The sequence below is a fragment of the Diabrotica virgifera genome, chromosome 2 (genome assembly GCF_917563875.1).
Source record: "Diabrotica virgifera virgifera chromosome 2, PGI_DIABVI_V3a".
Classification (NCBI taxonomy): Eukaryota; Metazoa; Arthropoda; class Insecta; order Coleoptera; family Chrysomelidae; genus Diabrotica; species Diabrotica virgifera.
In genome coordinates, this window is record NC_065444.1 from 194,628,403 (window position 1) to 194,916,760 (window position 288,358).

At 32.7% G+C, this 288,358-nt stretch overlaps 4 protein-coding genes, 1 long non-coding RNA gene and 1 other non-coding gene across 7 annotated transcripts; 3 read left to right on the forward strand and 3 right to left on the reverse strand.

The window, feature by feature from the left end:
- Positions 1-34,029: 34,029 nt before the first annotated feature.
- LOC114340217 (methionine--tRNA ligase, mitochondrial) lies at positions 34,030-179,032 on the reverse strand. The gene is made up of 7 exons (XM_028290937.2): positions 178,707-179,032; positions 171,333-171,613; positions 158,739-158,973; positions 153,784-154,048; positions 101,389-101,600; positions 100,394-100,588; positions 34,030-34,537 (listed from the first exon to the last, which is right to left on the reverse strand). The coding sequence occupies exons 1-7, from the start codon at positions 178,798-178,800 to the stop codon at positions 34,137-34,139; spliced, it is 1,683 nt and encodes a 560-aa protein (XP_028146738.1). The 5' UTR covers positions 178,801-179,032; the 3' UTR covers positions 34,030-34,136.
- On the forward strand, positions 173,735-173,825 carry LOC114340221 (U6atac minor spliceosomal RNA). Its single transcript, XR_003654045.1, has one exon. It is a non-coding gene; the product is annotated as a U6atac minor spliceosomal RNA (small nuclear RNA).
- LOC114340218 (glyoxylate reductase/hydroxypyruvate reductase) lies at positions 173,985-178,570 on the forward strand. Its single transcript, XM_028290938.2, has 2 exons — positions 173,985-174,316; positions 177,621-178,570. The coding sequence occupies exons 1-2, from the start codon at positions 174,147-174,149 to the stop codon at positions 178,519-178,521; spliced, it is 1,071 nt and encodes a 356-aa protein (XP_028146739.1). The 5' UTR covers positions 173,985-174,146; the 3' UTR covers positions 178,522-178,570.
- A 9,600-nt stretch (positions 179,033-188,632) lies between the features above and the next one.
- LOC114340216 (DDB1- and CUL4-associated factor 7) lies at positions 188,633-227,963 on the forward strand. 2 transcript variants are annotated; one of them, XM_028290935.1, is made up of 6 exons: positions 188,633-188,865; positions 188,921-189,209; positions 193,268-193,457; positions 199,925-200,200; positions 210,351-210,640; positions 227,761-227,963. In XM_028290935.1, the coding sequence occupies exons 2-6, from the start codon at positions 188,923-188,925 to the stop codon at positions 227,765-227,767; spliced, it is 1,050 nt and encodes a 349-aa protein (XP_028146736.1). In that variant the 5' UTR covers positions 188,633-188,865; positions 188,921-188,922; the 3' UTR covers positions 227,768-227,963. The 2 variants fall into 2 exon arrangements, with proteins under 2 accessions (XP_028146736.1, XP_028146737.1); XM_028290936.2 differs by lacking the exon at positions 227,761-227,963 and having other exon boundaries at positions 188,811-188,865; positions 210,351-211,013.
- Positions 227,964-249,302: 21,339 nt separating this feature from the next.
- LOC126879752 (uncharacterized) lies at positions 249,303-252,846 on the reverse strand. The gene is made up of 3 exons (XR_007696248.1): positions 251,880-252,846; positions 251,627-251,821; positions 249,303-249,864 (listed from the first exon to the last, which is right to left on the reverse strand). It is a non-coding gene; the product is annotated as an uncharacterized LOC126879752 (long non-coding RNA).
- A 27,961-nt stretch (positions 252,847-280,807) lies between these two features.
- Positions 280,808-287,623, reverse strand: LOC126880889 (zinc finger protein 681-like). The gene is made up of 3 exons (XM_050644962.1): positions 287,227-287,623; positions 281,622-282,209; positions 280,808-280,830 (listed from the first exon to the last, which is right to left on the reverse strand). Exons 1-3 carry the CDS (start codon positions 287,621-287,623, stop codon positions 280,808-280,810), a joined length of 1,008 nt encoding a protein of 335 aa, XP_050500919.1.
- Between the last annotated feature and the right edge of the window lie 735 nt (positions 287,624-288,358).

The window sequence follows — 288,358 nt, forward strand, 5'->3', positions numbered from 1 at the left end:
GCTGGTAATAATTTCTAATTGTTTCGCCCAAAACAAATGTCATATCCACCAATTGTTCGGTTGAAAAATTAAAATTTAAAATATAAAAAATTGTTACAAAAATTTCAACTACAAAAGTATTACCCGCTAGTGTGGCACCATTTAATACTATTTAATTAATAAATAATTTGGCTGATAAATTTAACATTCATTTGTTTCAAAGCATACTTTATAATTATTATATTCTCAAGATGTAAGTAAATTTAAAAGGTAAATTAAAAGTTTAACTGATCTTTTTCAACAAATTTTAAGTTATTAAATTCAATTGAATTGTACTAGTATACGATTTATTTTAATCTTTAATTACGTTTTTATTTTCATATTTGATATTTTAATGTATGTTTCTATAACCATATTATAATTATCTTTTTTGCAAAAAAATGTTTTAATAAAAAATCCGCAAAAACGTAAAATCTATAGTTTTTTTTTAATATCTACAAAACGAAACATGCTAGGTACATACAACCTTATATCAAAAGAAAGGTTGTAATACTTACTATAAAAGGCAATACTAATATACAGGGTGTCCCATTTAAAAAAATGAGAAAATTTTGTATTGGCAAATAGTGATCACACTCTATATTTTATGGCTATATGTCAAATATATTAATTTATTTAAAAATAAAAGTATACTAAAAAAACTTTGACATGTCATTTAAATGTTTATTACCTTGAAAGCCTAATTCACAGCCCTTTGAATATTACCATTTTTCTCAATAAAAGTGTACATATTTCGAAAATTTTTAACTTTAGGCCTATAATACCTTATATAAATTCTCAATATTTTCAAAAAATATATTTAAAAATGATTTAATATATAGGGTGTTCGATTTAAAAAAACAAAACTTTGGTTCGTACCGTCGTTCTGACTCACCCTGTATAATCGAAATTAATTTTAAATTATAGACGAATTGATATACATTAATTATGTTAAAAACATTTTTTTGTATATCCCATAATTTAGCCGTAATCAAAGAAAACCAGAGGTTTGGCGCACCCTGTATGTCAAAAAATCATAATTTAAAAATCGAGTAACTTTTGTATTTTACATTTTTTTCTAATTCTGTAAATAAAGCAGTTTACAAGGGGGTCAAAATATAGTGAATAACCCTGTACATTCACTGGGACAGACCGACCGGCTCTGTCCCGTCATACAGCTGACCGACTATAATAACTTTTATTTATATTTAATTTAGAATGTGTGTACTGATTTTCAGCCTTAGTAAATGGATTAAATTACCTTCATAGGAAAGCAACTTTGATACCCTCTCAGTAACCCCTGTTCTACGTTTCGCTTGACCGACCGCAGTATGTTTCTCTACACAATCACAGTAATTAACTGTGAAAAATATAACTTTAGTAAATTCAAAGAGATTTTTCAGCGCTCCCTCTTAGACTATTAGAGTAGCTAATCTCAACCTTATAATTAACCTCAATGTTTAAATCAAATGTAGAGAAGTAGATTAAAATGTTTAAAAATGACCTGCAAAACCATTTGAAGATCACAAAACAACAGTACTTAGCGCATTTTACAGCAACAACAAGCAGTCAACTCTAGCTGCATAACATAATGGGAATATTATTCGGTAATTCATAGTATTTTCACACGATGGCAGCCCCTAACAGAGCTGTAAACTCATATTCCATATTTCCCGACTATTCCACAATGCTCTCCTCTCCTCTACCTTTTAATTTATTTGTACGGTTCATAAGTGGAAAGTTTGATTTTTCACCGTCAACCCATGTTCCACTGAAAATTGAGGGCATAATGCTCATACGTTTTCTTTTGGGTTCTACTATTTATTTTATGGATAGTCTAGGCGCCAAATAGAGGTCACGGTGTCCTTTTCAATTCTGATGGACAAACTCAACGGTTTCTTATGGATTTTTGGCTGCTGATTACGAATTTCGAGGGTGGATTTCGATACAAGTGGTCAAAAAATTGTTATAAACAATTTAATTGTTTATAAAGTTCTGGTTCATAAACTAAAAGAGATAACAAAATGTTTCAAATAAAATTAGTTCCTTAATAAAAAACGAAGAAAAAACCGTTTACTAAACTTAAATCCAACAAGTAAAACTCATGATATTGTAAAATTAGTCACAATGCAAATTGCAAATTGCAAAATAAGTATTTTTCGAAGTTTTATCGACCGTAACTCGGCTTAAATGCATGCAAATTTGGTCTTAAGTCTCATTTTAAAGCTTAATTAATAGGCTTCCAAACAAAGTTTAATAAAATACTTTGTCTTCATTTGTTTTAAAGTTATACCCGTTTGAATTTATAATTTTCTTTAAAAAATTGTATATTAATTTGTTTATAAGGGTTTCAAGCAAATTTGAGCTATAAACATTTATACTTTAATTAACAATACTGATAGAAGAACTAAAAAGGAACATTTTTAGCTTCGAAAATGTTCCTAAGTTTATTTTTGGTCAAGATATCGATATTTTTATAGCGCGCTCTGAGGCGCAACATCGGCTCAGCGCGTAAAGGTTCACGGGCTAACTTCTCGTTGCAAATTATAATTTCTATGTATATATACGTTATCTTCATTTTTCATGTTTGAAGTTGCTAATGAAATTTTATCATATAATTCTTATAATTTATTATCATACTCTACTTCTTATCACCTTTTATTCTATTTACTTTGTCTTCTATTTTTTGTACTAAATGAGAAAAGAAACATTAAAAACTAATATTTCAGAAATATAACTAAAAAGTAAGCTAATATTATTTTTTTCATGCATCTGCATCGAGATATACAGGGAATCTCAGCTTTTTTATATCTGCATAAGTTCTTACAGCAATTTTTACAGTTACATGGTGGTAATAAGTCTGTTCTTGTAGGCAGTGAAACTAAAACTTTTTGGGGCTTCAGAGTCAAATTATCTACTTATATGATATCCATATAAAGTGGATCTAGTTATTTTGCAGCATCATCAAGGCACGTCAATTGTGTGTATGTCGCCACATCATAAATGCTCGTTTTAAATGCAATGATGATGCTGCAGAACTCGATCCATGTTTATATGGGCATCACATATTGGCTCATTTGCATGCGTAGAAGCCGAGTTACAATCGATAAAACGTCGAAAAATACTTGACTGTAAGCCGATCTTGCGCCTCACAGCGCGCCATTAAAATATCGATATCTTGGCCAAAAATAAACTTACGAACATTTTCATGAACCTAAATTGTTTCTTTTGATTTTTTCTATCATTATTGCTAATTAAAGTGTAAATGTTTATAGCTCAAATTTGCTTGAAACCGTTATAAACAAATTAATGTACAATTTTTTTAAGAAAATTATAACTTCAAACGGGTATAACTTTAAAACAAATGAAGATAAAGTAATTTAACACCAGCCTATTAATTAATCTTTAAAATGATACCATCTAAGGCTCATTTTCATACGTAGAAGCCGAGTTACGATCTATAAAGCTTCGAAAAATACTTATTTTGCAATTTGCAATTTACATTATGCACTAATTTTACAATATCTTGAGTTCTACTTGTTGAATTTAAGTTTAGCAAACGGTTTTTCTTCGTTTTTTATTAAGGAACAAATTTTATTTGAAATTTTTTTTAATTTTTTTTTTTTAGTTTATGAGCCAGAGCCTTATAAACAATTAAGTATTTTCTATGGGAAATAAGCCACAATTCTACTAAAAAATGAATTTATTAACGTTTCGAAGCCCAAATAGGGCTTCGTTGTCAAAATACAAAATATTATTAAAATAAACAAAAATTTTGTTGCTAAGTAAAAAAATTCTTCTAATAATTTATTTAATCTGACTCATTTATATTGGCAATTCAGACGTATATTATACATTTTAAAGTAGAAGACTTTAAAATGATATCGCCAATATTTATGAGTTGCGTTCCTGGGACGACTTTACTAAAAGATAGTTCATTCGATTACATCTCAATAATATCCATCACAAAAAAATCATAGCATGTGATCTGTGTTTAAAAAGACAACCAAATGCAACGATGACAGTAAAATTCTCGCGTTAGAGATTCCATAGTAAATCACGAGGGAAAACCAGAAAAAAACCTCGTGATACTATCCCGACATCGTAAGTATTTGGTCTCACATTTAATTTACCTTAAAAAAAAACTAATACCAAATTCTGACTTTAATATGTTTAAATTATAAATAATATTAATAATACACAGATATACAATAAGTAATACTAAAATATAAAATTTGTACTAACTCGATATGTTATTGACTTACTAATATTTTCTTTCTATTGACTTCCTCTTTCAGTATGGGTAACCACATCCTACTGCATTCTACCGAGGAATTTGCGGCACAATTGGTTTCATTTAGCATAATTAGAGCCGCTTCTTTGATTTTCCTCTTTTTACCATCTGATTCTTTCAGGACTATACTTGAATCTCTCCACTGAACTCTATTTTCATTATCCCATGCGTGTTGATATATTTCAGATCTATCAAATTCTCTATTTTTAATATAAGACTGATGTTCACTTATTCTAACGTTTAATGGTCTTGATGTTTCACCTAAATAAAATTGTTCGCATTCACAAGGTATTTTATAAATGCAATTCTTTGTTCTTTCTTGTTCATTGTTAGGTTTAGTTTTAGATAGAATAGATCTCAATGTGTTTGTTGTTTTGAATGTTGTTGAAATGTTGAATTTATTTCCTATTGTTTTAAGTTTCCCGGATAGTCCTTTTATATATGGTATTGTTATTTTCTTCGTATTATTTCTTGTGAATGTTGTAGGATCCCGTTCTAAGTTGTTCTGTTCCATTCGATCCAATCTTGTCAATTCCTTATTTATAAACGATAAAGGATAATCATTTTTTAATAAAACAGATGTTAACAATTGTTTTTCTTCTAAAAATGAATTTTCCTTAGAACAAGTAATTTTGGCTCTATCATATAAGGATTTAATGATTCCCTTTTTAACGTTGATATTGTGATTTGATTTGTAATTGAGATATCTGTTGGTGTGTGTTGGTTTTCTATACACTTGAGTCTCATATCCATATAGTCTCATATTATTTATAATTTAAACATATTAAAGTCAGAATTTGGTATTAGTTTTTTTTTAAGGTAAATTAAATGTAAGACCAAATACTTACGATGTCGGGATAGTATCACGAGGTTTTTTCCTGGTTTTCCCTCGTGATTTACTATGAAATCTCTAACGCGAGAATTTTACTGTCATCGTTGCATTTGGTTGTCTTTTTAAAGACAGATCACATGCTATGATTTTTTTGTGACGGATATTCTTGAGTTGGGATTGATTTCATGTAATCGAATGAACTGTCTTTTAGTAAAGTCGTCCCAGGAATGCAACTCATAAATATTGGCGATATCATTTTAAAGTCTTCTACTTTAAAATGTATAATATACGTCTGAATCGCCAATATAAATGAGTCAGATTAAATAAATTATTAGAAGAATTTTATTACTTAGCAACAACATTTTTGTTTATTTTAATAATATTTTGTATTTTGACAACGAAACCCGATTTGGGCTTCGAAACGTTAATAAATTAATTTTTTAGTAAAATTGTGGCTTATTTCCCATAGAAAATACTTAATTATAAAAATGCCACAAGGAAATAGCTTCAGAACAACATTAAGAAATCTAATAAACAATTTATAAACAATGAAATTGTTTATAACAATTTTTTGACCACTCGGATCCAAATCCACCCTTGAAATTCGTAATCGGCAGCCAAAAATCCATAAGAAACCTTTCAAGTTTGTCCACATCAGAACTGAAATGACACGGTGATCCCTCTGGCGCCTAGACTAGGACTCTTGCGGTATCTTAAATGATTAGCAAATTTTTCCTATCCGGCTCTTAGTCTATAAGTCAAATTTCGACATCGTCCAAGCCCACAAATACGAGAAATAATTGGGAATACATAATGATTTTTAGAGACATCTGAATTATTCAGGTAAAGTAGTATGTTTAGAGCATGGACGCAAGTTGCATAATACTACAAGATATTCGATGACCGTAATTTAGAGAAGATAGGACCTCTAGATAAATTCATCGGGAAAGAGGATCAGTTAATTTAGGAAAGGAAAAGAGAAATATTAATTCGGAACCGAAAAATCTGGAATGATATAATCCAAGATAATCTTATTAACAGTAAGGTAAGTTAAAAATATTATATTATTAGTTAATTTTATCTCTTTCTCTTTAAAAAAAATGTATGAGAAATAATCTCCACCAACAAATTAATATTTACGCCCAAAATCTTATATAATCTAATATACAGGTTATTTGATAGCGAATGAGTCATAGCTTAACCTTAGATTCCTGAGCTTAAAATAGGTCGATTTAAGCTAACTTACCTTAGTACGAAAGTTGATAATCACCGAAATAGAATACAGGGTGTCAAAGTTAAACTTTTATTTTATTTATCTTTGAATAGTTCCTGACTGGCATGGGATAACACGAAATTTGGTAAGTGGGGGTTTTTGGGAAGAGAAACCTAAATTTCTCACCAATAATTATATATTACCCAGAGGGCGCCACATACGTCTTTCAGCTCTCATTTAATACGTTCAATTTTTTATTGCCCCCCTCAATTTTTTTTTTATTTTCACTTAAAACATGTATACTAGATTCATCTCGCTAAACTCAACCGCTTTCGTGATAACAGCATTTTAAATCTACGATGTAAAATTCAATTTTTTGCATTTCATTGTAGTTACTAAAACCTATTTGACATACTCTTGTCATACTTGGCAGCAAGTGTAGGTACTATACACCATACTAAATTACGTTAAACAAACGTTTCTGGCTACTACCAAAGGAGTACAACGCACAGTGGTTCCAAATGCTAAAAACGTGGTCATAACGCGAAAAAAGTCCCTAGAATAGAAATATGCTTTATTGTCACTGAAAATACAAATTTTATGGACAAAGCTTAATTAAAGTCAGAAAAAATAAATAAATAATATCTAACAATAACAATAACAAATACAGTTTTCTGAAATTTGATAAATCGTCAATATAAAAAATATACATAAATACAAAATATAAGTTAATAAAGTAAAAAAAAAAAAACAAAATCGATATATTGCAACAATTTATAGAAATTGCAAAGTGAATATACAACAAAGTAAACTATTTATAGACATAGGAACTAATAAATTTAAGCTGCTGCGTGTGACACCCAAATATAGATAAGTTTGGTTACTTGTACATTACTGTAATTTCTTAGTCATTAAGAAACTCTTCTACTGAATAATATGGTCTTTTAGATAGATGAGCTTTTGTCATTTTACGGAACTTGGGGAAAGATGTTGCAGATTTGAGTTGTAAAGGAAGATGGTTGTATAGTTTTTTTGCGGAATATAATATAGATTTCTTTACTAACTCAGAGGACGGGATCGGTAAATAGACATCAAAATTTGAATTTCTGGTGGAGTAATCATGACGAGGCCTTGCTGGAAAGACATGCATGTGTTTACGAATTAAGCAAACAGTTTCTAAAATATATAAGATGTAAGGGTTAAAATGCCGTGATCTTTGAAGTAACTTGTGCAATATGTTGTTCTTCTGAGGCCAAACAGATACCTTATTGCTCTTTTTTGTAATTTAAAAATAACATCTAATTGAGCAGCTGTACTAGAACCCCAAAAAGGAAGACCATATCGAAGATGAGACTCGAACAAAGAAAAATATGTTAGTTTAGAAGATGCTAAATTGAGTTCTTTCGAAACAGATCTTATAGCATAGCAGGCTGAGGCGAGTTTCTTACGTAACAAATCGATATGAAGGGACCATTTGAGGTTGCTGTCTAAAAAAATACCAAGAAATTTTACGGAATCAACGGTAGAGATCTGGCTGTTATTAACAAGCAGGGGTTGAAGAGCACTTTTATAGGATAATGCTACTGTCTTATCCACGTTAAAAGAGAGTAAATTAGAGTCAGACCAGATTTTTATCGTAAGCAAATCAGAAGTTATAGTTGAATGAAGAGATGTAATAGTTGAGTTGCTCCAAGTGATACTGGTATCATTAGCAAAAAGAAAAATTTTTCCATCGATTTTTAAGTTAGTGATGTCATTTATAAAGATAAGGAACAGTAGAGGACCCAATACTGAACCTTGTGGTACTCCACATACAATGTTTTTGAGACTAGAGTCAGTATCATTTGCTCTAACTAGTTGTTTCCTATTATTCAAGTAAGATTGGAACCAATTCAAAGAAATACCTCGAATCCCATAGAAATTTAGTTTTTTAATCAAAATGTCGTGATTTACACAATCAAAAGCTTTGGCATAGTCACAGAAAACAGTGGCAGTATAAAAATTATTGTTTAGTGCTTGGTAAACCTCATGAATCACAGAAAACAAGGCATCAGTGGTACATTTATTAGTTAAAAAGCCGAACTGAATTTGAGGATAAGATGTTGTTATCAATGAGAAAGGACATAAGACGGGTTTTTATGAGTCTCTCAATAATTTTTGAAAGTACCGGTAGTAAGGCAATAGGTCTATAGTTGCAAGCATTAGATTTTTCACCACCCTTATGAAGGGGAATAATAATGGCTATCTTTAGGCACTCTGGGAATTTGCCTCTTTCAAAGGAATCATTAATTAGTGAGACGAGGATTTCCAACACATTTTCTGTGAGATTTGAGAAGATTTTTATGGATAGTCCATCAGTACTACAGGATAATTTGCTTTTGATACTATTGATAGTTTGGATCAGTTCAGATATATCGATTGGTCTTAAAAAGAATGAATTCGAGAACACTCCTGAATTGGGGAGATAGGAAATGGGATCTTTTTGTGGCAAAATAGTAGAAGTTATATTTTTACTCACATTAACGAAATATTCTTTTAGATTTTCCGGGTCTGGAAGGGCAAATGTTTGAGCTGCGTGAGTTCTATTTCGAAAATCGTTTATTATGGACCAAGTTTCTTTTGCAACACTTTTAGAGCTTTCCATACGATTTTGATAGCAGGCTTTTTTAGCTGATTTGATGAGTTTTAGATAGGTTACCCTGTACTTGGTGATATATTGAGTGACAGAGACGTTGGTAGCAAATTTCCTGATATACAATAGTGAGCGCATATTTTTGGCTGATATGCGGATACCTTTGGTAGCCCAGGGTTTGTGATGATTTGGCTTAATTGAAATTAAAGGAAATGCCCTATTGAAGATAGAGGCAAGCTTTTCTATAAAATCGTTGAAATTATAGTCCACGTCCGCAGAAGGAAAATGCCACTCAGAAGTTAAGCATAAATTTTGAAATTTATGAAAATTCCGAGCAGAAAAAATCCTACCTAAACATCGGGTTTTCGAGGAGGGTTTGCTGAAGATGTTAAACTTCGTAAATACTGCTTCATGATCTGATAATCCCGCATTAATAATTGTAGAGCCTACATCAAGGGGTGAGAAATCTGAGACAATATAGTCAATTATGGTAGATGAAGTTTTTGTAATCCTTGTAGGAGAATTAACGTGCATTGAGAGACCATATGATTCAAATATGTTGACCAAGGACATTTGGGTAGCACAAGCAGCATCATAATTAATGTTGAAGTCCCCGCATAGAATTTTTCTGCTTCTATGAGGCAAGTCATCTAACAAATTTAGCAGGTTCTGAAAAAATAGTTCCACAGGAGAGTCAGGTGATCTATAGATGCAAATAATGTAAAGATTAAGATTTTTATTATAAACTAGGGAAAACTCAAGGGATTCAACCTATTTAGGGATTTTCATGTTTACAGTTGTTTTCTCATACTATTGTAGAGTACTAATACGTATGTATGAGGATAAGACTGGATGTATTCTGGTTCACAGCTCAGTAACAAGTGAGCCATGTCCGAGGTTATTTTGGCCGGCAGGGAAAGTGAAAAAGAACGCGTATATTGAAAACGATGTAAAACGTTTTGTAGTTCATTAATTTTATCGCTGTAAAGCAGATTCTTCTTTTTTAAGTATGTAGTAATGTAAGATGTAAGTTAAATCAACATTTATTAACAATAAATTCCTTAAATTTGTTAATGCATAAATAGTAAAAAAACTTGAAATAAATAAAATTTTGTAAAGATGCATTTAAAAAGTACAAAATTCTGCATAATTCAGCGACTAATGTTTATTAATCTTAAAACATAAATGAGATACAGAATCACTTTGGTTTAGCTGCCTATAACTGTCTATGCATTGCTGGCAGTTGTTTGAATACAATAGTGGGAAATGACGCATATTACATGATTCTGGCGATTGCTGAGTATGTATGGGCAGTTCTACATAAGTAATTGGTTCTGAATATTGTACTTCATAAAGAAAATCTATTGGTAATCCGCAGTTTCAAAAGTCCCTTATAATAAAATTTTTTAAACAAAAATGCGGTTAAAATAAAATTTTCGAAATTCTTTCGTCAATATTGGATCCGCCATTTTGTTTAAAAAAAAATTAATGTTAGATTTGTAATTAGCGACCTTAACCTACCAAAATTGACAAAAAATTTTTCTTTTTAATTGCTATTTTCAATTTCTTTCCACCATGTTGGATCCGCCATTTTGTTTTTCAAAAAAAAACATGTCAGATTCGTAATCAGCGATGCCAAAAACCCTTAAGAAGGAAAGTAATTCCGAAATGTATAAACAGTATACGCTTTTAAAGGTTCATAGCCACGTTTTCGGCATTTGGAACCACTGTGCGACGGGGGAAAGTGAATGGTTAACCCTTTCCAAATTCTACGCCACTGAGCGAATTGCTATTTTAGTACAATTTTTGTATTCTCCAATACTTTCTAAGTAAATAATATATTCTTCATTCGTAACGATAAAGTCATTAGTTTTCGAGATATTTGAAGTTAAGGACGAAGGGGCATAATACAATAATCAAAATAAATGTGCCGTTTCATTTTTAACTTCAAATATCTCGAAATCTAATGAATTTATAGTTATGAATGAAGAGTATATTATTTACATAGAAAGTATTGGAGAATCTAAAAATTATGCTAAAAGAACATAAGTTTTAAACACATTGTTTTTAAAACTTTTTTGCCTCCTAGTATGATTTCGATAAGCCAGTTTTTATCGAGATGCGGCTTATTTTTTAATATGTTTACATAAAAATGTTATGGGGGTTTTGTTCCTTTAAACCCCTCAAATGTTTGTGTACGTTCCAATTAAACTATTATTGTGGTACCATTAATTAAAGTGTTTTTAAAACTTAGTATTTCTTATTAGTATTCTCTTAGTATTTTTTCGATAAGCCACCTTTTATCGAGATGTGGCTTCTTTTTTAATGTGTTTCAAAATATACCTAAAAATGTAAATTGTAAATAAATTTTCAGATTATTAACTGGTTTCTATAATGGCACTTAACCATATACAAATATGTGGTGGATTCGCCAAATATTCAAAATATCTCGATAAGCACTGGCTTATCAAAAAAGTACTGATAGGCAAAGACGTTTTAAGAACATTGTCTTTAACTAATGGTACCACAAAAATAATTTAATTTTAACGTACACAAAAGTTTGAGGGGTTTAAGGGAACAAAACCCCCATAAAATGTTTATGGGATGCACAAAGTTCACTATATTTTTTTAAGATGTTTATGCCATAAAAATGTCACATTTCCATTTTCAATAAAAGATCTATAATAGTTTTCGATATGTTGAAAAAAATCGATTTTCATTATTTTGTAACTTCAAAGGGCTGTAACTTTTTTTATGTGCACATTTGTACTAAGTTAGATTCAATCGAACTATTTTTGGTCCAAGAATATGTGATTTAATTTTTGACCTGCATTTTTGTTACACCCTGTATACAGGGTAAGTTTTTAGTATGACATTGGTTGATAATTCTATTCAGATTATCCAAAAATGTAGGCAATGATGTTCTCCAGGCTTGAAAAATATACCGAATAAACATACATTTTTTTAAATAGGATAGGTACACTGTATATTTTCCCATATTTACATTCCTCCCATAATCCCTGTTACGCCAGTCAATGGGAGCAAGAATAGGATATTACCTCCAAAGTCTATCCTACTTCATGGATTTTAATGAAATTTTTGACCTAGCCTCTACTTATCTCCTAATTCAAAGTCTACCCTATACCGATGTGTGCTTTTATCTTGGGGTGGTTCCCACCCCTTATTAGGGGTTGAAAATTTTTTGGTTAAAATTACCACGGAATTCGCTAGAGAACCTAATTCTAAGCAAAAACTGTTTTATATTTTTTTGGAAACTCAATACTTTTTGAGATATTCGTTGTTGAAATTTGGCCATTTTCATTGAAACATAATAACTTTTCGAACGGTTTTTTGCGAATACCTTAAAAACTATGCATCTAACTAAAAAAACTATGTTAAACATTTTTGTAGGTTATAAAAAAAACAAAGAGATACTTGCCTCATAAATCTTCTAGTTTTGCTACAACACAAGCTATGGTAGGTGAAAATAGTTTGTTTTTTGATACATTCTCAAATTGGTGTATTCAACTTGAAATAACAGAGAAACAGTCGATTTTAGGTGTATAATGCTACTAATACCTTTTGTAGTGCTTGAAAATACCTTTAAAATGAGCTATATTAAAGGTCCATTACATTAAAACTAAGCGAGATATGCTGCAACCAAAATTGATAACTAATGTATTTAAAAAAAAATAAGAAGTAATTTTAACCGCCATCCACCAAAATGTAAATGCATGGTTTTCCTTCTACAATACCTTTTATTATAGTGTTATTTCTATGGTCAAAAAGTTGGACGGGTTTAAAATGAATGGTTTTTGAAAAAAAAAGATCAAATTATAGAGCGCATTTTTAAATTTTCCTAAAATCTTCCTTTTTCTCCATGTAACTTGAAAATAATAAGAGATACAGTAATGAAAAATAAAAGGAAAATTTTATCTGAAAAAGCCCTACATTTTGTGTGGTATCTTTTTTCGTATCTCTTATCTTTTTCGAGTTACAAGGAGGAAAAAGAAGATTTTTAAGAAAATTTAAAAATGCGCTCTATAATTTGATCTTATTTTTTTTTAAACCATTCAATTTAATCCAACCCAACTTTTTGAACATAGAAATAACACTATAATAAAACGATGTATTTAAATTCTGATGGATGAGGAGTTAAATATACTTCTCGTTTCTTCTTAAAAAACATTAGTCGTTAACTTTTCTGCAGAATATCTCGCTTAATTTGCATGTAATCGACCATTAGTATTGCTTATTTTAAAAGCGCTTCAAAAGTTATTATTATCATTATACACTTAAAATCGACAGTTTCCCTGTTATTTCAGTTGAATACACCAATTTGAGCATGCAGCAAAAAAACAAACTCGTCTTACCTACCATATCCCTCGTTGTATTTTAACTAGAAGATTTATGAACGAACGAATCTCTTTGTTTTTTTATAGTCTACAGAAATATTTTATATAGTTTTTAAAGTATTCTCAAAAATCCGTCCGAAAAGGTGTCATTTTTCAATGAAAATGGCCAATTTTCAACCACGAATAACTCAAAAAGTATTGATAGGTCTGGATCCCGCGTATGAAAAAAAAGTTGATTATTAGCAAGCTGAAAATTTGTTAATAGCTTAAGGGTGTCTAGTCGGACAAACTTTGATATATGGGAAAACTGGAACAGGGGAAGTTTTAATTGTGGAACAGGTTAAAAATTTGGAATGGTGAGACCACGAAAACGTCACATGTATTTTGTCCGACAGAACTTCCAATTGATTTGTTACCCTTTCATTAAACTTTCATGCAAAAATCAGACTGCTATTTATCACCTGTCATAATTCCTGTCATTTGACATATTCTACGTGTTCCACTCATTATAATTCCCATTTGGTGATAAATAGCAGCCTGATTTTTACATGAAAGTTTAATGAAAGGGACAAATCAATTGGAAGTTCTGTCGGACAAAATAAATGTGACGTTTTCGTGGTCTGACCGTTCCAAATTTTTAACCTGTTCCACAATTAAAACTTCCCTTGTTCCAGTGTTCCTATATACCAATGTTTGTCCGACTAGACACCCTTAAGCTATTAACAAATTTTCAGCTTGCTATTAATCAACTTTTTTTTCATACGCGGGATCCAGACCTACGAGTTTTCAAAAAATAATCATAGAACAGTTTTTGCTTAAAATTAGGTTTTCTAGCCTTTTCCGTGGCTATTTTAACCAAAACATTTTTAACCCACGAGAAGGGATGGAAACCACCCCCAAGATAAAAGCGCACATCGGCATAGGGTAGACTTTGTTTCTTGAGCTATTCGCTATTTACTGTGAAAATATCAAGTAAATCGATGTAGTAGAATGGAATTCGGAGCCAAATACCCTCATTGACTGCCCTATGTTCTCACAGTAAAGTTTCACGCCATCATACAGGATATTTAACCAGTTATAAGTTATAACCATTTTTATTTCGATATCGCTATGAACTTAAACATTTGTATTTAAAGAAGGAATACATAAATAATTATTCATTTTACATACCATACCTTCTATCCAGTTTTTAAAATTAAGTTTTACAGAAATCATTGACGAATATTCGTATACAAGGTGAACTGCAAAAAAAATTATGTATTTTGTTCATATTTTTTAAATGTGCAACGCTACATTTTATTTTTTCAAAATATTTCATTTAGGATACTTTCCGTTTTTAATAAAACATTCTCTATAACCAAACTCATACCGAGAAATGTTTGGATTTCTTCAAAGTTGGGGAATACCTTAAATTTTTTTAAGTACTAATAATTTAATTTTTTTAAGTAGTTTTATATCTTAGATAGTCTTAGGGCCGGTTGTTCGAACGCTAATCAACAATGATCACTATCAAATATTTAATTACTGTCATCAACTGTCAATGTCAACTTTTATTGGGTTGCTGAAAACATAATTATTGATTACAATTATGAAATTAGTTAATCAATTATGTTAATAATTGTTATTTTAATTGATTAACTAATCTTATAATTATAATCAATTATGTTTTCAGCAACCCAACCAAAGTTGACATTGACAGTTGTGACAGTAATTAAATATTTGATAGTGATCATTGCTGATTAGCGTTCGAACAACCGGCCCCTAGTATAGTATAGATGATATATAACACCGGTTTATAGCATCCTGCGCCTTCCGGTTCCTATTCTCCAGCCGCGTCGATCTCTCCAATCTCCTGGTCGTAGATCTCTCTCAGACGGGCGGAGGTAAATTCCTCACCAACCAGTAAAAACATATAATCCGACAGGTATTTTCCTCACCAAATTTAAGGGTTCCTATTAATCCGGTAGGTATTTTCCTCACCAACTCCCTCAGGTAGTAAAATAATAATATAGATGTCATTTAAGATTGATTATTATTAAAGCATCCGTAATCTGAATAAAAGACATTAATTTCCTTACATTATAATAATAGTTTATAATATAGATAATAAACAAAATGTATAAATTATTATTTAATATTTACTATTATACTAAAAGAAACACAATTTATAAAATCCATTTCATTTGATTAGACTAATATAATATGTTGTTCCATTTTAACTTTGCCCATGCATCATGATTCATTTTCAAACAAATTGCATCAAAACATAAAGTGAAATGTACGTCGATATGTATAGTATTATATAGTATTCGCGGTGTGCAAGTACTTGGAAGGGGAAACGAGAAACGACCCTGCGCGAGTCGCGGAGAAATATTGCAACTATCTTAAATAATTCATATTGTCAATTGAAATTGTCAAATTGACGTATATTTCATACCTTCTGTCAATGAAGCAGAAAAATTATATATTGCTCCACAATATTGATATGATATGCAATTATTATATAAAGGTAAATTTAATTAATTTTATTTTGCTTGCAGTACTGCATTTTAATAACTAATTTTATTTACTACATACAATTGTTGACCTTTTCATAACATAACCTGAATCTTATTTCTTCCTCTTATTATTTTTTTGGACTATGGCCTTGACAATTATCCAGTAACCAGGACTAATATAATTGGCCAATATAATTAAAAATGCGAATTTTAGTATAGAGCGTAGAAATAGGGGTCGCTTTGCCGAACTTGCACGGTCCCAATACAGTAATACAGTATACACAATGTATAATATACACATCGACATACGTTCCACTTTATGTTTGGACTTAATTTGTTTGAAAACGAATCGTGACGGATAGGAAAAGATAAAATGGAACAACATATTATATTAATAAATTTTCTACATTTATTTTTCAATTTCAGTTTAACTTCTTTATCTTTGATAGGTTTTGCAAACTTTAAATTTTAACATACGTATAGGTATATCTGAAATTCTACATACGAGAGAGGCAAAATTATGGAATAAATTCATTTTCGCTAAAATGGACGATTCTGGAAAAAAATGCCGAAACAGGTCGATTTTTATTTTTAAATTACAAATTTTTGGCGTATATTTCATACTAGTGACGTCATCCATCAGAACGTGATCACGTAGTCGATGATTTTTTTTAAATAGGAATACGGGTCGTGTGGTAGCTCATTTGAAAGGGTGTTTAATTCTAGATTAAGTGATATAAACATTAACATAATTATTTGTACAGGGCGCCCAAAAAAATAATTCTTGGATTAAATTAATTGACGCAAAAAGAAGAATGTATTTAATTTATTTGACTCAAAACACATTTTATTGCTGCCAGAGAAAAGAAAAAATATATATATTTGGCAAATAAACATTGCTTTTCGCTTAAAATAAATGTTTGAACTGCCAAGAGGCAGGTGAGAGGGTGTTTGAGATTTAATTTAAGTGAAAAGAAATGTTTATTTGTAAAATAAACATTTTGTTCTACTTTCTACTCTGACAGCAGTACAATGCATTTTGAGTTAAATAAATTGCATACATTCTTCTTTTTTGTAAAAACATTTAGACATGTGTCTAAAAAAACATTTTTCAGACACCCTGTATATTAATATTTACATTACTAAATAGTATCTTAATGTTTACATTACTAAATAGATAATTAAACAACATTTCAAATGAGCTGCCAAACGTGATTATGAAAATGAAACGTGATTATCATTAGTAGGAAATATACGCCACAAAATTGTAATTTTAATAAAAATCGACCTGTTTCGGAATTTTTTTCCAACGTTCATTTTAGAGAAAATGAATTTATTCCATAATTATTTCCCTCTCTGTATAAAATTGTGGCTAAAAGTCTTATATTTGTTTCACAACTAAATACAATTATCTTACTCTTGACACAGTTTATAAAGAGAAAATTTTCCCCCTTGGTTGTTTTTTGAGAACAGCACTTCACAAATTCTTGAACCTCATCAATATTGGAAGGAAGTCGACCAGGCATCATTTTTCGTCGATAATTATTATATACAGGGTGTCCCGAAAAGATTGGTCATAAATTATACCACAGATTCTGGGGTCAAAAATAGGTTGATTAAACCTCTCTTACCTATATACAATAATGCACACAAAAAAGTTACAGCCCTTTGAACTTACAAAATGAAAATCGATTTTTTTTCATATATCGAAAACTCTTAGAAATTTTTTATTAAAAATGGACATGTAGCATTATTATGGCAGCAACATCTTAAAAAAAAATTAAAATGAAATTTGTGCACCCCATACAAATTTTATGGGGGTTTTGTTCCCTTAAACGCCCCCAAACTTTTGTGTACGTTCCAATTAAATTATTATTGTGGTACCATTAGTTAAACACAATGTTTTTAAAACTTTTTTGCCTTTTAGTACTTTTTCAATAAGCCAGTGTTTATCGAGATATTTTGAATATTTTTCGAATCCGCCACATATTTGTATATGGTTAAGTACGATTATAGAGACCTGTTAATAATTTGAAAATTTATTTATAATTTACATTTTTTGTATACTTTGAAAAAGAAGCCACATCTCGATAAAAGGTGACTTATCAAAAAAAGACTAAGGAGCAAAAAAGTTTAAAAACACGGTGTTTAACTAATGGTACCACAATAATCGTTTAATAGAAACGTACACAAACATTTGGGGGGTTTAAAGGAACAAAACCCCCATAAAATTTTTATGTAAATATATTAAAAAAAACGGATCTCGATAAAAACTGGCTTATCGAAAAAATACTAAGAGTCAAAAAAGTTTTAAAAACTTTTTGTTTAACTAATGGTACCACAATAATGAATTAATTGGAACGTACACAAAAGTTTGGGGGGGTTTAAAAGAACAAACCCCTATAAAATTTTTATGGCATGGACAAATTTCACTATAATTTTGTGTTAAGATGTTCCTGTCATAAGAATGATACATGTCCATTTTCAATAAAAAATCTCTAATAGTTTTCGGTATATTGAAAAAAATCGATTTTCATTTTGTAACTTCAAAGGGCTGTAACTTTTTTTATGAGCACATTTGTACTAAGGTAAGTTAGGTTCAATAGCACTATTTTTGACCCAAGCATGTATGGTATAATTTATGACCAATCTTTTCGGGACACCCTGTATATTTTCTTATATAACTGACATCAATCGTAGATAGTAATTGTTTCAGGCAAATTAGCTGCAAGCTCTTGGCGTATAATTTTTGCTGGTTTTTCAGTTAGATTCTCTTCGGATTTACGTTTACAAGAGTTAGAAACAATTTTTCGATTATCTTTTGACGATCTGGTTCATGATTATGTTGCAGGCTACTTCCAGATATTGTAAAATTTGCACCAATAGTAAACAATTTCGCACTACAAGTTGTTTTATTACACCTCCAGAACACTTCTTCACTTTTTAAGACTTTTACTTTATAAAAAATAAAATATTCAAATACCAGTAAAGATTTACCGCGATTACTTTCTACTAAACATGCCATTTTTGTCAAAATTCCAATTTTGACTAAAAATAAAATACTATCATTAATTATTAATGATTACTATAGGTACCTACTGTAATTTTATAGTAGATAAATAATTTCCTTGAATGCCTTTTAGTAAAATCTACCTGGAAGAACCATTTCGGTTTTGGTGAGGAAAATACCTGTGGGATTATGACATACCCTTCCAAAGGCAGGCAAAAAATTATTTTGGTGAGGAAAATACACCCGCCGTCTCAGACATTGCTTTCTGGATTTCACTTATCCAGGTAGTTTTCGATCTGCCCCTTTTCCTTCTTTCCCGGGGGTTGCTATTCCATTATTAACTTTGGGAGTCGATGTTCCTCCATTCTTTGAACATGGCCATACCAACAAAGTTGTTTTTGTTGGACTTCTTCTATTTTTGTTTTTCGATTCATAATACAGTCGAACACGCTTATTAGAATAGCCTTCGTGCTAATCAAAAGTATTCGTATAAGCGGGATATTCCAATAACTGATCATTGGTCACTATTAGTGACCAGAGAGTCGTTTCTGCTCCTCAAATTTCTATTCTTTAAACCGGGATATTCCTTTAACCGGTATTCTAATAAGCGGGTTCAACTATATCTCGTACCCGTTCTTTCGTGGTATGTGAGACCCTGGAGATGCAGTCCGATCTTCGAAAGAAGTCCATTTTTAGTGCGAGCAACTTCTGTTCTGTTCGCTTATTCAGTTGTCAGGTTTCACATCCATACAGTAACACGCTTTTAAAGATGCTATTTTATAGCTGTGTTTTCTTTTCTTTTGATATGGTTTTTGACCAAAGTAGCGAGTTCAAAGCTCCTATTACCTTCTTTCCTTTCATAATTCTTTCCTTTATTTCGAATTATGTCCTTCCACTTTGTTGGATACTCGTTCCAAGGTATACATAATCAGATCTTGGCTGGATAACCATATCATCCCCTAGTAGTATCTCATTTTTCTGTCCTCATATACAAATATATTTGGTTTTATCTATATTAACGTATTGCCCCATTTTTTGTATTCTCGAAACAGCCGGTTTGCCATAAATATTAGATCATCTTTATCCTGGGCAATCACCGACTGATCGTCAGCAAAATGCAGTGTGTATAGCGTTGAGTCGTCGTTTAGTTGTATCCCCATTCCAGAATATGATTTCCGCCACTTATTCAAGACCTCATTTATATAGATTTTAAATAGTTTTGGCGATAAGCTGCATCCCTGTCATAGTCCCTTATTCACCATGAAGCTATCGGATAATCTGTTGTTGATTTTTACGTTTGCTTGGATGTTGTTATAGAATTTTTGAGCTGCTTTTATTAAAGTTATATTTTCCAGGACTTGCCATAATTTACAAAGTGGTACGGTATCATATGCCTTAGGTAGGTCGACGAATAATAGATGCATTTCTCTGTCGCTGGCTACTTCTTTTTCGTTGAGTTGGTTGAGCGTGAAGATGTGGTCGATGCAGGATCTTGTGTAGATGATAATATAAGAAATATTATGGATTTTCTGTGGCTTAAATTATGAATTAAAACACCTTCGATAGCACTTTTTATAGCTTTGGAATAAAAATACCGATTAGTTTTTTATGTGTTCAATTGCCGTGATAGGTCACATGACTCCTATCCGCTCATATATTGGCCAGGCAGATTTCAGACACCTTGTAAGAAAGACAAAGCGGGAGATGAGACGTTTTGAAAATAAATACAATTTTCAAATGCACTTTCAAATGCTAAATAAGCCCTTTTGGAGAATAAAACTTGATTCTAGACCTAAAAAACTTTATAACGTTTTTCAAAAAATAAAAACGTCAAAAAATCGAAATTTTGAATTTACGACACTTTGGAAATACATTTTTCTTATATTTGTTTGTATTGATTTGACATTTGATTCAGCCAATTTGTACTCTAGGAGCTCCCTAGTGGGAAAGTTTTGGGATAGTTCTGATTTCTTTCATTATATATGGATTTTGGGCTGCTGAATCCGAATATGAGGTTTGTGGACAAAATGTCTTGCCGGAACATTGAAAAAATCGCGAGAAAACCGAAAAATTTCAGCTTTTTTCCGCTTTTTTGCTCAAATCTCGAAAACTATTAACTTTTAGTAAATGGTCTGTTAACAGAAATTAAAGTAGGTACTTAAAATTATCTACAAATATCGCTATTTACTTTTTTTTCAGACGAACCGTTCGGTCTAAATGCAAGTTGAAAATTGCCAATTTTTAACGGTCTCGGCAAAACCCACTTTTTACATTTCAAAACTTTAGTTTTTATTAGATTGCTGTCATTTGATAAATTTCTCCTAGTTTTCTGTACAAATAATAAATGTTAGTTCATAATATGAATATGGTATGTCTCATCTCACAGCTTCCATGAATCCATTCCATCCTAAAATACCGAGAATGTCTCTGCTTTTCCCTTAGAGCCACAGAAGATCAGGCACAGATGGAGTCACTTACATAGTGTTTTATATATAACTGTGGAGTCACAGTTTCAGTTGGTGTGAACGTTCCCTTCGGATCTTGATTTCTGATAAACCTTGAGGTTTTGTCCTGTCAAAATGTATTAGTTGACTCTCTGACTTCCATAAACCTCAGGTGCGGGTTTAGTTTTTAGCCGAGGAATGGATTGGTTAGGAGCTATTGAATGTTTTGGTGCAATACAAGAAATGCGACCCATGACGTAAAAAGTGTGGTATCCGTCGATTGTGTGTACGTTAACCCTTTCTGTCCCAACGTTGCATATACAGTGGAACCTCGATTATCCCTCTCTCCATTAACCGTCACTTCTGTTAACCGTCAGGGTCCGAACATAAGTTGTATTGAGTACGAAATTCGCTAAAATGTGCAGTATGGTAACAAATGAAATTATGGCTGAATCAACTGTTTTGTTTTCGTTGCCTAAAGATGCCGAATGGCTAATTTGTGATGAGGACGCAAATGACTATGCTATCGAATGCTGACAGATGATGAAATGTTGAAATGGCAAAACAGAGGCTGACGAAACAGATTTAGAAGTTGACACAAACTTGGAATTTGACGGTGGCGATGTCGATGATGCTTTTGCAACTGACAAAGATTTGCCTAAGAAGCTAGAGAAGCTGCATCTCACATGCAACCATTCATCGAGTGGTATTCTCGACAAAAAGAATCCAATAAACTAGATTGCATGATCTTACGCCGAATAAGAAAATCAGCCCTTGCAAAATGTGAAGCATCAGTAAAACAAACAAATATTTCAGAATATTTTAAACCAAATTCGACAATATTAACACGAACACAAATTTCTCTTTATCATCAAACAAAAATAAAATTTGAGAGTTTTATAATCAATTTTTATTTTTTTAATGTTCTGTTAACCGTCTTTTCGATTATCCGTCATACCCTTGGTCCGGTGCCCTGACGGATAATCGAGGTTTTACTGTATATGTTTTTGAAAAAGTGGGTCTGTATTCCCAGTCGTCGTATATATAGGCATATATACGTTCAAGGTGTTATGGTCTCAATTTACCAAAGCCGAAAATATGCGTTGCTTATAAAATTTTAGACCGATTGGTGTCCCAATGCCGTAGAAATTGTCAGAAAATGTTAGATTATTGTTCTCAAAGTCTCAAAATGTTGGCACTTAAGACAGGTCATGCGGACCCATTGCCGTATATATTTGTTCACAAATTTTTAGATATATGCTATATTGTAGCACTGGTGGCAACGCTTATAGGTAGCTGCTAGAAAGTGAAGCGTTTGTAGCCACAGAAAAGACCAGAAAAAAAAAGAAGCGAATCGAGATACATGTGTGCAAGATGCGGAGTCGGCCTTTGCGTAGTGTCATGTTGTGAGGAGTACCACACAAAAGAAAACTTTTAATGTTAATTTGCATTACATTATTTTTTTTATTAGTTACATCTTTTCAAGTTGGTTTTGCTCTCTGATGAGTACTTTTGAAAAGAAAACGTTTAAGTTATTTAAAAAAAAAACTCATTAAAAACATGTTTTGGTCATTTATTTGTTTATTTATATGCGACGTATATATAAGGCAGTGGGACTCTAAGCATGAAAAAACCTTTGGGATTGAGAGACCAACATGCAAATTAAGGCCTGGCATAGAAAGGGTTAAAATCATCGTTTTCGTACACCTGTTGTGTAAAGTACGGCTGGTCAATTTTCTGCGGATCGCCTGCGATTCACTTCCAGATAAGCAACGCGCTTGCTCAAAGTCTTGTAGCGGCAGTAAATAGTTGGTCTCACCATTCCTTGCAGGGTTGGCCGTTTTCTCTACAAAAAGTAAGGCTCAAGAAAATAGGTTGATGTAGTTTCCTCTTTGGGGTTTTGTTCATCCTATACAGAATCTGTTCGCCTGGAAGTGTAAGCATTCGCAGGCGATCCGCAGAAAATTGACCGGCCGTGCTTTACACAGCAGGTGTACGATAACGCTGATTTTAACGTACATACAATCGATGAATACCACACTTTTCACGTCATATGTGGCATTTCTTGTATTGCACCAAAACATGCAGTAGCTCCTAAGCAATCCATTCCTCGGATAAGAAAGAAACCCGCGCCTGAGGTTTATGGAAGTCAGGGAACTGTTCAACTAATTCATTTTAAAGGACAAAACCTCAAGGTTTATCAGAAATCAAGATAACAGATCCGAAGGAAATGTTCACACCAACTGAAACTGTGACTCAATCTGTGCCTGATCTTCTGTGGCTCTAAGGGAAAAGCAGAGACATTCCCGGCCTTTTAGGACGGAACGGACTCATGGAAGCTGTCACAAGAGACATACCATTCCTATAAACTAACATTTATTATTTGTACAGAAAACTAGGAGAAATTTATCAAATGGCAGTATTCTAATACAAAATAAAATTTTGGAATGTAAAAAGTGGGTTTTGCCGAGACCGTTAAAAATTGGCAATTTTCAACTTGTAATTTAGACCGAACGGTTCGTCTGAAAAAAAAGTAAATAGTGATATTTGTAGATAATTTTAAGTACTTTAATTTCTGTTAACAGATCATTTTTCTGTTAACAGATCATTTTTCTGTTAACAGAATTTTTCAATGTTCCGGCAAGACATTTTGTCCGCAAACCTCATATTCGGATTCAGCAGCCCAAAATCCATATTATTATATAATGAAAGAAATCAGAACTACCCCAAAACTTTCCTAGTCAAAACACAATTTTATTGAATCAATTAATCAATAGTCAAGTGGAGCATTTTGTTGTTTAAATTCTTTGTTCATTTTTGTATGAAAAATAAAAATAGAGCTAAAATACAATATTGTCATTATTTGTTACTAATCAAAAGTCTCTAGATATGTATTTTGGAAATTCACAAATTATGATTTGGTGCATTATGAAATAATTTTGCAGAAGACTTATTTGCATTAACACATTCTACTAATTATATTTTGTAATAGCGTAAATGTTTGGAATTACCTATTTATAATACTGAATGTTTGGAATAATTAGTAATGTAATAATTTGAAATAATTAAGTGCAAATAATTATTTGAAACTATTAAGTACCAATAATAAAAACAGTTTACGGCGTTAAATTCTGAAAGCGATTGTTGTAATTTAATACAAATAAAAACTTTTCGATTCAAAAATAACACATTAAAATTTAAAATAATTTTTTTTAATGAGCAATTACTTTGTATACAAATCACTGTTTTAAAATTGTATTATTAAACAAATGTGTCTTTAAGCATGTATCTTAGTTGAACTGAGTTAACTGTAGCAGCTTGAATGTTTACTATTAGATCTTCTTCAGTTTCAACGATAGTTCGTGTCCCCTCACCCTCAGTAGCCTATCAACTAGAGTAGCTCCAGTAGCCCAGTATAGTCTACAGTCAATACTCTTTATGTACTGTATTCGTGAAGGCTTTTCTCTAAAACCTTTATATAAAAAATATATAGCTCCTACTGCACAATTAACAGTTGCCTCTTCGGGCCTAAACAATATCTTGTGTTGTCCAATATTTTATAGGACAAGATTCAGCGATGCAGCAATTTGTTTTGCTTCTTCATATTTATGCTCTATATTAGGCCTTAACCGATCATAATGCTATTGTTACATTTAGCCTTTTTAAATACCCCAAAAATAGTTGTTAAAAATATACCCCTAATCAACCTTTACTTTGAAAATGTCAAATAATTTTTATGTCATTATATATAAACTGAAGAAGAAGAAGAATTTTTATGTCATTCAGCAAGTTGACTAGGCCACTACCGAGCCGTATCTGTATGTGATTCCATGACTTACTTTAATTACGTTTTCTTATTGCTCTATTTTGGGATGTAACGCTAGTTCGCCTCCACGTGGTGAACCCTGGGTAACGCTAAATGAACTAGTAAAATTTGGCGGCAGACGAACGAAAAAAATCCTGCCAATATCACATATCACAAACATAAATCTTATCTATTCGTAAACATAAGATGGGAACAAATAAAGGTTCTTCTCAGAACCAACTGACTAGAGATCTCGGGCCGTGTATCCGAGTCTGTCACCTTAACATCGAGGGCATAAGCAAGGCAAAATGCTAAGTGTTGCAAAAAATCCTGCACGATAACGACATTGACCTGGTTGCCCGTCTGAAGGCAAGAGACCCATACTGAAGGCAAAGTCTAGCTTGATTTAAGGGGAAAGATACCTGGCTACGATTTACTGGGAGCTACTTATGATAAACATTACGGCGTCGCAACCTATATTCGCTGCAATATAGAAAATGGTTTCTTGCTTTCTGTTTCCAATGAAAATAATATACATGAAGTGGTTACAAAAATTGGAGAGATTACCGTAGTTAACATATACAAACCTCTAGCCACTACATGGAACCCGGAAGTGCTAAAGACTCATCCACATCCTACTATATATATCGGCGACTTCAACAGCCATCACGAAATGTGGAAGTACACCACGAATGATGAAAATGGGGAGGCACTAGTAGAATGGTCCGAAGAGCAAAACACATATCTAGTTTTTGATGCCAAAGACAGAGGAACATTTAAATCAGCTGCATTGAGAAAAGAATATAACCCAGGCCTATGTTTTGTCTCAAAATATACCAATGACAGACCACTAACAACTGCGAGAAGTGTCCTTGCAGACTTCCCACATACTCAACATCGTCCTGTGCTTATCACCATCGGAATATCAATTCTAATAATTAGATCATATCCTCGACCCAGGTGAAATCTTAGAAAAGCAAACTGGAAGAAGTTCTCTGAACAACTGGAGCGGACCTTGAGCTGGGTCCCTCCAACCAGCAAACAATACGAGAGGTTTGTGGGTGCAGTAATAAGCACTGCCAAGGAAACCATCCCTAGGGGGTATCGCAAAGAATATGTGCCCGGGTGGACTGAAACATGCGAAGATTTACATGCGAAATTTCTCGAAAGTGGTGACCGAGAAATAGCCGACGAGCTTTTACACAACATTTTTTTTTACACAACTTTTACACGACAAGACTGTCGAAAACCTTGACTTCAAAAAAATCAAGCCGGCAGGCATGGTCCCTGCTGCGGAAAATTGGAGGAGCTAACCAGCTGGAATCCAGAGAGTCTAAAATGTCTCCTAACAAGGTTGCCTCCCATATAGTATCTCTATCCAGAGCTTCACGAGATCGAACACATACTACCAACGTGAAAAGAGACTTAAAGGCATTAAAACAAACGAACAGAACGAACTCAGAATATTCAGCAAGAATATTTCTGAAATCACACATGCGCTGAAAGAAATTAAATCAGGTAAAGCACCTGGGTTTGATGGTATTATCCATCCTGAGTTCTTGATACATAGTGGTGCATACACGAAACAGTGGCTTGCAATGTTCTTTGATGATATACTTTAGTCAGGTAACATTCCTTTCTCACTTAAGCGAACAAAGATAATTGCAATTCCGAAACCGGGAAAATCAAACGATAAGCCAGAAAACTACCGCCCCATAGCTCTACTCAGCATGGTATATAAACTATTAGAAAAGCTTCTCCTCAACAGAATTAGTCACAGGATACTAGAAAGCGTCCCCATTGAACAAGCTGGCTTCCGCCCTTATCGAAGCTGTACTGACCAAGTGCTGTCATTAACAACTTTTATAGAAGCTAGTTTTCAAAAGAAACAAAAGACAGCAACAGTATTCATGGATCTAACAGCAGCATATGATACTGTTTGGAGACAGGGATTAAGATATAAACTGGCCCGTATTATCCCCTGCAGAAAGATAATTAACCTCATTGACAACATGCTGACAAACAGAGCCTTCCAGGTTATAATGGAAAAGGAGACGAGTAGACAGATGAAACTTAACAATGGCCTTCCACATGGTTCTGTCCTGGCCTCCTTACTTTTCAGCCTCTATATTGCTGACATGTCTGAAACCGAATCTCGGAAGTTTGTATATGCTGACGACTGGACCCTTGCAACAAGCCACCTATCTTTAGAAACTACAGAAATCACTATTACGAATGACCTATCCATCCTCAGCGAATACCTTAAGAAATGGAGACTACAACCAAGTACTACAAAAACTGAAGTATCAGCTTTTCATCTCAACAACAAGCTGACAAACAGAGAATTGCGAGTGTATTTTAATAACAAGCTGTTGAAACACAATAAATACCCGAAATACCTTGGGGTTACTCTAGATAGAACGCTCACATTCAGAGAACACTTGACGGAAACAGTGCCAAAATTGAAAACACGCAACAATATAATACAGAAACTCTGCGGCACTACATATGGGGGTCCACAGCATCAACTTTAAGATCCACTGCTCTTGGCCTGATATATCCGGTGGCAGAATACTGTTCACCAGTGTGGCTAAATAGCAGGCATACCCACCTGGTCGATACTCTACTAAACCGTGCTATGCGTATGATAACAGCCACAATAGTCTACCGGACATCATAAAAAAACCTGGCGAATTTGAACGTCCGTGTAAGATTTGGGCAGCCCTTAATCGAATTCGAACAAATTGTGGAAGATGCGCCGACTCCCTCTACAGATGGGGCAAACTTCCCTCGCCTTCTTGTGACTGCGGCGCTGCAAGACAGACGATCAGACACATTGTTCAGGACTGCCCACGCAGAGCATACACAGACGACCCTATAGACTTTGTAATGGCAACCGAAGGGTCAATCGAATATATAAAAAAACTGGACATCTGTTTGTGATGCATTGTATAATGCATAAACCTGAATATATTCTGTGATGTACTTAAGTCATACACTACATAAATAAATTGCTCTATTTTATAATTAAAAGACAAATCACCTACAAAATATCAGTATTCCAGAGTGTTTTGAAATCCTCCTCATAACTTGAGCCCTTGCCAGGGCGTGGTGACATTCTAAATATTGTTAGTTTGCTGTCTCCATTGGCTGCAATTATGTGCCAGATGGACGTCTTCATGTAAGGATTTTCCTACCAGAGTCTTCATTTAGGTCTGCCCATTATGTTGCAGATCTTCTTATTTGCCTTCGGCCTTCTACCTTTTCTTCTACTACCACACAGTTACATGGTCCCCATTCTTCTGGCTATGTGGCCGAAGTAATTTACGGATGCTCAATTTACTTTTTTAATGACCTGCCTTTTATATGAAGCTCTTCCAGAATGACAAGTTGGTTCTCTTCTCTACCCGGGATGTGCGGAGATTTTTTCTGTAGATCTTACTTGTATCGATTTTTTTGAGAGTCCATGTTTCAGCTGCATACATATAGCAATGGAAAAAGTAAGATCATTGACCCACCGACCATAGTATCCCTTGTTATTATTCGGTCTTTCCATATTTGAATTAATTTAGTTGCTGCGGCTTAAGCGATTCCTGGTCTACGCTTGATTTATGAGGAGCAATGGCCATTGTTGGTTATCAGGGAACATAAGTAAACAAATCTGTCTAGTACCTCGAAATTCGCAACTTGGTGTATGTGTGGTAGATTATTATTTGCCCTGTCTACGATCATTTTCTTTTTATTTCTCAGGGGTTGTTCTAAAGTCCAAATTCTTTGCTTATCCGACTTAGCGGTTCGGTGATGGTAATCGTTTTGATTTCATTCGCTGCTAGTATAAGTGTGTTTTCTGCGTATCCCAGGTTACTGATTTGTTTGCCGCCTATAGTGACTTCTCCATCCCATTCGTCTAGTACCTATTTTCATAATATAGAGAGTGTTTCATTGGGAAAGTAACATACGTTAACTGTAGAAAGAGGACACTTGGGCGGTGTCAAAAATAATATACTTAATGGGTCTTACTCCATTAATAACAAAGATACTAGGTGTTTTATCTATTTTGCCATTTTCTTAATTGGTTCATAACTTTTTAACCACACTGTATATTTATTTTATATTTGGCACGCAAATATCATTTAAGGCGTACAATAAATTAATTTATTTACAATTGTAAAAAATCCAGGGCCGGATTAAAACATATTGGAAAAATGTTCCGACCCCAAAACAACACCCTGTACATTAAATTTTTTTAAAATTGATTTTTCAGTTGAAAAGAGGATAAAAAACTAAATTCAGTGGTATACTTTGAATTTTCGGCAAAATGATTTTTCTGGTGAAATTTTGAATTTGAATTCTGTCAATTGTAGAAAAAAAATTGAAATACAGCTTACAACTTGTCAACCACACTGTATATTGATTTTATTTTTAACACGCGAATATTCTTTTAGATGACCAGTCAATTAATTTATTTACAATTATAAAAAATCCAGGTCCGGATTAAAAAATATTGTGTAAATGTTCCGACCCAAAAAAAAACACCTTGTATATTAAATTTTTTTAAAATGGATTTTGCATTTAAAAAGAGGATGAAAAACAAAATTAGTGGCATACTTTGAATTTTCGGCAAAATGATTTTTCTGATAAAATTTTGAATTTGAATTCTGAAATTATGTGAATTGCGAAGCTCAAAGTAAAATTAAAATATGACTTAATTTTAATTAATACCATTATTTAATCTAAATTGGTAAAATATTAACATTTGCACACATAACAATAATTTTTGATGACCCCCTCTGTGTCCGAGGTGTGATGTCCCCTGTGATGAAAGGTCCGAATGGTCGTGAGTTCGAATCTCACCAGGGTCAGAAATTTTTCGTTTATTATAAATTAATAAATGAACATAGTTTCTGTCCTTGTGAGATCGGTACTCACCGGCAGGGCCGCGCCGTCCACGTGTGCAATGTGTGCGGCGCACACAGGCGCCAGCAATTAAGGGGCGCCACTAGAGTTGGTACAAAACTTTTACGCAGGTCAAAACAACACTTACCCATTTACCGACCTTGCCACCCCGTATATCTCAACTTCAAAGGTAGGTAGGCCTTTGAAATTTGCCTACATTACGTATTGATTTATACAATCTGCATACACAAGAAAAATCCTGTAAAGACATGCAACCACCGGTCCAGCAGAATTTATGCTTCAAAGCCATTGTACAAAAATTTGATAGAAATTATGATGCTTTATAAGATATAACACATTCGGATAAATTTGATCTTGATTCAAAATATCAAGCTAGATGTTTAGGAGATAAAATATCAACATTTACATTTATATGCCCAGTCCACGTGTATAGTATGGCATGAAGTTCTGATGAATGTTAATTTCGTCAGCAAACGTTTACAATCAAAAACAATGAATATGCTAAATGCTTTACAAGAGTTAAGGGCGTAGGCAAAATTTCGCGCCAATGTGTTTTAATTAAATTCATTAATTTTTTTCAAATCCTGAGAAAACTAATATGTAGGTATTTTTGAAAAATTTAAACCCAGAATGAAAGATTGCATTATTACCGAGGGCCGAAAGCCCCTAAAAATATTCCTTCTATAATGTTTATTTTAATAAGTTACAGAGGTGAAAAAAAAAAGAAGAGAACATTTAGTGTGATTTTTAGTTTTAAATATCTCATTCAAATGAAACTTTTCGGTTATTCTGAGGTGCTTTCGGCTCTCGGTAATAATGTAATCTTTCATTCTGCGTTTAAATTTTTCAAAAATAGTTATTAGTTTTCTCAGGATTCGAAAAAAATTAATTCATTTAAAACACATTGAAGGAAATTTTACGTCTACGCCCCTAAAACAATTCTTGCTCTAGTTTCGGATAGATAGCAAATTTAATAATGTTATTACTACAGCAAATAAAACTGCAGAGAAACTGGATGTGGAGCCCAGTTTTCAACCAGCCACACCGTTACGGCGTCGGAATAAAAGCAGGCAGTTCGATTACGAACATAAAGACGAACAGATTTTGAATCCTAAAATGTCATACAAAGTTCATTTCTTTTATTGTGTTCTCGACCAAGCATTAATTTCAGTAAATGAAAGATTTTCCATATTGGAGAATCATGTTGATTCTTTCAAATTTTTATATAATTTGAACGACAGTACAGAAAACTCACAATTAAAACTTTTGTGTAGAAATTTGTAAAAAAAAATGAGATTTATTGATCATCTAGATATAGAGGGAGACGATTTGTTTGAAGAAATTATGCAGCTTCAGCCTTTGTTAAAAGAATTAAATAATGATGGTTGTAGAATTTTAAAATTTATATTTTTAAACGAATTTACTACAGTTTACCCAAATTTAACAATAGCTCTTCGCATTTTGCCCACTCTGCCCATATCTGATGCCACTACTGAACCATATTTTTCTAAACTGAAACTTGTAAAAAATTATTTAAGATTTACCATCAGTCAAGAACGGTTGACAAATTAATCTACCATCCCTATAGAGTCGTCAGTATTAAATCAAATTGATATTCATCATATTACAAAAAGAACGTGAAACATAATTTTTTATAAAATAGCTATATTTTTACATATATTTTTTATAAAGTATTTCATGTTTACCTACTATACCTATAATATTTAGTTTTTTATGCTGTTACGCCAAATATTTATTTTTATTTAATTATTTTAACTTACTTTATTTTTCTGTTGGATGTGTAAGAATTCTTAGTTATTTTTTTTTAGTTACAATAAATAATTGTTCTTTTTAGGCGCCATTAAATGTTTTGCACACAGGCGCTACCACGTGCTGGCGCGGCACTGCTCACCGGAGGGACCGCAGACGTTCGGATACAATTAGCGTCTCTTTGCAAAGACAATGACGTTGCCTTTGCAAAGTAACAAGACACTTACTCAACACACACTAGGTATCTAACTACAAAAATTTACCGTACCTACGTATAAAAAAAATTTTTTTGATGATGGTAATTTTGAATAAGTAGTTTAGTTTTGAATAGTTGTTATGCTGCAAGTTTTCGCTGTTTTGTTATAATTTTTAGCTGTTTTGTTGGTTAAAGTGAAGTATTCTTTATTGACCCTTTATTATTTATTCATTATTTAAAGATGCATATTCGCCAAAAACTATTTTTCACACATAATAAAAAACACTAAAATATTAATATTTTACCAATTTAGATTAAATAATGGTATTAATTAAAATTAAGTCGCATTTTAATTTTTTCTACTTAGAGCTCTCGCAATTGACATAATTTCAGAATTCATATTCAAAATTTTACCAGAAAAATCATTTTGCCGAAAATTCAAAGTATACCACTAATTTTTTTTCATCCTCTTTTCAAATGCAAAATCCATTTTAAAAAAATTTAATATACAAGGTGTTTTTTGGGTCGGAACATTTACACAATATTTTTTAATCCGGACCTGGATTTTTTATAATTGTAAATAAATTAATTGATTGGACACCTAAAAGAATATTCGGGTGTTAAATATAAAATCAATATACAGTGTGTTTGACAAGTTGTAAGTTGTATTTCAATTTTTTCTACTTAGAGCTCTCGCAATTCACTTAATTTCAGAATTCAAATTCAAAATTTCACCAGAAAAATCATTTTGCCGTAAATTAAAAGTACACCACTGAATTTAGTTTTTTATCCTCTTTTCAACTGAAAAATCCATTTTAAAAAAATTTAATGTACAGGGTGTTGTTTTGGGGTCGGAACATTTCTCCAATATTTTTTAATCCGGACCTGGATTTTTTACAATTGTAAATAAATTAATTTATTGTACACCTTAAATGATATTTGCGTGCCAAATATAAAATACATGTACAGTGTGGTTAAAAAGTTATGAACCAATTAAGAAAATGGCAAAATAGATAAAACACCCAGTATCTTTGTTATTAATGGAGTAGGACCCATTAAGTATGGTATTTTTGAGACCGCCTAAGTGTCCTCTTTCTACAGTTAATGTATGTTACTTTCCCAATGAAACACCCTGTATATTCGGAATATATTTATGTTGTATAATAATGGTGATAGTAGACAGCCCTGTCTGTCTATGTATTTCCTCTCTTTTTTTTGAGCGCATTTGAATTAATTCCGTGTACTTTAATTTTTTCTTCTTCTTCTTCGCGCGACTAGGATTACTCCTGTTTGTCTGCCTCTTATTCCGTTTCAGTTGTTGTTGACTGTACATTGTCTTTCCACCTTTTCGGCGGCCTTCCAACGGGTCTTCTGCTATACGGCTTGTTGTTTTTACAGATGTTCGCTAATCTATCTGGTTCCATTCGATTTACATGTTCGTTCCAGTTTTTCTTTCTTGTTTTTATCCACCTGTTAATATTTTGAATTTTGCAACGTTCTCGTATACTTCTGTTGCTTTGTCTGTCTCTTACTTTAATTTTGGATGAGTTTTTATGACACAGATTCTTATTGGGTTAACTAGTTGGTTAGATACTCCACTATTTTTTATTATACTCCAGAGGGATCCCATTTTACTGAATCGGAAGCCTTTGTGTAATCTACGAAACCGAGCAACATTGGTATATTGTTCCCACGCTTTTTCTACTATGTGTCTTGTGTTCAATATCTGCTCACATGTTCCTTTTCCTAGTACGAATGCATAAAACTTATTTAGCCTTTAATATTGATTATACATAGCAGGATTTTGTTTGCTGCATGCGGTTAGTGATCTTTTTTTATGGATAGCGATAAATGAGGTTTTTCATCTTTTCCGCACGAGATATAGTCGATTTGATTTTTTGTTCTTTATTTGGACTAGTCTACGTTGATAGCCTTTTTGACTGGTGTTTATAAAACGTATTTTGAAATACTCTTGGTTAATTTCATAGATTGTCAAAATTAAAATAAAAAATAACAAATAATATAGGTAAATAAAATGAGAGATCTTGTATATAAAACATGTATTTAATTTTATAAACAAACCTAAAAAATACAAAAGAATATTATAAACATCTACAAACGCGCTTTATATTAAGAACATATCAAAATTTCATTAACTTTGTCTCCTCCCTTTAACTTTTTTATCCTCCTCAGTAATTATCCTTTTGAACAAAACTACTTTCTCTGGATGTAACACTTTATCTTCAAATTCTTTGTTGTCCCATGAAAAACATTGAAGATTTTCAAAATATCTTTCATTCTCCTTCGCGCAGATCTTGTCTAACAAGACTTTAGATAAATTAGGAACTATAGGTTGTAGAAGAATACCAGAAACCCTTAGAGTTTCCAAAGCCAGGTGAATAACTACATTTAGAGTATCTTGAGTTTCCTGGTTTTTCTTGAGCTCCCACGGTTTAAGCGTTTCAAAGAAAAGATTTGCAGTATGAAGTGTAGCAATGATAGAATCTATGGCTTTATAGTAATTAAAGTTTTCATAATGAATTTGACAAATATCTGAAACAAAAAAAAAGAAGATTAATAATATATTGTAGAAAAAGTGAGAAAAAAGAAAAAACCATAAAATCCTTTATAAAAGGTATATTTGTTAAAATCCCTATACAGGGCTACATCACAGAACAGAACTAGTTTTCAATCGGTTGATCGATCATCATCAGTGTTTACATTAATCGTAACATGCTAACCACCAAAGTAAAAAATATTTTGGTAAAAACCCTTTACAATTGATCCGTCATAGGAACATAGAAATAAAATGTGAACTTAAACATTGATGTTTAAAATATCCAATGTTTCATGCTCTAAGTACCATTGAGCTCGAATCTGACTTGTTTACATCATGACTGTATGATATCAAATCATGACTAATTTAAGTTTAAATACTTATATTTGAGTACTCACCGAAAAACAATACGCATTCAGTTACCTATAACTCACGTTGATTTAACATTAAAAGGTTTTTCAAATAGTAAGTTTATTTTTTATTAGCTTTATTTTTGGCAATAATAACTCTTTTGAAAAAACTTACCATCTTTGATTTATTGATGAAAAACCGCTTGAAAACATGCATTATTTTCACGAAAAATCAAAATCTTTGATCTTGAATAACTCAAAAACTATTAATTTATTTGAATAACCTTATATAACAAATTTTACTTAGAATTACTTCTTTTATCGATTTATGGAGATATTTTCATTAAAATAATTTCCACCCTCGAGAAGGGGTGGTATCCACCCCCAGGGAAAAAGCGCAAGTTGGCACTATGTCACCTTTGTTTCTTGATATATCTTCTAAATACTGATTTTTCATGAAAATCGATGGGGTTCAACGAAATCGGAGGTGAAAACCGTCAGTGACTGCACTAATCGTATTACTTAATTTTACGACATACACATTTTTTTTTATTTAGCTAATGCCTTGATAGCCCAGTCGGGATAGCATTTGACCTTGCATTAGGAGCTGCCCCAAATTTTATTTTTCTAATCTTTAGGGAGGGTCAATATTAGTATAAATTAAAAATCTCGACTGAATTCCACCGTTGCGTTAGCCGCCATCTTGATTTTAAACGAGAACCGTTTTTGCTCAATATCTCCGCCATTTTCAATTTTTTGACAAAAAGTGTAGAAACTGAAATTGTTGGAAATGCGATTTTCTATAATTTCATTTATTATAATTTTTTCGTGCGGTCGATATTTTCCGAGTTATGGGGGGAAAATAGTGACAGTTGTAGCATAATTATTGAATTATTGAATTATCTCGTTTATTATTAGTTTTACAACAAATATTTACCTATACAAAAATGAAGAGAATTAAATTTTGTACAATTTTGATGCCGTTCATTTTTTTGATAAAATCAATATTTAAGGTAGTACGTATGTGGTAAAAGTGCGAGCGTAAGACCTGATTGATTTTGTAGCAATTGTTTTTGTTCAATATCTCCGCCATTTTCAACTTTTCGACAAAAAGTGTAAGAACTGAAATTGTTGCAATTACGATTTACTACAATTTTTCGAGAGAACCAGTGGCGGGTCTACAAGGGGGAAATGGGAAAATTCCCCCAACAGGGTCCAAAATTAAAAAAAAAAAAACATTGTTGGAACATCACGATATATTAGCTGACATAAAACTTAAAATATCGACAGACAAATTCAACCAATAAAACCAGCTAGTTAATAAAATTAAGTGAACTTAATGTATATAATGTCTTTTTATGTCTTTTATATACTTAGTTTGGTTGATGTTTCATTGGAAGTTTCAAAAATTGTATAAAATATAATTCTCTTTATTTTTGTTTATGTACAATTATGTCGTAAAGTTAATAATAAATGAGACAATTCAAAAATTATGCTTCCCCTCCGCTTCCATTATTTTCCCCCTTAACTCGGAGAATATTGATCGTATAAAAAAATTGTGCCAAAGAAATTGTAGGAAATTGCATTTGCAACAATTTTCTTTCCCACCATTTATGTCGAAAAGTTGAAAATGGCGGAGATATTAAGCAACAACAGTTCTCATTTAAAATCAATATGGCGGCTAATGCAACCGCGGAATTCAGTCGAGATTTTAAATTTACACTACTATTGATCTCTCCTAAAGGATACAATTATAAAATTTGGGGCAGCTCGGATACAAAATTCAATTCAATAATTATGCTCCCCCCACCACTTTTTACTATTTTCCCATGTAACTCGGAAAATATCAACCGCATGAAAAAAATTGTTAAAAAGAAATTGTAGGAAATTATATTTTGAACAATTTTAGTTAAAAATGGCGTAGATATTGAACAAAAACAATTGCTATAAAATCAATCCGGTCTTACGCTCGCGCCATTACCGCATACGTACTACCTTAAATATTAATTTTAGCAAAAAAATGAAAGAGATAAAAATTGTATAGAATTTAATTCTCTTCATTTTTGTGCAGGTACATATTTGTTGTAAAGCTAATAATAAACGAGATAATTCAATAATTCCATAATTATGCTCCAACTGTCACTATTTTCCCCTCATAACTCGGAAAATGTCGACCGCACGAAAAAAATTATAATAAATGAAATTATAGAAAATCGTATTTTCAACAATTTCAGTTTGTACACTTTTTGTCAAAAAATTGAAAATGGCGGAGATATTGAGCAAAAACGGTTCTCGTTTAAAATCAAGATGGCGGCTAACGCAACGGTGAAATTCAGTCGAGATTTTAAATTTATACTAATATTGACCCTCCCTAAAGATTAGAAAAATAAAATTTGGGGCAGCTCCTAATGCAAGGTTAGGCCTGTTATTCGTCTAACCCGACTGGACTATAACAACTAATGGCCATTGGCATGGTAGGTACGGTAAATTTTTACAGTTAGGTACCTAGTGTCATGTGTAGTGTGTGTGTTGAGTAAGTGTCTTGTTACTTTGCAAAGTCGACGTCATTGTCTTTGCAAAGAGACGCTAATTGTATCCGAACGTCTGCGGTCCCTCCGGTGAGTACCAATCCCACAAGGACAGAAACTATTTTCATTTAGAAATGTTAGGGTATAGAAAGTCTAATGCTCACAATCTTATTGAAGGTTTTTATTAAAACAGTTTTCAGGTGACCGGTTTCGGCGTTTACAGTTTATATGCCATCATCAGGCCTTTTAAGAAACTGAATTGTACACTGTAATTTTCTTGTACTGATATCTTATTCGGTTTCTTAAAAGGCCTGATGATGGCGTATAAACTTTAAACGCCGATACCGGTCGCCTGAAAACTGTTTTAATAAAAACCTTCAATAAGATTGTGAGCATTAGACTTTCTATACCCTAACATTTCTACAATGTGCTCATATCAGCAGCGTGTTCATCATTATTTTCATTTATTAATTTATAATAAATGAAAAATTTCTGACCCTGGTGAGATTTGAAGATTTTCTGGTTTTATAAGCTTTTACAGAAATCAATTGCATTTTAATTCAGTTGTCAACTTCCAAATTCTAGAAAAATTTTATGTCGTGTTCGATATTGGAAAATCCAATTTGGGAAGTTCTTCGCTCATGATATTAGTGAAAAAAGAATGCTGTTATTCAATTACACGGACCAATTAAATTTGACACTCCAAATGACCCAGAGGAAATTCCAAGTGAAAATAAGGAGGGCGCAAAAGAAAGAGGACCGTAGACATACCTGAGGGACGGAACTAAACTTTTTTAATTAGTAAAGTCCTTCTGAAATTATCAGGGTTAATTTTCCAGAAACAGAATTATCAAACGGGGTTCTGTTTGATTATTGAATTAAGAGGATTGGGTTGTTCATTAACCTTAGTAATAGATTTTAAAAAAGGTTTAAAAAAATATAAAAAAAATTCAGGATGAAATTATGATTACGATGATATTACATGAAAGATCGTCAGTAAATTATTGAACGATTTAAAAATTAGTTATACGGTGGTATAAACTTAACTAAAAGAAAACGAAAAGACAATGATCAAAAAATTCCCAATAATTCACCACTTGTAATAGAGAATATACGTATTGACAAAACCATTGTAGTGCGGCCGATATATGAAACAATTGCACATTTAATGATACAAGCATATAATTTGGACACATATACTACACATATAAAGGTTCAAATTTAGATATGAGGCCATCTCAGATTTTGCCTTTTACAAAAATGGCGGACATTCAAAATGGCGGTTTACATAATGTGTTTAATAGTACCATAACTTTTGAACGAAAAGTCAGAGTTCAACCAAATTTGGTATATAGGTTCTTTTTTCGATGTACAATATGGATGTGGTGAACCAGAAGAATCGATTTTCCAGAAGTTTTGCTTTTACTGGTTCTTTATGTAAAAATATGTTTTTTTTAATTTTTTTTTCCTCTGTATACATTATCTTTTCAAAAAGGTAATACCGCAATTGAACAGAGCGCAAAAATATTTTATAGATTATTTTTTAATGATTTTAACTTCCAATCGTATAGTAAGATATTTGATCACGTGTTTAATTCTGTCCAATCAGATTAAAATTATACTGAGAATTAGCTACTGTAGAAAATTACCAATAGAATTTTGTTAAGTAGATTGTTTCTGTTTAATGGCAACCAGTTTCCTAGTTTTGACAACTGTCACATTTAAGAAAATATCCACAATATACGTATTAAAAAATAATCTTACGAATATCACACGACAGTAAGAATAAATAAGAAAATAATGCTTCATCTTTACTCAAATTTGTTGTCATTGAGCAATAGCCACTCGAGCCCTGCGGGCTCTCGTGTCTATTGCCAGACAACAAATTTTCGAAAAACTGTCGCATTATTTTCAATCTATTCTCACTCTCTTGTGATATATTACCCGAAAATATTTTGAACTTTTTAGTTATGTTAATTACCATTTAATAAATGCATAAGGTATCTTCACATGTACCTATTTGTGGCAGACTCGTGCAAATATTATAAGAATTATTGTGCATTTAATGGTAGAAGTATATAATTTGGACCACATATACTACACACATCAAGGTTCAAATTTAAATATAAGGCCATCTCATATTTTACCTTTTACAAAAATGGCGGGCATTCAAAATGGCGACTATACATATGTGACTAATAGCACGATAACTTTTGAACGAAAAGTCCGATTTTAACCAAATTTGGCATATAAGTTCTCTTTGTGATATTTGAGACCGATATTTAAGACCGTTCTTTGTGATATTTAAGGTATTGAACCGGAAGAATCGATTTACCAGAAACTGTGTTTTTCCTGATTTTTATGTAAAAACATGTTGTTTTTTACCAATTCTTTCACCCTGTATACATTAATTTTTCAAAAAGTTAATACCGGCGTTGAAAAGGAAGAAAAAATATTTTTTAGGAAATATTTTGAGGTCTTTTGTTATGTTAATTACCAATTAATAAATGCATAGCGTATCTTCACATGTACCTATGAACCTATGTGCGGCAGATTCGTGCAAATAATATAAGAATTATTGTGCAATTTAATGGTAAAAGAGGGCAAAAAGACTTCTGTTGCCGGCCTGTATCCTGTTGTTTATTTCTTGTGATCCGTTATTGTCTTCAGTTATTGCTGTTCCAAGATACTTGAATTCTCTAACGCGCTCAAAGTTAAAGTCATCGATGGTGATGTTCTGACCGGTTCTGTCTTTAATTTTTCAAAAAGTTAATACCGGCGTTGAAAAGGAAGAAAAAATATTTTTTAGGAAATATTTTGAGGTCTTTTGTTATGTTAATTACCAATTAATAAATGCATAACGTATCTTCACATGTACCTATGAACCTATGTGCGGCAGATTCGTGCAAATAATATAAGAATTATTGTGCAATTTAATGGTAAAAGAGGGCAAAAAGACTTGTGTTGCCGGCCTGTATCCTGTTGTTTATTTCTTGTGATCCGTTATTGTCTTCAGTTATTGTTGTTCCAAGATACTTGAATTCTCTAACGCGCTCAAAGTTAAAGTCATCGATGGTGATGTTCTGACCGGTTCTGTCTCTGCTTTGGTGATTGCGGCTCATATACATATATTTCGTCTTGTCTTCGTTGATTTGGAGCTCCATCTTCTCTGCTTCGTTCTCGAACCTCACGAAAGTCTCCTTCATCCTTAATCGTGTGTTACCTATTAGATTGATATCGTCTGCAAATGCCAGTAGTAAGTTTGGTCCTTCTCGATGAAATACTGTATTGGGTTTTTCGATTCTTGCACTTCGGTTTATGTGCTCCAGCTCCTAACATCTCTTCTCTTGAAACCGATGGAAAGGCTATGCGAGAGGTACATACGGGATGAAGGTCTGGCTCATAACCCAAATTAGCATGTATATACTTCTGAAAAATCTACCGATTCTGCACTGCATCAAGTAGTGATAAAAATTAAAAGATCGCTGTTAATACAGAATCTACCCTAGGTATATTCATAAACATTAAGGGAGCGTTTGACACAACCACATTCCCTACCATCACCTAACGGCTCAATGTCAGGAATGTCTCTCTTATTGTTGGCGAATGGATAATCGGAATGCTCTCCAATAGATCAATACGCATAAATGTAGAAGACCTTTCGGTTAAAGGCATGATTATGAAGGGATATTCACATGTAGTGCTATCACCACTCCTCTGGAACATAGTTCTATCTATGTGTGTAAATCTATATTTCTAGAAAACGGTGCATCCTACCGTCTTAAAGCAAGATTACCTTTTAGTACTAGAATACCTCACAATTTAATAATCCAGTCTCAAAAATGCTTGAAAGTTAAAGACAAAAAATTTGGCAATAGGTAGTTGAAATTGTCTATTATTATATAAGAAAAAGTTTACAATTCTACATCCCCTCCATTTTACAAAAATTGGAAAATACGGGGTGAAAAATTTTTTCTCGGGGGTGAAAAAATATACGTTCAAAATAAGTCCGGAATTGGATAAAATGACTAACTAATTCTAAGTAACTTTTGTTCTATAGAGTTTTTTTACTAAGTCAATACTTTTTGAGTTATTTGCGAGTGAATGTGTTCATTTTTAATCAAAAAAAAATGTTTTTACACGGTTTTTCGGAGATAACTCAAAAAGTAAGTATTTTAGCGAAAAAAATATTCTTAGTAAAAATATAGCTTATAAAAATTGAAAAAAAGATTCTTCTTCGTTAAATTCCAAATCGAATATTTCAATGTGAAATAACCAAAAAACGGAGCACTTTTCGGGGAAAATTCGTTACAACTTTTTTAAAGTGTTTAAAAAAGGTTTTTTTTGGTTTTTTAAAAAAACTTCTAACATTAAAAGTAAGTGAGTTACGCTCAAAATATTGTTGGTCCCTTTTATTTTTGGGTAAAAAATGGCGAAAATCACCCCTTAATTAGCTTCTCAAATAAAATTAATCGTTACCGCTATACAAGTTACTTTACTTATGTATTATTTATATTATCTATAAGTTTCATTGGTTCAAAGTGCCCAGTTTTGAAAAAAATTGGGTTTAAAATAAAACATTTTTTTTTATTTTGAAAAAAATCGTAATTGTTTATGGAATTTACTTAAAAACAATTAGGAATACCAAAAAACTCAAAGTTTAATAAAATGTACGTTTTGCTTTTTTGAATATTTTTGATTTTTTGTTTTTTTGTTAGACAAAAATTGGTTATGCTATGGCTGTTCAAAATTTGCCTAAACTCGTAATTAGTTACTCGTTCAAGCCATTTTAACTACAGCTTTTTCAAAACGAAGCACTTTGAACCGATGAAACTTACAGATCATATAAATAATACATAGACAAAGTAACTTGTGAAATGGTAATGTTAAAACGTATATGTGATGCAAATTAGAGGGTGATTTTCGCGATTTTCTTACCAAAAAATAAAAGGGACCAACAATATTTGGAGCGTAATTCACTTACTTTTAATACAACAAGTTTTCTTTAAAAACAAAAATAAACCTTTTTTTAAACACTTTAAAAAAGTTAAAATGAATTTTCCCCTAAAAGTGCTCCGTTTTTGGGTTATTTCACATTGAATTATTCGATTTTAAATTTGACGAATAAGAACCTACTTTTCATTAGCTGCAACTCTGCTTCTACGGGTCTACAGACCTCATGTATACACCTTTTTTTTTTCAATTTTTGATGGGCTATATTTTTGCTAAGAAAATTTTTTTCGCTAAATTACTTACTTTTTTAGTTATCTCCGAAAAACCGTCCAAAAACATGTTTTATTTTGTTAAACATGAACATATTCACTCGAAAATAACTCGAAAAGTATTGACTTAATGAGAAAACTCTATAGAAGAAAAGTTGTTTAGAATTAGTCATTTTATCCAATTCCGGTCTTATTTTGAATGTATTTTTTTCATCTTCGAGAGGGGGGTATTTATTCCCCTCCATTTTTGTAAAATGGAGGGTATATAGAATTGTAAACTGTTTCTTATACAGGGTGAGCCACGCTCAACGGGACGGAGCCTACCGGGGAAACAGCTAAAGATATTAATAATTCCTTCCGTAGGAATACGTAGGTCAGTACCGGCTACAAATTAAAATTTGTGAAATATATACAGGGTGTCCCAATTTAGCGTAATGATATAAAGTTATATATTTTTAAATGGAACAACCTATATTTCACTTGAATTTTGAATTCTACTGAACAAAATAATGTTACTTTATCCAACATTACCTATATCTATTTTTGACAGGTTTCGATTTATCTGGGTTTTTCTGAAAATGTACTATTCGCGAAATTAATTAATTACACATTATCGCATGAATTTTAATTAACGTCTTTTTGTCAGTTAATTGTCAACTGTTCATGCTTTACATCAGAATAATTACCATTTGAAACTAATCTACAGAGTGTTCGAAATCTGAAGTGTCAGTGCTGTACAATATTTTGTATAATTACTTTCTTATCTTAAATGGGACACCCTGTATTTTACATTAATTTTGAATTCTAATCAAAAAAATAATATTACTTTATTAAACAATCCCTATACCTATCTTTGATAATTTTCGATTTATTTGCGTTCTTTTGAAAATGCACTATTCTTGAAATTAATTAAATACACTTTATTTTACACTTTATTACATAAAGTTCTACTCTAATTTAAACAAAACACCCTGTATTTAAATGCTGTAACAATTATTATAATCAAGCTATTATAAAATATTATATTAATATCTAGTATCTTCAGATATATTTGCATTATGTTACCTGGAACATTAAATGTCGTTAATTACATAGCTCATTATACATTATAAAAAATACCATGAAAAAACAAAAGGTACCTAGCTGTCAAACTAATAGTCAAACTATTAACTGTATTGCTTTCAATTGAAGACCGAGTAAATATGATTTTAATACTGGGTGAATGTGATCAAAACAGTTTGTTAGCATCAAGTCCATCAAGAGTATATGCTGAGAGATTTCCCCTTAAAACGTCATCCTCGTAAAGAAGTATTTGAAAGAGTCTTAACAAGGTTTCGTGAAACTGGCAGTGTTGTTTATACGAGTACTAAACGAAAATTGATAAATCCCATAACTGAAGATGAAAATACCGAATTATAAGTTATTCAATCAGTTATTGAAAATCCAAATACAAGTACAAGGACGATGGCCAGGGAGATTGAAGTAAGCCAAACTAGTATAAGCAGAATTCTTAAAAAATATAAATATCACCCATACCATACTCAAATGCATCAGCATTTCTATGGAACTGATTTTGAACGTAGGTAGGTTAGAGTTTTGTTTATGGTTTCTAGACAAAACGGGAGCAGATCAACATTTTTTTGATAAAATTTTTGTTCACTGATGAGTCTACTTTTCATAATAACGGACTCGTGAATCGACATAACTTTCACTATTATAATACGGAAAATCAACATAAATATTGATCGACAAAACCGATGGTCCCTTAATGTATATGGTGGAATAATAGGAGAACATGTGATAGGACCGTATTTTTTAATGGCCATTTAAATGGACAGAAGTTTTTAAGATTTCTACGAAGAGACTTTTTGATACTTTTGCAAAATATCCCTTTAAATATTAGAAGGACAATGTTTCTGCAGCTAGACGGTGATCCAGCACGTTACACGCGTAATGTTAGAGAATATTCAGACAGAAAATTTCCCGGAAAGTGGATAGGTAGGGGTGGTGCTGTCAATTGACCCCCTAGATCACCTGGCTTAACATCGATGGACTTTTTTTTTGGGATATATTATTTTTTTTTTTTTTTTTGAAAAATGGCTTTGGCAGAGCCAATTAGCCAGACTTGTTTGTGATTGATTGCAGATTCATAGTCATAAATTTCTTATAAACATAAGTACATTCTACAATATTATTTTTATAGATACATTGGTACATTGTGTAGCTTTTTTTATTTTGTTTTTTTTTTTAATTATTTTACTGTTTTTTAAATATAAAATATATTTTAATTTGTGCGAAACACTTCTTTTTTTTTATGTTTGTTTCTATTTTTTCTTTTCTTTTTTTATTTATGTTTGTTTCTATTTTTTTTATGTTTGTTTCTATTTTTTTTTCTTTTTTTTTATTTATTATTTTTTTTGTTATTATTTTATTATGTGTTTTTTTTATATATATATATTTTTTTAATTTTTTCAAACCACATTAACAAATTATGCCTATTATATTAAGTTTACAACTTGTATTTACATAATTTAACATGTTTATAAATGAGATGAAGAATTTCCATATCATTTGTAAATATTAAAGTATTAAGGTTTATTGGGAAAAAACATTTTAAATCTTTTAATTCTTTATAAAGGTCGTTTATGTTATTTATGTTTAAATGACATTCTAATATGACATGTGTTAGATCTCCGATTTTGCCACAAGTACAATTGGGAGTATCTGACAAGCCGATTCTATGCATGTAATATGGCGTAAGAGCATGATTGGCTCTCAGCCGATTAATGGTCTTTATAAAATGTCTGTTATATTCTGTATAAAACCATCTTTTTGAGAATATCCTAGGGTTACAATGAGCAAAATTTGAGCCAGTATTACATTCTCTGTAATGCAATTGCCAATTATTTTTAAGTTTTTGTCTGCTAAAAGTATCAATATCTGAAGCTGGAATTAAATTTTTGTTTATTTTTTCTCCGATTACATAAGCTGATTTAGCAAAATTGTCAACTATTTCATTGCCTTTTATTCCCGAATGACCCTTAATCCAAGCAATTGTTACATTTACTCCTAATTGTGTAATTTCAAACAGAGTTTTAAGTATATTCAATTCAATGTGGTTTATGTGTTTGACTGTTTGAATGTTACTTAATCTGTCCACCACGCTTTTACTGTCAGTAAATATAACATAATTGCTAGTTGGATTCAGTAGTACATACTGAACAGCAAACATTACTGCTATCATTTCTGCTGTGTATATTGAGCATTCAATAGGTAGGCTATATTGATGATGGTAATTTGTATTTTCGTGGAATACTGCACAGCCCGTTCCATTTGCGTCTTTTGACCCATCGGTAAATATGTACTGAAAATTTGACCATTTTTCTCTAATAAGTATATCAAACATATTTGGCGGTAAATGTGAGCTTAAATAACATGTTTTAACCTTGTTAGAAAATAATGTTTTTGTCATTGCACTGTAGTAAGGCGGAATTTGGCTTTTATAGATAACTTCACTGTACTTTACCGTACTTAGATAACTTTCTACCAAAGGTATAGATTTTTTAGTTCTCCAGTACCTATGAGTGAGGTCTAAAACTGATAGCTCATGTAGATCTTGAAGGTATTTACATTTTTTGGACAGAATTCGAGTTGTAAATTTATCACTGAGAAATTGGCGGCGTAAATGCAATGGAGGTTCCACTGCTTCATTTTCCATTATTTGGACTGGAGTGGATTTTAAATAACCTAGGCATAATCTTAAGCATTTATTTTTTTGAATTTCAAGTTTATTTAGAAGTGTATTGGTCGCTGATCCAAATAAATGACAGCTATAGTCGAGAATGGGTCTGATCATGTTACGGTAAAACATCAAAGCAATATTTGGGTCTGCTCCCCAATTTGTTTTACAGAAAGCTCTTAAAATATTTATTGAGTTTTCTGATTTTTTAACAATATGATGAATGTGATCTTTCCAAGACAATTTCCTGTCTAGATAGGTACCAAGATACTTAACACAGCTTTTAATTGGAAAATTAAATTTTCCAACGTTAAGATTGCCTTGTGGAACTCTACGCTTTTTTGTAAAGTAACACACCTCAGTTTTCGTGTCAGAAATTGATAATCCTACTTCTTCGTAGCACTGATTTACGATTTCTAATGAGACTTTTAAATTATCCTCACATCTACTTAACAATTTTCCTTCTGTATATAAAACAACATCATCAGCATATTGAAGAATTTTTGTATTGTTGGGTATACTAACTTCAAGATCTATGTTGTACAGGATGTATAAAATCGGGCTTAAAATACTCCCCTGTGGCAATCCAATATTAGTTAGTCGAGGATATGAAAATTCATCATTATTAATTTTTAAATAAGTTAATCTGTTGGAATATAAAGATTTTAAAAAGAGAGCAAATGAATTAGGGATTCCAATATACAACATTTTTTTGTAAAGAATGTCTAAATTAACATTATCAAAAGCAGCGGAAATGTCAAGGAACGCAGCTGCTGTAGACTTATTTCTTGTAAAGTTAAGTTGAATTGACGTAACTAGAGCTGCAGTTGCATCTTGAGTAGACCTAGACTTGCGAAAACCATATTGGGATCTTGGAAGTATACCATCGTGTTCTAACCAATGTTCAAATCTATTTTTAATTATTCTTTCGAATGTTTTTAAAAGACATGAAGACAAGGAGATAGGTCGGTAAGAATTTGGATCACGGTCTGGTTTGCCAGGTTTTTTAATAGGAATTATCAGGTATTCTTTCCAACTATTTGGTACTGGTATCTTATTTGTCCAAATATTGTTGAAAATGTTTAGTAGTGAAATTTTATGTTCGATCGGTAAGTTGTACAACAGCGAATATGACACATTGTCTATACCTGGAGAAGTATTATTTCTTTGTTCAAGGGCTCGATGCAATTCCCATAGATGAAAATTTTCGTCAAAATTGTGGTTTTGTCTGGATACTGTTTGAATATCTTCTTGTACGGTGTCGTCATTTGGAACCCATGCCGGAGCAATTTTTCTGTGGAAATCTTGCAACCATGTATCTTCTGGATCAATAGGTACTCTGTTGGCTTGTTTGCGGTTTTTAAAACAATTAACTTTTCGCCAGACATCTTTTAATGGTGTTCTTGAGTTTAGTCTTTCGCAAACATCAATCCAATTCGTCTTTTTTTTCTGTTTGAAGATTTTCTTTGCAACAGCGTCAAGTCGTTTATACTCTATTAAATTTTGCAGCGTTGGATTCTGTTTATAATTAATGAACGCATGTTTTCTACTTTCAGCTGCTAGTTGACACTGATTATTCCACCATGGTTTCGGAATATGGCTTCTGTTTTTTTCGTTAATGGAGGAATATTTTGGAATAGCGATGTTGGCTGCCTGGTTTATATGTGTTAACAATTCTTCGTAGATTAATGGAACTTCCATTGCTTCCAAAGTACTGGCATAAGTCATCCAATTGGCTCTGCTAAGGTTCAATATTCTATGTTTTCTACTGGATGTGGCTTCTGTTGCGGAGAAACTTTGTGATGAAATAATGATTGGCACATGGTCAGATCCATGAGGTTCTAGTAGAGTATTCCAATGGAAATAAGAAGCAATATCTCGGGAACAAATGGTTAAGTCTACAGCAGAAGGTTTTTTGGAAATAGCGAGAGTGGGAGACCCATCGTTTAAATATTCTAAATTACAATATTCTATAGCATCTAGAAGATCTTTACCTAATCTATCATCAACTTCGCAACCCCACGCCAAATTGTGTGCGTTAAAATCGCCTCCTATTATAAATGGTTTTGATATATTTTCTAAAAAATTTATCCATTGTTGAATTGAAACTTTATTATTGGGTTCATTATATAAAGAAATTATATGTAAAGGTTTTCTGAAAGGTGAAATTTTAATGGAAATACACTTATATGTAAACGAATACGTATTTGGAAAAATTATTTCTTCACATTTTATGTTAGATTTCAAAAGGATGGCACATCCGCCATATCCATCAAGGCGGTCAGCTCGAAAACAATTAAATTCTTTAAAATTATAATATTTTCCCGGTTTGAACCAGGTTTCAGATAATAGAGCTATACTGATGTCGTTCTGATGGAGTAAATATTCTAAATTATGTTTATTAGCAACTGCCGAACGACAGTTCCATTGTAATATGTTTATTTTAGTTAGGCCTGCGATTTGATGTTAGATTTTGGTTAAAATGGTTACTAATTAACTGAATTACATCAGATTTTGAAATATTAAAATTATTATTTGGTTTAATTGAATTAACAATTGTAAGAACTGATTCTAAAATGACATTTATTACAGAAGAATCTAACTCTTCTGACTGTGAATCTGCAACGTTTAAGTTTTGTTGATAGAATTGACTTTTAACTATTCCCTCAGAATGTTTTGGAGGGGAAACTACAGATATTATTTCTTTTCTGGCTATATCAGTTGGGTCTGGACTATTTGGCTTTTGCCTTTTATTTGGCCTACTGGTGTTGGTGTGAGGATTAAATATAAATTTAGCAAAGTTATTTCCTTGGGTAGAAGTAGAAGGTTGTGAATTTTGTGAAAAATTTGTATCATTGTTTGTGATATTTGACCTAAGAATACTAGCATATGAATTCTTTGGTATATTTTTATTTGCATCGTAAAAATTAACGTTTGTTAAACCCATCGTCTCTTTTATTAACTTTTGTCGTGTGAATTCTGGACACGCGCTTAAATTCGTAGTCAAGTGATTCCCCTTACAGCTGAAACATACTTGTGTGAACTCAACTTTTGTACAATTTTTAGAATTATGAGATTCTTGGCATCTATTGCATCTTGGCTGACTCCTACACTGACTGCCTAGGTGGCCGTACCTAAGACAGTTGAAACATAACAGAACTTTCTGTTTATACACTTCAATTTCTTTAATAACCTTATTTATGACTACATATTTAGGTAAAGTTTGCGATTTAAAGGTCACAATACAAGATTTAGTAGGGACATATTCGACAATTTTTTCCTCATTAACAATTTTCTCTAATTTACGCGTAATTCTTTTAACGTTTGCAATTTCAAATATACAATGACTATCATACTGTTTTATTTTACTTTTTATATACTCTTCAGAGAAATCTATGTCTATGTCTCTAATAACTCCCTGTCTGTGTAAAATAAATTTTGGAATATATAGATCCAAATTATTTGATCTAAAAATTTCCAGAGATTTGTTTTTAATAAGATTATTTGCAGTTTTATAGTCTTTGCATTTGACTCTAATCCTATTTCGGCCGATGGCATCTATACTGGAAATCATATTGTCTGCTTCAGGAAAGTTAGACAAAATAATTTCACCAATTTTCAAAGAATTTAATTTACCTTTAAAATCATTAGCACTGTTTTCGATGTAAATGTGATATGGTCCCAGGTCATTACTATTAAATAAAAATGCTTGCCTTACCTCTTTTAAGTTCTGTTTTGTTTCATTATTAACATTCATATTCGTTGTATTTGGATCATTTGGATACTGGTTGTTGTTGTTGTTTTTGGTTGTCAAATTTATTGGAATGGGAGTACTTACAGAAAGTTCCATTTGTTCGGCATCATTTTGACTATCGAATATAATAGTTTTTCTGGGCGGTGGATCAGGAGGCCTACCTCCGCTATTGACACTCATATTGCAGTTGTAGGCGCTTCAGCAAACGATATTGCAGTCGTAAAAAATTCAAATGAAATTAAGACAATGGGGGTTATCTGTAGTCTCAATGATCGTTGTACCGAAGGTACGTCCGATTTATATGATTACTACTATAAAAATGTAGAAAAAAACGTCGAAAACTAATATTTTTTAAAGAGCAATTTAAAAGATCGGTTTTCACTTTGACGTTTTTCTGACGCATGTGAGGGATATATTAAAAGTTTGGTTTATTAAACTCCACCTACAACCGCTGAAGACATGAAAACGCGTATTCGTAATGCGTTTGCAACAGTTACTCCAGAAATGTTAAGAAAAGGAAAACAAAATTTTGAACACAGAGTGAGGTTATGTATTGAAGAAAATGGACACCAGTGTGTCCAGTCTGTTTTGTTTAACTTTATGTAATAAAGTGTGCTTAATTAATTTCAAGAATAGTGCATTTTCAAAAAAAAAACGCAAATAAATCGAAAATTATCAAAGATAGGTATAGGGATTGTTTAATAAAGTAATATTATTTTTTTGATTAGAATTCAAAATTAAAGTAAAATACAGGGTGTCCCATTTAAGTTAAGAAAGTAATTATACAAAATATTGTAGAGCATTGACACTTCAGATTGCGAACACTCTGTAGATTAGTTTCAAATGGTAATTATTCTGATGTAAAGCATGGACAGTTGACAATTAACTGACAAAAAGACGTCAATTAAAATTCATGCGATAATGTGTAATTAATTAATTTCGCGAATAGTACATTTTCAGAAAAACCCAAATAAATCGAAACCTGTCAAAAATAGGTATAGGGAATGTTAAATAAAGTAACATTATTTTGTTCAGTAGAATTCAAAATTAAAGTGAAATATAGGTTGTTCCATTTAAAAATATATAACTTTATATCATTACGCCAAATTGGGACACCCTGTATATATTTCACAAATTTTAATTTGTAACCGGTACTGACCTACGTATTCCTACGGAAGGAATTTTTAATATCTTTAGCCGTTTCCCCGGTAGGCTCCGTCCCGTTGAGCGTGACTCACCCTGTATAATAATAGACAATTTCAACCAAATTTACCTATTACCAAATTTTCATCCTTCCTTTATTTTTTTGGGGTCAGATTGTTCTTTGATCGGGCTATTAGGAAGCGGTTTTGGATTAGGTGAATTGTGTTAAATTGTCTTAAAATTATTTCGTTTATCAGGAGAGTTTCTGGACACCCTGTATATTTCCAGTTTTTATATCACTTGCGGTTAAAAGTTGTAGAAGGAACTGACACATTATAGTCGCAGAAATACTACATATTATATATCAATCGACGCGTATTAAAAAGTCGAGGTCGAATATGTAGTTCCCGTTTTGACGTCATTGACGGTTAAAAAGTTATAACCGGAAGTTTGGAAAAAATTACTCAAAATTAGGGAAATCGTGTATCAATCGAGGAGTTAAAACATCGACTTCCGTTTCTACTTGAAAAATCCAAATTTAAATATGTTGGTTTTATCGAAAAAACTAAGAAAAGACCAAGAAAACCAGAAAGATCGTTATTAAATTGATAAGGTTCCGGCAAGGCAGAAGTTTTTCTTTTGTAATTAGTGACGAGCGCAGAATTAGATACGTGATAGCAGTCTAACCGCTGTGTGTTTTCAAAGTTTTTTTATCTTTCAACCAACAAAAACTTTTTAATTGGAAAATTTTAGCTTAATGGTGCTCATTGCGAAAGAGTTTGCAAAACGTAAGCAAGTATAAAGGTACAGTGTATTTTTATACTTGTCTAAACACGCACAGTCGTCAAGGGACAGGGTTACAAGGGCTTTAATTATTACTGAGGGTTAAATGGGCCAGGCACTGATTAAAGCGGATTTGCTTAGATTGTTTTTACAGTCCGGTGACTTTATTATATTCTTTATATCATTTCGTTGTGGTTTATTGGAGTGTAAACAAGTCAAGCCGTTAATTGGTTGTAAGAATTAAAGTAACTTGTTTATATCGCCCGATGCTTGTTAATTTTTAAGGTAAAAATATTTTTATCTTACTTATCTTCTTCTCTCGGTGCTATATTAGGTTTCCCTAACGTTGGCAATTACATTGGAGGGTTGTTCATGGTCTTCAACTAGTCGGAATAGTGTGGAACAGCACTGCGTATTCTTGTCCAATCGCGAATGTTCTTGAGGCTTGACATCTGCTTCCTTCCAATTTCTCTGCGTCATTAGATTTTACCTTTCATGATTCTTCTTGTTGAATGTTGGCGATCATCATGGCAATCTCCACTTTATCTGCAGCAACGCGGAAAAGCTGCACAGATGTTGTGTTGAACCAGGTTCTGAGGTTCTTTAACCAGGATGTTCTTCTTCTTCCTGGACCTCGTTTTACAAATATTTTTCCTTGTAGGATGGCTTGTAGGAGGGCATATCTGGATTCATTTCGCATCATGTGTCCAAAGTATTCCAACTTTCCAGATTTGATGGTGGTTAGTACTTCTCGGTTCTTCCCCATTCTTCTAAGAACCTCCTCATTTGTGACCCGATCAGTCCATGGGATTTTAAGAATTCTCCGATATAGCCACATCTCAAATGCTTCCCATTTTCGGCATATATCCTCGTTCAAGGTCCATGATTCAACACCATAACAAAGGGCAGAGAAGACATAACATCTCAGCATTTTTACTGTTATACCAAGAAAAAGGTTGTGGCTCTTGAAAAACGCCCCCATACGGTTGAAGATTGATCTAGCTTTTCTGATGCGCGCTCTAATTTCTTGGTTGTTGGTCCATTCTTTATTTATTATGGTGCCGAGGTAGTTGTAGTGCCTCACTCTTTCTACAGGGGTTTGGTTGATATAGAGTTGACGTTCTGTTATCTTTTTCTTGCTGACGATCATAAGCTTTGTTTTCTTTACGTTTAATTTGAGTCCATATTGTTGACTGTAATACGTGATTTTGTCCATGAGGACTTGTAGGTCTTCTAGGTTGTCCGCAAATACTATGGCGTCATCTGCATACCTGATATTATTTAGCCGGTACCCGTTTAGTAGAATACCTTTTTCAGTTTCGTGCAAAGCTTCGATAAATATTCTTTCAGAGTAAAGATTGAAAATTTAAAAATACCATTAAAAACACCTGCAGATATTGAATGGGCGATAACTAACCTCATAAAAAATATACAGAAAGCTTCATGGGCAGCAACTCCAAACTACAAACAGTCAACAAGAAAAGAATCCTGCCCTCCAACTATAAAAGAAAAAATTTCAGAGAAAAGAAGGCTAAGAAGAAATTGGCAACAAAACAGAACAGTGAGCAATAAAAATAAATTTAATAAAGCAGCAAGGGAACTAAAAAAAATATTACTTGAAGTAAAAAATGATTCTATACAAAGATACTTAGAAGAGCTTACACCAACAGAAGCCACCGACTACTCACTATGGAAAGCCACAAGGAAACTAAAAAGTCCTCAGACACCAATACCACCAGTAAGAAAAAGCAATGGCAAATGGGCAAGAAATAACATAGAGAAGGCAGATGCCTTTGGTGGCTATCTCTCACAAGTCTTTCAACCAAACAGCTTGAAATCAACACCTGAAGAATTGGAGGAAATAAATAGAGTACTAAATGAACCTTACCAAATGGAGCTGCCCATAACGAAATTTAAGTACAATGAAGTTAAGGATGTAATAATGAAAGAAATTAATCCTAAAAAAGCTCCTGGTTATGATCTGATAACGGGTAGGATACTACAAAAATTAACAAAGAAAGGAGTAACGGCAATATTACAAATTTTTAATGCAATAATAAGATTAAATTATTTTCCGCAACAACTGAAAATGGCAGTTATAATTATGATCCCAAAACCAGGAAAAAAACTAGAGGAATTAACATCATATAGGCCAATAAGTTTACTGCCTGTGCTTTCCAAAGTGCTGGAAAAATTAATAATGAAAAGCATCAAGCCAATACTAGATAGCAAAAATCTCATACCAGAACATCAGTTTGGGTTTAGACAAGAACATGGAACCATAGAGCAAGTCCATAGACTAGTAAAACATATCAGCAACGACTTTGAAAATAAACGATATTGCTCAGCAGCGTTTCTTAACATAAGCCAAGCGTTCGATAAGGTCTGACACAAAGGTCTACTCTATAAACTAAAAAACCTATTGCCTCATCCGTATTATGAACTTCTAAATTCTGACTTATCTGACAGATTCTTTTCAGTTAAATACCATTCAGAATATTCAGAATTACACCAAATAAAATCAGGAGTACCGCAAGGTAGCGTGTTAGGACCAATGCTGTACCAGCTTTTTACTGTAGATCTACCAACTTCAAGAACTGCAATAACAGCAACCTTCGCAGATGACACTGCAATACTCGCCTCACATCATGATCCAGTAACTGCCTCAAGAAACTTACAAGCCAGCCTCAATAATATCCAGGCATGGTTAAAAAAATGGAAAATTCGAGTTAATGAGACCAAATCAACCCATGTTACCTTTACACTAAGAAGAGGTATATGTCCAGCAGTGTTATTAAATAATCAAATGATTACTCAGAGAAATGAAGTCAAATATTTAGGTTTACATCTTGACAGAAGATTAACATGGAGAACACATATATTTACAAAACGAAAACAATTGGGTCTCAAACTAAGACAACTTTACTGGCTTATTGGCAGAAAATCACAATTAAATCTCACAAATAAGCTCTTAATATATAAAGCCGTACTGAAGCCAATATGGACGTATGGAATTCAATTATGGGGTTCTGCTAGTAATTCAAACCTAGAAATCCTACAAAGATTCCAGAACAAAGTTCTTCGAATTATAGTCAGTGCTCCGTGGTATGTTTCGAACAACATAATAGAAAAAGACCGTTCAATCCGTAAAAACTGAAGTCACAAAGTACAGTGAAAAATACAAAAACAAAACTAGTGCTCACTCTAATCACTTAGTGCGCGAACTGTTTAATGACAACGATGAAGTGCGTCGACTAAAGCGTTTTAAGCCTACAGACTTATTAAACAGATTTAAATAAAATTAATTAACATTTACCACTACATTATTAACTTTGTTTGTTAATTATATGTTAAAGGAAGCCTCTCACTGGAGAGAATTCCTACATGTCATTTGTTCTTCTAATAATTGTCATAAAATTTACTTATTGTTACGAGTGATAACAGATTGTAAATTAAATGGAGCTTAAAAAAAATCTGCATACCTGATATTATTTAGCCGGTACCCGTTTAGTAGAATACCTTTTTCAGTTTCGTGCAAAGCTTCGATAAATATTCTTTCAGAGTAAAGATTGAAAATTAGGGGGGACAAAATGCAGCCTTGCCTCACTCCACGCATGATTTTGACATATTCGGTGTGTTCACCGTCAACTCTGAGGTTTGCAGTCGGATTCCAGTAAAGGTTTCTAATTATTTTCAGAACTTGGTTGTTAATTCCTGCTTCTTTTAGTATTTGCATCATCTTGGCGTGTTGTACTCGATCAAACGCCTTCTCGTAATCAACCAGACATGCGTATACGTCGCAATTTACGTCTCTGCATCTCTGGATAAGACTTGTATTGACAACAAGGCCTTTCTCATAATAACAGCATTTATGAACCCAAACTGGTTGGGCGAAATTTGACTTTCACATAGCTTGTAAATTCTCGTATGGATTACCTTTAGGAACAATTTTAGGAGATGACTCATCAGGCTTATCGTACGGTATTCTTCGCACATTTTGGCTCCTGGATTTTTTGGAAGTGCAAAAAACTCAGACTTCAGCCATTCTGTTGGTATTTGTCCAGAGTTGTATATGTTGTTGAATATCTTTGTGATTATTGCTATTGATTCGTTGTCCATCAGTTCTTCTAGCTCAAAGGTGTTATCTCTTTGGTCTTCAAATAGTTTTTCTAGATATTCTTTCCACGTTCTAATTTTACTCTGTTTATTTAAGGTGATGTTTCCGTCAGAATCAGTTAGATTTCCTCTGTGTCTCCGTCTTAGTCCACCTGTGAGTTCTGTAACTTTCCTATGTACATTGTGACTATCGTACTTTGATTGTAGAATCTCAATTTCTTGGCATCTCTCCATTGCTTCTTTTTCTTTCGCTTCTCTAATTTTTCTTCTTATTGAGATATGGATTGTTCTGTATGTGTCGGGGTCATTTTTGGCATTTCTTCTTTCGTCTATTAGTTTCAGGATCTCATCTGTCATCCATGATTTCTTCTTGAATTTATCTGCCTTTAAGTGTCTATCCTTTACATTTTAAACTATTTCGGTCATCTGTTTGATCATTTGTTCTTCGTTCGATGCGTCTCTAATTGCAGTCACTTGCTCGTTTAACGTGGCTTGGACCCTCATTTTCGTGTCAGGGTCTTTTAGCATACGTAGGTCGTATGATTGTGATTTCTTTTTCTGCACTATTTTGAGTTTGACGCGAAATACTCCTACCAGTGGAACGTGGTCCGTCTCTAGTCTGCTCCAGGATAAGTCTTGACAGATGTAAAGCTGTTTCGGAATCTTTTGTTTACTAAAATGTAATCTATTTGATTTCTAATAATTCTCCCGGGTTTGTCTTGAGGGGATTTCCATGTGTACAGCTTTCGAGGTGGTAATTGCAAAAATGTGTTAGTGACAACGAGATCTGAGTCTTCTGCAAATTTTTCTAGGAGGTCTCCTCTGTCGTTTCTGACTCCAAGTCCATGTGCGCCGATGTACTGCGTCTTATCTCCAGCTCCAATCTCGGCATTAAAGTCTCTCATGATGATAAGAACTTCCTGTCGTGGAATTTTCTGTATAATTCCGTTGATACTCTCATAAAACTCAATAGCTTCTTCCTCTTCTTTGTCTGAAGTGGAAGCATAAACTTGGATAATATTTATATTGACGGGGTTGGCTTATACTTGTAGTAACACTCTCTCTGATATTGGCGTAAAGTTAGTAACGCATTTGGCAACTTTGGGTGATACGATAAATCCGACTCCATATTCATGTGATCCATCACTTTTCCCGAGTAGTATACCTTGTGATTTTCCACTTGTATTTCCCCAGAATCTGGCCATCTCATTTCTGCTATTCCCATGATTTCAATATGCATTCTCTTCATCTCCTGTATTGCATTGTGGATTTTTCCTGCTTTATATAAGGTTTTCACATTCCATGTACAGATCTTGATATTCTTTCTGCACTTGAATTTATTATCTTGTGGTGAACTCAAAACTGTCCTCCCCGGAGAACCGATCGGAGGACTTACTCCGGTATTTATTTTAGTGTTGAGCATTACCATGATTGATTGACTAGGGCGTATCGCTCTGGATCATTAATGGGGTGTTTGCCCTACTTGTGCTTCCCCATCCTTATACCGTTGACCAAATATTTGGTTCATCCGCCTTCGGGACCGATTTCACAACCTCAGGACAAAAGGGTGCCCTACCACTTACCAACTCATCCGCCCGAAGCCGTTGGTCAGTAAGTGGGGATTGCTTATACCGGCAATCTTTCGGTGAAGGATATGTAGTAGAAATAAATAGCAGTCGCTAATATAGCAGTCGCTATATGCTGCATTCGGAAACCTAATCGCTATTCGTGGTCGAAAGAAACAAGAGTTAGCCAAGAGAGGCTGATAGGAAAGATATAAAGACATTTCACTCAAGACCAGTTGAAAAAGAGCAAAATGTGAAGGACCTTATGATCCGCCAGGTGCGTTTCATAAGCGTATGAGTATTGATACACCTTGTATTCCCGCTCATACTTCGGGGTGTTGACTACAGACTGTATGGCTCGTCCAGCATGCCATAGCATGGAGTATAGGGTGTACGCCATTTTAACAATGTGAACACCCCCTGACAATGTGAACTACATGGCCTGACAAAAACCTTTCATGGTAAGTCATGATTATGTACCGGTATCCTTTAAGGACATGGCTTAGGTGTGCAATTTTTCTTAATTTAATACTTTTAAATAAGTCACGAACGACATTTGCTCTATTGATTCTTTGGTCTGCATCGCTGTCAAGGGAATTCTGCTATGCAACTATATCTCAAACGCCTCTAGGCAATTGATCGCATCAGCATTCAGAGTCCAGGTTTCCGTGTCATTTAAAAACACTGTTCAAATATAGCAATTGATCATTCATTCTTTGACGTAATTTTAGGTTTTAGCTGTGATTTCACTTTTAGAAACGGTGTGCGAACTGCTTCAATTCTGCACTCGATCTCATTACTTGGATCTAGTTGATCTGTAATGTTGCATCTCAGATATCTAAAGTAAGTAACTCTCTTAATTTTTTGTTAGTCTATTTACAGGGAAGCATTTTCGTGGGGTTGGCGATAAAATATCATAAATTTTGTCTTCATTTTTAGACCCATTTCTCTTCCTGTCGTCTTTACGCAATCCACTAACTCTTAAAGGCTATGGAGACTGCCAAAGAAAATAGCACGTTATTGATAAGTTTATCAGGTAGAAGACCGAAGATTACGAGGAAGAACCCAACAATATGGATCGACCGTATTACAGGAATATGCAAAATACCTATGCATGAGTTAAAATAAATAACCAGAGAATCTTTTGAGACAATTCTATGGCAAAAAGACTCTTTGTCTAATGCCATCTCTTTCTCTCCACACTCACAATCTTTTGAGATGGACAATACACAACATCACTGTGACCTCTATATTCCTTCCAGGATTAAAGAGAGAGAAGAGAGAACGAGATCAGTTCACCATTGATTTTCATTTCAAAGTCTTTATCTTGCAAAGCTTGTTTTAAAATTATATCCGGTAGTAGACATATCTCCATAAAGTATACAACGGGGATAGAACCCATCCCTATCTAACGCCTCTTTAAATTGTATGACTACTTTCTTCGTCCAGTAAAAGTTTTCTATGATACGTAGGCATCTACCATCAATGTCTTTGGTTCTTAATATGTTTAAAAGCGTGCCATGCTGTACCCTATCAAAAGCCTTTTCGTAATCGATGAAAGCCACATAAATATATTTTTCTACGACCGTTTAATAATATACTCATTATTCGCTATTTTTGAATAGATAATGACACCCATTACTTTACCCGTGAGTAATAATTCATTACTCACGGGTAGAAGTTACTCGCGGGTCATTACTCACGGGTTGAAGTTAGATTCAAGTGGTGCATGCCACTTTTAATATACCTATTAGCAAATAAAATTACTTAAACTTGTTTATTCAATAACATAATCATTGTAATTTATATAAACAATTAAATTTAAAAAATTTTTAAAGGATTTTTCACTTTAACAATGGGTTAGTATATTTTTTACGTTTAAATTTCAACATTTGACATGTTAAGATTGACGTTATTAAAAGGTAAACAATGAATAATCGGTATTAATTTCGTAAAAGGACTTACGGATATGAAATTCATATCAATGAATTATGTTTGACTTACTGTTCATTGTACAATAGATTGTAATTGAGAGCACACGTTCTTTTTCATGTAATTGCCTTAAAATATGTCTTATTTTTAAAAGCCACCGCCATTCCATGACATAATGACAACTGTTTGATTGTTTTATAAGCTCAACGAGTGTAATTCTAACAGTGTTGCCATAGTTATATAAAATATATTTTCTTATGAAAAATAAAATATTTCGTTTTAAATAATGTTAATAGTTGATAATTATATTTTTCTACTAATCCAAATAAAAAAGGTCGTAGAAAAAGTATAGTATTCTACTTACATGTAATGGCTAACGGCTCGTGTCGCAAACTTCATCATCGTGAGTAATAGCCATCATTACATGCTCGTTAAATAATATACTATTACGTTGTTCACTGCATTTTTGGAGAAGTACATTTAAGCCAAAAAGTACCTCAAGTATACTCAGGGCGTTCCTAAATTCAAACTGGTTTTCATCCAGGACTCTTTCACAATAATTACTTCTTATTCTTCCATGAAAACATCCATGATTATCAAAACATTGAGGTCAGATACAACAGAAAATGTAAGGCTTGACAACATAACAACAAATACATGGGAACAGCATTATAAATCTTTGCTGGCTGAAGACCGCCCACAATACATACAAGAAGAATCAAACCCAGTAACAGTAGAAGGTGAAGAAATAACAGTAACAATAGAAATGGTACAGAAAGCTATCTCACAATTAAAAAATGGTCGGGCACCTGGCCCTGACAATGTTCCCGCAGAACTAATAAAATCAGGTTCAAAGAAATTAATCCGAATGATCACAGAATTCCTTCACAAAATTATTAACGGAGAACAAGTTCCGAAAAGCTGAAAAGAGGGCTGGATCTGTTCAATACACAAAAAGGGAAGTAAAAGTGATGTCAACTATTATAGGGGAATAACTGTAACAAGCACAATGAGCCGTTTATATGGCAGAATACTGAAAACCATTATTTGCGAAGAATATCAACCCTATGAATCCGAAGAACAGTGTGGTTTCAGGGCCGGTCGATCTACTATTGATAATATATTCTGTCTAACACAGGTTATGGAAAAAAGACTAGAACGTGGACAAGACACACATATACTTTTTGTCGACCTAACGCAAGCATATGACACAGTGCCCGTGAAAAAATTGTGGGAGGTTTTGGACAATACACACATATCTGCAACTGTCATCAAAGCCATACAATGCCTCTATAAAGATTATATGTCAAGGGTAAAGAGAGGTAACCATCTGTCATCTAGCTTCCAAGTAACAAAAGGCCTTAAACAAGGGTGCTGCTTATCTCCCATTCTTTTCAATACATATACCGACGGTGCTCTCAGACTTTGGAAGCAGAAATGCAGTGGTATGGGTATACCAATCGGAGACATAACATTATACACTTTGAACTACGCAGACGACCAGGTGGTAGTTGCCCAAGATAAGAAAGACGTAGAATATATGACGAGAAAATTGATGGAAGAATACAGGAAATGAGGTTTAGAGGTAAACATAAGGAAAACACAATATCTACACATCGGTAACCAAATACAACAGGAGGACCTAGATCTTGACGGAAGTGACCGAAGTGATTACATCATGGGTTGTACAGAGTATATATATCTAGGGATTAAATTAACAAATAGTGGAAGAACGGAACCCAGTATAGATGATAGAGTGACGAAGGCTAGAAAGGTTACTAGAGCCCTAAACCCTGTCTTATGGCAACATAACATAAATTTAAATACAAAAATGAGGATGTACGACGCTATTCTGAAACCAATTTTAACGTATGGCTCCGAAGTGTGGCAAATGACAAAAAAATCCGAAAATAAGCTGCTTACTACTGAAATGGATTTTTTTAGAAGATCTGCCAGAATATCGAGATGGGACCATGTTCGAAATGAACAGATCAGAGAAAAAGAAGGTAAGCAGAAAACAATAGTGGACGAGGTACAACGAAAACAACTTACTTGGTATGGACACGTCCAACGAATGGGAGATGAAAGGTTACCAAAAATTACAATGAGATGGATACCGCCAGAAAAACGGAAAAGAGGAAGGCCACCGACCTCCTGGAAACAAGGAATTACAAAAGCCATGTCAGAAAGAAATCTTCAAGAAAGAGACTGGCTAGATCGACAGGCTTGGCGATTGGGTACCGGAAGGCGTAGAACGCTATAGAACCGGTTATACATATATATTCTTCCATGAATAATGCGAAATTTTTTTTTAATTTGTGGCTCATCAGACTATGTTCGTCGCATATTTTGCGCAGGCATTTCACTAGTAATATGTACTTAATTAAAAAATTTAACTAGAACACTGATGTGATCTTCTTGTATAATTTAATAGGTTTGGAATGTTGCCTTGTCCAGTTGCTTTCTTGGTTTTGGCTGATTATATTGCCAAAACAACTCCAATTACTACTAAACAAAACAAGCAGTTTCTGTGAAGAATATGGACTAAAATTGAATATAACAAAGACTAAATAGATGATAATAACTAAGAAGAAAACAAACATACAAACAAGTCTACGTTTGGATGAACTATGTACCGATAGAAAGGGTTGATGAATACAAATACCTAGGAACCAGGATTTCAGAGAAAAATGATCGAACAGCAGAAATAAGGACCAGGATACAAATAGCAAGAAATGCGTTTGTAAAAATGAAAACAATTCTCTGCAACAAAGACCTTAGATTAGAACTGATATTTAGAGCTTTGAGATGTTACATCTCGACACTGCAATATATGGACTTAAAAGCTGGTCATTTACATTTACTGGAAAACGAACACGGAAATATTGCGAGAAATGGACAAAAAATGCGAAATAATAAACACAATAAAAATAAAAAAAAGTTACAATATCTGGGATACGTAATGAGGGGACAGCGATATAAGATGCTAAGATTGATAATACAGGGAAAGATAAGAGACGCAAGGAGAATAGGAAGAAGGAGAGTATCATCAGGGCCGCGCCGTCCACGTGTGCAATGTGTGCGGCGCACTCAGGCGCGAGCAATTAAGGGGCGCCACTAGAGTTTTCACAAAAATTTTAGGCGGATCAAAATAACACCCATTTTTTTTCAGCTTCTACCAAACGTTGGAATATCATAAAACAACACTTTGCAAGTCTGGCTTTAAGACATTTATCGAATACACGCTGCTCCAGCAGAATTGATGCTTTAAAGACATTTAATGACATGCTAAAATTTGCCAAAAATTTATTATGTTTTAGGTAATATAACGCATTAGGATAAATATCGTGATTGAAATTATCAAGCTGTTTATCAAGTATCAAGATGTTTAGGAGATAAAATATCAACATTTACATTCATATGCTCAGTTGTTCAGTCTACATACCTATGGCATGAAGTTCTGATGAAATTAACTTCGTTAGCAACATTTTTCAATCAAAAACAATGAATATGCAGCTGGCCTTAAATGCTTTACAAGAGATAAAATAATTGTTGCGAGAGTTTCGGACAGATATCAAATTTAATGATGTTATTACTACAGCAAATGAAACTGCAGAGGAACTAGATGTGGAGGCCAGTTATCAACCAGCCACGCAGTTACGGAAAAAAAGCTGACAGTTCGATTACGAACATAAAGACTAACCGATTTTGGATCCTAAAATGTCATTATAGGGGGAGACGATTTGTTTAAAGAATTATATGAATTATACAGCTTCAGCCTTTGTTAAAAGAATTAAATAATGCTGTTTATAAAATTTAAAAATATGTATTTTTAAAGGAATTAACTGTTTCTTTTTCATGATGTGCCTATCCGTGACGAATGTTGGCGATCATCCTGGCAATCTTTATCTTAGCTATATCCACGCTATGTAGAGCGGAAAAGCTGCACAAATGTTGTGTTGAACCAGGTTCTGAGGTATTTTAACCATTATGTTTTTTGGGTGGCGTGTAGTGGGGCATATCTGGATTTATTTCGCATAATGTGAACAAAGTATTTTAACTTCGACGGTGGTCAGTACCTCTCGGTTTTTCTTCATTTTTCAGAACGTTCTCATTTGGAAAGAAATCCTTTGTAAAAGGTATAAAAATTTTTTATTAAAAATCCCTTAAAAGGGCTACATCACAACAAAACGTTTTCGATTTTTATAAAAAATCATCATCAGTGTTCGATAAACTGGATGCTAGCTGAGCCACAAAAGAAAAATATCTGGGTAAAAACCCTTTACATAAAATATAGATGCCTTAAAAGTGCATACTTCAAGAAAAAGGCCTGTGATGGTCACATGGCAAACAGGATAATGCCCTAAGGTAAGGTATACAGGTTTCCCAACACGTGGGTTCCAAATTGAGTTGATCACATTTCAATGACTTAATGGCAACTCAAGTCATTGAAATGTGATCAACTCAATTTGGATCCCACGTGTTGGGAAACCTGTATACCTTACCTTAGGGCATTATCCTGTTTGCCATGTGACCATCACAGGCCTTTTTCTTGAAGTATGCACTTTTAAGGCATCTATATTTTATGTAAAGGGTTTTTACCCAGATATTTTTCTTTTGTGGCTCAGCTAGCATCCAGTTTATCGAACACTGATGATGATTTTTTATAAAAATCGAAAACGTTTTGTTGTGATGTAGCCCTTTTAAGGGATTTTTAATAAAAAAAATTTTATACCTTTTACAAAGAATTTCTTTCCAATTTTGTGATTGATGGTATACAGCCAACTACAGGAAAACTTTTTCTTTTCCTTGTGGATTTTGTTCTCATTTGTGACCCGGTCGGCGGTCAGTGCACGGGATTTTAAGAATTCTACGATATAGCCACATCTCAGATCTTCAAATTTTCTGCACAAATCTTCGTTCAAGGTCCACAATTCAACAACATAAAAAAGTACAGAGAAGACGTAGCATCGTAGCATTCTTACTTTTATACCAAGAGAGAGGTTGTGACTCTTGAAGAAGGCTCCAATACGGTTGAAGGTGGATTTAGCTTTTCCAATGCGCGCTCTTATTTCTTGGTTGTTAGTCCATTCTTCATTTATTATGGTGCCGAGAGAGTTGTCTGCGTCACTCTTTCTACAAGAGTTTGGTTGATTTACAGTTGCCCTTCTGTATTCTTTTTTTTTGCTAATAATTATAAGCTTTGTCTTCATTACGTTTATATTGAGTCCATATTATCGACTGTAATATGTGATTTTGTTCGTAAGGACTTGTAGGTCTTCTAGGTTGTCCGCAAATATTATGGTGTCATCTGCATGCCTGATGTTATTTAGCAGGTACCCGTTTAGTAGAATTCCTTTTTCAGTTCGTTCAAAGCTTCGATAAATATTCTTTCAGATTTCAGAGTAGAAATTGAAAATTAGAGTGTATAAAATACAGCCTTGCCTCACTCCACGCATGATGTTCACGTATTAGGTGTGTTCACCTTCAACTCTGAGATTTGCAGTCTGATTTTAGTAAGTGCTGAAAGGCGCAAAAAGTGATTTTTTTCTGAAATAGATATTTATTTTCAAGATTACCTGTATCTTTAGTTATTTATGTTGTTACGCCAAAGATTTATTTTTACTTAATTATTTTAACTTGATTTATTTTCCTGTTGCATATATGAGAATTTTTAGGTATTTTTGTTTGGTTACAATACATAATTGTTCATTTTCACATTATTTAATTTAATGAGACGATTTAAAAAAAATTGGTATTTTTGAGCGCCATTAAATGTTTTGTACACAGGCGCTAACACTTGCTGGCGCGGCACTGAGTATCATAGTTGAAGAATTTAAAGGGCTGGTTTAATAGGCTATTGATTATGTTCAAAATAAGAGACCTAAAAGGAACTACAACGTTAACGGGATTTTATTGTCTCATATAGTCAATGGACCTCTAAATTTGAAAAACCGCGGAGGGCTACCATTTAGATGGGTGCGTTTTTGAGAAATGGGTGAATTAGTCCCTAGGCACAGGGTGACTTAGGGTGAGTGCTATGCACTTTTGGTACAAAGACGTCTACAGGAAAATTGTTCCAGGTTAAATTTACTATCGAAATTTTACATTTTAAAGTCAAAAATATTTTTATTTACAAAAATATATTCAAAAAAAAAGCAAAAAAACAAAACGAAAGAAAGCAATTTTGTTTTTTGCCACATAACTTTTTCCCACGAGGATATAGGTATAGACATTGCTTTAGCAAAAAATAACTTACATTCTTTCGCTTTAAAATGATGCTTAGTAGAAGTCTCTAGGATTTATATTTTCCGAAATATTATTTTTCAAAATTCGCCGCTCACAGCATTTTTGGGCCATTTTTCCCATTATTTCGCAAACATTGTTCTGTAACTTTTTTTACGCATTTCTAGGTATATGCAATGGTACATTTTTATTAGAAAGATGAGTCAATTACCTTTAAAATGGTCTATTGTATAAGGTCGTTTGACTATTTTGAAGCAATTTCTGCTTTTTCAAGGTATTATACTTTTAATGCATTTTGATATTTTTTATGATTATTTTTTAAATTTCTCATTATGACTTTTTTTCTTGTACATTTATAGATATACATTATATAATAGAAAACAGCATATTTTCTTTACTTTAAAATGGTGTATTCCAAAAAATCTAGGACTATTTTTAAACAAGATATCCGTAGGATATCCAAAAGTATCCGTGATTTGAATTTTTTTTTAATTATTTTTTTTTTTAATTAGAAGAATATAATTGCATGTTATAATATAATTTTTAATTCCAAATAATTTTTCTTAATAACACTTTTCGATATTGTGAAATATAAAGGTACGTTACTTCTGAGCAAATTCATATTTTTTAACATACCTCATACACTATTAATAAAATTTTATATCTGATGATTGCATTTTAGGTTTCACGAGCATTTTATAAAGAATAACTTTTTTTTCATAAAATTAATACTAAAAAAGTTTTCCATATGGTTCCAACTATTGCATGTGTATATGTCACCCTTTGAAAAAGCATATCTTGTTTAAAAATAGTCCTAGAATTTTTTACAGTACACAATTTTAAAGTAAAGAAAATGGTCTTTCCTTTTTATTACACAATGTATATACCTAAATATACAATAAAAAAAGTTATAATGAGAAATTTAAAAATAATCGTAAAATATATCAAAAATCATTAAAAGTATAAAATTTTGAAAAAGCATATCTTGCTTAAATTAGCCATACGGCCTTCTACGATAGAACATTTTAAAGGTAATTGTCTTCTCTTTCTACTAAATGTACCATTGCGTATACCTAGAAATGCGTAGAAAAAAGTTACAGAACAATGTTTGCGAAGTAACAAGGAAATATCCCAAAATGTCTGTGAGTGGCGAAATTTGAAAAATCATATTCTGGAAATTGTAAATCACAGGGACTTCTACCAAACGCCATTTTAAAGACGAAGGATGGAAGTTCTTTTTCTGTGAAGCAATGCCTATACCTATATCCCCGTGGAAAAAAGTTATGGGGCAAAAAACAAAATTGCTATCTTTCTTGTTCTATAATTTTTTCTTGCTTTTCTTTTGGATATATTTTCGTAAAAAAACATGTTTTTGACTTGAAAATGTGAAATTTCGATAGTAAATTTAACCTGGAACAATTTTCCTATAGAAGTGTTTGCACTAAATGTGCATAGAACTCACCCTAATTCGCCCTGTGCCTAGGGACTAATTCACCCCTTTCTCAAAAACGCACCAATTTAAATGGTAGCACTCCGCGGTTTTTTCAAATATAGAGGTACATTGACTATATGAAACAATAAAACCCTGTTAACGTTGTAGTTCCTTTCTACAATACATAATCAATAGCCTATAAATGCAGTTCTGTTGAACTCTTTAGAGCAGCGGTAGATAGAGTAAAGATAGTGATGATGATTCCCAACCTCTGATTAGGAGACGGTACTTAAAGAAGAAAGTAAAAAATTAGTAACTCAGCATTTATAAATCGCCATTTTAAAACTTTAAACATGTTTTATCAAAGAATTGCCTTTAACTCCGTTTAAAATGCTTTACTTTTTGCTGGTAGACGAAAGTTCTGACAATGATGTATTGTAATAAGTTTGAATTATCGAGTTTCACAAAAACTCAATAAAATGCTCATAAACCTGGCTGGGTCAAAGTCACAGGGATACCTTCTGGACTATAATGTACTGTAATAATGTAATTTTTTTACAGCACCATATTCAAAAATATTATTTTCATAGAATCCCATGAAACTATTTTCTTCTTATTAAAACTTCCTGAATACTACCGTCGACATTGTCCGTATTTTAATAGGTGACATTACTGTTCGATTCTTCCAGAAAAATAAAACGCAGACGTAATACGAGTATAAGTAGTAAAAGTTCGCTGTATGTTGTCTTTTTTAATATTACGTGTGATAAGTCCTTCCTATAACTTTCTGGAAGTCCTTTTCTTACTCTATCCCGTCCTCATTTCCCAGTACGTATTTTATGGATTTTTATTTCGAAGTTAAGGAATTGATATACTACCTTCCGTACTCCGAAACAGGATAGGTCCTTAGAATTAATAAATTTATTACCAATAATTTATTACTACCCGGTAAGTTTTTATTAGCAGCAAGTGAACTTAATCAGTAATAGCATTTTCTGTGAAATAATAAAATGTAATTAACCTGTTGAATAAGGCACAATAAATCAATAATTTGAAATACCTACTTGAAATTGTGCAACTTTGTATCAATTGCTCAATTTTAACCAACCGTTAAAGATTTAAGAAAATGTATATGTTACAGTTCAAGTTGATTATCCAGTTGGAGTTGACTTTTCCTAGTTCGAGTCGACTCACACGGCTGGTTTTAGTAAAAGTTGATTAAATATAAAATGAAGATTCAACATTTACTAGTAAAAGTAGACTCCAACTAGTTAAAGTATACTCTTCCCAATGCCATTTAGCAAAAGTTGATTCACACAAACAACCGATTCTAGAAATTAAATGTTACAGTATATTATGTTCAAATCGTGATATTTATAGTCCAGGCTGTATCGTCGCCCCCGTTAGGTAAATCATTCCAGTTCGATTTTTTTGCACAAACTTGCTCAAAAAGAGGTCCTTGTAACGAATCCACAGGGTGTCAGGTGGTACCGTAATCAAAAAATTTTTTAAACATTTTTTTTTTAAACAAATTCACACAAAAAATTCACTTCGCACATTTTTTTACATCATTAATTTGGGTCATTCGAAGCAAAAGAGGTCTTTTATGATTTTTCTGTAAAATTTATTGTTCTCGAGTTACACGCGATTTAAAATTTGAAAAATGCGAAAATGACCATTTTCAAGGCTTAATAACTCAGTTAAAAAGTATTATTATTAAAGTCAGAAAGTCACCAAATTAAATTTTAACGACCCCCTACAAGGTACTGAAGAAATATTTGTCATTATTGTATTACTAAGCTGTTATTTTTAATTACATATTAACAATGAGCGCTAGGAGCGTATTCAGGTGGCTGTCAATGTGAGTGCGACTGAGATGCACCATTGGACGGTCGGAATGGAGGATCTTACTCGCACTCACATTGACAGCCGCCTCAATACGCTTTTAGCGCTCATTGTTGATAATTAAAAATAACAGCTTAGTAATAATGACAAAAATTTCCTTAGGATCTTGTAGGGGGGCTTTAAACTTTGATTAGGTGACTTTTGACTTTCATAATAATAGTTTTTAATCGAGTTATTAAAAAATAGTCATTTCGCATTTATCAAATTTTAAATCGCGTATAACTCGAAAACTATAAATTTTAAAGAAAAATTACAGGAGACTTTTTTTGAGTGAAATACTTAGTTATTTATAAAATTGCGCACGCACGCGATGTTTAGAGCACGAGCGGTCCGAGTGCTATACATCGCCTAAGTGCGCAAAAAGTACTTCACGCACAGTTTTATACAATATTTTATCTACCAAAAAACAAATAAAAAAACTGCAACTCTTCGTCAATGGAATACATTCCTATTTTACAATTTTTTAGAACTTTGACATTTAAAAATTCAAACTTCTGTCAAACCACAAAACTGTCAAAACTTTTTTTGTAATTTATTGCTCACATGTCATCACCATGACAAGGCGAAAGTTAAGGATATTTGATTATATGAAAGTGTGCTAAAAAATAGTGCGAAAAAGTAAATCCCATTTAAAATACACTATTACTTCAGGCACACTTTAAACCCTTCATGTACTGCTATCTATATTTACAATTTTCACACAATAAAAACTTATACATAATATGAGGTAGAGTAGATAAGAATTATTTTTGTGAATTTGGTCAACAAAAATTTAGTTAAACAATTTTTCTACCGCGGTACCGCCTGACACTGTGTATTTGTTATAAGGATGTATTTGTTTGAATAAGTTTGTGCAAAAAAAATCGAATCAGAATAATTTACCTAACGGGGGCAACCTTACAGCCTGGACTAATAAGTAGTTGAAACGGTCAAAACAAAGAGACGCACACTCATCAAAAATGCACGTGAGATTATACTCGTATAAATTGTATAATCTACTTTTATTAGCAAGAGTTACGAAAAGTCAACTTCAACGAATAAAAGTTGATTTCAATTTTTCAAATCAATTTTTACTGCTCGTTTCAGTTGGAGTTAACTCGAACTAGGAAAAGTCAACTCTAACTGAGAATCAACTTGAACTGTAACATATATATATATATATATATATATATATATATATATATATATATATATATATATATATTCATTAGTAAAAGATGGTTTTTGCTTGTTTTCGATTCAGAGGGATGCACAATCCCTGGACAGCTATTTCTGCTTTACAGGCTTCCTCAGCAGAGCTAGCTTGCACACCTCTGGAGCGAAAACCAGCCAACCCATATATTTAAGGGAAATTTCAAAGATAATTTGAAATTTACATTGGGGCGCAATTCAGCGATATCTCTTAAACAAACTGAAAAGTCTCAGATGCAGAATCCACCACTTTAATAAAATTAAAATGGTAAATAGTTGAATTAAATAATGGTAAATAGTAAATTCGTTGAAGTTCTCTCTGGTACATCCTTAATCTGCGACTTTTACAATTTATAATCATCTTTCTGTCCTCTTCCTAGACGAATGAAAACGGAATGTGACTGCATATAGTAGAGTCCTTTTTGTTTTCTATATTCGTCATCTGCTGTCTTATAAATTGTAAAAGTCGCAGATTAAGGATGTGTCAGAAATAACTTCCAACAAGAAAAGTTTCAGATTTAAATAGCTATGTACCATTTTGGAGATAAGTGTTGGAGAACGCAAAAGAGGGAATACTCATTAATGGTATGCTTATGAACAATATCAGATACGCAGATGACACCTTGTTGCTGACTGGATCAATTGAACATCCTCAAGCGTTATTGAACCGAATGGTGGCATTCTGCCACCAGATATATGGACTCAAACTCAACGCAAGAAAAACAAAGTTTATGGTTATTAGTAAACAGGCAGCCGTAAATAATAATAACTATAACGTAACAATCGGTAATGACTCAATTGAACGAGTAAGTAATCGTGTATATCTGGGTACTCATATTAATGAAAGCTGGAACCCTAGTACAGAAATAAAAAGTAGAATTGCCAAAGCAAGAACAAGTTTTATGAAATTTAAGAAAATCCTGTGCAGTCATGATCTAAATTTGGAACTTCGAATAAGAATGGTTCGATGTTATATATTCCCAGTACTACTTTACGGGGTTGAAGCATGGACCCTGACAGAATCGCTTTTTAAAAACCTAGAAGCATTTGAGATGTGGGTCTACCGCCGTATTCTGAAGATCAGTTGGGTAGAAAGAGTCACAAACGAAAGGGTTTTGCAACGTTTGAATAAAAGTTGCGAAGTAGTGAACACGGTTAAAAGGCGCAAATTGGAATACTTTGGTCATATAATGCGTCACCCAGAAAAATATGACATACTTTACCTTGTCATGCAAGGTAAAATAATGGGAAAAAGAAGTGTGGGCCGCCGTACAACTTCTTGGCTTAAAAACCTACGCCAATGGTTTGGGAAAACTAGCACTGAACTATTTCGTGCGGCTGTAAATAGGACAATGATTGTTAATATGCTGGGCAACATGATAGCCAACGATCGACAAGCGGTCTCGGCACCTTAAGAAGAAGAAGTACCATTTTAATTTTTATTATACATTATAACATGTATATTGTAGGATATTATCAATCAGGATTTAGACCGGGCCGCTCTACTATTGACCAGATATTCACAATAAAACAGGTATCTAATGGAAAAATGTTGGGAATTTGATCGTGATGTTCATCAGATGTTAATGTAGTTTAAACAGGCATTTGATAGATTATGTAAGGTTATACTGTGGATAGCAATTCAGGAACTTGGCTTTCCAAAAAACTAGACAATTTAGTCAAACAATACTCGAAAATATTTGTAATAAACAATAGACTGAAATAGGAAGATACACTTTCACTCCAATTCTTCAACTTCATCCCATTGAAAAGAACTAAACTTACTGTTAGCATTTGCAGACGATATTGATCTAATAAGAAACAACAGATTAAGGATGAAGGAGACTTTCGTTAGGTTCGAGAAGGAAGAAGCGAATATAGGGCTCCGAATAGATGAAAACCAAACTAAATATATGTAGGTATAAGAACCGCAATAAATAAACCCAACAGAACATCACCATCGATGATCACCGTCGATCACCAAAACCATAATACTCTGGGCTAATTAGCAAAATTCATGGAAAAGTTATTTACCAGCAATTTTATTGCTAGAATGGAATTATAAGATCCTATATATTAATAATATAGGTATGCAAAGTCCGCAGATAGTGTGCTACTTTTTTTATAAACAAAATGGCTCCGACAAATCGTATTTTTTTCAATTATTGCTCTATAACTTCGAAGATTTTAACTTTACAACCAAAACAGCTTAATAAAAATTCACCGCAATTAAATTCTGCATAGAGATATGTTTTTCACGATTTGCTCCGACGAAAATTTTCCTCGGAAAATGCGGGTTTTCCTAAGAAAAACTCTAATTTTCAAATAAAGTTTTAGGTAAGTAATTATTAATAAATAATTAAATAACTTAGTGACATCAAAGCTTTTTTGGTATAGATTGTAATTCCAGAAGCCGGTGAAAATTAAACGAATATTTTAGCAACAATTCAATTGTTAATTAACAAATTACGATCGCAATAATAAACAAAATAATGATGATACATTGATCAAATTTATAAAGATTATAAAGATGAGATGCTTATTTAATATTTTATCACTAGTAATACCACTAGAGGTCAAATTATTTCCGGAAATTTTCTAAAAATATTCATGATCAAAAAAAATTTCCGGATATTAATTTGACTTCGCGTGGTATTCGGTAAGAAAATTCCACACCAAATTTGCATTTGAAAATCCAAAGCTGCATGAACAGATTAATAGCGCGCCATAGCTTTGTCAGCAATTATTTAGGCTTTCAAATTCGTAATTTCTACTCATTGTAGTTGCATGGGAATACCATTTCAAGATAGAAAATAGTATATTCTTCAATTTTACATAAGTTTTGAGTAACTACAAGTGATAGAAAATGAATCAAAACTAAATTATGTAAACAAATAAAAACCAGTCTGTCAAAAATGTTCTGTTATTGTAAACGTCAAAAAATTTCCACTATAATTCGCTGTTGGGTACCCCACGAGCAAAAAATTTCCGATAAAATACCTCCGTTGCCATGGTGATCTGTCAAAATAACGTATTTTGATTGGTTCAAAATTACAGGTGTGGAATTTTCGACAAAATATAAATTTTTCTTTTTTTTGCATAATCTTTAAATTTTGAAAAAAAAAATAGTTATAATACGCTGGTCTAATTAGTAAAGTACAAAGAAAGGTTATTTACCAGCAATTTTATTGCTGGAATCGAATTATAAGATCCTATATATTATTAATATAGGTATGCAAAGTCCGCATATAGTGTGCTACTTTTTTTATAAACAAAATGGCGCCGACAAATCTTATTTTTTTCAATTATTGCTCTATAACTCCGAAGATTTTAATTTTACACCAAAAACACTCAAATAAAAATTCACCCCAATGTAATTCTGCATAGAGACATGTTTTTCCCGATTTGCTCCGACGAAAATTTTCCTCGGAAAATGTGGGTTTTCCCAACAAAATCTCGAATTTTCAAATAAATTTTTTGGGCCAGTAATTATTTATCAATAATTATATAGCTTGGTGAAATAAAAGCTTTCTTGTTATAGATTATAAATTCAGAAGCCGGTGAAAATGAAACGAATATTTTAGCAACAATTCAATTGTTAATTAACAATTTACAGTCGCAATAACAACCAAAATAATCATGAGACATTGATCAAACTTAGAAAGATTATAAAGGTGTGATGCCTATTTAATATTTTGTCGACAAAATATAAATTTTTCATTTTTTTGCATAATCTTTAAATGTTTAAAAAAAATTGTTATAAACAAATTAACATTTCTCAGAAATTGTTCATTATATTCTAATTTAAAAAATACTTAAAATGCGTATTTCATAGGTCTTGAAAATGAATGCTTTAAAAAAATTTTCCAACCATTTGCAAAAAAGTTATGAAACAGCAAAGTAAATATACGAAATCTCCGTTGTTTATAACTAGTTTTAATTGTTTCAAAGCTTAAAAGTGAGTCTATGGTACAACCTAATTACTCACAAAGAATGTCAAAAATTACTGCAATGGTTATATTTTAATCAAAGATTAAAAACACTTTTTTTGTAATTTTTAGCGCAAACGTAGGCCTGATACAGAGTCGGAACTAAAATGTTCACTCGAAGCGACTGACACGCAGCATGCATTATTTATTAAAAGTGTACATCACGCGGCCGGTCGTCGCTCCGAGTGAAAATGTTAGCTACAGTACTGTGTTACTCTACTTTCGCGCGTGTAAATTACAAAAAAATATATTTATAATCTTTAATTAAAATATAACTATTAAACTGATAATCGATATTTTTTTGTAAATAATTAGCTTGTACTTTAAACTCACTTCTACGCTTTGAAAGAATTAAAAAAAAGTATAAACACAGTAGTAATCGTATGATTACTTTGCTGTTTCATAACTTTTTTACAAATGGTTGCAAAAAAGTTTTAAAGCATTCATTTTAAAGATATTTAAAATGCCCATTTTAGCTATTTTTTTAAAATTATAATATAATAAAAATTTTCTGAGAAACGTTAATTTGTTTATAACTATTTTTTTTAAACATTTAAAGATTATGCAAAAAAATAAAAAATTCATATTTTGTCGACAAAATATTAAATAGGCATCTCATCTTTATAAGATTTCAAAGCTTGATCAGTGTATCATAATTATTTTGGTTATTATTGCGACCGTAAATTATTAATTTACAATTGAATTGTTGCTAAAATATTCGTTTAATTTTCATCAGCTTCTGGAACTATAATCTAAACCAAAAAGGCTTTTAAGTCACCAAATTATTTAATTATTGGTAGATAATTACTTATCTAAAACTTTATTTGAAAATTAAAGATTTTGTTGGGAAAACCCGCATTTTCCGAGGAAAATTTTCGTCGAAGCAGATCGGAAAAAACGCTTCTCTATGCAGAATTTAATCACGGTGAATTTTTATTTGGGTGTTCTTGTTGTAAAGTTAAAATCTTCGGAGTTATAGAGCAATAATTGAAAAAAACACGATTTTCGTGCGCCATTTTGTTTATAAAAAAAGTAGCACACTATCTGAGGACTTTGCATACCTATATTATTAATATATACTATCATAAGATTCGATTCCAGCAATAAAATTGCTGGTAAATAACTTTTCCCAAAAATGGCCTATTCTCCGATAATCAGCCCAGACTATAATATAAAATAGAAAATCCACAAGGAAAGAATTTTCCTGTAGCTGGATGTATGCCATCAATTAACACTTATAAGTGTTAAATTTGTAAAAATTATTGTAAAAATAGATAAAACACATTAAAAAAGTAACGATAATGCTCATAAAAAACGAAGTCCCACCAGAGAAGTCCCAAAGAAAAAGTTTTGCAATCATTTCTTGAATTTCTTGAATTTTATGAGAAATTTTCGTAGGTCCGAAAAACAACATGTAATAGTAACTGAATTAATGAGAAGAGGAGCCCAAATTTCGAGACAGATGAACGAAAAAAACTTTATTTGATTCCTTTTTGTAAATTTTAAAATTAATTAGTGTTGTTTAAGACAATCAAAATTGAACCCTCACGCACAAGTTGTACTTACAACTTCAGTGAGGAACTGAGTTTATTATATGTATAATTTATTTTCTACGAATAAACTCCATTATTATTATTATTATTATTATTATTATTATAATCACAAAAAAATGTTATTGAAAAATCCTTTATAAAAGGTATAAAATTTTATTAAAATCCCTTCAAGGGCTACATCAATCACAGAACATTTTCGATATACAGGGTGAGTCACCACTAACGGGACGGAAGATTACAGCCAAATGGTAAAAGATTTGAAAAAAATTTTAAATTAGTAGTTTGTAAGTTGATAAAATCTACATTTTAAAATTGTTTTGAAATATACAGGGTGTGTCCCAATAAATGGCGGCGTATCAAAGTTATATTTATTCTTATGGAACACCCTATATTTTATTGCATTTTTTAATTGTCCGCAAAAAATACGGTATAGTTTCATAAAATAGGTATAGTTTCTTTTACATCTAAATATTTGGATATTGGTTGAATGTATTTCATGATTAATTATTACACGTTTATTTACAGGGTCTTCAAAATTTACAGCTTCATTATTGGATTATTCAATGTGTCATATGATTCTTATTTTAAATGGAACACCATGTATATTAATAAATAATTATACTAAACAAATGTATCTCTTTCGAATGGTGTATGGATGTCCTATACCTAGGTTTCATAGTTTTTGCGTAATTTACAATTATTAAAATTTTTAATCTGTAAATCGATTTTAAAACAAAAGATGTAGTTAGTTAGTGGCATTGTATGACATTATCATTTTATGACAGTACGGTCTGGTAATTATTTTATAATTAATGTATTCCATGATTGATTATTACACATTTATTTACAGGGTGTTCCAAATTTTACAGTTTCATTATTGGATTATTTAGTGTGTCATATGATGCTTATTTTAAATAAAACACCATGTAAATTGATAAATTATTATACTAGACACAGGTTCTTCTTTCGAATGGTATAGGGATGTTCTATAACTAGGAGACATAGTTTTTGCGTAATTTACAATTTTCTTAAACGGTAAATTGATTTTAAAAATAATATTTATAGTCACTCTCGATTTTTAAACTATACGAAATAAATGTTTGTTTACTTCATCATAATTCATAATGAAATGAAAATTATGTCTATTTACTAGACCATTATTATGAAAAGTAGATAGATTGGTCTGTATACAATACATTTAAAAAAAATCAGGATCTTCTCCAAAGTCCAAAGTCCATAAATGATAAGTTAAATATTTATCATAATCCTGTTCGGTCTAATACTGGTGTAGTTGAGTTTTATACGCATAATACTAGTTTCTCTTAAGTATTCTAACAGTCGTTTGACTGATTTACAATTCACCCGAAATTTTTTCTTTACTAGTATTTGGGTTTTCCGTAACAGAAAGCAGGACATCAAGTTCCTTGACGTCATCACAAATAACTGGTTTATTTTTATTTAACTTTCCGTATGCAGCATTATCAGTAGCACGGAATCTCTCAAAAACGTCCTTTTTTGGGTGTCTTCAATCAATATACTTTTGAGCGTAAACTTTAGAAGGTAAGATACAATTTTGCAAACACTCCCCAATGCAAAGCACCATGTCTACTCTTTCGTAGATAACGTGATTATTCATTTTTAGAAACAATTAAATTTGAATATCATACACGGATATTTATATTTTTGATAATTACCAGACCGTACTGTCATAAAATGATGATGTCACACAATGAGATACATCTTTTGTTTTAAAATCGATTTACAGATTAATAATTTAAATAATTGTAAATTGCGCAAAAACTATTAGATCCAGGTATGAGACATCCATATACTATTCGAAAGAGGTGACTTCGTTTAGTATAATGGTTTATTAATATACATGGTGTTCCATTTAAAATAAGCATCATATGACACATTGAATAATCCAATAATGAAACTGTAAATTTGGAACGCCCTGTAAATAAATGTGTAATAATAAATCATTCAATTCATTCAACCAATATCCAACTATTTAGATGTAAAAGTAATTTTTTTATAATTTCTTAAATAACTTGAGAATAAGCCTTCTTTTAAAACTTTACATTTTAAGAAAAGTCAACATAACTCAGAACACTCTGTACATAGGTATAGGGAAGCCTTATGAAACTATACCTTATTTTTTGCGGACAATTAAAAAATGCAATAAAATAGAGGGTGTTCCATAAGAAAAAATATAACTTTGATAAGCCGCCATTTATTGGGACACCCTGTATATTTCAAAGTAATTTTAAAACGTAGCTTTTATCAACTTACAAACTACTAATTTAAAAAAAAAATTTAAATCTTTTACCATTTCGCTGTAATCTTCCGTCCCGTTAGAGGTGACTCACCCTGTATACCTAAAATATCATCATCGGTGCTAGAACTGGTTGAGCACATGCTAACATTCTAACATTCCTAATGTAAAGACAAATCCACAAGAATCCACAAATCCAAAAGAGTCATTCGGTGCCTAAGAGCCATATCTTTATTAATTTTATCCATCGTTTGGAATTTTAAGTGACAATGTAAACTTAACATATTTTTATATTATTTAAAGGGTTTATACCCAGGTTTTTTTTCGTGGCTCAGCATGTGATCAAGCAGTTCTAGCACTGATGATGATATTTTATATATCGAAAACGTTCTGTGACTGATGTAGCCCTTGAAGGGATTTTAATAAAATTGTACACATTTTATAAAGGATTTTTCAGTAAAAAAAGTTCATAAAATAGAAACAAATAACACATACAAAGATGCAACTATATAAAACAACCGTACGACCCGTAGTGATATAATATAATAAGGAAACGTAGACGATACCTAACAAAGGCAAACGGAGAGCGACTACCTGTTTGGGAAAGAAAAATCCTAAGAAAGATCTGTTGACTTGTGCTAAAACCCACGAAGTGTTGTAACGTCTCGGGTCTCGGAGTAAGCAACAATATATATGTAATTATATACATGCAGTCGGTCTTGACGGTCCAGTTAGCTGAGGCGCAGTCGATCGACAAGTTTAGTGGATTTGCGATTTGCGATCGCTGGTTCGAGCCTCAGCTAGGTCACGAAATTAATAAAAGGCCAACGCCGTAGTATAAAACTCAATAGAGTCTACGACTTGGTCTGGAATAAACTGGCGTCTGATCGACCTATGGAGGACCGGTACGGCAAGGGATACGGGCTTGCGGCTTGGTGATACTCCTCCATAGATCCCTACCGAAGGGCGTTGACGCCTAAGAACGTAACGGTGTATATACTATATTATATACATACATAGAATATATTATTAGATATCCATGTGGAATTGTTTATATCCCATCGAACGCATCCCCAGGAGGTGGATAAGGGAATGCCCTAACTGGTCCTATGATAGACAGGTAGGAGGAAAATAAAATGCCTCCCGCGAACCAAAATAGACTATGGTATGGAAACCTTGATAGAGGAGCCCTGGCCCTCCAGGTCGAGGGTTGGACAGTAGGGGGGACCCACCCCGTCTTCTTATTGTTATTGCGCCGTATCCTTTCGAAGATTGGCAATTCAAATGGCAATTGTTTTTGGAAACTGCTGCACGAAAAATGTCTGCGGATGAGCGATCAAAGCATCTCCTCAGATCTTTCAGTCACGGGTTCTGGCGTCTTCCTATATATTGATCTTTTGCCCTTTACTTTACCTTCCAATATGATTTGAAGTCATTCATATCTTTGACCTCGCGACATATGACCCAAGTACTGTATTTTCATTTGTTTGATTGTTCTTAGTAATTCTTTTTGTTTATTCATTCGCCGAAGTACCCTCACTACCGTAATACTCTATTATTACGAAATCTTCAAAACAATCAATATGGTGGATGGATTTTTTATCAATGACCAGACAAATGAAAAGAGATTATTGACATTGGTTGATTCACATGGAAGGTTCGTAAGCTCTATAGTGCAGCGTAATTAGAAAGCTTATCAAAAACAATGCATGAATACGCAGCGGACATTATAGCTCTTCAGGAAGTCACGTGGACAGGTAATAGCGATCTGAAGAAAAATGATTACACTATCTATTAGAGCCGTCATAACACACTGCGACCCATTTTTGACAGGCGATTCTTACTCAATGAACGATTGAACGCTACAGCCATATATTTCGTTCCGATAAGTCCAAAAATAGCAAAAGTTAGATTAAAGGAAGTTCTTTAATTACAGCTTCATAAACATCCATGCATGCATCTACTCAAGACAGAGATAATGAAAGAGATGATGAGAAGGATCGATTCTATAAAAAATTGGAGAGCTCTTTCCGAAAATATCAGAAGAATAGCATTATTGATTTCAATGTTACAGTAGGCCAAAAACAATCTACCGCCCAACTACTGACGAGCATAGTCTCCATAGGGTCACCAACCGAAATGGCCTACGCCTGATTGATCTCGCAGCATCTTTAGGAAATGTGGCATCTGGGCTTTAATTTCTCTAGCTTCCGTAAGCTGCTTCGTCTTTCCCAACGTTTGACCTTAATCAAAATGGTTTAAATCGGAAGATAGTCTTTCGCAAACATTAATCCATACAAATCCTGCTTTAATCTGCATGTTTATCCTTAGAGAGGCACATTTAACTATAAAGGACAGAATGTTTTATGCGTTTCTAATTCTTGTATATTTTTCGCAAATCTTAACACCTTGACTGCCGTAATGTTAAAAAAAAGTGGGTCCCTACGGCCACGAGTCTCCCGTTTCTATGATTTTGAGCCAACTACGTTGTGTAACGCGGCTGTTATCAACAACAACATGAGACACACCATTTGTGTCTCACGGCAGCCAACGTGTTAATCGTGTTTTGTGATTTATATCTACATCTTTAGCGAGACACGGTTATCTTGAAAAGATAGAATGGGTAGTTTATAATATTTCTTTACATCAAAATACTCGTGACTTTCCATTGTCAATTTATGTTTATCAACGTGTAGAGGTTCATGTTCAACTCTTTCCAGTTGAACTCAGGTTAGTGATATTGAGTACTAATGGCTATTCCACGAATATACGACTGTCTTGGATTATCGCGACAACTCATATTTTAGTGTGCAACATAAGGAGTGCGAAAGTAAATGGCTCTAATAATTGTTCCAATAAACAACAATGTTGTTCTGAAGCTATTTCCTTGTGGCATTTTTATAATCAACTATTTTCAATGGGAAATAGTTGATTAAAACAACAATGTATATATTTTTCAATTCACTTTCGTTCTTCATAATTTGCACAGTAAAATATTCGTTGTCGAGATAATCCACAACAGACGTATGTTCGTGGAATAGGGTATATGTTTACTATATTATAATTCATTTATTTATATTATATTGTAATAAAAAGATTATATAAAAAACTGAACATCACAAGAATAATTTATTAAAAAAGAGGGTCAAATTAAAGGTCATTATCCATTTATTGTACGAAAAAGAGGAAAATGTACTAGGAATAATAATTAAAACGTTCGAAAATATCTACCAGAACTACACAATGAAAATACTATAAAAAAATAGTAGAAAAAGAACTAACTGATCCAATTGAAGCTCAATGGGATAATACAGGGGGATTCCCTGAGTCCATTGTTATTCAACTTGATCATGGATGAAATAATTAAAAAAAATAAGAACTAAAAAAGTATATCCAATGGAAGAAAAACAAAACGTATGCCGACGATGCAATACTAATCTCTCAACGTGAATATGATATACAACGTGTGCTGCGCCTATTTAAGATAACCGCCAGAAAATTTAACATGTTAATTTCCCTCACAAAAAACAAAATGCATGGTTATAACATCAAATCTACTAAGATGTGAATTAGTGCTGGAGGGTCAGATAATATAACAAGTGATGAAGTTTAAATATCTAGGCATCACATTATCTAGCCACGTAAAGCTGCAGTTTGCCTGAATGAAACAATATGGAGAAATAAAGATATCGGAAAAGAAATTAAAGGCAGAATTTATAAAACACTCACCAGCCAAACAATATATGCGGCATAAACACGACCTGAAACAGAGAGGACAAAAAGGATGCTAGAAACAACAGAGAGGAAAACCCTTCGAAAAATCGATGGAAAGACACTATGGGACAAAGCTAGATGTAATGTACAGATATACGACGATGATGCAAGATGGAAAAAATTAATACGTGGGTAAGAAACAGAAGAGTAGAATGGAACGACCACGTTAGCCGCCGAATGACAACAAATAGAGTAGTAAGGACGGTGACAGTGACCCCCCCCCCGCTCCAGGATATAGGATATATAAAAAATATATAAAGAATCGTAGTAAAATTAATCTTGTCTTTCACAAACAATACAAAAAAACTTCGGTGACCAAGCCAAAAACCGTCGGTGACCAAGTAAAATTCTAGGTGTGGACAGTGAGAGATAGTCCAGTCGGGTTAGACGAATAACAGGCCTCACCTTGCATTAGGAGCTGCCCCAAATTTTATTTTTCTAATCTTTAGGGGGCTTATTGATTTTAAAGGAGAACCGTTGTTGCTTAATTTCTCCGCCATTTTCAACTTTTCGACAAAAACGGTAGGGACTAAAATTGTTGGAAACGCAATTTCCTACAATTTCTTTCTCTACAACACCCTACAAATTTTGGACCCTATTGGGGGGAATTTTTCCATACCCCCCTCGTAGACTTGTCACTGGTTCTCTCGAAAAATTGTAGTAAATCGTAATTGCAACAATTTCAGTCCTTACACTTTTTGTCGAAAAGTTAAAATGGCGGAGATATTGAACAAAAACAATTGCTATAAAATCAATCAGGTCTTACGCTTGCGCCTTTACCGCATACGTACTACCTTAAATATTGATTTTATCAAAAAAATGAAAGAGACCAAAATTGTACAAAATTTAATTCTCTTCATTTTTGTATAGAGTCAAATTTGTTGTAAAACTAATAATAAACGAGATAATGCAATAAATCAATAATTATGCTCTAACTATCACTATGTATTCCCCATAACTCGGAAAATAACGACCGCACGAAAAAAATTATAATAAACTAAATTATACAAAATCGCATTTTCAACAATTTCACTTTTTACACTTTTTGTCGAAAAGTTGAAAATGGCGGAGATATTGAGGAAAAACGGTTCTCGGTTAAAATCGAGATGGCGGCTAATGCAACGGTCAAATTCATTCGAGATTTTAAATTTATGCTACTATTGACCCCCCCCTAAAGATTAGAAAAATAAAATTTGGGGCAACTCGTAATGCAAGGTCAAATGCTATCCCGACTGGGCTAAGACTGTCCCCGATGGGAAGACGATCAGTGGGAAGACCAAGAAAATGATGGAACAACTTTCTGGAGGCACATTTAAAAAACAGACACAAGGTAGGAAGCACATTATGTGTACATAAAAAGAAGAAGAAGAAGCAGATAGTATGTTGTAATTGTAGAATTTTGAGTAAGGGAATTCTCTTTTTCTTTCTCTTTGTTTTTTATATACAAAAGACAATTCGCAAGCATTCAGCCGAAAAATATACAGACCGAACCTGTAACATACGGAACAAACTTTTTAAAGGTAAATCCCTTGCGCAAAATGAAAGGTTTATTTATTATTCGGTGGAAGTTTCGAGTCAATGGCCTTTTGTATTTTAAGGTGCACAGGAAATGAATATAAGAAACTAAACTCTTGGAAAATGTGTTCAATATGCATCACGCGATTCAAATCAATTTGGAATGAAATGTTTAAAAACCGAAAACGGTTTAATTATTGAATATTTAGATTTTTAAATACGGCACGACTTTATTCCTTTTCCAGTTCTTTGTAGCTTCCCAGTAAATACTGAAAATGTTAACTGAAATCTAAAAAGGTTGAGGCGGCTCAAAATATAGAGAAGTTAACCATCAGAAACTACAAAATAATTCTCTGATGTTTGGGATAAAAGGCCAAGTCAGAATTTCACAACAATAATGTTTTGATGCCTTCTGGACCAAAAAAATCGGCTCTTTTTATTACAGTCGTTGTATAATTAACCCGTAAAATATCAAAACATTATTGTTGTGAAATTCTGACTTAACCTCTTTATCCCAAACATCAGAGAATTATAAAGCTCAGAAAATTATTTGCTCACAGACAAAAGAAGATATTGCATATTTTATTTTCAATCATTATTTATTTTTGGTTAATGTTTTATTTTTGAAATGTTATGTATTTTTTTATTCCTGAATATGTTATGTTGGAATGTTGTATGTATATTACAATTTATTAGAGATAAAATAATGTTTAGGTATAGTCTTTATAGCCGAAGAAGCAATCATGACACAAACTAACAAACTTGATTCTTGTTTTGTTTCATGGTATGGAAATATTCATTGGAATATGTTAGTTGGACACTCTTATTGAAGTGAAAACTTCTTTAGGGACGTTGTGCGGTGTTTGGATAGGCGAAAAAGCATTGAATTCGCGACCGTCATCGCTTATGCTATATATTATTTGTATGTATATATAAATTGTATAGAAGTATTTAAATTTAAAATAAATGTAAAACCTATTTTAGGATGGGGAAAAAGGATTTATTTCGCGACCGTCATCGCGACCGTCATCTCTTCGGCGAAATAAATTTTGTACGTATCTATATTATGTGTATCTGTACATAAATTGTATAGAAGTATTTAAATTTAAAATAAATGCAAAACCTATTTTTGGATGGGGAAAAAGGATTTATTTCGCGACCGTCATCGCGACCGTCATCTCTTCGGCGAAATAAATTTTGTACGTATAAGTATTGAAGTGAAAACTTCTTTAGGGACGTTGTGCACTTTTTGGACGGAAAAAAGTGTTAAATTGGCGACCGTCATTGCGACCGCTATCGCTTCGAAGAAATAAATTTTTTAAGTGAAAATTTCTAGAGGGTCGTTGTGTAGTTCTTGGACGGAGAAAAAGTATTAAATTAGCGACCGTCATCGCGACTGTCATTGCTTCGACGAAATAAATTTTTGAAGTGAAAATTTCTTTAGGGACCTTGTGCAGTTTTTAGATGGGGAAAAAGTATTGAATTAGCGACCGTCATCGCTTCGGCAAAATAAATTTTTAAAGTGAAAACTTCTTTTGGGGACGTTGTGCACTTTTTGGCTGGGAAAAAGTAATAAATTAGCGACCGTCATCGCTTCGACGAAACAAATATTTGAAGTGAAACTTCTTTAGGGACGTCGTGCACTTTTTCGATGAAAAAAAGTAATAAATTGGCGACCGCCATAGCTTTGACGAAATAAAAATTTGAAGTGAAAACTTCTTTAGGGACGTTGTGCTCTTTTTGGATGGAAAAAAGTATTAAATTAGCGACCGTCTTCGCGACCGTCATCGCTTCGATGAAATAAATTTTTGAATTAAAAACTTCTTGAGTGACGTTGTGCACTTTTTGGATGGGGAAAAATATTAAATTAGCGACCGTCATCGCTTCGACGAAATCAATTTTTGAAGTGAAAACTTCTTGTAATTAATTAGCGACCGTCATCGCTTCGACGAAATAAATATTAGAAGTGAAACTTCTTTAGGGACGTTGTGCACTTTTTCGATGGAAAAAACTATTAAATTAGCGAACGTCATCGCTTCAATTTTTTTTAACTCTGTAGTTTTCTTGTTGATATGCCACTTTTAGGTGAGTTAGTGTGTGATAAAGTTGTTACTTTAGTCAATGAGGGTTACAAACAAAAAGATATTGCGCAAAGACTGTCTATCCTTCAATCGACTGTTTCTCATATAGTAAAGCGATATAATGAGACTGGTGAATACAAACAGCGACGTGGTCAAGGAAGAAAAAGATGTACAACGCCAAGAGATGACCAATATTTGAGATTTCAATTCTTTCAAAGTCTCACACTTACAGCTCCCAATCTTAAAAATGAAACTGATCACAAGACAAATTAATGTAAGTGTCAAAGGAGTGACGAGAAAAAGTAGAAGTGACTTTGGTTTAAATCCACAACAGTCGGCAAGAGTTTCACGGTACAAAACCCAACGGTTGCAATTTGCAATAGTCCATGTTAACTTAAACGAACATCATTGTGGAAGAGTTCTTTTCATAGATGAAGCAAGGATACAATTATGGAAGCCAGATTGATATTGTCGAGTATACAGAATCTCTGGAGTACGTTTCGCAGAATATAATCTTGAACACAATGTTAACTTTGGTGACGGTTCCAATGTGCTATGGGATGACATTAGTTGAAAGAGTCGTGGGGAGCTTATAGAGGTGAATATTCGAATGAATTTTTTCGGCTGTCTTCGGCGGTTTTCTTTATACCGGCTTAATTGGCTACGATAGGGGCATCCATAAACTACGTCGTTGAAAAGGGGGAGGGGGACTTTGCTTATTACGACGGTATACGACAGGGGGAGGGGGCCATAAGTGCACATCCGACGTCGTTTGAAGTTCACGAATATAAAAAATATCGTGCCCAGACATCTCGTAACGCGACAGTTCGTAACCGGACAATTGGTAACGGACAACTCGTAACAGCGACAGTTCGTAACGGCGACAGTTCGTAACTATACAAATTCGTAACGGACAATTCGTAACGTCCAAATTGAATTATTCTGTTTATTTTTGTTAACGTTGAAACTAACTGTTATTACAGTTACAATTGAAATTATGTTTATCAATTTAACGAAATAGTAGGTACCTGGATAAACATGTTTACCACATTTTATATTTCGTGTTTCAAAATATAATAAAAGTCTATGAACACATACAAATTTTAAATATTTAAATACATACAAACTTTTAACAATATTTTTAAAAGTTTATCCCTCTTATTGTTCCTTAAATTTGCATATACCTACAACCTTTAAATCTTTAAGCCGACAACCGTCTTTAGACATTCCTAATTTTCTAAGTAAACATTTTTCTAAGTAAAGTGTTTTATTTAAGAGTAAACAGTAGCGCGTCATCAATATTTTCGTTTTTTGAAAGTTCTGCGAATTTTCAACAGTGAGGCAACAGTGCGTCGGTAATTCGACACTGACAGTGACATTTATACTATCAAAAACAATAATTTTTATACTCATAGGCGCGAAATGTTGCCGAGTCAGTCACGTTCGATTTCTTGTTATAGAAAATCGATTTTTAGTAGATCCAATGTGATACAAAATCTAGGCAGGGGATTAAAAATTTTATTTGAAGAAAGTGCATTTTTTTGTTTTTCTTAATGGCGGTACAGGCTCCTTTTTGCAATATTTTATTTAGTTATAGAGTAATTTACACATACTAACATATTCATTCATTACACATACTAACATAACATTCTTTATTATATTACGAATATGTGTGCTAAATATCTCTTGAACCGCGTTTGTTGCTACCTGTTGATCGCTACTGTATGCTCTTAAATAATTTTTTTTACGTGTTTAAATACCATGTTACACTTCCTGTAAATATCTTTATTAAACTCGAACAGAAATTACAATACTTTAACAAACTGCAAACTTCAAAACGTGAATTACAACTGAAACACAAAATATGAAATACCTTAAAATGTTTATCCTGATACTGATTCGTTAAATTGATAAACATAATTTCATTTATAACTGTAATAACAGTAGTTTCCATGTTAACAAAAATAAACAGCATAATTCAATTTGGACGTTACGAATTGTCCATTACGAACTTGTATAGTTACCAACTGTCGCCGTTACGAAGTGTCGCCGTTACGAACTGTCGCTGTTACTAATTGTCCGTTACCAATTGTCCGGTTACGAACTGTCGCGTTACGAGATGTTATGGAACCAAAAAATATACCCTCTTTTATAATGAAAAAGAATATGTATATTACTTTTATCGTATACTTTTCATTTCGTTTTTATCACTTATAGCCTTAATAATATTGCTAGCAGTTTTATACAGAATAACAAACAATAAAACATTGTCCTATGTCTTTAAACAAACGCTTAAGGAGGAAATACTGAGTAGGTACTAAATTTTTACAATGTTACCGTAAAAAAGTGTTCTATTGTCGTTATTGTATCTCTTTCTAATTAAATATTAACAGCGAAATATTCTAGTTACATGACAACGAATATCCGTAGAAAGTCCAGCACAACGTATTTAGCAATAAAAAGTAGAAAACTTTTCAAAAGGAAACAAAAAATATACATCAAAAACAGACTCAAAATAAAATATGTACCTAATATCTTTGCCTGTTACTGTGTGTACAACAATGAACATTATGTCTTATTAAAGAAGAAGCAGCAATATAAATATTATTTAAAAGAAAAGAAGGGTATGCATAAAGTTGGGCCAGTTTTGATAATCGTTTGATGATAAAATAATTAAATATCTAAGAATCAATTTATGAAGATCTCGTGCTATGCTGATTATGTGGTTTTTGTTTAAAAAATTAAAGCAAGTAGATTTCGCAGCAGAAAATTTAAATATGCTAATATCTTTATTAATAACCCAATTAATGGTAATGTCAAATTTCCATCAGCAAGAAACTTGGCTAGCGAATACATAAAAATAGGTAACGAACTTCTCTTACACTGGTCTGCAACAAAATACCCCTTCTACAAATTTTATCATAAATATGAAGATATCAATATTCTCAATCTATCTGCGTTTCTATCACGGCTACATTTTCTGATTTTTTTTTTTTTCAAAATAACGAAAACAACGAAATATAATAACAGATCTGGTCAAAGAAGCCTATAAAATATAATCGAACATAATAGAAGCCAATAAAAAAATTGGTTACCAAAATTTTGCTAATATATCAGTTACTCAAGAACGTTAAGAAGTTGGCTTGAAGGAAGTAACAAATATATGCCAATTGCAATCCCAATACTTTGGAGTGAACCTAAAAAATGATTGCAATTTTTGCATGGCGTCAACAAGATGATTGTCGAGAAAAAATAAAGATAAAATCATTACTCGTGGCAAATGCAGTTCACTTCCAGTACCTCCAAAAAATAACGAGAAGATGGATGATAACAATATTTTGTCAAGACTCAATCGAGTTTTCTTTCTGAATGTACTCAGGGCCGGATTTACCAAATTTTTCACTATAGGCCCGTCTCCAATGGCGCCCCTCCCTAGATGCCCCCCGCCGGTGCAAGTTAAAAGCTGCATATGTACCAATTGAATGATCAAATGAATAGTGAAAGGAAGGGTATTAAAAGGCTTACTTGGACGAATAGGATGAGAGGATTAACCTTTAATAAAAAAAAACATAGAAAGGGTGAATTAAAAGTTTTATTTTTACGATTAAAACATACAAGCACAGAGAAAATCGAACTTTAATTAATAATAATAAAAGTATGTTCCTAGAACACTTTCTTCCTTGCCTTCTTTTCGGCAAACACATTTATTATATTTTCACAATCCAAGTTTTTTGTAATATTTTTTTCAATCGCGAGGAGCACTAGAGGACTTAACCTTTCATCGCGAGTAGTGGAACGTAAACAATTTTTAACGCGTTTCAGCACTGAAAACGATCTTTCTCCTGAACGGTTAGTCACTGGAATACTAAGTAATATTCGCACAGCAATGTTCACATTTGGGTAAACATCCCCTAAATCTTTCTTATGAAGAAAAGCGTTGAGTTCGGAGGCTGATGTACCTTTGTAATTTGAAATCTTTAAATGCTCCTTTAAGTGTATGCACTCGTCTGCCAAAACAGACTCTAAATCTTCCGCATAAAGTTCCACAAGTCTGTCAGCAAATTTTGTAATTGTAAGTCCATCGAGGTCTAACAAGTTTTCTAGAAAATAAAAATTTTCCAAAAGGACAGTGTAAGCCTCGCTTCGCCGTTTTAGCTCTGCATTTAAAACATCCAGAATCACATTAAATACTTTAACTCGAAAGTTTTCTGAGCCGTCAGATGGCACATATCCTCCCTGCTTTGTCTCGTCACTCCTTGTTTTTCTTAATGGTTTACTTTTAAGATCGTACGAATATTGGGAAATACTGGTTAACTCTTTGTCTTCTTTTTCATAAATAGCAAAGTTGTCTCTCAGCGAAAGTACGAATTCCGCTAAGCAAGCGTAACATTCAACTACAGTGCTTAAATTCGTACTTACTTTTTGGAGCTTTTCGCTGACAACTTTAAACCTTTTTAAAATTGCGTTCCAAAATACAACTAGAATAGCAGTTTCCAATTGGAGTAAATTCGTAAGAATACCTTTTGCCTCACTTCGAGTAGCGGCCTTTTGACTTTGGTCCGCCTGTATGCTTTGAAGAGCTACTACGATACCAGGCCAGCCTTCCCTCAGAGCTTGACAAGCATCGGATCGCGCTGACCAGCGAGTTACTGAAAGGTTTTGTAAAACGCGTGTAATATAGCTTGTTAAGATTTCCCAACGATGCGTTGAAGCAGTAAAAAAGTTATAGAGTTCCTGGAGGGTCAAAAAAAATCTCGACGATTCTTGGCAAGATTCAGAGGCATGAGATCCTACTAAATTTAATGAATGGGGTGAACAGGGTACATAAACAGCCAAACGATTCAAGGCAGCAATCCGCGCTTGCAGTCCAGAGTATTTATTGTCGTAAGACTGGCCTCGCATATCTTTTATATTTAAACCGAGCTCTTCTAACTTCTCCTGTACGGCATCGCAAAGCTGTTCCGACTTGTGGCCAATGTTTGCCATAAAACCTACAAATCTTTCTACTGGCTCACCACTGGACGCAACATATCTTATTATGAAAGTCAATTGGTCGATGTGGGATATATCAGGGTGTCGAGTCCACGCTTATTCCAAAATATTTAGCCTCTTTTATTTCCTTGGCAATAATACTTTGGACTTCGGCCCCCATAACTGAAATCAGTTCTTCGTACACTGTTTTTGACAAATAGGACGTATTTCCACTTCCCTTTTCACTGAATTTTTCAATGTGAGCGGCTAAGAATGGGTCAAACTTTGCAATGAACTCTAACGTAGCTAAAAAATTGCCTTTGGTGTCGCTATCAAAATGTTCGTTATCTCCTCGAAACGCAAGCCCTCTCATTGCTAACGACCTAATGACCTCACACACACGTCGTAAGACCTCCCTCCAATAATTAACTTCACACTCGAACTGTTTACATATTGCTTCATCCACACGACCAGACGCACTAGTCCTGTGCTTAAATTTTGCCACACAGTCCTTATGTGATACTGAGTTTTCATGAGAATCTAAGCGATCGCGAGCGTTTTTCCAATCATTAAACCCATGAATAAATGAAGACTCGTTTTCAACTGACATGTACAGTAAGCAAGCCACGCAAAAAACACACCCTGTACTGTTAAAATATACAAGCCGCCATCGGTTTTGGATCTCTCCGTTTTTCATAACACGAGAAAATATTGTTTTTGACAGGTACCTTGTTTTGTCTCTGTAAACTCTTTGAGAAGCAACAAAATCAATGTTATTGTTCTGGTGGAATCCGTGGGTCGCCACATGCTCTCGTATCTCTTCATTGATGGTCCATTTTGCAGGGTCGATGTCGGTGTGCACCGTGTGCATCGACTTAATTCTTGAATCAGGATCAAGGCGCACACTAAACATCTCGTCAATTTTACGGCATTTTGACAGGGTAACTAGGCTTTCTTATCCTCCTCTGCTTTGCGAACACGGTTTTGGTAACCTGATAATTTCTTGCTACCCATTATTATAAATTGGTAGCTTAATTGTAGGAGTTAGTTCTCACAGAAAACTATATTAAAAGCAAACAAAGCACAAGCATAACCAATACGGAGCGGTACTACAACTAATGCAATCTCAGCCGCAGCGAGACGTTTACTGGCGGACGGGCGCGAGGTGGAGGAGGGCGTGGGCGAGGCGGTTACGCATGTTCGGTGTATTCAACATGGTATGGCCGTTGGCGCCCCACGATAGAGTGTGTACCGTGTCTGCGTCCGAGGAACAATTTAAAGTGTTTTTTTTTAATTGCACTTCCCTATTTCCTTCATGGTTTTTTCCTTCCCTAAATTATGGAGGCTACAAATAAGCATTCATTTTGAAACTTTTGTCAATTCATGAACGGTTGTTGTCGGTTGCCTAACAAAAGAGGGGCGCCGCGGGCGCCCCTAGGCCCGGGCCTAGTTGGCCTTACGGTAAATCCGGCCCTGAATGTACTTCCTCGTCTTCGTACACTCTATATGGATCTTTAAAGTCCATCAAAAAAACCCTACTTTCTCAATAAATCCTATTTGAATGACTTTTTTGAGATTTAAAGCAATCAAAATTTAAGACTCAATTATTTGGATCAAGATTAAAACAGTGGAATTTGCTAAATAAGAGTACGGTATGCGGCAAAATAAACAGTACTGAGTGGTTTCCGAACGTCGTTATAACGTATGTGAATGTCATATTAGTGTTAGTGCTTCAGGATGGTTCTTAGTTTTTCAGAAGAAAATTTGATCGTGGAGTGCTATTTTCGGTCATACGGAAAAAGTCGTGAAAACGATTCAAGCTTAAAATCAGCAATGGTTTCAGCAGGACTAGGCAACCTATCACACGCCAGTGGAGTCCTTTCGATTACTGCGTGATCATTTTGGGAGATCGCGACTTACCAGACCTAACGCCACCTGATGCGTACATTGCGGACTAGAATTAAAAAAAATTTCGTGCCAGAGGGCATCTTTAACATCTGTTTTATCGGGAACGTCGTCGTGGATAATATTTCCAAGACTATATCATGCATATTAAATATATAAATAATCATAAACATTTCAATATTCATTTCAGTACTGTTTATTTTGCCGCATACTGTATAAAAATCTTATATATTCGCACAAGGCAAGAAAATTTTATGAGTTACGTTTCCACAGAGGATGATTTAGTGTATAGATGCTGCAGGGCTACTTGAAGAACTGAATTTCCCAGAAGCATTTGAAGAATGATGGAGTCTTTTTATTAATGCATCTAAGATTAGTTTAAAAGCTGTCTTACTCAACACTAATAATAAATATCCTTCATAATATAGTCGAGGAAATGAAGCATTTCGGCTCGCAATTTTTTCGTCAAGTAGGGATTTACTTCTTCCAGTTCGTATACTGGCAGATGACTAAAAAACTGTTTGTATTTGTATTTGTATATATTTGTAAATTCGTATTTTTGTGTAAATAAATGTTTTTGTAATACTTTAATTCTACTTTTTTTCTGTAAAGATCTATTAAATTATCTACTTATAAACATTGTAATGTTATTAACGGTGGTTTTTAAGGGTTGAAATATTATGATATTTTAGCCTAAAGCATAAAACAATCATTATTTAACCAATCACAACCAAATTTTACCCATATTAAAGTTTACAGTGTTTTTATATAATTCTTGACAATAAGGGTTCATTTACGCCCCTAAAAATAATCAACCCCCTTAAGCATGATATAGAATATGAAGTACAGGGTGAGATTATCCTAATCGTAAAATTTTTATGTAAATCGATGCAAGCCGAAATTATTCTTTTAGGATAAGTAAATTTTTTATATATAGCTCCAACAAGGGTGGTTTTAAGGGTTGAAATATTATGATAGTATATCTTAAAGCATAAGACAATCATTATGTAACTAATAAGAACCAAATATTGACAATATTAAAGTTTAAAATGTTATTTAATAATTTTTTACAATTAGGGGTAGTTTTCACCCTTAAAAAACCAAAAACGTACAACGGCTCAATATATAAAATAAACTAGAGGGTGTAATGAGCCTAATACCAAATTTTTGTACAAATCGATGCTGGACGAAAAAATTGCGAGGTTTTGCCAGTTTTTCAGTTTCATTTCCTCGACTAATAGTCCAGTAGGGTTAGATGAATAACAGGCCTTACCTTGCATTAGGAGCTGCCCCAAATTTTATTTCTCTAATCTTTAGGGGGGTCAATAGTAGTGTAAATTTAAAATCTCGACTGAATTCCGCCGTTGCGTTAGCCGCCATCTTGATTCTAAATAAGAACCGTTTTTGCTCAATATCTCCGCCATTTTCAACTTTTCGACAAAAAGTATAAGAACCAAAATTGTTGAACATGTGATTTTCTATAATTTCTATTCCAAAAATTTTTTCGTGCGGTCGATATTTTTCGAGTTATGGCGGAAAATAGTGACAGTTAGAGCAGAATTATTGAATTATTGAATTATCTCGTTTATTATTAGTTCCACGACAAAAATGTCCCTATCCAAAAATAGAGAGAATTAAATTCTACACAATTTGAATATCTTTCATTTTTTTGCTAAAGTTAATATTTAGGGTAGTACGTATGCGGTAATGGCGCGATCTTAAGACCTGATTGATTTTATAGTAATTGTTTTTGTTCAATATTTACCCCGTTTTCAACTGAACTGGTTCCAAATATGATTTCCTACAATTTCTTAACAATTTTTTTCGTGCGTTTGATATTTTCCGAGTTAAGTGGGAAAATAGTAGGTAAAAAGTGGTGGGGGGAAATAATTATTGAATTTAATCTTGTTTCCGAGCTGCCCCAAATTTTATAACTCTATCCTTTAGTGGAGATCAATAGTAGTGTAAATTTAAAATCTCGACTGAATTCCGCGGTTGAATTAGCCGCCATATTGATTTTAAAGCCATATTGATTTTAAAGGAGAACCGTTGTTGCTTAATATTTCCGCCATTTTCAACTTTTCGTCAAAAACGGTAGGAACTAAAATTGTTTGAAATGCAGTTTTCTTTCATTTCTTTTGCACAATTTTTTTATGCTATCAATATTCCCCAAGTTAGGGGGGAAAATAGTGAAAGCGGAGGGGAAGCATAGTTATTGAATTGCCTCATTTATTATTAACTTTACGACATAATTGTACATAAACAAAAATAAAGAGAATTATATTTTATACAATTTTTGTAACTTTCAATGAAACGCTATCCAAACTAAGTACATAAAAGACATAAATAATATCTTATATGCTTTAAGTTCCCTTTATTTTATTAACTAGCGTGTTTTATTGGTTGAATTTGTCTGTCGATAATTTAAGTTTCATGTCAGCTATTATATTTTAATATTTCAACAATTTTTTTTTGAAGTCTGGATCCTGTTGGGGGGAATTTCCCCTCCCCCCTCCTCTGCAGACCCACCACTGGCTCTCTCGAAAGTAAATCGTAATTGCAACAATTTCGGTTCTTTCACTTTTTGTCGAAAAGTTGAAAATGGCCAAGATATTGAACAAAAACAATTGCTATAAAATCAATAATTTCTTACGCTCGTACCTTTACCTGATACGTACTACCTTAAATATTTATTTTATCAAAAAAATTAAACAGATCAAAACTGTACAAAATTAATTCTCTTCATTTTTGTATAGATCAGGGGTGGGCAAAGTGCGGCCCACGGGCCGCATGCGGCCCTTTATAAATTTTTTTGCGGCCCGCGGAAAAAAGTAAATTATTTTCAAAAAATGAATAACCATTTTCAATTCCCTTATCTTCCTTAGTCTCAGCATCCGTATTGCTTGCAAATTGTAAAAGGTGTAACCAGCAAAAAAACGAGAGCTGACAAACAAACAAAAAGGACATCGCACACATCTTATGGAAAATATAATGTCACTCAAATTCAATAAAATTTATACCAATAGATTCGTTTTAAATTAACGATCAAATCTTATCATTGCGCCAACTCTCTATTTTCAAAAATAAGAGCAGAAATTGATATAAATAATTTTGAAATCAAATGGGTAGGTACATAAGTTAGAGAGAGAGAAAATATTTTAAAATACCCAGATTTTCGGTACTCCATAAATCAGCGGATTAGTTTCATTAATCCGCTTAGGCCCAGCGGGATTTAAGCTGTTATGAATAGCACTCAGAGCAATAATGATTGTAAACTAACATTTTATGGACTCCAAAAATGTGATTTCGATAAACTTTAATTGCAATTTGCGCCGTAATTAATCATAATTAAGAGTTGGCGCAATGATAAGAATTGATCGTTATATTAAAACGAATCTAATCGTATAAATTTTATTGAATTTGAGTGACATTATATTTTCTATAAGATGTGTGCGATGTCCTTTAGGCCCATCCAAAAAATAATTTAAAACCCACTTATCCTAGGGGTGGTAAGACTAAGTGACCTTGCATCAGAGAAAAGTAATTCAATCATCTTCAAGATCCATGACCGCCTCCCCCCCAAAGGATCCGCCACTGTATTGCGACCCTTGGTAATAGACAAAAACATTTTGTGGCCCTTTCTAAAAAAAGTTTGCCCACTCCTGGTATAGATACATATTTGTTGTAAAACTAATAATAAACGAGATAATTCAATAATTCAATAATTCTGCTCTAACTGTCACTATTTTCCCCCATAACTAGGAAAATATCGACCGCACGAAAAAAATTATAATAAACGAAATTATAGAAATTCAATTTCTACACTTTTTGTCAGAAAGTTGAAAATGGCGGAGATATTGAGCAAAAACGGTTCTCGTTTAAAATCAAGATAGCGACTAACGCAACGACGGAATTCAGTCGAGATTTTAAATTTATACTACTGTTGATCCCCTTAAAGATTATAAAAATAAAATTTGGAGCAGCTCGTAATGCAAGGTCAAATGCTATCCCGACTGGGCTATCAGTACTGCGCATGCAACAAACATAAAAGAAAATTATGCAAATTTGGAGATATTACTTGAGAAAATAAAATATTCTCAATACCTACAGAGCTTTATTGCTGAGATGACGGTCATCTTACTGGATTACGTACAGGGAATATACACTAAGTTTTGCTGATTTTTATGTGAGTGGGACAGTGCTCCAAAACATAAACATTAGGTAGTGAAAAATTGACCCGAAAGAAAAATTTTCACTCCTGGAGTTAAAAATGTATCTCGAAAACCTCTAGGGCCATACTATGAGTTTCGCTGCTTTCACTTCACGTACCTCTGGGACCCACGAAAAATTTCATAAAATAAATGAACAAAAATTGTAAATAATTTCGGTATTTGAAAACTTAATTTTCCCGAATTAGTAACGCGAAGTTGAAAGCAGAAATTTTTCCTTAAATACGAAAGCTTAAGACAGATGTAGCTTTTAATATGATGTTAATAGAGCCCAAAAAAAGAGCTTGGGCGTCTCTTATAGAAGTATTATAGTAGGGGAGGAGAGTATGCTAAATGTGGAGCCATTCGAAAGCTTTGGGGACCTATTGGGTAGTGAAGAGTAGGTTCTAAAACCAAAAAAAGTTAAGTAAAGTTTTCCATTTTAGTGGGGACTTTCCATTTTTAATTTAATTTTTCATTTCCAACAATCTTTTTTCCGGTTATAGCGCCATTTATGCATAATTCGAAAAAATGTTTCAAATAAAAATGACTTATTTTTACGTAAGGAATCCGAATCTGTAATAAAAAATAGGTTAAAATTTTAAAGTAACCCCCCACCCCACCTCCGTGGGAGGTCGTGTTTGGTGCCATTCGATAGATTTCTCAAACATATTGAATAAGTGTATTTTTCAGTTTTTTGATCTGATGTTCATTTCGCGGAATATCGCGGGATTCGTATTTAACATTTAAAATTTACCCTAAACCCCTCTCCGTGGGGAGTCATGTTTGGTATCATTCGATAGATTTTTGACAAATATTGAGCACGTGTTTTTTATTTTTTAGATCTATCGTTCATTTCGCGAAATACTCGCTTTTTTCTTGTGAAACTTTGTGACTCACCCATTTCCTTACGCCCCGCCCAAATCGTCAGATTTTTGAAATGTACACTGTTTTGCATGTACTTAACTTACCTTATCTTAATCTGACGATTTCGAGTTTTTCTAAGGATACATTTTCTTTTTCGGCCCCCCCTTAACGAACTCCCCTGTGTTTAGAGCCAATATATGGTAGAGGTACATCTACAGGGTACCAGGTTTCTCCCTATATGATAATCTGACGCGCTCGAGTTACTGCAGAAATCCCCACTTGGGCTCCCCTACCATTAATAATTTGTAGGTAATCTAGTGTCCTAATATCATTGACAATACGAAAGCTGACAACTACCGACAAATCAATTAAGAACTTCTTTCTGTTTATGAAACTCTAAGATGCTACATTCATTTATTAGTTTCGCACAAAATTGATTTTTGGATAAGCATGGTGAAATAGGTACTAATGTTTGTTTTTAAACCAAGAGGAGTGATTCAAATTTACCGCGCTGTAATACTTGTTTGTAATTTGGCGCAGACAAGTTTACTCCACTGTTATAAAATTTTGACACTAATGACATTTATCTAATTTTGACACTTTTGGCATTTCATAGGTTAAATTAGTTATATCGGCGATGTTTTGTGTTTTCTGTGTTATTCCTTTAATTTTTAGATTTTTAGTATGCTTTTATATAAAAAGCAATTGGTTTTAGAACTTTTTAGCGACGCCGACGTATTAATATAGTATAATATTGATGGATTACCGTTGAGAGCCGACATGATCAACCAAAAAAGAAGATGTATTTTGGTGACTTTTCTAGTGACTTTCTTGGGTGTGAATATGTCTTTTTGGTTTACTCCTCTTGATTAAAAAATAAACCATAGTACACTTTAGAAGACCAAAAATAAGCATTTTGTCAAGATTTTTTTTCTCAGAACCCTTATTAAAAATGAACATAACACTTTTTACATATTAATATCTAACTCTTAGACAATACAAAAAATATATCTTTTTTCATTTGTGCACGTATACTAATATTGTAGAGGGCGCTAAAGTCGATGCCTCGAAAAAAAGTAGTTCCGATGGCGGACAGTTAATCTCAGGATGGGGATCACTGAAACAAAAAAATCGTACGGCCTTTGAAAAAGAAAGATTTCTTACGTGTCAATTTACCACCGTTAGTGAAAAATTCCGCAAAAAAAAAGATTTTACGGAAATTTTAAAAAAATTTGTGAAAAATCGTCCGTTCTTCTTAAGTTTTTCATGGTTAAAAAATATTAATTTTCTATTTGTTGGTCGAATTGTGGTAAATTGCAGTGGCGACTGGTCTGTAAGTGAAGGGGGAGGTCATATCCGGTGGTTCAAGATTTTTTTGGAAAAACAAGACCTACAAATCCCATTTTAAATAATTTCTTATTCCATCATCTGTATTGGTTTCTTATAACTTATTTTGCAATATGTTGTTTAAATTTAAGCGGATCTTTATTTGACAAGTAAATATGAAATAAGTAAAAGGAACAAGTCTTCATTACTAATTGTCAAATAAATCAGATAAATAGTATGATATAATATGTAATTATAACAGCCAGAATATCAACAAACTACTTAAACTCAAAACCTAAAATAAATAAAAACTTACATTTTTATGCGGATTTAAAAAGTAAATCGATTCTTCTGGCCTTAGATTTTGCGAAATGATCGATCACTTGCTCGTTGAAATTTGTGATCGTTCGAATACCTACCGCTCAACAACGAAAACGATACCTACGGTCTACGGTAAATGACCACGAGTTGGTACCAACTTGCATATAAGTGCGTATTTGCGTGAACGTTCGGATTTCCAGTGCTGTATTCTCACAGTGAGGTCAAATAAATTTCTTGACCATCGTGAATATTCGTATTTAGCTGTTTAAAAGTAATATTGCGGTAGTTTCAGTCAAAGATAAATTTGGCTTTTCGGTAACGTCAAACAGCTCGTATTTCATGTTTATTTATCGGTAATCTTTTGGCGCATCTTTGTCGCTATATTTTACAACAACAAAATGACTGAAAAGTCAATACAATAAAAGCAAAATTTAACTTTGAACGATACTATTGTATTCCGAACATGTTTAACACAGAAAATTTTCTTTTTTTAAGGAAATAATTACATTATAATCGTTTGATTGTACAATTATTACAGGGAGGTCATTGACCAATTGACCTAAAGGGATAACCGCCACTGGTAAATTGTCACGTAAGAAACCTTCCTTTTTCAATTTCAGTACATTTTTTTGTTTCAGATATCCCAATCCTGAGATTAACTGTCCGCCATTATTTTTCGAGGCCTCGACTTTTGCCCCCTCTACAATATTAGTGTACATGCATAAATGAAAAACGATATATTTTTTGTACTCTCTAAGAGTTAAATATTGATATGTAAAAAGTTTTGTGTTCATTTTTAATAAAGGTTCTGAGAAAACAATTCTTGAAAAAAATGATTATTTTTGGTCTTCTAATTTAAAGTGTAGTAGTACCTTTACCCGAATATATTGCACATTGAAAGAGGCTATAATGGGAAATAGTCAACAGTAATGCTGTTGAGCGACTTTGTTGTTGTCAACAGTAATGCTGTTGTCTATAGGTCGATTTACTGAAAAAAATTTTAATTGAGGCAATGAAAAGGAAGAACGCTACAAAATAACTTGGGTTTTTTTATTATAATGAGTGAGATTTAGTGAAACCTTCGTGACCTATATACCTGAAAAATGGTATTTTTTGATTGATGATTTTTGAAACAACTACTAATTTTTAATAACTTTTTACCTGGAAGATTTTTTACACTATCAATCAACTTTTTAGTGACATCTAACTGTTTTACTTTTTCTAAAGCAGCTTGTTCCATTTTTGGAAACCTTTGATGAGGATTCAATGCTGTTCCTGTACACCTGCTTAACAAATTTCCAAGAGTGTCAGCTAATTCTGAATTAAGGATCCTTAAAACCTTTGTATCGCTGTAATCTAAAACAGAAAATAATAATTTGAAATAATCCTTCACAATTAGGACATATTTATTTTCGAACAGAATGATTATAGTGAAACTTTTGGCAAATTTCATTTTGTATTTAATCTTCGGATGCGCGAAAACACTTTCAGTACGTTTACTAGACATTACGTTTTTAGTATTCCCTCTACGATATTGAAACGTGGACGTTAAGTGATGTTATATACATGGTGTCCCAGACTAATTTATCCACGCTATATCTCTTAATCAAATAGAGATTTTAGTGAGGGTAAATCGATATAGAATGCTACAGCTAAACCTTAAAGTCAAAATAGAGGACCGTAGAAGTGTAGGAAGAAAACAAGTTTCTTGGTTAAAATCCATTAAATGTTAAGTTAATTGTATGACACAATATTGTAGCTACTCAAATTAAACCAAAGTAAATGAATCAAAAGAAACTGCCTTAGATAATACTGACCTACTGTATTTTTGTGACGTGTACACTATCTTGCACGAGTATGTACTATTACGTGGTCCGTTGCATATGTTTACCTACAGAAATAAAATAAACGAAGCCTCATATTACGTATAAATATTATAATTTGACTACAATAATCTAGTTTCTTTATTGTCTTCGAAGATTTTGTAAACAAAAAGAAGAATATTAACAGTCTATATACAAAACACGCACTCTTTCGCAATTGTCGCAATCTGTCGCGAATTCAATGCTTTTTCCCCATCCAAGAAATGCACAACGTTGCTAAGAAAGTTTTCACTTTAAAAATTATATCAATACATAAATTGTAAACAAGCTTACTTCCATCACTATGTGCTACACCTTCTCGAAGTAAAAAGTAACGCATACCGTCACTTGAATAAGTTTTTGCACTTTGGAATGGACACACTACATTTCCTTTAGATTTTGACATCTTTTCTCCATCCACAGTCCAATGAGAATGGCAAAGTATTGTTTTAGGTAGATCTAACTTTGCTGCTAGAAGAAATGCAGGCCAGTAAATACCATGGAATCTGAAAACAAAATAACCTTAAGATACTTAAACTCTATTTATTCTACCAGAAATTATTCTGTTTTTAAAATATTTGTGAAGTAAGTACAGTTCATTGAGAATATATTTACATCGAACTCATAGCAAAATCATCAGGATCCATGGAAAGCGACGAAACCAATTACGAACCAACGAAGTTTGATGTAAATGATTCATCTAATTTGTAATTTTATCTCAAAGTCACGTTCGGAATGTAAATAAAGACAGCAATTTTTTTGTTTATCAAATATCAAATAAACCTCGATCCGACAAGACAATATCGCTGCGTGCGTCGTCCAAATTGAAATGAGAAAATCCTAATAATGTTCATAATAAACTCGATAATCCAGCGATTTAAATTTGACGCCTGGCTTCATTGAGATGTTTATTTACCAAAGTGAGAACAGTTACTGAACTTAATGCCTGTTTTTTCCACACCCCCTCAGAACACATGTGATTTGCATCCGCTGGGTGGTCGATTTGTGGAAATGCGATTTTAAACTTTTACAGGGGTCGTTGAATAGTTAGTCGGACGGAAGATCTATATGGCGGAAATATTTGATTTCTTTAAATGGGAATACTCATGTTCCATGTTCCAACCCATATTCCCATTTATGTAAACCCTAAACAATGATTTGCAAAGTTTATACATTGTAAATCATGATTCGGAAGTGCTTCTCGTAACATTCAACGTGTCTTGGTTTGTTTATTTCTAGTGCATATTTATTGTGATTGTACTATAATGTAGCATTCTCTGTATATATTTTTCATTACGTCTTAGAACTGCGTCATGTGCATAACACATCCTCTTTATTTACCATTTAATATCATTTTTTTCGTTACTTTTTTTATAACTTCGTCTAATATGAGATTTAATGTTGGCAAACAATGAGTTTCGCTGTGTAAACCTAGTTATTATTTTAGTAAGTTCCGTTGTTTCTCTACGTTCGGTTACTCCAGTTTTATTTCTTACATACAGTGTGAACGTTTGGGTTTTTAAAAATTTCTCCATTTCGTACCATTTAGGGAGATAAGTCCGTCGGTTTTAAATTTAGTGTTTTTTTATTTTGGATAACCGCCAATATATCAAAGAACAATCTGACCCCAAAAAAAATAAAGGAAGGATGAAAATTTGGGAATAGGTAGTTGAAATTGTCTATTATTATATAAGAAAAAGTCTACAGTTCTACATCCCCTCCATTTTACAAAACTGGAGGGGAAACCTCAAAGGTAAAAAATAGACATTCAAAATAAGTCCGGAATTGGATGAAATGACTAATTCTAAGCAACTTTTGTTCTATAGAGTTTTTTCCTTAAGTCAATACTTTTCGAGTTATTTGCAAGTGAATATGTTCATTTTTAACATAAAAAAACATGTTTTTGGACGGTTTTTCGGAGATAACTCAAGAAGTAAGGATTTCAGCGAAAAAAATATTCTTAGCAAAAATATAGCTTATAAAACTGAAAAAAATGGTGTATAGTTGAGGTATGTAGACCCAGTAGAACCAGAGTTGTAGCTAATGAAAAGTAGGTTCTTCTTCATCAAATTCCAAATCGAATATTTCACTGTGAAATAACCCAAAAACGAAGCACTTTTCGGGGAAAATTCATTTCAACTTTTTTAAAGTGTTTAAAAAGAGGTTTATTTTTGTTTTTTAAAAAAACTTGTTACATTAAAAGTAAGTGAGTTTCGCTCAAAATATTGTTGGTCCCTTTTATTTTTTGGTAAAACAATCGCGAAAATCACTTCCAAAGCATCACAAATAAATTTTATCATTACCACGTCACAAGTTACTTTACTTATGTATTATTTATATGATCTGTAACTTTCATCGGTTCAAAGTGCTTATTTTTGGAAAAGCTGTAGTTAAAATGGCTTGAACGAGTAACTAATCACGAGCTTAGGCAAATTTTGAACAGACATAGCATAACCAATTTTTGTCTGACAAGAAAACAAAACAGCAAAAATATTCAGAAAAGCAAAACGTACATTTTATTACTCCTTAAGATTTTTGGTATTACTAATACTTTTTAAGTTAACTCCATGAACAATTCCATTTTTTTTTTCAAATTTTTTATTTTATAAATGTTTTATTTTAAACCCAATTTTTTTTAAAGTTAGCAATTTGAACCAGTGAAACTTATAGATAATATAAACAATAAATAAGTGAAGTAACTTGTGAAGCGGTAACGATTAATTTTATTTGGGAAGCTAATTAGGGGGTGATTTTCGCAATTTTTGTACCAAAAATAAAACAGGCCAACAATATTTTGAACGTAACTCACCTATTTTTATTATTAGAAGTTTTTTTAAAAAACAAAAATAAACCTTTTTTTAAACACTTTAAAAAAAATTGTAATGAATTTTCCCTGAAAAATGCTCTGTTTTTTTATTATTTCACATTGAAAAATTCGATTTGGAATTTGACGAAGAAGAACCTACTTTTCATTAGCTACAACTCTGCTTCTACTGGGTCTGCAGACCTCACGCGTACACCATTTTTTTCAATTTTACTTTATATATTTTTTCGCTAGAATACTTACTTTTTGAGTTATCTGCGAAAAACCGTCCAAAAACATGTTTTTTGTTAAAAATGAACATATTCACTCGCAAATAACTCGACAAGTATTGACTTAGTGAAAAAACTCTATAGAACAAAATTTGCTTAGAATTAGTCATATTATCCAATTCCGGGCCTATTTTGAACGTATATTTTTTCACTCCTGAGAAAATATTTTCCACCCCGTATTTCCCAATTTTTGTAAAATGGAGGGGATGTAGAATTGTAAACTTTTTCTTATATAATAATAGACAATTTCAACTACCTATTCCCAAATTTTCATCCTTCCTTTATTTTTTTGGAGGTTTTCGTAAAATTTTGTATTCCGTGATCGGGCTAATATGATGATGTTACCATGACGTCGCGATGCATCTCATTCTATGTATTTTTAACTGAGAACTATAAATGGAACTAATACTATGGGAACCTGCATTATTTCTATCAAAATTAAATGGACCTGCAATGACCATAATTACCGGAAATATGTATCATTATTACTCTTAAGTTGGTAGTTTTTGAGATACAAGGCGTTAAATTTCAAAAAATTCGTTGGGCAGTTTCAAGAAACGATGTTAAACAGCAGATACAACAGTATTAGTTAATTAATTAAAAAAACAGGTTAAATAATATGCTCAAATTTAAATCCCCTCACTTCTTAGCAATAAGCCAAGCTTTGTTTAAATTCACGCACTACGTTTTTAAGAGTTTCAGGTCAAATACCGTCATTGGCATTGCTGACTCTTTTCAGTTAATGTCACACAACACCGTATTATAATGAGCCCTAATTACAGGGTAATTGATTAGTGGTGTAAAGCTCAATAGATCCGCTGTAGTAATAGATAGCAATAAAAGTTAATAACAAAAATTGTAGCCAACTTTGAGCTTCACATTTTAAAATTAATTAGAATGTAACAAGGTGTTCGATAACATCGTGGCAGACCAAACTAATGTTTTTTTTTTAATGGAACACCCTATATTTTATCTTATATTCGAAATCTTCTTAACTTCCCCATTACAAAAATATAAAGGTCTGTTATGTTATACAGGGTATTTACAAAGTTATAGCCAATTTTCTATGAAAATCGTTCAGCTCCCTGTATAAATAAAAATAAGCAAAAAGGCAATGGTTTATTGATGCCATATTTTTTTACCTAATGTCAAAATTTTTAAAAATGATTGACATTGCTAATTTTCTTTATATCGAATACAGGGTCAGTCCAAACGCAAGTACATTATTTTCTCAGTAATTTTAAATGGAACACCCTGTATTTTATATCACTATTGAAAAGTACCACTATAGTGCTTTAATTTGTATACAACATTTATGTTATCGAGATATTTTCATTTTTCAATGGACCAGTAGCTTGGCCACCCAGATCACTAAAATTTAATAAACTGGACTGAATTTTTTGGGGTTACGTTAAGAACGAAGGTTATAAAATGCCTCCAACAACAAGGTCTGATATGAAAAATAGAAAACAAAGTGTATTTCGAAGTGTTAATTTACAAATGCTTCGTAATGTAAGTAACTCATTCACTCAACTCATTTTGAACACCTTCTGTAATTAAATATATAAAATATTTTACTAAAAGTACCTTTAAATTTTTTCAAAAATGTTGTATTTTGTGTTCATGTTTTTTTTTGTAAAATTTTTTACTGATAAACTATTTTTCGTTCTTTATTTGTTACATTGTTACATTTACACACAAAAGTAGTTTTTAATGGTGTTCACAAAATGTTGTATTTCGTGTTTGTGTTTTTTTTTGTAAAATTTATAACTAATAAATTATTTTCAACGAAAACATTTCGTTTATAAATTCGAAAAAGTGTGTGTGTTATTGCGTTGCCGCTCCTGCAATATTAAGATCAGATTTATCGATGGATTCTTATGTAGTTTTTTCTTCTGAATCCAAATCTGAAAACGGCATTTCGATATTTCTAACCGTCTTCGAGATAATCGACCTCAAAATCTAAAATGTGACGTCACAATCGGTTTATTTTCTACCGACACACTACACGTCCAGCTGAAATCGTTGCTATTAGGTAGGCTAGTTTTTAAATCTCGATTTGTTAAGCAAAGCATAGGTTATTTACATTTGAGTTTGACACTTCGTGAATGTGTTATATGAAATAAATAAGATATTCAAAAATACAATTTGGGTATAATATTTTAAAAGCAATATTTTTTTTATTTAAATTTATGTGTCTCGGCAGCAATGGCCATTGACACAAACAATATTGGTTATACAATAATTAATTACAATAAGGACTTAAAAGTAATTATTATAACAGTTAATTTCTAAACCTTAAATAACATTAGGTAAAAATTATGAAGAAAAAAAATTGGATATACAATCATTGGATACTATAGAAACGTACAACTAATTATAAAATTGCTGCGGTCTTCTTGGGATACTTTGGACGTTGTTTAGTCATAGTAGCAGTTGCATATGAACTAGAAAGATTACTGGAAGAATTCGGTCCAGACATGGTGATGCTAACAGTGGGGGAACATTGATTTAAATTGTTACTCATGTAGTCAAAAGTAACTTGAATTTGTTTATATTACGCTTTGGATGTCTGGAAATAAGTGATAACCTTGGATACATCACTGCAATACTGGTTGCCTAACCGTTGGCGTCCGTTGGGACGGGATAGCAACAGTGAAAAACTATTAACAGTTTGACACTGTATGTGTTTAAGTTGGAAGATTATTAAGTAAAACATCTCTTACTGACTGAAGTTACAGCTTGTTCTTGATGATTAGCACGTAACACAATTGTTATTAGTCACTATTTGAGCGAAAACTAATTTTAATAACTAGTATTTACAGTAATAATTACAAATTTCGGCATCAACTTACAGATCGATACATACACGTTCTGACGTTAGTTTGACAGTCAGCAATAATTTATTAACAGCTTCAAGAAGGTTTATACCAGTAATCGGACTCCCCTTTATGATAAATGGACTGTTCCATTTGCTATGAAATTAAAATATATAGTCGATTCGCTAAACTTAGACACCACTGGCTAGTGATTTTAGTAGGTAATTTTTTTGTTTTAGTCCAATTTTGCCAAAATTGGCAAAATTACTAACTATTTAGTAATTATATTTTTGCCAATTTTACCAAACTGGAAAAATTACTTGCTAAAATCACTAGACAGTTGTGTCTGAGTTTAGCGAACCGACTATACCTAGTCGGTTCGCTAAACTCGACACAGCTGGCTAGTGATTTTAGTAGGTAATTTTTTTGTTTTTTGAGAATTTTGCCGAAATTGGCAAAATTACTAATTGTTTAGTAATTATTAACTATTTAGAAATTATTTTTTTGTCGAATTTGCAAAATTATTGACTAAAATCCCTAGCCAGTTGTGTCTGAGTTTGGCGAACCGACAGTATATGAAATAATATTGTTTGGTATAAAAAATTATGGTCTGATATGTGCAATTACATCCTTCTAATGGAAAAAAATATTTGAAGATTTTTCTCAAATTATGGATACCAACAACATTTTCATTTATAACTCTTTTATTTTTAATTTGACGAAGAAAAGTTATTCTTCATAAAAAGCTCTTCATGTTCTAAGATTTATGCTGCAACCATCATAATATATAAAATTTTATTAATTTTATACGAGGTATATAAAAAATATGAATTATTTCGATCAAGAGTAAACTATCTTTATAGTTCATAACATTTAAATTAGAATGATATAATTGCACATTAAAACATAATTATTAATTCTAAACTACTTTTCATAATAGCAATTTCTCATATTATGAATTAAAATACGTAAATATACAAAGTTTTCGTTATGATAATGCTCGCATTTTCAGCTTGTTTTGTCTTTATTTGTTACATTTACATACAAAAATAGCTTTTAATTGTTTCAAAAATGTTGTATGTTGTGGTTGTGTTTTATTTTGTAAAATTTATTACTAATAATAGTTATTTATGAAACAGTTCGTGAAGTATGCTTTTTGCGAACGCACGCGATTTTTAGAGCACGAGCGACAACGGAGCGAGTGCTATACATCGCGTAAGTTCGCAAAAAGTACTTCACGCACAGTTTCATACAATATTTTATCTACGATAAACAAATACAAAAACTGTAACTCGTCACTGGAATTGATTTCTATTCTACAATTTTTAGAACATTGACATTTAAAAATCCTAACTACTTTCAAACCACAAAACTGTCAAAAATTTTGTTTTAAGTCATTGGTCATATTGTCATCACCATGACAACGCGAAAATTGAGGATATTTGATTATATGAAAGTGTGCCAAAAAAACTCAATGAAAGTGTGCGAAAAAGTAAATCCCATTTAAAATACATTGTTACCTCACGCACACTTTAAACCCTTCACGCACTGCTATCTATAATGACAGTTTTCACAAACTAAAAACTTATACATAATATGACATAGAGTAGATAAATTATTTTTCTTTCTTTATTTGCTACATTGTTACATTGATTACCGGATTGATAATCAATAATTTTAAATTATCAGTTTTAAAAAAATTCAGTCATGGCTTACTTAGCATTTGGAAAGATTTAGACCCCTAATTAATAATTTGCTCTAAAAAATGAAAATATCTCGAAAACTAATAAATTTAGACATAGGGAATATTATGCAAAAATTAAAGTACGGTAACGGTACTTTTTTATGGTGGCATAAAATACAGGGTGTTCCATTTAAAATTACTGAGAAAATAATGTACTTGCGTTTTGACTCGCCCTGTATTCGTTATAAAGAAAATTAGCAATATCAACCATTCTTAGAAATTTTCACAATCAACAAAAACATATGGCACTAATAAACCATTTCTGTTGTGCTTATTTTTATTTATACAGGGAGCTGAACTTGTTACGATTTTCATAGAAAATTGGTTATAACTTTGTAAATACCCTGTATATCATAACATACTTTTATATTTTTGTAATGCGAAAGTTAAGAAGATTTCGAATATAAGATAAAATATAGGGTGTTCCATTTAAAAAAACATAAGTTTGTTCTGCCACGATGTTATCGAACAACCTGTAACATTCTAATTAATTTTAGAACGGGAAGCTCAAAGTTGGCTACAATTTTTGTTATTAACTTTTATTGCTATCTATTATTATAGTGGATCTATTGAGCTTTACTCCACTAATCAGTCACCCTTAAATTGAGTCAAATGTGGAACTAAAATTCGAATTATTTATCCTCTGAGCTTTTTAAGATGGAAAATAAAGCACAACAGAGTGGTGAAATACTCGACAAGGGAATCTCTAATTGCATTCACGACCTGTCGTTCACCGTGATAATAATCTTTAGATAACTAGTTTCTTTTATACCCAGAAAAGTGAAAAAAAATATAAACTAAAATAAAGGTGATTCAGATTTGATTACAGTACAAAGCCACTGTGTGCTTATACATATTTTGGATTTATCTTATCCTCTTAAGATCACCTGTGTAGAGGAACTGAACTAAAATAAAATATTTTAATCTTTTCGGTGTAATTATTAAAATAATTACTAAAGATACAGCTAGCACCATCTATGAATCGTAAGTCAAATGAATCAGGAACTAAAATTCGAATTATTTGTATTTACAAACTTACTTACTTAATCCAGAACTCGTCTACCTTTCGGTGTGAGTTTTGTATTTACAAATTATTGTTAAAAAATCCATTGGTTGGATCCCTCTGTAGATAAAAATAGAAAAAGAAAAGGCAAGAGCCCAAATCGCCAACATACCGTTCACAGCAATATTAACGAAAATAAACAATGGATTCCGATAATAGAGAGGTGAAGGCTTTTATTTCGCAAGATAAAGTGGGTTCCAGGAAGCGTCTAAGCGTGTAATAGATGAACGGTAGTTGTGCTGAGCCTAAAATAAATATCTAAAGGTCGACATTCCTGTGTAACAGGAAATAAAGGGCTTGTTTTGAATACCTCCACTTGTTGATTGGTTCATACTAAAGTTTAATTGAGTGCAAACTATGAGCTATTGTTTAATATACAAATAGCTTGAAAACAATCTGGATCAAATACACACAAAATCCAGGGAATGACTATTATGTACATATTTAACCTACCAATGTTGTACTTCCTGCATGGAAAATTATGGGATGAAAAGGGAGACTGTTGATGTAATAATAGTTATTATGAAAATCTATCAGAAGTAAAATATACATTTAAACCGATTTTTCAGGTAAATGATGAATCTTATATGTATATAAAAAATATCAATTGCTGTTCGTGTCTCGCTAAAACTCGAGAATGGCTGGACCGATTTGGCTAATTTTGATGTTGAATTATTTGTAGAAGTTCAGGGAAGGTTTATACGGTTTTATATAGTCATTTTAGTAGCCACCAAATTTTTTACATCTACATTTATAAAATGCTCTTTTCACAGTATTTGTTGCCATACTCCTCCGAAACGGTTTGACCGATTTTTATGAAATTGTACACGTGTATTCGGCAGGTCTAAGAATAGGTTGTTATCTGACTTTCATACCCGTATGTCACAAGGGGGTTGCTGATGACGCCATAACTCTCATAATAATGACGTGAAAATACGAAATTAAGTAGGTAGACTCCTTGCTGAATTCCGAGCAGAAGCGTACTAAAATTTTTTCTCTAGCGTAATCGGTGTCCGAAATACAATATCTCAAGCCGTAGAAAATATTCTGAGGACAGAAGAAGAACGAGCGACAAATTTCATAGAAGAAAAGTGGAACTTTGGGATACAAATTGGGCAAAATATAAATTTTTTAATTTTGCGAAATTTTCAAAAAATATCTCTAAACGGAACTTTTCTGACGAACCGTAAGCAGGAGAAAAATTCTGAGCACACGAAAAGAACAAGCAGCAAATTTAGTTGCTGCAAATAAACAAAAATTTTTAATTTTAAATAGTTTTGTTTAAATTTATTTAATTTTAAATAATTTTGTTTAAATTTATTTAATTGTATTTAATTTTATTTAATTTAAGTATTTTATTTATTTTTATTAGATTCTATTTACTTTTATTTAATTTTGTTATTTTTTTAAATTTATTAATTATTTTTATTTAATTCTTTTAGCTTTATTTAATTGTATTTAAATTAATATTATTGTATTTGTTTTTATTTAATTTCATTAATTTTATACAGTTTTATTTATTTTTTACTTTTATTCAATTTCATTTAATTTTAATTTACTTCATTTACTTTTTTATTTAATTTTAATTTAATTTTATTTTATTTTATTTAATCAACACCTATAGAGTTGGAACCACCCCGAACCCAACCATAAATACAGGGGTGTTTTGAATGTAAATAAAATAAAGCTGTTATATTCATTATAAGATAAACAAATTTAAGATTGTAACTGTTGAACTACAACCATTATTTTGTTACTTCTAATTAAACTTTATTATTTCAAATATAATGTGTAATTAATTAAAAATAATAATAAAATCTCATTCACATCGAGCATTTTTTGTTTATTAATTACGCATTGCTTTTGTTTATTTTAAGTTTATTGTATACAAAAGTTTGTTTTTATTTATTGAGGCAGTACGAAGTCTGCCGGGTTAGCTAGTCTCTTATAAAAATTGCTCCAGCTTTCGTATTTTTTTATCCCACTCTATCGAATAGAAATACGGTATGCGGCAAAATAAACAGTACTGAAATGCGTATGCATTAAATTTACGTATCTGTCATGCGTCGAAACGTACTGAGTGGTTTTCAAACGTAGATATAACAGATATGTGAATGTCGTGGTAATGTTAGGTAGTTCAGGATGGTTCTCAGATTTCCAGAAAAAATTTTATTGTGGAGTGCTATTTTCGGCAATACGAAAAAGGTCGCGAAAATAGGCCAATCTTAAAATCAACAATGGCTTCAGCAAGACGGGGAAACATGGCACACGGGCAGGGAGTTTCTTCAAATACTGCGTGATCATTTTGGGAGATCGCCACTCACCACATCTAACACCACGTAATGCATACATATGGGGAATGCTGAAGGAGGCAGACAGATCCACCGTCAGACATTGAATTGTGGACTAGTATCAAAGATTTTTTTCGTGCCAGACGGTGTCTTTAACAGCTGTTTTATCACGAACGTCAGAGTGAATAATGTTTGCAAGGATACATGTACAGTGTGTCAATTTTAAAATTTACAATGGCTATATCTCACGAACAAAAGCTGATATCGAAAAATGCTTGAAACCGTTTCTAGGATAGTAAGGGGGAACTAAAATGACATAAAAGAGAACTCACCCCCATCAACCCCCTAGGCCCCACCCATCACAACCAAAAAAGTTTAAATTGCAAACCCCTACTTGTGATGCATCATTGAAAAGGCTATAAAAATGCTATTCAGTGGTATAAATAATAATTATATAGGGTGAAGCAATAATTGTGAAACTTTCGCTTAAATGAAAAATTTAATAAGGATTTGTTGAATTACAAATTTATTAAAAATGTCAATTAAGTAAATATTTAATGTGAATTCTGTTGTTTGGTAAACAATAATACAGCCTATTTTCAAATTCTGCACGAAATTTAGCAAATGTTCTAGTAATAGGGCGACATGCTTGAGTAATGCTTTCTCGCAATTCCCCAAGTGAAGCAAGTTGAGTTTTATAAACAACTGATTTAGGGTAACCCCATAGAAAAAAGTAGTATACTATCCTACTATAAAAAGTACTATCCAATGGTATAAATAATAATTATACAGGGTCTTAATATCAGCTGGCTTACTATGACTTTTGTATTTGTAATGCTCCCGGTCTATTATTTTAAATGGTAAGTGTCCGCTCGTACTTTTTTTGTTAATTAAAACTTAATTTGCCATTTTTGCCTTAAATTAGTTGTTTATAAAACTTAACTTGCGTCACTTGGGAAATTGCGAGAAATAATTACTCAAGCATGTCGCCCTATTACTAGAAAAATATTTGTCAAATTTCGTGCAGAATTTGAAAACAGACTGTATTATTGTTTACAAAACAACGGAACCCACTTTGAACATTTACTTAATTGACATTTTTATCAAATTTGTAGTTAAACAAAACCTCATTAAATTTTTCATTTAAGTCTAATTATTGCTTCACCCTGTATAATTATTATTTATACCATTGGATAGCATTTTTATAGCCTTTTCAATTATGTATCACAAGTAGGGGTTTGCAATTTAAACTTTTTTGGTTGTGGTGGGTGGGGCCTAGGGGGTTGATGGGGGTGAGTTCTCTTTCATGTCATTTTAGTTCCCCCTTACTATCCTAGAAACGGTTTCAAGCATTTTTCGTTTTCAGCTTTTGTTCGTGAGATATAGCCATTGTAAGTTTTAAAATTGACACACTGTATACGAAATACATGGTGGCGCATTAGTGTGACAAATTCCAATTACTAGTTTGTCGTAAGAGATACGAAAAAAAGATATTTAGGTAAAAGTTGGGGCACAGACAGGACCGTAATTTAAAAATATTTTTAAATTTACAGGGGCGTCCGTATTGACAGGGTGACACAAACTTATGTTTTTTTTTAATGGAACAACCTGTATATTTTTACATTTTTGGATTTTACTCAATGTTTCCTTTCGTAAAATATAGGGTTTTGTAATATTATACGAGGTAGTTTAAAAGATAATTACGTTTTTGTGTTAATTTCGTAGCAATATTTACACCCTGTAGAATTGTAGTGATTTGACATTCAATTTTCTATTTATGTTCAAACGATTTTTATTATAGTCTACTATTGTTAAACATTAACAGTATAGCGAAATGTTTAATTTTAGTATACAGGGTTGGTCAAAACTCGGAATTAGTATTTTCTGAGTTTTCTTAAATGGAACACCCTGTATTTTAGTATTGTAATGAAATGATATTTTATGGTACTTTTTTATTTCTTAAGCATTCCCTATACTTAAGTGTTTTAATTTGTACGTTATCTGCGATTCTTTAAGTCAAACATTAATTGCAACAGAAATTACGTGAAATTTTATTACGTGGCCGTGAAAATATTCAATCAAAAATAATTTTTCAAAAAGAAATACATCATAATCTATTCTAATCTTTAATTTATTGTATGTATTATATCCAAATAAATTCGTAGTTAAGATTTTTCGTGCGCAAAATATTAATAAAAACATACAATATTCTACCTAGTCGGCTATGACACTAAATTTGCTTAAAAATTTGACATTATACTATTTTAATAGTTCCAGTTGCTTTGTTACCATTACTAATAAGGTTTTTGATTGATAAGGTTTATGTGCTAGTATAGTGTAACAAAAATGTGCTACTAGCAATAAGAATTGTTTCATCAGAAATTCCCTGACAGACGACAACCAAGAAGAGAAACGTTTGAAAATATACTAGAACTGTTTCAACGGACTTAACACTTAGATTATGATAAATCTGATGGAACAAAAACTATTGTAAATGAAGCAAACAAGAATTAAATGTAATCCTTAGTGTCACTGAGGATATGAATATTAGTACAACCGTTCTAACAATCTAAGTATCTAGTCTGTTGAAATCGTTTTAGTATACTTTCAAAAGTTTCTCTTCCTGGTTGTCGGCTATCGAGAATTGCTGATGATTAATTTTTATTGCAAGTAGCTCTCCTAGCACAAAGCCATTTTAGTCAGTTCCTCATTAGAAAAATTCATATTAGTAATGGTAACAAATCAACTGGAAATATATAAACAGTATAATGTCAAATGTTTAAGCAAATTTTGTGTCATAGCCAACTAGGTAGAATTTTGTATGTTTGATAAATATTTTAAGCACCAACAACATTAACTACGAATGTATTTGGATATCTCAAATAATATTAATAAATTAAGGATCAGGCTAGATTATTATGTATTTTATTTCGAAAAATTATTTTTGATTGGCTATTTTCACGGCCGCCTAATAAAATGTCACGTAATTTTTGTTGCAGTTAATGTTTGGCTTAAAGAATCACGAATAACTTACAAATTAAAGCACTTAGGTATAGGATATGCTTAAGAAATAAAAAAGTACCATAAAATATCATTCACTACAATACTAAAATACAGGGTGTTTAATTTAAAAAAACTCAGAAAATACTCATTTTGAGTTTCGGCCCACCCTGTATACTAAAATATACTGTTATACTGTTAATGTTTAACAATAAAATCGTTTGAACATAAATAGAAAATTTGATGTCAAATCACTAAATAATTGTCTACAGGGTGTAAATATTGCTACGAAATTAACAAAAAACCGTAATTATCTTTTAAACTGCCTCATATAATTTTACAAAACCCTATATTTTAAGAAAGGAAACATTGAAGAGAATCCAAAAATGTAAAAATATATAGGATGTTCGGTTTAAAAAAACATAAGTTTGTGTCACCCTGTCAATAAGAATACCCCTGTATATTTGAAAATATTTTTAGATTATGGTACTATGTGTGCCCCAACTTTTACCTAAATAACTTTTTTTCGTATCTCTTACGACAAACGAGTAATTGGACTTGGTCACACTAATGCCCCACCCTGTATATAAATAATAATCATAAACATGCAAAATTCATTTCAGTACTGTTTATTTTGTCGCATACTGTATATGAATTTAAAAATGTTTGATCGTTTAGTTGTGTGTAGAGCGTCTTGTGTGTCTATGTTTGCCGCATTCCAGGAAAATCAGATAAAAAAAGGTATCCTGTTGAGAACTGGCAGGTAGGTACCTGACATATTTTTTGTGTCTTAAGTGGGTATTACATTATCCTAAATTCAGGACCGGCATTCAGGATACGATTTAGGACACTAAATTCAGTCACCGAAGCTCACGATTACTACTAAATTTAGGATCGTAAATTATAAACAAGTGTTGAAACGACAGGGCTTGGGTTTAAGTAGGTAAAACTTTAAAAAGCAGGTAAAAATAGAGCGAGCTGTATCGTCGCCCACGTTAGCGAAATTATTCCGATTTGATTTTTTTGCACAAACTTACTCAAAAAGGTTCTTATAAAAAATCCACAGGGTGCCAGGCGGGGCCGTGGTCGAAAAATTGTTTAAACAATTTTTTTTAAACAAATTCACAAAAATAATTTTTTCATTTCGAACAATTTTTTTAGATAATTTAAGTCATTCTAAAAAAAAGATGTCTTGTCATTTTTCTCTAAAATTGATTGTTGTCGAGATATACGCGATTTAAAATTTGAAAAATGCGAAAATAGCCATTATTTTAAGGCTTAATAACTAAGCGTATCGCGTATAACTCGACAACAATGAATTTTAGAGAAAAATCAAGAGACCTTTTTTGTTCAGAATGACCCAAATTACCTGAAAAAAATTTGTTCGAAGTGAAAAAAATTATTGTTGTGAATTTGTTTAAAAAAAATTGTTTAAACAATTTTTCGACTAGGGCACCGCCTGGCACCCTGTGAATTTGTTATAAGGGCCTCTTTTTGAGTAACTTTGAGCAAAAAAATCTAATCGAAATAATTTCGCTAAGGGTGGCGACGATACAGTCTGGACTACAGCGCTAATTGTTAATAATTAAAAATAACAGCTTTGTATTAAAATAATGACAAACATTTCTTCAGGATCTTAAAGGAGGGATTTTAAACTTTGAATTGATTGCTTTCTGACTTTCATAATATAGTTTTTAATCGAGTTATTAAGCCTTGAAAATGGTCATTTTCGCATTTTTCAAATTTTAAATCGCGTAACTCGACAAAGACCAATTTTAGAGAAAAATCACAAGAGACCTTATTTTGCTCAAAATGACTCAAAGTATCTAACAAAAATTGTTAGAAATGAAAACAATTATTTTTGTGAATTTGTTTAAAAATATTGTTTAAACAATTTTTCGACCAAGGCACCTCCCGGCACCCTGTGAATTTGTTATAAGGACCTCTTTTTGAGTAAGTTTTTGCAAAAAATCGAATCGGAATAATTTCGCTAACGGGGGCGACGATACAGGCCGGTCTAAACCTTAAAAACAGTAGCGCTTTTTGCCACTGAGCGTTCTTGCGTCCTTGGCACATGTGTGCCATTAATTATGAATTTCGCTATTATTATCAGCATCCAGTGACATTTTTATTGTTTTGGGTACATAGAAAATGGTACCCTTGTACATCCGATTTTTAGGATGTCGGAAACCGTCCTAATTAGGATGCTAACCATCCTAAATGCGATTACACTATCCTGAATTCAGGACATCCTAAATATCGGACACTAAATTTAGGAAGATGTAATACCTTCTTTACGAACCTCGATACCTCGGACCAAACCTCTATGTTCCCTGCAGTGGGTTCGGTGAACTTTTTAAATCATTAAGCATTTAAGGCCAAAAAGGCATAATTTTAAGAATTTTCGTCTACCAGTAGAAAGCAAAACATTTTGAACGTATTTGGAGGTAATTATTTGGTAAATCAGGTTTAAAGATTTAAAATGACGATTTATAAATGTTGACTAAATAATTTGTTGCTTAGAAAACTGTAAAACAACTAAGAATTGTTGAGTACGGCCCTGAATGACCTAACGAAAGGTGTGTTTATTTCTGGTCTCAACAAAATGGCAAATTTTGTGCAGAAAAAGTAATAGTTTATTTATAAATAGTTCAGTGACAAGTTTATTAGATACCAGTAAGTGCATCCATCGTATTATTTTTGTTTAACATAACGTGGTAAACCAGTTTTGGCTAATTCTTATTTAATAACATCGATAAGGTACGATATAAGCTACAATTTATTCCAGTTTTGTTACTGGTTTAATTACATGCTTAATTATTGGTCAGGTCCGTATTAGTTTTGAACACATGTCTCGTATTAAATTTAAAAATGGAACCTAACATTAAGAGTCTCTCTGACTCGCAACATGTACAACAACCGCAGACAAATACCAATAAAACCTATTCATTAGTAACTTCTTCTTCTTTTCCGTCGAAACTGCCAGCGATTGTCTTCAGCGCCTTAGAAAATACGAAGCTGCAAGATTACTTAATTCCGTTGGGCAATCTAATTCAACCAAAAAACATTATCTTTTCGTCTCGATTGTCGAACAATCGGATATGTATGTACCTTTCAAGCAAACAACTGGTGAACGAATTTATGCAAAAGCACGGACAAATAAAAATCGAGAATAATATTGTACAAGCTAGAAGACTGATTTCTCCAGCCGAACGTATTGTTTTGTCAAACGTATGTCCCAGTATACCACACAGTTTGTTAACTGATTATTTACAAAAAATAGGACTTAATCTTCTCTCCCCAGTCACCTTCCTAAAAATCAATTCTAATCTTCCTGAATACAATCATATTTTGAGCTTCAGAAGACAAATTTACGTTAGTCCTCACAATATCTCCTTACCCGACTCATTCCTTTTAGACTTCGATAATACAACATATCGAATTTTCTTAGAAACTATGGCCTGTTATACCTGCAAAAAGGCTGGACACATCGCCACAAACTGTCCCGATAAAATGGAATCACTAGCAAATTCAAATAACAGTCAACCGATCTCTTCTACCTTACCCGAAACTATGCCTCAACCTACAGCTACAATTCTATCTCACGAACAAATTCCTATCGAAGAAAGCTCAGCAAATAATCTAAACAATCCTAATATAGAAGAAAGTCAAGAAGATAGCACCATGGACACCTCCATACCCATTAATGTCGACCTTCAGTCAAAACGTAGTATCAGCGAGGTTCTCTCTTCTCCAGAAACAAGTCATACAGAAAAACCCTTTACTGTACCTACATCTAAACCTAAAGCCAAGAAGATTAAAAGCGACGAGGAGCATGTAACATCGAAATCATCAAAATCATATAACCTTGAACCTGTCAAAAATTTTATCCAAAATCGTTCGACCCCTTTTGTCCTCAATTATGACCAACTGAACCTTCTTATTAGCAATATTACTGGCGCGAAAAATCCTATTGATATCATTATTCAAGATTTTACTCCCGACCTAATGCAATTACACCATATGTTAACTGAAGTTTCTACACAATTGAAAAACAGATCATTCAAACGCTTTATCAACACTCTCAACAAGAAAATCCTACGACACTTGGGTAACGAGCTCTCTGAATCCGAGGGCGAGTCATCTCAGGTTAGCCAGTAAACTTACATTTTCATATAATAAAATTCACTAAGCTACTGGAGTAGAATATAGATAAATTTTTCCATCGACTACCAACCTTTCAAACACTTATTTCTGAAATTTCTATTGCGGTTTTATCTGCTAAGCTCTATGCAGTGCTCAAAGCTATCATGCATATGAATTCTAATGGCATTTCTGATTCAGTTAACTTAGTGATTCATTAAGCGCTCTTCAAACCCTTAAACAGATCTATCCGCAATATCCTATTGAGAAACACATAAATTCGAACTGATGCAGGCTCAAGAAAACGCTAGACGAACTAGATTTTTATAGATACCATTCCACATTGGCATTACAGGCAACGAAAAATCCAACCAGTGCGCGAGTGAAATTGCCGTATGTGCTAATATAGAAAAGATGAGTGCCGAAATACCGCGAGTGATATAAAAGCTTACATTAAGAATCGTGTTTTGTGCAAGTGGACATACCTAATGTATAAGTAATTTATTGGGCACTAATTACTCAATGGACAATATTGTAACATTTCTGAAATCCATACGAATATTTTATAGAATTTACCTTTGTATTCTGTAGCCGCCGCTAATCACCATTAAGGTGGATGCGGCTATACTTTCTAAATAAAAAAAAAACTAAGAATTGTTCATTTTCACCAAATTTTAATAACCATTTTAAAAAGAAACCTACAACCTTGATATTTCGTGAAAAATTGGGTCTTTTAATGCTAAAAATATAATTAAAATTTCAGAGTGATTCATTAATTAGTTTAAAAGTTATTCAATTTGTTTATCCTAAACAACTTTTTTTGGAAGAACATAAGTTAGAAAAGTACTTAACCCCCCCCCCCTATAACATTGGAATTTACAAAAAAAATATATAAATTTTATTACTATAATGATTTATTCGTAATAATTAGGATGATAAACTTTATAATATATACTAATGGAACAATATAACTACAGTGCATGTCAATGTCACATTAACATAGTAATGGGTCCGTCGTGGTTTCCTCACAGCACAATCATCCACCACTTGGTCTAGCGGTATTTTTTTTCATTTCTTCTCTTTCAACCGCCATCAACATAAGTGAGGACAATCTTTCATCGCCAATAAAACTTCGGAGGTACTCTATTACTCTTTTTAGCACAGAGATAAATCTTTCATTTCCTGCTGTGGTGATAGGCAGTCTAGAAAAAATATGCAGCAGTTTTATCACTTCTGAGTATGCCACCGAATGGTTCCTGGCTATAGGCAGTTAGAGATGTAGAAGTTCTACGTTTAGGAAATGTTTGTAGTTTTCTATTAATGGCTTTAATTTCTCTTCCGCCATGAATGGTTGATTTTCTTTCTTAAAAGTGCCCGTTACTAAGAACAGATCTTCATTTTCTGAAAAGCGACGATTGTATTCCACGAGAATGCTGTCGGTAACTTCGACGTATATGACCTTTGTTTCGGTATATTTATTGCCCATTGTCGACATTATAATGCTTGCAGTGAGTCTATAAGGAAAAATCTTTGTTGTTTTTTGTTCGTCACATACAACACCACTACTGTCTGAGAAAGATTTAGCCTTCTCTAAAAAACCTCTCGGTATGTGTCGTCAGTTGTGGATTTTTCAAGTTCTACTTTGGTACTTTTGATTACACTAGTGGCCAAAATTCTGGAAACTTTACAAAAATTTTAGTTTTGTTAGCAGCATTCATATCGATAGGCTGTGGAATATTTGAAAGGCTATAACCAGTGGCGGCTCGTCAGAGGAGGCAAGGGAGGCTTAGCCTCCCCATAAATTTTTTACACACGCTACACTGTTTTGTTTATCATGAATCGCGAAAACAACAAGCACTGTCTCTATTACACAACGTGTAAATTCCATATTATCACTAAATATCCATACGCACGGAGCATTAGCATTAGAACGCATGATTGCGTCTCAGTTTTTTTATTACTATTGTAGGCATGACCCTGGGTTATCCCGAGATGCATGAACGGAGCCGAGAAGTGGAGCAGCCTCCGTAGCTGATGCACCGCGCAGCGCAGCAGACGTTTAAGGAGACGCGGTCTCCTAACAGTGGCATCTACGGTGCCATCACACGCTGCCCGGAGATATACCAAGGGAGGCTAAGTAGCTTCTCGGCTCCGTTGCGTGGTTGCGTGCATCTCGGGACAACGAGTTTTAGGGTCCTGACTAAAAATAATGAAAAAGCTAAAAGTGCGAATTTTGTTATGAAATTTGGTGTGTGGGGTTAGACTAATATTTCGAACAACTTGTTCAAATAACTTTTTCCGATATCTGTAACGCAAAGCAAAATATCGGTAATTTATCGTGTTTTTGAATTCGCAGTAGGCCGCGTTTAGAATTAAAAAAATTCAGTTGAATATCTTAAAAAATGTGAAGCTTCATCGTGTATGGACTGCAAAACTTAAAATCTGTATTTCTTTTGATATGCATATCTACTTACAAAGATGGAATTGTTAACAAATAAACTTTGGTATTAAACTTTTACAATTAGACTAACTATTTTTAAAATATGATATCATGAAATTATGAATTATGATGATATTATGAAATGTAAATAAAAAATAGGGCCCTAAATTACATTTTTTGGCGCATTTTTTGCTAGTGCAAATTTGTCTAGATATTTTACAGTTAGGTATAACCTCCCCTATTGTAAAAATCACGAGCCGCCACTGGCTATAACATGTATATGAGATATATAAATAATTATAAACATGCCAATATTAATTTCAGTACTGTTTATTTTGTCGCATACTGTATATGAATTTAAAAATGTTTGATCGTTTACTTTTGTGTAGAGCGTCTTGTGCGTCTATGTTTTGCGTAGTCCAGGAAAATCAGATAAAAAAGAATCCTGTTGAGAACTGCCAGGTACCTGATATATTTTTTGTGTTTTATGAATCTCGATACCTCGGACCAAACCTCTATGTTCCCTGCAGTGGGTTCGGTGAACTTTTTAAATTATTACCCATTTAAGGCCAAAAAAGCATAATTTTAAAAAATTTCGTCTACCAGTAAAGAGCAAAACATTTGGAACGCATTTGGAGGTAATTATTTGATAAATCACGTTTAAAGATTTAAAATGACGATTTATAAATATTGACTAAATAATTTTTTGCTTAGAAAACTGTAAAAAAAAACTACGAATTGTTCATATTCACTAAATTTTAATAAATATTTAGTCCATTCTTTCACGGTTTTTGCTCTAAATTTTAAGAACCGCTTGGATTGAAATAAAATTTGACATACGTATAGCTTACATGTCAAAGAAAAAAAGTGATATTGTGCCGATGTGTGCTTTTGCCCTGGGGTGTGCTTTTTCACCCTCTTGAGGGTGAAAAAATATATGTCCAAAATAAGTCCGGAAATGGGTAAACTGACTAATTTTAAGTAACTTTTGTTCTATAGAGCTTTTTCGCCAAGTCAACACTTTTCGAGTTATTTGCGAGTGAATATGTTCATTTTTCAACAAAATAACCACATTTTTAGACGGTTTTTCGCAAGTAACTCAAAAAGTAAGTATTTTTTCGAAAAAACATTCTTATCAAAAATATAGCTTATAAAAAAGTAAAAAAAATGGTGTACGCGTTAGGTCTCTGGATCTCGTAGAACCAGAGTTATAGCCAATGAAATATAGATTCATATCCACCAAATTTCAAATAGAATATTTCGACGTGAAATATCCAAAAAATTAAGCACTTTTTGGGGAAAACCTATTATAACTTTTTTAAAGTGTTTAAAAAAATATTTATTTCTGTTTTCACAAAAAGTTTCTAGCATTAAATTTAAGCAAGTTACGCGCAAAATAAAGTTGGTCCCTTTTGTTTTTGCAAAAAAAAAAATCGGGAAGACCACCCCCTAATTAGCAACTTAAATGAAATTAATCGTTACCGCTCCACAAATTATTTTACTTATGTTGTGTTTATATGATCTGTAAGTTTCATCGATTCAAAGTGCTTATTTTTAAAAAAATTTGGTTTCAAAGTAAAATTTTTAAAAATTTAAATTTTGAAAAATATGCTTTTTTTCAAAATAACTTAAAAATTGTTAGAGATACCAAAAATCTCGAAAAACAAAAAAAAATCAGACTTGCTTTTCTGAATATCATGTATGTTTTTGTTTTTCTGTTAGACAAAAATTGATTAAGATTTGGTGTTTCTAAATGTGCATAAATTCGTGATCAGTGACTCGTTCAACCTCTTTTAACTACAGCCCTTTCAATAATAAGGACTTTGAACCGATGAAACTTACAGATCATATAAACAATACATACACGAGTCAAGAAACTTGTGAAGTCGTAACGATTAAGTTCATTTAGGATACTAATTAGGGGGTGATTTTCTCGATTTTTTTACCAAAACCAAAAGGAACTAACTTTATTTTGAGCGTAACTTGTTTAATTTTGATGCCAGAAATTTTTTTTATAAAACAAAAATGAAGCTTTTTTTAAACACTTTAAATAAGTTGAAATAAGTTTTCCCCGAAATGTGCTTCATTTTTGTTTATTTCACGGTAAAGTATTCCATTCGGAATTTGACGAATATGAACCTATTTTTTATTAGCTATAACTCTGCTTCTACTAGGTGTAGAGAGGTGGTATATACACCATTTTTTAAAAAATTTTACAGGCTATATTTTTGCTAAAAATGTTTTTTCGACAAAATACTTACTATTTGAGTTATTTGCGAAAAACTGTCTAAAAGCGTGCTTATTTTGTTGAAAAAATGAACATATTCACTGCCAAATAACCCGAAAAGTATTGACTTGGTGAAAAAACTCTATAGAACAAAAGTTACTTAAAATTAGCCAGTTTATCCATTTCCTGACTTTCTTTGGACGAATATATTTTTTCACCCCCAAGATGGGGTGAAAACCACCCCCAGGGCAAAAGCACATATCGGCACAATATCACTTTTTTTCTTTGACTTGTTAGCTATGTGTACGCCAAATTTCATGTCAATCCAAGCGGTTCTTTAAAATTTAGAGATTTTGCAATATTTTACCGTTAAAGAACGGACTAATTGTAAAAATAAACCTCCATCCTTAATATTTCGTGAAAAACTGGGTCTTATAATCCCAAAAATATAGTTAAAATTCAGAGTGATTCATTAAATAGTTTAAAAATTATTCAATTTGTTTATCCTAAACAACTTTTTTTGCAAGAACATAAGTCAGAAAAGCACTTGCCCCCCCCCCTCTATAACACTGGAATTTCCAAAAAAAATCATCAATTTTATTCCTATAATGATTTATTTGTAATAATTAGGATTTCGATAATTAGGATCGAAGCATTTGAGATGTGGTGCTATAGACGCATGTTGAGGATTTCCTGGATAGACTGAGTTACCAACGAAGAAGTTCTACATAGAATGGGTAGAGCGCGGACTAGTCGTAACCATAAAACGTCGCAAACTGGAATACCTGGGCCATATAATGCGCAATGAACAACGATACGACCTACTTCGGACCATACTTCAAGTTAAAGTGCATGGGAAAAGAAGTCCAGGACGAAGAAGAATATCCTGGCTGCATAACCTGCGAAAATGGTTTAACTTAACCACTACCGCACTTTTCAGGGCAGCAGTCAACAAAGTCAGAATAGCCATGTTAGTGTCCAACATCCGTAACGGATAGGCACCATAAGAAGAAGAAAGATGATGAACTTTATAATATATATGTACTAATGATTCATTACTAATGAAACTTAATAACTACAGTGCATTTCAATGTCACATTAGTGTAGTAATGGGTACCGTGTAGTGGTTTCCTTGCAGCAAAATCATCCACCACTTGGTCTAGTGGTATTTTTTTTTCATTTCTTTTCCTTCAACCGCCATTAACATAAGTGAGGACAATTTTTCATCGCCAGTAAAACTTCGGAGGCAGCAAAACTTCGCCAGTAAAACTATTACTCTTTTTAGCACAGAGAAAAATTTTTCATTTCCAGCTGTGGTGATAGGCAGTCTAGAAAAAATATGCAGCAGTTTTATCACTTCTGCGTATGCCACCGGAAGCACTCTGAGAGATTCGAGTAGTGACAAACCGGAGTCTCCATCGCATGTTTGTAAATGGTTCCTGGTTCTGGCTATATGCAGTTAGAGATGTAAAAGTTATACGTTTAGGAAATGTTTGTAGTTTTCTATTAATGGCTTTAATTTCTCTTCCGCCATGAATGCTTGATTTTAGTTCTTAAAAATGCCCGTTACTAAGGACAGATCTTCATGTTCTGAAAAGCGACGATTGTATTCCACGAGAATGCTGTCGATAACTTATATGGCCTTCGTTTCGGTATATGTTTTGCCCACTGTCGACATTACAACGCTTGCAGTGAGTCTATAAGGAAAAATCGTTGTTGTTTTTTGTTCGTCACATACAACACCACTACTCTCTGCCAAAGATTTAGCCTTCTCTAAAACCTCTCGGTATGTGTCGTCAGTAGTGGATTTTTTAAGTTCTACTTTGGTACTTTTGATTAGATGCACGACGACTGCTGTATAAGCGTGTGCTCACTACGGAGACCAAAGGATGGTATCCTAGCCTAGAGCATAGTATCCTACTCTTCATATTCGTGAATTCTCGCATTCAAAATAATGCATTCATTTTATATAGCGATCGATAATATAGTTTCGATCGCCAGATTTTAAATGCGAGAATTCACGAATATGAAGAGAACGATACCATGCTCTAGGCTAGGATACCATCCTTTGGTCTCCGTAGTGAGAAAACCCTAACTCAAGTTAATCCGATAATATGGATTGTATGGTGTTGGCTATACTTTCGGCACTGCATACAGTTTTTAAGATGGTGCAGCCCGATAGCACGTTCATTAATTTTTGTGTCTTCAGCATCAACATAATGGATTAAAATTGCAAGTTGTTCCGATTTTGATGTATCTTCGGTTTCATCAGCCATTATAGCGAAGTATTTGGCTTGATTAGCTTTTGTGCTAATATTTTTCAGCAGCCAGGAAGAATGCACATCAATTACATCAATTTGATGTTCCGGTGAGCAGTAATGGCCATATCGACGGATTAAATTTTCTTTGATATCAGGATTATCATCAGTTATGGTACTAACAGCTCGAGAAAGATACTTCTGGATTTAGAATTCTCTGATTTTCGACATGCTCTCTAAAAGCTAAGCCTTGTCTGGTGAGAAAATTAATCGCTTTCAGTAGAACTTTAATGTAATTTCGATTTTCCTCTATATTTCCGGTTTGCTACTAGTCAGTAGATATGAACCGACTTCTGCTGGGAACTACGATGTTTAAATTCAGCCCATGATATCATTGCGATTTATGTCTTTCTCCAATTCCATGTTGCTTTAAAAGAGCAGAAGCATCTTTTCACTTTTTGAAGCCCTTGTCTATTATCTAAAAAAAAGAAAGAAGAAAAATTCGGCAACAGCGAATTTTGCTTCTTGTGCTTGAACCCCTCTCCTACCTCGCACCCCCAATCAAAATTTGAAATGACGCCCCTGTTTCTTCATAAATAAAATCAAAACAGCTGACTACAGTGACGTACTGAGCAAGGGGTCCGGACCAGGGCCCCGCTCTAACGCTCGTTTTGTTTCTTTTGTTTCTAATTTGATGGGGACATTTTGAACTACACAAGTACACACTAAAAAATATAACTGCTCAATAAATTTTAATTTTTGTGTAGATAGGTACTTATAAATAAAATTCATCAAAAAATTTGAAAACAAAATTTATTAAGAAACACAGGGAACGCTTTTGTAAGGTTTCTTACTCGTTTTACCTGCTTACCGAAGCCCTTGTTTCAGTACTTGTTTTGAAGACTAACCGCCGGTGCCTGCTTAGAGTTGCAAACACTTATTTTATATTAGCACGATCCATGAATAAGTTGTAGGTAAACTACAAAGTTGTAGAAATTCGTAAACTGAGATATTCAATGCAAGTTTTATACGGTGGGTCATAAAAATAATCCCCATTACCTCGATACTCGTGTTTATAGCACCCTCATTCTTCATCATGTCTTTTATATAACCAATTTTTGTCTTCCTGAAAACAAAAAGTACAAAATATTCACAATAGCAAAACCTTTATTTTTTTACTAGTTGAGATTTTTGGTATTACCAAAAATATTTGGTTGATTTCGAAAAAAAAAAATTTTTAATTAAAAAAAGTTTTTTTAATTTAAAACCAATTTTTTTCAAAAATGGGCACTTTGAACCGATAAAACGTACTGATCGTATAAAAAATACGTAAGTCAAGTAATTTGTGAAGCGGTAACGATTAATTTCATTTGGGATGCTAATTTAGGGGGTGATTTTTACGATTTTTTTACTAAAAAAGGGACTAACTTTATTTTGAGCGTTACATACTTAATATTGATGCTAGAAACTAAAAAAACAAAAATAAAGTTTTTTATAACTTTAAAAATGTTGTGATGAGTTTTTCCCGAAAAGTGCTTAAGGGGGAAGTCTACTGTGACAATAGAAAAACAGGCCGATTTTCCGGATTTTTTTTTCTAACAAAATATGACTCGTACATTAAATTAAATTAAACCGCCATCTTTATTATATATTCAGTATTTGTAAAAAAAATTTCAAGTCGAAATATTCAAAATTGCCGTCGTGGCACTCCTTCAAGTGCAGGTCCGTTTTTTTAGGTGTCCAAACGGTGTACATGAAATCTCACATCTGTGTGATCTGAAACAAAAAACAAAATATGGTTATCATCTACATAGTATTAACTCTCGTCTGACGGAGAATTTTTTTGATATCGTTTTTTGTTTAATTGTTATAAACAATAATAACATCAAATTTGGGCAAAAAAATAGAAAATAATTTCAAGAATTTTTTTTTGGTGCCAAAATTTTTTATCGACAAAATCCTCCGTCAGACGAGAGTCAATACTATGTAGATGATAACTATATTTTGTTTTTTGTTTCAGATCACCCAGACGTGAGATTTCATGTACACCGTTTGGGCACCTAAAAAAACGGACCTGCGCTTGAAGGAGTGCCACGACGGCAATTTTGAATATTTCTACTTGAAATTTTTTTTACAAATACTGAATAATATATAATAAAGATGAAGGTTTAATTTAATTTAATGTACAAGTCATATTTTGTTAGAAAAAAAATCCGGAAAATTGGCTTGTTTTTTCCCTCGTCACAGTAGACTTACCCCTTAATTTTTTGGTTATTTCACGTTGAAATATTCGATTTGGAATTTGACGAATAAGAAGCTACTTTCCATTACCTACAACTTTGCTGCTACTGGGGCTACAGACTTCGCCTACACAATTTTTTTTACTTTTTTATAAGCTTTATTTTCAGCTAAGAATATTTTTTTCGATAAAATACTCACTTTTTGAGTTATTTGCGAAAAACCGTTTCAAAACGTGTTCTTTCTTTGTTGAAAAATGAAGATGATCCGGGCCCGCTGATCTATCGGTACGCCACTGGCTGACTAACTATAATTTAACCAAAAGAGTGATTACAACTTTTATGAAATAATAATAAGAACAGAAACTATTCACCTCGAGAGCAAATACATCAGTAAACTTTGTAATTAAATAAGATCGAATTTCAATTCAGTTAATTGTAACCGAATTAATTAATTGATCAAAGCGAAGGCAAATGATGTAAGATATTTCAAAGTAAGTATAAGTGATTTGGAAGATAGGTTCAGTTCAGCCAAAATATCATATAGAGTGTCCCAAAATTATTAACTTAATAAAATTTCTAAATAAAATACTTTTTACATACAAAGCAGAAACCAGTCCCGAAACTGGACTTCAGTCCAGTCCTTTAAAAAGCAGTCCAGACCCTGAAAAAGATACTGTAGAAAACTCACAAAATACCTACTTTAAAATACATCCTACCCTACCATCCCCACCTCTATATATTTTCAACTACCCTACTTCAAAATTCTTTTCGGCAAGTGTTTTTCGACTTAAAACAAATCATGGGCGATTTCCATCGCACCTTGCTAAGCTGGGCATTATACAGTCCTCGGCCTGTAGTTGTGATCAGAACTCTTACGGAGATCTAAATCATATATTTTTCGGCTGCAAAAAACATTTAAAAAAATCCAATGATTTAATTCGTACACTTATTGAAATGAAATATTTTCTTCCATTAAATCTCACACACATTTTGTTAGCTGCCAATAAAAACACCTTGGAACTTTTAGTAAATTTTATTAAAGAAAATAAAATACAAATTTAAAACGGCATAACCCACATCTCTGTAGTTATACTATAAGAAAATTCCTTTTACAACTTTCTGTGGCAAATGGACTTGATTCCATGCCATTATCTTTCCACACACACACACACACACACCCTGAAAAAGCATTCCAGAAACTGAACTTCGATCTTCTACCTTTCCTTCCACTATTAACAGTTCCATGGTAGGGATGGGAATAACCTACCGGTTTTAACCTAAAACCAGTTTTTTACTTCGCAATAACCGGTTTTACCGATTGTTTTTTTGTCCCAGTTATAACCGGTTTTTTCTTTTTAAAGTAAAAACCGGTTATTAGGTTTTTACGGTGATTAGGATTAGGTTAGGTATTATTTTGGATCCCACAAACAATTATTCCAAACAAAACCATGATTCAAATTTTATTTTATAAATTAATACAGAAGCAAACTGAAAGTGCAAATTCACATCAGCCAGAAACAATTAAGTTTTATTATAATATTTCGTTGAAAAGGTATTTGTAATCATACTATTTACATAAGAAGTGATCTGGTTGAAGTAGACGCAAACATCATCTATTTTTCACACTTGACTCTTGACATTGAAAGTGAGTGAATGACTTTTCTGATTACCAAAAATAATGTTCTGACTATGAATATCGAATTACCGATTACGAATACGAATCTCCAAGAATTTCCCTACGTTTTCAAAACGATACACCCATACAGGAAGTATTAAATGAGTTAAAATGTACCTATTATACAAATATACAAACGTGGTAAAAGTAATACATGATAATTTTTTTTGATGGTAGTAAAAATAAAGGATAAATTGCATTATCCAATTTATTTTTAAGTAAAATATTTATTTTGTAAATGTAATATTGTAACCTATTGGATTAAAAAAAACGAAAACCGGTTTTTAAAAAAACCGGTTTTTTGGCCGGTTATAACCGCCAGGTTAAACCGTAAGGAAAAAAAACCGGTATAACCGAAAACCGGTGTTTTGTCAAAAACCGGCATCTCTATTCCATGGTCCCCGCTCTTCTGGCTATGTTGCCGAAGTAATTTAGGTATGCTCGGTTTACGTTTTTTAATAGCCTATCTTTATATGAAACTCTTTTAGAATTGATAGGTTGATTTTGTGTTCTGTCCAGGATACGCATAGAATCCATCTTACTTCCGTCTTACATATATCGATTATTTTGGGAGTCTATGTTTCAGCTGCGTATGTAACAATGTAAAAAATAAAATTATTGACCAAGCTGAGCTTAGTATTCCTTCGTATTGTTCGGTCTTTTCATATTTTAATAAATTTAACTGTTGCGGTCCGATCACCTGTTAACCACAAAAATATTAATAGAAAAATGTAACGAATACAAGTTTCCAGTTTTTATAGCATTTGTAGACTACGAAAAAGCTTTCGACACCATAGAACACACGGCCGTAATAAACGCAATGCAAAATTGTAGAATACACAGCAGATATTAACTTAAGAAAAGAAACTATGAACCAAGCTAAAGCTACATACTACCTAAGTGAAAATGAATACATGAACCCTGTACCATTAAACAAAGGAGTCAAACACGGAGACACTCTATCACCCAAACTGTTCATCTTAGTTTTGGAGGACGTTTTTAAAAAGCTAAATTGGAAATATAATGGAATAAACATCAATGGCCGCTATCTCAGTAATCTACGATTTGCGGTTGACATAATCCTGATAGCTACTGACCTACAAGAAACTGCAAACCATGCTTTTAGAACTACATACCGAATGTTCTAAAATAGGACTGAAAATGAATTTAAACAAAACAAAAGTCATGCACTCCGAAGAAACCGTGACAATAATAAACGACAAAGTTTTAGAAACAGTTTAAGAATACATACATATTTATATACTTAGGAAAAAAATAATACTAAATGGGGAAATTCAAACAGAAGAAATAACAAGAAGAAGAAAGTTAGCATGGGCTACATTCGGCAAACTGAACTATATACTCAGAAATCAACAAATTCAGCTACATCTTAGATCTAAAGTTTTTGATGCATGCATTATTCCGATAATAACATATGGGGCACAAACATGGACAATCACAAAAAAGAATATGAATATACTCAGAGTCACTCAGCATGCGATGGAAAGAGCAATGCTAGGCGTATCACTTAAGGACAGGAAAACAAACACATAGTTAAGACAGAAAACCAAAGTCACCGATGTAGTACAAAAATCATTAAAATTGAAATGGGAATACGCTGGACATGTCGCTAGAAGCGATCTAAACAAATGGCACAGAACAATTATAACCTGGAGACCATACCAACACAAAAGACCCAGAGGCAGACGGACTGCCGGGAAAAATTGGCTACAAGTAGCGTACAATGAAAAACAATGGAAAGGAAGACTTGAAGAGGCTTATGTTTAGATGTGGACGTGAATGGCTAGACGAAGAAGATGAAGAAGAAACTGTTGCGGTTCAGGCCATTGCTAGTCTATGCTTGACCTCTGAGGAGCAATCGCCATTTTTGGTTATGAGGGAGCCCAAATGTACAAATCTATATATTACTTCGAAATGCGCCAATTGGTCTATGTGCAGTATATTATTATTTGCCCTGTTTATTATTGTGTGTGTGTGGAAAGATAATGGCATGGAATCAAGTCCATTTGCCACAGAAAGTTGTAAAAGGAATTTTCTTATAGTATAACTACAGAGATGTGGGTTATGCCGTTTTAAATTTGTATTTTATTTTCTTTAATAAAATTTACTAAAAGTTCCAAGGTGTTTTTATTGGCAGCTAACAAAATGTGTGTGAGATTTAATGGAAGACAATATTTCATTTCAATAAGTGTACGAATTAAATCATTGGATTTTTTTAAATGTTTTTTGCAGCCGAAAAATATATGATTTAGATCTCCGTAAGAGTTCTGATCACAACTACAGGCCGAGGACTGTATAATGCCCAGCTTAGCAAGGTGCGATGGAAATCGCCCATGATTTGTTTTAAGTCGAAAAACACTTGCCGAAAAGAATTTTGAAGTAGGGTAGTTGAAAATATATAGAGGTGGGGATGGTAGGGTAGGATGTATTTTAAAGTAGGTATTTTGTGAGTTTTCTACAGTATTTTCCCACTGTCGTTCCCATTTTAATCTTATTTTATTTTTTATCAAATGAAAGACGTCTGGTAATGTATAAATATTACAAAGAACTCCGTTAAGTACTGCTTCCTTAGCCAAACTATCAGCTTTTTCATTACCTAGTATACCTGTATGACCTTTGACCCATACAAATGTTATATTTAAATCTGCTATCAAATTTTTTAAATTGCATAATATAGGACATTTCATTCTTTCAAATTTTATGCTTTTTATTGACTCCAATGCAGACTTAGAATCAGTTAGTATTACTCCATCTCGTAAATTATTTGATGTTAACCAAGTAATGCCCTTCCAAATTGCTATAAGTTCAGCAGTATGTATGCTACATATTGATGGTAATTTAAACATAAATGATTGTTTTGTATTTTGGATAAAAACTCCACAACCAACTCCGTGTTTTGTTTTTGATCCATCTGTATATATAAATGGCTTATTGACTAATCCATCTAATATGGATTTTAGAAGGGTGTGATTTATATGATGGTATTCTGTATAATTGGGTATTATGACTCTGTGTGGTTTTATTAGTGATCTATAGGGTATGGTATACATAAACAATGTTTTATTTTTACCAAAAGAAATGTGATCAGCATTGGTCTCAACGAAAGCTTCTGCCAGTGGAGGAGAATTCTTTAATTTCCAAAAGCGGTTTGTTAAATCTTCTTTTGCAATATCACTTAATTTGTTGATCATGTTTGACTCTAAGGATTTTAGTTTTAAAAGATATTTTTGTGATAATAGCTGCCGACGCAAATCCAAAGGCAATTCATTACATTCTGCCAGTATTGCTTTCACCGGTGATGATATCATTCCACCTATGCAAGTTCTAAGACATTTATATTGAACTCTGTTTATTTTGTTTAGATTGGTGTTACAAGCAGATCCGTATAAACAACATCCATAGTCAATGATAGACCGCACATAGGCTCTATAAAACAATAAAGCTATACCAGTAGCTGCGCCCCAACTTCGATTTGTTACACACCTAAGCAAATTATAGCCTTTCTCACATTTGTTTATTAAGTGACGTATGTGACTCGACCATAGTAACTTGGTGTCAACAATGATACCTAAATACTTAAACTCTTTAACTACCGACAAGGTACGCCCACACAGAGTTAATCTCTCTGGTGCACGTAGTCTATGCCTGGTAAAAAACATAATAGAGCATTTTTCTGTTGAAAGGGTCATACCAGTTTCTTCTGTCCATGTACTTACCTTATGCATAATATTATCAAGAGCCTCAGTGCATGCTTCATAACTATTTTGGATGGTGTATATACAGATATCATCTGCATATTGTATGCAATTTACGGAATTATGAAATAGTGAATGAATATTGGCAGAATATATATTAAAGAGTATAGGACTAAGTACGGATCCCTGTGGCAACCCATGATAAACAACCCTTGGACCATGTAACACATTTCTGTGGTCTCTAATATAGACATGTCTAGAAAAATATAGTTGCAATATATTTAGAGCAGTCGTTTCGCTAAGACCAATCTTAACCATTTTCTGTTTAAGTATATTTATATTTACAGAGTCGTAAGCCCCTTTTATATCTAGGAATAAACAAGCTAGATACTTGTTGCCAGAAAAGGCAATCTGGATGTCATTTACTAAATGAGTTACTGCATCCAAAGTACCATATCCCCTTCTAAAACCGTATTGAGTATTAGGTAAGATATTGTTATACTCGATGTACCACTCCAGTCTTGTTTTTATCATTCTTTCGAACGTTTTAGTTATACATGACATTAAAGATATAGGGCGATAAGAGGAAGGCATATTTCTATCTTTAGTAGGTTTTAAAATTAAACAAATGGTAATTTGTTTGAGATGCTCAACATAGTTTGAATTCACCCACCAATCATTGTATATATTTAGTATAAAATTTTTAGCAACTTGGGGAAGATTTTTAATAATGTCATATGTAACATAATCATTACCCGGAGCAGTACATCTAGAGGTCTTAATTGAAGCTTCAAGTTCTGTTATATCAAAAGGTGCATCCATGTAGTGGCTGCCAATTTTCTCGTTCGGACCTTCAAGCATATTTGGCACAAAACTAGGTGCTACAATATCAAAAATTTGGTTTATTAGTTCTTCAGATAGAGGATGTTTTTTAAAAGTTGAGTTTTTGTTCGATATTTTTTTTTATAAAACTCCAAATTTTTTATATTGGGGTATTTTTATTTAATTTGTTAATAAAATTTTTCCAGCATAGTTGTTGCTTTTGTTTAAAAAGTAATTTAGCTTTGGCCTGAATATGCTTAAACTTGAGGTAATTTTCATAATTCGTGGTAATTTTATATTCATGGTATGCGTCTTTTCTATCATTAACAATTAAAGTGCATTCATTATCCCACCAAATAGGATTTGGAGGTTTTTTACTGTTACCTGAACGAGATTTCATTGACTTAGAAGCTGCATCATTTATTACTTTCATAAAAAAATCAAAGGAGTTATTATTACTGTTATTGTTATAGATTTGTGTTTCGATTAGGTTTTGAAAAAGCGTCCAGTCAGCTGAAGACTCAATCCATTTTCTAGAAGGTGTTTTGTTAGTGGGGGTATATTCCCGAGATATAGTAATATGGATAGGGAGATGATCTGAGCCAAGTGTATCATTCAGAGGCTTCCATTCAGATAAACTTAAAAGGTTAGGTGAGACAAAGGTAAGATCTATGGCAGAAAATCTTTCGTTAGGTCTGACTATCTTAGTAGGTCGTCCGTCGTTTAAAATAATTAGGTTAGTTTCTTCTATAGCTTCTACAAGTCGATTTCCTTGTGAGTTATCTATTGTAGAGCCCCAAAGACTGTGATGACAGTTAAAATCACCGCATATAATGACATCACCCTGTAGTTGTGAAAAAAGATTATTCCAGTCAGTCTTAGTTGCTTTTATGTTGGGAGCTTTATAAATGGAGGCTAAGGATATCTTAAGGTCATCGATATATGCTGCACATACTTCTATTTTGGAATTAAAGTTTTTACGAATTGAAATTTCATGATAGCATAGGGAATCTTTAATAAGTATGGCAGTGCCTCCGAATCCATCAGTTCGATCTACATGTAATATATTGTAAGTTGGTAAATGAAATATTTTCTTTTTAGATAACCAAGTTTCGTTAAGCATAATTAAATCAAATTTAACAGCGTGATCGTTTAGAAAATTAATAAGATTAGCTTTGTTTTTTGTAATGGAGTTACAGTTCCATTGCAATATATTTATCATCTACTTAATAATAATTTTCGTCACTATCACTATCATTGTATTGTATCGTATCTAAGATTGTTCTGAGTTCTGTTTGTGTTTCCTGGATAACTAGTGGATCTGGGTTTACCAAATTAAATTTTTTAAGCATATTTTCAAAAATAGAAGGAAGTTTCTGCAGTATCTGTGATTCTAATTTTTCTTTGTATGAATGGAAAGCTTCTCTATGTGGATTAGGAATGATAGGGTTTGAAGCGGTATTTTTAAGTTTAAATGAAGGGGGTTTATTAACTGAAAGGGGCGAACTTACTTTGCGCTTTTTCGGCTGTTGGTAATGAGGACGTGGTACCCAATTTTTATTACTCGTGGGGGGGAATTGTTCGTGTCAATATTACCATTCAGCTCAGGGAAATTGTTTAAATTATTTAAAATATCGAAATTATTATGTGTTACTATTTTAGCGTAAGACGGATTTCTTACAATAACTTCAGCTTCTTTAAATGATACATTTTTTTCAGACATGATCTTTTTAATTTTTAATTGTTCCTGGTATTTCGGGCAAATTTTTGATACGGACTGATGGTCATGCTTTTCACAGTATATGCAGTAAGTGTCAGAAGTGCAATCGGTATCATCATTTTCATCGTGGGTTTGACCACATTTTTTACATTTAGTTGTAGTGCTTTTACAGTATTTGGCTGTGTGGCCATATCGAAGGCACTTGAAACACTGAACTACAGGATATATGTAGGGCTCTACAGCAAATCTCACCAAATCAATTTTAACAAATTTTGGCAAACTATTTCCTAAAAACGTCAAGACGATCATTTGCCTAGGGACAAACTGTGTCTCATTATCAGAATCAACTATCCTAAGTTTCATTCTTTTTACATCTACAACTTTATGTTCACTTTCGATATTCTCCATTATATACTTTTCGGACAAAAATGTGTCAATTTGTCTGATAATTGCCTTTTTATGGTTGAAAAAAATAGGTATATACGCGATCAAATTGTTATCTTTTATTAATTTATGTCCTATAATGGCATTAGCAATATTATAAGATTTAAAAATAATTTTTACTTTATTTCTCCCGACTAATTTTATGTCAATAACATGTGTGTTAAAAGTAGTATTTTTAAATAAATAGTGCCCAACTTTAACAGCCGATAAATGACTTTTTTGATCAACCGGTTCAACGATAACATAGTACGGTCCGATGTCTGTCGAAATATATTTGTTGTCTAAATTATATATTTTATTATCAATTTCCATTTCGCCTTGTATATCTTTCTCATCTGGTGGGTCTTTTCCAGACGGGGGAGTACCCCCGTCGGAAGAGTTACTCATTATAATATTAAAAAACTTGTACTTACCTTAACTATGGGTTTATGAAATAAAAAACCAAAATAAAATATCTACCTGCCTAAATTCGAGCAAAAAGTAATTAAGCGCGTGTAACAAAACCAACCTTACTGTTCGGAAGACACACTAATACTGTTGTTTATTATTATTATATTTATTTTTATTTTTCCGATGTTGATCTGAAGTCCGAGTTTTCTGCTTATTCGGCTTAGCCATTCGGTGATAGTAATCATTTCGATTTCATTCATTGCTAGTATGTAAGGGTGTCGTCTACATACTGCAGGTTACTTACTGTGTTTTCTGCCTCTTATAGTGGTTCCTCCAACCCATTCGTCTAGTACTTTCCTCATGATAATATTCAGAATATAGATGTTGTGTACTAATTCTGATAGTATTCAGCCCCGTCTAGTTCCTTTCTTGGTTTTGAACGCGTTTGAATATAATCCGCGTGCTTTACAGTCCGTCCAATATAATTACCGTTGCACGTCATTATCTACATCAGAGATCTAATTTGACATTGTTGCCCAATTACAAAAAATTCTTGAATTCATTTTAAATCAAATATATCACATAATTTTTGCGAAAGTGGATTATACAACAAAACAATTTAATATTCAATGTAAATAAATAAAAAAAAAAAACTTTAGAAATAGAAAACAAGAATTAAGTTATAATCTTACGGTAAAGTAAATAATAAAAACAGTTAAATATAATAAAGCAAATACTTATAGTAAAGCATAAAAACAAAGATGAAGTGTCATCACCACAACTGTCAAATAAATGTTACCAATTTATGCCAAAATGTCACCTGTGTTCGACCACAGTTAGTGTGTAATCCGAACAAGTGTGCTTTATAAAAAGGCTTTATATTCCACTTATACAAATTAAATGAAACAAGTTAGGGTATGTTTCTTTAAATGTACATTAATAGAAATCTTCCAATAACATTTCTATGCGTGTATAATAAAATATGTCTAGTGGCTGTAATTCCCGTGTACTCGGCTAAATGATTCTAAAAAGGAACAGACCTACCGCCTAAATATTTCGTGTTGGTATCATGTGATGTCACGGGCTATGACGCGGATGACGTGCAACGGTAAGTATTTTGGACGGATTGTAACTTTGGCTGAGTTTTTATCATACAGATTTCTTACTAGGTTAACAAGTTGGTTAAGTACTCACATAATTTCCATTATAATCCAGAAAGAATCCTATTTTACTGAATTAAAACCTGTATGTGATCTATGAAAGCAGCCTTAGTATATTGTGTTCACTCGCTTTTTCTATTATCTGCCTGGTGTTCAATAACTGCTCACGCATTCCTTTCCCTGGTACAAATCCGCATTGTTCTTCGGCTGTCTGTGGAAGTAGAAAGCTCTTTAGCCGTTCATTTATTATATGTAGCAAGATTTTGCTTGAATGGGGAATCAAGGCAATGGTTCTTTAATTTCTGCATATGGTTAGTGATCCTTTAAGTCTAGTTTGGAGAGAAATACTGAACCTTTGCTACATAATATGTTGTATTCAGTATAACATCTACGCCATTCTCGCCCATTGCTTTTAGAGGCTCCGCTGGTATGCCATGGGTTACTTGTTTCATAGGTTGTTGAAAACTTTCTCTCTAGACTATTCCAAACGATAAGCAGGTAATTGCATGACGTCATAAGAGAGTTCCGCTATGAATTTACTAGAATATTGGAGAGCAGAGTCGGAGCATATTTAAATCAATTGCTTATATTTTACAATCATTCTGATTGTACATAGTGCTTATATATATATATATATATATATATATATATATATATATATATATATATATATATATATATATATATATATATTTATATATAAATATATATATATATATATATATATATATATATATATATATATATATATATATATATATTTATATATATAAATATATATATATATATAATGTTCTTGAACTCCTACGTGGAGCATAGAGCTTCAGTGAAAACGAGCCATCGGGTTCTATTTTGCGCTAGGGCCTTCACCTCATTCCAAGACTTTCCTTGACTTCTTATCTCGTCCATGATGGATCTTCTCCAAGTTTGTGCTGGGCGACTTCTTTTTCTTTTTCCTTGGGGATTCCACTCTAGGGCAGTTTTTGCAATACTGGAACTATCTTTTCGGAGTGTGTGACCTATCCACCCCCACTTTCTGGATTTTATTTCATTTTCTACCCTATTTTGTTGGGTCAGGTGTAGCAGATCTTCGTTTCTGATAGTGTTTGGCCAGAAAATACGCACAATTCTTCGTAGACATTTGTTAACAAAGACCTGCAATTTGTCTGTAAGGGATTTTGTCACTTTCCAGGTTTCACATCCATAGAGTAGAACAGATATAACATTTGACTGGAATATTCGGATCTTTGTCCTTGTAGTATATTCCCCAGACCTCCAAACAGGGTTTAGCATGCTGAATGCTTGTTGAGCTTTTCGTATCCTCATACGAATATCGTTTTCTGTACCTCCGCTTTCTGTTATGACACTTCCAAGGTACGTGAAGTTTTCCACATTTTCAATCTGCATGTTGTCAATATTAAATAGCGTGTTGTTCCTTGCGTTTATTCTCATGGATTTGGTTTTACTAATATTGATTTTTAAACCTATTTTAATGGCCTCAGTGGATAGTGTTTCCAATTGGTCGGCCACATCCTGGAACCTTTGTCCTAACAGGCAGATATCGTCGGCGTATTCCAGATCACTTAGGCGTGTGGTTAACGTCCATCGTATCCCTTTTGTGTCGAAGTCTAGTTTGGAGAGAACATAGTCTAGTGCTATGTTAAACAGAAACGGAGAAAGCACACATCCCAGTCTGACTCCAGTAAGTACGTCAAATTCGTCACTGTTGATCCCATTGTGTCTCACGCTGCACGTCGCCTCAGTGTACAGTGACTTTATAATCGAAATTATTTTATGTGGAATGTTTCTTAGCTCTAAAATTTTCCATATAGCAGCATGAGATAAGCTGTCAAAGGCACGTTCGAAATCAACAAAAACCATGTATAGAGGTGTGTTCCATTCAACCGATTGTTCCATTATTACCCTCACAGTATTAATGTGATCTATGCAGGAAGATTCTGGCCTAAAACCTGCTTGATTTGCTCGAAATTCAACCTTGTTTGTTAATCTTTTATGTACGATGGTCGTAAAAAATTTATTTATGACGGTAAGCAAGGTTATTCCTCTCCAATTTTTGCACAGTGTGAGGTTGCCCTTTTTTTGGAAGCTTAATAATGTTACCTTTTTTCCAGCCCGCTGGAATGCGGTTTGTTTCCCACACCTCTCGGACTATGGGGAGCAAAAGTTCAGCGGTTACATGCGGGTCAGTTTTAAATAGTTCGGCAGCAATGTTATCGATTCCCGGGGACCTGTTATTTCTCAGAGATTTGATAGCTGTTATTATCTCCGTTTTGGAAGGGGACTCGCAAGATATATGTAAGTCTATATTCTGAGGGAGTTCAACAATTTCATCTGCGTTATCCCTGGGCGTGCCTAGCATCTCCTGAAAGTGCTCTTTCCATCTCTCTACTTGGTCATCCGTTGTAGTAAGTAATTCACCTGTCTTGGATCTTACAATGTTCGAACAGTTAGGCCCATTTTTTGTTAATCGTCTAGTAATTTGATACAGCTCTCTAGTCCTGTTGTGTTGTGCAGCTGTTTCTGCTTGTTTTGCCAGTTCTTCAGCCCACCTTCTTTTGTCTCTTCTTGCATTTCTTTTAACTGTTTTATTTAGTGTTTTATATTCTTGTTGTCGGTTCGTTCTTTCTTCTACAGCTCTTGCTTGCAAGATATCTTTTTTTCGTTGTTGTCTTTCTTCGATAAGATTCCAAGTTTCATCTGATATCCATTCCTGTCTATCTTTCTCTTTTTTACCCAGTTTGTCTTCAGCTATTCTGTCAGAATATTTGCCAAGTCTTCCCAGCTATTTACTTCACGTTCTCTTGTTTTTACTTGAAGCTCCTCCCTAAACATGTGTTTTCCTGGGAGCGTTTTTAATTTGTTTAGATTATATGTGGGTCTGTTGGTATTTCCTGTGGTTTTGTTTTTTGCCATCTTGATTTTAATGGTACCAATTAACAGATGGTGGTCACTTGCGATGTCTGCTCCTCTTTTATTTCGCACATCAAGAAGGGATGATCTCCATCTTTTTGATATAGCGATGTGGTCTATTTCACATAGTGCTTAAATTCGTATAATAATGTGGGGAAACTGTGTATGACATAAATTATTTTTTAAGTAAAAATGAATAACCATTTTCATTTCGTTATAAAACGAAACCAAAGCCGTATTATACTTTACTTCATTCAGAGAGGCCGCAAGCACCTCTACCGGTTTCGAAACTTATTAGTCGCTCGTCAGGGAGTGCATATGCAGCGGTCTCTGACTGAACCAAAGTAATCCCTGGCCTCCAGTCTCGGATTGCAACGAACGAAATGACAGGGATGCCCTAGCGACATCTGCTAGAAAAATGTCTAAGTTTTAATCTAACAGCAAATAAAACAAAATTTAAAATAATATTTTATATTCCACCAGATTAAAACTTATTGGTACCATCTTTCTGTTTACACCTCCGAGACTTCTATAAATGCAAGCCAAAACGGTTGCTGAGACTAAAAAAGACAAGGGAATTCTAAAATTTGCAATTCACGTCCCACCTGCTCAGCACTCAGTGGGAGTAAAACTAATATCATTTTTATTTGTATTAGTTTTACTCCTACTGAGTACGGGGGATCCATATTTCGTTGGAACTTTCCGCGCTGGGCAGATGGAACGTGAATTGCAAGTTTTAAAATTCACTCATCTTCTTTAGTCTCAGCAGCCGTTTTGGCTTACATTTTTAGAAGCCTCGGAGGTGTAACCAGAAGGTGGTACCAATAAGTTTTAATTTGGTGGAATATAAAATAATATCTTAAATTTATGTGCCATTAGATTAGATTTTATCTGCTATTAGATTAAAAGTTAGAGTTTTTTTTTCATTTTTTAAGTTTAAATAGTGTTTTATAAATAAATGTACATAAATTAAAACAAAAACTAAATAAACTAAGTGTTGAAATTCATTAATAAATTAGAAAAGACTCTTAAAAGCACTACATTAAACTCACAAACAAGGCTTCCGGGGTCCCTGAGTACAGTACACATCGGAGAAGCCCTGAGGAAATCATCAGAGAGGATGTCGAAAACTCGACAAATGTGTGTTAGTGTTACCCTGAGTTTTTAGGGTCTTCTAACATTAGTGTCACAAACTAGTCGCATTACTCCTGTAGTGATCCTTTACCAAGTTAATATGCTCCTTTTCTAACGTGGCTACACTGTACTGAAGATGGGCCAATAAGTCCGAAATACGTATTTACGGTTGCCTTCCATCTGCATACAATATTGCTTTTTGTCTTTTAAATTGTTACTCATTACTGGTTTTTATTTGGGATCTAAAGTAATAGCCTAATAAAATAAAAAATAATCAAAATGTAATTCCGTACAGGTTGAAACAAATTTTATATCAAAGTTTAGGTGAATACAAAAGATATTTTCAAAAAAGTATCCAAATCATATAAGGGGATCATTGTTTAAATCCTGGACGACTCACACCACCAACGTCGAGGTATTGCGCCGAATAGGAAAACAAAAATAAATCTCTTTCACAATTAAGAAACGGAAACTTGAATACCTCGGTCATATTATGACACATGATAAATAATATCATATTCTCCAACTGATAATACAGGGTAAAATAGAAAGCAAACGCGGACATTGAAGAAGAAGACACTCATGGCTTCAAAACTTACGTCAATGATTTGGACTAACATCGATCGAGTTATTCAGAAACGCCGCAAACAAAATTAAAATTGCTATGATGATAGCCAACGTCCGCAACGGACAAAGCACATGAAGAAGAAGAAGAAGAAGAATTGTGTAAATACTTAAAAACGGGTCATTTTTCACAATATTTACTTTTTTAACTGCTGAGGTGATTTTCATTATAATGAAAGTCTAGGATTTTTTTCTTTAAAGTTGAAGGATAAACCTAAATTTTGTTAATTAGTGGAAAATTTCCAGGAACCCGATTATCGAAACGGCATTTCAAAATGTTTAATCCCCGGGACGTTATTAAAACAACAAATTATAAACAAATTGGAACAATTTTCAAATGCCATTTTAGAGGGGAGTTTAATTGAAATTTGAATTTATCAATACGTTTATCGAAAACACACATAAAAATAAAAGTAATGACACCTTACACAGATTTATATTCTTTTGGCAACGACCGCGTTTTTGCAATTGAAAATATAGTAACATTTAATAAACAAATTAAATATCTCATAAATTATTAAATATTTTTCAATTCATTTTTTTTGCTTAATACTGGTAACAGAGCGCAACTTCTCCTATAAAATAAAATAATTTATAGTGCTTCTTTAAAACGCAAATAATAAGTTTTTGCAAATTTGATTTTTAAATTTTATATATAATTATTTAAATAAATAGCTGGTCAAATTTAATTTAGTAAGTCTTAGGTGAAAAATGTATCCTTCAGCTTTGCAGAAAAAAATCCTGAAGACATTCATTAATATGTAGGTAAATTACCTCAGCAGTTAAAAAAGTAAATATTCCAAAAATATCTTTTGAACTCACCTAAACTTTGATATAAAATTTGTTCCAACCTGTACGAATTTACATTTTGATTTACATGAGTGTAATCTTATTTTATATATACGCCGTTCTTATGCGTCAACGCCCTTCGGTAGGGATCTATGGAGGAGTATCACCAAGCCGCAAGCCCTTACCCCTTGTCGTACCGCTCCTCCATAGGCCGATCAGACGCCAGCTATTCCAGACCAAGTCGTAGATTCTATTGAATTTTCTACTACGGCGTTGGCCTTTTATTAATTTCATGACGTGGCTGAGGCTCGAACCGTCGATCGCAAATCCACTAAACTTGTCGATCGACTGCGCCTCTGCCAACTGGACTGTCTAGACCGACCGTATTCTTATTTTACTTTAATCATATTTTACTAGACTATAATATTTACACTGTTTTGATTACTCACTTCACAAAGTTAAAATAACATTAAAATTAAATGTACCTACCTATAGCAATTTTGTAGACGTCCTATATATTATATTACCTTGTGTGTATTAACGAGTTAACTCACGTGAAGCTAGAGGGTCGCATTTAATAACTCCCTTAACGTATTTCGAATGTGATAAATGGATCGGCCGCTTTACCTTAAGCTCGCAGTAAATTATTGAAGGTAATTTTGAGATATTGCAAATTCCGAAGAGACAAAGGTTAACAAAAAATACCATAGAGACAGTTCTGTTTCCGGCTATAAAAGGTAATAACAAAAGATTTGTAAAAGAATGTTTCCATCGTTGGTAATTTACGGGCAAATCGTCCTGGAGAAAATTAAAGCATGAATTGAATAAACTTTCAAATGAAAACTTTAATGGAGTCAACAGTTTTTACTACGGAAAAAGGCTGAAAAGATAGAACTTTTCATAATTTCTTTTTAATGCTGAGAAAACTAAATAAGTATTTTTGAAAAATGTAAACGCAGAATGAAATATTACATTATTATCGAGGGTAGAAAGTCCCTTAGAATAACCAAAAATTTTCTTTCAAATAAGATATTTGAAATTAAAAATCACACTAAATTTTCTCTTTTTTCCACCCCTGTAATTTATTAAAATAAACATATGTAGAAGTTTTCAGGAAGTTTCGGCACTCGGTAATAATGCAATCTTTCATTCTGCGTTTAGATTTTTCAAAAATACTTATTAGTTTTCTCAGGATTCGAAGAAAATGAATGCATTGGAAACACATTGGCACGAAATTTTGCGCCTACACCCTTAAGAAATGTATAATAAACAACATATCAAAAATTTTTATTCCGAAAGTGGGTGCTTAATTTTTTATTAATTATATAAAAAAATTATATAAAAATATAAAAGAAGAAAAACTGATCCGACCACTGAAAAATTCAGAAAAATTTACACAAAAAACTGTAGTCCTGTCGCCAGTGGGGATACAACGGCCTCTCTAATTCAGATGAACTTACCCAAGTTTTTTTTATGTATTTTGACCCGTAGAACACGAATTTTTTGGGTAACTGTCAATCCGGATGTCGGTAAGATTGTTATAAACAAAGAACTTGAGGAATCACATAACAGCGATTTTTTGCAAAATAAAACATTGTTTTGTATTTTTTGGGTCATTCTAAGCAAAAAATGTTTTTACAAGTTTTTTCGTATGCATAGTTTTCGACATAAACGCGGTTGAACTTTCAAAAAATCGAAAAATTGCAATTTTTGAACCCGAATCACTTTTGATTGAAAAATAAAATAGCAATTCTGCTTACTGCATTTGAAAGTTCAAGTCAAATTCTATCGGTTTTGATTACTTTCATTGCTAAAAATTAATTTTTTATTGCTAAACAAAGCTATAAACACACAGTGATTGAATGATGTTTTCAATGCATTTGTCATTTGAAATCGAACGAACAAGAGCATACAGACAATTTCTACGTAGATTACGTACATTAAAAGGCATGCATTGGGCACGGGAAACACTATGTGTTTATGGCTTTGTTTAACAAATAAAAACTTAATTTTTAGCAATGCAAATAATCAAAACCGATAGAATTTGACTTAAACTTTCAAATGCAGTAAGCAGAATTGCTATTTTATTTTTTAATCAAAAGTTATTCGGGTTCAAAAATTGCACTTTTTCGATTTTTTGAAAGTTCAACTGCGTTTATCTCTAAAACTATGCATCCTACGAAAAAACTTGTAAGACTATTTTTTGCTGAGAATCACCAAAAAAATACAAAAAAATGTTTTGTTTTGCGAAAAATCGCTGTTATGTAATTCCTCAAGTTCTTTGTTTATAACAAACTTATCGACATCCGGATCAACTGTTACCCAAAAAATTCGTGTTCTACGGGTTAAAATACATAAAAAAAACTTGGGTAAGTCCATCTGAATTAAGGAGGCCGTTGTACCCCCCCCCCCCTGGCGACAGGACTACTGCATTTAATGCTAAATTTAATTCGTATGAGCTAGAAATTTGGGCTTATTACTGATCTACTTATTCTAAGCTCTAAAGCCTGCTTGATATTTGCCCACATTATTTCCAACTTTGGTTTTATTTTTTTTTCCTTATCAGTATGGCCAAAACATGTAATGCAGTTTTCTTTTAGTTTTTACATTCTGCAACGTCTCCTTTTATAAGCATATAAGCTTCTTTCCATTGCCTGAGTATTTGATCTTAGCTTCACACTTCATAATATATTAACGTAATGTCTTCTTCTTCTTCTTCTTCTTCAGTTGATTGGCCTCCACCTACTTGGCCTCCACCTACTTGGGTATTTGGCCAGCTCATCGTCGCGGAATAAGGAAAAAATCCCTTATTCACTTACAATTTGGAGTTAGTACATTGTACAATTTGCTTCTTCTTCTTCATCTTCTACTTCTTCTTTAGTTAACTGGCAATTTTGGTTGGTGTGGGACAAACATGACAAGATAAAAAAATTTCACGTTAGGGGCAACTGTCTATCAATACACGATCTTCTTTTTCTTCTTTGATTTAGTAGAAATTTTGAGTTGGCGTGGGACAAATACAACAACTAAACTTTTAAACAAATGAAATAGAGAATGTGGAAAAATCCCCTTACGAACAATTCACACATCCACCATTTCGGGCTGGGAAAAATTTTTTGAATAGAATCAAAAAAAAAATAAAAATAAAAAACTAAACTTTTTTTTCAACGACATTAAACTTTTTCTCTCGGGGGCAACTGCCGACTACTACACAATCTTATTCTTCTACTTCTTTTTTAGTTTACTGGCAATTTTGAGTTGGCATGAGACAAATACAACAAAGACACAAACTTTTTGCTCTCAGGGGCAACTGCCGACCATTATACAATCTAATTCTTTTACTTTTTTTGAGTTTACTGGCAATTTTGAGTTAGCATGGGACAAATACAACAAGACACAAACTTTTTTCTCTCAGGGGTAACTGCCGACCATTACACAATCTTATTCTTCTATGTCTTTTCTACAGGCAATTTTGAGTTGGCATTGGATAAATACAACAAAGACACAAACTTCTCTTATACAGGGCAACACCTGACCATTACACAATCCCATGTTGTTGCCTCAGATAGGTATAGTGAAAGACCCAGGTGATTACAGAATGTTTATAAAGAAACAAAGGATTATATTATTAGGTTATATGAATTAGGTATATTTTCACGTGTATTTTTGACATATTTTTCAAATTATTTATTATTATATATTAATTTATGTTATCTATTTATTTTCAATATTTTACTTTCCTCATAACTTAATTTTGTGTATATTCAAAAAATGTATTAAAAGTTTAATAAGAACCAACTGCGGTTTATAAAGAAGAGTTGTAAGGGATGTGGGTGTTGGGCACCCATTTTTAGCTAATTCAGTATATAAATCAAAATTTTGCACAGTGTTAATAGGACATTCAAGAATCACATGTTGTAAATCTGCTCATTGACCACATTTACAATAAGGATGTTCTACTATCCCCATTTTAAATAGGTGATTTGGAACCAAATAGTGACCTGTACGCATGTTAATAATAGTTGTTATATGTCTTCTATCTATGTAAGGGACATTGAGATAACGTAATGTCTTATTGCGTAATGTCTAAATGGTATTAAGCGAAAAAGCTATACAGGGTGTAACAAAAATACAGGTCATAAATTTAATCACATATTCTGGGACCCAGAATAGTTCGATTGAACCTAACTTACCTTAGTACAAATGTGCACATAAAAAAAGTTACAGCCCTTTGAAGTTACAAAATAAAAATCTATTTTTTTCAATATATCGAAAACTATTAGAGATCTTTTATTGAAAATAGACATGTGGCATTCTTATGGTAGTAGTATCTTAAGAAAAAATTATAGTGAAATTTGGACACCCCATAAAAATTTTATGGGGGTTTTGTTCATTTATACCCCCCCAAACTTTTGTATACGTTCCAATTTAATTATTATTGTAGTAACATTAGCTAAACACAATATTTTAAAAACTTTTTTGCCTCTTAGTACTTTTTCCAAAAGTCAGTTTTTATCGAGATATTTTGAATATTTGTCAAATCCACCACATATTTGTATATGGCTAAGTATGATTATGGAGACTTGGAAGTAATATGAAAATTTATAAATCTTGATAAAAAGTGCCTTCTCGAAAAAATACAAAAAGGCAAAAAAGTTTTAAAAACACTGTGTTTAACTAATGGTACCGCAGTAAAAGTTTAATTGGAACATACACAAACATTTGGGGGGTTTAAAGGAACAAAACCCCCATAAAATTTTTATGTAAACATATTAAAAAAGAAGCCGCAACTCGATAAAAACTGCCTTATCGAAAAAATACCGAAAAATATCGAAAAAGAGGCAAAAAAGTTATAGAAATATTGAATTTAACCAATGGTACCACAATAATAATTTAATTGGAACGTACACACAAGTTTGGGAGGGTTTAAGGAAACAAAACCCCCATAAAATTTTTATGGGGTGCACAAATTTCACTATAATTCTTTTTTAAGATGTTCCTGCCATAAGAATGCCACATGTCCATTTTCAATAAAAAATCTCTAATAGTTTTCGATATATTCGAAAAAATCGATTTTTATTTTGTAACTTCAAAGGGCTGTAACTTTTTTTATGTGCATATTTGTACTAAGGTAAATTAGGTTCATTCGAACTATTTTTGGTCTCAGAATATGTGATTTAATTTATGACCTGTATTTTCGTTACACCCTGTAGAGCTGAAACGGCAAGCTGCTACGTTTGGTCTATAATATAAATGAAAGTAAAACAAAATATATGGAGTGCACAAAGTCGAATCAGCATGAGAATCTGAAGGTAGGCAACCATACCTACGTATATGCCTCCAATTTTCCCTACCTAGGCCCAATAATAAATGACAACAACACCAGCCAAGAAATACAAGCACGGATTCTTAGCGGTAATAAGTGTTTTGATGCATACAAAGACTTAATGAAAAGTAAGTTACTGAATCGTGAGTCTACATAAGCTTAGAATCTACAAAACAGTAATTAGAGCAGTGGTCACACATGGATGTGAAACGTGGACCCTCTCAACCACTGATGAAAATCAACTAAGAATATTTTAGCGCAAAATAGGAAGATATTTGGACCAACACATTGCAGCGATGGTTCGTGGAGGATTAAAATGAACCACGAGCTGGATGAACTAATGCAGAGCGCAGATATTGTTAGATTTGTAAAGTCTCAAAGACTAAACTGACTTGGTCACTTAAAAAGAATGAAAGTAATCTAGAGATGGAAGCCCCAAGGAAGTAGAATAAGAGGAAGGCCCCGTAAAAGATGGATAGACGACGTAGAGAAACATCTTAAAACCATGAACATCAGGCAGTGACGAAGGAAAGTATCCGACAGGGCAGAATTCAAGAGCATTGTTAAGCAGGCAAAGACTCACAAGGGGTTGTAGCGCCATTAGAATAAGAAGAATAATGTCTTACTGCAGCCTTTCACCTCATTTGATCTATCGCAGAATATTACAGATAGGATTGACGGATTGAAAAATAAATAATAACGATTCGAAAGCCGGAATATTTTGGGCATGTGATGAAACAACCAGGGATTAACAACATTTTACATCTCATAATACAGTGCAATTTTAATAGGCTATTAAAATAGGCCTATAAAAATAAACCAAGGAGTAAGAGAAGGAGATACCATCTCGCCCAAGCTATTCAACCAAGCGCTAGAAGATGTATTCAAACAACTACACTGAGATGGCTTGGGTATAAACATAAACGGGCAATATCTGAATCACTTACGATATGCTGATGATATTGTATTAATAACAGAAAGAAGTGAAGAACTACAAAGAATGATGGAAGAACTAGATAGAGAATCGACAAAGATAGGACTGAAGATGAATTACAGTAAAACAAAAACCATGACCAATCAACAAGAAGAACTAATAATTACAGTGGCACAAACAAGAATAGAACAAGTAAAAGAGTATATATATCTAGGACAAATCACTAGATGAAATAAAGAAAATCAGACCGAAGAAATAAAGAGAAGAATAAGATTGGCCTGGGCGTCATTCTGAAAACTGTCTTATATTCTAAAGAACAGAAAATTCCCGCAATATCTAAAAACAAGAGTCTTCAATCAATGTTCTAATATATGGCTCTCAGACATGGACGTTTACAAAAGAAAATATGGAAAAAATAGCAAAGACAGAAAGATCCATGGAAAGACAAATGCTGAACATTAAACTATCAGACAGGAAGAGAAACGAATGGATCCGTAACAAAACAAAAGTGAAAGACGTCTCAACCCAAGTAGCAAAGCTTAAAGGGAAGTTCGCCGGACACACCCTACGGCAGAAGGATGAAAGATGGACTAAGCCGATTATACATTGGAGACCGTGGAACCACAAACGAAAAAGGGGAAGGCCACAAATGCGATGGTCAGATGACCTGAAGAAGCACACTGGGTCAAAAGGGATGCAAATTGCCCAAGATAGAGAGGCATGGAAGAAGCAAGAGGAGGCCTATATCCAAGGATGGATGTTTAGGGCTGATTAGATAGATAGATAGATAATACAGTGCAAAATAGGTGAAATAAGAGGTCTAGCAAATGCTACAAGATGCGGGAAAAAAATGACCAAAGTCAATATGATCACCAAAGTTTGATAATTTATTAATCGCATTATTCAGACACGATATTATATGAAGAAGGCACATGATCAGTATATATCAGAAACAAAACCTAACTTCAAAAGTCCAAAAACTATTAGAAACGGCGGAGATGAGAATACTCACGAGAATTATAGGAAACACGCTGAAAGACCGAAAGAGGGGTGTAAAGTCGGCTATATTCTCTTTCTAAAGAATCACTCGAATTGGACAAGCAAGATACGCATTTATCAAAATAAAAATATTTCGTACAACACTGCCGTCCTAAGAAAGAAGGCAGTATCTCCACAAATGTAAGTTTCGAGATAATGCAGATTTTAATAAACGGTGCTGAGCCACCATGAAAATATTTATGGATTTCAGAATTGTTTAACTGCGTTGTAGTTCTGTTTCATATCATTGGATAAGTTTATTTTTTTATAAGATATTTTTATAAATTTTAATGAAAATGGCGGTTACTGCTTTTAAACAAGGTATGTTATTGCACACTTGCTTAAAAGTAGTAAAATAGTCAAGCAGTTGCTAGATTAAAAAGCAGTATCTCCATTTTTTTCTGTAGGAGATACTGCTTTTTAGGCTTGTATAAGATACTTACTGCCTTTTAACTAAGTAATTCCTAACAACAAGTTGAGTTACTGCAATTGTAATAGTCTACCAAACCCAGGAATGAAGGCTTACTGCTTTCTAACTTTGTTAGGTATATTAATAATTGTATAATAACTCGTATAAAAGAGCAAAGTCGAAAATTGTAAAAATTGGAGATACTGCCTTCTTGCTTAGGACGGCAGAACAGCTATTTATCGATCGGATTAAGAGTTAGACTTTTAAGATGTTACATGTTAAAACCTATGCAGCTATATGGAATGGAGGAATGGACGCTAACGAAACAGATCGTCGATAGATTCATGGTTTTCGAAAGGTGGACTTGAAGAAGAATGCTTGGAGAAGCTGGATGGACATAGATACAAACGGCGTAGTATTTTAAAGAATGAAAAACAAAAAGAAGTCCTAACCAATATCAAATTTACAAAAAGGGTGGGAACGTGTAGGCCAGTCAATGGGAGCAAGAATAGGATATTACCTCCGAATTCTATCCTACTGCATGGATTTTAATGAAAGTTTGGGCCTAGCTTCTACTTATCTCCTAATTCAAAGTCTACCCTATGCCGATGTGTGCTTTTATCTTGGGGGTGGTCCCCACCCCTTCTTGGGGGGTTGAAAATTTTTTGGTTAAAATTACCACGGAATTCGCTAGAGAACCTAATTCTAAGCAAAATCTGTTCTATAATTTTTTTTTGAAAATTCAATACTTTTTGAGATATTCGTGGTTGAAAATTGGCCATTTTCATTGAGACATAATACCTTTTCGAACGGTTTTTTGCGAATACCTTAAAAACTATGCATCTAACTAAAAAAAACTATATTAAACATTTTTGTAGGTTATAAAAAAAATTAAGAGACACTTGCCTTCATAAATCTTCTAGTTATAATACAAAAAGAGATATGGTAGGTGAAAATAGTTTGTTTTTTGGTACATTCTCAAATTGGTGCATTCAACTTGAAATAACAGAGAAACGGTCGATTTTAGGTGTATAATGCTACTAATACCTTTTGTAGTGCTTGAAAATACCTTTAAAATGAGCTATATTAAGGGTCCATTATATTAAAACTAAGCGAGATACGCTACAAACAAAATTGATAACTAATGTATTTTAAGAAAAAATGAGAAGTAATTTTAACCCCTCCACCCACATATTGTAGAAGGAAAACGATGTATTTAAATTCTGATGGATGAGGGGTTAAATATACTTCTCGTTTCTTCTTAAAATACATTAGTAATCAACTTTTTTGCAGAATATCTCGCTCAGCTTAAATGTAATCGACATTTAGTATTGCTCATTTTAAAGGTCTTTTCAAGCACTACAAAATTATTAGTATCATTATACACCTAAAATCGACAGTTTCTCTGTTATTTTAAGTTGAATACACCGATTTGAGCATGCAGCAAAAAACAAACTCTTCTTACCTACCATATCCCTCTTTGTATTTTAACTAGAAGATTTATGAAGGAACGAATCGCTTTGTTTTTTTTATAACCTACAGAAATATTTTATATAGTTGTTTTGTTAGATGCATAGTTTTTAAGGTATTCGCAAAAATCGGTCCGAAAAGGTGTGATTTTTCAATGAAAATGGCCAAATTTCAACCATGAAAACTCAAAAAGTATTGAGTTTTCAAAAAATACTTATGGAACATTTTTTGCTTAAAATTATGTTTTCTAGCCTCTTCCGTGGCTATTTTAACCAAAACATTTTTCACCCCCGAGAAGGGGTGGGAACCACCCCCAAGATAAAAGCACACATCGGCATAGGGTAGACTTTGTTTCTTGAGCTATTCCCTACTTACCCTGAAAATATTAAGTAAGTCGATGTAGTAGGATGGAATTCGGTGCCAAATACCCTCATTGACTGCCCTAGTGATTATGCATGGGAAAATACAAAAACGAAAAAGCCGAGATAGAAGAAGCGTTTCCTAGCTAAACAATCTAAGAATGTCGTTCCACTGCAGTTTTACAAAACTGTTCAGAATAGCGGCATCGAAAATAAAGAAAATCACTATGATTGCTCTCAACTTTATGAGAAAGGCACGTAAAGCAAGAATCTCTTATTATAACCAATAAAGGCTTAATAAAAATAAACGCTTAATAAACGTAATATTGACGCTCTTTTCACTGAGCCGTTAATACAGTGTGTTTAAAATGTGTTTATATTTTAGCAGATTAACTTCTGAATTATACTTAATATTTTGTTATTTACTTACTTTAAAATATCTTTGCCAATAACTTGAACATCAGGAGGCCAGCATTTTCTAAACGTTCCATCATCCTGTCCGTATCCAGCCACCGTCAAATAGTTGGTCAGAGCATCCAACCAAACATACACTGTCTGAGAAGCATCGCCAGGTACTGGTATTCCCCATTCGACCCTAGACGTCGGTCTTGAAATAGAAAGATCTTGGAGACCATCTTCTTTATTTAATAAGTCTAAAAGAATTTTATGGAACTTCTTTGGTCTTACTGCATGCTCTGAAAATTATATGACTAATTAATTACCCACCAAGCATGACCAGGGGATCGGTTTATCTTTTATGTTTAAATTTATGATATTTTTGTTTTTTGAAAGATTCTTTTATGTTTTCTACATTATACCTACTACATTGAAATATAGGGCTTAAAATATTGAATATTTATATTTACATATTTTTCTTAAGTTGTGTTATCTTTAGCTATACAAAAAAGCCAGAAGATACACTGCCAAAAGAAATCACATAACAAAAGAATAAGTCCCCAAACACAAGCATTAATGGAAGAGTGGAGAAAAGTGCAAAGTAATAGAAACAAGCAACACCATGAACTTAAAAAGATAAGTAAAAATATACAAAAATCTATTAGGACGGACAACCGAAAACATAAAAGTGAACAAATCCAACAAACGATTGAAGATAACAAGAGCCTCAAAGTTCTAAGGAGAAAGTTGTTTGTTATCAAATAGCAAAAAGGGAAATCATGAAACACAGTAAGTTATCAATCGAAGTAGCACAGAAAACGACAATAAATATCGTTCCCATACCACCAGATTAACAATAGGTGGAATACTTTCTTTGGTTACAACCTCCAGAGATTTTCATAATTTATAAATCATACAGGATTCCGAGGAAATTAAGATGAGAGAATTTTAAACAATTCACAACTCATCTGCTCAGCGTGGTTCAGCGTGGCTCAGCTTAAGTTGTGTTATCTTTAGCTATACAAAAAAGCCAGAAGATACACTGCCAAAAGAAATCACATAACAAAAGAATAAGTCCCCAAACACAAGCATTAATGGAAGAGTGGAGAAAAGTGCAAAGTAATAGAAACAAGCAACACCATGAACTTAAAAAGATAAGTAAAAATATACAAAAATCTATTAGGACGGACAACCGAAAACATAAAAGTGAACAAATCCAACAAACGATTGAAGATAACAAGAGCCTCAAAGTTCTAAGGAGAAAGTTGTTTGTTATCAAATAGCAAAAAGGGAAATCATGAAACACAGTAAGTTATCAATCGAAGTAGCACAGAAAACGACAATAAATATCGTTCCCATACCACCAGATTAACAATAGGTGGAATACTTTCTTTGGTTACAACCTCCAGAGATTTTCATAATTTATAAATCATACAGGATTCCGAGGAAATTAAGATGAGAGAATTTTAAACAATTCACAACTCATCTGCTCAGCGTGGTAAAAGTTCCAACAAGAAAGATTCCTTGATACTCCTACAAAAGAGTAAATGAATTAAAAATGTATAAACATTTTCAATTTCTTTGTAACACGAAAATGCAGCAGCTGCATAATGCTCTGGTTAAATCGGAGAGTGCAGGAAGAGTCTATACCGGTTTCGGAGGTCTTTTCCCCCTCGTCAGTAGTACCATATCCTCTTCAAGTATTCCACCTGTTGTCAATCTGGTGGTATGAGAACGATATTTATTGTCGTTTTCTGTGCTACTCCGATTGATAACTTACTTTGTTTTTCGGTAGATGGCTCTAATTCATCCGTGATATTTCTTTCTTTGCAATTCGGAAAGGCTCAAAGTGTGATGCCTGGAAAAATCGGAGAGAAGAGGATATGGGACTACTGACGAGGGAGAAAAGACCTCCGAAACCGGTATAGACTCTTCCTGCACTCTCCGATTTAACCAGAGCATTATGCAGCTGCTGCATTTTCGTGTTGCAAAGAAATTGAAAATGTTTATACATTTTTAATTCATTTACTCTTTTGTGGGAGTATTAAGGAATCTTTCTTGTTGGAACTTTTACCACGCTGAGCAGATGAGTTGTGAATTATTCAAAACTCTCTCATCTTAATTTCCTCGGCATCCTCTATGATTTATAAATTTTGAAAATCTCAGGAGGTGTAACCAAAGAAAGTATTCCACCTGTTGTCAATCTGGTGGTATGGGAACGATAATTATTATCGTTTTCTGTGCTACTTCGATTGATAACTTACTTTGTTTTTCGGTAGATGGCTCTAGTTCATCTGTGACATTTCTTTCTTTGCAATTCGGAAAGGCCCAAAGTGTGATGCCTGGAAAAATCGGAGAGAAGAGGATATGGGACTACTGACGAGGGGGAAAATACCTCCGAAACCGGTATGGACTCTTCCTGCACTCTCCGATTTAACCAGAGCCTTATGCAGCTGTTACATTTTCGTGTTGAAAAGAAATTGAAAATGTTTATACATTTTTGGAAATAATGAAATTAAAGATGAAAATATCACCAAGAGAGATGAATTACTAAGGGTTAGATAAAAAAAATGATGACCAACTAACAGAAAAGTTAGAAAATTCATGAAAAACAGAAGTCAGCCCAGGATCGGAATCAATGCCTGATATACGAGTACCAAGAAACGAGATAAGGAACTCACTAAAGAAAATGGAAAGGAATAAAGCGGGAGAAAATAATATTGTTATTGAAGCCGTAAATATTAAAGCAGACAGACTTTTAGAGAATATAAAGGGACTGTTTAACTTATTTCTGCACCAAAGTGAAACACCTACAAGAAGGCATAGTGCACTTACCATTTTATTATAATATAAACAGAGCGATCCTACAGACCTCGAGAATTACCGATCCATGAGCGTGATAAACCACCTCCAAAAGTTATTTACAAAGACTAGGCACCACAGGGAAGACGTAAGAGGGGTAGACCACTAACAAATTGGAGATAGGGTATCAACGATGGCATATAACAAAGGGATCTAAAGGATCTTTGCTGATGATGTGTTAGTAGAGAGGAGGAAAGAAATGTTAAAGGAAAATTGGATGGTTGGACTTAAAGTTAACAGATCGTAAACGGAGTATATATGTTTGAGAGGATCAGGAATGGTTGGGGACATCAAATTACTTGAAAAAAACTAGGACGACTAGGAGAATATAAATACATTGACTTCTACATAACGGAACATCGGAAACTATATCGAGAAACTACCCATAGGCATAGGATACAGGTTGGTTGGTTTAACTGGAAGCGAATGGGATGTTCTGTGACCGAAAAAGCAGGAAAGGGAAAGCGAAAAGGAAAGATATACAAGAGTGCAGTGATATACAAGAGGATTGCGTTGGTGTACGGCGGTGTAAAGTGTGGCCTGTAAAGAAGATTCAGGAAAAGAAGATGGAGATAGCTGACTGAAATAAAAATGTTACGGTGGATGTTGGGTAAGACTGGGGAGATTTACGAATTATCATCAATCTGTATTGGAATCAAAAGGCCAATATAAAGATAGGAGAACAAGAGTCCGAGAATATTGATATAAAGAGAGGAGTAAGACAGGGTTGTGTTCTCTCGCCGCTACTGTTTAACGTGTACAGTGAAGCCATATTTCAGGAAGCGATAGCGGAACTAAGAGATGGAATATATCTATAAACGGAAGAATAGTAAATAACATGAGATTCGCTGACGACACCGTTATAATGGCAGACACCCTGGAATCGCTACAAGAATTCTTAAATAGAATTAACGATTATTACACTCGATATGGACTAAAAATAAACAAGAAAAAAACTAAATTTATGATTGTCTCAAAAACACAACATGGAAATGAAAGGTTAATGATAGAACAAACCCAAATAAAAAATGTAAAGACATACAAATATATGAAAACCTGGGTTGATGATAAAAATGACCAAAGCAAAGAAATTCAAGTCCGAATTGAAACTGCAAGCAAAGCATTTATAAAAATGAAGATACTGCTTACAAACAAAGACCTTCAGTTGCCTCTCATATTGAGGTAACTGTAAGATGCTACATATTTTCTATATTACTGTACGGAATGGAGGTTTGGACATTGAAGAGACATCACATAAGAAAAATAGATGCGTTCGAAATGTGGTGTTATAGAAGAATATTGAAAATCCAGTGGGTTCAAAGGATTACCAATATTGAAGTGCTACGACGTTTAAATAAGGAGTTAGAAATTATGAACAGTATAAAAACAAGAAAACTGGAATATTTGGGTCACATTACCAGAGGAGAAAAATATGAGTTGCTGAGAATTATTATGCAAGAAAGGATCCAAGGAAGAAGAAGCATAAGAAGAAGACGCATCTCCTGGCCGAGGAACCTTAAGGAATGGTTTAACTGTAGTTCATTAAGTACTGTTCAGAGCAGCAGCCAACAAAGTGACCATAGCCATTATGATATCCAACCTCCGATAGGATATGGAACTTTAAGAAGAAGAAGGGGAGAAATAACAGGATCAGGAACAGATCAGCAATGTTTTGGTGATGTCAGACGTAGAAATGAAAACTCTATGGGACGAAGTATAGAGCTGTTAGAAGTAGATCGAAAGAGCGTTAGTGGAAAACCGAGGAGAAGATGGAAGGGCTGTGTGTTACAGGGCTGGAGAGAGAAATGTGTAGGTGAAGAAGATACGATGAACAGAAATTAGTAGCAAAGAAGAGTAAGGAATAGGACTGAAAAAGTAAAAGCTGAGGAGGAAGAAGAACAAGACTCTGAGTTGAGTTTCATGAAGCTCTATCTGTATTTTTTGGTAGCAGTTAAAAAGTTGTAATAACCTTTTTACCTGCCTCTAGACAGAGATACTTTCAACTGGTTAGGAATGTAACAAAAATCTGATTGTATAGTTAGTTCAAACATAAATGTATAAGAACATGAGGGATCTAGGATGCTAAGGGAATAAACCAAAACTAAACTGTTTAAAAAATATAGTTACCATTCGTTTTAAGCCAATAATTAAGATCATCCCTAAATTGACTCAGCTTGAACATATAGTTTTCTTCACTACTCCATTCCACCGGATGGTTGCTCTCAGATGATACCAAAACTTTGGTACCATCTTGTTTTGTAATTTCGTTTAGTTGGGATTCGGTTAAAAATGTTTCGTCTGAGACGCAGTACCATCCCTCATATTTTGATTTATAAATAAATTGGCTTTCGTCAAGGATTTTCTGAAATAAATTAGTATATATTATATAAAGTAAAAAGGAGTTAAATGTATTACGTGTTCTGGCATGTAAGGTATTCTATCTTTCAGTTCTTTCATCTTTTGTTTATATATCGGACTTTATTTTTTTATCCAACAAGATCCCAATAAGAACTTAGCAGTTTTAATAAACAAAAGTTTTATTTGCTGGACTATATAGAAATGATTATTCTATGTACTTGATGGATTCGACCGTTACTTGATGGAAATTAATTTTATCTGGCAATAAAACACTGAAAAGTTTTGTTTCCACTATTTTCACAAAATTTATTAAAAATTGATGTCACTACAGCTATTTCGGCAGTGTGTCTTACTCAAGTGATGGTTTTTGAAGTTATACTTCTTTACGATCGAGGGTGAAATTTTATAATTCCCTGGTGCCTGCGCAGACAGATAGTATGTAGTTCGTTGCTAATCTTTCAAATTATGTATGTATCAGCGCAAATAAGTCATTAAAAGAATATAATTAGTGTTCTTAGTAAATGTATTAATAATTATAATTTTTGTGTCTTTGGATTTATCTTCCTCGGGCGTAAGATAATAAAATATCTATTTTTATACTTTACTTTGATCTATTTGTCACCGCGATGTGTAATTATATCCGACACGTCAATAGCACGGGGCTTGATAGGTCGGTTGGTATAGCATTGGACCAGAGATCGAGAGATCGCGGGTTTAAATCCCTAACGATTCATATTCATTTTTTTTTTATTATTTTTGGTATTTTGGTTAATTTTTGGTAATTATTGTTAATTTTTGATATTGTAACTGTTAATATATTTATTTCGTTGAAATTATATAGTCTGGGCTGATTATCGGAGAATAGGCCATTTTTGGGAAAAGTTATTTACCAGCAATTTTATTGCTGGAATCGAAGCTTATGATTATATATATATATATATATATACTTACACTTGAAGTTGAAGTTGAAGTTGAAGTATATATATATATATATATATATATATATATATATATATATATATATATATATATATATATATATATATATATATATATATATATTTGGGTTTCTTGGGCTTAGGTTCACAAAGAAAAAGAGATGGCTATGATGTTATGTCATATCATTTAATCGACGTTTCGACAGGAATATCCTTGCCTTTTTCAAGATCATTACGTGACTAAAAAACATTTCGTCAAAGATACAATACCAAAATTTAAGAAAACATTTTGACTTACCCTGCATGTAAAGTTGGCAGTGAACAATAACAATAATAGACGTCACAAAATAAAACAATGTTAAAAACATAGGGACAGACCCACTAGTAGATACATTTAAAATTTAGGTACTGTGTCGAATTATTGTGATGTTATATCGATGTTTCAAATATCAATCAATTAAATACCTAGTTGCTTCCGCATCATAGGCGTGCTGAAATTTCTTTTGTATTATATTTTAAATTAGATTATAATATAATTTGTTCAGATGTTTGATGTCCCTTTTGTCATTAATAGCATGGTTGTTCTTTTTTATTTCTATAGACTCTAGGAGCTCCCTCTTTTTCTTGTTGTGTTCAGTTTTTAAGATTTTGGTGTTGTCAAAATCGAATTTATGTTTTTTCTCGTTTTCATGTTTTGTGAGGGCCGTTGAGTTTTTTTTATCATATTTGTGAGAACGTATTCTTGAGTTGAGTAGCTGGCTGGTTTGTCCAATGTATACCCCATTGCAATCTGAGCAAGGGATTTCATATACTACATGCGATTTTTTTGATGATGTTTTTTAGTCACGTAATGATCTTGAAAAAGGCAAGGATATTCCTGTCGAAACGTCGATTAAATGATATGACATAACATCATAGCCATCTCTTTTTCTTTGTGAACCTAAGCCCAAGAAACCCAAATTAAAAAATATATTAAGGTTCAAGAATCATATTCAAACTATATATATATATATATATATATATATATATATATATATATATATATATATATATATATATATATATATAAATAATTTAGGTATACAAAGTCTGCAGATAGTGTGCTACTTTTTTTATAAACAAAATGGCGCCCGAAAATCGTGTTTTTTCAATTATTGCTCTATAACTCCGAAGATTTTAACTTTACAACAAAAACACTCAAATAAAAATTCACCGCAATTAAATTCTGCATAGAGATATGTTTTTTCCGATCTGCTCCGACGAAAATTTTCCTCGGAAAATCCGGGTTTCCCCAACAAAATCTTTAATTTTCAAATAAAGTTTTAGATATGTAATTATCTACCAATAATTAAATAATTTGGTGACTTAAAAGCCTTCTTGGTTTGGATTATAGTTCCAGAAGCTGGTGAAAATTGAACGAATATTTTAGCCACAATTCAATTGTTAATTAATAATTTACGGTCGCAATAATAACCAAAATAATTATGATACACTGATCAAACTTTGAAATCTTATAAAGATGAGATGGCTATTTAACATTTTGTCGACAAAATATAAATTTTTTATTTTTTGCATAATCTTTAAATGTTTAAAAAAAATAGTTATAAACAAAGTAACGTTTATCAGAAAGTTTTTATTATATTCTAATTTTAAAAAATAGTTAAAATGCGTATTTCAAATATCTTGAAAATGAATGTTTTAAAACTTTTTTACAACCATTTGCAAAAAAGTTATGAAATAGCAAAGTAAAAATACGATTACTGCATTGTTTATAATTTTTTTAATTCTTACAAAGCGTAAAAGTGAGTTTAACGTACAAGCTAATTACTTACAAAAAATATCGATTATTAGTTTAATTGTTATATTTTAATTAAAGATTATAAATATTTTTTTTTGTAATTTACACGCGCGAAAGTAGACTAATACAGTACCGTAGCTATTTATTATGTATTATACCCTTCCACATACACAACTCGCGCGAGTTTAAAGTGTGTCAGTCGCTTCGAGTGAACATCTCCGGTTCAGTATCAAGCCTACTTTCGAGCTAAAAATTACAAAAAAAAGTATTTTTAATCTTTGATTAAAATAGAACCATTGAACTAATATTTGATATTCTTTGTGAGTAATTAGATTGTACCACAGACTCACTTTTAAGCTTTGAAACAATTAAAACAAATTATAAACAACGGAGCAATCGTATATTTACTTTGCTGTTTCATAATTTTTTTGCAAATGGTTGGAAATTTTTTTGAAGCATTCATTTTTAAAACCTTTGAGATACGTATTTTTTAAAATTAGAATATAATAAACAATTTCTGAGAAATGGTAATTTGTTTATAACTATTTTTTTTAACATTTAAAGATTATGCAAAAAAATAAAAAAATTATATTTTGTCGACAAAATATTAAATAGGCATCACATCTTTATAATCTTTCTAAGTTTAATCAATGTCTCATGATTATTTTGGTTTTTATTATTTTGGCTTCTGCAGTTATAATCTATACCAAGAAAGCTTTTATTTCACAAAGTTATTTAATTATTGATAAATAATTACTTGTCCAAAAAATTTATTTGAAAATTCGAGATTTTGTTGGGAAAACCCACATTTTCCGAGGAAAATTTTCATCGGAGCAAATCGGGAAAAACATGCCTATATGTAGAATTAAATTGGGGTGAATTTTTATTTGAGTGTTTTTGGTGTAAAATTAAAAGCTTTGGAGTTATAGACCAATAATTGAAAAAAACACGATTTGGGGGCGCCATTTTGTTAATAAAAAAAGTAGCACACTATCTGCGGACTTTGAATACCTATATTATTAATATATAGGAGCATAATATTCGATTCCAGCAATGAAATTGCTGGTAAATAACCTTTCTTTGTACTTTACTAATTAGACCAGCGTATTATACCTATTTTTTTTTCAAAATTTAATAATTATGCAAAAAAACGAAAAATTTATATTGTGTCGATAAAATATTAAATAAGCATCTCATCTTTATAATCTTTATAAGTTTGATCAATGTATCATGATTATTTTGGTTATTATTGCGATCGTAAATTGTTAATTAACAATTGAATTGTTGCTAAAATATTCGTTTTATTTTCACCTGCTTCTGGAATTACAATCTATACCAAGAAAGCTTTGATGTCACTAAGTTATTTAAATATTGATTAATAATTACTAACCTAAAACTTTATTTGAAAATTAGAATTTTTGTTGGGAAAACCCGCATTTTCCGAGGAAAATTTTCGTCGGATGAAATCGGGAAAAACATGCAGAATTTAATTGCGGTGAATTTTTATTTGGGTGTTTTTGTTGTAATGTTAAAATCTTTGGAGTTATAGAGCAATAATTGAAAAAAAATACGATATGTCGGCGCCATTTTGTTTATAAAAAAAGTAGCACACTATCTGCGGACTTTGCATACCTATATTATTAATATATAGGATCTTATAATTCGATTCCAGCTATAATATTGCTGGTAAATAACTTTTCCATGAATTTTGCTAATTAGCCCAGAGTAATAATAGAAGTATAACTTCTTACGTGCGTACAAAGTACACACACATTCACGTTTACACCGTTTACATTTATGTCTAGTGACGTTTAGAACGTCAGAAAATGTATAGAAACCGAATATTAACATAGAAAATTGACAGTTTATACATAGAAAGGTTTATAATTGTTGACATAGAAAGGTTTATAAGTGTAATATTCTTGGTGTTTGAATAAAGTTATTTTAAAGTAGAGTAACAATACTATTTAATATATTTTTTGTATGGAAAAACAATTATTTTGAATAGCTTCTTGACAGTAACGTAAGTAACATGACAGACATGAAAGCCACATCTGAGAACGGACCGGATTAGTCCATATTCATAGCAATCGGATACCTACCTATGTGTCTAGTAGTGTGGCGCTTACTATACCTATATTAATTGGCTATGAATTCTTGGGTAATGTATTATTCAAAATTTGTAATTCGCATGAGTGTTCTCTCCAAGAAGACGGTCTAACAATGAACATCAAGAAGACAAAATTTATGAGAATAACTAAAACTCAAAGACATAACGAGAATCTCCTCATAAATGGAACCAATGTTGAACGAGTAGACCAATATGCATATCTTGGAATAATGATCAACTCCACAAATGATTACTTCCAGGAGATTAAAATTAGAATAGAAAAGGCTAGAGCGAATTTTAACAAAATGAAAAAAGTTCTCTGCATAAGAGATCTGAAGTTAGAGCTGAGAGTAAGGTTGGCTACGTGCTACGATTTCTCGACTTTGTTTTATGGAATGGAAGCTTGGACCTTGAATACGGCATCAATGAAAAAACTGGAATCATTCGAGTTGTGGGTGTATAGAAGAATTCTGAAAATATCATAGACAGAACACGTCACAAACAAAGAGGTTCTGAGAAAGATAAATAAAGAAATGGAAGTCTTAAATACAATAAAAAAGCAGAAAATTGGAATATCTCGGATATAATATTACACGTGAAGAGAGATACAACTTGCTACTACTATGCAGGGAAAGATTTAAGGAAACAGAAGTATAAGGAGACGCAAAATATCGTGGCTGCGCAACCTGAAAGAATGGTATGGATGTACATCAAATGAACTTTTTAGAGCAGCCGTCTCCAAAGTCCGAATAGCTATGATGATTGCCGACCTTTGTAGCGGAGATGGCACTTGAAGAAGAAGATGAGTGTGTTGTCTGAAGCCAAACTGCGACTTTAGTACTTATAACTCGTATTTGGTTTGTTTCCTCTGTTGGTATTTGGTTTATGACCCTATCTGCAATTTTGCTTCAAGGTGTCAGTAAGCTTAGTGGTCGCTAATTTTACGGAAATATTCTGTTTTATTTTTCAGGTTTGCGCATCATAGTCACGTATTCTCTTTTCCATCGGGATAGGAAGTGCCTGAATCTTAGTATGTTGTCTCTAAGTAGTGTGAGGTATACTATTGCCTTCCGTATGTTCTTCAGTGCTTTATTTTTTACTTCATCTGACCCTGGTGCGTTATTCGCGGAAATATTTCCGATAAATTCTTTGACTTCCTGTGGAGATATATGTTGGATTTTTATATCTCCGACATCGGTTAATATTTTTTCTTAACTTTCTTTTACCTCTTCAATAAAATCTTCTTGTTCGTGGCAGTCTAGTCTATAATCTTTCTAACCATATTTTCATTACATTTTCATTTTTGTTTTACCTTCGGTAGTGTAGACTATTTAAACAAACCGTTTTTACCATGTAGCGGGGTATTAGTTTCGTTGCTGTCTTTTCTTGCTTTAGGGAATTACTTCTTGTTGATTGGTTATATGTTTTATAAGTCATTGTTTTACTTCGTGATTTAACTTATTAGCCAATTGTTAGTGATTGGAATTACTTCTTGTTGATTGTTATATGTTTTATAAGTCATTGTTTTACTTCATGATTTAACTTATTAGCCTATTCTTCATTTTTTGTTGTAGTAGCTCGTTTTCTTCTCCTAAGATTTTTAGTTCTTGGATCAATATTTGGAGTCTGCCTCTGGTTGGGATTTCTTCTATAGTTGTACTTTCGTTTAAGGCATCCTTAATGAAAGTGTCTTTTATTGAATTTTCGTGTGGCGAGGTAGTGAGACTATTGTTCTGACAATACTCAGTTTGTAGAAATTTGTAAAACGATTCATTACAAATTTTATAAGTATATACACTCACCGGCACAAAATCCCGCCACCCAAAATTTTTGATTAAGTTTGACAATCTGTAACTTTATTATTTGTACTCCGATTTTCAATATTCTTGCATGTGTTTGTAGGTACATGTATTGATATCATTTGGTATTATTCCGATAACAACAAATTTTTTGGCATTATACGGGGGTGAATTAAAGCGTTGTTTTTTCTCCTAACTTTAAAAAATTCTCACTAAGATTTTGTTTTTTGAATTATCCGAATATATCTTTTCTTGTAAGAGCTGTAATTAAAAACACTGCTTTGAAGGTTTATTTAATTCAAAATATCAAACGCATTAAAATTAACAAAACAAAACAAAATTAGCAACAAAACAAAAATATTCAATAGCGGGTATGTCCACCTCTTGCAGCAACGACTGCTCGCAAACTGTTTAGCATCGAATAAAGATGTGTTTTCCTTGCCTGGGGAATAGCCCGATATTCCTCTACCAGGGCCATAACGGGACCAAATTTTCCGGAGGCCTAGGATGACGGCAAACAGCTTTTTTTTATTCATCCCATAAATTCTCAATAGGATTGAGATCTGGGCTGCATGCGGGCCATTCCAATCTTATCAATCCAACCTCTATTTTATGAGTCAATCAATGTTTTTATTTACAAGAAATGGTACAGCTCTTACAAGAAAAAAGATATTCGGATAATTTAAAAAACAAAATGTTGGTGATGCCTCCGGGATAATATGACAGGACTATGAAACAAAATCAGATATTCCATTTTTCCACAGAATTTTTTAAAATTAGGAGAAAATACAACGCTTCCTTTCACCCCTGTATAATGCCGTGCAAGCAAAATTTATTTGTTACCGGAATAATACCAAACAATATCAATACATGTACCGATGTACCTACAAACTGGTGCAAGAATCTTAAAAATCGGAGCACAAAAAATAATAAAGTTATAAATTGTCAAACTTAATCAAAAATTTTGGGTGGCGGATTTTTGTGCTGGTGAGTGTAGATTTTTGCATTTAATTACTGGTCCCTAGATGTATTTCTTAAATGTAACTCGGAATATTTAATCTAAGGTAATAACGAAAACTTCACGAAATAAAGCAAGTTTCAAAAAGTAAACGGAAAGATTATATAACAGAGCAGTGTCAAATTTTTAACGGAAAAACAACATTTTGTCGGAATTCATGTATATTAAATAAGAAGCTAAAGTTGAATAATGTCAACAAAGCCCAAAATCACCGAAAACAGAAAATATTCTGAATAATAAGACTACAAAACGAGCTACTAAAATATGCAGACAGCGTATGGCATTAGCAGCCTGTTGTCCTCTTCGTTCGTTACAAATTATGGCGACAGATTATAATTGATAAATGTCCTTTTGAAGCCTGGTTATTACATTGTGAATGTGTGTATATGTGTGTGTGAGCGTGTAGAATGTATCTTGTACTGAAATTAAATGAAATTTATAATCCGAAAAATCTTATTGAATTATAATATAACGAATCGCCAAAAAAAAGTTAAATAGTAATTTATTTTAAATTATGCTAAGGGAAGATCCATAAACTACGTCGTAGAGAAGAAGGAGGGAGGGACTTTGTTTATTACGATGGTATACGACAGGGGGTGGGGGCCGTGAGTGCACATTCGACGTCGTTTGGTGTAAAGTTCATCCCAAACCCTCATTCAGTGCATTATAGTTTATAAAATTCTGTCTATCGTGATTATACATAGACAATAGAAAAGTATGTATTCGTTGACGGATAGTTGCATACTTACACAATGTTAAGGGCTAAAATTAAAATTGCCATTCTAGGTTAGTATATTTCGACATTTTATCATTGACGTACTAAAAGAAGGGTTTGGGATGAACTATATTTAAATTTGTCGCTATTGTCTCTTAAATATAATTTTTGACTAACTTCTAATTCTTCTGATTATTTTTGTTATGATACATTCGTAAATAAAGTTTTATAGTTAATTTTAAAAAATCCAGAAAAATCATTGGATTTAAAAAAAAAACACTGAAAAGAGGGGTCATCAGTTGCAATTGCATCGTCGACATGAGTGCTTGACTGCAAATCACACTTTATGACGAATGGGAGGTAGGGTATTACAAAAGTCTAAATTTTTACGTAGTCTATGTATATTCTCTAAACAAGAATCATCAAATTTTGAGGATCACATTTATTAGATACAAGACTAAGGGTAAGAACAGAACATTTAAGGTCGAGGTGGAGGTGTAGGTCGCGGTGGATGCCACTAGTTAAGTCGCGGTCGATGTCGACAGCATGTAGCAAGGAGGTCACCTGCGCTGTCAGTCGACAAAAAGACTGTGTTTTGCGATGTTGTGTCACTCAAGTGATGATAATGATGAAATGTCAGCTGTAAATAATCAGATCCTCCTTCATATTTCAAAAATTTAGAGACAGCAGGAGCAGAGCAGAGCAGCAAAGAGCAGAGACAGCAAGAGCTGACAAGACAAGGCTGGCCTGCTCGGTGCGGACGCGGTGCTGACTCGGTGCGGATATGTGTGTCACGACCTTTATTCGGTCTCTCATAGCATTTCCTGTAATTATTTTGAGTATTATCAGAAATTTTACAGAGTATTCTTTAGGAAAATACAAGAAAAAATAAACAAACGCTCATATAGTATTCATACGCTCTAATAACTGAAACAATAGAGACAAGCTCTTCAGCAAGAAGGTTTAAAACTTGTTGGATAAAAACAGAATATTTGGAATGTTCATTTAAAAATGCAGTTACTACAAATAAAATGATATCTTTGGATGGTGAAATGATTGTGAAAAGTAATAGTTTTAAGTGTCTAGGATCGATATTACAGAATAATATGGAAATAGATGGAGATAGATGCAGCATAATTATTAGGGTCAGAAAAATTCCAATGACGCTGAAGGGAAAATTCTATAAAACAATCATTATACTATCTATTATTTACAGAACTAAATATTGGAAAGGTAAAAAGAACAAGGAATGTATATGGCGGAAATGAGAATGCTTAGATGGATGAATGGGGCAACAAAAAAGAGTGAAATTTAAAATGAATATATTAGGTCAAGTGTATGGGGTGGCACCACCAACTGATGCCAAAATGGGAGAGCATCGGTTAAGATAGCAAGAGATAACTAGCAAATTAGCACAGGCAATAATCTGTGTATCAATCAAGTGAATGAGGTACTTTAAGATAAACAAATTACCAGAAATACAAAGAAGAGAATATATAACACATTGGTAAGTAGTGTAATAACTATTGGATTGGATAACAAATTGGACTAATTGGATAACAAATATATGAAACAGGTCCAAAATAACAGCAATCGAGATGGAGAAAAGAAGCTGCAGAGTAACAACGCTGGCAGTCGAACAAGACATACATATTTTGGTATGGACACGTAAGCAGAGAAGATCGTACAAGATGGATATCACAGATTTCGGATTGGAGCTCAATAGGAGAGAGAAAAAGAGGGAGACCCCGAAGGTCATGGGGGGTTGAAATGGACGAGTTCATAGAAAGAACGAGACCTTACAGGTGGAGAAGCGTAATATAGAAGACTCGATAAGTTGGCTGAAAGAAGGAAAATGATGGCAGCAGTAGAAATCCATGTACCTATTTTATCTGAGTTATATATTTTCATATAGTATCTTGATTTCCGGCACAAAAAATATTCTAACATCAAAATGGCTTGCTAAAAATATTTATATTTTCATTTCGTGGCGCATTTCAGTATCTCAATTAATTAGATATTATTCTAGAAATTATGGTCCAATTTCTAACCAATGTATTATGACCAAAGATACAAGAACGTAAACAAATTAAAGTCAAGTTACTAGGAATGAAAGACGACGATGAGAAGCAACGATTAGAACAGAAATACTGGGAAAAAAATAAAGAAGTCAAAAGAAGCGCAAGAAATGACAAAAGATCATACCACAACGGACTCATTAATGAAGCTGAAAATGCGGCAAGAGAAAACGACCTAAAAAAATTGTATGACATCACAAGAACCTTGACAAGAACAAGCCGAAATGGTACCACTAAAATAAAAGATAAAGATGGTGTCGTACTGAAAACAGAACAACAAATTCTTACTAGATGGATGGAATATTTCAAAGAAATTTATGAAGAACAGAATATAATAAACGAAATAGAAGAGGAACCTAACAGACAACCAATGAACATGAACACCGAAGAATTCACCCATGAAGAGATAAAAGATGCACTTAATCAATTAAAAAGAGAAAAAGCTGCCGGAATAGACAATATCCCTGCTGAGTTAATCAAAGCTGACATCGAAACGTCCACTTCTATACTGTACACACTTTTAAATAAAATTTGGAGAACCGAAGAGCTACCCAGAGAATGAACGCAAGGCTTAATTGTAAAAATTCCTAAGAAGGGCGACACATCCAAATGTGAAAATTGGAGGCCAATCACCCTGCTATGCACAACAAGCAAAATAATGACCCGAATCATGCTTGAAAGAATGAAGAAAGAATTTGATAAAGTTATAAGAGAAAACCAAGCTGGATTCCGGGCACGAAGATCCTGCATTGACCACATTTGTACGATGAGAACGATTATAGAGCAATCATTAGAGTGGCAGAATAAGCTATATGTGAACTTTATAGACTTCGAGAAAGCGTTTGATCGTGTAGATCGCAAAGCCTTATGGAAATTGCTAGAGAAATACGGAATGCCTCCCAAGTATATCAGAATTATAAAACTGTTCTACGAAGGGTCCACAGCACGCATAGTCCACGAAGGCAAGCTAACAGAACAAATAGATATTGGTACAGGAGTAAGGCAAGGCTGTGTGCTCTCTCCAACCTTATTCCTGATAGTAATCGACTGGATCATGTCTAAGGCTACTAATAATAAGACTGGAATAAGATGGAATGTTTTTAACCAACTTGAGGACTTGGAATTTGCAGATGACATATGCCTTTTAACAGAAAAAAGACAACACATGCAACGCAAAACTGAAAAAGTAGCAGAGGCAGGGAAGAAGGTCGGACTTAACATAAACGTCAGAAAAACTAAGATAATGAAAATAAATACACCAAGAGAAAACGGAGAATAGGAATAGCTCAAAACGCATTCAATATGCTAAGGAAAATATGGTCTTCACGTCAGATGACAATTAAATCCAAGATAAGATTATTCAACAGCAACGTGAAGACTGTGTTATTATACGGAGCAGAAACTTGGAAAGTGTCAAGAAAATGTATCGGACAGATGCAAGTGTTTATAAATAAATGCCTAAGGAAGATTCTTAACATTTACTGGCCAAACCGCATATCAAACCAAGAATTATGGACAAGAACTAACCAGGTACCTATATCTAAGACAATATGGAAAAGAAAATGGAGTTGGATGGGGCACACACTAAGAAGACCTGATACAGACATAGAGAGGCAAGCCCTAGAATACACACCACATGGCAAGAGAAGACCAGGCAGACCCGTAGAAACGTGGAAAAGAAGTGTGGACAAAGAAATTAATGCTATTGGGAAAACCTGGGCAGAAATAAAGATTAGTGCAAAGGATAGGACAGAATGGAGGCAGACAGTTGACGCCCTATGCTCTGCATGGAGTGAAGAGGAATAAGTAAGTAAGTAAGTATTATGACCAATAAAAGCCTTAAAAAACTTTCAAAGTTAGTTTAAACAACTGTATTTTTGAGTGTTCATAACGCGAAATATACTCACCCAAAATTTCCCCACGGTATTTTTATGGCTATCCTCGCTTGTTCTTATATAATTGGTGCAGCCGATATCGAACTCCGAAACCAATTTTTCAAACTGGGATGAAATTTTATCGCAGTAAACCTTAGCAGAAGTGCCGTTTTTATTAGCAGCTTGTTGAATTTTCGAACCGTGTTCGTCCGTACCTGTTGAAAATTTTATTAAAGATCCCTTTCGATACATCTGCTGCCATCTTTGAGCAGCGTCCGCTATTAAGGAACTGTAGAGGTGGCCTATGTGGGGACCTAAAACAAAATGAAGGGCTCTCAATATGGTCGCTGTACCTGCAAAACCTGACGAAAATTTTTCGAGATACATAGATTGACAGATTTCATAAAGGACGAAGAGGTCTAAAAAACTGCCGTTTTGTGTTATTGTTTTCATATTGTTTCAAGAAAAAGCACCAATGCCTGTGGGAGGGGTGACTCACGCGTTATACATAAAAAATTATAGAAGCTGTAAATTTAAGAGGAAACAGTAGCGATCAACAGGTAGCGAAAACGCGTTCCAAGATTGCGGCAGTAATTTTGAATATTTTTCGAGATATTTGGCACACGTATTCGTAATCTAATAAAGAATGGCGGTACAGAGCCCAATTTGAAAAATATATTAATATGTGGAAATTACTCTGTAATTAAATACAATATTAAAAAAGAGCTGGTACCGCCATTAAGAAGAACAAAAAAATACACTTTCTTCAAATAAACTTTTTTATCCGATACCTAGATTTTGTGTCATTTTCGAACTACTAATGAAATAAAAAATTTTAGTAGTTCCAAAATGACACAAAATCTATGCATCGGATAAAAAAGTTTATTTGAAGAAAGTGTATTTTTTTGTTCTTCTTAATGGCGGTACAGGCTCGTTTTTTTAATATAGTATTTAATTACAGAGTAATTTCCACATATTAATATATTTTTCACATTGGGCTCTGTACCGCCATTCTTAATTATATTACGAATACGTGTGTGCCAAATATCTCGAAAAAGTATTCAAAATTACAGCCGCAATCTTGGAACGCGTTTTTGCTACCTGTTGATCGCCACTGTTTCCTCTTAATATTACAAAAATCTTTATAATATATGGTTTTTTGTGTAAGATTTTCTGAATTTTTCAAAGATCAGGTTAATCGGGATCGCGGCCGATCCGAGTTATCGAAAATTCGGGTTAGCCGGAGAAAATGGTAATAATTATTAAAATATGGTATGCTTACAGATAAACTCCGTTATAATTGGCACACAGACACTTGTAAACCACGTTCGCGTTCCACACATACAAAGCGTCGTCGAGAGTCTCATTTTTAGCTTTCTTAGCTTTGCACCGATTGTCCAAACTGTCTTTTGTTATCATTTTGAAACAAAAACAACATTTTAAGTTTTATTGCCATTACGTAGACAAAAAATCACGCAAACACAACAAAATCTGAATATATTTACGCGGAACGAACAATGCGACTTTACTACACACACACAATACTGTCTCGCAACGAGAACGAACTTATGTTATTTAATAAGAGTGAAGACTAAGACCATTGTTTGAAAAATAATTTTTAATAGTCTTTTCTTAACAATGCTAGACAGTTTCAAGTAAATAAAGGATCCTACAGATGCCTGTTGGTTTCGATAACACGAGAATGAGCGTTGTCTGCCATGCCAGTCATTTTTACTAAGGTATATTATGTATCAAATTACACAAATACGCATTATCTCTCATTGTATAATGTGTTTGACATTGAAAATTGAAACGAATGAACTACATAGGAATTCGCTAAAGCGACAAATTTTTACGAAGAAAGTTTATTATGATAAATAAAATTAGCCTGAAAAATATAAGATATTATAGTATTCGAACAATATGTTTATAAGGAAAGATAAAAGAAAATATTTTAAGATGTTGAAAAGAAATTGGAAAATCCAGCATAAAGGACATACATTTTTATTGTTGTAATGTTTGTCTGATAAAAATCGGTCCGGGTTAGCCGGACTTCCGGGTCATCGGGGGCCGACTTATCGGGGTTCCACTGTATTTTAAAAAACAACTACATAATTTTGCAGTTATGTAATTTGTTTAATAAAAACTTAAACACCCACTTCTTGAGTAGAACTTTTTGGTATGTTATTAATTACCTACACTCATGAATTTATAAAAAGTTCTATTTTGTAACATTTTTTCCGCAAGTAAAAACAACATTAACTGCACTATAAACCATAATGATGATTACAGCTTACTAATTTTTCGATTTACGTACACTTCGATATGTGACCGACAGATGGCAGCACACGACAATGTGCATCGTCGAGCTTATACTTCGCCACTACGATTTTTGATAAAATAAGTACATATACCCGTAATTTAAAACGCAAAGTGTGTTGTATGAAAGGAGAGAAGTTTAGCACTCCCCTTGACAAGGATGGAATAACACAAATACGGTTAAGGCACACTTAACCACAATTTTTTTAAAGATAATTAAAAAATAAAAAAAATAAATACAGAAAAGAATGTTTTAAATATTTTTCTAATAATGTGTAATGACATAACTTTTTAAAGGATAAAATCTTATTTTGGATTAATAAATGTATTAAATTTACTTTAATTCGTTATGCATATAAGGGTTGCATTATAATTTTTTTGTAATATTATGTATGTTACATTTATGGCAGTGTGTGAATAGGCAGTGGATATGATCGGTTGTTAAAAAATTGTTTGGATTAAAATAAGCGAAATTTATCCAAACAGATAAGGAAGGTCAATTACAAAACTGGTAAAAGTAATTTCAAAATGGCGTATAATATAGGAAATCTTTGCAAGGTGTTTGCGCGTTCCAGCCAGAACACAAGTACAGTATTGAGAAACATTCCATACCGGTATTTTGTAACAGATATGTCGAAACCCTCAGTTTATATTACCCGACAGGTTAATAAAGAAGCGGTGGATTTATTGAAAGAACAGTGAGTATAAAATAATCTATTTTTTTAAATGAAATTTGTAGTAAAAATGTTTCAAATCATGCACAAAAATTTGGACCATGAAAGATGTCAATGATCGATCAGCTGGCGACAGGGCCGGACTGACCTGAATTGACAAATAAAAATATTAATATGTAATAGTAGTAAAATACGGAATTAAAATCGTTGTTTAAAACAGTAGATTTTAAAGTTGAAAAATAAAACATCATGGTTTAGGTAGATTACTTTTTAAACTTCTTCTCGTTGTCCTTATGCCCTATGAGAGCGTCGGACCATTTTTTAAACTTCTAAAATCGTTTTATTACGATGGGAACATGCAACTGAAGTAAACGAGTATGGTAATCGAACTCCTTGAAAAAAATTAGAAACCTAAATCGAAAAAATACATAAAAAACTACAAGTAAAATATGTCACGGATAAAACCAAAAGAGCTTAATTTGTAAATATGTAGGTATCTTTGACGGAAGGTGATGAAACGATGAAAGATATGAAAAGAAATATAAGGAAAGCTAGTATTAGAAATGAAAAGAAAAATCGTATTATTAAGTATATGACATCTTAAAAATAAATATAAATAATATTTCGTAATTGTTTTATTGACTATCAATACATATACTGCTGGCCAGCTAAGGGGCCGTTCAAGTATTACGTAACGTAGGTTGGGGAGGGGGGTCAAAAATCTTCAAAAATTGCGTTACGCAATAGTTAAACGCCCATTAGAATGCGTTACGTAGGGGGGAGGGGTCAAAAATCTTCAAAAATCGCGTTACGTAATACTTGAACGCTCCCTAAGAAGAACTAACACCTATTCTCGGCTCGTCAGTAATATTCGAAAATACTAAGTATGAGCTATGTTTGTTCTTCCTCATTGGTGATTAGTATATCAGTTCACATTTTCTCTCAGCAATTAATTTATATGTAAATATATAAGGTTTGTTCCAACACGACCGAGAACCGTCACGAAACGGTAACGCTTCTGCGCAGTAAACAAAATCCGTTCCAACAAAAATATGATAGTCATCGGATCGTCCCTCCCACTGTTCCAACAAGAATTGTGATCTTTCGGTGACGGTTTCGTGATGATCATTTGAGTAATCGGGCAAATGCATAATGTGCTGGTTGGACTGACTTGCGCACTAGGATTTAATTCTTTAAAGTTTTTGAGCCTTTGATCGACTAAAAGCACACAAGCTGTCACCAACAAAAATGACAAATATATGATTACCGTCATGGGACGATAACTGGGCGATACAATTACGAACATGCGCACAACCAACGGTACAAGTAGTTTCGTGACGGTTTCTGGACCGTCCAAAAGTTCATTTTGGAACAAACCTATAATTACATTCAAAAATGTTGCATATTTTATCTTCAATCGGTATTGACATTGATGTTTTGTTTATTTTTTATCTTTGAAATATTATGTATCTTTTTATTCATGAATGTGTTGTGCTGGAATGTTTTGCCCATATTACAATTTATTAGAGATAAAAGAATGCTTGGACATGGTCTTTATAGCTGGAGAAGCAAGAATGTCACAATAAACTAACTAACATTCCATAGTATGCAAAGTGTGCTTTGGCGACTTACAATGTTTGGTTTCTTGGTATTGAAATGTCAGTTGGAGTTGAAATATATGTCAGTTGGATAGTTTTACTTTTTTATTCTACTTCGGATTATTTTGCTTTTGATTCAATTTTCTTGCTAATATGCCACATGTAAGCGAGTTAGTGTGTGTTACAATTGTTACTTTAGCCAATGACGGTTACAGATAAGAAGATATTGCGCGGAGACTGCGTACCTATCCATCAATAGACTGTTTCTAGTATAGCAAAGTGATGCAATGAGACTGGAGAATACAAACAGCGACCTGGTCAAGGACGAAAAAGATTTATACGCCGAGAGATAACCAATATTTAAGACTTCAATATTTTCGAACTCGCACACTTACAGCTCCCAATCTCAAAAATGACTTACTGATCACAATGCAAGTTAATGTAAGTGCCAAAACAATGCACAAAAGATCTTTATACGTCAAAGTGCGGAGAGACTCCATAGCTTTTAACGACCTGACATAATTTAAAAGTGCCAAAACAGTGACTAGAAGACGTAAAGAGGTTCGTTTAAATCCAAAACGGCCTGCCAGAGTTCCACGGCCGAAGTCCAACGGTTTGCAATTTGCAAGAGCTCATGTTAACTGGAAGAACATCAATGAGGAAGAGTTCTTTTCATAGGTCAAACACGAAAACAATTATGGAAGCCAGATGTACGTCGTCGCATACGGCAGTATACAGCAGGCCTGGGGAACGTTTCGCAGAATGTAATGGTGTACACGATGTTAGCTTTGGTGTCGGTTCCATTATGCTATGTGGCATTAGTTGGGAGAGTAGTATAGAGCTTATTGAGGTGAATATTCGAATGAATGCTGACTGGTACATACGTAACATCCTTGATAACTTTGTACTAAAGCATGATAATGCCCGTGCACATGCCGCAGGAACACTCATACAATATCTTGAGGATGTTGGGATTGAAGATGTATGGGGCATCCTAAAACGACGTATATGAGCAAGAAATTCAGCTCCAAACTCGATAGCAGAATTAAGAATTGCTGCACAGGAGGAATGGCATCGACTTCCGCACGAAACCATCCAAGACCATCTGCGAAGCATGCTTGGAAGGATGCAGGCTATTGCTAGGGTTAAAGGAGGTACTCAGTACTAAATTGTTACAATTTTGTCTTAAAAAAGTGTTCTATTATCGTTATTGTTCCTCATTATAATTAAATGATTTAAGCGAAATCAGACTATTGCATCAATTTCTCTACAAATTTGTTGTAGCTCTTCAATATGTAAGTTACTTGACAATGGATATACGTAGAATGGTCCAGCACAACTTGTTTAACAATAAAAAGTACAAAACTTTTCAAAAGGAAAAACTATACTTCAAAAAGAGACTCAAAATAAAAGATGCAATATTTTTGTCGGTTATGGCGCGTCCGCATTGGTAAATTTTTCATGCGTACCAACTGTTCGTCGCCAATATTTGCGTGTTCAAAGTAAATTGTGCTAGTTGGGACGTGTTCGTCGCATAATTCGGACACAAGAATTTTCGACGCACACGCTCCGTCGGTTATCGTTTTCGAGCGAAGATCAAATGATCTGAGCACGGCGTCCTCACTGGTAAAAATTTGCGACGAACCATTAGTTCAATACGCACGAAAAATTTACCAATGCGGACGCGCCATTAGTATTTAATTTGAGATGAATGAATATTTTTGTTTTAGTTGTCAAGTAACATCATGGACAGGTGAAGGTCCAGTACCCAGAGAAGAACTCCTTAAGAATATAGAAAATAAAGATGCCCTGTTCTGCATGTTGACTGATAAGATAGACGCGCCTGTATTAGACAAAGCTGGAAAGAACTTAAAAGTCGTAGCCACAATGTCTGTAGGTTACGATCATTTAGATACAAAAGAAATCAAGAAGCGAAACATAAAAATGGGATATACTCCTGATACTCTGACGGATGCTACTGCTGAACTAGCTGTAGCACTATTGCTAGCCACTAGTAGAAGACTATTGGAAGCTAACAAAGAAGCTAAAACTGGAGGTTGGCATGCATGGTCGCCATTTTGGATGTGTGGGCCAGGCTTAAAAGATTCCACAGTTGGTATTGTTGGATTTGGAAGAATAGGACAACAAATTGCTAGAATTCTTAAAGCCTTTAATCCTAAAAAGATTATTTACTACAATAGATCTGAGAGAAAAGAAGCTACAGAAATCGGAGCTGAACGTGTATCATTTGATGAACTTTTATCACAGAGTGACTTTATTAGTGTTAGTGCTGCGCTTACACCAGATACCCATAACATGTTTAATGAAGAAGCGTTCAGAAAAATGAAATCTACAGCAGTTTTTATTAATACTAGTAGAGGAGGGTTAGTTGACCAAGATGCTCTAGTTGCTGCTCTTCAGAATAAAGTAATATGGGGAGCTGGATTAGATGTAATGACTCCTGAACCTTTACCTCTTGATCATCCATTATTTAAACTGAAAAACTGCGTTATTTTGCCCCATATTGGAAGCGCTGCTATTGAAACTAGGAATGAAATGGGGGTAGTAACTGCCAAGAATATAATCGCTGCCCTTAACGGCGTAAAATTACCATTTGAATTGATTGTGTAAACCTGTGTATTAATGAAATTTGTTATTTATAAAGCATGACACATATGAATTAGTATTTTTATTCAAAGTATCTCTTATATTATTTACACTTTATTTTCCTTAATACGGCACTGCGAAAGCGGGTGATACCTGAATTAATGTCAAATGTCAAACAAATATAAATAATAAAAGTTTGGTTAACTTACTTGCATTAACATAATAAATAGGTGTAGTAAAAAAATGTATGCTCTTTGCATCTGTTGTAAATCTTCTAATGGACAGAATCCCCCTCGAGCACATTTTACGTAATGTTTTTGGGGTAAAACTACTGATTGTATCCTGTGGACACTGTTTTATAAAATATCACAAAATATTAGGTATTGATGTAACAAAAATTTAGAATTATATTTTTCTCATTTTTAAAATAATACCGGCTTCTTTCTGTTGTCAATGTATATTAATTAATTTTATAAAAATTTATTTATTTAAATATGAATTTCTCACATGGTATTCATAGGTTGGTATAACTGAAGACGTGAGACGTGATTGAAAGTTACACATTGTTGCCATATTGAATATAGTCTTGAATTATAATATTTTCGATTACAGATTATGAATTTAGATAATCTTATTTTTTACTTGAAATTTGCTAATAAGTACGAAGCCTGCTGCACTCAAAAATTATATTAAATCTTAAAATTGTGAAAAGTGTGTACAGTAAGTAAGAGGAAATATTTGAATAGAAATGAAGGGAGGTTCTAAACATTTAAACGCCAGGTGCAAACAGTAGCGAGCAACAGGTAGCAACAAACGCGTTCCAAGATTGTGGCTCTAATTTTGAATATTTTGTCGAGATATTTGGCACACATATTCGTAATATAATAAAGAATGGCGGTACAGAGCCCAATTTCAGAAATATGTTAGTATGTGGAAATTACTCTATAACTAAATAAATTATTGAAACAAGGAGCCTGTACCGCCATTAAGAAAGACAAAAAAATAAAGTTTTTTATCCCGTGCGTAGATTTTGTGTCACATTGGAACTACTAAAAATCGATTTTTTTATAACAAGAAATCGAACGTCACTGACTTGGCAACATTTCGCGCCTATGTGTATAAAAATTATTGTTTTTGATAGTATAAACCATAGAGTTAAATATTAGCATAGAGAGAGTGTCATTCAGAGCGAAGTGACGACAAAGCTGCTACAGTTGTCCTCCTCTTCCGTGCCTATATTCACACTGAATGTGATTATAGATTCTCGATACAATATGTTAGAAGGAGATGCAGCAAACCAGTCCCAGAGATCTTGTCGTCAGGAAGCGCGGAAGGTAGGCTCCCTCTATGTTAATATATACCTCTATGGTATAAACGTCACTGTCAGTGTCGAATTACCGACGCACTGTTGCCTCACTTTTGAAAGTTCGCAGAACTTTCGCAATCTTGAACCGCGTTTGTTGCTACCTGTTGATCGCTACTGTGTGCTCTTAGTGTGTATTCCATTGATAAAGGTACCAACTTAAAATTTAAAGTCCACTTTAACTTTATTATGAAGTCCAGTCTTAAACTTTTACTAAAAACCTTAGCTCTACAATTCAGGCCGTATAACATGATTGCAGTTTTCCCTAATATTTAAAACTTTAGTTTCTAAATAATCTGAAAAGATTAACCTCTCTTTCCTATATACACTCACCGACAAAAATATTGCATATTTTGAAATTAACGTGTGAAATAAAAATTTTTTGTGCTGCCCCCAATGTCATAGAAATAGGATTTGTGATTTCTTTTCCGAATGCGTTGTTTTATTGTATCATATAAATGGTATAATCGAATTTAAATTTAATATGGGCTATGTGGTGGCCTATATAATTTTTAAATTGAATCTCATCTGGATAAATATTCACTATTCTACAGACATTATGACCTGCGTCATGATGCTTCTTCTTCTTAACGTGCCCTATCAAGTCCCCTTGACGTTGGCGATTAACATGGCGAAACTGTCTCTGTCTCGAGCTATTCTAAATAGGTGTTGTGCTTTCTTTATTCCTGTCCACTCCCGGATATTCTTCAACCAAGAGGCCTGCTTTCTACCAATTCCTCTGCGTCCTTCGATTTTACCCATCATAATAAGTTGAAGAATATTATACCGGTCTCCCCTTACTACGTGTCCAAAATAGGCCATCTTTCTATATTTGATGTTATCAAGCAGCTCACGGGTAGCATTTGCTCTCTTAAGGACTGCCACATTTGTCAGCATAGCCGTCCATGGTATTTTTAGAATACGTCTGTGCAGCCACATTTCAAAGGCCTCCAAACGGTTAATGGTGGATATTTTTAATGTCCATGCTTCGACACCATACAAGAGGACTGACCAAATGTAGCATTTAATCATGCGCTTTCGAAGTTGAAGTTGCAAGGTATCATTACAGAAGAATGACCTCATTTTTAAAAATGTCGTGCGGGCTATCTCGATTCTACATTTTATCTCTTTATCTGGATCTAGTTGTTCAGTAATATGGCAACCAAGATATTTAAAACTGGGTACTCTTTGAATCATATGACCATCAACATATAACCGTGAATCTTGATGGGCCAAACGGCTAAATACCATGTACTTTGTTTTTGAACAGTTTATATTTAGGCCAAACTCTCTTTCCACTCTGTCAATGGCATTTAAAAGGTGTTGTAATCCATTCATATCATCACTTAAAATAACTGTATCGTCTGCATATCTGATTGTATTTATCAGAATTCCATTAACCTTCACACCCCATTCCAAATTATGCAGCGCTTCCTTAAATATTCTATCTGAATACAAATTGAACAACAGTGGGGACAGTATACAACCCTGTCTGACGCCTCTTTGTATTTTGCATATTTCTGTTGATTTTCCATTTATGCAAGCTGTCGCTGTTTGACGCCAGTATAATTTTTCTATGATTCGTACATCTTGACTATCAACTCCTTTATCCTTTAGTATTTTAATTAATTTGTGATGTTGTACTCGATCAAAGGCCTTCTCATAGTCAATAAATACAGCAAAGACGTCTTTCCTTTGATCTCGGCATTTCTGCAATAACACATTTAGTGCAAAGAGTGCGTCCCGGGTTCACAGTCCATTTCTGAAGCCAAATTGTGTTTCATCCTGGTCTTCTTCACATTTATCTCTGATTCTACTGTGGATGATACGTAGAAAGATTTTCAAGGTGTGGCTCATAAGGCTTATCATTCTATAGTCGCTACAGTTTTTCGGACGTTATTTTTTTGGTAGGGTTATGAATTCGGACTTTAACCAATCTTCAGGGATATCACCAGTCGAATAAACATCATTGAAAAGTTTGACTAGTATTCCAATGTTTTCCTCATTTATGAGCTTTAACATTTCTGTAGGTATGTTGTCGGGACCAACGGCTTTATTGTTTTTTGCCAATTTTATAGCATGTTGTATTTCTGATTTTAGTATTTCTGGTCCTTCACCTTCATCTAAAGTGTCCAGTTCTTCTGGTCTATCATCATTATACAGTTCATTTATATAATTATACCAGGTAGTTCGGATTTCGTGTTCGTCTATTATCATTTTTGATGATGCATTAACACGAATTTGTTATCCAATATGGCTGGCAAAACATGATCTTATAAAATCTTTTTAATGTACATATCAGCTGTCATTCATCCAATCACCTCCACAAGTTCGGACTCTTCTTTCCCCAAAATACGACTCCATAGCACTATGCCGCCACCACCAAAATTAACACTCTGTATGAGGTTACATCTGGCATACCGTTTACCATATAGAAACAAGATTTACAAAACTTCGTTTACAGATGAGTTGGCGAGCAGTATGTCAGTTGTAACCTCATACAGAGTGTTAGTTTTGGTGGTGGCGGCATAGTGCTACAAAGCGGTATTGCTTTGAAATACCAAACACGTGGAAGTGACTAGGAAAATGCCAACTGATATGTACAATGAAAACATTTTAGAAGATCATGGCTTTATTTTAACACAACGAGAAACCGTCCATGTAACGATCACCGTCCTGCGCAGTAAACAAAATAACCCATGGAACGCACGATTTACAGACAGAGAACGCATGGAACGTATTAATTTATGGTAACGTGACCGTTACATGAAGGTTCTTCATTGTGTTGGACAAAACCTCATGTTTTTCCATTTGAAAGCCATATATTGGATGTGACATATTCCTACTAATGCACTTCTTCATGCCGTTCACATAGTGAATACTAACTTTGATGAGATTCAATTTAAAAATTAGACTGGTCAGCATTAAGCCTAGATCAGATTTAAATCCGATTATAGCATATATATGATACCTATAGATGTATACCGATATACATTTAGTGTACCTAAATAAACACATTTACAGCCAGAGACTGGATGAAGTAAGGAGAAGGGGCAGGCCCAGGGCACGATTTAAGGACCAGGTGGAAGACGGTTTGCGAGTGTTAGGAGTACGAAATTGAGAAACCAAGGCAAAGGATAGGAAGGGATGGAAGCTGATTCTGGAACAGGCCAAGAGCCACCATGGGTTATTGGCCATGAACACGGAAGACTGAACATTTAATTCTGGTTAAAACTAATTTAGTCCAGTCTTTCACGGTTTTTGCTCTAAATTTTAAAGAACCGCTTGGATTGACATGAAATTTGGCATACGTATAGCTTACATGTCAAAGACAAAAAGTGATATTGTGCCGATGTGTGCTTTTGCCCTGGGGGCGACTTTCACCCCCTCTTGGAGGTGAAAAAATATATGTCCAAAATAAGTCCGGAAATGGGTAAACTGACTAATTTTAAGTAACTTTTGTTCTATAGAGCTTTTTCGCCAAGTCAACACTTTTCGAGTTATTTGCGAGTGAATATGTTCATTTTTCAACAAAATAACCACATTTTTAGACGGTTTTTCGTAAATAACTTAAAAAGTAAGTATTTTGTCGAAAAACGTTCTTAGCAAAAATATAGCTCATAAAAAAGTAAAAAAAAATGGTGTACGCGTTAGGTCTCTGGATCTTGTAGAACCAGAGTTATAGCCAATGAAAAATAGATTCATATTCACCAAATTTCAAATAGAATATTTCGACGTAAAATATCCAAAAAATTAAGCACTTTTTGGGAAAAACCCATTATAACTTTTTTAAAGTGTTAAAAAGTTTCTAGCTTTAAATTTAAGCAAGTTACGCTCAAAATAAAGTTGGACCCTTTTGTTTTTGCAAAAAAAAAATCTGGAAGACCACCCCCTAATTAGCAACTTAAATGAAATTAATCGTTACCACTCCTCAAATTATTTTACTTATGTTGTGTTTATATGATCTGTAAGTTTCATCGATTTAAAGTGCTTATTTTTGAAAAAATTTGGTTTCAAAGTAAAATTTTTAAAAATTTAAATTTTGAAAAAGATGTTTTTTTTCAAAATAACTTAAAAGTTGTTAGAGATACCAAAAATCTCGAAAAGCAAAAAAATCCAGATTTGCTTTTCTGAATATCATGTATTTTTTTGTTTTTCTCTTAGACAAAAATTGATTGAGATTTGGTGTTTCTAAATTTGCATACATTCGTGATCAGTGACTCGTTCAACCCCTTTTAAATACAGCCCTTTCAATAATAAGGACTTTGATTCGATGAAACTTACAGATCATATAAACAATATATATACGAGACAAGAAATTTGTGAAGTCGTAACGATTAAGTTCATTTAAGATACTCATTAGGGGGTGATTTTCTCGATTTTTTTACCAAAACCAAAAGGGACTAACTTTGTTTTAAGCGTAATTTGTTTAATTTTGATGCTAGAATTTTTTTATAAAACAAAAAGAAGCTTTTTTAAACAATTTAAATAAGTTGTAATGAGCTTTCCCCGAAATGTGCTTCATTTTTGGTTATTTCACGTTAAAGTATTCCATTTGGAATTTGACGAATATGAACCTATATTTCATTAGCTATAACTCTGCTTGTACTAGGTGTAGAGGCGTGATATATACACCATTTTTTTTTTAATTTTTATAGGCTATATTTTTGCTAAGAATATTTTTTCGATAAAATACTTACTATTTGAGTTATTTGCGAAAAACCGTCTAAAAGCGTGGTTATTTTGTTGAAAAAATGAACATAATTACTGCCAAATAACTCGAAAAGTATTAACTTAGTGAAAAAACTCTATAGAACAAAAGTTACTTAAAATTATCCAGTTTATCGATTTCCTGACTTTCTTTGGACGAATATTTTTTCACCCCCAAGAGGGGGTGAAAACAACCCCCAGGGCAAAAGCACATATCGGCACAATATCACTTTTTTTCTTTGACGTGTTAGCTAGGTGTATGCCAAATTTCATGTCAATCCAAGCGGTTCTTTAAAATTTAGATGTTTTGCAATAGTTTACCATTAGAACGGACTAATTGATTTTTATTGTCTTACAACATAGTACTAATAGGGGTCATCCATAAACTACGTCGTTGAAAAGAGGGAGGGGGCTTGCTTATTACGACGGAGTACGACAGGGGGAGGGGGTATGAGTGCCCATTCGACGTCGTTTAATATATTGGTGTATTTAAATTTGTCGCTATTGTGTCTATAAAAATAATTTTTTACTAGCTTCTACCAGCATTAAAGTATCAGATATTGATATAAAAACGTATAGTTTTTGATATAAAATTGAAATTAAAACAAAACGTTTACGAATAAATATACCATTGTTAAAATTAAAAAGAATAATTCTATTATAGATACTTTTATCGCATACTTTTCATTTCGTTTTTATCAGTTACGGCGTTAAAATAATATTAGGGAGCACTTTTGTACAGGACAACAAACAATAAGACATTGTTCTTTTGGTTTAAACAATCGCTTCTATATACATAACAACGTCTGGAAGCAAAAAAATATTAAATTGTTAGTTCATTTATGTGCTGCATACTGTGTGAAACAACAGTTCTGAAAGAACGAATAGAAATAAAATATTGTTTTCTATTGAGTTAGTAAGTCGTATTTATACTTTAGAAGAAATGGAATCGAAATCAAAACAAAATAAATATAAAGATTTATATCATGCAGTTAAGAAAGCATATCCCGCCAAATCTTGGTCCAATGTTATTTAAATTCATTCATTTTTTTCGAATACTAAGAAAACTAATAAAGATTTTTGAAAAATTTAAACGCAGATTGAAAGACTGCATTATTTCCGAGGGCCAAAAGTTCCTGAAAACATCTATAATGTTTATTTTAATAAGTTACAGGGGTGAAAAAAAAAGAGAAAATTTTGTCTGATTTTTCATTTCAAATATTTCATTCAAAAGAATCCTTTTGTTTATTCTAAGGGACTTTCAACCCTCGGTAATAATGTAATCTTTTATTCTGCGTTTCAACTTTTCAAATATATTTATTAGTTTTCTCAGGATTTGAAAAAAAATAATACCTTTATATATAGCATTGGACCAAGATTTTACTCCTACCCCCTCATATTTGATTAAAAAAACAGAAAGGGAGGTCGTGAGTTGCAACGACGACGTCGACATGTGGAGGGGGTCGTCTCTAAATGACGAATTACGACGGAAGGGGGAGGGTATTAAAAAGTTCAAATCTTTTACGACGTAGTTTATGGATGCTCCCTAATTACCATATCATGAAAATGTGTGAGATAGAAATTGAAATATTCAGAACTCAATTTGTATTGAAGTGAGGCTGAAGGTAAATGGAATGATGATGATAGTGCGAATGATTGACAAAAAGTGAATATACACGAAAATACTGTTAAGTGTTCAAGGAAACTTATAAAAATATTCCGAAAAAAATTAGTAAGGATAAAAATAAATTTAGAAGGAAGGAGCTGGTATTGTCTACTAAAAAACAGAAACTGCTCTCTACTAGATACCTATTATGAGAAGTAAACATTAAAAATCTGAGAGGCCTTTGAACACTACCACCATATAGATTGATGTCTACGCATAATCTGTAATATTGCTAAGTGTTCAAAAAATACAATACTCGAGGAATAAAACAAAATTAGTACCACCTAAATAAGAAGTTAATAAGATAAATAAGAAAGCATAATAAGACATGTAGTGGATATAACATGAAGAGACTATTATAGACATCATTCCAATGGAAAACATAAGAGTTTAACAAAAGTTGTACTTAGAGCTGTAAGTACAGCTTACAGTTGTAGATGAATATGTAGGGGCTAGACATAAGAAACAAGGATTTCATTAGCAACATTTATATTTCAGTTCCCACAAACATATTTTAGTCAACGAGAGAAAGCCTACAACACAGTTCCTAGACAAGAGCTGTGGAAATGTATGAGAGAGAAATAGGTCCCTGAGAAGTACGTAAGGCTCGTGAAGGATATTATATAAGGGAGCGTCACCAGAATTAGGACTTGTGTCGGGTTGACCGAAAATTTTCCAGTGACGGTTGGTTTACATTAAGGCCCTTCACTGACTCCCTACCTATTTAATCTTGTTTTGGATGTGCTGACAGAGAAGGAAAAGGAAGAGTCTCCTTGGTCGATGCTCTTTGCTGATGATGTGTTAATAAAGGAGAGCAAAGAAATGTTGGAGAAAAAATTGATGGGATGGAGAAGGGCTAGAGGGAAGACTTACGGGTAGTAGGTCGAAAACGAAGCATATGTGTTAAGGAGGAGGAGGAATGGTTGGGGAAATAGAATTGCTTGGAGAAAAACTAGAACGAGTAGGAGAATTTAAATAACTTGACTCGTACATATAATGAGCAATGGGACACTAGATCTAAAAATTGCCCACAAAATGAGTGGGGTACACTGTGAACTGTGATCAAAAAATCGGGGAAGGGCTGAAAGGAAAGGTATACAAGAATGTGGTGAGGTTTGCGTTGGTATACAGCGGTGAAGAGTGGCATATAAAGAAGATGGAGATAGCTGAAATGAAAATATTATGGTGGATGCTGAGTAATACTAGACGAGAGAGGATCAGTAACGATTTGATTTGGGAAAGAGCCGGGGTAATTCAGTTTCAAAAAAGATTCAAGAACAGGGACTTCAATGGTTTGGCCACGTTAGACGTAGAAATGAAAACTATGTGGGATGAAAGATAGAACTATTAGGAATTGATGGAAGGTGAGGAAGAGGGATACAAAGAAAATATTAAGTGAGCAATACTACTTGGTTTATAAAGCAGCAGTAGGCAAGTATAGGTGGTAAATTCTACCAATAAAAAGAATCTGTTTAGTTTAATTACATGTAGAGTAATCTCTATTAACTGTATTAGCTAGGGTTCTTGCTCTTATTCCGAAAGGTCAGTATGTTAATGAAGGGAATTAAAACAAGACTTGAAAAGATCAAGGATTTCAAATTAAACGTGAAATGAATCTTACTGCAGAAATTTAATATGGAAATGATTACAATTTAATTTTTTTGAAGACTGAAGGTGCTAGTTAATATAAAGCAAATTAACCCTTAAACGCCCAAGGGTGGGTAAAAAATGTCCACCTAATGCGTATTCCCTTGTAATATATTTATTACGTGTTTAAATTTTTTTTAAAAAATATTTATTGTTAAAAAGAGAGCCCTTTATCGAATGTTAATTTGGTTCTACCGATATTTTTGAAAATAAAAGTAAAAATCTTGAGTTAAATATAGGTGGGCATAAGAAGTACACCCTTGGTAAAACTTGTTACTAAATCTACATAATTATCCGCCAATGAGGAGGTTGAAAGGAAGAATGTGGAGAAAATCGACAAATCTGAATTACTGGCTTTTACTGCTATGTTAATTTTGATGTACATTGTAATTTTGTTGTAGGGTTTGTAAATTGTTTATATTAATATTTTAGAAGATGCTGTGTTTATTAACCATAGGATTATTAAGTTTAATCCATTTCCAACAACTCTCAATAAATATATTAGCTATTTTCGAGGTGGACATTTTTTACCCACCCTTGGGCGTACATGGAACCTAAAAAAGGTTGGGCGTTTAAGGGTTAATAGAGCAAATAAGATATTATCGAGTAAACAAGTAAAAAATTGTTATAAAATATAGATCCTAAAGAAATGAATTAACTATATAAGATGATCTGAGAGTCTCGATATGATCTTTTAACTTCACTAATTTTAAACAATGTTAAAACATGAGTTGTAGGTCCGAGTATTAGAGGAGGTTACAAAGATGTATTGAGAATACTATTTTTATTTTCGAATATCGTGAATGCCAGAGACAAATGGCTGGATCTGGCAACTGAGCATCGGGATTACTGACAGGTTGTGAAAAATTTCTTATGTCATGTGCCATTTGTCAAGTTCAAGCCGACTTTATTATAAACAAATAATATTGGTTTTATAAATAACAAGAATTTCAAATACATTCCAGAAACCAAGTATTTTCAAGTAAGTAGACTGTATATTATACTTATAAAATATTTACTTCTCCTTTACTTTTTAGAAATGGCCCATTCAGGGGTTGTCCCTGGGGGAAAACGTAAAGAAATTTACAAATATATAGCCCCATGGCCTCTTTATAGTATGAACTGGTCTGTACGACCTGACAAAAGGTTTCGGCTGGCTCTTGGAAGTTTTGTAGAAGAGTATAACAACAAAGTTCAAGTAGTTTCATTAGATGAAGACAGTAGCGAGTTTTCTGCAAAAAGCACCTTTGATCATCCATATCCAACCACTAAAATCATGTGGATACCCGACAGTAAAGGAATTTTTCCTGATCTCTTGGCAACTAGGTAATAGATTTAAGTTAATGCGTGTAATCAAACTTTATAAATAATGTTCTTGAAACTTTTGTTGCACATCTTGAACAAGCACCACTAGGCTGCTACCAGGAAGTTAAATTGTTCATTTCGTAACACAGTACTACTGACGCCAAGTATTGGAAGGTGCTCCAATAACCAATATTTACGAGTTCTAAAGAGTAACAACTCTATAATAAGGTTCTGTGAATATGTCAAGTACATGCTTTGTCATAAAACAGTAATTAGTTTAGTTCCAAAGTGTGACAATTCGAGTTGTTACCCTGTTTTCTCGTGACTAATGATTCCTGACTTACCTATTACACTTTGGAACTGGTGTAGAGATTTGTTATCACTGTTTTTCATAACCAACAAGTTAGCTACACCTAATCAGACTGGTCAGTTGCCCGTCCATTAAATTTTGAATCAATACTAAAAATAGTGCTTGAAATATAAAATAAAGTGATCATAGTTTAGCTGGAATCCTTTGGTCACATGGGATACCCTGAAAATATCAAGGATTTCAAATTAAACGTAATTTTCATATTTTATAATAAAATTAATTTTACATCTGATCATTCAGGAAAAGATCCAAGAAAATCATGGCTTAAAAAAGGCAATGGTATGAAAAATCAACCACATGATTGTTCAAAATTGATGTCAATAAAGTCGAGAATTGGCCAATACAGTAGCTGGTAGCCAAGATGATATCCAACCATCGATAACAGTCATGGAACTATGGTCTGTTTATAAACCAAGAGGAGTAATTCTAATTTACCGCGCTGAGATGCTTGTTTGTAATTGGTCCAACCTCAGGGGCGCTATTCTTGACCACTCATAAGTACAAATGTCATTCGCAAGACTGAACGATGTGAACAAAATAGAGTTTTCTGTATTCTTGAGCACTCGCAACATTGCGAACCTTCCAAACTCAGTACGAGTGCTTATAATCATTCGCATCATCTTCGCAAGTGAAGATTGTAATGTTTTATGTTTATTTTTAAATGTAATTTGGAGATTGTATAATATATTTAATTGTTGCTGTGACTTTTAGGTAGAATAATAATTGGTGCGATAAGTTATTATATAATTTTATTCATTCATTAATAGGGGAGTGCAATTAGAATTAAAACATGCATTGTTTCGGAATAATTAAAACAAGCTTATATTTTTCTAAAACTGTTCTTGTTAGTTTATAGACATGTTAAAGTAAAAAGTTCTACTCGCAGATTTGGCTGCTAATTGTTTATTAATTGTTTAAGCAATAACAATTGTTTTGTATAAATAATTTTAAAAATATCGTTGAATTCATCATTTTACTTTGATCAAATATGATATGTTCCTATTTTGTTTTTGCTTATGCTAAATCCGAATATGGCATTACAATTTAAAAATTCTTATACAGTATGTTTGCGTAGCTAGGAAGCACATGGAAAACTTTTTTATTATCAATTTTACGAAAAAAAGTTATTCTTCATAAAATACTCTGGATAGTCAAAAATCTAAAACTCAATCACCAGATATCAAATTTTATCAATTTTATATGAGTTAGGTCAAAAATATGAATTTTTTTAAAGAGTAAAGTACCTTTTTATTCCAGAATATCAAAAAATGTGATTATGAAATTATGAAATGTGATTATGAAAAGTTGTGTGAAATTAAAAACTGTTTTAATATACAATTATTGCTGTTACAAAATCTCGTGAACCTAATTCATTCATTTGGTGACGTCAATATACGAACGAAACAATTGAATCCGACATTACTGAAAATATCAGGGTGTAGATGGGACCATGTCGCGCAATTCCCAGCAAATAAAATAGTGGTATGTTTTTAGGCTTCATTTTATTTCGGTTATACATGCGCATTTTCAAGGTTCACGAGGTTTTGCACCAACTCTACATTATTCTAATCGAAAAAAAAATTCAATTTTTTCTCAAATTACGGATACCCATCATCATTTTATTACAATTATTGTAACTATTTTATTATCAATTTTACGAAAAAAAGTTATTCTTCGTAAAATGCTCTACGTGTTCTAAAATCTATGATACAACTATCAGATATCAAACATTTTCAGTTTTATACGAGGTATATAAAAATATGAATTTTTGTTAAGAGTCAAGTGCCTTTATTATTCACAATATTTTAATTAGAAGGATGTAGTTGAACACTGAAACATATTTTGTAATTCCACACAACTTTTCTTTATAACAATTTTCGATATTGTGAAATATAAAGGTACTTTACTCTTGAGTGAAATTCATATTTTTTGACATACCTCGTATAAAATTAATAAAATTTTATATTTGATGGTTGCATCTTAGATTATATACGTTGCTGAGTATTTTATAAAGAATAACCTTTTTTTCGTAAGACTGATAATAAAAAATTTATCAATGGGTTCCAACTTACACAGACATACTGTATAAGAGCTAAAAAAAAATTTTTTTGTTGAACATTTATTATTGTTGAAGCTTATTATTAAATGTATTTTAGATAAGTTTTACAGAAAAAAGTTTTGATCACTTTGTATAAACATTTTTTAGCTGGCAATTTTCGGTTTTTGTATTACATTTTTGTTATCTTTCTTAATTTTCTCAAAAATAAATACTTTATTTTATTTCTAAAGTAAAATAATTTAGTGCATTTTAAAGACTACATCCTGAGCTTTAAAAAAACACTTATAAAACTGTAATAGATCTGTTGAAAATTGAGTAATACCGTCAAAAAGTGGTGTTAATTCTGTAAAACTATGAAGTTTTCAAAAATTACATTTTTTGAGACGTCATATCATTTGAATTAAATATTTGAGATTTTTTTTTGAATGAAACATCGTTTAGTAAGATAATTGAAAGGTAATTTGTGTAAAATTGAGAGTTTTATAAGAAAAATTGTATTAGTTACACATTTTTAAATCATTTTTAAACAAAATTCATGTAAGTCTCACTTTCAGCCCACACCGTACTTATACCCATACATTTTGTTTCTTTTTATTATAATTCTAAGATAGCTTGAGTATTCTTCTTTCATGTTCAATTTGTAAAATTTCATTTGATCGATTAGTTAAAGAATTACATTAAAATAACTCAACTGTGCACTTTGCCGTACGCTAGTTTACAGTATGCCAATGTTTGTGAGAAGGTTGACTTTAGCGTTGTAAATAAAAAATTATAGAAGCTACAGATTTAATTTTAGAAAAATCTTTATATAAGGTTTTTTTAAGGCGTGAACAATGCGAACGGTCGCTTGTTTCTGCGAACGGTGGTCAATAATACCATTTTTAGGAAATGTTCGCAAATCAATCCTTCGCATCTTACGTATACGCGCTAATTGCGAGTGATGTCGAGAATAGCGAGCCAGGCAAGTTTACTCCACTGTTATTAAATTTTGACATTCATGATTAATGACATTTATGAAATGTTGACACTTCTGATATTTCATAGGTTAATTAAGTTATATCGGCGATTTTTTGTGTTTTATATGTTATCCCTTTAATTTTTAGATTTTTAGTCTACTTTTATATAAAAAGGAGTTGTTTTTAAAACCCTTTAGTGACGTATTAGTATAATATAATACGAATGGATTACCATTGAAGGCCGATATGATCAACTAAAAAAGAAGATGTATTTAGTGATTTTTCTAGTGACTTTCTTGGGTGTGAATCTGTCTTTTTAGTTTACTCCTCTTGGTTTAAAGACAAACTATAGAAGAAGATCATAGCTTGTGAGACAAACCTCTCTGTTCATGTTATTGAGTCATTATTGCTAGCTGTATGGCTAGTTCCTCAAAAAAAAAATATCTGTTTTGGACCAAGATTTTGAAGAAATGTTATGAACTGGTATGAGATTGTTAATGATGCTAGTGATACTGATATCTTTCAGGATCCTGTTGATTCCAATCATGAGAGTAATTTAGAGTTATGGACGGAATGGAAATAATTAATAATGAAAGTTAAGATGAAAATATCAATGACAAGAAATAAAAGTGTGACCTTTCCTGTTAAAGGTTAATAGTAATGATATCATTCTAAAGCCGTATTTCATTTTCAGTGGAGATTATTTGAGGGTTTGGAGAGCAGGAGAGCCAGACACAAGACTAGAGTGTGTCTTAAACAATAATAAAAATTCCGATTTTTGTGCACCATTAACTAGTTTCGATTGGAATGAAGTAGATCCAAACTTAGTTGGTACATCTTCCATTGACACAACTTGTACTATTTGGGGACTTGAAACTGGCCAAGTAAGTTTTTCTATGAGTAAATAGTAATAATATGATAATTATTTGTAGTATGTATTATTTTTTATTTGAATTTTTAACAAAATATACTTTTAACACCTTCACTGCCTTAGTGAAAAATTAGTTGAATAGATTAGTAAGTCAAATGAGTCAGGGACTGCAATTCGAATTATTTATCCTCTGCGCTTTTTAAGATGTAAAAATAAAGCAGAACAGAGTGGAAAAATACTCGACAAGGAAATCTATAATTGCATTCACAAGTTGTCATTCACAGTGATAATAGTCTTTAGTGAACTAGTTCCTTTTATACCCACAAAAGTGAATAAAAATATAAACAAAATGTAAAGATGATTCAGTTTTGATTACAGAACAGGGCCTCCACTATGTGCTTATACATATTTCGATTTTAACTTAATCTCATCAGAGCACCTGTGTAGAGGCACTGAACTAGAATCAAATCATTTCATCCTTTTGGTGTAATTTTTAAAATAACTACCAAAGATGCAACTATGCCCTATTCCACGAATAGACAACCCTCTGGGATTATCTCAACAACGTATATTTTGCTGTGTAAAATAATAATAATAGCGTTTATTGTCCAACAGAATCCATTTACAGGACAAAATATTACACAAAAAAATTAAATGAAATATTAGTAATTCATAGGTACCAGTAACACATCAAAAATTTTACAAAACTAAATTTGAACGTAAAGAAATAAATTATTAATCACCTAGGTAGATCTTGGCCATAGAAATAAGTTGCTTTAAACTGCAGTTAAATATATCGCAGTAAATACTTAAGGCATTATAATAGCTGCACATGACGAATATAGGAGAATTCAACATAAGGTTAGTTCTAGCTTGTGTATTTCTGAATGTAATCGAATTTCTTACTGGATAAAACGGAACGTTAAAATTGATTTGTCGAAGGATATCAGGGCTGTCAATGAGATTATGTGGTAGCTTGTACAGGAATACCAGGGAGGCATTAATTCGTCTAGATTCTAAATATACTACGTCCAAACCGCTACATAACTCTTTATTGCTGATACCCCTCCTAGGATATATACCATTAATTTTGAAAAACAAAAATTTTAAAAATTTACGCTGTACCCCTTCTATAATTTGGATATGTACATCATAAAATGGTGACCAAATGATAGAGGCATATTCCAGTTTACAGCGTACAAAAGTGTAAAACAATAATTTAATGGCCTTAGTATTAGTGAGATTTCGACTATTTCTAATTATAAATCCATAAGATATAAGTGCTTCTTTAACCTTTATATTAACATGTTCAACAAAAGTGAGTTTGTGATCAAATATAACTCCATGGTCTTTAATTTTATTCAAACGTTCCAGTTCATTGTCATCAATAATATAAGGATGGTATATAGTAGACTGTTTCCTGGAATAACTAACTACTTTGCACTTATTGGCATTAAGATTCAGATGATTTTCCTTACACCATTCATGTACGCGGTTCAGTTCACTGTGCAGAAAATGACCATCGTTAAGGTGATGATGTCAGCATCAGAGCAGGGTGGATATTTATGACTAAAATTTTTATAAACTGGAATATACTTATTAAACGAAGAAAACATTTTATCATAAAAATTACTTAAAATTACATTAACGTCATTAGTAGTATCCAGAAAATTCCAATCCGTTTCGTAAAGTTCTCGATATAAAGCAGGAAAATTTGCTTTTTTAAAGTTATAAGTTATTTGCTCAGAACCATACCTAAATTTAGGCTCTTTTACAAATATATCCGTAAATGTAATTTGAAGAGCTTGGTGATGAGAGTCTTCATAGACCAAAGGTGAGTCATCATGCTTCACTTCCCAACTGAAATGAGATAAGACTAAATCTAGCAGTCTACCCAAATGATTAACAACATTGTTAAATTGTCCAAGGCCAGTAGAGCCCGCAAAACTTAAAACTACAGAATTTTGGAAATCAGACATATCATATCAATGAACTTTGGAACATTAAAATCGCCTAGTAATATGGAGTTATTATATAAATAATCAAGTTGCCGTAAACAATCGAAAAAATATTCAAAGTCAACTAAACTTAACCTATCCTATATGATTAGACCAATTAGTGGAAATTAAGCGTCGAAAGCCGTAATATCCAATATTTCGGATTTTATGAAGTCTTTTAACGCAAGCACTACACCACCACCCTTCACCTTATCCACCACATGGAATTTTCGGTCCTTTCTATATACGACATAATTATTCGGAAAGAGTTCCATGCTCGAAACATCACCGTGCAACCACGTTTCACTTAATGCTATGATGTCGAATTCACAATCACTAACGTTAGCATTAAATAATGCAACTTTGCTATTTAGACCACGTACATTTTGGTAGTAACATGTAAGTTCAACGTGTTGGGATTTACTTGATTTGGATTTACTTGGATTATAGAGCTTAAGATCGTTAATAACATTATTCTTGTACAATAGTTTTTTGAATTCACAATTTTAGGCACCCCTTTAACATATTTGATAGTGATGTCAGCTTCCCCCTTATTAAGTCGTATCAGCTAACTCAGATCTTACAATGGAAAGATGTGAACGTTGTTGAATAGTCAAATCAGATCTTAACTGCACGTTGTTATGAATAGTGGAATGAAGTTTATGCTTATTTTTTAAAATATTAGTAACATCATCAGAATCCAAAATTATTTTAATAGGTCTAGTTCTATCGTTATTAGTATTAATTTTACCGATTCTGAAAGTTGTCTTGATGTTAAAATTATCTGATATGGATTTTAAAATCGTAACAACTTTATCCTGATCCATTTTAGACTTGTCCACTTGGGAAGCAGCATCAGATTCAGGCAAATTATAAACAATTAGATTTTTAGATCGTTGACGACGATCTTCTATTTCAGTTAAGAATGAGTCGATGTTCATGGAAGCAGGATTTGTCACTTGCTGTATCTTATTGGTAAGGAATGAGGCGTTATAACAATCCGTATTGATTGATGAATTGGGCAATTGAGTTCCATTTGAAGAGAGAATATCCTCTATCTTAATAATTATTTGTTCTAACGCAATTAAATTTCCTTTGGATTCAGATGATTTGTTATGTATTTCAACTTCCAAGTCACTTACACGCTTAATTATGTCAATAATGTTGATTAAATTGTCCCTGCAGTTACGACAATAGAATGGTAAAACCCGTGAAACCATTACCACTACTCTAATTTCAGATGCTGATAAATTGGAGCACTTTTTACAATATATTTTCTTGCATAAATCACATGGAAAACCAAATGTATCATTTTTGCTCTCCTTGAAGACACAATCAATATTGCATTTAGCACACTTTCCATCTGGTGACATGTTGATAATGTAAAATGATAAAACTGGAAATTTATTTTAGGCACACCACTGGTTTTAAATCCAAACAATTAATTGATGACTGGCCACAATAGACTTGATTTATAAGTGATAAACCAGTATGAACAACAAAAAGTTGTATACAAACTGATATTCAGATACACTAATTGATATGAAAAAAAATATAAGAAATTTTAAAATGGAACTTTAAATGCATAAAACACTACTTTTCCATGAGTAACATGCATCAAAATTATAATCACTGGATAGTATGAGCAAAACACTACGGATTGATATCCAGTACAAAATTTTCCAAGCAGAATTGACTAAAAAAAACTAACTTTTTGTAGGAGCACAATTTAAATGCTGTTAACTATGATGACGACGAAAATAAGAAGAATGAAAGTAAATTGAAAATTACATTGCTGTTTATTGGAATAATTATTAGAGCCATTTACTTTCGTACTTCCTATGTTGTACACTAAAATATTTGTAGTCGCGATAATCCAAGAGAGTCGTATATTCGTGGAATGACCCATATATATATGAATATATGAATTGTAAGTCAAATGAGGCTGGAACTAAAATTATTAATTATCAAATTATTTATCCTCTGTACTTTTTAAGAAGGAAAAATAAAGGAAAACAGTCCTAATATAATAATTAAATCTGTGATAAGAAATATCCATGCTGGCACTCCTCTGAGCTGAAGAAGTTGCTTCACGAGAAGAAATCGGCGCACAAGATATACAAGAGCACAAGGTATCCAGAAAGTTATGTAGCATGTAGTAACTTAAGAACTAGATGTAAATTTTTATCAAGAGAGTGTTATGCCGATTACATTCAACGCACCAAACATTATATTATTAATAACGTTAAATCCTTTTGGAAATTTGTAAATAGTAAAAGGGAAAATAACGCTATACCTAATATGTACAATGACTCTTGGAGATCGTACTGCCTTCAATGAAACTGATATTGTTAATCTTTTTTCTAATCAATTGTCTTCCGTCTATACAAACCAATCCTTACATCCGCATGTAACCCAGATTTCCCCTTTGGTTAATGTGTCTAATTATCACATTGAAATTTCAAAAATCTACGAAAAACTGTCTGAACTTAATACCAACAAAGGTCCTGGTCCTGATGGAATTCCCCCTACTTTCCTTAAAACATTCAGCTTCATTCTATCGCGTCCAACAATTTGGATTTACATCCAAAAAATCAGCAGAATTGGGCCTCATAATCATAACATATGTTGATTTTTTTTTGACAGATGCTCTTGAGAGGGGTTTATAAGTTGACACTGTGTATACTGACTTTTCCAAAGCTTTCGACAAAGTTAATCATGAGATCTTGATTCATAAACTTTATTTATACGGAGTTGGTGGCCTTATATTGAAGTGGCTCAAGAGCTATCTTACGCAAAGATCGCAAATTGTCAGGGTTAATCATTACTATTCTCATACCATCTCTGTTACCTCAGGTGTACCATAAGGATCACACTTTGGACCTCTGTTGTTTAATATATTTATTAATGATCTAATACCCTGTTTCCAAGTAAGTGAAACTTTGTTATTCGCTGATGATTTAAAATGTTTTAAAATAATCACATGTGAGGCTGATTCACTTAGTCTACAAGGTGATATTGATCGCCTATCTAACTGGTGTATGCAAAATGGTATGTATGTATTTCATCCAATCATCTTCGAATATAGTATAAATAATCTGACCTTACATTCTGCCTCTGAAACTAAGGATCTAGGTGTGATCCTTGACTCCGCCCTTAGCTATAAATGACACATTTCTAGTGCAATACAGAAATCTATGAAGATGCTTGGCTTTATAAAAACCAAAGACTTTACTAACATCTCAGCTATTAAATCCCTCTATTTCTCCCTGGTTAGATCTCATTTTGATTACTGTTCCACGATTTGGTCCCCTATTACTTTACTCATAAACTGAAACTTGAGGCTGTCCAACACAATTTTCTGAGATATACTGCCACTAAGATGCATGTATACTACGACTATTCTGCAATAGAGCGCATACTTACCTCCTCTTGAGGTACGCAGAAAACAAAGAGACTTAATAATTTTATTTAAAATTATCAACGGGCTGTGTAACTGCCCCGAGCTTCTTTCCAAAATATCTCTATTTGTCCCCAGTCGACTAGGCAGGTGCAAACCTTTTATGTTTCTTTTCATAGATTCAATTATTCTTACAACACATTTATTCCTAGAACTCTTCGATTAGCTAACTCATTAAATAACCTCGAAATTTTTAATACATCAGTTTCCCGCTTTAAAAATCATATTTATTCCCTAACTTTTTAATACTTTCGGCCAGAACTTTTGTATTGTGATTAGTGTTACATGACCTGTATGTATTAGATAACTCAAAACCGTTACACCTTGGAACATTTCTGAATTGATTTATGTGTTATCTTTTGTTTGTAATTGTACTGACCTATATGTTATCTTATTCTTTTTTTCTGTTTTGTTACTGCACTACTCATAGAATTATTTTTTCTCAAACCACTTTGTTATGTTATATTATGATAATTTAGAACACTGCAACATTTATATCTGAATAGGGCTTGCCCATGAATAAATAAATAACAGAGTGGTGAAATACTCGGCAAGAAAATCTATAATTGCATTCATGATCTGTCGTTCACGGTATCACCGTATCAACCTATCTGTTTTAAATTTTCCTTAAAAATGGGAATTATTTTATTATTTAACCGTTTTAGCTCCAGTGACGCGTACGCGCGTCCAAATATGACTATAGATCAGTGCCGTATGCGCTTACGCGTCCACGGTGACGTAAGCTTTCAAACAAAATTACATATTTCTGCTGGCATAGGCCCTAAGGCTGGAAGTATTACAGTGGTGCTGAAAGGGTTAAACATTATCTTGTTTAAGTGTTAGCAAGCTCATAAGAATGAAATTAAACTATTCTTAATATTACATTCCATACAAAATTACAAAACAGGAATTCACATCTTCTGTTTCAAATTGTATTGCATTATGAGTTAACATATGTTAAAAAATATTAAGTTTTAAGTACTGTCAGCTAACTATTTCAGTTAACTGTTTTGTTTATTTTAGGTAATGGGTAGAGTGAACCTAGTGTCAGGCCATGTAAAAACCCAGCTTATAGCCCACGATAAAGAAGTTTATGACATTGCATTTTCACGAGCAGGAGGTGGAAGAGATATGTTTGCTTCCGTAGGCGCTGATGGATCGGTTAGAATGTTTGATCTAAGACATTTGGAACACTCAACTATAATATATGAAGATCACACGCATACACCTTTATTGAGGCTTGCTTGGAACAAACAAGATCCCAACTATTTAGCTACCATAGCAATGGATGCTTGTGAGGTAAGTATTCTTTTTCTCTAAAATGTTGATTTCATTTGGCTAAATAAATTTATGTAACGTTGGGATATCACTCTAACGTCGGAGGGTTTATATAGACTTACTATAGCCAGTTTGTTGTTACCAGAAGTGGGATTGATTCCGCAAACTTCAATTTTTGGATTAAAATTATGATTAATAATTTACTGATTGTATATAATTTTATGTGAAATAAAAATTGCTACTCTCTCCTCCATAACCTTTATTACTATTTATTAACTGCAATGACGTTAAAGTTACGAAACTTAATACCTTTACTTCTGATTTTGATGTGAGTCTGTGTCGATACATTATTCAGTTTTTGAGGTAAAGCTGGTTGGTTTAAATCAGGTCCTGGTTGAACTAAGTTTGTGAAACTAGGATCACACTGTCTCATTATCATTCTTATCATGATTGTCCTCTAGAACAGACTTAGATGTAGAAGCGGCATATTCAAGAAGCTGTCGATTAACCCTTTTAAGGGCTGCTTCCCTCATGGGCCCAGAAATAGTTCGTTTTCTGTCTGGTTAACAATCAAATATGTGCGGGACAACACCTGACTTGATAATTTTGGGACCGCCCATAATCTTGAATTTATATAGTTATCCATGTCTTCTTCCAACTGCAACAAATAAATCTAACAATAAAACACTGAAAACGTTTGTTTTCTATACTTCCACAAAATTTATTACAACTATGTGACTACAGCTGTTTCGGCAGAGTGCCTTTCTCAAGTGATATATTTACAATGTGTTTGCCTTTTAAAGTCTTTAACTGAAGAGGTTGAGGAGTGGGGAGCTGTTTGTCTCGAGTTGGTCATTCAGAATTATATCTGTATTTTTCAATTTACTCGAGACAAACAGGTCCCCACTCCTCAACCTCTTCAGTTAAAGACTTAAAAAGGAAAACACATTGTAAATTATATCACTTGAGAAAGGCACTCTGCCGAAACAGCTGTAGTCACATAGTTGTAATAAATTTTGTGGAAGTATAGAAAAACAACGTTTTCAGTGTTTTATTGTTAGATAAAATGAACTTCCATCAAGTAACGGTCGAATTTATCAATTAGCAACAAATAAACAAGTTTAAGTAGGCACCTTTCATGAAACAACAACTACCTAATATTTTTTCTTGAAATAGAAAATGTCTTATTAGTATTAGGTACCTAATTAAATAAATACTCACATCGAAATGATTCTCACAGACATAAAGACCTTTGCTACTTTGTGAAATATCCTTTTTATCTCGCCTGCATGCCTTTGGCCATTTCAATCGACGTTTTTGGTTCTACTGATAGAGTAAAAAAATATTTGTTGGATGTTCTGACAGTTGTGCTTTGGCATTCCGGCACTATATAGTAATTATATTCCGCAGATTTGTTTTCCATTTTGATTAAGCATATTATACACTAAATACAATAATATAAACACCGAGCAAACAAGACAGTTATTCGACACGCACAACTAGCAATGGCAAAATGCATTCAATGCAATAGCTCACCGAACGGGCAAACGAGAACACAGTGGTTGGTGACGTCAGACCCCAGCTTGCGCTTTTGAAGTTGTTTGAAATGGAAATTTTGGGCGCGGAACTATTATCAGTTGTACGTACACTATTCATTTTTAAGACGTAATATTTTGCAAATAACATTTTTAAACATTAATTAACAATTTTATGCAAAAATATTATGTGCAAGTTCCCTATTGCATTTCTGATCCAAGAAAAATACCCCAAGACTGTATTTCACATTCATCCCACTACCGAAGAAGCCAAACCCACAGTACTGCAGCGAGTTCCTTCTGATAAGCCTTATGAGATGAGTCATACAGAAAAAGTCGTACATAGTCGAATATATACAAAGTGCGAAATCATCATCGGAGACGATCAGTAGTTTCATGCATGGGAACGAAAGAAGCCCCATTCAGTTTATTAGTTTTGGTCCAAAATGCTACAACCAACAGAAGGATCTATTGATATTCATCATAGACTTTTATAAAGCATTTGATAGAGTAAGACACGATCTATAGACCAGGGCGCATCTGTAAAAATATTAGTACATTTGGATGTTGAGGGGTGACTCATATTTTTTTGCAGAAATTGCTTGAAAATAACTCATATAATAATATTTGAGTTATCCTCCCACTCAAAAAGGTCCGGAACATTGGTTAATTAAATAATCAAAATGTCAAAAAATTAAGGATAAATTCGATTTTTTTCTTGGTTTTTTGATTATAGAGAAAAGTTGCACCGACATAAAAGTTGCGTAATTAAATTTCCTACAATATAGGATTAACTGAAAATTTTAAAAATTGTCACCCCTGTTGTAAAATAGCAATAATTTCGAAAAAACCATAAAAAACAAGTATTCGCATTTTACGTTTTTCAACCATTTATGCTACACTTAGAACCTTCATATTTCATCCAGAAAAACTTTATGATATGATAAAACAATACTGTAAATTTTTAATAGATTTTGCAAAATAAATTTTGCAATCCAGCTTTCGCAAAAAAAATCATTTTTTCAAAATGTTGCAGCACTGACAATCAAGCAGACAGCAAGTTGATTTTTTTTAATTATAAAAGAATACTGTACCTTTCATTTGCAATTTGCCAAATTAAAATCGGTTAACTACCACGGCGCACAGTGGGGCAAGAGACAACATAAGTTGGCATTAAATCATTGTCGATATATTATGGCCAATTTTTTTTTCAAATAATATAAGTTGTGTGTACATAAAAAAAACGATGTTTTTTCAAAGTTTTCTTCTTCTTCTCAATGTGCCTATCCGTGACGAATGTTGGCGATCATGATGGCAATCTTTATTTTATCTGCAGCAGCGCGGAAAAGCTGCACAGATGTTGTGTTAAAGCAGGTTCTGAAGTTCTTTAACCAGGATGGTCTTCTTCTTCCTGAGCCTCGCTTTACAAATATTTTCCCTTGAAGGATGGCTTGTTCAAAAAATGTTTTGCTCAAAATTTTCAAAGCTGAATGTCCGTAGTTACTACCGATATTGATTTAAATGATATTTGAAGTTTAGTCATTTTTATTTTATATCTTATTTATTTATTATTATCTAATATTATTTATATCTCAAAACAATTGTGTTAACATTATTTTTGAAAAATTGCTTAACCAAATTGTTCTTTAAAACCACTTACCGCATATTTATAAGAATAACATAACATTTTGTAGATAAAATATTGAAAAACTTAAACTACAGATCATCATCAGAATCATCAGATGTGACGTCAACATCTTGCACATTCGGAGATTTGAACATAATATATTATGCACTAATATGCAGTACTTCCACTGGCAGGTGTTCTAATTTCTTTCTTTTTATGTTTCTTTTGCTTATGATCAATGGATCACTACTAATCAACAAAAAGTGGAATACATCTTAATTTGTTTTGCATCTACTACACTTTCTTGAATTATTATGCTTGAATTATGCAAATAACGAAAAATTAGAATAGAGTGTTATTCAATTTAATTAGGTCAACATAACCTCACAAAAAATAAAATTATGAAAAAAGGAGCAAATATGAGCAAAATGTTAAAATGACTTTTTAAAGAATAATACTCAAGCTTTCAAAATATAACAAAATTAAAGTTGGATCAGTCTGGGAACACTAACAAATCACTTGCTATTTTTGATAAATGCATATTTTGATATTTTGTACAGGTAATTTTATACAATATATTATAAGAGACTGTATTTACTTAATTATTATATCACATCTGTAATAATATTGTCACTTTCCTGAAGATCAAATATCCGTAGTCAATTTTACTAGTAAATTAACTTTTCACTTGAAATAAGTGGATCAAACGTAAGTCGAATCACGTTATCGCGGCCTATGCATTGTTAACACGGGACCATGTTAACTATGACGCGTCGCAACTGGTGGAGGGGATTTAATGGGAAAAAAATGATGCCAAATCATACGCAGGATTGTGTACTATTTAATTAAAATGAATGCGACAGAAAATACTGCATTTAGTATTTTCATTTTATGCCAACTTTTTAGCTCTTCTCTCCCCACTGTGCGGCGTCAGGAATTTTTTTAAATAAACATTAATTTTTGGTGCTACTCGCAGGACAGCGGATACGTTCGCTCTGATTGGGCGTTCCAAGGACCTTTGATAATGATTGATAAATTCTAATTTTTAGTACATTTCGAAATAAATAAATAAATTTTTTTTATTGCAAAGTAAAAACACATACTGTCGATCGGATAGCTCAGTGCGACTAGCGGCTGACCCGCACTTCACTTCGCCGTGAGGTACGAGAGTTCAAGCCCAGCCCAGGCCATCGGAAAACAAAAAGGCTAACGCGTCAGTATAAAATTCTAAATATGAATCTGGCGCTTAGACTGGAATATGCGGGCATCTGATCGACCTATGAGGGAGCAGTACGGCAAGGGATAAGGGCTTGCGGCTCGGTGATATTCCCCCATAGATCCCTACCGAAGGGCGTTGACGCCTAAGAACGGTGTATATACATACAAAAACACATACTCTGTCCTTTGAAATATCACTTTTTTTAGCAAAAACTTTCTTTGTTCATATATTTTAACTTAGAAAATAAAAGTGTATTATATTTAAACATAATATGCAATTGTTTAAACAATTTTTCGCAAACAATAATCAAATTAGTTTGATTTTTGTGGAATTAAAATATGATCATACAACAAAATATAGAGTAAGAAAATATTATATTAGATAAAGATTGGAAGAAATTTTGTTTGAAATCAACTTGTGTGAATCGAACACCGCTGTCCTGCGCGTAGCACCAAAAATTAATGTTTATTTAAAAAAATTCCTAACGCCGTGGTAGTTAACCGATTTTAATTTTGCAAATTACAAATGGAAGGTACAGTATTCTTCTATTTGTAAAAAAAATTAACTTGCTATCTGCTTTATTTTCAGTCCTGCAACATTTTGAAAAAATGAATTTTTTTTGCGAAAGCTGGATTGCAAAATTTATTTTGAAAAATCTATTGAACCGATCTTAACTAAATTTACATTATTGTTTTATCGTATCATAAAGTTTTTCTGGGTTAAATATGAAGGTCCTATGCGAATACTTGTTTTTTATGTTTTTTTCGCAATTATTGCTATTTTGCAACAAGGGTAACAATTTTTAAAAAATTTAACCAATCTTATATTGTAGGAAATTTAATTACGCAACTTTTATTTTAGTGCAACTTTTCTCTGAAGTGAATATGTACTTTTGAAGTTATAATCAAAAAACGAAGAAAAAAATCGAATTTTTCCTTCATTTTTTGACATTTTGATTATTTAAACAATATTCCGGACCTTTTTGAGTGGCAGGATAACTCAATTATTAATATATGAAATAATTCTAAGCAATTTCTGCAAAAAAATCCTCTCAACGTCCATCTCAAAACAGATCCGCCCTGGACTACTACTACTAGAACGTTGGCAAGAAGTCGGTTTAGAAGGGAAGGATATCAAACTACTAAAAAGCTTGTACTGGAGCCAAAACGCCAGAGTTAGGATCGAAGGTTTCTCATCCGCAGAAGTAGAAATTAGGAGGGGAGTTAGTCAAGGATGTGTTTTGTCACCCCTGCCATTTTGGACATGAATCTTTATTCTGAGTTTCTATCTGAAGAGCCGCATGAGATATGTCGATGACACTGTGTTGATTGCGGATTCCTATTTAAGTCTACAACGACTGGTCGACAGGATCAACTCGGTATATGAACAACTTGGTGTGAAAATAAACATGGAAACAAAAGCCGCGATAGGATACCCCAGCTAATTGAAATACCATCCGAAAATAATATTTCAACCAACTAAGATAGCTATCGTTCACCCTCCTAGCTTAGCTCAGTCTCTCCCAAGGTGTGTGTTCCTCTTGTCCTAATCTTAGATATGAACTCTGAAAATTTATAATGGAAGCAAACAAAACAATAGTTTAACTAATCATGTTTATTGTTCAATAAAGATATAATAAAAATGTGACTTATTAAATGCATTAACAAATATATTCAAATTCTTGCCAAAAACTAACAATTCTTGGATTATACTTATGCATGGCTGGTGGTGTTGGTTCGATGGTAACTTCTTGATGTCGAATGGTACTGCTGTTGGTTCTGCAACTGGCTCTGGCGACGTGGATGTTCTGGGCCATCAGACCTACAGGTGTTGGTTAGTTGCAGTCTAGATGAAATTCATTGCAGTATGGATGATTTTGTCCTCGTTGTTGTATCGCCGGCGATTTGAGGATTATTAAAGCTTCCGGAGGGAGGAAGGTGATATTTATCCCAAAAACTAGAGAATAATAAAATACATATCAAACATCAAATAGAAACCAAAATGTGCCAAGTCTGCCATTCTTTTAAGAAATAATCGTCCGAAAGAGTAGCAGATGACAAGAATAAATTAAATGGAATTAAGTTTGATTTTACTAGTTAAAATTTGATCACTAAAAGCATATCAATAGATGAAAAGAAATATAGAAACCAAACACATGGTTGGACATTTGGAGGTTAGAGAAAAAAATATTATAAAAACTGTTATAAAAAGCTAGGTATGCATGTAGGAATATAATGATTGTAATTAATATGATAAGAATAAAAACTCACCCCAAGAGAATAAGTGTTGGAATAAAATGAAGCTAATATTTAAATTTCATGTCTTTAAATAAGTCTTCCCTACCATTTTCAGTTTGTCAGCGGCGGGGATGAAGTGTCACTGTCAACACAGAACATGAAATTTGAAATAACGACTATGGAACACAAGATTAGATCAGATGCTAGAGTGTAAGATTATAAAGTATGTTCAATATGACTTAGATGAAAAGAGAGTTGCCTATAGAACGGACGCCAAACAAGTTTTTAACGGGAAACAAGTTAAAACGAATACAGAAGATAATGATTAATGAAAATACTAAAAAAAATAAAGTAAAATAATTATTTAAAAATAAAAGAGCAAAGATGTGACGTTTGTAACGTTACAACATTAAGAAAATCAAAGTGATCTCTCTTTTCAATCCTGACCTGCCGGAATGAATGTAGTGGTCGACGTGATGTCGTGTATTTTCTGCCTCCAAAGATCTCTGTCTCTGGTCATTTCTTTTAATTCATGCGTAGGTCTTTTGCATATTTTTATGCATATCTTCGGCCTTCCTTTCCTCTTGTAATGGGTCTTTCCATGTTTTCTGTGATTGCTCTCATAACATGTCCAAAGTATTTTAATTGTTCGAGATGGACTTAACTGGAGAGTCGTTGACGGTCCAAGGAATTCGTAACATTCGTCTCCAACAGAAGATTTCAGTGGATTCTTTTTGTATTCTTTCTGATTGTCTCAGGATCCAAGATTCACATCCGTAGCTCAGTATTGGGAATATTAACCTCATCTTTAACGCTCTTGAAATTTGACAGTCCTTCCATATTTTGGTAATTTCTGCTATGGTAACTTTTGCTAGATCACATCTAGTCCATTCACTCACGGTAAAATATTGCAAAACCCCCAGATTTTAAGGGCGTAGGCGCAAAATTTCGGGCCAGTGTCTTTTAAATTCATTCATTTTTTTCGAATCCCGAGAAAACTAAGTATTTTTGATAAATTTAAACGCAGAATGAAAGATTACATTATTACCTAGGGCCGAAAGTTCCTTGGAATAACCAAAAAGTCTTTTTTTTTTGAATGAGATATAAAAATCTTTCATTCTGCGTTTAAATTTTACAAAAATAGATATTAATTTTCTCAGGATTCGAAAAAAAATGAATGCATTTGAAACACATTGCGCAAAATTTTGCGCCTATGCCCTGTGCCTATGCTTGGATTGACATGAAATTTGGCATACACATAGCTAATATTATGTCACAGAAGAAAAGTGATATTGTGCCGATGTGTGCTTTTGTCCTGGGGATGAGTGTCACCCCTTCTCGAGGGTGAAAAAATAAACGTTCAAAATAAGTCCGGAAGTGGATAAATTTACTAATTCTAAGCAACTTTTTTCTATAGTTTTTTCACTAAGTCAATACTTTTCGAGATATTTGCGAGTGAATATGTTCATGTTTCAACAAAAAAAAAACACATTTTTAGACGGTTTTTTCGCAAATAACTCAAAAAGTAGGTATCTTATATTAAAAATCCTTAGCAATCATATAGCTTATAAAAAGGTGAAAAAAATGGTTTGTTTATTAGGTCTGTGTAGACCCCGTAGAAGCAGAGTTGTAGCTAATGAAAAACAAGTTCCTATTCGTCAAATTCCAAATCGAATATTTCAACGTGAAATAACCAAAGAACTAAGGAATCACTTTTCGTGGAAATCTTATCATAACCTTTTTAAAGGGTTTAAAAAAGCTTTATTCTTTGTACAATGACGTAGGGCCACCTTATATACGTTTTTTGGACTTATTGACCCATCTTCAGCATGGTGTAGCCAAGTTAGAAATGGAGTATGTTAACTGAGGAAAGGATCACTACAGGAGCAATCTTACCATTTTTAACAAAGTTACCCAAGTTACAATTGCAATCTCCCTAATTTCCTGCGTTTTCTGTCGAAGCAACCTTGAGTTTTTAGATCTCTGGCGGTCATTGCATGTTCGACATCTTCTCTTCAGAATCGTCTTGGTCTACTTCGCTTTCTTCTATGGGCGAAGTCCATTTTTCTATTTTTTGCCATCTGTTTTCAGGCATTCTCTGAAGGTGTCCAGGCCAGTTAACTGTTTTGGCTTGATTGTGTCTATTAAATCATCTACTTTAAAATGTATAATATGTGTCTGAAATGTCAATATGAATGAGTCAGATAAAATTAAATTACTAGAATGTATTTTGAGAACGATTTGTCGAAATCAACTTATTTTCAAGTCAAATTGTGGCTTATTCCCAATCTTCTTCTTTTAGTGGCTATTCGTTTCGAATATTGGCGGTCATTCTGGCTACAATTATTTTATTAACTGATGCTTTAAATAGATTAGTTGTTGTTGTGGAGAACCATTTCCTCAGGTTCTTTAACCATGATATTCTTCTTCTCCCAATTCCTCGCTTTCCGAATACTTTACCTTGAAGGATTACCTTCAGTATTCTGTATTTAGTGCCGTTTCTCGTTATGTGTCCGAGATATTCTAACTTTCTCCTTTTAATAGTATACATCACCTCTCTTTCTTTGCCAACTCTTCGTAATACGGTCTCGTTGGTTATCTTGTCCGTCCATATCCTTAGGCTTCGCCTGTATGTGTATAGCCACATCTCGAAGGCTTCAAGTTTTTTCTCCATTGCTTCAGTGAGTGTCCAGAATTCAACTCCGTAATACAATATTGAGAAAATATAACATTGTAGGAGCCTTATTTTTATCTCCAGATTAAGGTTGTGGCTTTTAAAGAGTTTGGGCATGTTATTGAATGCACTCCTAGCCTTCTCTATTCTACATTTTATTTCTTGTGAGTAATCCCATTGTTCGTTTACTATTGTTCCAACTGTTTTACTCAGTCCACTGGTGTATTATTGATAAGTCTCTAATTTTATTTTTGCTGATGATCATAAATTTAGTTTTTGATATATTTACTTGAAGTCCAAATCTTTCACTTCTTCATCTACTTTGTTTATTAGTTGTTGTAAACTGTTCAAACTGTCTGCAAAAATAACGGTGTCGTCTGCGTAGCGGATGTTGTTTAGGGGTTCTCCATTTAGAAGTATTCCATGTTCGCAATTTTCCAAGGCTTCACTAAATTAAATAATATAGATGAAAGTATGCAACCTTGTCTAACGCCTCGTAGAATCTGGATCGCTTCCGTTGGTTCATCTCCAAGATTTGTTCTTATTGTGGCTGATTGGTTCCAGTATAAATTTTGTATTATACCTCGGTCTTTATCATCCATTTGGGCTTTTGTTAGAACATCCATCATTTTTCAGTGTTGAACTGTATTAAATGCTTTTTGGTAGTCCACAAAGCAGGTGTAAATATCGCAAGTCATATTATTCCCAATAAAAATAGTAAATTGCATTAACATTACAGTTGCAATTTGTTCATGGTTCTTACACGAACTGCTAAGAAATAAGTTCGTAAAATAACGCTTTCATAAAATTGATCATAATGAATCCTTCATCTAGCTGCAAGCGTGCAATAAAATTCATATTAATTTTTTGTTATTTTAGGTAATTATTCTTGACGTAAGAGTACCATGCACTCCCGTAGCTCGTCTCAATAACCACCGCGCTTGCGTGAATGGAATTGCCTGGGCACCTCACTCTAGCTGTCATATATGCACAGCAGGAGACGACCACCAAGCCCTTATCTGGGATATTCAACAAATGCCTCGAGCTATCGAGGATCCGATTTTAGCGTATACGGCGGCAGAAGGTGAAGTGAATCAGATCCAATGGGGAGCGACGCAACCTGATTGGATCGCCATATGCTATAACAAAAGTTTGGAGATATTGAGGGTGTAAATTTTTTGTTTTTATTTGACTGATATATTAATTTATTTTTATAAATACTGTTAATTCACTTTAAAGTCTTATTTACGTAAGTGTGGTTAATATTCTGAAGCCCATAATCGTTTTATGTATTTTTTACATATTAAATAGAAAGTTAGGGAACTTAGCAGAGAGAAACTGGTTTTTTTTGTTGATTTAATCCTTTTAATTTTTAATTCCTTATATCGTCTATTATTTAAATAAATGATGTTTACTTACTTACACCAATTATTTTTAATTGAAATTTAGAGTTTATTAACAGTATTTAACTATCAAAGTTAACTAAGACAATTGAACTGCATTGAAGTGTAATATAAATATGTAAGATAAAACCTAAACCGATAATATTTTGTTGGTTTGTTATGCGTTATCTTATAATTTCTATTTACTCTGGGCTAATTAGCAAAATACAAGGAAAAGTTATTTACCAGCAATTTTGTTGCTTTAGTCGAATGTTATGATTGTATATATATTAATAATATAGGTATGCAAAGTCCGCAGATAGTGTGCTACTTTTTTATAAACAAAATGACGCCCGAAAATCGTGTTTTTTTCAATTTTTGCTCTATAACTCCAAATAATTTAATACACCAAATACACTCAAATAAGAATTCACCGTAATTAAATTCTGCATAGAGACGTGTTTTTCCCAATTTGCTTCGACGAAAATTTTCCCCGGAAAATGCGGGTTTTTCCAACAAAATCTTAGATAAGCAATTGTTTATCAATAATTAAATAAGTTGGTAATATAAAAGCTCTTTTCGTATAGATTATAATTCTAGAAGCCGATGGAAATTAAATGAACAGTTTAGCAACAATTGAATTGTTAATTAAAAATTTACGGTCGGTATAACCACAATAATTATGATACATAAGAATAACTATAATTTTTGTATAAAAAGACACTGTACCTATCTAATGTACAGTGGTGTTAAAAAGTCCTGCATCACCTAAGCGCCTTATAGTTTTTGAGGTTTAACACAAGTTTTTTGTATATTTTCGCTAATTCATTTTAAGTTTATGCTTGTAATTAGCATTATCGGTATACTTAATAATATTTTTTAATTACTATCTCAAAATTCTACAGAAAAGATTAAAATAATCTAATTGAAGGGATTTCCCATAATCCGAGAAAATTATGAGGTTATTATTAAGTCGTTAAAGTTCTATTAAATTAAATTACCTTTAATGGGAAATTAAATTGAATCTTAATGACAAATTTGCCACATATTTTGACTATATAAACACTGTAGTTACCCTAACACCAGTCAAAATGTCATCCCATACCAAACAAACTAAATTATCGAACGAAAAGCGTTTTGAAATTATTTTTCACCATAAAAACGACAAATCTAGTCGCGAAATAGCATCCGCGGTAAAATGTAATCAATCTACAGTAATTAGAGTCATTAAGAAGTATGCTGAACAAGGAAAAATCGACGACAGACCGCGTATTTGGTAAGGTGATGCAGGACTTTTTAACACCACTGTACTTTACAGAATTGAAATTGGACTATTTAAGCGGCCCCAGGAATATTTTAAATTTATCAACAATTTTTTGGCTTATAAACAAATAGAATATCTCGGGAAATATTAAATTAAAGTGGCAGGACGCTTCATTTAAAAGGAAAAACGTTTAATTGTGATGAGTGGTTCCTGAGATACAACCGGTCAAAGTTGACCGGCATTTACGGCAAAGATATAAACAGTAGGATCATAGTTTTCCTTTTTATTTTTGTCCCCTTTCTTCACACCAATTTTCATATCTTTAAAATACTCATAACATATATTATTATAATAAAAACTATCGATATTAACTAGCAAAATTCCAATCAAAAATTAGGTTTAGGAAAATGTAATCTCAAAGTTCAAAATCGGTATACGTTAAAAAAAATACATTTTCTCGGCTTCCCATGTAGCAATTTTCTTCATTCTTTTTTGTTCCCAAGTAACTCGAGTGGAGCCATCTAACTAATGCTTGCTTTTGTTTTATAATAAATTAATTTATTTACTATAACAGAAATTTTTAATTTGTTTAAATAAAGATTGTTTAAATAATTATACAGCTTTAAAATGAGAATATTTGTGTTTTTAACGTTAAAAGGTAGAGTTGTAGTAAGTTTATCTAAAAAAGTCTACAACTGGAGAAAATATATAGTTTTCTTTTCTTATAAATAAATTAATCTATTATAACAAAACAAAAGCAAGTATTACATTTAATAATGCGTTAGTTAGATGGCTCTACTCGAGTTACTTGGGAACAAAAAAAGAATGAAGTAAATTGCTCCATGGGAAGCCGAGAAAATGCGTTTTTTTAACGTATACCGATTTTGAACTTTGAGATTACATTTTCTCCAACCTAATTTTTGATTGGAGTTTTGCTATTTTTGGCAATTTTCACTAATAATATCGATAGTTTTTATTATAGTAATATATGTTATGAGTATTTTAAAGATATGAAAATGATTGTGAAAAAATAGGACAAAAATAAAAAATTGGAAATGGAAAAGACTGTAAGACTTGTACACACTTCTAAATAGGTCAAAACGGCAAACAGGTGTATGTTTTCAAAAAACTTTTGATAGTGTGTAAAAAATATATTTTATATCAGCTATGTACTTTCAACACATAACGTGCCATCATCAGAGCTTCCTAAAAGGACATATTTAAGATAAGATTTTTTTTTCATATAAAAAATGAGTGAAAAACTTACGTCCTCTTAAAATACCTTCATAGAAGAGCAATTGCTTAACAACACAACAAAAAACATGAATACTGGGCAAAAGCCACAGATATAGGGTAATAACCCTTTACGGTGAATAGAATCACATCTAAATTCTTTTATTAATTTATAAATGCCATGTTGTCTTTATAAATTAATAAAAGAATTTAGATGTGATTCTATTCACTGTAAAGGGTTATTACCCTATATCTGTGGCTTTTGCCCAGTATTCATGTTTTTTGTTGTGTTGTTAAGCAATTGCTCTTCTATGAAGGTATTTTAAGAGGACGTAAGTTTTTCACTCATTTTTTATATGAAAAAAATCTTATCTTAAATATGTCCTGTTAGGAAGCTCTGATGATGGCACGTTATGTGTTGAAAGTACTTAGCTGATATAAAATATATTTTTTACACACTATCAAAAGTTTTTTGAAAACATACACCTGTTTGCCGTTTTGACCCAAAAATAAAAAGGTGATGGTTCGAAAAATATTGTTTATATCTTTGCCGTAAATGCCGGTCAACTTTGACCGGTTGTATCTCAGGAACCATTCATTACAATTAAACGTTTTTTCTTTTAAAAGAAGAGTCTTTTTTCCAATACCGTTTTCATAATTAAATTTAAGTTAATACTTCCCGAGATATTCTATTTGTTTATAAGCCAAAAAATTGTTAATAATTTTAAAATATTCCTGAGGTCGCTTAAATAGTCCAATTTCAATTCTGTAAAGTACATTAGATAGGTACAGTGCCTTTTTATACAAAAATGATAGTTATTCTTATGTGTCATAATTATTGTGGTTATTATAGCGACCGTAAATTTTTAATTAACAATTCAATTGTTGCTAAACTGTTCATTTAATTTCCATCGGCTTCTGGAATTATAATCTACACGAAAAGAGCTTTTATATTACCAAGTTATTTAATTATTGATAAATAATTACTTATCTAAAATTTTAGTTGAAAATTAAAGATTTTGTTGGAAAAACCCGCATTTTCCGGGGAAAATTTTCGTCGAAGTAAATCGGGAAAAGAACGTCTCTATGCAGAATTTAATTACGGTGAATTTTTATTTCGGTGTTTTTGGTGTAAAGTTAAAATATTTGGAGTTATAGGGCAAAAATTGAAGAAAACACGATTTTCGGGAGCCATTTTGTTTATAAAAAAGTAGCACACTATCTGCGGACTTTGCATACCTATATTATTAATATATACTATCATAAGATTCTATTCCAGCAATAAAATTGCTGGTAAATAACTTTTCCCAAAAATGGCCTATTCTCCGATAATCTGCCCAGACTAATTAGAATTAGAGCATGGAGAAGAGTTGTTAGAGACAGGGGCGAATGGAGGATTGTTCTGAAGAAGGCTTTGGCTCATAAAGAGCTGTGACGCCACTGATGATGATTTTATATTTTTCCTGCTTTGGTTAATCGATCCTCGTCTTCTTCTAAAAGTTGGATATGTTAATTGGATATAATAAGGGTTATTTAGAAAATGTAGCTTACAAATATATTGGTGTATTTTACTTTGGATTAACCACAATGAAAGTCAAAGTCCAGGCAGAAACGAACAGGTAGAAAGCATCAAAATACATGATACATTCATAAGTGAATTTGGTGAGAACACTGTAAATGATAATGGTACCAGATTAATAGCTATTTGTGAACAAAACGAAACGAAAATTGACAACGGATTCTTTCAACACCGAGATATACACAAATATACGTGGACACAAAACACACGAGGTCTACAATCTATCATAGACTACACAATAGTAAGACAAAAGACAAACATTATTTTACAAGGTGTACGAGTATAAAGAGGAGCCACTTGTGACTATTATCATTAAAAAAAATCCACGAGGAAAATAAAATTCCTGTAGCTGGCTGTATACCATAAATCACAAAAAATACAAGATCCTTTGTAAAAGGTATATTTAAAAGACCCCAATACGGGTTACGTCACAAAACAAAACATTTTCGGATTAATTGGTAATCCATCATCAGTGTTAAGCCCTAAAATAGTAAGTATAACCCAATTAATAACATTATTATATAACATTATTATTAATTAGGTTATACTTACTATTTTAATGCTTAACACTGATGATGGATTACCTATTAGTCCGAAAACGTTTTGTTTTGTGATGTAACCCTTATTGGGGGTCTTTTAAATATACCTTTTACATGACATGAAAGACCAAGGCCACATTTATAGAGGCGAAACCACAAAAATTAAAAAAAAAATATGAAATGAAGAAATTACCAGAAAAGAGGAACAAACTAAAGAGCCTGGAACAAGAAAGTGTGAGGCATTTATATAGAAATGGACTGGACCAAAAGTTGGAAATGAAACAATTGAATAATAGCAAAGAATATTACAACCATATAAAAATGTGCCTAGAGAGAGCAGCAACAGAAGCTTGGACGATTGGACACCCAATTCAGAACCAGAGAATGATGGGATAAAGAAATAGAACGAGAAATAAAAATAAAAGAGACAAATACCAAAAATTTTTGAATACAAAGGACGACGCCCAAGGAGACACAAGCAAAAGTGTAACATGATAAATTTCCATCTAGGAGGACTTGGCACTAGAGGCTCTAGAAGCACAGAAAGTTGGATAGTATTAAAATCTCTACAACAGGAAATGAAGAGATATACAGTATGTCCCTGTAAGTTGTATCCATATGGAAAACTTTTTATTATTAATTTTACGAAAAAAAGTTATTCTTCATGGCTCTGCATGGTCCAAAACGTAAGATTTAACTATCAAATATCAAATTTTTTGAATATTATACGAGGTATGTCAGAGTTTGAATTTCACTCAAGAGTAAAGTAGCTTTATTTTTCACAACATTGAAAATTGCTATTATGAAAAGTTGTTTGGAATTAAAAACCATATTCCAGTATCCAATTACATCCTTCTAATTGAAATTTTTTTTTGAAAAATTATGGATAACTAACATTATTTTCAATTATTTCAATTCAGATAACTCTTTTGTTATTCATTTAACGAAAAAAAGTGATTCTTAATAAAAAGTTGTGCATGGTCTAAAACCTAAAATACAACCATATTATGTCAAATTTTATCAATTTTATACGAGGTGTGTCAAAAAGTATGACTTTCGTTAAGAGTAAAATACGTTTATTTTTCACAATATCGAAAATTGTTATTATGAAAAGTTATTAAGAATTAAAAACTATGTTTCAGTATGTAATTACATCCTTCTAATTGAAATATTCTGAACTATAAAGGTACTTTTTTTATGTAAATTTATCTTTTTTGACATACCTCGTATAAAATTGATAAAATTTGATATAAGATGGTTGTATTTTAGGTTTTAGATCACCCAGAACTTTTTATTAAGACTCGCTTTTTTTCGTAAAATTAATAATAAAAGAGTTATCAGAATTGAAATAACTAAAAATAATGTTAGTTATCCATAATTTTTCAAAAAAAAAAAAATTTCAATTAGAAGGATGTAACTGCATATTAGAATATAGTTTTTAATTCTAAACAACTTTTCATAATAGCAATTTTCAATATTGTGAAAAATCAAGCTACTTTACTCTTGAGTGAAATTTAAACTTTTTTACATAGGTACCTCGTATACTGTTGATAAAATTTGATATCTGATGGTTGAATATTGGGTTTTGGACCATGCAGAACTTTTTATAAAGAATAACTTTTTTTCGTAAAATTAATAATAAAAAAGTTTTCCATATGGATACAACTTACAGGGACATACTATATAATATCATTAATTACACAAGATATATGGGACGAGTACTTCGAAAGACTTTTAAATTAAGACAGACCAGAATTCAAAGATAACAACTAAACCCATAATATAAATATCCTAACCTCACCTATACGAATAACATCAAAAGAAGTAGAAGAGATTATGTAAATTTTTAAAAAATTACAAGGTACCTGGTCCAAGAAACATCTCTGATGAACTAATAAAATACGGCACAGCAAAATTATATAAAAGCCTAACCCAGAATAGAAGATATGATTGATATCTACCACACAAGAAATGCAGAAGGGACAACAGTGACAACTCTAGAGGTATCGCTGTGACGAACTCAGTCAGTAGAATATACGGAAAAGTAATTAAAGGTAGAACAGAAAATGAATACAAAGATGTAGAAGCAGAAGAACTTTTACTAGATTCAGAGCAGGTAGATCAACTATTGACCATTTATTTAGATTTACACAGATTATTGAAAAGAAGGTTACTGTTAACCAGGAAATACATTTACATATTGTATGTAGACTTGAGAAATGCATATGAAAGTATCGCACAAGATAAACTATGGGAAGCATTGGAAAAAAACAAATATAAACATGAGTTTAATACGAGCAACGAAACAAATGTATACTAATTCTAAGGCAAGGGTAAAGATTGGAAACAGTCTATCCAACGGATTCCAAACCAGCAAGGGGCTTAAACAAGGCTGTTGTTCTCACGGACATTATTTAAGATTTACCTTTAACAAACTCTAAAACTTTGCACACGCAAAAATACAAGAATATGGGATTGCCGTTAAGGGGAAAGTCGCAAAATGCCGCCTGGCAAAATTTTCAATGTGTTTTAAATGTATTCATTTTTTTCGAATCCTGAGAAAACTAATAAGTATTATTGAAAAATTTAAACGCAGAATGAAAGATTACTTTATTACCGAGGGCCGAAAGTCCATTAGAATAAATAAAAAGTTTCTTTTGAATGAGATATTTTAAATTAAATATCACACTAAATTTTCTCTTAGCTTTTCACCCCTGTGACTTATTAAAATAAACAGTATAGAAGTTTTTAGGGACTTTCGGCCCTCAGTAATAAGGTAATCTTTCATTCTGCGTTTAAATATTTCAAAAATATTAGTTTTCTCGTCATTCGAAAAAAAAATGAATACATTTAAAACACATTGAAAATTTTGACAGGCGACATTTTGCGCCTTTCCCCTTAAACAACAATACTATATTATTATTTGCAGATGACCAACTAGTAATAGTACAAGAGTATAAAGTTATTCAATATATATGACAAGGAGTGAAACAGGGTTATAAGATAACGTAATAATAGTAGAGGATCCGATATAAGGTCGATTTGCACCGATCTGTTTAATGGATAAAAATTATTGGATATGTAATTTAGCATGTTAACAATTACAAAAAACAAGGGTTGCCCGATCTAATCTTGTTCTAATTATAATTAATTAATAATTAAAAAATGATATTTTTTATATGATTTAAAAAAAAACTCGACCCAGCCAGATATGTCAGATTTTTTGGATCATTCTAAACAATAAAGGTCTTTCGTAATTTTTCTCTAAAGTTGATCGTTTTCGAGTTATAAACAATTTAAAACTGAAAAAAGAACGAAACATGACAATTTTCAAGGCTTAAAAACACAAGTAAAAAATATCATTTTTGTAATCATCAAGTATATAAATTCAAGTTCAAACCTATTTCCCTCAGATCTCGATAAGAATTTTAGCCATGTTTTATTCTAAAACATATTTTTTTAATTGTTAATGAGGAAGGTTTCTTATCGGGAGACGGGCATTAACAACTAAAAACCAATGTTTCAGAATGAAATAAGTCCAAAAGACTTATCAAGAACTGATAGAATAAGGTTTGAACTTGAATTTAGGTACTTCGTAATTTCAAAAATGATATTTTTTACTTATGTTTTTGAGCCTTGAAAATCGTCATCTTTCGTTCTTTTTTCAGTTTTAAATTGTTTATAACTAGAAAACGATCAACTTTAGAGAAAAATTACAAATGACCTTTTTTGTTTAGAATGACCTAAAATATCTGAAATAATGTCTGCCCGGGTCGAAAATTTTTTTTAAATCTATAAAAAAATGTAAATTTTTAATTATTAATTAATTATCCATAAATTACATATCCAATAAATTTTATCCATTAAACAGATCGGTGCAAATCTTAGACTATACGCTCTGAGCTTCGCTGGTGTCGCTCCTGGCGGATTACTAATTCAACTTTCACCGCTAATTTTTAAATTTATTATTTAATTGTTATCGCTTAATATTTACAACGCTAAAAAGTAATTAAATTGTAACAGATTTTTTTAAGATTTTGCTAATCATTTTGACGTTCTATTGATGAAATATTAATTTCTTACTTCGGATACTTTCACAATTGGACGGCGTTATGCATAACTCGACCAAGCGCCAAAACATAGTTTTGAGATAAATGGCTTTAAAGTTTTTCGTTTCTTGGTTGCTTAATGGTAAGTGGATTAATGTCGCTTGGTTTAGTTTTTGTTTTTCTTAGTAACCGTTAACGTGACAATAACAGGGATTTTTTCCAAGATAGTTTTAGCTATGTGTCACCAGAATCCGCTGTTATCTCGATATTAAAGAAATGGCGTTGGTCGAGTTATGCATAACGCCGTCCAATTATCGTGTAGATGGCGCTAAGATTAACAGATTAATTTATAATTACATATTACGGAATATTAAAAAAACGTAAATTCAGTATTTAAAACGTAAGTATATTTAAGGTAAAAATATATACCACAGCTTTGACCAACTAATATTTTTTATAATTAATGTTTTTAATTTTAAATTAATCACTTTGACATTTATGTCAAATTTCCGGTAAACGTTTACAGACTTGCCACTACTAGCGCTCGCGAATTTATAAATATCCCCTCTACGTACGAGCTCACAGCGTATAAAGAAAAACTAACAAACGAATAAAAAATAAAGGTTGTTCACATAGCAATTATGGTACAGTTGCAATATAGGAAGAACTATAATTGAATGGATATTCATAGCAGTTTATAAGATGGTTAACGTGTTAGTACAATTGTTTTGTTTTGGAGTAGTAAAAATATTTTATAGGCAACAAACTTTCTTTAAAATAAAATACATTTGTTTTCTTGCTGATTCTTGGGTAAAATATGAAGTTGTTTTTGTGTTCTGCGTTAATTTAAGATCACGCTTAATTCTGTATAAACTAAATATTATGTTCAGTGCTGTTGGACTCACGTTAAGAATAGAACGTTGCGCTTATGGTTATGTGTTGCCAAACCTCTCTGGCACGGGTAGCTACTCGACTGCCGATATACGATGCATTCTAATCAGTACGGTGTGGCATCGGCGCGCTTCTATCGCTCATAAGAAATACATGGAGCTATCTCCACAATGTTCTATTCTTAACGTGAAATGCTCTATAGCAATAAAAATCCACATTCGAAGCTTTAGATCAAAAGAATTTATAACGGAGTAGAGGGAATAAAGGAATGAAGCAGAACGGAATAAATTAATAAAACAAGAGTAACTTTAGTCTGCTGTAATTTACAATAATTACGAACAGTATTGTTAAAATCTCAAAACATAAAGCTTAAGTCGTGAAGACACAAAAGGATCTACATAGTTTACCTAAGAATCTCTGTATGCATTTTAAGTTCTGGTGAACAGCAAGTGACTAGGAACGTTGGGGTGGTATGAGCGTGGATGTACCAAATGTAGTACTTGTATGGAGTTGAAATAATATGGTCAAACAGGTTTTGCCTATAATAGTTACCATTTGCTAAACAATACCCGCTGTGCGGATTATGAACATTACGGTAGCTATATTATGTACAGGGTGATCAGGTAAGGGTAGCGAGCGGCCATATCTCATAAGATATTGGTCGTATAGATTTGAGAAAAAAAAATCATGATAAAAGTCGCCAAGAGAAATTGCTGGAAATTATTTTCGAGTTTGTCAAACGTCCGCTAGAGGCCGTAACAACCAACACAAAGTAGAAAAATGGGATTTTTATAATTTTGGCTAATAAAAGTTTATCGATGATATCATTTTCATATTTACAGACCATTTCCCTACATTTTTTGTCTAAAACGTTTTGTTCTATCTATCAAAATAAAGCGGTGGGGGAAGTTCAATTGTTTTTTTAAACAAACCAAGATTTCTTTCGTTTCTTTTGACCGATTTTAGCAAAAAAAAGAGGATAAATTTCTCTATAATTTAATGAAAAGAATTTATTATCTACCTTTTTCTGAACCGTTGATATTGACCAAAATATAATTTTATTACATTAAAAAATGGCACGCCACTGTTTTTTATCAAAATAAAAATCAGTTTTGTAATCTCTTATTAGTTGCTAACAAAAAGAACCTCTTGACTTTTTTTCGTTAGACAAACGGTTTTGGATTGAAAAAATAAGATATGTTTACATGGGGCGCCCATATCTCTAAACATACTAATTTACATATTTGGAAACAAATCTTAATAAAACTGTCCAACAACATCAAGATCAATAACACTAAAAACAAGAACACAGAACTTTAAAAATAAACGTTAAAAATAAATTAATAATTTTGTCGTAAATGTTCAAAATGTCCATTATTTTCAATGCACCGGTCCAATCTCTTCTGGGCGGAGTTGACAGCTGCCTCAATTTCCGCTCTTGGTATAATATTTATCGCGTTTTGAATTCGGACTATCATGTCTTCTCGAGTAGTTGGTCGAGTTTTATACACTAAATCCTTTATTCGGCCCCACAAATAAAAATCAAGGCAGGTTAAATCGGGGGACCGTGGTGGCCAGAAAAATAGACAGCCTCTACCAATCCAACGGATAGGAAAATGCCTGTTCATAAAATCTTGCACATTTCGAGAATAATGTGCCGGGCATCCGTCTTGTTGAAACCACATGTTTCTTCTTACTTCTAAAGGCACGTTTTCTAAGAGTCCTGGTAAATCGTTCAATAAAAAGTTCAAATACATGTCACCGGTTAGATTGCCATTAAATATGTGCGGACCGATAATAGTACCATTAATAACACCGCACCAGACGTTAACGCTCCATCGACCCTGCTGATAATCTTCACGTAACCAGTGTGGATTAGTGTCCGACCAGTAATGCATGTTATGCAGATTTACCTGGCCATTACTGCTAAACGATGCTTCATCTGTCGACAATATTTGTGACAAAATAAGACGGTTTTCCCTAATGAAGTCTCTAAGCCAGTAGCTGTAATCGAGCCTACGTTTAAAGTCAGTCTCTTTTAAGGATTGATGAATCACGACGTGATACGGATGCATTTTAAAATCAATTAATATTTTTTGCACTGAGCAATAGGATATTCCTAAATATCTGGAGATCTCTCTTATGCTTAAATGGGGGTCTGCATGAATATAAGCCAACACATTTATAATGTTATCTTCTCTTCTTACTCTACGATTTCTTCTCAAAGTTGGAGTTGGTTGCACTTGGCCATGTTGCCTTAGGCCATTCGCACACACAGCTGCTAAAAAGAAACCAGTTGGTAATTTTAGTTTCCAATCAGTTACTTAGTAGTCACTGTCCATGTATTTTAATGAGCGTCCGCACACAGCACTACTAGTTAGCAGCCGGTCTATAATGCGGGAATGATCAGTCGACAGCGGACTGGACATGCAGGTCGCTGGGGGACTAGTTTGTAAACATTTGGAAAATGAATAAAGGATTGAAGGGGTCGAACTTTGGTGCTCAGCGAGAGGTAGGTATTTATTACTGATATAGGTAAAGACAGTGGGAATTGGTTTACATGTTCTATTGTTGTTTACATTAAAAATAAAAGATGGTTATTTTTGATATTTTAAATAAGCTTAAGATATGAACATGGTTTGTTTGGATTATGCGTGTAAAATTTTTTTATTAGTAGATATTTCAAAGCTAGTATTTTGCAGTAAATTAAGCTAAGCCAAATTATTTTGTGTGAATTATTGCTCTTATACAGTAAAATTATAAAGGCTCTTAACGATATAATTTCTTATTTGCAGTAAACCTTATTACTTATCTCAGAGAAAAAAGTGTCATATTTTGTTAAAGTTTAACACGCAAAATCAGCGGAATCGTTTAATATAAAATTAGTGCAAGAAGTGGAAAACATCCGTGCCTATAAAAACTTAATTTACTAGTACCTATTGATGGGAAATAATCCACAATTTTACTAAAAAAAATGATTTTATTAACGTTTCGTAGTCCAAATCGGATGCCGTTGTCAAAATACAAAAAATATTATGAATTAAACAAAAATGTTGTTGCTTAGTAAAAAATTCTTCTAATATGTATTTTTTTTAATCTGACTCATTTATATCGACAATTTAGACATATATTATACATTTTAAAGTAGAATACTTTAAAATGATATTGCTAATATTTATGGATTGCGTTTCTGGGACGACTCTACTGAAAGATAGTTTATTCGATTACATGAAATCAACCCCAACTCAAGAATATCCGTCACAAAAAATCATGACATGTGATCTGTTTTTAAAAATACAACTACATGCAACCGTGACAATAAATAATAACAACAATATGATTTTAAAGTCTTCTACGTTAAAATGTACAATATATGGCTAAATTTCCGATATAAATGAGTCAGATTAAATAAATTATTAGAAGAATTTTTTACTAAGCAACAACATTTTTGTTTAATTCATTAATATTTTTTGTACTTTGACAACGGCATCCGATTTGGACGTCGAAATATTAATAAAATTATTTTTTAGTAAAATTGTGGCTTCTTTCCCATCAAAAACTAGTTAATTACAAAAATTTCACAAGAAAATAGATTCAGGACAACATAATATATAAACTTAAACACCGCCTAACAAAGCTACTCAGTACAAAGTACAGTCAAGAAGTGACTCGTTTTATTAATTTTCGGTAGCGTAATGTGCGAGCCATAGTTGATAACCCGTTGATAACTCTGATTACCAACTAGTTTAGTTTCTTTTTAGTAGCTGTGTGTGCGAAAGGCCTTAAACGTAAGGCTAAACGACGAAAAACCATTCTCGAATGCCTTCTTCGGAGGGGATGACGCAGTGCATACTGCCTAGAAGCAATCACCGCATTTTAAAAACATTGAAAATAAATTCTCAACATATCAAAGGCTTCTTCATTCGTAAAAGGCATGATTTGTTGTAAAAATACTTTTTACATAACATTAAATTAGGTGTCAATGGCAGGAATTGTCAAAATGAATATCAGCGTGATTGACAATTTGGTGTTTTCTTTCATTTTATTTTCAGTTTCGTAGATCATGGCCTGCTTCGCTTAAATGCGATGTTAGTTAATTAAGTTTGATTTTTAATTTAATTTATGAAATAATAATAATTATTATTAATAAATTATGAACTAATGCATTCTCTCGCTAATTAAATAATTATTAATGATAAAAATAATAGGTAATAATTTCATTATTGTGAGATGTAATATTTAAAAATAATTTTGAACCTTATAATTATCAGTATGTAAACCTATTTTATTTTTTCAATCCAAAATCGTTTGTCTAACGAAAAAAAGTCAAGAGGTTCTTTTTGTTATCAACTAATAAGAGATTACAAAACTGATTTTTATTTTGATAAAAAACAGTGGCGTGCCATTTTTTAATTTAATAAAATTATATTTTGGTCAATATCAACGGTTCAAAAAAAGGTAGATAATAAATTCTTTTCATTAAATTATAGAGAAATTTATCCTCTTTTAAAATATATAAAAATTAATATACCATTACATTTGTTTTTTTTTAACTCAAAAATTTGCTACCATTTCAGTTAACGCCATCTAGCGGCGACAGTAAACGTCAAAAATTCAAAACCAAATAAGCGTTTTGTAGTGTAAATTATGCTCTTTCATATGAGCCTAAGTTTGCTAAAATCGGTCAAAAGAAACGGAAGAAATCTTGATTTGTTTAAAAAACAATTGAACTTCCCACCGCTTTATTTTGATAGATAGAACAAAACGTTTTAGACAAAAAATGCAGGGAAATGGTCTGTAAATATGAAAATGATATCATCGATAAACTTTCATTAGACGAAATTCTATAAAAATCTAATTTTTCTACTTTGTGTTGGTTGTTACGCCCTCTAGCGGACGTTTGACAAACTCGAAAATAATTTCCAGCAATTTCTCTTGGCGACTTTTATCATGATTTTTTTTTCTCAAATCTATACGACCAATATCTTATGAGATATGGCCGCTCGCTACCCTTAACTGATCACCCTGTACATAATAGGAAAATTCATATTAGTGGCAATGATATAGACGTTGGAACACTCACTGCACTGAGTAGGTCTGGTTGTAATAGTAACAGTTTATCCCCTGGCTGTCACGGTGGTCATCGCTTCAGTAAAAATACTCCGGTTGCGATCATCACTTAGCACCGGTTGCGATGACCCCACCAGATGCTCCAGTAAAAACGTACCTTTATATTGAATATTGAGCAATGCAGTCATGATAATTTTGGAGAAGGTATTTCAATGGTATTTCTTAATGTTTGGACTGAACTATCTTCATAATTTTTCTCTTCAAAGGTTTCCAATTTATCGTGGCTTGGTAAAATTTCCTCAATATTTTGATTATTAAACGATATTTCTGGAGAATATTTATACTGTGATTCATCGAAAACATCTCTTGAAATTTTTATTTGATTTGTCAGTGGATTCCAAATTCTATAGCCAGCACCACAGTAGCCGATTATTACACCTTTACTTGGCCTTGGTTCTAATTTACCTTGCTTTGGTAGGTTGTAGTACCACACTTTCGAACCAAAAACTCGAAAAGAGATTTTATATAAGTCAAGCCTGCCTAAGTATATTTCTGCTGGTACTTGTAGTTCATTTGCCCGTGATGGAGTTCAGTTAAGCTGATAAACAGCTGTTCTAACTACTTTTTCCCACAGACTCTTTGGAAGATTTGTTTCCACAAACGTAGCCCTTACCTTTTCCTAAATAGTACGATTAAATCGTTCGGCTATATGTACTATTCTGCTGAGCTGTGTACCCAGCTGTAAATTCTTGTACTACACCATGTTATATACAACAGTTTTTATAAATTTTAGAAGACATATCTCTCCACCCATAGCCAATTGGTAGGTAATACTTCTCGCCAGAAAAGGTTCGATCTTTGAACGTACCCCAGGTATCAACAAATTTCACCAACTCCATCTTTTCCTTTACTTTGCCGGTTATTAGCGCGCTCATCACTGTGTTTGAGATTAAATGTCGCATTGGAAAGGCAAAGAGTGTATTCTTGACTATGAGCTCTGTGTTCAAGAGCCATGACATCACTCTAAAAACAAAAATAAGGCTCCTTAAATGTTACGTGTACTCAGTGTTTCTATACGAAGTAGAAACGTGGACATTGAAGGCGGAAACTCTATCGAAACTTCAAGCTTTTGAGCTATGGTTGTACAGAAGGATCCTGAAGATACCATGGACAGACAAAGTCACCAATGAAGAAGTACTACGGAGGATGAACACAACCGCAGATTTAGTCAACATCGTGAAGGGCCGTAAGCTGCAGTACTTGGGGCATATAATGAGAAATCAAGGCAGATACGAGCTACTCCAGTGCATTTTACAAGGTAAAATTGAAGGAAAAAGGGCCCCAGGACGAAGAAGAATATCCTTGCTTGCTAACCTGAGAGCATGGTATAGAAAGACCTCAACACAACTATTCCGTATAGCAACTAACAAAGTCATCATAGCCAGAATGATCGCCAACGTTCGGAACGGACAGGCAGCCTAAGAATAAGATCACTATATTTCAATGTTAACAACTTTTTACGCACATATAAACGAGAAAGAATACTTATTCTTTCAAAAACTGTTTCTAAATTTTTTATATAGACCTCGCTGAGGCCTTGAGATTGCTCGTCTCTTGATAAAACTGTGAGTTGCGTTGCAGTTACTTCAGTCAAATCTTTAGCACCTCTGGCATCTAGTAGATTGCCTAATCTAAATTTGCAGGACGAAAAATTCGTAGATGTTGATTGCGGATACAAACTCATGTTGGAATTCACACTACTTAAAGGGGCTGCCATTTTTAATTTTATTGCAGGTCATTAAGAACACTTTCTTGTCGGTCTGCACAAAAAGCAACACTAAACAAAAACTTTACTTTTTATGGAATGTACTCTGGGTATGTACAGCTGGGCCCATAACCTTTTGGAGAAGCTTTTAGGGTACAATTAAATAGGTATAATAAATGGGAGAGAGTGAACAACCTTCTCACATGCAACCCAGAATGACAACCATTTTATTACTATATCAAGACAGCCAACCTGATTTATCTACTGTTAAGGGATCAGGATAGGCAACATTTCAATAGATAATTGTACCATTTTCAGGACTATCTTATTGTTTACCTATCCAATTAATGTATGGGGAACTGGAATATAGTGCAATATGCACATTGGAACATGCCACGCTGAAATATCACTATCGCTCCGATGCACTTGCTGCATGCCGAACATTCTTAATTTGTGACCGTCTTTGTTTCTACCTTAGAAATGGATTTAGTTTTAATTGTACAAAATTATTTTTTAGGTTATAATATGAGGTAAATTTTTTTACAAGTGAGTACCAGGTATATTTCAAAATGATCCACTCCATTTTTTATATAGAAAATGACGATATTTATTTAATAATTTCATTTTACATTCGAAAATTATTTTATTGTACAGAAAATATGTTTAGGGATTTAATATCATTTAATAATATTAGGAAAATATAAGTTTTTGTACAGCCCACTACTAGTTTATTTATTTTTCCTAATTTCAATCACAAATTAGATCTTGTATACCTAAGGGTAAGGATATAGTGAAGACTTTCTGCTCGCCGGCCACCTCGTCAGGACTCAGTTTATCTGTTCCTAAAACATTCAACCACTAACAACTGTTTTATAGTTGTTCCATTTTATCTTTGCCCATGCGTCATGATTCATTTTCAAATAAATTAAATGTAAACATAAAGTGAAACGTACGTCGATGTGTATAGCATGTAGTATACATAGTGTGACCAACTAGCCCGAACAATCCGGGACATGGCCCGAATTACGAAGTCGTGTCCCGGACAAGGCTTCCGGGCCATCAGAATTTTAAACGTTTTGGTAAAATTCTATTCTGAAATTTTGAATACGTTATTTTTCTAACAATTCACATCAAATTGAATTGGTGGGACGAAAAAAGTCGACAATTTCTAGAGTAATATTCTAATACTACAACCAAAATGCATACATTTTATATGGTGGTATTATACCGCGTGTCCACTTATATTTTCCCCCATTTTAACTGCCTATAACTTCTAAACGGCTTGAGATATTGCCACAATTTCAGTAAAATACATTAAGATGATATTACCAAGGCCAGTTTTTTATGGTCGTACTAAACGGCAAAATTCATTTTTCTCATTTGAGATAAATTTCAATAAATAAATGTACGATAATTCCGTTTACTATTTTTTTTTTTTTTTAATAAAAGTCTGTACTTTGTAACAAATTGTTTTTATTTTTTCTTTCATATAAATATTATACTGTCTCATTGTTACTCAAGCATGGGTAACACTGACAAGTGACAACTTGATCTTATGTGTTGAATACAAACTAAACAAACGGAGCTATTTTCAAATTTGAACAACAACCATTTGAACAACAATTTGACAACTTATTTATTTGCGGACCTTACCCATTTATTACAAAATAATTAAAAAGCTAAAATATACATTATAACCTCAAAATAAATTATAAAAATATGTAAATACACTTAATTAAACTACAAAATGATAACGTATCACAGACAATATTAAACCACCTAGCTACCTATAAATATAGGGTCAGTCAGGGTAATTGAAATATCATGACATCTTAGCATTTGAAATTTATTTAAGAATATATTGTTTTCTATCATAATAAAATAAATGCTTTTGGCTATTTTACGATAAGTCTACAGTAGAATGTCTTAAAAACTAGTAAAAAAAGTCACAAAAAAATAAGATATTTAAAGTTTCCATTTACCCCACAAATTTTAAGAAAAAACCTAAAAAACGGAGTAAAAGTAAACAATATCCTCAGACTTTTAAACATATACCAATATTGTTTTCAATTTTGGCTGGCCATGCAGTAGACACAATAGTCCATCTTATCAGTTGTTCTATGTTCTACCCTTTCTTCTTCTTCAGGTGCCGTCCTCGTTCCGAAGTTTGGCTATCATCAAGGCTATGCGTATTTTTGATACCGTAGATCTAAATAATTGGCAGCTGCTGCACTTGTACCAATCTCTTAAATTCTTCAACCATGAATGTTTTCTTCTGCCAATGGATCTTTTACCTATTATTTTTCCCTGAATAATTAATTGTAGTAGCTGGTACTTTTGTCCCCTCATTAGGTTCCCCCTCATTAGGTGTCCCCTCAACCCTTTATGCGGTTGTAAATAACGCAATGTGGAATACTTTAGTAAGCAGCATCCTCCCTATATGTTATTTTTTTGTTTTAACGTCTGCCACCGTATTTTCTAAATCACTCAAAGAGTATTTCGTTGGTTCTCTCTTCTGTATGTACTTGCTCAGCATTTTGAAAATGGCAAGACTTGTAATAAAATAATTTCCTGAATATAATAATTGGATTTCCATTTAACTCACATTTACCCCTAACAGTTGTTTTCATTTACCCCATGCTCAATATTTAAGGTGGTAATTGTGAACACTTACTGTACTTACTTCTTGTAGTAAATAACATTCAAATTAACATTTTAGGCCATTTAAATATTCTTGCATTAGCTATAAATAATTATATAATCAATAGACTTAACTAATACAAACAGATGAAAATTGTAAAATATTATTGGCACTGTTTCTATATCGATTTATGTGTTTAAAAACAATCAAATTTAAGTTGCACAGAATGGACATTCACTTGGCTTGTAAACAACTGAATAACATTCCACAGAATAAGCAAAGATGGAATTTTAATTCTATGTATATGATATTGTTGCCATATTTCATTTCTAGCCGTAGGGCGTACTGTTTCCAATCACCTCTGTTTCCAATTACCCTGACTGACCCTACTCATAAATTTATAAATTAGTGTTCTGCCCTAAGCGTTATAATCCTTAATAAAGCACATAAAGCGTCTTTGAGTTACACTGAAATCAATGTTTGGAGATACGTTATTGGCTGTCCTTACAGACCTTGAACTAAAACTAGTATGCTTTACATTAGGTCTACGTAAAGGTTGATGAAACGTTATAGACCGGGAGATATTAAAGTTCAGCCACGATTTTCTAAGTCCTGCCCTTTGCAATAGTGGAGAAGAGTAGACGAGGTACTTACAATTTGTGGAAATATCCACAAATTTCCTGTGACATTTTCCTGTAAAAATTAGATTTTCCCAAAAAATAAAAATAGGGTTTTGCGATGAATTTCTGAGTCCTGCCATATCCGTAGAATGACAGGATACTATGAATTTTATGAAGAAAATTTTTTGGGCAGGAGGGTTGCAAACGGGCTAACGGAATATATATGTATACAAACATGTAAGAAAAATAATGAAATTTTCATGATTTTCTGGGTCCTGCCAACTAAATATGTTAAACATATTTATTTCAAAATGATAAAAAAAATGTTGGCATGACGTCTCCTACTGTTTAACTATACTTGTCCCTTGGAAAATTATGTGCAAAATTTTTACCCTGATTCCGTGATTTTCTGAGTCCTGCCTTTAAAAAGTTATAATACTCAAATACAATCTACAATCAATACTTTTTTGGTATTCGGCAGGAAGGTTAAACGGTTCTTGTAAGATGGCAGGAGTCCTAGATTTGTAAGAAAATTCGTGAAACATTCCACGATGTTCTGAGTCATGCCATTTTGCATATGTTTCAAGAATCTTAATATAAGTCTATTTACAAAGAGGCAGGATAGTCTTATAGTTATTTCGTATACAGAGTGGGGCATTAGTGTAACAAAGTCCAATTACTCGTTTGTCGTAAGAGATAAGAAAAAAAGTTATTTAGGTAAAACGTGGGGTAAAGAGAGGATCATAATTTGAAAATATTTTCTAATATACAGGGCTGCCCGTATTGACAGGGTGACACAAACTTATGTTTTTTTAATGGAACCCCCTGTATATAATTTTAAGGTTCCTAAGATAATTTTAAGACAATTTAACACAATTCACATAATCCAAAAATGTTTCCTAAGGGAGCTAGAGCTCTTTGAAGATGGCGCCTTGTAATTAGATTTTTTTTATCTCCAGAAAGCTCCCATTTCGATAGACAAAAACTGGTCCGTCTTTTTATCTTCCAGATATAAATCGATTCCATCAATTGCGAATCTCTAGTACCGGTCATAGGAGTCCGTTTTGGGTAGGGCAACGGTTATTTCATCGCATAACTTTTTTGTCTTTAACTTTTAAGCATTTTTGACACTATATTATTAAATTGTGAGGTATTCTAGTACTAAACGGTACTCTTGCTGTAAGTCGGTAGGATGCACCGTTTTCTAGAAAAATAAATTTCAAAATTTTTTGTTATAGAAGAAACATGTTAACCAGAGAATATTATCGGTGAAAATGAAACTGATGGACGAAGAAATATGGACAATAATAACAGCCTACGGAGTAAATGAAGATGCAAGAAAGGAAGAGAAAGATAAATTTTTCGAGGAGCTCCAAATGCAAATTGATAATGGGGAAGAAAACATAATTGTAATGGGAGATCTAAACGGTAGAGTCGGAAACAACAACAGCGGAATAAAGGAGTGCATGGGAAAAGAAGGAGAAGAAATACTAAACAGAAATGGTGAAAGAATAATAGAAATATGTATGGAGAACAAACTAGTTATAACAAATACAAAGTTTAAACATAAAGAAGTACACAAATACACGAGAGTACAAGACAGCAGAAACGAAAAATCAATCATAGATTACTTTTTGGTAAGCAGCAACAAATGGAAAAGGGTACAGGATACGAAAGTGAAAAGAGGCTCAGAGATTGGCAGTGACCACCATCTAGTAATAATGAGAATTAGAACAATAGAAGAAAAAGAAGAAAAGAGAAGAAAGGTAGTAAACGAAAAAATAAAAAGTTACAAAATAAAAGAGGAAAGATATAAGAAGAAATTCCAAGAAAAATTAGATAATACTTTGAAAGGTAGGGCAAAAAATACAAATATAGAAGAAAAATGGGAATATCTAAAAACCAGCATAATCAAAGTAGCTGAGGAAACTTGTGGGAAAGCAAAAATAGCAAATACTAACATGAGGAGAACGGAATGGTGGACGGAAGAAATACGAGAGAAAATAAAGAACAAAAAAGAAAAATGGAAGAGATACCTAAGTACAAAACACCCGGAAGATTACGAGGCATATAAAGAAAAAAGGAAAGAGGTTAAAATAGCTGTGAAAGCAGGAAAAGAAAGGTCATGGGAGAGATTTGGACAAAAAATGACAAAAAATTGTAGGGAAAACCAAAAACTCTTCTACGGCGCATTAAAACAACTCAGACAAAGGAAAGAGCACACGATGCCGAATATAAAAGACAAGAATGGAAACGTACTAACAGAAGAAAAACAAATAATGGAAAGATGGAGAGAACATTTCAAAGAGCTAACTCATGCAGACACGGACAACATAGGGGAGATACAAGAAAGGAATGAAGAACAACAAGTGGAATCCATAACAAGAGAGGAATTAGAGAAAGCAATAGAAAGAGTAAAATTGGGCAAAGCACCAGGCAAGGATCATATCACCCCGGAAATGATAAAATTTATGGGGACAGAGGGAATGGATAGCATGAAAGAACTAATGAATGATATCATAAATAGAGCAGGATTACCAAAGGACTGGAAGAAAGACATTATACTACCAATACACAAAAAAGGAGACAAGAGAAACTGTAATAATTACCGAGGTATCACCATATCAAGTATCTCTGGGAAGGTATTCGCAAGAATAATAGAGACAAGAATAAAAACCCAAATAGAAACAACTATGGAAGACACACAGTGTGGATTCAGGAAGGACAGAGGCACGCAAGACGTAATATTCACATTAAGACAAGTAAGTGAGAAGGTAATCAAGAAGAATAGAGAGATACATATGTGCTTCATTGACCTGGAAAAGGCGTTTGACAGAATCCGAAGAAAGGACGTATGGAAGACATTAAAAGAAAGGGGAGTCGACAGACACATAATAGAAGTAATAAAGGATATGTACAAAAATAATACAAATACAATAAGAACCAATAACGAGGAATCCAGAGAATTTACTACAAGTCAAGGCGTCAAACAGGGATGCGTGCTGAGTCCACTGCTATTTTTAGTGGTACGGGATGAAGCGATAAAGAAAGCCAAGAGAAGAATGAGAAAACTCACATTAGGATACTGGTAAATGAAACGGACTCAACTATCGGAGCTACTATTCGCAGACGACATGGTATTGATAGCAGAAAACAGAGAAGACCTACAGAACAATCTTGAAATCCTAGAAGAAGAACTATCAAACATAAATATAAAAATTAATACAGAGAAAACAAAAACAATGATCATTTCAAATACGAGGAAGACACACGCAATAGAATTAGACGGGAAACAACTAGAGCAAGTGGAATATTTTAAATACCTAGGAGTAATAATCGAAGCAAATGGTAAACAAGACATGGCAATAAACGAGAGAATGGGACGAGCAGGAAGCTTATTTAACGCTATGAAAACAACATTTTTGGGGAAAAAAGAGATACCGGAGAAAGTAAAAACGGCAGTTGTTAAATCAGTAGTTAGACCAACAATCATGTATAGCAGCGAGACATAGACATTGACGGGGAGACAAAAATCTAGAGTCAATGCTATGGAAATGAGGTTCCTGAGGAAAATAGCAAACAGAAAGAGGACAGACAAAATACGAAACGAAACAATTAGACAAAACCTAAAACTGGAACCAATTAATGAAAAAATAGTGGAGGGATAACTTAGATGGTTCGGGCACGTGTGTAGAATGTCGAACGAGAGGCTTACAAAACGAGTGTTCGAAACGAGAGTGCAGGGGAAAAACAAAAGAGGAAGACCAAGAGTTATGTGGGTAGATGAAATCAGGAAAAAAGTCGAGAAGAAGGGGTTGACATTGGAAAGTGCAAGAAACCTAACGCAAGATCGGAAAGCATGAAGACTACAATGCCAAACTCAACTCCACCAGCCTTACACCTAAAGGTAGAAAGGCTTAGGACTAAGTAAGTAAGTAAGTAAAGCACATAAAGCGTCTTTGAGTTACACTGAAATCAATGTTTGGAGATACGTTATTGGCTGTCCTTACAGACCTTGAACTAAAACTAGTATGCTTTACATTAGGTCTACGTAAAGGTTGATGAAACGTTATAGACCGGGAGATATTATACAGAAGTTCAGCCACGATTTTCTAAGTCCTGCCCTTTGCAATAGTGGAAGGATAGACGAGGTGCTTACAATTTGTGGAAATATCCACAAATTTCCTGTGACATTTTCCTGTAAAAATTAGATTTTCCCAAAAAATAAAAATAGGGTTTTGCGATGAATTTCTGAGTCCTGCCATATCCGTAGAATGACAGGATACTATGGATTTTATGAAGATCATTTTTTGGGCAGGAGGGTTGCAAACGGGCTAACGGAGTATATATGTATACAAACGACAAACATGTAAGAAAAATAATGAAATTTTCATGATTTTCTGGGCCAACTAAATAAATTAAACATATTTATTTCAAAATGATAAAAAAATGTTGGCATGACACGTCTCCTACTGTTTAACTATACTTGTCCCTTGGAAAATTATGTGCAAAATTTTTACCCTGATTCCGTGATTTTCTGAGTCCTGCCTTTAAAAAGTTATAATACTCAAATACAATCAATACTTTTTTGGTATTCGGCAGGAAGGTTAAACGGTTCTTGTAAGATGGCAGGAGTCCTAGATTTGTAAGAAAATTCGTGAAACATTCCACGATGTTCCGAGTCATGCCATTTTGCATATGTTTCAAGAATCTTAATATAAGTCTATTTACAAAGAGGCAGGATAGTTTTATAGTTATTTCGTATACAGAGTGGGGCATTAGTGTAACAAAGTCCAATTATGTTCGTAAATTGTAGAGTTGAGGAACAAAAATGGGAGATTTAAGGAACAAATAAAACGTTGTTTACCCAATGGCTGTATTTTAAGGACTACTTGTTAAACAAACGTTGAAAGCAACACACTATACAGTAAATAGTAAAGCGGCCAGTAGATGGCACTGCTATAAAAATATTTAATTTATTTATCTATATCCAACACTCCCACTAGATAAACAAATTAAGAAAATAACATTTATCAAATGTTTATTACACTATCTTAACTAAACCAATCTCTTTCAAAAACTTATTATGTTTCACAGAACTCAAGCTTTTTGTCAAGAGATCAGCTGGCATGTTAGCTGTGTCCAAATATTCCAGCTTTATCAAACCTTTGTTTACAGCTTCTTTGACAAAATGATATCGGATATCAATGTGTTTCGTCCTTCTATTCAATACAGGATTTATTGCTAATTTATGAGCTCCCATATTATCATTATATAGTATAACGATTTCATCAATACCCAACATCTCATACAACAAATTTTTTAAAAAAATAGCCTCTTTAGCAGCTTCTGATACTGCTATGTATTCCGCTTCTGTGCTTGACAGAGAAACACTATTCTGTTTTCTGCTTTCCCAGACAATAGGTCCACCAGAAAACTGAAAATAGAAGCCCGTATAAGATTTTCTGTCATGAGAATTACTCCCCCAACTGGCATCTACATAGCCTTTCAAATAATTATCATTTTTTGAAAAAGTTAAACCATAGTCTTTTGTAGCCTTTAAATATTTTAATATTCGTTTTACATGCTTCCAATGCGTTTCTGAATGATAATTATTAAATTGACTGAGATAACTTACAGGATATGAAATGTCTGGTCTTGTCAAAACTGACAAATACATAAGACCACCTATTAAATTCTGATAAGGCACTTGAGCAAATGCATTATCGTCTCTATTCAAATTTAAACTAATTTCCATTGGGGTAGAAACCTCTTTCGAATCCTCCATATTGAACCTTTTTAACAACTGTTCAATATAGGATTTTTGATCTAAAGTTATAACACCATTCTCTTTATTATGAGTTACTCTCATACCTAAACAATTCTTAATTTCTCCCAAATCTTTAATTCTGAAACATTCATTTAATTTCAACTTTAAATTATCTGATTCATCTGAATCATTAGAAAAAATAAAAAAATCATCAACATAAACAGAGATAATGGTTTTTAGATTATTTTTCATCTTTATGTATAGACATGGCTCATAATCAGATTTCTTATAACCTAGATTAATTAAGAAATTATCAACTTTTTCATACCAAGACCGAGCTGACTGTTTTAAACCATATATGGCTTTCTTTAGCCTTAATACTTTATTATTTTCAATTTCTAAACCTTCAGGTACTGTCATAAAAACTTTTTCTTTTAAATCACCATTTAAAAAAGCCGTCGCAACATCAAGATGAAAAATATCCAAATTCAAATTTGCTGACAAAGCAAATAAAAGTCTTAATGTAGAATGCCTTATTACTGGAGAAAAGGTTTCATTATAATCAACACCAAATTTTTGAGTGTAACCTTTTGCTACCAGTCTTGCACGATATTTCACTTTACCTGAGTTATCAACCTTTTTCTTGTATACCCACTTACACTTCACTACACAACCATCTTCAGGAACATCAACCACTTCCCATGCTGAGTTATCCTCGAAAGACTGCAGTTCTTCTGTCATAGCCCCTAACCATAAGTTACTATCTGGTCTAGACATGGCATCCTCGACACTAACCGGATCAGAGTCACTATCCGAGCACAAATAAGTCACAAACTCATCAAACCTTTTTGGCTTAGGTATTCTTGTTGATCTCCTGATTTCATCCACTGGCAAATTCGGCAAGTCACATACATAATCGGGATCATTGTTCTCAACAATTTCATCAGTCGATGTGTTCTCTTCAACCTGATGATTCTGATCCTGACATGATGTATTATTATCTCCCACTGAATCTAACATTTCTTTTGCCCCATGTTCACCTTCTAAATCAACATGAATCACATCACACCTTTTTGTGTCTTCCATAATTTGTACGTCTCTACTTACTATTATTTCTTTAGTGGTCGGATTATACACCCTGTATCCTTTCGTAGTCTCAGAGTATCCTACTAAAATGTGCAGAATAGCCTTTTTCTCCCATTTTGATCTTTTTTCTTTTGGAACATGTACCATCACCTTGCTGCCAAATATTCTAAGACCACTAACGTCAGGTTTGCTATCTGTCCACATTTCAAATGGTGTTTTCTTTAAGCCGGAAGCCAGCGATCTATTTTTTAGATAAACAGCTGTGTTTACAGCTTCAGCCCAAAACATTTTTTCAAGATTAGCATCAAACAACAGACATTTTGCCTTTTCTATGATTGTCCGATTTAAACGTTCGGCTACACCATTTTGTTCAGGAGTGTAGGGATTCGTTTTTTGATGTATAATACCATTTACAGTTAAATAATCTTCAAATTCTTTTGAACAAAACTCTCCACCATTGTCACTTCGCAAAGTTTTTATATGGACACCCTTCTGGTTTTCTGCCATACTTTTAAAATTTTTAAAACAATTAAAAACTTCACTTTTTGTTTTAATAAAATAAATGAATACCATTTTACTAAAATCATCTTGGAAAGTAACAAAATATTTAGAGCCACCTAATGATTTGTTTTCCATGGGCCCGCATACATCGCTGTGAATAAGCTGTAATAAACTACTGGCCCTGTGACCTTTTTCTGGAAACGGTAATCTCGTTTGTTTCCCCTCACAACAAACTATACAGTTTTGCTTGTTAATATCAATTTTCCCAGTCACATTCAGTCCATCTACTATTCCATCTTTCATTTTATTTAGATATAGGCTATTTAGATGACCGAAACGTCTGTGCCAGGTATCCCCAGTTACAAATAAACAATTTTTACGATCTGAAATACATTCAGTATTCAATTTATAAACACCATCTATCAATTCAGCTGTTGCAATAATTCCATTTTTATTGTATATTTTGCAACCTGCATTTTCAAATATAACTTCATTTCCATTTTTAATCAATTGAGAAACAGATAAAAGATTTGTCGTCAGATCAGGAACATATAATATATTATTGATGCTTACCTCTAATCTCTTTTTATCGACAATTGTGGTTACCATCATATCACCAGCACATTTCACTTCCAAACTTTCACTGTTAGCCACAGTTATATTGGACGAACTTGCATCTCGGATATTTGTCAACCAATCTTTTCTCGCTGTAAGATGCGTGCTGCATCCAGAATCGACATAAAAATCTGTAGATTTAAAGTTTCCACTTAAGAATGTTGCACTAAACGCATTATTATTAGCACTAGGGCACTTATTCATATAATGACCTTTTTGTTTACACCGGAAGCAGGTTATGTTTTTCTTGTTAACTTTTTTGACATGCTTAGTGCTAACTTCACTCGACTTTGACATAAAAGCTGTCTGCTTTTCACTGTTAGTGCTGTCTATCTGCATATCTAGCAATTTAGATTTGATTACATCAGTGGTAATAGATATCCCCGAATGTTCAATTGCCAGTAACATTGGAGTATACTGTTCCGGAAGTCCCGCTAGGAGAAGCGATCCCAACCACATGTCATCAATTTGGAAACCAGTCCTATTCAACTTCTGTGCAGTTTCGATCACCTGATTCACATAGGATTCCATGGAACTGCAATTTTCCAACCTTAGTGATATGAGTGTTCGAAGCAATCCTATTTTCCTCGAAAAACCTGAGTCTTCGAATAACTTTTTCAGCTTATCCCATACATCTTTCGCCGTTTCAGCTTCTTTCACATGCAAATATATGGATGGATCCAAAGTCAATATTAACTTAGCTTTGGCTTTGGCAACAAGCGTTGTGTCTTGTTCAGTTCCCTGAATACACTTTGATAGTCCTTCTAGAACAAAGACATTCTCAACCGCGAACGACCAGTCCTGGTAGTTATCTCTACCGGTTAAACGCGGCACACTTGTAAGATAATTCACCGCCATTTTCGATACTGTTAATAACCACGTTGTTAACCAACAAACCGACTAACTAACTTTTTATCGAATGAACACACACTGTTTTGATTTGAACGACCAGAAAATCTTCCACTTAATCGTTTGAGCCCATAACCTGTTCGTAAATTGTAGAGTTGAGGAACAAAAATGGGAGATTTAAGGAACAAATAAAACGTTGTTTACCCAATGGCTGTATTTTAAGGACTACTTGTTAAACAAACGTTGAAAGCAACACACTATACAGTAAATAGTAAAGCGGCCAGTAGATGGCACTGCTATAAAAATATTTAATTTATTTATCTATATCCAACAAATTACTCGTTTGTCGTAAGAGATAAGAAAAAAAGTTATTTAGGTAAAACGTGGGGTAAAGAGAGGATCATAATTTAAAAATATTTTCTAATATACAGGGCTGCCCGTATTGACAGGGTGACACAAACTTATGTTTTTTTAATGGAACCCCCTGTATATAATTTTAAGGTTCCTAAGATAATTTTAAGACAATTTAACACAATTCACATAATCCAAAAATGTTTCCTAAGGGAGCTAGAGCTCTTTGAAGATGGCGCTTTGTAATTAGATTTTTTTTATCTCCAGAAAGCTCCCATTTCGATAGACAAAAACTGGTCCGTCTTTTTATCTTCCAGATATAAATCGATTCCATCAATTGCGAATCTCTAGTACCGGTCATAGGAGTCCGTTTTGGGTAGGGCAACGATTATTTTATCGCATAACTTTGTTGTCTTTAACTTTTAAGCATTTTTGACACTATATTATTAAATTGTGAGGTATTCTAGTACTAAACGGTACTCTGGCTGTAAGTCGGTGGGATGCACCGTTTTCTAGAAAAATCAATTTCAAAATTTTTCGTGTTTTGAATTTAAGAAAAATTTGAAAAAAATAAAAAATAAACGGTGTATTTACCGACTTAAAGCAAGAGTAACTTTTAGTACTAGAATACCTCATAATTTAATACTCTACTGTCAAAAATGCTTAAAAATTAAAGCAAGTTATGAGATTTCGTTGATCTACCCACGACAGACGCCTATGACCGATACTAGAAATTCACAATTGATAAAATATTCATCTCTGGAAGAAATATAAACATACCGGTTTTCGTTTTCTAAATAATTTTTCTAAATATTTTTTTATTTTTTTTTTCAAATTCAAAAACCGAAAAATTTTTCAAATCCATTTTTCTAGAACACGGCGTATCCTACCGACTTAAAGCAAGAGTACCTTTTAGTACAAGAATACCCCATAGTTTAATAATCCAGTGTCAAAAATGCTTAAAAGTTAAACACAGAAAAGTTATGGGATAAAATATCCGTTTCCCTACCCTAAACGGACGCCTATGACCGGTACTAAAAATTGACAAATGATGGAATCGATTTATCTCTGGAAGATGTGTACCAGTTTTCGTTTTTCTAAATAGAAGTGTTCTGGAGCTATTAAAAAAACTAATTAGAATACGCCATTTTTAAAGAGCTCTAGCTTCCTTGGGAAGCATTTACGGACGAGGTGAATTGAGTTAAATTTTCTTAAAATTATCTGAGGAATCTCCGGGCTTCGATTGTTAGAAGAGTTTCTGGACACCCTGTATAATAGGTACAATCCCTACTATAACCAATTAATTGTAAAATTATTGATTTTTCTTCCTATTACTTTTATTACGTTTACTTAGATACAAATATGATCTAATCGCTTAAAATAAATATGTTACAGTTTGGTATTAGATTTGAAAGGTGTGTAAAAATCCGAGACATTACTCAGGAAAATAATATTTAATACCGTACGATTCTTTTAACGATATAAAAATTAATTTTTATGTATTAAATATCTTTGCGGTTATCCTGCCACGTTGTAAACGGTTTTAGATTAGTGTTTTTTAAGCATACCTGACATGGCATGACTCAGAAAATTGTGGTGATATGAATATGTTTGTATAACAGCCTGCAATAATTTTACTGACTTAAAATTTTATTTTTATATACGAAATAACTACACGATCATCCTGCCTCTTTGTAAATAGCTTTATATTAACATTCTTGAGATATGTCCAAAATGGCATGACTCAGAAAATCGTGTAACTTGCCACGAATTTCCTTACACATTTTTTAACTATGTTTAGTAAAAAAGGTGTAACTAAACATCCTGACATTTTGAATAATGTCTACTTAAATTATTTATTTTATAATAAAATTTATTTTATGGATCAGAAAATCACGGAACCAGGGAGAAAATTTTCCACAGAATTTTCCAAGAGACAAGTGCAGTTAAATAATAGGAGACGTCATGCCAAAATTTTTTCGATCATTTTCAAATATGTAATTATGTTTAATTTATTAAGTTGGCAGGACTCGGAAAATTATGAAAATTTCGTTATTTTCATTACATGTTCCTTTATTCATATACTCACTTAGTCCTTTTGCAACCCTCCTGCCCAAAACATTTTCTTCACAAAATTGATAGTATCCTGTCATTCTATGGATATGGCAGGATTCAGAAATTCATCGCAACTCCCCATTTTTTTCCTCACGGATAATCTAATTTTCACAGAAAAATGTCACAGGAAACCCGTGGATTTTTCCATAAATTGAAAGGAACTTTTCTAACCTTCCAGTATGGCAAAGGGCAGGACTTAAAAAATTGTGGTTGAAGTTCTGTTAATATCTCCCGGTTTATTAGGTGAAATCTAGTATTCCTTGACGGAACTGCCAAACCAATAAAGTAGGTACAGTAGATCTGGGCAATCAGCAATTACCATTAAAAATTAAAAAAAAAAAGGAAGACTCTGTAAGTCCCTACATTGCCTACGAATCTGAAGAGGAGAGAAAAAATCTCGTGTGAAGTGAATCATAGTTGTAATGGTAGTTATCAGGGGGATATAATCCAGCCTTAAAGGCCTAATACCGCAAAAATCTTCTTTGCACTTGTTCTAATTTGTGTACATGGCATATGTATAGAGAAATTAGGGAATCCAACGATCTGTCAAACTATTCCAATATGTCTGGCGATTGGCATGCAATACATTGAAGGCATATGATAGTATAGTGTTATTTTAGTATTTTAAAGTAATTTTCGTATTTTATGTCCATGTAAGTATTGCTAAATACTTCTGTGACATAGTAACAAATATTGCTTACGTCAATAAACTTTAATAAGTAGTTAAAAAGTTTTAACTAAGTAATTTGAATCCCTAAAATAGATTTTAGGTAAAATCATCGGGGTAATATATATTTTATTATTTTAGGTACTTAGTAATACCACATTGTATCTTAAATTTGAAATTTTAATTTAAATAAAGTATCCAATAAAATCGCTTGTGTGCAGTGTTGCCAGAGAAATTTTTGTAAATGCACCGGAATGACTGGAATAGTGACACAAAGTACTAAACCAACACATTTTGTACAAAAACTTAAAAAAACGTCGTTTAATATTATTTGAAGCAAATTTCTTATGTCACAAAATTTTAGGTTTTTACTTTAGGAGACTTTAGTATCAAAAGTTTGGTTGTTAATTGTATTAAATTGGTACAATTTTAACAACTCTGGCAACGCTGAATTGCCTGCCATACGTCCTATCATTAAAAATCACGTGGTTTGGATTGCCTAATTCCAGACTGAAGAAGCATATTCCAAAAGAGGTCTGACCAATGAACAATACAATAGGCGGATTGCTGAGAGATTTGTGAAATCTCTTGACAAAGCCAACCATTTTAAGGGATCTAGAAACAATCTCTAAGATATGAAATTTGAAGGATAGAGCATTGTCAAATAAGACTTCAAGATCCTTAATAGCTGACATATTGATCAAGATGGTGTTAGAAATTGCATAGGAAAAAGCCAAGGGGAAACGCCTTTTAGAGAAATACATAGTAAGACACTTGTTTGGATTTAAATCCATGCAATTTCTTTCACATCAGTCCACAAGTCTGGACAAATCTGACTGCAAGTTGATACAATCAGTGGGAGAAGAGACATCCTTGAAGCATTTCAGGTCATCAGCAAAACATAGAAATTCGGAATCTTAAAAGCAACTATGGATGTCATTTATAAAGATGTTAAATAACAAGGGTTCCAAATGATACCCTTGAGGCACACCAGAAGGTACTTTTATCTCCTTAGATTTAAAACCTTTGACCTTTACTATTTGAGATCTATCAGACAAATAGCTGCCGATCCAGCTCAACAAACCACCACCCAAACCTGCTATCCTCAGCTTACCGAATAAAATTGTATGATTTACCCTGTCAAATGCCTTAGAAAAGTCAGTATACATATATACTGTGTACCACCACCATCCAAGACATTTGACATAACCTCACTGTAAACCAGTAAATTAACCTCGGTAGGTCTTCCATTTAGAAATCCATACTGCTGGGGTATTATTGTTGATGTTAACACTGATGTGGGATGTTTTGATGTTAACACTATTTTTTCAAATAGTTTTGTAATTACATTTAAATTGCAAACTGGCCTATAATTGCACACATCAGCTCTATTCCCTGATTTGTATATGGGGGTCAAGAAGCTAGTCTTCCAAAACTCAGGAAAATAACCAGACTTTAAAGAAAAGTTGAATATTATATAGAGAGGACGAGAAAGTATGAAACTACATGTCTTTAGAATAATGGGTGGTATTATTCCATCTGGCCCTGGACTCTTGGTAGTTTTTAGATTAGAAATATCTTCATAAATTGTTGATATACTGATATGAAGATTATTTATACGTCAATCATTAGACTTTCGTTGTGATTTGACATAGGACCAGAATTTTTTCGCATTAGATACTCTCATTGCAAATAACATTTTCCAAGCTGGACACAAATTCATTGTAACAAGTTTTAGATAGGACTTTACATTGTGATCTTAATCTTGAAAAAGTAATATTTATAATCATCATACCTACTCCCAGATTCTTTAAAAGCTTTGTGTGCTTGCTTTTTTAAAATAAAAACATTTTTTAATTCTTGAGAGAACCATCTTGGAAAGTCCCCTTGACACTTTCTTTTGTCATACTACAATGTGTATAACTGAGTAAGGAACATCGTAGAAAATATTATGCATATCATTGATAGAATGTTTTAATAATATCATGTCCCTATTAGGGAACTTGCATAAAATTTTAAATTCGAAAAAAATGTTATAAATCACAACAGAACATAATTTAAAACATGAATCAGAAATAAAAAAAGTTGTTTTTGTGTTCCGTTTGGCCCCTAAAGACGATTCTAAATTCAAATTAAAACAGGTGGCCCGAAACGCGTCGTGACGTCATATGGTCAATATACGGACAATATTTACATTCTGAACCAACAAAGTAAACAAAAGTGTATATAATTTTAAATTAGACAGTCATCATTAGAAAATACAGTTATGTGACGTCACAAGTGTTTTTGATCGTTTGAACTATTCATAGAAAACTTGTACTTTTATAAAATGGTTTTATTTTCCATAGTAAACCTTCTTTCGTTTCCTTCAAAAACTGTATCAAACTCCAATCTTAACAAACTGGTATATATCATTACAATGACATACGATAAATATCATTAGAATATAAATATTTTTTCTACCAGCGCGCAGCGTGCAAAAATGTCTACTTTCGCGCACGCGTTTTAGTTTAGAAAGTTTCACTTTTCCGCACGCGTTTTACTTTTCCGCAAGCGTTCTCCTTTTCCGCACGCGTTTTACTTTTCCGCACGCGTGTATATATTTTAATATGGCCTTAAAATAATTATAATACATGCAATAAACTAATATTTAGATATTATTTACTATTTTATTTCAAATGTATCTTATTGTGTTCCTGTTTTAATGAAATTAACGCGACAATTCGATGAAATAAAATTATTTGACATAATATTCGAAAGTCAAATCGGTAGAAAATAACAGTCATTTTGAATCATCGTCATGGAAACCAAGATCGTCGCCATGCTAACTAATTATATTGACAGTTTGGTTTTGACAACCTTGTCAAAGAATTATTTGTGTATGTATTTTCATATTAATTAAATTAATTGATTAAGATTTGGTCATTTTTTAAAGACTCGTAGAAAAATATTGTTCCTAACTCTTGCAGAAAGTCTTTTTTCCGCACTCGACTGCTTGCCAAACTCACGCTTCGCGTCGTTCGGCAAACTGCAGTCGCGTGCGGAAAAGTATGACCTTCTGAACTTGTTAGGAAAATAACTATTTCCCTTATTCCGCGACGATGAGCTAGCCAAATACCCAAGTAGGTGGAGGCCAATAAACTGAAGAAGGAGAGGAAGAATATAGCTGGATATAACCATAAACATAACTATATAATTATAATAAAACTATGTGACGTCACGGGTCGTTTGAACTATTTTATATTAAAGAAGATTTTAAATTTGTATTTCTAAGTTATTATGAGTTTTTGAAGCGTACAATTTTGGAAATCTCATTTTTAAACAAAACTGAACATTTAAAAAAATGTGCAAGTTCCCTATCAACCTCTTCAATTGAGGTCATAATAATATTCATTCTGCTTGGTTGCATTCAGTAGATTAGTGTGACTACCTGATATTCTTAATGTTAACATCCAGGGGTGGATGGTAAATATCCTCAGGGACCAGAGCATCATCTGCCAAAGTCACAACTATAGAAAGGGCATTGGAACCAAAAACCAGGTCCAAGGTTTTGCCCAAATGGTTGGGAACATTGTTAAGTTGGTACAAATTGTGAAAAGCACATCAAAGTTAGACATAACCTCAATTGATTCGGTCTCCTGGTGCAAAGTATCTGGAGAGTAGATAGCATGAGAGCAGAATTGGTCAAATGCTGATGGGGCCTTCGGTCTTAAGTCAAAATCTCCAAGTAAAAGCTTGACCTTATGTGTCTAATACAAACTAAACAAACAGAGCTACTTTCAAATTTTCTTGTGCAATGAAAGCATATGAGAGTACAATCCTGAAGAAATTTTGTTTATACATGTCATAGTAGTGGATTTATGGTTAAATGAAAAAAATGCGTTTCACTGTTACCCAGTGGCGGCTCGTAGAACTTTAACTAGGTAGTGCCAGAGTTCGGACAGCTGTCTAAATTTTTAGTGACGGGTTCACGATATTGTCAAAAAAAGGCACAAAATAGAAATTAAAAAAAAATAGGTGTGGGTACTTTTACGTTATGTAGTGTATATCTTCTAGGATGTCAAGAAATTTCAACATATAAAATGTATTAACTGATTGATTTAACATCATGTCCGTCCAGCAAGCAAAAATCTCTCTCACCAAAATCTCTCAACTTGCACCCTTTACATAAATATCGGAAAACTATAACTAACTGAAATTCACCAGCAACGTCTGTCGTTTCATCGGCAAGCACTGCAACACAAAGAGAATTTTCAATTTCTTTCCTTATTTCCTCGTGATAAACATCTAACATTTTGGGTTGTTTTGAGGTACCTTTAAAAGATTTGGAATTTTGAATATGAACCTTTAAGTCGTTGTGTAATTCGGCTAAAATTGAACAGTTCCTTAAAAATGCGTCTGTTTTCTGAATTTTCCTTTTTGTCGTGATCTCTCAAGGCTAACTCGATAGCTCCACAAAACCTTATACAATTTATAATTTGATTCAAAACAAACCGATTTTTATCCACTTGTTCATTTTGTTTAATTAGACTATCACGGCAAGCTGAATTTATCTGGGGTTTTATTAAAAATAATTTTTTTTATTATTTAAAAATACAATATTTATAATAAAAAGTTTAATAATTATAAATTTAATAATTATAAATACATATACGAACGAGCGAGCCCAAGAAACTCGAAATATAAATATAATGTACTACATAATCTTACGATCCACTAGTAAATATTAGAGATTAAATATCTTCCTTCTCAAGCCAGGCACAAATAGTCTCATTTAAACGTACATTAAAAGAACGTTAAAAGTACAATATAGCTCCATCTGTGTCACTTAAATAGAATGCCCGTAAAATATATCTCTTTTCAGAAGAGCCAGTACGATTTTGGCACCAGATCATCCCGTCCGCTGTGGGTGGCGAGGGTTGTATTACGCTACAAAGTTGCCAGATTTTATATAATTTATAAAGGAAAAAGAAATACACACAAAAAAATTAACAGGCATTAAAACGTTTTAAAGATAAAAAAATGTTTCTGCGTAAAAATAAGGTAGTGCCATGGTTTTATACAAGAATCTACAGGTCGAGCAAGTCTTGTAAATTTCACGATTGCGAGCCACGTTTCACGCAACCGTGTTTGCGTACTTGTGTTTCGAGTTGCGTGGTCGTGCGGAGTTATAAGGGAGTTATATTTACCAATTCGCGCAATCGTACTTGAGACGCTGTGTCAGGTGAGGTGTTTGAAAATTTGTGTAACTTGATTGCTTGATTCTGTGGTGTGAAGGTGGTTAAACTTTTGTTTTATTTTTTTTTGTTTTGTTTGTTTTTGTTGTTGCGAATATATCGCAGAAAGTTTTTAGATGAAGTAATTGTATGATGAAGATAACACAGAAAATACAAGAGGGCAGCATACTTTGCAAAACAATTGTTACAATTTGAAATCAACAATTTGTTAAGTTGTTGTCTTGCAGGTAAAAAAGTGACTTTTTAAAAAAATTATATCTTGGAAACTAAAAATTATTTTTATTTATAATTGAAACATGTAAAAGTATAGTACTCTCAAAAAAATGTCAGCCAAAAATATTCATTGTTGTAGAGTTGACTGCAATTTTTCGACAACAGCCCCTTTTTTGCAGTGAGCAGCATAACAAGTCCAGTCTCATCTGAAATCAAAGTTTCTTGTAGTTTATACCTCTGGCTAGTGAATGAACAAAGGATTTTTTATTAGATGAGGTCATTTTTGTTTTATAAAAAAAACTACTTTAAAAATGAGAAAAATTGGGGTCAAAAATGTGTTTAAACTTATGTAAAATCTTCAAATTTCATTTTTTTTAATTCCTTCGTTCATATTCTAGCCAGAGGTATAAACTACAAGAAACTTTTTGATTTCAGATGAGACTAGTTATGCTGCCAACGCAAAAAAACTTAAACTCTACAAAAATGAATATTTTTGGCTGAAACTTTTTTTGAGACTACCTTAAGTACTATACTTTTACATGTTCCAATTATAAATAACAATAAATTTTAGTTTTCGAGATATAATTTTTTTAAAAAGTCACTTTTTTTACCCACAAGACCTATGTAACCCCTTAAAAAGATGTTTGGAAGAATATGTTTGATGGCCAAGATGCATACATATATTTAGAAGGAAAGTTCCTGATTTCTGTAGTATAATACATAATACCGAAGAGGAAGTAGCCCTAAGCGCCGGACTCCACTTGCGATTTGTAGTTGTGAAGATTGAACACATTCTTTCAAATAGAAGTCAATCCATGATTATTTAGTCACAAATGGATTGACTTGTATTTGAAACAATGTGTTCAATCTTCCTGATTACAAATCGCAAGTGGAGTGCGGCGGTAATAACACCAAAATATTCCATATAGGTCCATAGAAGGTACACAGACATTGAAAAATTCCTGGAATATCCCCGAAAACATGTTCCCTGAACATCCCAGGAAAATCCTGTGTCAGCATTTTAAACATTACCTGAATGTCTTATTGGAACATTCCATGAATGTCCACGAATGTTCTCTGGACATTCAAAATATATTTTGTAGACATTCCCTGGATATACCAGAAATACAGTGATGAGCGCTCTAATAACCGGCAAAATAGCACAAAAGATGTATTAAGTAGTGAGATAAAAAGACATGAAACTAGTTGAGCTGGGAAATTTAGCGATATTAACTTATACATTTAGATTGTATTGATTGTGTACCACCTTCAGACGTATCAGACGAGTTTGGAAACTACCACTGTCACAGTGACAGTTTTAGTTGACATACTCCTCCGATATGTGTAAAGGTGGGATCAATATAACGTAAATTTAAAGGTTAATTTCGCTAAATTTCCCAGCTCGACTAGTTTCATTTCTTTTTATCTCACAACTAAATATGTTGCCCATATTTTGCCGGTTATTAGGGCACTTATCACTGTACATCCTTGCTGATGTGACAATACCTCCTATCTGTTTTTTCATGAGTTTTGTATGAGAGATGGAAAAACATGTTTTAAGGTCACCTCCTGTGTTCATATGTAAGTTTTGACTTGTTTTGTAGTTCATAGATAGTTTAATTTACTACAAAACAAGTCAAAAAATATCATATGAAAACAGGAGGTGACCCTAAGACAAGTTTTTAGTCTCTCTTACAAAACTCATGAAAAAACAGATAGGATGTATTATTACATCACTGACGATATGTGGCCATACCAAATAATACATCCGTGATAAATATAAACATTTTTATTGAACAAAATCTTTTCATACATTTTTTTAATGCAATTTACTGATATTCCTAAATATTTCAAAAAAATGTGTCACATTTGCTTTGTAAACCTTTCTTTTGCCTTTCGTAGCCACATATTCCGTTTCCTTCCTGGTTTTTTGTAGACCACTTCTCTCAGCTGATTCTAAAAAAAATGAAATAAATGGTAATTTTTCTATCCTTTACAATTAACAATCAGAAGAAATATTATTTACAGATAATGATATGCATAATAATAATAGGTTTGTTCTAGCATCAGTTTGAAACCATCAGCGAATAGTGGACCAGCGCGAGTAGAGGGGATCGCACTGGTGACTGTATTATGTTCTTTTACTGACCAACTGTTTGCTGATGGTTTTTGACTAGTTTGACTGTTTGCTAGAACAAACCTAATAATAATAAATATTTTGTATTTTGACAATGACATCTGATGTGGAAGTCAAAACATTAATAAAATTATTTTTTCAAGTTAACTTTCACATGCGCGTCTTAAAATTGTACTTTTAATACTTATATCATAAATAACTATAGTATTTTTACTACAAAAACGTTATTACGTAGGTCAAAATTTTTGACGTAAGAGAACTGTCAAAACATTAGAATGTGACTTTTCATTATTGCTATGTTTATTATAAACACGGCAATAATGAAAAGTCACATTCTAATGTTTTGACAGTTCTCTTACGTCAAAAATTTTGACCTACGTAACAACGTTTTTGTAGTAAAAATACTATATTAAAACTATCTTAAGAGGAAACAGTATCGATCAACAGGTAGCGAAAATGTGTTCCAAGATTGCGGCTGTAATTTTGAATATTTTTCAAGATATTTGGCACACATATTCGTAATATAATAAAGAATGGCGGTACAGAGCCCAATTTGAAAAATATATTATTATGTGGAAATTACTCTGTAATTAAATACAATATAAAAAACGAGCTTGTACCGCCATTAAGAAGAACAAAAAAATACACTTTCTTCAAATACAACTTTTTTATCCGATTTTGTGTTATTTTGGAACTACTAAAATTTTTTATTTCATTAGTAGTTCCAAAATTACACAAAATCTAGGCATCGGATAAAAAAGTTTATTTGAAGAAAGTGTATTTTTTTGTTCTTCTTAATGGCGGTACAGGCTCGTTTTTTAAATATTGTATAATTACAGAGTAATTTCCACATATTAATATATTTTTCAAATTGGGCTCTGTACCGCCATTCTTTATTATTTTACGAATACGTGTGCCAAATGCCTCGAAAAAATATTCAAAATTACAGTGACAATCTTGGAACACGTTTTGGCTACCTGTTTATCGCTACTGTATTACCTTAAAACATTGTAATTTGCTAAACCAGTATATTTTACTCTACTACTACTCTGCTAGCTACCTCATTTTCCACTGTTTCTAAAGACTTGTTTACATGGGTAGAGTTTTGAGGAGAGTAGAGTAGCGGTAGTACTCTACCAAAAATGGCTTGATACCATTCACATGAGGAGAGTACAAGTATAGTACTGATGCTAGTATAGTGAAACCGATTTTTGTATTTTTAAACACTCTTGATTATAAGTGCACCTTAAATTCTTAATTTTTTGCTTAAGCTCGTTTACTCCAAAGCCCCCTTTGCCATTCTTTCGACGATTTCATCCTCCGCAGCTTGCTGCAAACTTTTATTTCTGTAGTATACACTACCTAAATTCCATAAACACTGGTATTCGCCGTATTAACTCCAACTATACACTCTACCAGCTATTCTACTGTGCTGAGCATTTTTACAGGTAGAGTTACTCTACTCTATCAAGTACTTGCATCATTACTCTACCTGTGTAAACAAGTCTTAAATCTACTGAATGAAAATCTACTTAATCTTAATCTACTCTTAATGAAAAATGTCTAAAATCATTTACCCACCTAGTATTATTGTAGAATTTAAGACAGTCCAGTGCCTTATAAATAATTTAAAAATGAATATTTTTTCCTTTAATTCTCCTTTGATACCACTCCATTTTAGATTTTGGGGAACTTATTTCATTGTGTTTATAGCCCATATTTATTGAAGGAACCCAATCTGGAGATTGTTATTATCGATTAAGTCGGCTGGTTTTCCTATAAGATTAAAATGTTAACATCTTCAAAAATCGTTACTGTTGTAATTGTAACTTACCAGATATAAAATGATTACAGCAGACAGGACAGGAAAATTTTCATTTCGCTAGTAAAACCTGTACATTGTATTGCATTTAACCATTGTTGTCTCTCAGATACCTTATTTAGTTCAGTTTAAAAGTGAACTTTATCTTGACTTCTATCACAATTACTTTGCATTTCACACTTCAAAACACAACACCAATGAAGCATATTATCTTTCTAAATTAATACTTCCAGAGAAAATGTTAAATTAATCTTTGTACAACACAAAATTACAAAGAAATACAACTAAAATTATCTAAAACTCATTAAGAACAGATATAATAAGATTTATCTTTTACACCCAGTAGCCATATTGACATATTGATTTAATTTTGACAGCATGTTGGAACGGATTTAAATTTGGTAAATATAACTCCGCACGACCACGCAACTCGAAACACAAGTACGCAAACACGGTTGCGTGAAGCGTGGCTCGCAATCGTGAAATTTACGAGACTTGCTCGACCTGTAGATTCTTGTTGGTTTTATACTGTCAGGGTAACTAGTCAGTCTAGTTATAGTTCTGTGTTCTATGTACTCCTGTCATGTCCTATGGGTTGACGGAGGAATGTCACTTTATGCCATATAGAGTATAACATGCCCCGCGCACTCTAATAAAAAACATGTAATCGTATTTATTTTCCTTCCATTTTGTCAGAGGCGCTGATGTCGGTATTGTGATTGGTGGAACATGACTTTTGACAAATCCTGCGCTATCTGTGTTCAGTGTTCGTGTTCGTTCGTTCGTTGTCGTTCAGTTATTTTATATGGTCGGTTATGTGATGTGTTTGTGTCACCATAAAAAGCTGATATTCAGTCGTGTTTTTTGATATTTTGTAATCGAGTACCTTTTTAAAGGTAAGTTTTTCTGATTGTAGGTACTGTTTATCCAACAGTTTTAAAATACACACTTTATTTCGCGTTTTGTTGTTAGGTCTAATAATTCCGTTCAGCTGTTGTGTGCAGACGGTGGAAAAGTTCAACAAGTAAACATTTATTTAATCCAAATTAAATACTCATATTTCTATGTAAAATGTCACATTATTTTATAAATAAATAAGTAATAAACAAAAGTTGTTTGTGTTTTACCTTTATTGTCCAATTGAATAAAATATTAAATATTGGAAGTACCGTATGGAGGCTATGTACCTAGCATGGAGGCTAGATTATAGCACCCTTCCTATTGGCCATGAGCCGATGGGTAGAGGGGATTTGACAGCTTTCGCCAGCGCTGTTAGTGGCAGTTTTGTGCATTTATCTGATAAATTTAAATGGCGCGCCATGGGTAGAGGAGAGGAGATTTGACGGGGGCGCCGTCCAATTCACCTAAAACCTTGAACTTGTCAAACGTCACGCGCATGTCCTATACGCTCCAACTCGTATACAGTCACTTCATCGAGAGCCCCAACTTATATACGTGACATTTCACATACTCGGGTGATTTTAAGCTTAATTTCTTAATCGGACTAGACCACTTATAAATTTGCAGATTATTATTTATTTTATTGACAGATGACAGTCTAGCTTGAAAAACAAATAAATTTTTATGTTTAGTGTTTATTTATACATAATATTCATTCTACATAATATATAAAATATAGAACTAGAACAGTCTACACGTTTATACTAATCAAAGATGTAAAAAAATTTATATTTGACTCTGATTTACTGAATGGTCATTAGGGGGGAAATATTAGCCAATATGAAGAATAAAAGCTGTAATAGGTCATTACTTCCCAGTGACTAAAGAAATATTAAATTCCATGGAGTTTTTGGTGTCTACCGATAGGATAGCATTAAATGGATGATGAATAAATACGGGATATTGCTGAAGCCACTAATAGACAGGTTACAAATTAAAAGTGGTATCTTGAAAGAAAGTTAAATCTCAAGTACTTTTGGACAAATCGTCTCATATGCAAAGGAAACAGGTCTCCACATAGTTTGTTAAAAAGCCTTGTAGGTGAGTAAAAATATGTGTATTACTGTACTTAGTAAATGAGAAACAAGAATAAAAATCCTAGAAGTTGTTCTGATAATTCGACCCCTGCAAAGAATACCCTTGTAACCAGCATTTATGATATTCTTCAGAAAAAAAGATAGCAATTTCTTTGATATTTTTAATTGCATGTAACATTTTTTCAGTGTAAGAAGTAATTACTTATATAAATGAACTCTTTCAGAATAAGAGAATAGGTTTTTGAACTACGGCAGTTACAACTTTTGATATAAATATAAAGTACATCGAATAATCTTGTAAGGGCACTTACGATGATCTTATCTGACACATATGTAGTACCTACCTGCACAAAATTATCAGAACTTAGTAGCAAATAAAGTTGTAACAACAGTTACGTGGAGAATAAAACAACTGTAGTTACTGTGTTATTCTACAAATAATTCAAATATTTTTTACATTTACGGTATTACCAGAAATTTTTGAGGTCTTTATATCTGAGGAAATTTGGGATTTATCCTTTTAAGGTTTCCTATAACTTGCAGAGAATGCTTTTTGACACTGTGTTGTTGAGCGAAAGACGTAGAAATGCCCAAATCATTTTCATATTTAATATAGTTTATCAAATCATAGATTCTCCTACGATTTTTTCATTTATAAATTTTAATGTACCAGACCAAAGACTTAGATGTAGACACACTTTATTTAAAATAACTCCAGAATATGCAAACTCCCCCATGGCAAACTGCTTAATGGCAATGAACGATTTTATTGTGAGTGAAGACCTTGACCTATATAATATGAAAAAGAGTACTATGCTACATAAACTGTCATACCCTTATTTATTGTTTTAACATGTATTTATTTTATTGTATTGTATAAATTATTGTATGTTCTTATTACCTTGTATTGACCAACTGTGCATTTATAATTGACGTCCTTGCTGTAAATGTGCAGTATAAATAAATAAATAAATTACACCATTCGAACTCAAAATCGCCAAAAATTTTAGTTACAACGATATTCTATGCAGGGGTCGAATTATTATTCTGCTTCTGTTTTTTAATGAGATTTTGGTAATTGTTATACATAAACCTCAAAAGATTTTTTTTCTTTGCAGGTGAATATGTACAATGTTGATTATATAAAAACCATTCAGTGGGGCAGAATCCATGGAAAAGATGCCATAGGCCCATGGAGCACCTAAGACAAAATTATAGTCTTAATTTATGGCTAGCAGATTCGAGACTCCTTGATAGTCCTGATGGAATTATTAAAGAAGAATTATGTTGTATTAGCGATTATGATGACATGTCTAATGATTCTATACTTTTCTCTTGTTCACTCCCAACTTGAAAATTCAACTGTGATCTGGTTTCCCTTTACTGGAGCATGTATCGGAAAAGTTAGAGAGAGTTAAAAGAAGATTTCTGATGTACTGTTCTTTTAAATTGTGTAAGCCATATTCTTATTCTGGTATGATCAATTTATTGAATCTAGATTATCTTCTTATCAGAAGAGTTAACTTTAACTTGATATTTATTTTTAAGCTTGTAAATGAGATAATCCAATCTTCTGAAATGCTTCAGCTAATTTGATATATTTCTTTCCGTTCACTGTGTCACAATTCACTTTTCTTTGTTCCTTATCGCAGAACTAATTTATGGTTCAAATACAGGTATGGTATGGTCTGACCACTATGCATGCAAATCAGTTACCTCATACCTAATTGTTTAGGTTATGTATCAATTGCCTTAGGAATTTATTTATTGTATTTGAATCAGTCATTGCGAAAACAATCTTAGTCCATATTTTGGGTAAAATGACGATGCTTTTTGACGCCATGAAATTTACATTTAAACATATAAACATTTAAACTTTTTTGCCTTTTAGAAAGATTCATTCATAACCATAATACTTATATAAAATATAGTATTATCTAGGAATATCCAATTAATGAAAAGATTTTTACGTTTCCTGAAAAATTTACACATTGTAACATGTATTGTTTTCGCAATGACCGAATCATTTATGTATTTCTAATTTTATAAATATATTGTATATATTTTAATGCTGAATCCTTATATAATTTTGACAGTGGTTTTGTCTCATTTGTTAGTAAGAAATACCTACATATCAATTAATTACCTAATGTATTAATGTAATATGTAATAAAAGTTCCATTAAAAATTTATTTTTATTCCCAAAATACATTCTTAATAGAAGTAAGTCTACTAGACGTATTGCTGGGATGTCCAATGAAGGTCCAATTATATTGTGGACATCCTCTCAGGAAGCTCGGGAGACGTTTATTAGCGCGACATTTTGGACCAAACTATGCCGTCTGATGAAGGTCCAAATGACACCCAGTAAACGTCCCCTCAGGACGTTAGGTGTATGTTTGGCAGCACCACATTTGGATCAAAATATAAAGTTGTTCATACTAAAATGGACGTTTGAGGGACATATGTGAAGGACTTTCACTGGACGTCCGTGTGCTATTAGGGAAATATTTTGAATGTGTATAATATGCCCTAATTGTTTATTAAAATAATTTTCAGTTTTTCGAAATTAGATCTTCCTTTACTTGCACAAAAATAATATGTTTACTTATCTTAAATAATAGTTAATTAAATGAGTCACTAGTTTATTAAGTATTATCTATGCTTTAATCCAGCCTTTAACTAAATGCAATACATAACTGTCGAGCCCTATAAAGTTTAAGTGATATTTCTGCAATTAATTTTATATAAATTGAATAGAATAGAAAAAAGCTTTATTCTCAGGATTCACAAGTTTACAAAAATAAAAATAACAGTAGGGAGAATGGTGTAAAATACAATTTATAAGGGTTTCTGAAACAACCTACACTTAACATAAAAATAACAAGTCTCCTTGCAGGTCAGCTTGAAGGTATTCTTCCACTTTGTATGGTTCTAGGTATATGAGTAACTGTTGAACAGACTTTCTATATTCTGTAGTTTTCTCAGATGTTGTTAGTCTATGTATTGGTACATTATAGTTTATAAAATTGTTTCGTTTATTAGAATTATGGTTTATTACGTGTTTCATGAATTTATGCCTACTTCTAAAAATGAAAAGGAAGCATTCATATACACTCTGGGCCAAAATTAACCGGCCACCTTAAAAGTGGGTCATTTTTGATGTCTTATATCTCCTAAACCTGTTGTCCAATTTAAGTGATTTTTAATATGTTATAGCCTTATTCCTTGACAATATCACTATAATAATATTGTTGCTAAACAGGTAAATTTTCATTGTATACCGGGTGTGCGAATCAAACTGTGTTTTTTTCTTAAAGTTTGCATCACCATGTGGAATATTTTAGCATTTATAAAATATTACAAAACCTAACTATAGCATCATGTTTTCTCAACATTCTGTTTTTTGATTCATTAGCTGATCTTGGATAATAAAAAAGTTAGGTGCTTTAACAACTAGACATGTTTTTTATCAATACAGGGTGTTTTTAAAAAAAATTGACAAAGTTTAAGGGGTAATTCTGCATGAAAACATAATGACAGTTTGCTTTATAAACTTATGTCCGCATATGCTTCATTTCCAAGATAGGGGGTGTTGAAATCTTTCTGACAAACTGACGATCTATTTATCATTTTAAAATCGGTTGAAACATGCACATGGAATTTGATGGGTTTTAAGACGTAGTTATTGCACATTTTTTGGCATAAAATTAAGCATTTACTATTCACCATTGGCGCGCATACGGGTAATATGATTGCTCAAATTACCCGTATGCGCGCCAATGGTGAATATTAAATTCTTAATTGTATATCAAAAAATATGCAATAACTACGTCATAAAACCCACTAAATTGCATTTGCATATCTCAACCGGTTTTAAAGTAATAAATAAATCGTCAGTTTGTCAGAAAAGTTTCAACACCCCCTATCTCGGAAATGAAGCATTTGCGGACATAAGTTTATAAAGCAAACTGTCATTATTCTTTCATGCAGAATTACCCCTTAAACTTTGCCAAAAATTTTTAAAAACACCCTGTATTGATAAAAAACATATCTAGTTGTTAAAGCACCTAACTTTTTTATTATCCAAGATCAGCCAATGAGTCGAAAAACAGAATGTGGAGAAAATATGAGGCTATAGTTAGGTGTTAATTTCAATATTTTATAAATGCTAGAATATTCCACAGGGTGATGCAAACTTTAAGAAAAAACAGTTTGATTCGCGCACCCGGTATACAATGAAAATTTACCTGTTTAGCAACAATAATATTATAGCAATATTGTCAAGGAATAAGGCTATATAACATATTAAAAAAATCACTTAAATCGGACAACAGGTTTAGGAGATATAAGACATCAAAAATGACCCATTTTTAAGGTGGCCGGTTAATTTTGGCCCAGAGTGTATAGTATTTTTACTATAAAAGCGATATTACGTAGGTCAATATTTTTGACGTAAGAGAACTGTCAAAAACTTTAGAATGTGACTTTTCTTATTGCCATGTTTATAATAAACATGGCAATAAGAAAGTCACATTCTAATGTTTTGACAGTTCTCTTACGTCAAAAATTTTGACCTACGTAATATCGCTTTTGTAGTAAAAATACTATATGTATGTTCCTGTTAGTAGGTTGAGTTTTTTGAAATTATCTCTACATGAATCCCTGTATTTCAAGTTAAGTACAGTTCTGATACTGATTCTTTTTTGTAATATAAAAACCTGTTCAGCCATACTACTTTCCCCCCAGAAAATTATTCCAAAAATCGCAATACAGAATGAAAATTTGAAAAAAAAAATATATACCTAGGTAACTAACTCGTTTACATTTTTCGTCCAAATAATTTGCTGTTATTCTGAAAGAGTAGCAGATAGATGCTAATTTGTTACAGATCTCATTTATATACACTCAAAATCTAAATGTTGGTCAATATGTAGGTACCCAGAAATTTTGTGCTTTGCTATAGTGTAGGTACCTAGTGTAACCATTTGCGATTTAATTGAAACAGTTTCTGGTAAGGCACTATTATTTATTTTAGTGACGAAACAGATATAATTTGTTTTTTCTCTGTTCACTATGAGTTTATTCATGTTGAGCCATCTCTGTCCTTTCTCTAACATATTATTAGCGATACGATAGGTATTCAATAAATTATTTAAGGATGACTCTATAGTTAGGGGCTGTCCATTAATCACGTGAGGATCGAAAGGGGGGGAGGGTTCCATAAAAAATCACGAAAAATCACAAGGGGGGTCTAATAATAATATCACGTGTATTTATTTATTAAGGAAAATGCCCGAAACTCAACTGAAAAGTGGCGTTACATGTATTTATTTTTTCGTCAAATGCACACAATAATCGAAAGTGGCATTGATGTGGCTGATAAAAAAAATCATTTCTCATTCTAATATTATATAAACCAACAACACATTAATTTTCTTTGGTTCCACCCAAATTTCTGTAGCGACACGGGATATTTTACATGGTAAGTATTTTAAGTGTGTAAGATAAGAAAGGACTCTTACGAATTCTTTTGTTTTAAATGCCCCACCAGATGTTTCCACTTAGGAATACTGGTCAGGACTCTGCCGTCTTCGATATGGGCTTTTAGTCTTAACATGTATTATAGATACCTACTATATCTGATAAATTGGTACAGTAGTGGGAGTTATTCTGTTGTTTTGGCACTGAATATCTACGAATCTATATAAGAATCGGAGGCACATTTCTTCTTATTGGATCTTAACAATAGAGTATTTGACATATATTCAAACATGTTTATTGTTACAAAATTTTGGACAGGGTGATCAAAATATTATACTATTCTATTAACAAACTCAATATTTTAGCTCATGTATCAATACTTCAAAAGTCTTGCCCATGCCCTACACAACTTTGTCAAGCATGATCTAGACCCTAGAGCAATATTTATCTTTACAAAATGCACCTGGTATAAGCGCGTTCAATCGCGTTGAGAGAAGAATGGCGCCTTTCAGCCGGGAATTATCTGGACTTACACTTTCGCATGATTCCTGTGGAACTCATTTGGATGAACAAGGGAGAACAAGAGATCATGGACCTTGAAAAAAAGAACTTTCAGAAGGCTGGTGAAGTTTTCTCAGAAGTATAGAGTAATATGGTTATTGACGGCCATGGCGTCGTAGCAGAGTATGTCAAGCCAGATAACATTGTTGAAAGTTTTATTCCAGATCTGTCTTCCCAGCAGAGGTATAGCGATGAGCATGTGTGAGAAAGTCAATATTTGCTATAGGTATATAATATGCGGAGTTCTATACGATTCATTCTTTCGGAACGCTTCGTTATACCTCCTTACCCGATTTTGCAGTCGTCCGGTGGCCTATATATATTCAAGAGCATGATGAATGATGATAAGATCCATCATGCTCCATTTCTTCTGAGACAGTCTCTCTAAATTACTCCAATGTATGAAGGCTTCGGCAAATTGATTTATGACCCGTATTGCCCTAGCCTGCAGAAGGATCATCAGATACTTTTGAAAGGGCATGTCAGCGGTGTGCACTGGACTTCTGTACAAAGAAAAAAGCTAAAGCGCATGTGAATACTTGTCACAAGCAACTGAATCTGAGAAATAACACTCTAGAGACGTACAATGTTCGTCCTTCCTGCATCCTCACGCGACGATCGAACGGTAGATCGAGAGAGATTATCTGCGTAGTGCGCGAAAATGATGACGCCGAATGGCTTGATGAAACCATGAAACTGATGTCGATCTTCAACAAAGCACTGTGTCAACAACTGACTTGCTAGATGCTTATCCAGTTGGTGTTAAATAAAGTCTTGCTCATTAGTGATCTCACAATACCGTACATTAAATAATGTTTATGTATAATACATTTAGTATTTAATACTAATTTAGTATAAAAATGTTTTTCGCATTTTTTCATTATTTTTGTCAGTCAAAAACAACCTGCAACCTTTCTGTCTACCTCTAAAGGCTATTATTGTAGTCTTTAATTTTTTATAAAAAAATTAGATGATACTTATCTACCTACTATACGTGTATTTTATAGATATAAAAATAGATTTTTTGTAGATCCTAAAAATTACACGTGATATAGGGGGTAGGGAGTAAGTCTTAAACCTCACCATGTATCACCAATGGGGAGGGGGGGGAGTTAAAAAATGCCAAAAAAAATGTCAAAAAAACCATCACGTGATTAATGGACGGCCCCTTAAAATGTTGTATGTATCATCTGCAAATTCCACAATAAGATGGTGACCAACTTATTTTTTGTTCAACACTTTGCAAGTAGGTGTACTTCATAGGTGAAAAAAACAGGAGAAAAAACGATAAAAACTGTATTTTCTTTAACATATTTTTCTTCGGAGTGGATTTTTTTTGCTAACTGAGGATGTTCGTCTAATAATGTAGCCACATCCGAACAGCTTTCATTTTGCATATTAAATTTGACTGTTATGACAGATAATGTTTTTACAGAAAGTTGCGACTTCTGACTGCTCCAATAATCATTCCCTAGTGAAAATACCCTTTCAACAGCAGCATTAGTGCCTGGACAACATAAGGAAATTTCCGTTAAAACTTTTAAATTTTTATGTGGGATATGATATAATATGTTCTTCTCTAAAATGCCGAAAGATTTCTACCCGTCTTTGTCAAGTCCTATTTTCTCATCGTTCCATTTCTTCAAGTTTTGTTCATTTAGATATAAATTTACTCTTCGAATTTCTTCAAAGAAACTACAATGAACGGAAACTCTTTACCACCCTGGCGTGCTGGAAACGGCAAGCAATATGCACGTGTGAAATTCAAATCACTGTCAAAATAATTTTAAATATTTAATTAATAAAATTGAAATAAAATAATATAAAAAATGTTTTAGAAATATCAATGAGTATAAAATTATATACCTAAATGAGTACTTTCAGAGTAGGTACAGGATTTGAAAAGAGTACGGTTTGCGAAAAAAGAGGGCAAAACTCAGTAAATGAGTACAGTTGGTCACCTTATTGTTATCTGTAATTTCTGAAGTTAAATCATTTAAGTACCTACATGAAAAACAAAGAGAAGAGGACTCATAATACTTCCCTGAGGAATTCCCACCGAAATGAGATCTTCATCAGAGAAGCAATTATTTCCCCCGTACTCAATTTTTACTTTCGGTTTGATACAATAGGTATGATTTTATCCAATTATAACTCGGCCCTCTAATATCAGTATATATACCTAGTATTTCGTGATTTAAAGTATCAAATGCCTTTGATAAATCTAAAAATATGCCCATGGATATATATCTGGTTTCATATCCCTCATTTATCTTTGTTATAAAATCATAAATGGCAGTTTCTATAGATTTTCCCTTAAGGTGCCCATAAGTTGTGCATGGCATAAAACAGACCTTCACTATAGAAAAAACAAGAAGCCTGACAAACATGATTGTTTCAGAAATCTTAGATGATGGGAAGAGGCTTAATTATTGGATGATAATTTTCCAGTAAAGTGGCATCACCTTTTTTGTGCACTGGTTTTATTACAGCCATTTTTAAGTTGTTTGGAAATAACCCATTTATGAAAATATTGGCTATTTTTTACGTTTTCTGTGTTATTCCTTTAAATTTCACTTTGCATTTATATATAAAAAAAAAGTTGTTTTTAAAACTCTTTAGCGATGTATTAGTAGTAATCTGCTTATAATATAATATTTGTGAATTCCTGTCGAAGGCCGACATGACCAAAAAAAAGAAGACAAATCATGTGACGGCAATAAATCTGTCTTTTAACTTCTTCGAGTTCTTCGGGTGCAAAGATGGCAACGTTCATATCCACCGAGAGAGGTAACAGAAAATTACTTTATGAAGGCTACTCATACAACAAAGTAGGTAATTATTTTGAAAAAATTTATTGGCGATGCGATCAGTTGAGAGAAAATTGCAGGGCTACAGCAATAACTAATGCTGTAAATGAAGTGAGACTTGGAAAAGTACACAACCATGCTCCCTCTCTCACTGAAGTTGAAGTAAAATGTGTAAAGCACACTATCAGGCAACAAGCAGCGTCTACAAGTTCTACAGCAAGGGATGTTGTAAGCAGCGCCCTGCAAGGAATATCAGACGGGGTGAAGGTACATCTTCCGAAACTCAGAAACTTGGAGAAGACGGTGAGTAGAAAACGCCAACGAAGTGCAATTATCCCCCGTGTACCTCACTCCTTTAGGGAACTAATTATTCCAGAGGACCTAAAGAGAACCAAAACATCAACCCCTCAGGATTTTATTCTAAGCGATAGTGGAATAGAGGATCGAAACCGTATAATTATATTTAGTTGTAATTTAGACCTTAATCGTTTAATCCAATGTCAGACATGGCTTGTGATGGCACGTTTAAAAGTGCTCCAAATCTGTGGTACCAACTGTGGATTATACACGGGGTCTTTCACAATAAAGCAATACCCTTCATATATGCATTTTTGCCTAACAAAAATAAAGTTACATACGAGCGAACTTTGATAAAAATTTTCCAGAAAATTGACACAATTCGACATGGAGCAAGACCTAATACAATCGTAATTGATTTTGAGATGGCAGTTGTTAACACCTTTAGGCGGCTAGTCCCAAATATTAGAATTCATGGTTGTTTTTTTCATTTTTGTCAAGCAGTTTGGCGTAAAGTGCAGCATTTAGGTTTTGTGCAATTATATAAAGAAGATGATTATTTTAAAACGTTAATAAAATCATTTTGTGCTCTTTCGTTTGTGCCACCGGCAGAGGTTTCCCAAGTATTTGAACTACTAGAGACTGAGTTAATTGAAAGCTTCGGAGAAGATGAAAGATGCCATAGTTTTATTGATTATTTTATCGCAACCTGGGTTGGACGTACAATTCCGCAAAGAAATCCATGTTTTGCAATTGGCATGTGGAATTGCAATAATATTACTCTGGAAGGGTTACCCAGGACAACAAACGCAGCTGAATCATGGCACCATGCATTTTCTACCATATTCAGCTGCAAACATCCGAACCCTTACTTAGTAATAAAAAAGCTACTACACGAACAGTTACGAGGGGACTACCAATGTATTCGGCTGGAAGCAGGACTAGATCCACCACGGCCGAATAAGTACCAGAGGGCAAATGAGCGGCTACAGGATTTACTAAGAAATTACGAAAATATGCCGTTATTTGAATTTTTAGAGGAGTGTGGCCGCCATGTGCATTATGTCTAATAATGTATAAATAATTGTATAAAAAATGTACTTTTAATAAAACATATTTGTATTTTTTATGAATTTTTCATGATATGAGTACCTATCCACAAGCCAATGAAAAACTCTTTTTTTAAAGTCAATCACAGTGAATGGTAAAGTGTTCTTCATTCTCCCTGTCTTTTTCCTTTTTTTTTTCATAGATTTTATTGATATTACTACTTCATCACTACTTTTATCCAAATAACAGAGCCAACAACAAAGCTTGAACAAAATACTACAACAAACAGAATGGAGCTATGAAGTTAACATTCTCTGAAGCACTAGAATTTTGTATGGTTCACAGACTTTAAAAGGAACTATCATCGTTCTTTCACCTGTGCTCGTGACCTTCATCGTCTTTCTCCCTTGCATCCAATCAGAACATGTTGTTAAAGTGATTCTCATCTTATTTCCCTCTTGGCCGTGCACAGGCTGCTCTTTCTAAGCTAACAGATGACGCAAGAATTGCAAAATGACCAAAAATTTGACATTCATATTTTTCCCCCTAACCTTTCATATTACAATACAATATTAAAGTAATTCGCTATGTTAACCCTTAAACGCCCAACCTTTTTTAGGTTCCATGTACGCCCAAGGGTGGGTAAAAAATGTCCACCTCGAAAATAGCTAATATATTTATTGAGAGTTGTTGAAAATGGATTAAACTTAAGAATCTTATGCTTAATAAACACAGCATCTTCTAAAATATTAATATAAACAATTTACAAACCTTACAACAAAATTACAATGTACATCAAAATTAACATACCAGTAAAAGCCAGTAATTCAGATTTGTCGATTTTCTCCATATTCTTTCTTTCAGCCTCCTCATTGGCGGATAATTATGTAGATTATGTAATTATACATCGATAATTATATGGATTATCTTCCTACCAACGAGAAATTATATAGAAACCTTTAGTAACAAGTTTTGCCAAGGGTGTACTTTTTATGCCCAGCCATATTTAACTCAAGATGCTGCTTTTATTTTCAAAAATATTGGTAGAACCAAATTAACATTCGATAATGGGTTGTCTTTTTAACAATAAATAATTTTTAAAAAAAATTTAAACACGTAATAAATATGTTACAAGGGAATACGCATTAGGTGGACATTTTTTACCCACCCTTGGGCGTTTAAGGGTTAAGTCACAACGACGATCTCTCGTGGATTTCGGCTGAACTAGTTTTAGGGTGTTTTCAACGTCAACAAACGCTGAGCGCACATGCATTTGAAAGAAGTAGGTAATATTCATTATTTATTTTTATATGTTTTAAATTGGACAATATAAAATGATGAACATGGAATCTTCACCTTTCAATAAAAGTTGGTGTAGATGTTGTATATGTTACAGTACGTATCCATACAAGGGCGAACCCCGCTCCGTGTAGCAGCTCCACATAGTGGATATGTCAGTGAACCCTGCTCGGCGATCATCCTTTTCGATTCAACCGGTTTAGGTGTATATGTAGGGGAGCTCACACCATATCCATTCGAGCTGGGTTCATCCTTGTATGGATACGTGACTTTACAGTTCTATCCAGTTGGAGTAGACTATTCCTAGGTCAAGTCAACTCAAACAGCTGGTTTTAGTAAAAATTGATTATAAATCTAAAATGAAGATTTTTATTTAACATTTACTAGTAAAAGTAGACCCCAACTAGAAAAAGTATACTCTTCCCAGTACCATTTAGTAAGAGTTGATTCACAAAAACAACCGATTCTAGAAATTAAATGTTACTGGATATGTTCAAATCATGATAAGCAGTTGAAACAGTCAAAACAAAAAGATGCGCACTCATCAAAACAGCATGTGAGATTAAACTTATATTTATTTATTTATTATTTATTTACGGACAGAAGTCCATTAGTACATGATACAATTAAAATTTTTTTTTTTTTTTTTTACAATTAAAATGTCACACAAATTAGAAAAATAAGATCTAGTAGATACAAAATTGGTAAATACATAACAAACAATAATAAGAATAAACTTACTTGCTCTCATTCAACAATTGAGAGCTAGAACATTTTGAAATTGACAAATACAACTTATCCTAGAACAAAGACAATAACAGTAGTTGACAAATCAGTCTTGAAATTAGAACATTAAGTTAAGTATAAATATAATTGTGTGGAAATATATATATATATATATATATATATATATATATATATATATATATATATATATATATATATATATATATATATATATATCTTCTACATTTACTGAATCGATCCAGGAATATTCAACTCAAACTAGTAAGAGTTGATTCTATTTTTCCTGCGATCTACTTTTACTATGGTTATTTATTCTGTGCTTTTACCAACAAGGGCTAGGAAGAGTCTACTTAAACTAGTAAAAGTTGAATTAAATTTTTCAAATCAACTCTTACTGCTTGTTTTAGTTGACTTGAACCAGTGGTGTCACAGCAAAATTAGCAGTGCCGGAACGCACTTTAACTTTTTTACAAGTAAAATATTAGTCTATGTTTTTTTAATACAAGTTACCTACGTTTGCATATTTTATTTATTATGTTTTCTATAATCCGTGTTTTATTTACAAAACCTAAATTCTCTATTTATTTTTTTTCTTTTCTTAACCAGTGCCGGAACAGCGTTCCGGCACCATGACACCACTGACTTGAACCAGAAATAGTCAACTCTAACTGAGAATCAACTTGAACTGTAACATTTATATAATATTTTTTACATAGGGCTTTTTATCGATTGTCATTTGTTTCGAGCTTTCCTCACATTTTGTATAATTCGAGTATATTAATATAGGGCTTTTCATTTACAGTCATTTGTTTCAAGCTTCTATCATGTGCCACATAATATTAATATATCTACGCCATACGTTATTGGTATATAACAATGATACAAACCAAAGACATATGATGTAGATATATTAATATTATGTGACACATGACAGGAGCTCGAAACAAATGACAATAGATGAAAAGCCCTATAATACAAGGATTATATACTACATTCGCTCTCGCGAGATTTTTTTTGAGACATTCGGAATAGGAAACGTACAACACAAAAATTCCTACCTCACACTATTAACTGCTAAAATCAACTCAAATGAACTTAATCTTTCATTAAAAAAAGAAGAATTATTAGAAATAGTGGGAGTGTCTACTAATCTCATAAAATTTTGTTAAGTTTATTTCTACAAAATATTTTTATTTTGTACAATAAATAATTTTCTCATTTGCTATCAATACATTATAATGGTTTAAATAAATAAATATTGATTGGCGTAAGGTTTATGTTATTTTTATGTCTGTTTACTATTAATAATATTGGATATGAGCAGGTGCGTTGGTTTTGTAGTAATTTCCAGTCACTTCTGACAACTGAATTTTTCAAAAAAGAAATTACTAACGTCAGTGTCAAAAAAAATCTCGCGAGAGCGAATGTAGTATACAACATATGATAGCAGCTCAAAACAAATGGCAGTCAAGGAAAAGCCCTATTCTAACAGTCTGAAGCCATTGTTGCTTCTTTTATTTTCTCCATGTATACCTATTGCTTTGCCTGTTTCCTCATTCTTTATGATTAGTCTAGCATTTACTAGCTATTACTATTAATAATTGTTTACAATCACCATTACATACCATTAATTTTAAGAAAATGTTTTTCTGATGAATTTTCATTAAGATTTATTTATATAAAGGATTCTCCCCCATGTTATAAATATTACAATGGTATACATACCTACATTTTCAGGGTATAAAATTGCAATTGTATTTACATAAATTTCTCTTTAGAATATGTATATTATAGTACCTATAATCTATTATAATTAAAAATATTTATTGTGATTATTTACAAATTTAGATACAATTTGATCTAGATTTATTAGATTGTAAAAATGAATTGAATTATTGTAACTTAATTGATTACTGCCCATTTCAGAAGTTTCCAAACTACTGGCAATCTCCACTGCTCTGTCCAAGTCTAGATTCCTGGTGCCCAATAGTCTTGCTTGTATTCTTTTGGAACATAATCCAAAAACAAATTGGTTCCTTATGACAGACTTTAGATGTGCTTGAAAATTGCAATTTATATAGAAATTATTGCACTGATTCTCCTTCTACTTGCTGTCTGCATTTAAATCTGTAAGTTTCAGCAATTTCCAAAGGAACAGGATTGTAAAATTGTCCATTTTTAACAACTTCGTCCTATATTTTATCTAGCATCTGCTAGTTATACGTTATACACATATTTTAGAAATATATACTCTACTTTTCCAAAAACTACTTTATATTTTATTTCTATGATCTATTTTTATTATAATTATATATCATTTTAATAGGTTAGGTAGGTAAATCAAATCTTCTCTTTTTCTTCCCATTTGTAATACAAACTTATTATCCAACAAACATAAAAGTATAAATACTGTATATATTTATATTACTCTTATATTATATTTGTGGGATAATACATGTTCTATACTTTTTAATCGATATAATGCATATAATAACGATATCATTAATTCAATTTCTAATTATATTATGTATAAATATTATTCTCAATATGTATGTGAGTTGGTGTGTATATGAATAGGGTTGTATCCAACTTGGCGTGACTTGGTGATTATGCGTTTTCGTGACTATTTCTGAGTTACCGACATTTTACAGTTTAGGCGAATTGGGGGCGACCCATTTGACGGTTATCGCCAGCGCTGTTAGTGCAGCGTTGCCACATTTAGTAGGTTTCTACTTTTTTGGTAAATTTTTGATATTTTTTAAAAAATTCTAGTAGGCAATATTTTTTAATAGATTTTTGGTATATTTCAACATTTTCTTATGACAAAAATAAAATTTGCTTTTTAATAGTATTTACCCCATTTCTAAATTAATTTTTAGACATTTTGTCACAATTTCCCAATGTCATTACCGAAAATAAGATTCAGGGGTGGGATTCTGTGTACAATCGCTAACACCGCCGACCGCTTTCTATCAATGTCAATATATTTGAATTTTTAGTTTTAATTCAAATATTTTCTTGTTTTACTAAGTGCCACTTCAGCATCAACTAGCAAAACTAGAAAATAATTCAATTAAAGCTAAAAATTCAAATATTTTCACGACAATTGACATCGATAGAAAGCGAAGTGTAGATATCTACAGTGCACGGAATCCAGCCCCAGGACATAGATGATGAATATTAAACAGAAATGAAACTGGATTCTGGTGTAACAAACTTGCAGATTTCAAGTATAGCAGTGCAATCAGTACCTATTTCAGGTCCCAAGTAGCAATTTTTCGACGCATTGGTTGTCAGTACAAACAAATGCACTGTATATAACGTTGCCACAGTGGACTTTCAGTTGTTTCGGCCAACGACCCCTAACCCGACTGACATTACGATGTTACAACGTTAAGTAATATCTTTAGTTATTCGCGGTGTGCAAGTACTTGGAAGGGGAAACGAGAAACGACCCTGCGCGAGTCGCGGAGAAATATTGCAACTATCTTAAATAATTCATATTGTCAATTGAAATTGTCAAATTGACGTATATTTCATACCTTCTGTCAATGAAGCAGAAAAATTGATATTGATATGATATGCAATTATTATATAAAGGTAAATTTAATTAATTTTATTTTGCTTGCAGTACTGCATTTTAATAACTAATTTTATTTACTACATACAATTGTTGACGTTTTCATAACATAACCTGAATCTTATTTTTTCTTCTTATTATTTTTTTGGACTATGGCCTTGACAAATATCCAGTAACCAGGACTAATATAATTGGCCAATATAATTAAAAGTGCGAATTTTAGTATAGAGCGTAGAAATAGGGGTCGCTTTGCCGAACTTGCACGGTCCCAATATGGGCAACTAAGTTATTACTATTGTGACAACTACATATCACAGTTAAGTTTTTTCAACAATCGCAACTACTTAAAAACGTTATAATGCTAAACTAATTTACGCCCATGGGTTTTCTGGCCGACTAGGTAGTTGTCTCTCACGACCCCAGGGCCTTTACGTATAGTTCTATACATGTGTGACACGTTTACGGCAACTTCAGGAGCAAAAAAAGAATTTACTTTATAACCGTACTTCTTTCTTATTATTTTATATTTTATTTTGCTGGAAATTTTCGATTTATTTAACAACCTGTTTATTTGTTATTTATTAGCTGGTTTCTCCATTGTCCATTGTTTTATCAGTAGATTTGATAAGCTTAAATCTTTGTATCAGCTTTGCTAGACAGGGTTGCCAGGCCAGTTCTTACTCTTTCAGTACTATATCCGTTGCAAGATAATTTGGCTGAAACTCCGACAAAATATGTACTTTTTGTACATATTTTGTCTGAATTCCATCCGAGTTATCTTGCAGCGGATAGTAGTTTTACTTTCAAAAAATCAATAGAAATCAGTAGATTCTTTTTAGGCCCTGTAAATACAGTAAAATCTGTGTTAACGGTTACCTGTCAAAATCGCCCGGTTTCATAATCAACTTAAAGTAAACATTAAGTAAAGTTCACTTTAAAGTTGACATTTACCCATATATGAATTGTGATAAAGGTAGGTACCAACTTACTTAAAATTTAAAATCCTTAACTGATTATGAAACCGAGCGTTACAATCATTTTGAAAATTCTCCAAACCAATTATATGAAGATTTCCTTATTTAGATCTGGTATTTACCAGTTTCATTTCTCTGTCCATCTATTATCATCTACGTCCTGAATCTTATTTTCGGTAATGACATTGGGAAATTGTAACAAAATGTCTGAAAATTAATTTAGAAACGGGGTGAATACTATTAAAAAGCAAATTTTATTTTAGTGATAACAAAATATGGAAATATACCAAACATCTAAAAAAAAACATTGCCTACTAGAATTTTTTAAATAATATCAAAAATATACCAAAACAGTAGATATCTACTAAATATGGCAACGCTGTTAAGGAGAATGATGCACTTCATTGCACTGGTCACATGACATCTGTCACCCAATAAGAGGGTGCGTTCTAAAGTGGTTGGGATAGTCGGTCCAGGCCGTGTTTGGTCGGCGATTGGACTTCTTGGTTGTCTCATCCGTCTATGGTTGGTAATAAGGTATATTTTAAGTAATATTGGTAATGTTGTTTAATGCACCATTTTGGTTTTTTTGGGATGTAAAGAAAATAAAAACACAAAATATAAAAAATGCAGGCATTTTCTAATACCTTTAAAAGCACCATCAATACATTAAATTTATACAAAACATCTTTAACATAAATTCTGGCTTTTATATTAAAATTAGATTTTTTAAATATACATATTTTTTGTTAAAAAGGTGATAAAAAATGAGCGCGTGTGTTTTTTAAAGGTGGAATATCCATATTTGACGGTAATCTGAGATGCGTTTATAAATTTCACATCAGGTAATTTTGTTTAAGTCCTTATTTATGTATTTATATAAATTTAAATACCTGATATGCTGTCAAAATAGTTTACTTTTTATATAGGTAAAAAAACATAACCAGCCCGACTCTTTGAGCAACCATTGCACGCAGTCACTTTTTATAGTCGCTTCAGTTGTCTTATGCAACGCTTAAGGTTGCCTAGGCAACGTCAAGACAACTCAAAAATCGTCCACCAAATTAGTGCAGAATTGGGTCGTCTTCTAGGCAATAACAACGTTGTAACAAAACGTTGCCACGCGGTAGACAACGTTGTCGCGTCGACAAATTGCTACTTGGGGTGTTATTGAAGAGTTCTGGCATTCGGTGAACCTGTTAGAAGCTAACGATGGAAAACTAAAATATCTAAGGCCCGGTCTTTTCACCTCCGGATAAAAGTTATTCGGAGGTTTATTTGACATATTTACATGTAATCTGCCGGATAAACTTCCTAATAAATATTTATTCGGAGGTGAAAAGACCGGGCCTAATTATAATATGTAACTTTGCAAAACAACAAATATTGTGTTTGCGTGTTTCTAATATAAAATGCGAAATAATTGTTTGAAAAATATGATCCAGACATGCAGATGTTAAAATCAGCGGATGACAAAATATTATATACAAATATTAAATATAAAACTGATAAAAATTAATAATAGTTGGTCATTTTGTTCCCCAGTTAAAATATAAAAAAGTTTGGTTTTTGTTTACAAACAGTCATATTAATTTCTAGTTAAACTCCCTCTGTGGCTCAGTGGTAAGAGCGCCTATCTTTGGATCGAAAGGACCGACTGGTCGCGAGTTCGAATCTCACCAGGGTAGAGAATTTTTCGTTTATTATAAATTAATAAATGAAAATAGTTTCTATCCTTGTGGGATCGGTACCCACCGGAGGGACCGCAGACGTTCGGATACAATTAGCGTCTCTGTAAAGACAATGACATCAACTTTGCAAAGTAACAAGATACTTACTCAACACACACTACACATAAAGTCGACTTTACATTACATGATTTATCATATGATTTGGTCATGGAGTGAAATTTACATGTTTACACTGTGTGATTTGTCATATGATTTTGCATTGTTTTGTCATAAGCATTGTCATGCGACTCGTCATGGGAAAAATCATATGACAAATCACATGATAAATCATGTAGTGCAAAGTCGACTTTACACTAGCTACCTAATTGGTAAAATCCACTGTACCATCACCATGCCAATGCCCATTAGTTGTCGAGGCATTAGCTAAATAAAAAAAATTTCTAGTTAGTCAGCTGTTATTTTTATTATAAAAAGTCCTAAATTATATACAAATATATTAATAAAGTTTTATAGTATATTTCAGTTTTTGATAAGTAGATTTTAAGTAAGCTAAACTTACAGTAGATTTTCTAAATAAAATGTGGCAACGCTGTGTTAGTGGCAGTTGGCAGTTTTGTTTTGTGCATTTGATAAACTTCATAAACTGAAATGGCGGATAATATGGATTTTTCAAAAAAGAAAACAAGATATTGCAGCTGTTGTATTGATTCATGTAAAAATACTGAATATAACAGTACTGGATGCATTTATTATATTCGGAAACATTGCGTACATGTCCTGCATCTACTAAATCCTTTCCTTGTTTGGTGTTGCTGATTGAAATTGGATATCATGGGAAATAAGACTTGAATCCAGTATAATGTTTAATATCCATTTTGATAGAATTCAAACAAAATACAATTCATACAAATTACAAATTTTAATAAGCAAATCAGTAAGCACACAAAAATAAACAGAGGTAACATTTAAAATGTTAAATAATTCATTTAAACGTATTCTTTTTCTCAATGGTCTCTTGCGTAAGCAGTCATCCAGTCGCACGAACTTATATACTAAATATTAAAATTATAATGAATAAAATAAAAAAACATAATTAATTTTACTATTAATTCTGTGTATTCATTTAGTAATCAGGTTACAATAATATTTCAGTTCATAATTTGTGTCTTTCTAGATAAGTATCTATTTTTCTCGTTTTGTATATTTCACATACATAAATTTTATCAGAAAAGTATAAGTTTCAAACCGCGAGAGAGCGCTACCGTCGAAACTCACAGCCAATTGGCCATGAGCCGATGGGGAGAGGGGATTTGACAGCTTTCGCCAGCGCTGTTAGTGGCAGTTTTGTGCATTTATCTGATAAATTTAAATGGCGCGCCGCGCGCCATGGGTAGAGGAGAGGGGATTTGACGGTTTTCACCAGCGCTGTTAGTGCAGCGTTGCCACATTTAGTAGATTTCTACTTTTTTGGTAGATTTTTGATATATTTAAAAAATTTCTAGTAGGCAATATTTATTAGTAGATTTTTGGTATATTTCAACATTTTCTTATGACTAAAATAAAATTTGCTTTTTAATAGTATTTACCCCATTTCTAAATTAATTTTTAGACATTTTGTTACAATTTCCCAATGTCATTACCGAAAATAAGATTCAGTGGTGGGATTCTGTGTACAATCGCTAACACCGCCGACCGCTTTCTATCAATGTCAATATATTTGAATTTTTAGTTTTAATTCAAATATTTTCTTGTTTTACTGTGTCACTTCAGCATCAACTAGCAAAACTAGAAAATAATTCAATTAAAGCTAAAAATTTAAATATTTTCACGACAATTGACATCGATAGAAAGCGAAGTGCAGATATCTACAGTGCACGGAATCTAGCCCCAGGACGTAGAAGATGAATATTAAACAGAAATGAAACTGGATTCTGGTGTAACAAACTTGCAGATTTCAAGTAGCAGTGCAATCAGTACCTATTTCAGGTGTTATTGAAGAGTTCTGGTATTCGGTGAGCCTGTTAGAAGCTAACGATGGAAAACTAAAATATCTAAATTATAATAAATATGTAACTTTGCAAAACAACAAATGTTGTGTTTGCGTGTTTCTAATGTAAAATGCGAAATAATTGTTTGAAGAATGTGATCCAGACATGCAGATGTTAAAATCAGTGGATGACAAAATATTATATACAAATATTAAATATGAAACTGAATTATAGTTGGTCATTTTGTTCCCCAGTTAAAATATAAAAAAGTTTGGTTTTTGTTTACAAACAGTCATATTAATTTCTAGTTAAACTCCCTCTGTGGCTCAGTGGTAAGAGCGCCCACCTTTGGATCGAAAGGTCTGAACGGTCGTGAGTTCGAATCTCACCAGGGTAGAGAATTTTTCGTTTATTATAAATTAATAAATAAAAATAATTTCTATCCTTGTGGGATCGGTACCCACCGGAGGGACCGCAGACGTTCGGATACAATTAGCGTCTCTGCAGAGACAATGACATCGACTTTGCAAAGTAACAAGACACGTACTCAACACACACACACACTACACATAACACTAGCTACCGAATTGGTAAAATCCACTGTACCATCACCATGCCAATGCCCATTAGTTGTCGAGGCATTAGCTAAATAAAAAAAATTTCTAGTTAGTCAGCTGTTATTTTTATTATAAAAAGTCCTAAATTATTATACAAATATATTAATGAAGTTTTATAGTAAATATATTTTAGTTTTTGATAAGTAAATTTTAGTAAGCTAAACTTACAGTAGATTTTCTAAATAAAATGTGGCAACGCTGTGTTAGTGGCAGTTGGCAGTTTTGTTTTGTGCATTTGATAAACTTCACAAACTGAATGGCGGATAATATGGATTTTTCAAAAAAGAAAACAAGATCCCAGGCAACCAAATAACGTTTATAAAACGTTGAAAAAACGTCATAATTATCACCAAACGACGTCAGTTTATCACGTTTTTTCGACGTCGAAGATCACGTGAATATGTCCCACCATAAGTCACGTCATTTTTATCACGTTTTAAATACGTCATATAAAAAACGTAGTTTTTACGTCGATTTTGCGTCGTTTTTTAGATTTAATTTTCATTTTATGGTTTTAGAAATACACAATAATTGAATGGGTCCACTACATGGTTTGTTTTTGAGAAGTCAAAGAAAAAGTTTTATATTGTGATAATGGTGAGTTTATACATTTTAAAGGTGAGTAATACAGTATGTATTTTGTATTTAAAAACTGTATTACTACCCTTAAAATGTATAAACTCACCATCATCACAATATTAAAACTTTTTCTTTGACTTCTCAAAAACAAACCATGTGGCGTTTACAACGTTATTCGGCAGGCCCATTCAATTATTCGTATGGGCATTGTTAGTATTGCAATTTTTCCATTTAAGTAAAACCAAATGGAAGGCTTGTTAAAATGCATAGAATTACAATATCCTCAATGCAACATAATATAACATACATAGGATATTCACTTTTTATATTATAAGTATTTACTGTGTCCAAAAGTGAAACAACATATAAACTAATAAATCATTTATTAACAAATTAAACATTTAAGTCACAATGTAATAACAAACTTAAGTTTAAACCATTTAAGTTATATAATATATATAATTATTATAATTATACCACACACTTTAAAGGTACGATTCCGACAACGACTGCAGATGGCAGTTACAGTTGTCACCATGACAGACGTCATTATTTTGCACTAATAATTTGCATAATTATTAGCAACTGATGTTCTGCCAGTCAGCAGTTGCAGTCAGATGTCGGAATCAGTCTCATACAGATAAATAGTGCAAAGTAGTAACGTCCATAACGCCGAGAACTGCAACTGATGTTTGCAGTTGCTGTCTGCAGTCATTATCGGAATCGTACCTTTAGTCAAAAATGAAAACATACAAATAAGACCCAATATATTGAATTTCAATGAAAACTATCTGCTTTATATTTATAAATTTTAAAGAAGACGATTGAATGATAAAAAATAGGACAAAACTATAATAGTCTGTGTTCTCACATATATTTCCATACTCTTATAATCCTCAAAATGATTTCAAATAATTATTACAAATTTTTGCATACAAAAAGATGCACAGACACCTGAAAAATATATTTTTTGATTAAGGGACTGTAATGACCAAATTAAAATGATAAAAACAATTTACATGTGATATCTGATAATACACACTTAAAAGACTAATAGGGCTTTTTATCGACTGTCATTTTTGTTTCGAGCATCTGTCATGTGTCACATAATATTAATATATCTACGCCATATATGTCTTTGGTGTGTATCATTGGTATATAGGGCTTTTCATTCACAGTCATTTGTTTCGAGCTTCTGCCATGTGTCACATAATATTAATATATCTACGTCATACGTTATTGGTATCTACCAATGATACAAACCAAAGACGTATGACGTAGATATATTAATATTATGTGACACATGACATAAGCTCGAAACAAATGACAATCGATGAAAAGCCCTATACCAATAACATATGACATAGATATAATATTAATATTATGTGACACATGACAGAAGCTCGAAACAAATGACTGTGAATGAAAAGCCCTATACATAAATACTCATGATGAAGAAGTACATTATAATTAAAAATGACTAACCATTTTCATATCGCTGCAACATGAAGCCAAAGCCGTCTTATATTTCAGTTCGTTTAGAGAGCGCAACAAGCACTCTGACTGAACAGCTTGAAAACTCATTAGTTTTTCACCAGAGAATATACATAGCTGTAACATCTGTACATGCACTGGGTTCTTCTTCTTCTGTCTTGCTGTGGGCATACTCAGCTGCAAATAAGATTGCTGCAATATGGCTGCAAACTTCACTATTACCGGCAATACACATACAATGTGCATTTGCTATGCCATTGGAACTGGCTATCACCCAAGCATCTAGTGGTTTAGCATTAGCTTTTTGGGAATTCTTCACCTAAAAAAAATATTTTATCTTTGTGGGAATGGTTCAACTACAAAAATTTATTTTCATTAGAGTATTTGCGTTTTTTACAATGATTGAGAATATTTTAAAATCAGACATTCATATAATATAATTTTAGAACAAACAATCATGACTGTTTATTATTCTCTTTTCTATCATAGCAATTACATGTCGTCGACCTAATCTGTAAACTGTGTAACTCCATTTATCCAAATTTTACAGAGGCACAAAAAATTATTTCTCTAAATATTACTAATGCGAATACTACGTATATCCCATTTTAAAACATAGAATGCTAAAATGGAATATTTTATAGATAGGTACTAACATTTGTACCTATATTGTTTAATGAGTGTATTAATATTATTTACCACCAACTCTTTCTTGAAAATATCACTTTCTAAACAGTGAGGTCAATCGTGTGGTATGACAAACTGGGGAGTTATATATTTTTCGTACTAAATTTGCTGCAAGGGAGATCAGTGTATACGAAGATGTCACTATTTACTCTTCTGGTAAAAATATGCATGTGCATCCTTTTTTAAACGAGAAGGGATTTTTTCAAATAAATGGCAGTAATAACTCAGTTTCAGAGAAATATGGAGTTACACAGTTTACAAATTAGGACGACAATATGTCTGGTTTCATACAGATATATAAACGTAAATAAATCTAATATTTAAAACCCATTTATCCGAAAGACACTAATGCCCGGTTGCACCAACATATCTTAAGCTTAAGACGAGAATAACATAAGAATTAAAATAATATAATTATAATATATTATAATAAAAATATCATAATAGAGTAATATATATAATTGATAATGAGGTAAGAATCGAAAATTATGGTGCAACGTAAGTGATACTCAAGGAGGCCCTATCTATAAGTAGAGCTTAGCTAAGCTGGAGCTTAAGATCTGTTGGTGCAACCAGGCATAATACTGTTATCCATATATTTTTTAATGGTGAATAAATAAAATAAAGACTTACCTTTCCAACAATAATATAGAAATCATCAAAACATCAAATGTTTCAAAACAAATCCAGTTGTGAAGGCTTTTATGTGTCTGAAGGCTTTTGTATACTTTCATCTGCTGCTTAAAGTAGTAACTGTGAGACTCTACCAGTCTATCTATAATAGCATTATATAGTAATTAATGGAATGCACTGTCAAATCCAATTCTGATGACTGAATTGTATATGGATCTAAATCTCCAATTATTTTCAGCTTCAATGAATATCTAAAACAATAAAAGAAGTAATGTTATTGCTTGCAAAATTCATCATTATTGATAAACATCAGGGAAAAATGAATAGTAAATAAAAAATTGTTTCGCCTACCTTTCTAAAACATCTGCGGAGTTTCCAATAATAATTTCCTTAAATAGTCACTGTGCATTGTGGTAAATTTATAAAATTTACAAATGACAAACAAAAGTTTTAAAAAATACACACAAAACAGCCAACAAAATCCAAATGAATCCAAAATAGGATAAAATACTAGGACAAACAAACGACAACTACGATACAAACATAAAACATAACCTTAGTTTTGTAACTTTAAAGCTCCAAGCTCCTCCCAATTTCGTGACGTCAGACTTAGGCTGGCTGAAATGAAAACGTCTTTTAAACGTATTTTAACGTCATTAATCTTACGTATTTAAAATCACCTACAAAAGACGTCGATATGACGTAATGTTCAACCACGTGTATATATTCCACCAAATACTGACGTTTCCTCGACGTTGTTGACGTCACTTGGTTGCCTGGGATATTGCAGCTGTTGTATTGATTCATGTAAAAATATTGAATATAACAGTACTGGATGCAGTTAATATATTCGGAAACATTGCAAACATTGCGTACCATGTCCTGTATCAACTAAATCCTTTCCTTTTTTGGTGTTGCTGATTGAAATTGGATATCATGGGAAATAAGACTTGAATCCAGTATAATGTTTAATATCTATTTTGATAGATTTCAAGCAAATTGCAATTCATACAAATTACAAATTTTAATAAGCAAAGCAGTAAGCACACAAAAATAAACAGAGGTAACCTTTAAAATGTTAAATAATTCATATAAACTTATTCTTTTTCTCAATGGTCTCTTGCGTAAGCAGTCATCCAGTCGCACGAACTTATATATTAAATATTAAAATTATAATGAATAAAATAAAAAAACATAATTAATTTTACTATTAATTCTGTGTATTCGTTTAGTAATCAGGTTACAATAATATTTCAGTTCATAATTTGTGTCTTTCTAGATAAGTATCTATTTTTCTCGTTTTGCATATTTCACATACATAAATTTTATCAGAAAAGTATAAGTTTCAAACCGCGAGATAGCGCTACCGTCGAAACTCACAGCCAATCCAATCAACAACAAGAGCGTTTAAAATTTCACACCTATCATGTCGAAGCTACAGACCAGTTATGTGGAGGCCAGATTTGTAGTATCCTTCCATTTAACCAGGTGCTGAGATGGCGCTGAAATACGTGACATGTTTTTTAAAGAGTAAGATCGCATTCTACCAAATCACACAACACTTTTTTCTATGGAGTATAAGATGTAAGTTTAATTGTACTTTAATTAAAAATAAATGTCTGGAAGTAATCCAAATACATTATTAAATCCTAAACCGAACCAGCAAATACACATGGCCTATTCAGTAGTCGGTACAATTAAATTCTTATACTGAATGATATGGATGAGATATAAATACAATTAAAAAATTTCAAAAGATGCATCGTCCATAACCTAAAAATTCCAAGACACGTCTTGTAGAAACAAATGGTTTTATAATAAATTACAAATTACAGAAGAAAATGGGTGATAATTTTAAGTATAATAAATTCATTAAGGATAGACAAAATTCATATAAAAAATACTATGTACAAAAAGGGGTAAAAAGTTTAAAACCATTAAACATAGGTCAAAGTGCTTTTGTACAGTTAAAGCCAAAAGGCAATTGGTTACCCGCTAAAATAATAGAAAGAGTTAGGGATAGAACCTATAAGGTGAGAATGGAAAATGGTTCATTACTCTATCGTAACAGAAAATTTATTAAACCATTTGACAAAAGAGAAAACCATCTTCCATCATCACCATACAAAGATTTAAGAAATTTAAAAGAGGAAGGGGAAAGTAGTCATAAGAAAGTTTATATAAGTTTAGAGAATATAAGTGAAGAAGTAGGTCAAGAACTTGAAAATATAAATAGTGAGAAAGTGGAGGAAAGTGATGAAGAAACGCGAAGTGATAGTGTCATTTCTGAAAAAGATAAGAGTAGTAATTTACGTGACGGTAGAATTATAAATTTAGATTTCGGAGAAAACAGTAATAATGTAGAAATTGAAATAGATCAAAGTATTAATCATGAAACCGATACAAGCTCTGAAGATAACAGTTTAGTTTATGAAACTGGTACAAGTCAAAATTAAATGTCCTCAGAGGTTGGATCTGTAATTGTAAATTCTGTTTTAGCTTTACTAAGGAAAGGGGATGTCAGGGTAACTAGTCAGTCTAGTTATAGTTCTGTGTTCTATGTACTCCTGTCATGTCCTATGGGTCGACGGAGGAATGTCACTTTATGCCATATAGAGTATAAGATGTAAGTTTAATTGTATTTTAATTAAAAATAAATGTCTGGAAGTAATCCAAATACATTATTAAATCCTAAACCGAACCAGCAAATACACATATACCACCACCTGCACCTCGCCGGCCGCCACTGCTGTTACCCAGTTTCCCCTACGGTTTTTCTCCAGTATGTACTCTCAAATGTGTTTTCAAACTATTCGCCAAAATAAACCGCTTAAAACAAATCTCACACCTATAAGGTTTTTCTCCAGTGTGTACCCTTAAATGATTTTTGAGAGTACTTGCTAGACTAAATTGCTTGTAACAAATTTCACACTTGTATGGTTTTTCTCCAGTGTGGACTCCCAAATGTGTTTTCAAATTACTTCTATTAGTAAACTGCTTAGAACAGACCTCACATTTATAAGGCTTTTCTCCAGTGTGCACTCTCAAATGTATTTTCAAATTACTTGCTTTACTATATTGCTTAAAACAAATCTCACACTTATAAGGTTTCTCCCCAGTGTGCACTCTCAAATGTGTTTTCAAATTACTTGTTTTACTATATTGCTTAAAACAAATCTCACACTTATAAGGTTTCTCCCCAGTGTGCACTCTCAAATGTATTTTCAAATGACTTGCTTTAATACATTGCTGACAACAAATCTCACACTTGTACCGATTTTCTCCACTGTGTATTCTCAAATGTGATTTCAAACTATCTGCTAGACTAAATTGCTTGTAACAAACCTCACACTTGTAAGGTTTTTCTCCAGAGTGTACCATCGAATGTGCTTTTAAATTACTTTTTCGACTAAATTGTTTAAAGCAAATCTCACACTGGTAAGGTTTCTCTTCGGTATGAACTGCTGCATCTCTGGTGTGAACTTTCCTATGTTCTTTCAAATTACTTTTTTGACTAAATTGTTTAAAACAAACATCACAATTATAAGGCTTTTCTCGAGTGTGTATTTTTGAATGTCTGTTCAAACAACCTATTTGGCTAAACTGCTTAGGACATACCTCACACTTATAAGGCTTTTCTCCAGTGTGTATTCTCAAATGTGGTTTCAAAGCACATTTTTGGCTAAACTGCTTATAACAAATTTCACAATTGTAAGATTTTTTTTCCATCACAACTTTTAAATTTGGATTTAGTGTTTTTCCTCCAGCATGTGAACTAACAGAATTTTCTTCATACGATGAATGTTCAATTAGTGTCTCACTAATTTCCGTTTTGTTTTCGTTTTGGTGATAACCTAAAATACAAACTGACTATAATATAAATATTTGAGTGTAAAGGAAAATAAACTTAAAAACAATGCAATAGAAATATGTACAAAAAAAAAAGAAACCTAATAATCAAATGAAAGCATAATAAAATTTAAGACAGCAGAAGTTTAATATAGTTGTTCCAATTTATCTTTTCCCATGTGTCATGATTCATTTTCAAACAAGTTAAATCAAAACATAAAGTGAAACGTACTTCGATGTTTAGTATCATTGATACGTACTGTAGGTGGTAATAATTAGGAAATGGCTATTATCCCGTGGACGTATTTTATAAAGTTATTTTATTGAAATGTTTAATCTTTTTTTACTATTGAGAAAATTAGTTGACCCAATCTTAAACAGCTTGACCATTGAATAAACTTGGGCTGGAGCTGGACTGTATATAGGTGTGGTTTTCTTTTTTGTGTTTCCAATGGTTAAATAAATTTATACTGATTTACATCTATTAATTGAACATGTATTATGGAAAAAGTTACAAACCAGTATATGAAACAAAAATGTCTCTTACATTAAACATTAAAATAGCTATGGCAACAAATTACAATTCTTCTTTCAAATTCTTCAAGGTGGGCTAAAAGGAAAACTGTACAACCATCATACCGAGTATTACTAGTATAGAGATAAATATACAGTCCGTCCAATATAAATACCGTTGCACGTCATTATCTATGTCAGAGATTTAAGTTGATATTGTTGCTCAATCACAAAAAATTCTTGAATTCATTTTAAATCAATTATTTCATATAATTATTGTGAAGTGGATTTAATGCAGTCACTGAAGGTGGATACGAGCTATAACCTCAGATTTTGTTGAACCTCCATCGATTTGCATGAAAATTGGTAATACTCTGGGCTAATTAGCAAAATACAAGGAAAAGTTATTTACCAGCAATTTAATTGCTGGAATCGAATCTTATGATCGTATACTGGGTTGGGATAAAGTATGGAACCAAGCAAATATCTTTGAAACGAAAAGAACAATATTTATGAAACTTTGCATGCAAGTACAGTGACGAAAAAGGCATCTGTTGCCATATTTTTTTGTTACTATTCCACCCTATATATTTTTGTGGATTTTAAAAGAACTGCTATTTTTAATTCATACATACCAAATTTGGTAGAGAAAATTTGTTAAAAAGTGTCTGTAGATAATTTTTTGTATTAATACAACGTAATAGGAAATAAACGAGTACCATCTATGTATACTGTAGACTAAAATTGTTGTTTACGTGCACTGCATGACTTATTTGAATTTAGTATAGTAGGTAAAACTGTTACTGAACTAATTGACAAAAATAAGTTGTATTAAAAATGGTTCATTTAAGTGGAAAAGATCGTATTGAAATATTAATGATAATAGGTTATGGTGAATTTTCATTTTTTGGAAGTGAATTTTCCAAATCCATGAATTGGACGTAGAGGATTCATAGAGTGGCCCGCTCGTTCTCCGGACCTCAACCCGTTAGATTTTTTTCTTTGGGATATCTAAAATTAGGTGTTTACGTTAGGCGACCAACATGCTTGCAGGATTTGAGACAAAGAATAATAATTGATGAATGTGAACTAATATGTGGAGAAATCTTGCAAAAAGTGACTCACGAATTTATTTATAGGCTTGCACGTTGTCAGGAGGTGAACAGCAAACATTTTCAACATTTGAAATTATTTTTTTTTATTTTTAATATCATAATTAGGTCTAACGTAAATAAATTAACCTATTTTTTAACTGTAAAGAGATTAATTTCTTGTTTTAATAGTTTTTTCTTCCAAACTTGGTATGTATGAATTAAAAATAACAAGTTCTTTTTTAAAATCTGCAAAAATATACAGGGTGTCCCATTTAAAGTAAATAAGTTAAGGGTATTTCCGGTGAAACCGGAAGTGGAGTAGTAACAAAAAATATGGCCCTCAGATGCCTTTTGCGTCACTGTACTTGCATGCAAAGTTTCATAAATATTGTTCTTTTCGTTTCAAAGATATTTGCTTGGTTCCATACTTTATCCCAACTCTGTATATTAATAATATAGGTATGCAAAGTCCGCAGATAGTGTGCTACTTTTTTTATAAACAAAATGGCGCCCGAAAATCGTGTTTGTTTCAATTTTTGCTCTATAACTCCAAAGATTTTAACTTTACACCAAAAACACCCAAATAAAAATTCACCGTAATTAAATTCTGCATAGAGACGTGTTCCCGATTTACTTCGACGAAAATTTTCCCCGGAAAATGCAGGTTTTTTCAACAAAATTTTTAATTTTCAACTAAAATTTTAGATAAGTAATTGTTCATCAATAATTAAATAACTTGGTAACATAAAAGATCCGTTCGTATAGATTATAATTCCAGAAGCCGATCGAAATTGAATGAACAGTTTAGCAACAATTGAATTGTTAATTAAAAAGTTACAATCGCTATAATAACCACAATAATTATGATACATAAGAATAACTATGATTTTTGTATAAAAAGACACTGTACCTATCTAATGCACTTTACGGAATTGAAATTGGACTATTTAAGCGGCCTCAGGAATATTTTAAAATTATAAACAATTTTTTGGCTTAAATAAACAAATAGTATATCTCGGGAAATATTAAATTAAATTAAATCATGAAAACACTATTGGAAAAAAAGCGCAGGACGCTTCTTTTAAAAGAAAAAAAGTTTAATTGTGATGAGTGGTTCCTGAGATACAACCTGTCAAAGTTGACCGGCATTTACGGCAAAGATATAAACAATAGGATAATAATTTTCGAACCATCACCTTTTTATTTTTGTCCTCTTTCTCCACACAAATTTTGATATCTTGAAAATACTCATAACATGTAATATTATAATAAAAACTATCGATATTACGAGTGAAAATGAAAGTTAGCCACCTTCTTTTTTTAATTCATAGCAGCTGATTGTTTGTTTGATGTAAAAAGTGGACTGTAAACACTTTAGCTGTTTTACTATTAAAATAAACACCTCTTGCACTTGAACTATTTATTTTAAACAGTATTTATGACAAATTGAATATATGAATCTGGCTTGGTCCGTAGCGGTAGGCCATACTGTAATATATTTTAGCCCTAATTTGAGGGTGAATATTACAAACTATAAATTACTAAAATAAAACACATCTTTCTACAAAGAAGGCTCATTTAATACTCATTTGGCGAATGTACTTTTTACAATAATAAGAAATGTGTTACTCTGATAACAGTTGTTAGGTTTTACAGAGTGGTCTACTAAAACTATATTTACAATATCCAACATCTCCCCCTTAAAAAAATTATTTTTTACTAGTAAAACAAATATAAGTGTTTACAAAATAATAAAAAAGAAATTACTCATACGTTAAACGATCTATGGGTTTGACCACTCTTTTAGGCCGTTCAGTACTTTCTTTACTTAAATTCTCTTTATTTACAATATTTACATCAGTATCTACAATAGGAGAAACTTCATTTGAACCACTCAGTAGTGAAGATTCCACTATATGAAATTTTTTAATTTGGTTCAAATGACGTTTCCAGTTAACATCATTTAGTTCAGGAATTTTAACAATATATGTTACTTTTCCGATTTTCCTTAAAACTACGGCTTTTATCCACTCAACCGTATTTTTTTTACGATAGTCGTGCACAGTCACTTGTTCACCAGGCTGAAACACTAAAAATCTCTTACCGCTAGAATACATTTTTTGTTTATTTTGTATTGTAGTTACATGATTTCTTAAATTTGTTCGATCACCTGGTAATAAAATGTCAAATCTTGTCCTTAAGTTCCTATTTAACATTAATTTTGCAGGACTTACCTTAGTTGTGCAATGAGGAGTGGAGCGATAATCGAAGAGAAAATTATTTAATGCTAAATTAAAGTGTACATTTTTTTTATCACCTAAAAAATTTTTTAAAGCATTTTTTACTGTTTTCACAGCATTTTCTGCAGCGCCATTAGATGAAGGATGATATGGGGGAGTAGTAATATGAACAATATTATTATTTTTTTAAAAATTTTGAAACTCATCCGAACAAAAAGAACTACCATTATCGGTTACCATTTGACACGGCAACCCAAAACGTGCAAAACATGACCGTAAAACGTCTATAGTCATGGCAGAAGTTATTGAACTCATGGGAAATACTTCTCTCTTCAATTTTAGGTAAAGGATATGAATCAATTTCTATTAAAGGATTTACGGTGACTTTAAAATCACCACAAATTCGAACAGACCCATTTTTTTTAATACAGGAACAATAGGCGTACCCCAATTTGAAAAATCTACAGCTTCAATTACACCTAGTTGTAGTAACCTGTTTAGCTCATTTTCTACCTTTTCCCTCATCACGAATGGTAAAGGACGAGCTCTAAAAAATTTAGGACTTACAGAATCAGATTTTAATTTTATTGAAATTACACCTTTGGTAAATTTACCCAAACCAGGCGAAAATAAATTTTGAAATTTATTTAATATATCATTCAAATCTGACGGAAATGCTAAATCGTTTACGTTAAAAATGGTAAGATCGAACAGATTATAGAAATCTCTACCTAGCAATGGAGGTCCTCCTTTACTAATAACATACAAATTTAACATAGCATTTTTCTCTTTATATTTAACCTCACAATTAACGAAACCTAAAGGTTTTAATTTGTCCCCATTATAAAGATTAAAAATTTTGGAGGTTGCCTGCAAAATTTTATTGCTAAAATTTAAATTATAAAAGCTTTCTGAAATAACACTATAGCTAGCGCCAGTATCCAACGTAAATGTAAACAACTCATTATCAATTAATAAATCTATTAACACAGGATTCGTATTATATTGTAAACTATATAAACAATATTCTTCAGAATCTAGAAAATTGTTTTTATTACCTGTTTTATTAGATTTATTATTTTTATTTGAACACATTGGTGCTAGATGCCCTTTTATATTGCAAATGTGACAAAAACATTCTCGATAGGTACACTTATCTGAATTGTGGTTTTTACGTCCGCATACCAAACATTTAGTTTTGGTGGAAGTTCCAGCTGTTGAAGATTGGCTCCTCCCTCCTGCGTCGAAGTTGCTTTTCTGAGATGTAGATGCGCGAACATGCGCCGACTGTTTAAATTTGGAAGAGCTCTCGGCGAAATGGATTTCTGGTTCCTTTTTTACAACTTGTAAATTTGAAAAACTTACAGATTTTGCGGAAGCTATTTCCACCACCTCGGAAAACTTTACCGTGGATTTCTCCTCGTAGAGACGATCTTTTACTGTGCCACTATCATAGCCTATGATAAATTGATTCACTAACGCCTGTTCGATTTCACGAGCGCCACCAAACTCACACGACACCACCAAACTACGTAGACGTGCTGCCCATTCTTTGGCACTCTCGTTGGCCATTTTTCGTGCTATAAAAAAATTTTCCCTGTTACTAAACACTGATTTAATCGGTTTAAAATGTTAATCCATCAAATCAACCAACTCTTTGAACGTTTTTATCTCTGGCTCGTCTGGAATACACATATTGAACAACAATTTATACGCTTCTTCATTTAATAAACTTAAGAGAATAGCGCGTTTCCGATTTTCGTCACTAATATCATTTGCAGCAAGGTAATTACTTAATCGTTTCTTATACACTGTCCAATCTGAGTTACCGGGCACGAACTCTTGAATGGTACCGGTAAACGGAACATACGATGGCGTTTTTGGCACGTCCGGCATTTTAATATAAAAAATGCGTTAACTACGACAAAAAGTCACTAGTCTCGTTCGTAATAGTAGAACAAATGTCCATAAAACTCGTCGCCACTTTGTAATATATTTTAGCCCTAATTTGAGGGTGAATATTACAAACTATAAATTACTAAAATAAAACACATCTTTCTACAAAGAAGGCTCATTTAATGCTCATTTGGCGAATGTACTTTTTACAATAATAAGAAATGTGTTACTCTGATAACAGTTGTTAGGTTTTACAGAGTGGTCTACTAAAACTATATTTACAATATCCAACACATACCATGCGCGGTAGGCCATGCGCTTACAAGTTGTGCTCTGACCTACCATTGGCGTGCAAATAAAAAATAAAAAATAAATGTGACATTAAAAAATATGCGAATGTAAAATACAATA

Bases quoted from the DNA above. Each gene is read 5' to 3' on its own strand.
- LOC114340216 (XM_028290935.1), top strand. From the start codon at position 188,923: ATGGCCCATTCAGGGGTTGTCCCTGGGGGAAAACGTAAAGAAATTTAC. The intron at 189,210-193,267 runs GTAATAGATTTA...TTTCATTTTCAG, and splicing joins CCTGATCTCTTGGCAACTAG to TGGAGATTATTTGAGGGTTT. The intron at 200,201-210,350 runs GTAAGTATTCTT...TTGTTATTTTAG, and splicing joins TAGCAATGGATGCTTGTGAG to GTAATTATTCTTGACGTAAG.
- LOC114340217 (XM_028290937.2), bottom strand. From the start codon at position 178,800: ATGTGCTCGAGGGGGATTCTGTCCATTAGAAGATTTACAACAGATGCA. The intron at 154,049-158,738 runs GTAACTATATTT...TATAATTTTCAG, and splicing joins TTATTGGCTTAAAACGAATG to AGCATGCAGTAAGACCAAAG. The intron at 34,538-100,393 runs GTAAAAAGTTAT...TTTTTGTTTCAG, and splicing joins TAGTGTAAAAAATCTTCCAG to ATATTTGTCAAATTCATTAT.
- LOC114340218 (XM_028290938.2), top strand. From the start codon at position 174,147: ATGGCGTATAATATAGGAAATCTTTGCAAGGTGTTTGCGCGTTCCAGC. The intron at 174,317-177,620 runs GTGAGTATAAAA...TTTTTGTTTTAG, and splicing joins GTGGATTTATTGAAAGAACA to TTGTCAAGTAACATCATGGA.
- LOC126880889 (XM_050644962.1), bottom strand. From the start codon at position 287,623: ATGGCCAACGAGAGTGCCAAAGAATGGGCAGCACGTCTACGTAGTTTG. The intron at 282,210-287,226 runs GTAAAAACCACA...TTTGTATTTTAG, and splicing joins TAAATGTTTGGTATGCGGAC to GTTATCACCAAAACGAAAAC. The intron at 280,831-281,621 runs GTGAGATTTGTT...TTACAATTACAG, and splicing joins TGGAGAAAATCGGTACAAGT to ATCCAACCTCTGAGGACATT.